The 288,358-nt window shown below is 40.1% G+C and overlaps 11 protein-coding genes across 19 annotated transcripts; 7 read left to right on the top strand and 4 right to left on the bottom strand.

The window, feature by feature from the left end:
* The first annotated feature begins 22,150 nt into the window (after nt 1–22,150).
* On the top strand, nt 22,151–188,326 carry LOC119901847 (receptor-type tyrosine-protein phosphatase F). 5 transcript variants are annotated; one of them, XM_038717566.1, is made up of 34 exons: nt 22,151–22,593; nt 82,068–82,238; nt 93,565–93,710; nt 94,543–94,684; nt 114,695–114,883; nt 119,136–119,246; nt 126,193–126,462; nt 127,292–127,873; nt 128,244–128,377; nt 128,968–129,112; nt 132,456–132,761; nt 133,577–133,770; nt 140,441–140,467; nt 143,498–143,615; nt 144,248–144,820; nt 145,456–145,556; nt 146,252–146,499; nt 148,047–148,125; nt 149,312–149,536; nt 156,166–156,320; nt 160,074–160,186; nt 162,798–162,830; nt 164,205–164,302; nt 167,585–167,708; nt 168,735–168,910; nt 173,994–174,113; nt 174,875–175,029; nt 175,917–176,202; nt 177,386–177,564; nt 181,506–181,632; nt 182,647–182,772; nt 183,729–183,883; nt 185,224–185,359; nt 186,400–188,326. In XM_038717566.1, exons 2-34 carry the CDS (start codon nt 82,142–82,144, stop codon nt 186,466–186,468), a joined length of 5,739 nt encoding a protein of 1,912 aa, XP_038573494.1. In that variant the 5' UTR covers nt 22,151–22,593; nt 82,068–82,141; the 3' UTR covers nt 186,469–188,326. The 5 variants fall into 5 exon arrangements, with proteins under 5 accessions (XP_038573494.1, XP_038573493.1, XP_038573496.1 ...); XM_038717565.1 differs by lacking the exon at nt 22,151–22,593 and adding an exon at nt 65,565–65,893; XM_038717568.1 differs by lacking the exons at nt 22,151–22,593; nt 162,798–162,830 and adding an exon at nt 65,565–65,893.
* A 1,896-nt stretch (nt 188,327–190,222) lies between these two features.
* On the top strand, nt 190,223–191,894 carry LOC119903014 (la-related protein 6-like). The gene is made up of 3 exons (XM_038719407.1): nt 190,223–190,344; nt 190,422–190,608; nt 190,725–191,894. Exons 1-3 carry the CDS (start codon nt 190,328–190,330, stop codon nt 191,679–191,681), a joined length of 1,161 nt encoding a protein of 386 aa, XP_038575335.1. The 5' UTR covers nt 190,223–190,327; the 3' UTR covers nt 191,682–191,894.
* Nucleotides 191,895–194,247: 2,353 nt separating this feature from the next.
* LOC119901848 (neurturin-like) lies at nt 194,248–202,591 on the top strand. The gene is made up of 4 exons (XM_038717570.1): nt 194,248–194,386; nt 194,530–194,934; nt 200,733–201,057; nt 201,620–202,591. Exons 3-4 carry the CDS (start codon nt 200,760–200,762, stop codon nt 202,054–202,056), a joined length of 735 nt encoding a protein of 244 aa, XP_038573498.1. The 5' UTR covers nt 194,248–194,386; nt 194,530–194,934; nt 200,733–200,759; the 3' UTR covers nt 202,057–202,591.
* A 13,254-nt stretch (nt 202,592–215,845) lies between these two features.
* ranbp3b (RAN binding protein 3b) lies at nt 215,846–228,849 on the bottom strand. 3 transcript variants are annotated; one of them, XM_038717572.1, is made up of 17 exons: nt 228,774–228,844; nt 226,633–226,688; nt 226,476–226,512; nt 226,305–226,382; nt 226,132–226,203; nt 222,868–222,933; nt 222,580–222,672; nt 222,249–222,358; nt 221,766–221,885; nt 221,198–221,298; nt 221,022–221,097; nt 220,837–220,933; nt 219,862–219,986; nt 219,647–219,767; nt 219,031–219,173; nt 217,713–217,908; nt 215,846–217,032 (listed from the first exon to the last, which is right to left on the bottom strand). In XM_038717572.1, the coding sequence occupies exons 1-17, from the start codon at nt 228,793–228,795 to the stop codon at nt 216,989–216,991; spliced, it is 1,557 nt and encodes a 518-aa protein (XP_038573500.1). In that variant the 5' UTR covers nt 228,796–228,844; the 3' UTR covers nt 215,846–216,988. The 3 variants fall into 3 exon arrangements, with proteins under 3 accessions (XP_038573500.1, XP_038573501.1, XP_038573499.1); XM_038717573.1 differs by lacking the exon at nt 222,580–222,672 and having other exon boundaries at nt 228,774–228,849; XM_038717571.1 differs by lacking the exon at nt 228,774–228,844 and having other exon boundaries at nt 226,633–226,731.
* A 7,990-nt stretch (nt 228,850–236,839) lies between these two features.
* On the top strand, nt 236,840–239,183 carry ccl25a (chemokine (C-C motif) ligand 25a). Its single transcript, XM_038717574.1, has 6 exons — nt 236,840–236,872; nt 236,944–236,984; nt 237,630–237,715; nt 238,042–238,159; nt 238,235–238,328; nt 238,566–239,183. Exons 1-6 carry the CDS (start codon nt 236,855–236,857, stop codon nt 238,587–238,589), a joined length of 381 nt encoding a protein of 126 aa, XP_038573502.1. The 5' UTR covers nt 236,840–236,854; the 3' UTR covers nt 238,590–239,183.
* Nucleotides 239,184–244,556: 5,373 nt separating this feature from the next.
* Nucleotides 244,557–247,685, bottom strand: LOC119902966 (serine/threonine-protein kinase NIM1-like). The gene is made up of 4 exons (XM_038719367.1): nt 247,616–247,685; nt 247,173–247,457; nt 245,668–245,936; nt 244,557–245,345 (listed from the first exon to the last, which is right to left on the bottom strand). The coding sequence occupies exons 1-4, from the start codon at nt 247,683–247,685 to the stop codon at nt 244,590–244,592; spliced, it is 1,380 nt and encodes a 459-aa protein (XP_038575295.1). The 3' UTR covers nt 244,557–244,589.
* Nucleotides 247,686–250,822: 3,137 nt separating this feature from the next.
* im:7138239 (uncharacterized protein LOC497366 homolog) lies at nt 250,823–255,710 on the top strand. Its single transcript, XM_038719368.1, has 7 exons — nt 250,823–250,874; nt 251,478–251,573; nt 251,830–251,969; nt 252,307–252,583; nt 253,349–253,530; nt 254,358–254,416; nt 255,381–255,710. Exons 1-7 carry the CDS (start codon nt 250,823–250,825, stop codon nt 255,523–255,525), a joined length of 951 nt encoding a protein of 316 aa, XP_038575296.1. The 3' UTR covers nt 255,526–255,710.
* Nucleotides 255,711–257,030: 1,320 nt separating this feature from the next.
* Nucleotides 257,031–259,610, top strand: LOC119903030 (anti-dorsalizing morphogenic protein). Its single transcript, XM_038719419.1, has 5 exons — nt 257,031–257,685; nt 257,786–257,922; nt 258,034–258,156; nt 258,238–258,427; nt 259,012–259,610. The coding sequence occupies exons 1-5, from the start codon at nt 257,406–257,408 to the stop codon at nt 259,431–259,433; spliced, it is 1,152 nt and encodes a 383-aa protein (XP_038575347.1). The 5' UTR covers nt 257,031–257,405; the 3' UTR covers nt 259,434–259,610.
* Nucleotides 259,611–265,590: 5,980 nt separating this feature from the next.
* On the top strand, nt 265,591–270,099 carry cib3 (calcium and integrin binding family member 3). 2 transcript variants are annotated; one of them, XM_038717577.1, is made up of 6 exons: nt 265,591–265,641; nt 266,407–266,441; nt 266,832–266,943; nt 267,457–267,604; nt 269,219–269,414; nt 269,607–270,099. In XM_038717577.1, the coding sequence occupies exons 1-6, from the start codon at nt 265,591–265,593 to the stop codon at nt 269,626–269,628; spliced, it is 564 nt and encodes a 187-aa protein (XP_038573505.1). In that variant the 3' UTR covers nt 269,629–270,099. The 2 variants fall into 2 exon arrangements, with proteins under 2 accessions (XP_038573505.1, XP_038573506.1); XM_038717578.1 differs by lacking the exons at nt 266,407–266,441; nt 266,832–266,943.
* A 125-nt stretch (nt 270,100–270,224) lies between these two features.
* LOC119901852 (ras-related protein Rab-8A-like) lies at nt 270,225–275,578 on the bottom strand. The gene is made up of 8 exons (XM_038717576.1): nt 275,398–275,578; nt 274,733–274,793; nt 274,069–274,129; nt 273,901–273,978; nt 273,708–273,797; nt 273,472–273,537; nt 273,336–273,386; nt 270,225–273,082 (listed from the first exon to the last, which is right to left on the bottom strand). The coding sequence occupies exons 1-8, from the start codon at nt 275,519–275,521 to the stop codon at nt 272,993–272,995; spliced, it is 621 nt and encodes a 206-aa protein (XP_038573504.1). The 5' UTR covers nt 275,522–275,578; the 3' UTR covers nt 270,225–272,992.
* A 2,277-nt stretch (nt 275,579–277,855) lies between these two features.
* Nucleotides 277,856–286,830, bottom strand: LOC119901854 (tropomyosin alpha-4 chain). Of its 2 annotated transcripts, XM_038717579.1 has the most exons (9): nt 286,167–286,830; nt 284,262–284,387; nt 280,254–280,387; nt 279,767–279,884; nt 279,579–279,649; nt 279,386–279,461; nt 279,065–279,127; nt 278,913–278,982; nt 277,856–278,185 (listed from the first exon to the last, which is right to left on the bottom strand). In XM_038717579.1, the coding sequence occupies exons 1-9, from the start codon at nt 286,278–286,280 to the stop codon at nt 278,103–278,105; spliced, it is 855 nt and encodes a 284-aa protein (XP_038573507.1). In that variant the 5' UTR covers nt 286,281–286,830; the 3' UTR covers nt 277,856–278,102. The 2 variants fall into 2 exon arrangements, with proteins under 2 accessions (XP_038573507.1, XP_038573508.1); XM_038717580.1 differs by lacking the exons at nt 284,262–284,387; nt 286,167–286,830 and adding an exon at nt 281,530–281,841.
* Between the last annotated feature and the right edge of the window lie 1,528 nt (nt 286,831–288,358).

The following is a 288,358-nucleotide window of genomic DNA, read 5'->3' on the forward strand; positions in this document are numbered from 1 at the left end:
TCACCTTTTCCCCTCACAGTGTGACTGAATAATATGACTTCAGACTAAAACAACTTATGGGAGAAAGTAAAGCTCTGTTTACATTGCGGTACAAAACTAAAATGCAGCTGTTTCATTCACCAGGCGGATAAAAACATAATGCTAGCACTGCTCCCAAGTAAGTATAATACAACGTGTTTGGAGAACATGCATGTAATGAGCAGAAAAGTGATACTTGTACACTAGAGCTATGTATCCTTATATGATACCTGCGTTTCTGTACAGATACCAAGTAACACTTTGTTTCTGATACCTTACTTTTTCCTTTCTTTTTATTCCACAAAAGCTTTGTAAACTTCTCAAACACATTGGTATTTAATGTTGTCTTAAACAAACCACTCATACAAAAATGTTGCCTCAATACAATACAGTCTGAAATTTGAAAGTGAATGATTAGAAGTAAATAAAGTAAAATAAAAATAATAGCAAAATATCTGATCGAACAGACTGAACACAAAGAAAATGTTGGAGGTGGTTCAATTTAATAAACAGTCAAGGGACAGAAACAGATGCAAATCTGCTCCACAGGTAGCACGAGCTGAGGCGAAGACACTTTCATGTGAACTGAAAGTGTTTCAACTCGAGGGGAACATTTCTAATTACCTTGCAGGTGTATGATTCCACGTCATGAATGTACAGAAACAGGAGGGAAGGGGTCTGGGGGAAAACAACTAATTACTGGTCAGTTTTGAGTTTTCTGGCGGAGTATAAACAGCCCGGTAGTCAAATTCATGTGAGTAAAAAGAGGCAAATAATTGCCTCATGTTCGATCTGAACACACCCTAAGAACCTGACCAGACCACACGGTGCTACAGAAACATTTCCTTTTGAGTTTCGATACCTAGCCTTAGTGTGCGCAAAAAGCAGGCTATAAACACTATAAAGTACATGCCTGTGCACATATACATGGTATGGTAATGTGGTAATGCCGTAATGACAGCAGCGGTAGTAGTTTGGTTTCTGTTGAGCAGGTACAGCATGTTAATTAGCTTCAGGTTGCTGTATTTTCTTCATCACAGCAGTAGGCAGCTGTTTAAACACTAAAGAATGCCTGTCCTGATACGAACACCCCTTTCCATCTGCTACTGTTTTAATCAGTCTTATCGTGCAGTGTGTGTAGGCTGTTTATCTGTGGCTAACTGAGTCTACCCACAGCTCAGCTCATTGAAGTGCATCCAACATGTCGACCTCACTCCCCTCTCATCGTAATCTAACCCTCAGTGAACGTTCCCCTGATTAGACATGGCTCTCAACATACGTGTCTTTGCTTTCACAAGGTGGGAGGAGGCGAATCAATAGTTGCACAAAAAGCTGTCTCTGGATTTTAGAAATAAAGCCTCTGGTGAATTGTGTGTGAGAGGGTCAGGTGAAATTTTGTTGTACAATTCCTTTTCCTCAAAATACAGTAAGAGCTCGGGAATGCATAGGCCAGCCTCACTTCCCGCGTTAGCCTGTTTCAAAGAGACAAATATTGATGTTAGAATTACATAAGACTTTTTCTTCCTCAACCCAGCTCTCTGTTATCTTTTTACTCTTTTCCCAAAACAGTTCATTAAAAAAAAGTACAAAAGAGTAAAGTTGCAATTTCTTCAACTAAACCAAGGGGTTCTGACATTGTTGAAATCCCTCTTTTTAGTTTAATGCAGGCGCTGAATGCACCGGCTTACATCTGCTAGACTTCTGCTCTGCTACTTGATGAATTGATTAGGAATATCTACTATGAATTATTAATGAGACATATTTTGAGGATAGCTCATCTCAGGGGTCATAAAGCACAAAAAGTGGTTTGACAAATAAACACGTGACAAATTTAAATATGTGTCTTAAATTTGACAGCAGTTTGCAGAAACTGTAGTGACTGCAGAACTAACCAATTCAGGCTGATTTAAATTTTATAAGATGTATAAAATGAGAGAAAATAATATTGCAAACAAATTACACAACATAAAGGAATACCTTTTCTGGTCTATATTGCCCTGCGGTGATGACTAGATGAAGGTGAGTTTACACACCATGTTACAGCCCCTGCAGCACTTGGAGAAGATAGATGCACAATGAGGGATCTCGACAGTGGCTATCAGGGCTCTGTCTGTGAACTGCTGTGGACTTGGCCACAGAGACAGGACATATTGCTTTGGTTAATGACTGGTGACACTTGCAAGATTTGTGATCTTTGAAGGTCGCGCCCCTGCTGAAGTCACACAAGGAGGGGAATAAGTCGTGGGCTGATCCCTGCTGAAAGCTGCAGGAATGGACATCGCCGTGATTCATCTCTGTCTTATCGCTCCTGCTGCTGGGAGCTTCCATGGACGGCCGCTCTCTGTGACACTTTCTACGCTGGCCAGCTCCCTGCCTTTGACAGGAGCCAAAATGTGCTAAAATGTAGTCAAGTGTGGTAGAAATGGAGGCATTCTTTCTCTGTGCAGCTCTGACGAGTATTTTCTAGTAAAAGCCATAAAAGCAATGTTTTACCATTCCTTTTTATTACAACTTGGGACTTATTTTTGTACTTATTGCCTCCTATTCCTATTGGTGATAATAACAATGTACTCAACTGTACTGAAAAGATAATGCTGGTGATATTGTCAACAAATGATGGAAAAGATGAAAACCAATTATCTTACAGGTATTGCCTGTGTTGCCAGAGCTCAATATATCCTCTGTGCCATAGACCATCAATAAGCCACACCATTGCACTGCTGGTGACATGTTCCTCCATTACCATGAACACAGGCATTGTAAGTTATTTTAATACTGAACCTTGGGGCCCCAATACCGGGGCCAGCACGCGATTTGCGCGCAAAATGCAAACAAGAAATTCATGTCTGAAACTAGTATTGCATCACCCTATCTATGCTACATACTTTTGTGAAGCTAGGAGGCTCAGCTAGTAGCTCAACTCAACCATTTTATCCACACCAAACACACATCAAACATCAAGCATCTAAATGAGCATACATCACAACATTAATCACTCTGTGAGCACTGTACATGGCTGCAGTTATAAGCATCTAGTTATCTCTAATCACAACGTATCCTCATGTCCCACCTCTCAAACCAAAGCTAATCTACCCTGAGATCAGCTGTATAGCTCACATCACTCAAATCACCAAAATTACAGACTAATTAGCTGGAAAAAAGCAACAAAAGTGCCAATCTACATATACAACTACAACCGCTGACTTACTTTTGCCATTTTTACCTTTTCCAGGCCAAAACCCAGCTGATTTGTTGTTAAAAATATCACCGGGCACCATCTTGATTATTGTGCAAGACATGGGAGCTGTATGACTGCATTCTCTGCCTTTTTCTGCAGAGACAGAGAAGTGCCACCTTGGAACACACAGTCTTGGTAGCCGATCCGTAGTAGCTACATAGACATCCATGGTATCAAATGAATGGTCTGCTCCGTTCTCAATATGCCTGTAAAGCATGGGAGTGCTTTTCATAGCATGTCCATGTCATAGGAATGTTGATAAATATTCACTGTTGTTATCAATATTTCAATGTTTTGGAAACTTAATGTTATTTGGTACGTGGTTGTATGGACAGAAATAATGTGTTAAAGATAACTCCCAATAAAAGTCAACATTTAAACAGTAAATATTGCCAAAATTTGGACATCGCCTGGTATATTTAAAAAAAAAGTATGAAGTATGATAACTGTTGTATTTTAGTTTTTTGTTTTCATCAAATTTACAGTTACAGTTGCATTCCAAGTTTATTAAAATATATTCAGTCGCATTATAATCCATTTGATGATGGTTTTGGTTTATTGCATTAAAAATAAAGCTTTTTTACCAGGCGAAGATGAAATTATCATATTTTTTTATATTGCATCTCCATTTAGTCTGTAATGGTAAAATAAATATGTTAATTTACGATGGATTTATATTCCTTAGCTGCTGACCTTTCAAAGAAGACCAGAATTATGCATCTGGGCCAAATGGTGGAGTTATTCCTGATTCATTTTAGTTATGTTGTTTTAGACCTTTTTCCAGGGAAAAGGTAGCGGTTTCCAACAGGGTTAACTGCAGCTACACCAAATGCAAATAGTCAACAGAGCAATGTGTACTAAACATCTGCTAAAAATAATCCCCAACAAATGCATTATTAATTCCTGTTTGACCACTCTTTGCTAAGAACTACAGTGCCCAGAAAATAAATAAGTCTTATTTTAAAAGTGAAGCTACATATATTTGTGACTAATTTTTAAACATCTACATAATTAATAGGAAAGAACTAGCTTTGTGGAAGTTAAAAGTATTGAGTGACAGACAACTGCATCACAGGTCTTTTCATGGCATTTGTTGATAGTAAGAAAATCCTGTAATCGCCGAAATCTGAGAGCATGGCGACATTAGTGAAAAGAAGTTTGAAACAGCAAGGAACACAAGCAGTCAAATGATCACACAGGATTTGAACAAACTTCCAGGTTAGCCACACTTATGTGTGAAAAGAAAACAAAGGCGATTTGTAAAATGACTACCCATCCTTTCACAGTTTTCAGGCCAGCATCATGATTCAGCTCTGACCTGCATTACTTAGTAGTTGTGTGTGCACACAATTTACCAATGCAATGGGGGTTGACTGCCAACATTTCAGGTGCGCTCACATCTGGTCGTGGCCCTTCTAGTCAATGCTTTGGAGTCCAACAGATGCAGCTCGTCCCAGAAGCTTCCCAGATGAAGCTCTCCGCTCCATGCAGAATACACAAGTCTATTTTTGACGGAAGCCCCGTCAAGCAGCGTGGAGCAGATCAAACTGGGCAGGAACTCAGACAGAACTGCATAGAGAATCGGTCAATTTTCAAAATAAAACAAACTGTGCATACTCCCAATCATAAATCAACAAAAGTAGCCTACTTAATCATAGAAGAAGCACAAAAAACAAACACTGATTATCAAATCAACAAAATATAAACATGTCAGCAAAATCAAGCAGGCAAAATGCTGTGATTCTGAAATGCTTCCTGTGGGATATGCTGCCATGGAGACAACAGAACAAAACTGGGTGGCAGACAGCCACAGGCAGAAACACAAAAAAGACAAAATAACAACAAGCCAACTATGTGCTCAGCTCCTGAAACACATCTGAGATGCTTCCAGTGGAAGTTAACGCTGTGCAGAGGACGGGACAAAACTGTGGCGCAGCTGGAGCCGGACTCATTGCACTTTAAGGACCACTTTTAAGGTCTTATTTTGATGCAAAGATTTGTACATTAGCAGAAATGCAGTACATCATGGATGTAAAAACAGTTTATTTAAATTTGAAAGTGCAAAAAGAATATGTGGTCCCTAAAACCATAAATAATTGTTATAAATAATCGTGATCTCAATGTAGATCAAAATAACCGTGATTATAATTTTGGCCATAATCGTGCAGCCTTAGCACACTTTAGGTTTTACCTCCAAATAAAGTGGTTTATGTAATCTGGCTGGTAAACTGTTTCTGTCTTATTTACAGCCCCTCTGATTGTCCCATGGCTTGTTTCTTTCTTTCTAGATTGTTGCGATATAACCATGTTTCCAGATCTCAGCAATTAATTTGGTTATACGTGTACAATGTTATTATAACTGACATAAAATAATGAATATAAGATGCACATTATAAAAAAGTGGAATCACCCTTTAATCCTACTCCAAATACAGCGGAGGGTAGAAATCAAAATGAATGTGTGACATCCTGGTCCCATTTGCAGTGTGCCACCACAGACAAAAATGTCTACTTACTCATCCTGTGCACAGTGAATGTATTAACAATTCATAGTAGGATGCCGAGAAATTAACCATGGTGGATTTAAACACCCTAGCTCTTGTGTGCTTTGTTTTCATTAACCCAAAGATCAATATGTCATTGGCTCAATTACGGAAGACACTGATGACATTGAGTCCGCCATCCTATTTGTTCCGAGTCACTTCTTCCCACCCCATGGAGGGCCATTCGTATACAGGACCGACTCCACCTTCTGCATCGCCCACCATCTTGTGTATTGCCTCCTCCAAGACAATTTTCATAATAGTGTTTGTGGAGTAAACAGAGCTTGTTGTGATTGTGTGTGCAAAGCTCATGCACATGCCCCGTGGGAGAGGGGTTAGCTAACAGAGATTAAAGTATGGCAAAAGGAATACTAAAATATCAAGTAGAAGAAATGTTACTATGCAGGGAATAACCCAAGCAATGCAAATGCAAGCCGATACTGCTCCGGCTGGACACATGAGGTATTCGCTTATATTAACCAAGCTGGTAAATCAAGCAAGTAATTTCAAATGTACACATGGGAAAAAAATAAGCGTCTTTCAAGGTTTTTTAGTTAGGCTAGTTGGCTTGATAGAAATGTAAGGACCCAAAGAAGAAGTCTTCTTTAGAAAATACAGCAAAAGACAAATCACAATAAACGTCACACTCAAGGCTGTGCTTAGATTCTTTTTATTGCTGATTTTTATGTACAAAGGTTTGTTTTCTTGTTTGTCTTTTTGCCATTTCAGACCACTTACTTAAAGAACCATTTCAAAAAGGCCTTTAATTACACCATTACATTTTTCAATTTCAGCAGAGAATGAAAGGCTCTGATGTCACAAAAGTGCAGACTAATGCTCCTTTTTGAAATACTTGCCTTAGCTCTTCTGTCCCCAACCAGAGCGCACTTCATCTGAGGGACGACGACGCGAACCAAAACAGTTCAGACTCGTGTGATGAAGATAGAGATACAGCAGAGCCAGTTGTTTCCTGGTCAAAGCCGTGAGGAACAGGTTACACAAAGCCGTGTTTAATAGGATCTCCCCAAGCCTCTTAGACAATGTGTCCCACTTTCTGGTTGATATTACTCCTCCTATCTTTGGTCTATCTGGTTTGTTGCTATGTGGTGAACCATCTAGTCCGTTGCGGTAAATGGTCGTATCTGCTACTTCTCACTTGCTCTATTGGTGTCTCATTTTTATTACATTTGGCTAATGCTTTATATACATATAAATTATAATATAATAATATATTTATAAGTATGTTGAGAAATAATGTTCCGCATTGAAAGCAGAGAGGTCAGGTGTCAGCAATAAAAAAACAGTCCTTCTATGCACTTACTTTGCTCTGCTTAACAAGGATTTATTCAGTAACAACTTTATGTTTTAAAATGTATTTAATTAAATGACCTGCTTTCCATCCTTCATTTTAAAATGCAAGCAGTGAGAGAGACTGTACCTGACTAACGCATAAACAACAACAAAAGACGGACATGCCAATCCCAGGGCAGGATCTTAAGAGACATACACACCAACACAAATGCCTGCTCAGTGCATGACCTGCTCAGACAGCCTGGCACACCGAAGCGTCTGTCGATAGTATGGTCAGCTGCTCATTACAAAGCCTCTTGACAGCTTTGTCTTTATTTAGTTCTGTCACCTAGCTGGCTGTGGGTCAGCTCTGGCTTGCAAAAGGGCTTATTTCCTTACTTAGGTTGCCACAGCTTACGTCCCTGGAGAGACAAAGGCCCTCATAGACTTTCTGTCTTCATCACTCACCAGACTGCCCACTGTGTCTGGGAGCTTTAGCTGCTTTTATTGTTAGTTGTGGTGGAGAGACGAAGATCAAGGCCTGGCTGTGGTTAAATTTAGATTTAAAATTGGACTGTGGATTTTCTTTTCAAAGCCCCTTCACAAGGCCAGAGTGGACACTACAAAGCAATGAAACATCTTCAGATTGCACCAGCAGGACTTGTGATCTAGTTCAGAACCATTCCGATATCTAAAAGAGAATTTCTAAAGAGAGATTTTGCAGGAATTGTTTGACATTACCTAATACCATCACCAAATACCCTAATAGGCTTTCTTGGCAGGTGTTAGATGAGAACATTTATACCACAAAACAGAGATATAAAAATTACAATTTGTGGTTTATAAGAGCTACTGTAGCTTTTTCTCCCTGCCTCCAGCCTTTAAACTAAGCCTTGCCAATGAAATTTCTCATCTGATTTGTGGGCAGAAAGTGACACATATTTCCCATAATGTCAAAGTAGTTCTTTAATGTTAATCTTTTTAGAGATCTTAATTTTCAAACTTCCCATGACTGATAACGTAATGTGAGCTTAAATCTATTCCTCTAATCTATGGTATATAAAGGTAATAGTTGTGGTATGCATTAATGGACTCAGAATAGACATATGGGATACCTATAGACAGTAGATACGTAACTTAATAGTTGCACAACCCTGAGTAGTTCCATACAGCATTTACTGTAGAGGTACCTGACCCCTGCATTAACCCCTGCCCCACCGCAACTGAAGCGAGCGAGGAGATAGATATTTTCAAGGCAAACACAATTAAACCTGTGGGTTGAAATACATCACTGAAGGCGATTTGAGGGAGATGCAAGCATCTGTATCCTGACATGTTGTGCAGTTTCCTGCCTCCTCTCACATAATGCTGCACATTTGTCTCCCCCGCTCCCGCCTACATGCTCTGCCGCTGATGTGCAGTAGAGTTCACGCTCTTTGGAGTGGCAGCCTCACTTTTATAGGTGGAGCAGGGCAGACATGCTCACTGGCGGACGTATTCATTATTCAATAAACATTTCACATATTTCCAGTTATGAAAGCACAACTCTGTCTTGGTGTGATTATCCTTTGTGGCTGCGCGCTCCAGGCTATGGGGAGAGATAAACTCGGCATACCAATGATCAATGGCTCCCAGGAAGGGCAATAATGATGTATTAAGTTGGATTTCATTGGGGTTTTGAGTCCAAAAGTTTCAGCAGCCTGCAAATCAATGTTAGACTGAAGCACATGCAGTTTATTTTGACCAGTTTCGACCTTTGTTTTGTGTCATCTTTTTTTTTTAAATCATGTTGTTTTATATAGCACATTTAACCTAGAATACTGAAAGTATAATATGTTGAAATGTAATAGACTTTAACTAAAAAGATTACATACTGAACTGTATGTGGTTAGAAATAGAATTCATTCTGGGACTAAGCTAAAGGTTAAGGTTAGACATGTAAACTTGAAGATTAGGGTCTAAGGAATGAATATACACCCGTAGAGTATCCACAGGGTGGCCATATATATATATACATATATATATATGTGTGTGTGTGTGTGTACTGAAAAGATAATCTGTGTTTTTGTGCCATGCCTGCCAAAAACCGTAGACTGATAACCTGATTTGCCGGTAACCTTACACTTGGGGGACACTGATGACAAATATCTTCCTGGGAGGCCTTGGCAGCCGCATCCCATATATTACTGAGGGGTCACCTTGGCTCGGTCCCCGTGTCATCACAAAATAGCATTCAGTACCTTCTCACTGTGGACAAGGCCGTACTTCATGCTGCCATATATCTTACCTGTCGGAGCATCTCTTGGTGTATCAGTAAAAATAGTAGAAAACTGATAAACTCAGTGCAGATCCTCGCAGTGTTCTGCAAAAACAACAATATTTTCTACAGCCGTCCAGAGATAAAAACTGCCTGCTCTCTTTTTCACATGATTGAACTCTGCCACACACACACACACACACATGCAGACACACACATATGCATGGAGCCAGGCACACAAACGGACATGAAAACAGTAGTATAATATAAGTATTGATGTGTCACAGTGCCATAGCCTGAGGTATGAAACTATATCTGGCGTGCGTTACAGTAACTACAAAAGACATTATTCCAAATGTGGAACAGGCCTTGTAGCAATTGTAGGATTCAGCAACTTAAGACGTGCAATAAAAGTTAAAAGAAAAAAAAAAATAGTAGGATGGTTGATAAATGGCGGTTACCTAGCAACAAGCGGCTTAGAGGGAACTCAAACAATGGCTATGGGCCATGTTAGTGCGGGCAAGTGTCATATCATTTGTCATGATTAAGCACAGGGAGGCAAGTCAAATTCAGACACAAACAATCATAGCGGTGTTAATGGCTCGGCTGTTCCTGCCAAGCCATTAGCAGAAGTTAAAACTGAGCTATTGTTTTGTGAGACCATTTCCATATAAACAATAATCAAAAAGTGTTACAAATGGTGTCAGGTGTGTTATATGTATATGTGTATTAAAATGTAGTCTGTGGCAAAAGATGTCTGCTTCAGAGTGTGGATCGAATGAATAGATAATTTGTTTGATGAGTCTAACGCTGATGAATATTGGTGTCTGGCTCTGGTGCTGTGTGAGTGTGGTGTTGAGTAGGAGGAAAAGTTTCGGGACTTGAATGCCAATAAGAGTGTGTGCGTAAACAGTTTTTATGAGTAAACTTGGGTGTGTGCGTGTGAGTGTGAGTAGAATCTGATAGGGGCTCCCTTTCTCCTCAGTGTCTCTCCTCCGATCAATGCCCTCCCACAGGAGACCCCATGACTTCACTCACAAAGAGATTTTGTTACCTTCTCCCCCTTGTCTAGGAAACAAGAACCTTCTCAAACCAAAGAGCTTTTTCCCTCAACCATTTTCCTTTTGGGGAGCCTCCATTTCATTACCCAGTCTTCTGTGTTACCTGCTTATCTGGTTGGAAGATGTACTAATATGTACATACGCACAGAAGAAGAATAAACAAAAAGACAATAAATAATAGCTGATGAAAGTTGCACTTCTCCCTCTAATTGATTCCCATCCAAAATATCTGGCAATAGATGGTGGACAAACCTTAATTTAACTCTATGAAATATGTTCTATATAATTCTTTAATAATTGATTGTTGTTCCTCTATGTATGTTAGCTCAGGATGCTCGCTACATGCAATTTTGAAATGTTGATCAGGTTTGTCAAGTTGCAGTTGAATTGCCGTCCAATTTCATCACTTCAGTAAATTACATATTTGCATTAACATTACTTGGATGGTTGATGACATTTTCAACAGCAACAAGGTGAAATAGCTTCTCAAAATTGCACTAGTCTGGGGCAGCAACTTGAAAATAGCTCACCAGCAGCTCTGAAACAATAATTAACTGTGTTTCCTTATTTGGTCCAAGACCCTAGTCCATTGTTGGGCTCCCAAACCATGTGCACGAAGTTACAATTAATACAATGCAATGCAAAAGATTTAGAAATGCATTCTGTTTAAATCTATTGCGTATTAGCCTGTAATAATGTCAAAACGATGTCCAAATGAAGTAAAAGGATGTCTTCACAGTTTGAAAGCGCATAATAACGGTACATTAAAACATTGACTTTGTTTTTGTAGTTTTGGCTATTATTTCTATCAGTTATCAGATGCAGTACTCACCAAAGCAATTGTTGAGGTCTGTGAACACACAGAAAACAGACAAGGTCTGATGGGCCAAGAAACACAAAGATGATCAGACATGCTTAGCCAAGATAATAAAAAACACTTAATTTAGAGGTAGAGTGCTGTCAGTAATAATCCCTCATTTCACAGGAAAACTGCAGGCACAACTATGGTATGTACAGAAGGTCAAAGTTAAGTCACTGTGGCTGGAAATTCACAACATATATAGTTTGGAAAAAAACTTTGGCTAACCTGATGGCTTGTCTGATCTGTGACGTTACTGTGTTCCCTAGATCTCGACATATTTACTCGGTCATTAAAATTTTATGCACACAAATATGATCGGGAATGACGGACAAATCTAAAAAGATAAGAATCAAGTTTGAATTATCCTTTAAAAGCGGCATCACGTGATTAGTACTGGCCCAAATCTATATGCCAGCCTTGAAATCATCTATTTGCTTATTGGTTAAATTGGCTAGTGCGAGTCAACCAGCTACTCTGAACTTTTACAAGCCTAAACACCATGTTCAGTTCACCGCTCGAGAATGGGAGCAGCTTACTTTAGATATTTAGGGAAATGAGATTATAGAATATTTCACTTCTTGGTTAGTTTCCTGTTTGGTGTCAAAAGAAAACTGCAAGATTTAAATAAAGTAATGCTATGGAAAATCACCTTTTTTTGCCCATTATGAATCCAAAGTCTGTCCTTTCAACATGAGGACATGTTCTTCTTGCTTTACTTTTGGGTATGTATTTAAATCCTTTTATTTAAACAGAAAAAAGTTTATAAGAATCAAAAAAAAAAAAAAGATATTTGGGGAAGTTTAGTCCCATGATTTATCTATTCTTGACACTTAGTCAGCGCTAAAGCCATGACTACAGTGTGTGTAGCAACAGTGCCAAACAGTATGCAAAATGACACTATGGAAGAACAGGATAGTTAGGGACTTTGTTTTTGAGACAGAATGGAGTAGCAGGTTGCAGGCCTTTGTTTCACCCCTTCAATGATGTATTCAAGCTGACTCTAAAAACTGTGGTTCAACAGTTTTGTGCTTACGGTGGCATTTTTAGGGACGTCTGAAAGTGGCTACCGACTCATGCAGAAGGAGCAGGTTGACAGAATGATGATTCTCAGCCTCTCAGTGCTTAGCAAATACAGATGGTACAGTGTGTAAATGGAGGCTTAAGGATGGGGACACAGTGGAAAAGAGAGAGGAGAGATGCAATGAGACGTGTTCATCCAAACTGAGACAGTGAGCACAGCCGTATGAAAACAGAGTGTGTCGGAATTAAAGGGGAAGATAATGGGACAGAAAGAGGGAAAGAAATGAAGAGCAGCAATCGAGGTGGAGTAAGAGAGAACACAAGAAAGATACAGTGAATGGGCAGAGAGTGGGCTAAGCTGAGAGAAAGAGCTGTTTACCAGAGAGGGGAAGGCAGCGGACGAGAACGAGACTGCAATAGAAGAGAGATAGATAATCGACATGGGTGAGAGAGAATGAGAGAGGGGGCGGTCGAGAGTGAAACAGACAGTGACAGAGTGCACAACGGGTGGAGAATAAGATAAAGGTAAGCAGGGGGCGGAGGTTGTGAGGGAGAGATTATCAACAAATGGGCGACAGTTGTAGGAAAAAAAGAAAAAGGGACAGAGAGTTCCCATCGTTCTTTCTGGATGCAGTGCTTGAGCCAACCACGGGGCAGCCAGGACGGATGCGACCCTGGCTGGGGTTGTGGAGGGCATCGGGCAGGACAAGCACTTGCAACGGGGATATTAACAAAGCGTGAAATTAAAGCGGCCATGCTGCAGGGACCCTGGGCCCTGCCTTAACCCACCATCATCACCACCCCTCTGAGGCCTGCTTGGAGGCTGGAGGGAGGCGGTGGCAGTGGCGATAGGGCATTGACAGGGTGCTGTGGGGTAATAGAGCCTGCTGTATTACCGTAATGATGTGTGGAGAAAGGACAGAGGAGGGAGATTATAAAGGGAGGCTCTAATCACTCCTGCGTGACAGCATGGCTCTATCTGGTAACACAAGTGCTGCTGCCACACACAGGTGGAGTGTTCACAGAGTGGCAGCCCCTTCTGAGCTGTGAATTAAGGAAATGCTGACGAGGCACGCATGTGTTCATGTGTGTGTGTGTCTATGTGCGTTTCCCAGTTTGAACAATTGTGCAACCGTGTCACTCAATGTGTTACAACCACATGTCAATTGTCATTTCTCAAGTGCAGTGAAGCTGACAGGATGAGGTGTCATTATGGTAAACACGCTATTTAGCATTTTGATTTATAGCAGACACTTAAGTTTCTATTTGTCTTTAGTTTCCATCTTAGCATGAAGATCAATTAGCATTAGCACTAGCAGCCTGAGCTTCAAGTCTGCAGTCATTGTTTTCACTTTGACAAATTGGTATGAGTTAATGACGTCCAGGCTTTTCAAATCAATCAGCACTGAAAACAGTGGGCTAACTGATTTTACGTATTCTGCGAAAAGGAAACCAATAGTGTTGATGATTTGCAGAGGCACCTAAACCCAAACATACTGTTGTGTTTCTGTAAGTCATTTATCAAGCATATTAATGCTGAACATTCACTGGTAACAGCTTCTCAAATGTGAGGATTTACTGCTTTCTCTGATCTAAATTAAATGTCTTTGGGTTTTGGACAAAACAAGCAATTTCACCTTGGGCTCTGGAAAGTATTTTTCATGAATGTATTACATTTTAAAATTTAAACAATTAATGGATTAATAAAAAAATAATCAACAGATGAATCAAAGATGAAAATACTTGTTAGTTGCAGCACTAGATGTTAAGTTGATGCAGTTACAGAGACTAAGTACAACATTATTTCCTCAGGTGATGTGTTCACCTAACTAGGTGTCTGCAGTCACTGCAAGAAAATGAAACTCAACACACGTGCCACTGTCCTTTCCTCCTTTAAATCTCATTTGAATCTAAAGCGCAGTCATCCCTATCCACTGCTTTCACCCAGCGCTCTGTCAGGAGAAGGGAGGATTGGAAGACAGCGGTATATTTTGTCCATGTACGTATCACTGTCAGAGGAGCGCTGGTGCTCTGCAGCAGTGGCTGCCAGTTAATAACCCTGGTGTGAGGTCTGGTGATGGGGCATCATCAGCCGGCTCCGTGCTGCTGTCAGGAGCCATTTACCCCAAGTAGCTCCTCGCCTAATGGAACATCTGAGTTAATAAACACAATCATCACTGCCAATCGTACTGAAAGCAAAGAAATTATTTTAGGTGGTCAAAGAAAACATGGCTGAAGTGTTTGAATCTTTCTGTCCAGGGAGCGGCTTTATGTGCACTTAGCCAGACAGCCCATTACATCCTCGATCTTCTGTATTTGTCTTGTTGTGAATACACTGATAATCGCAGCCTCGCAGTGAGCCGGCCATTGTTTGAGCATGCAGATCCTGCATTTTGATCTCTCATGGTGGGCTTCTGCAGTTGTTTGGTGGGGAACAGAAATCTATGTCTGGCTGTGTTGGATTGGGTACAGACCTTATCAACAACCATGTTTTTGCTCCCACCATGGCTTAATGAACCACTCTCAGCATTCACTCAATATCTCTTCAGTGAGGACCTCCACTGTGCCTCAGAAAGGTCAATAGCTATACTGTGTGCCTTTGAGAGGCTTTCTGCCTTACTCCAAGACTCTTAATGGTGTTCAATGAAGAGACCCACACGACATTCCCAAGTGGCTGTTCCCAGATATCCGCCCGTGATACCTAATCCGGGCCCATTAGCTCTCCTTCCAGCCATGAAAAAAGCGCGGCTCCCTTGCATCTCAGGAATTAAAAATTAACCAGCTAATATCCATTTGTCTGATGGGATGCTCTGCGCGGTTGAAACAGCAGATTCCCCCAGCGATGGTCTGTGAGGGCTGACTTGTGGAACCCAATCTGCTGGAGGGAGAACGCTGACAGAGATGACAGGAAGAAACAGAGAGATAATGCCTGTCCATCACATCTATCACTGACTGACTCACATCTGTAACAGCTGGCTACCGGGAGATGACCTCCTCCATAAAACTACAGTCTATTCCGGAGCTGTCACGTAGCTGTCACATTACTCTGTGCTGTATCCTGCGCTACACTACATCATGACCTTGCTGTTATTGTCCTTACATGTGCAGTATCTGCACTCTCAGTTAGGTAGACAAGGACCCATACATGACACACACCGTGCAACATATTGCATGTTCTGTCATGTTCTGTAATATATGTATATTTAACATTTCATGAACAGTCAGTGTATCATCACACAGTTGTGCTGTACTGCATAAAGGAAGTACCGTACATAGCGTGGCTGTTTTTCTTTCCTGCAAAGGCAGTGTTTGACACTCAGCAAAATACTCCACATTGCAGAATATAAAACAATTTGTGCTGTGTTGCCTCCTATTCGTTTTTAGATCCTTGTGCTCAAGGGCCTTACCAACCTGCTGGCTACCTCGCATCTCTCCTCCATTGCTGTGTGGCTAACTACTCAAACCACAGTGAAAAGAAAAGGGGAAAAAACAAAGAAGAGGAAGACAGGCTTGTTTCTCTGCCCCCATCCCTCTGCAGGAATTTTCTTCCTTTGATTTCTCCTTTTTTTCAATAACCAAGGGCTCTTTTCACTGTTGCCAACTCAATGAGAGCTTATGTATCCTTCATCCAATTCCAACCCAGCACTCTTGTTCTCGCTCTCCCTTTTCCACCGCCGCCACTGTCTCTTCCACTTCGTTTCTCTGCATTCCCCCTTTTATATATAGCTTCTGTGAAAATGCTGCTGTGTGTTTCTTGTGGCTCCAGTCTTGTGAAGGAGCAGAGTGTTTCTGATAATTCATGTCTCTCTCTCGTGGCTTAAGAGTTGCACTTGTGATGCAGCAAAACGCAGTTTAGTTGATCTCATCTTATTATCTACAATTTGATTCTTAAAGGGGATTTTGTTATATCTTTGGCTGATGAATCAATATTAAAGATATCAGATGTGAATAGCTTGTTATGCGAGAGAGAAGGACTCTAATATGCATTCTCTAAGTGACCCCAACGCAGTCTCTTCTACTAATAAACGAAAGATTGACAGATTGATTTAGTGATTGTTAAAGCTTTCATAAAGTTCTTATTATTGATGTTATTATCAATATTATTGGCAACTGCTCTGACGTACCACCATGTTGCTGTGTCTCTGGTTTACTGGCACTGAGAAGGTTCCAGCATTTCATTAACAGTTTTTCTGTGTCTAGCACTGAAAGAGATGACTATTTGTAGCCGGAGCTAATTGAATATGAAGGAAATAAGTGACAACCTTGACTAAGTTGAAATCTTTCAACAGTATCTAAAGAAATCCACCAGGGTATGTTTTTCTCAGTAAGTGCTATAGGAGTCCCTTTTGCTAATTTATGTGGCATTGGAGCTGCATATCACACATGCATTTTATGCCTGAAATTGAGCCTGGATCATGACCAGTTAACACAGTGCTCAATGCAACAAGAGTGTGACTTTATTCTTCCCCACAGTTCCTGTCAGGAAATGCAGCAAGGTGCGGCAGCACCTCCGCAAGTGCCCACTTAAAATTTGGGTCTTCATTCTGTCCAACTGCTTCAATGGAAACCACAATCATTACCATGTTTGACTGAATGTTGGTTAATGATACAAAGAGCTCTGTGTGTCCTCATCATTAACTTCCATTAACTGTTTACCTGCCTCATTGAATCCTGCTCTGTAGCCTGTGTAAGGTCCCCTGATCATTATGGATCAACTTTTTCATTTTGTGGTTTACCTTTTGGCAAGACACCTTTCTCTGAGCTATAATTAATAATAAATATATATTTTGTGTAACAACATAGTAAATTATTTTTTAAAAGAAAGCTTTATAATAATGTGGCACATTATGTTATTGGTAAACAATTACCTCTAAGAATTACACATTAATTAGTACTACATTTTATCATAATAAACATTTTTATTCTAATGGCAAGTGAGCTGAAAAAACTAGTATAATATTTTTACAGCATAGGTGGATGCATGCTGTGTCTGAAAATGTATTAGATTAAAAACAACATCTAATGTTTTCTGATGATATGATGGGTTGTAACACACTATCTAACACCCCAATCAGTCTCACGTGCAAACAATTGCCTGGCAAAAATCCAGGGAAAGAAATCAAGCAATTAACAGAATCTAATTTGGTTAAATAACACTGATGGAAACTGGAGATATTGTACAAACAAAAATCAAGACCAAGCACAGACGGTATGAAAGGCTGAGAAACAAAGTTATGTCTGAGCTGAAATTAGCTTGATTCCACTTATCTCAAAAATCGGAATGAAGCAAAGGGGAATTGTAAGCTACTCTGGAACAATATCAAACACTGCAGAGGTGAAGGAATTAACGGGAAATTCACATCTTAGGGCAAAGTGGCAAATAGCTGAGGACATGTATTATACGCCTTTGTACAGTTTCTTTCAGTAATCTATGCAGGAAAGAATTACAACAAGTAATCTAATTACTGATCAAATACTAATATTAGTCTGTTAATTAATTCATTGAGAGGCATATAACCACAGATGCATCTCAACTTGACAGAAAAAGTTACTCCCAGTATACAGTAGGACACATTTCCTGTGACAGAAACAAATAGCTGTCATGCTTGTTATTAAACTGGGAGGTCCCTCTGGGGTCAGTAGTAGACAAATAAGTCAAAGTTCAATCAGTCTTTCAAAGCCAATAATTTCTTATTGCGTTAATATAATTTTCATTGAACAACTGACAAAACATCTTAATATTAGTAGTTCATCTCCATATTATATGCAATTTGGCCTCAAAGAAACCACTTGTTTTCTTGTACTGCTATCAAAAACTAAAGTTAATTAAATTCACAGTGTGGTTTGTAGATCCTAAATTTGTGCTAAAATGATACAGGATGTATACAGTGTGCCGCAGGCATCAGTGCTGAGGGATTTCATTTTTATCCTGTACATAAATGATCTCCCACAACACTGTCATGGAAAAAATGCTGATGACATCATCTATAAATGCTAAAACAGCAGTACAGGCCGCAGTCTGTTTATCTGTAAAACCAAGATTTTACTTTCTAAAAACACTTAACAATAAAATGTTTTTTCCTAGTATAACTTGAAATAACTTGGGCTCAACCTGTTGCAATGATCATTTAACCGTAAATATCTAAACAACTAGGTACTATTCATGATCCACATGTAAACAAAGTTTTTTCCTCACAACTAGAATCCAAACATTCACAGGAGTAGAACCTGTTATAGCCCCTAAAATGGACTGGTATGGCCAAACATCAGACAAAAACTAATTCCAAGTTATTGCTGTTTTGTGATGCTGTGAAAGACTTGTTTTGATCAGCAGGGTTCAACCAAACAAGACTAATACCAATAAATCAATAAAAAAAAATTAAATTTATTATTGGAAAAACACACTGAATGCTCTTTGTGCATCATTCAATATACAGCACATGTGTATATGTACAATAGATTTATTTATTTATAGGTTATGTGTGGATATGTTTTAGTGTTATGGGAATTAGTATTTTTACTCAGTGGGCAGTATAGTGTATATTATATATTTACATAATATAAACATTTATTTATTATAAGTATATGTATTTATTACAACCTGCTAGGAGAAGTAAAATGGCAACTACTATTTGTATTTGTAAGGTTTTTTTTCAATAAACAGTTACTCTTAAAATGTACCAATGGTCTATATTGTGTATTTAATGACTGGATCATGGACAGAAAAGTAACTGCACCAGTATTAAATCAGCCTTTAAACCATCAAGTACCAACGGAGGGGCTTCTTGTTAGAAATTAATCTCTTAACAAGTGATTTCTCCCAACTAATTTCCCCATAGAGTTCAATAAAAAAATTAATAAGGAGGAACAGCTGATAAAGGGATCTATGTATGAAGCTTCATTCCAAGAGTGTTATGGTTAGAGGCTGATTTGGTACCTCAGACCCTGTTTGATTTGCAGTAATTTAGTCAACCATTTGTTCCAAATTGCAGTAATAATTAAGGGTAGGATGTGGTTTAGAGTGGGAGTTTTTTTCCAATACTCTGGTGGATATAAATTGTTTAATTGGCTAAAAAAACGGGTTTAATATTCTATATATAGTCCTTAATTAATATAACATCCATGTGCAAAAAGCTTCAGTTTTCTATGCTATGTTCAATAAAAATATAGTTTTGTGAAACCTGATTAGATGGAAGTAAGTTCATTATGACTGAACAACAAAAGCCAAGAGGACCAGGGGCCTCATTATAGAAACTTCCCAAGTCTGTCCAAGGAAGGTTAAAATCAAGGGTAACTGGACTTGGTTGAAGATACTAGAAGATGTTTCGTCCCTCATTCAAGAGACTTCTTCAGTTCTGACTTACTTGTAGGGAAACTCAGCTATTTAACCTCTGTGGAGTTAAGTCTGAACTATTACAGAACCATCCTAACTGAAGAATTTCCTAAGTCAGCATGGCATAGACCCTGTCCTAAAATCAAAATAACAGCCAAAAATGGCAGCACCACTGGTGGTAGGTCTGTGTGGCAATTACAATGAGGATGGGAAACAACATGAACACTGAAATACTATGACTGAAAGGCTACTCAAACCGTATGATGACTCTTTGTATTTCCTGGACTAGGTATTAATGGGTAAATATCGACTGCCAAGATGATTCATTTTTAATTTGATGGACGTTAAAATCTTTTTCCTGGGCTGGAGATTTGGAAGAAAACTTCCCAGAAGGGACCACCGACACGATTAATGCCTCAGGATCTGACTCATCAAACCTAAAATTTAACCTAAAATTGTACAGTTGTCTTTTCCTGTCCGTTATGGCAAATTAGCTTGCCAGTGACATGTGAAGTGAGACAACCGTTGTCAAAGATCCAGGCAGTCTTGTGTACATTCTAAACACAGATACAGGTTTGACAGGACCCATTTCTAGTTAGGATGTCTAACTAAGTTACGACAAGACACAAGGTCTTACGTAGGATAGGCCCTGAGTTTAAGAATTGTTTCTGTAATAGGAAGATAGGGCATTTCATATCTTTAAAACTTAAGTTAAGATAGGACAAGCAGTTAGGAAATGTTTTTGTAATGAAGCACCAGGACCACACATCAAAACATTTGGTGCTCAGGTTAGAAAATGGGTTACTTGGTGGATGCTTTTATTCAATGTCAAAGCAAGCTTGCCCTTGTAGGACTCTTTAGCGCCACAGCTGCAAAAGTAAAACAGCACCGGACATCTTCTTTGACCTTCACAGGCAAAGGTTATTTATAGGTCTCCTCCACTGTCCACATGAAATGTCAGAAGCTGAAAAACAGGCCTGGTGTTGGCTACCAGAGAGACATAACAGCATTATTGAGCATATGCACCAATTTCTTTGTCTGGCACCTACATATTGATGGTCGTATCAAAACAATGGCCTTCTTCTGAGTGTAATAGCATTTGGTTGGGCTTCTTATTTGTCTGATAGGAACCTATTCCTGGAACACTGGACACTGTCCAAGGTTATCATTTGTAAACTAAAAGGAACAGAATTCCCTTTCAGTCACTTTGAGGTCGCATAGCAACTCATTTTGCTTCATGGTGTAGATACGTATGTGTGCCTGTTTGTGTGTGTGCGTTTGTCTGTGTGTGTGATGAATGGAGGACTTAACCTGATTGCTCAATTTGAAGAGGCATTTATGGCAAGGTATAACTTTATGTAAACGTCATTTTCACCAGTCATTAGAAAGGTGTGGCGGATAGCCGTGCTGCAGTTCAGCGGGAGTTCTGCCAAGCTAACGATTGATCATGGTAAGGTTAGAAGGCGGAGTAGATGGGTTGTCAGAATCCTAAAGCTATTCAGGTCCTCATTACTTGGGGTCACAGCGCCCATGCCCTGCACGTTCAACCGCATCGCTTGAGTGCTCATGCACTAACAGCCAAGCTGCACTGTAAGCAAAGCCCTCTCCCTGTCCCCATTACTTTGCTTCACTTATGAATTCTGTAGTTCTGGAAATCTGTCCTTGATTGCCAGTTGGTTGTAATTAAATTGGCCCAAAAAAAAGTTTTTTGATGCCATCCTCAAATATGGAAAGTTTAACTGAAAGGACTGCAGAGCTTGGAGTCTTTCTTAATATTCAAATGCAAACAAGAACAAGTATATCGTTAAAATATTCCTTGTCAAAATAGCTTGTTAACATGCCTGCGTGTCATTGAACAATGGGAAATATTTCCTGCAAAACCTCTCCCAAGGCTGTCTTAAAAAACAATTTCAAGTACTGGTGAAAGAGCCAAGTTGGCCTGCACTTATAAATTATGAATTACAGTCTTGTCCTGAGCCTTCACAAGGTGAGAGCAAGGATGGACATGAAGAGAGGGGCTGTAGATGCATTTTATTTGCCCTAGAAAAGGGGGATAATAGGGCAGTATTTATAAATGTTCTATTCTCAGTGATGATTCATGACTTTGCTTATTGTAGAGACTCCCAGAGTGGGGCCTGGGGAGCACCTGGATTAGCTGGAGGGGCTCCCCAGGAAAATGAGGAATAGTGTAATTCAACTGTTATAATGAGAGTGTGCTAAGAAGCCTGGTTTGTCTCTCCTGCCTCCTGTCATACCTCCAAAATCATAATTTACTTGCAAAAGCACCTTAGGCAGCTTCCTTGTGCAAATCGTTGCAAATATGGGCTCATTGTCTCTTTTCAGCAGACGCTTAGTGCAAAAGGTTTGCGATACTCTTGTGTCTCGTGCATGTTTTCAGGGGCTGCAGGACTTGAGGGGCAGGGATGAATGGGCACAGCAGCGAGTGTAGCCGAGTGAATCCGAAAATCCTGCTGACCGACCTGCATGTGTTGTCTCCACAGAGGCAGAAAGAAGCGTGACTGTGAGGGGAGAGACGTAACAACTCCCTACCTTCCACAGCTCCTTCTTGGTGTGTGGGGGGGAGACTGTGCACAGACTTGTGCTCACGAATTAACTTGCAAGAGAAGAAATAACAGTTGCTGTTGCCGTATCGCATGCGGGCAGCGACACTATACACTTGAGCGAAGCTGACTTTAACCCGTTAGCAGCAAGACACGGGAGCTGCCACGAATAGATCCAGTATCCACGACCTCGGTCGGCCGACCGGGATAGGACCTCGTGTTCCCCTGGCAGTGGACTCCTATCTTTCCCCCCTCTTCTTTCACTCTCTGGGTTGGTTCTAACTCTTGTGTTTTGTGGCTGTTCATTACATGAAGTGGATTTTTGTGCTTGCTACAAACTGAAGACGGGACTAAACGTAGCGGTTCAGAGAAGGAGAGAAATGCCAACGGCGGTGACAAAGAGGAGATTCAGTAAGTGCACCGTTATCTTCTTTGAATGTAACGTTACCCCGGTGAACTTGAGACCAGCTTTTAGCGTTGCCGTTTGCTAACTTGCTGAAATGTTGACAACACTGTCCATTTATCTGTTTGTTGAGCGTGCTTTATAAAGTGGAATTACTTTGAAAATGCTTTTAATGGGTCACGTTAACGGTGTTAATGTTGGAAGTCAGCTCCGTCTGGCAAAATCGGTCTTCGGCTAACGTCAGACAGCCACGCACACAGTTTTTCTGTTTTTATTGATGCTAACTCTGAATGTATAGATAACAACAACTTTGATTTCGATGCGGAATGGGAGAGAATAATAATAATATAGAGTCTGCTTGAAAGACTCTCACAAAAATAGTCGGTCTTCATTTTAACAAAATATTCACAGAAATAAATGTGAATGGGGAAGCGTGTGAAACAAGTGATTTTCGATATACAAACCTGCGCAGAGTTGGCAATAAACTGGGCGCAGGCACTTTTCAGTGAGCAAATTGACGTCTTTGCAGGGATGAAAGCTTCAATCAAGCAGAAAATCTGTCGAGAATCACTAATGAAATAATACATGTGAGCAGTGGTGGTCTGTGGGGCGTGAGTCTGTCGTCACCCTATTTTTTTTTGTCTAATTGCAATGTAAGGATTTGCTCCCATTTTTGACCCTGTATTAAAATGCTTTGCCATAAGGTGCCATAGCTCCGGCTATACACTTCATGTGTGCGCGTGCATGAGTGCGTGAGCATGCCAGCGAGCGCCCCCAGCATTTGAAATCTTTGCTCTTTCTTTGTTTATCATTACCAGAGACTGGTATTTGAGTTCTTGCATGCCCATCACATGCAAAGGCTCCTGTCTTGTATGTGTCATTCATCTGCCCTTAAAAAATGACTATTGCTGCAGCACTGGCTGCTGAGACAGGTTTGATGTCATGCATTTGCTCCTTGCAGCTCAGGCAAAAGCATACATTTCAGCAATCATCCATTAGAGAATTCAATTGCAAAGCCTTTTTTGTGACAGCTTTTACAGCTGCACGACTTCATATAATAGCCTAAAGTCCTCTTTAGATCTTGAACAGATCTGAAATAGGGGGGAGTGTTTTTCACACGGGTAGATATACAGAAAGGTTCTCAGCGTTGCGTCAAGCCTGCAGCCCTGTTTGGTTTATTTAAAGAAAGGATTGGAAGAAATTTTGCGGGGTGAATGACATGCTGAAGTAGCCTCATGGCCACCCTTTATCAATACCTGAATCTGATTATAGCTGTCATAGACACAATGAAGAGACGTAACCATGAGCCAAACTGTAACAGGATGATGCAGGGTGGGTTAGTTTCTTGGAATTGCATCAGAGGTTTTCTGCAAGGCCTCAGGGGGACAGCCTAATGTAAAATATTTTGGATTTTGCATGTGGGCTGTTCCCTCGACACTAGAGAATACTTGCAGATTAGTTGAGACCCACTGTAATTTCTGTCATAAAACAGGTGGCTGTTTGGATCTAGGATTCAGAGTTACCTGTTGTTATCTGGGGGATAGATATTTGATCATCTAAACCTGTGTTGACAGTGCTGTTAGGTGCCATGCTGTTGAAGCATTAAGGTTTTCTTCTGTCATTTTAGATCTTGTAGGGAAGCTCCAGGGCTTCTTCACTGTGTTTATCCTGGATTATTTTCCTGTTTATTCTCTCATTCTGTGGGAAAGCTGTTACACAATGAATCTTTAAATTTTGGGATTTTCTGTAAATTGTGTTTTGAGCACTAGTGTTAATTTGCTGAATATTGCTATTAGGCCTACTTTAAACTCCAGCCACTTCAAAACAAAATTACTCTCGAGAAGACATAAGACTTATTTGACCTAATCCTCATGACTCCTGAGGGATTACAGGGTGGCCTACAATAGACCAGTACACTGCATCATTGCAATCTTCTTTAGTTTTTTTGCCAGAAGAGTCAACAGTTCATTTTGTGTTTTGGTGTTTTTGAAAGAGTGCCTGTGAAAGAAAGTAGCCTAATCTCTTAGCAGGTGACATCATCTGCTAGGCAGACATATTGTCAAAAACTAGGCTAGATAGAAACAATTAGCAACTTACATTGTGTCCACATCTACTGTAATGTTACTAATGTAGTTTGAATGTAGTGTAAAATAACAGAAAATTTTATTTTATTCATCTTTTTTTTCACCATATGCATTGTAGTTTTTTAACATATATAACTGAAGGGATTGAATGAGGAAAATCAAAATTGTGTTTTTTTCTTAACTGATTATAATTCAAAATATAGACCGGTTTACTACAATATTCACCAAAAAACCACATCATCTTAGTTTCAGTTGTTCTTGGATATTATTCCTTTAAGACCTGTCAGTTTATCTGGGAGTGACGCCAGTAAGCAGTGTAGCATTTTGAATATATGTGTGCAGTTTGAATAGACTTTTGGATGAATGAGTGCGGAAATGGATTTACTTATATTTTCTATTTCATGTCTGTTTTGTTTGTTGATCTGGGTGCATCCATGGCTTGCGTGAGCATTTGTATGTTTGGTGGGTATTTCCTAGCACGCCTGGTTTGGGGCTAGTAGCCATAGCATCTGCCGGAGCTTCCTCATATGCCGGTTCTCCCTGGCAGGGGTCGGGCTGAATGGCACCGTTAAAAAGCTCCAGCTCCTCTGTGGCCACACGCTGAAAAACCACTCGGCACAACCCTCTCCCAACTGACGCTTTCTCATGCTTTCCATATGAGTAAAATCTTGGTAATTTCAGGGCCCTGGAGTTCTAATGAGAGGTTTTGCCCATAGTGTGTTGGTCTGTGGTGGGCGGGATGTGGTGGGGGAGTTTATAGAGGATTATAACTGCTCTGAGATGCCACACTGGCCCACTATCAGGGCGTTGGCACAGAGAAACCAAGAACTCTTTTTAACCAGGCAAACTGGTTTAAACTGGTTGTGATGGGACTCTTTGACATAAGGGTTACAGGAGCCAGGCTACAACCTAAAGTTTACATTCAAGGCTGCAAATCAGGTCAGCTACTGTAGGTTTCTAGAGTCAGATTCAGCTACAGATATGACGAGTGCTGATTTTCTGCTTAGACACCAGGATGTTTTACTCTTGCATCTAAACGGATGTCGCAAGCAACTGCTATTGTTCTGTTTAGCATAGACACATGGTGCTCTTAGTGGCACGCTTGGTGGATTTTTAACAATACTTGTTCCTTAACGTCAGCAGAATAGAGGCAAAGAGTGATTTACTACTCTGTCTGCGAGGGTAATGTAGGAGCAATTTGACTGCTGATTGAAACCAGGTCTCCCATTTCAGAGTCCACTGGTGGCATTATAAACCATTTACACCAATGTTTTACAGGGCACCCCTGCAATGGGGAAAGTGGAAACAGACACATGGTCTAAAGATGGCCTGCGCTACCACGAGAGGCCTATTTTTTTCCATTCCTTGTTTGATTAGTTGTTTTTACTTCAAAGTATGTTAATGCTGTTGGGGGAAGTAGTGGATGTGGATTACAATGAAAGGTCAAATGTTAATTCAGTTCTGTTTTTCATTTAAGCAGAAGGACCTCCTAGATATAGGAGACATATTTAGAAGAAAAAGTGCAAAGACTAATGAGTGAAGGGTGTGGGAACTTAATGGCCGAACCTTTAGGATGTCAATATTCTGTGGTTAATGCCACTGTTAATGACTAAAACTGAACATTAGCTGCAGCTGCTTCACAGTAAAAGCCTTCCAGCAGAGATAATTGACTATGGCTTCGTTGTGAAGCAACTACAGGATGTGTTAAGTTACAGTCATTAGTGGTGCTATACCTTCATTTTATTAGGTTTCACAAAAGGTTTAAGTTGGTCTAAGTCTGCGTTTGGATATTTTCACAGTTTGTTTTTGTTAAACGATTATGTGAATAAGCGAAGATGCCGCCCTCAACATAGAGCTGCATGATCAATTCATGTTTGCTTTATTGAATTAGGTTTTTAATGCAAATTCACAATTTAGAAATCAAAGATAAGCAGTAAGTAAGGGTTTTTAAAGTCTCAGTTGATTTCTTGCTGAAAAGTACCACTGCTCTTTTTGCTGTCGAGAGATTTTCTGATGTGAGAAATGAAACTTTCAAACAACCGTGGAATATCATTCTCACAATGTGCAGTTAGCCGCCCATTGGTATGCATAACAAAGTCTGTGGTGAGATGTGGAAACTGTTGCTATTCATCTGCTGTCCTTGTGATCTCAGATGGTCCCAGATGGCTTTGCATTCTCACCACACAGGCTGTCTAATTATAACTTTTAACCACCAAACACACAATAGTGGATCATTTACAGGTGGTCTTTTTTATTATTTATCCTTGTTTCACATATTAGGACGCCTGTATATTTAGTTGCTTATTTTACTTCCCTACACTTTTACATTTACTAGTAATTATGGAAAGCATTTAATTTTAAGTAGAACTCTCCCCACTGCTGTAAATGGTCGAGATGCTGATAATATACAAAAAGATCAGTTTGTATATATTTTGTGGTGGCATCGTGTGCATTACATTTTTGATGGCATAATTGTCAGATATTGCAGATGCTTTAATAGGTAAAAATCCAGCCTGTTTAGCAAACTGGTCTTAACGTCAATGGGATTTCTAGCTCAACCATGTGACAATAAATGACTGTTTTTGTCCAAACATAGTATTTACAGGTTTGGGTGTACTTAATGTGTTAGGTGCTTACTCATGACATGCCTGCTCGAAGTGTGGGAAAACATTTTAGCTAATACAGTACAGTATGTGTCCAGTACCTGCAGTTCAAGGCCTCTTAAAGACTTGCTTTATTAAAGTAAAATAATAATTTCTTTACCTGGAAATGATTTAATTCATTCAGTTATTTAATTGACTGATTATTCATTAAGCAAAATAGTAAATAGTTGCTAGTTCCAACTTCTCAAATATGAGGATCTGCTCCTTTCATATCTTTTTAAATATTTCTGGGTTTTGGACTGTTGAACGAACAAAACAAGAAATTTGAAGACTTAATATTGTGCTCTCAGAACTTCTGAGTGTTAACCAAAATATCAGCCTCATATATAGGCAATATTAGTTTACCAGTTTGGCCAAACAGTAAATTACATAAGGACATCAGTAAATAGTACAAGTGATCTGGGTAGACTGATGATAACGTGCATTCTTGGAGAACAACGATATGCCTACATTGTACCATTTAGTATAACCAGAGACAGGTATAACTCAATGCAGTGTGCTTGATCTGATACATGTGATGGGCCAAACCATTGACCATGCAATTTACTCAATATCTGTCAAACAATGCACTGGCGTGGTTGTTCAACTGAAGTGATGGCTCCTGTTCTGACACCACATGTGGTTGTTTTTGTTGTGTCGTAAAGTGCTGCTTTTGTTTTGTGTAATCATGCTGAGAAGCCACTTGAAATGGGACAAACCCCATTGTTTCATGTTTTGCTGTCAAATATTATTCTTTTATACTTTTATAAAGTTGAGTGTGATAGTAAATAGAAAATGGAAATATGTAACTCATTCTTAGGCAGGCCTTACTTTTGCAGTGTTGAAAATCTATAAAAGCGTGATGCCACTGTAGTGCGTCAAATCCCACTGTGAATTTTATGAATCATTAGAGCCCAAATGGCTTCATATCCTACAGTTGCCACTTGTGGGTTATTACATCTTTTGTTTGAGATCCTAACATAGATTCTGTACGGATGTTCATCCTAGTTTATGGCACAATTGACAGTTTTACCATGTCTTGTGTATTGGTAAATATACCAGGGATTTGACAGGAACACGTGACACACGTGTAAGACCACAGTGCCCTGGCTGTGCGTTTGCCCAGTCAGCAGAAATGCACAGATGACGCACTCTTTCATTTCAGACAAACGCTGGACATGGACAAATGGAGCAACGGCTCACCGGCTGGTGTCATTCGTTCTGCTTGTCATTGTCAACCTATTCTTTTCAGGTTCTCATCAAATTAGAATACACACAGGCCCACACACACACACACACACACACACACACACATACACACACACTCTCTCTCTCTCTCTCTCTCTCTATACCAGAACTGATGCAGAACATTACATGAAGGTCAAACAGTGAGCCGTATTATCAGGCAGGACGTAAATGGCATACTCCATGCTTCAAAAATGGAAGAAATGTGACAAATTCACATAGGTTATGTAGATTAAATGACTGCAATGAACAATGAGCCAGTTTTCAATTGAGCATAGCCTGGATTCTCAATGTTCGTCAGCTGTACTTTATATTAGCAGTGCAGGCAAGCAAACCTCTCCTTTGAGAGATGGAAAACATGTCCTTTTATTCTTGCATTTTCCTTAATTATTCACTATTGACACTTAACATGCTGTATCACTGTTACGTAACTGATGATGGGATAGAAATATTTGACATTTGACAGTCATAAAGCTATTATTTATTTATGTTGTTAGAGTGAATCATGAATTTGGGTGTTTTAGTTTGCATGCTGTGTTTTAGCTTTCATTGGAAGGATGTCAGCACGTCAATGCTTTTCCTGTGTTTTTTCGTCTAAAAGCTTCTTTCCTCAAGGGAATCTCTGTCCAAGCCATTACCAGTTTTGGTGAGAACACAGTTATACAAGCACATGGACAGTCAGGTTTTGTGTGCACTTCCAGGTGCAAAAATCATGCTGACTGTTAAAAAAAAAAAGATTTGAAATCAAGACACTCAGTCAGGACAGTCCACTAGGTTGCTTTTAGCTTATGGCAGCAGTAAAGATAGTTCATGACTGACAGTTGGAACCGTAACACTTTTAGAAGGCTGACTTTATAGCAGTTGCATGAAGACCACAAACTTTTTTGTGTGTGTACAGAAGCAAAAATTCAGCAACTGACCATGTGTTGATTGTAGCAGGGAAGACTCTGACACAGGAACCCGCATTGCAACTAGCTGGGCGTTCTAAAGCACGACAGAAAAGTGCATGCCTTGCACTCCGACTGCCCCGTTGATACGGCAGATGGACAGGATTTTAGGGAGTGGAGGCGGGCCTCTTTGGCAGTGAGGGACAGAGATGACAGCTCTTCGTGCATGGAGGGCTACCAAGGACCTTGGCTCTGAGCACCTACAGTGTCCTCCTGACAGAGCCTTGATGCCATCACAGACCATTAGGGATGACAGCATGTCATCATGTCACACTGGAGCTCATAGTCAAGCAATGAATAAGTAAGAAGAGTAAATAAAGATGGCACACTTTGAAATAAACCGGATTTTGCTAATGCCAGTCGCAAGATTTCTTCCCTCCATCACTTTTACATTAAAGCTCGACTGAGCTTATATGTAAGTTGTACAGATGATACTTTATTTCCAATATGTCCCCTGCTGTCCCGTTGCTGCATGGCCCATGGCCTTTACTTTGACTACAGACTATCTAGAAAGCCTCCTTCACAGCCAGCGTTGGAGCTGTTCAAGATGATGTGATTTGATTAAACCCAGATCTATGCAAGTGATGATGAGTGACTCTGATAAAGTCATGTGATGCAATAATTCACTGACTGAATTAAAGGCTGAGCAAGGCTTAAAAGAGTGCTGTTCTTACAACTAGGCTTAAATTTCACAAAAAATGGAAAGACTTAATGAGGCTGCTTACTGTAAATAATTTACTCTTAGGACGCTAGCTTGTGCTTGTCAAATGCTGTTTGAAGAAGGTTTCATATGGTCAGACTGTAAAGAAGCCTCAATATATCTTCAAGTTTTGTGCTGTTAACATGTGATGCGGTCTAGTTTTTGAATATATTAGGATTTTATTAAGTAAAATTGTAAAACATTCCACCCACAGGGTTGCACATGTAAATTAAAAATCCCATGAGATTTTGACTACTTTAGTAAATAATGATTGAAATAATGTTCAATCATTATCACAGACTTTTTTGACCATTTAACCCACCAATATTATTGGTGTATTGTATTGTCACTTGCATGCTTGGTTTATAGAATCTAACTTTCTCAAAATAAGACACATTATCATACTCATGCTTATTACACAAGTCAATCCAGTGTGGTATTATTTAAGTTAATCACATACTATTTAAAGTTGAGAAAATACAATAGATAAGGCTGAAATTCATAATACTTCCCATCAGGGACATGGCTTTACTGTTCCACTCTTATATCTCTGCACAAGTAATGAAGTAACAGGAATGAAAAAGCAATAGGGACTTTTGAACTTGGTTTTAATGGAATGTCTGCACAGTGACCGAAATGATAAGTTGTTTCCTGTATCCTGTTTATATATAAATATGGGCTATGATAATAAAAATGACCCAATACATAGTTGCACATTACCAGCATTCATCAGACTCACAATAAGTACGTTTCAAGGTTACACACTGTAGTGCAGAGCTGAAATCATGTAGAATTTTCCTAACTGTAGTCAGAAAGTAATTGAATATCACAGCATGAGGTTCCAGAGTGATCTAGGTGGTGGAGGGAGGGGAACTCATTTGGCTGTATCTGTAATAAATGGAATTTATTGTAAATTTAATGTTTATGGACACTGGATAAAATACTGTTTTCCATTTCAACAAAGTCTACAGGTTATTTTCCATTGCAACAGGTTCATGGGTGTGGTAGGTCCTTTATATAAATAAATATTGTTTATATTCATAAGGACAGATATACAAGCAAAGAACATTCACTAAAATTGCTCCTGCTACATATAATAGCATTTACAGCCTGAGCTAAGTTGCAGTGTTTATTGCCAAATAAAGTTTGGAGTTTTATTAAAATAAAATACATGTACAGTGCCATACAAATCACATATGCCATTGTACAAGACACAGACATAAATATAAAATATGCGTTAAAATAAATGTTCCATAAAAGGACATAAAATCCTAAGGGATGACACCTGATCATCCATGACTGCATGCCTGATCTGATTCTGAAACATGGACTTAAAGTAATCCTGGATTTGATCCATTGCAAGTTATGCGGATAAGGAGTTCCACATATTGAACCTCTGAAGGTAGAAAGCAGTCTGTCCAAAGGAGGTTTTATGAAAGGACATTTTACAATTCACCATAGATCAGACCAGAATTAGTGAGCCAGAGATGTTTAAACGTGCTGCTGAACACTTGGGAAATCCTGTTGCAAACTCATCAGTGTTCTCTTGGGAACAAAACTACGCATTATAAACATATCTTTGGCATTTCTGTTCAGCAATTTCTTGTTTTTTTAAAACTTCCAAACCTGTTCCTTGTCTCACTGTGATGATACCATCAACAAACAAGAGCGTTATCTTCGCTGTCTGAAAAGTCTAATCGGGGAATGTTCATTCATCAACTTAAGGGATGATATTTCAATGTAGTCCTTCAGTAAAATTGTCTGATTCCCTGGCACTAATACACAGACATTACATTAGTCATTTAGTCAAATGAAGCTTACTTTCTATGGATGCAGTTGCTATAAGCTTTCAAATATGATCTTATCCTTTAGGTATTTGGCAATATTGTATTCTTACCCCAGGAGACTAACAATAGTTTACTGTAGAGGTGACACTGCCATCTTCATCTTCTGAAACAGATTATTATCAACACTGCGTCAGTGACGTTTGGAACTTCTTGGTCACAGCTCAAACATGTTCCTTCACTACCACCCTTTATTTCTGCCCATAGCAGGAAGAGTTAAGAGAACCCTACAGACGCAGCAAGGTGAGCGCCGTACTGCAGTTCCTCTAAAAGGGCAGTGATTCATGAGGCTGGCTCTCCTGTCCCTGGGGCTGGGAGGAATGGCTGGCATTATCTTCTGCAAATGGGTTTGAAAATGCTGTTGGCCAGGTTGACCAGGGCAGTGATTTATAGCTCAAGATGCGCTTAACACTTAGGCTCTTTTCTAGCATAGGTATGAGCCCCCACCACCGCTGCATGCACTCACACGCACATAAACTTGCATGTATACTCACACCTCCCCACTTCAGAGCTCACAATCTGTTCATCTTGAGTTGAGGTTTACTCTGGCCATGTATTTAGAAGAGAAAATGAAAAAGAACAAAATTTATGACACCAGAGTTGTGGACTGAAAGAAGTAGCCTATTGTTTTTAATACGTCAAGCACAGGAATAAGCAGTTTTTCTACCTTTATCTTTCTTTGTCAAGCCTATATAAAGATATGAACCTTATCCTTGACTTGAAGTAGGAACCACTGTCAGAGAAATAGAAATTGCCTCCTGAAAACTGTTCCTTTTAATCTTGAATCTGAAGAGAAAACTCTTCTCTCTGAAATAGTGTGAAATAGTGTGATTAAGCCCTTCTGGATAGCTGAGTCTTAAGAAAAGCTGCTGATTGCTTTGTGTGTCTTCCACCCTAATAAGCTTTATATCCATGTCTGATAGTGATATGTCAGTCACGAACGAATTGGCTCTATGAGCCGACTCCTTTGAAGCTGGCCTCTTTTTAGCTGCCTTTTCACAAAGCGCTCAAGTTCAATTCAGTTCTTTACACATTAGAATGGCTATTTTCACGTTTCCATTGGCTAAAGCTGTGTATGGTACCAATACAACCAGTCCATTCCATCCCATTTCTTCGCAACCCCTCTGTAACACATTGACCGGGAACTTCAAGGTGGAGCTAGAAACATTGCAGTCCGTTGATTGGTTCTCGTGCAACAAAGTGCACAAACCACATTTTTCAGCAGTATTTTTCCTTGCGGCTGGCAGCCTTTTCGCAAACAAATCTTGTCTCCTTGTTGTAATAAACAGCCACATACTGAAAAGAAAGAACATGGAACATTTGATTTCCTCCATTATGTTCTTGTGTTCCTTTGTTTACTTTAACACGTTATGTATGATGTCACGCTACTTACTGAGTTGATCCCGCTATTACCAGCTGGTAACAGCCGTGATGATCTGTTTTGTGTTTCCATAGCAGACTACATAGTAGAGTACTGTCTGCTGTGGAAATGCAAAACAGATCTAGAGTTTCAAGGGTACTCTACCCTAAGTGTTTGGTGGAAACACAGCTTAAGTGAACAATTTTTCTTTCTTTTTTGTAAATTAATGCAAGACGGAAAAATGGATGATCCTTTCACATATTTGTTTAATAAATGTCTCACTTTAGTAATTTTGATAGACTTTTGGATATATGCGCCTCCCAAACTGAATTGAAATATATAAATGTGCCTGAATAGAGTTGTGTAATGTAATATGTAGTTTTCAGCAGCCATTAGCGGTACTGTTTTAAGATTTTAACCAGGCATGTGCTTGTAAGGAGCCTAGCTAATGAGGAGAGCTACGTTAATGTCAGAAAACACCTGGGTTTTCGAAGCTAGCACGCTGTACATAGCTGGTAGTCAATATCGACTGCATGCGCATGTAATGAAAGACATAATATTACATATATATTGCAATGCACCGGAAAACGCTAGTGACTGCTCTTCTTAGTGAGGTTACAGCTTATTGACAATAAGGGAGTAAAAATTTGATTTATTAATAAGTGATTTCATTGGAAAATGAAATATAGCCCATTTAACCATACTATTTCATTATTAGTGTGTTATTTTGGTCATACAAGTAGGTTAGTTATTCTTGACATATTCCACTTTTTAACCATCTGTATAAGTGAATATTTCAGTGTATGCATGCAATGTACTGCAGATGGAGAGTCTTGCATATTTAATTCTTGCATCAGATAAGAAAGTAACTTAGGCAGTGACCACCAGAAGTGGTACTTAACAAAGAGCCATTTGTACATCACTCTGAGCTTTGGAGCCTCCCAGTTGTTCTGAATTTCTACTTTCAGCCAGGTAATACTGCCTACAATATTCGAGATAATTCATTTACAGAGTAATCTGCAAATGTTTGAAAAAGCTTGAGTCACTTGAAATGGTGCAGATTTACTTAAAGCTTTCAGTTGTCACAAAGCAATTAACGTGGCAAACAACTTCACTGAGCCCCTCAGAAGGGCTAAGAATTTTCTACTCCTTTTTAAGTCGGGCACACTCTTCTCTGATTCCCACGCTGGATACTCTGTATAACACGGAGATGGTGTTATGCTTCACACGCAAGCAGGCATCAGTCTCATTATTAAGTCAACAAGGATTACAAACTGACGGAGTGTAAGTGGTAGTCATGATTGAATAACCAGTATGTTTTCACATCAAGCATGTTCTTCCCTGTGATTGTGTTTGGCCTTTTCTCAACAGAATAGCAGGGATTGCCAGAACTAGGGGGCAGGAAAGTCCGACTGCAAGCAAATGTTGCACAAACCGGATTTGACTTAACTTCGTGAAGCGGTTAAAATGCAAACTGACAGAGAATGTTTTAGCCAACATCACCTGCTTCTAGTGTTGCAGTCGGCCCCATTAGAAAATCCCCAGTCCTGTCTCACCATTGTTATGTAAGATCAGAGAGGGAGCTCACATCTCTTCTCTCTGAGGACCCACTGGAACTCTCTAGAGGATCTGCAGCAATTGCTTTGGGTTTTAATGAGTGACATCTAAAGTCTGTATGTCTCAGAGGTCTCCACATGCTGTCTCTCCACTCTGTCATCCATCTTCCAAACGTCCTGTGCCCCCTACCCCCCATCACAAAATCACCTTTTCCCAGCTGGATGTTAATGTTTCTAAATGGTGTACTTACAAGTGGATTATTTAAAAGGCTACGTGTCAGACAGATCTTTATCTGGCGGCTTGGCAGCTTGACTTGGACTCACTCGGCTTCCTGTCTCTGCATGTTGATGAGCTTGTTTTCCCCCTCTTTCCTTGCTTTGCTGTGTAGTCTTCTGTGCTAATTCACCTCATGTGATTTGGGCCATGTTAGAGGACTCCCAGGCAATGGTTAATCCTTTTCTTGTCTTATTGTATTGTATGAAAGCAAATGGAACATAGAAAAGACTAAAAATATATTTTGTTACAAAATATCACAAAGACTATTATGGATTTTTCCATTCTTTATCAACAGTGTGATCAGACGATGTCTCTAAGAGGAGTACAACTTTTGCACATTTCTGTTGGACATGTTAATGCTTCACCTTTGTGGATTATGCTTTGGAGATAAGTCAAAGCAAGATAATATTTGGCAGAATACAGTGCATTTATTTAGTGATATTTAGGTACTAACATTTAGCAGGAATATAACATCAAGGTTACGTAGCAAAAACTCCTGGCACTACATTGTGCTATGTTTTCAGTGGATACCTCTCAAGGAAATGGAAAAGTGCATTGGTAGTGGTGTTCATGATTGCTTTTCATATATGAAACTCTGAAGTGACAGCGGGAAAAGTTGACTTGCCCATCTATACAAAGCTTACAAGATGGGGTTGATTTAAGAAAAGCACAATGCCGTATTTCAGCAGCTTTTACAACTCTTTTCTTGCATTTCTTTCTTGTCGTTTCACATTGTTGCTGTGTTTTATATTCAGCTCTTTGTTCGAACATCTGATAAGGAACTAGAAGAGTGCACTCAGTAGAGCGCAGATCTCTACAGGTGAGTCTGGGGTAGTGATGCGTGGATCGTCTCTGATGTCATCCGAATCCACATGTTCGCATCATCCATTTCAAATCACCCATACATATTATTTTCTCCGATTTAGGGACCTGCACTCACATGGACATTTCACTCAAACTCTCCTGGTCCCTGTAGGCTAATAATTAATAGTAAATTTCCTAACAAATTATGTTGAGCAGTGTGGGTTTTCCAGGTGATTTCTTAATTATTTGTGTAGGAGTGTTGTCTTTAACGATTTACTTTAATAATTAGAGAGGCTGCTGTCAGTCATTTTAAACATTTCCATGCATTGCATTTAAGCAGCAAAACTGTAGTTTTAAACTTGACAGGACAGGAAACTCTCCAGAGGAAACATAATTCAACTTTTAGCTTCTGAAATAAATATTTTTAGACAGCTGATGGAGCTCAGGATTTATCAAGAGAACAGCAGCTTTACTCCAGTCAGTTTCACTGTATGAACCTGGACTGTGTGTGAGACATTTTGAATGCAGATGCAGAACAGTAATTAACACCAGAGCAATAGAAATCATCCTGACTGGAAACATCACTAACAAGCAAACATAGGATATGCATGGCCCAGGACCGGAGGGTTCTGCAGAGGGTGATTAAAACTGCTCAGAAGATCATTGATACCCATCTCCTGAGCATCAGCATCGGTAATGTGAGGTACCTACACAGAGCCCAAAGGATACTAAAGGGCAGTACCTACCCTAGCCACAGCCTGTTCACCCTGCTGCCTTCTGGGAAGAGATATAGAAGTTTCAGCTACCGCACCAACAGAATGCAAAGTAGCTTTTCATCCCAAGCAGACTTTTAAACTCAAAATCAGCACTGTTCCATTACAACCTGTTGTAATATGACAAATAAATCTACCTTCTACCTTGTATTAATAAGAATGCTAATTAGTATGACCTGGCACGACTGATTAGCAGATCATCGACGGTGCCCACGGATATAACTGCGATCTGTGCATCACTGGCCTATGGGGACATGTGGGTGGTGAACATGGAGTGCAGGGCAGGTTGTTTGTCTAGCGTCTATGCATGAGAGTAGTTGAATGAAGGGGAGACAATATGTAGGGTACATTATAAAGGTGTAACCAGAGTAGACAGGATATATGGAGACAAACCCTGGACAGGCTGCAGTGCCTCAATAAACTTGTATTTATCAAGGTCCAAAGTGACCTTGCCCTAAAAATTACTTGTTTCCAGGCCTGTAAGAAGACTAAGGCAAGTACAACTGCTAAATAACATGACTCACTACTAATATGCAGCAGCATGGCCAAATAAGATTTTTCTCACTTTGGCTTGCTACATGTCTTATCTATGTTTTTGTAACTCCTCAAAGCTGAGGCACTTTGATCTGATCTGAAAGTAATGTGCAGGCATACTTTATCTGCAAAAGGAAGCATCACGACCAAACAAACAAACATCAAAGTAAAGTCCAGCTAATTGGAAAATAAGCAAGATTAATTTAATTGAAAAATGAATTGAGTTCTAATTGAATGTTTGTGAGGTAAACCTTCGGATTATATCTGAAAGAAAGTCTGGAACACGGTAAGACACTATACAGTCATACTAAAGGTTTAAAGGGTAACTGTTGTGTTAATTATGTGCTAATGCTGAGTAGAAATAGTAAAATTTTGTACAATCCTAGGTCACTAACTTGCTGCCATTTTCATCCTGCAAAATTGGAAAGTGTTCAATCCCAATATATAGAATTTCCTTTATAATACACCTCCACAGTGCACATATAACTTAAAGTGGTCCTAATTTAAGGTAAGCAAAGCCTTTTAAATATCTTTGACAGCTGTATAGTTATGCTATAGCACACTTTAGCCATCATTACTGCTTTCCTTTGATTGTTTCATATTATATTTTGTATATATGGTTGTATATAAAGCTCAGTAAGCAAGACAGGATTTAGGCGACCTATATTAAAATATTGGACTAGCAAGAGACAGCTAGATTTTGAAAGTATCCAATTGAAAAAAAAAAACACCCCCTCCCTTCAGGCCTCCCTCCAAAGCCACTCCCCCAAAACACATTTTCATGCGCATTGAGTGCACGGGCAGAGTGTGCGTGGGAATGAAATAAATTGCCTACCCCAGCTTTAAGTTAATTTAGCAAAAAGTCAAAGAGCAAAGTAGAGCATTGCTTGCCAATTAATGCTAATAATCATCAGTAATTGTGACTGCGAGCTTCTTGCTTTCATCATTGTGCACTGAGTAATGGTTACAGTATTTTAATGGAGAGAAATTGTGCATTCTTGTCAGCTAGTGCACCAGAAGCAAACAAAGGATTGGAAATGGATAGCGTTTTATAAAGCTGATATCGATCCATCAAAAAATGCCTAGAGTGGCCCTGATCCATCTAATTCATCTAACCACACAGGAAATTCTGACCACATCAGAATTTGGCTGGAGTGGTCTGGACCTAATGGCTTTTACAACTATCCCCTTGTGATTAGATCACACAAGCAGAATTGAGGAACAAGGTCACAGATGCGGGGACTTTCCGTAGCTTGGGGTTAAATGAATTAAGGTCCCTGGTTTTGGTTGAGAATCAACAATCTGGAGTCCTCCAAAATGCCGACAAACAAAAAATGATTTATAAGATAAGCAAAAATAAGTTGTGGTCGTCTGCATATTCATAGCTGACTTGTCCCATTATTCAGAGGCTCATTTACATTTTAAGCAGCATATCATGGTCAAGGACTGTGTGTACTTCCTCCCATAAGCCTCTGGAGCATTCCAATGAGTTGAGTCTTTGAGGGAAGAGATGAGCCTATTGATTAGAGACAGCGTGACCTGTGGTGATAGCAGATGAGGAGTCACTCAGTTCAAAAGCTTCAAAGGGTACCAACGTGACCTTTCAAACTAAATGAAGACAACAAAAACATTAGCTTTTGTTTTGTAATCATCATTGAATATGCATTTATAACTTAATTGGGTTTGTCAGATCAATGGATTTATTTTACAGTGAGTTTAGGATAGGCAGGCCTTTCAATTTCCGATTTGCCATGATGTCTTGCCAATTATCTCGCTCCCTCAGGCTTTCATCTGCAGGATTGTTTTTGTCACAGATGTTAAGTGCAAGTAAATGTTTTTCAATAATAAGTCAGTCCATCTGGGTTGAAAAATATGACATGTGTTGCTTTGGATGTGTGACAACCTAAATATCAACAAGTGTGACTGCCATGAATTGTGATATGTCTTAATGGTTGGTTGTGAGATGAGATCACACCATTCCTGGTGTTTAGTGAAATGTGTGTAGATTGCTTTAAAATATAGTGACTTGCTAATCAGCTTATGTTCAGAAAGTCAGGTTTTCAGGGTTACAGATGAACTGATATGTTAGAGATGTGCTGGACCATCCATATGCTTTGACATGAGGGCACAGGACTGATAAATTATCCACAGATAAATTGGAAAATGTAATTACCAGCTTATTATTTTTCCAATAATGGAATTTCAGCAGATAATTGCAGCTAAAATTAGATGATATTGGACTATTCAGTTGGATATTGTGTTTTTTTTTACATATGTTGAGCAATTTCCGTGACTGGAGAAACATTTTATTGTATTTTTCATTGGGATGTGCAGAAGTGAATATGGTATTACTGCACGTGCATCCATCTTTAGTGCTGCTAAACACCCTAGGCTACAGGATGATGAATTTATTGTTGCTTCTTCTTCACTGTTGCATCTTTTATAACAGTGTTCAAAGACCACACTAGTGTTTTTGCATGTTTTTGCCTGTTCTAAAATGTTCCCATGCTGTGCGATGCAGCAGCTGGATTTAGTTTAATTTTGTGTGGGGGCCGACACTTGCTATGGCATGTGGTGTGTTTATTTACTTTTGGGAAACTCCAACTACTATGCCATTGGTTAGCCTACTGCATGTTTTCTAGGTGCTGTCTCTCTGTTAAAAGCACTTCAAGGAAAAATGATGAACGTGAAGTGGACAGTCAAGAAAATACATGTTTTTGCCTTAACTGCAGCTGTCAGACTGAACTGAATATGTTATGGCTGTGGAATTGTCCATATTTTGGTGCCTCATTGCACATTTAAGTGTGATTTGTATCAGCTACAACATATTGTCGCAGTGCTAGTTTTGATTTTGAAAGCCTCACCACATAGAGCCTAGCTCTCAGTTAGAATGCATTTTCTGTTTAAAAGCACAAAAGACTATGGACTAGTTTTTCAGCACTACACATTATCATGCATGTGTATTTCTACAATCATAAAGTGCAGTTATAACAATAAGCTGGTAACCAAATGACAACATACAATACAATGGTCATATCACAATTCGGAACTCATAATACTTAAGAGTAATTTTGTCTAATGTAGGCTGCAATTCATCTGAATATATCCAAACATGAACTGAATACAAATCCTGTAAAGCCTGTTGAGTGCCAGACAAATTGCCCTTATCCAAATCAGAGACGAAAAGCTGTGAAATTAAACAGTTCCTCTTCTGTGTGATACATTTCAAGGTTATCTCCGTCATTAAACGACAGGAGAGACTGACACTTCAGGGTTCATGCTGGATCTTACAGAGCGCTGTGGCAGCCACAGGACCAGAGCTCAGTAGGTGTCTGTCCTGAGGCTCTTCTCCCCTCTGGTGCACAGCTCTAATGTGAGCATGTGCTTCTTCGCATTAGCAAGAGCAACAGTGCAGCTGCCATTTGACCGAGCTGTTTAACAGGCCGACGCAATGTTTGTGTGTGATGCTGACACAGGAAGAGCAGTGAGAGCCTCTGCGAAAGACTGGATCATCTAGCATGTGTCAATTAGCAGCCAGGAAGATGAAGACTATATTGCTCTTCAAGTCAGGAAAATCAAATGGCATTTTTGCCGGAGGATGACTCCAAATAGTATCTTGGAAGCTGTTTATGTTAGGGTATTTATCTTCATAAAAGGGATTAGACCCACTAGCAGGGTTTGACAATAACAATTATCCTGTTGCTCTCCGTCTTAATATTTGTCCAGAGAGAGGTCTGTTATCTTTGCCTCTTGGCTGTGCCACGGCCCCACTGACTTGTCTTGCCCTTATTCCAACCAGTGCTGTATAATTAGTATGCTGTCTTAAAATGTAATTTGACTGTGAATTGACTGAATTGTATAAGGTTTCTCTCAAAAGTGTGTGAGTGCATCGTGTGCTCATGAATAGCATTTTTGTCTTACAAATTCCATAAACATCTTATTTGATTTTGCTTGTAAAATTCAGTCCAATTCAGTTTTATGCATATAAATATATATTTGTGATTTGTGTTTTTGGATGATGATATAATGTTATTTTGTAGCCGAAATAAGTTTATTACCAAATACACGTTTTTAGTGTAAAGTATAACTTTCTTCCTACCCAAGTCTAAAGAGACACTTTGCTTGGTCCCTGCTGCAAATCTACTAAACTAAACATTATGACATAAAGGATGGGACTGTAGAGATGTAAACTGAAAAAACTAGGGATGTCTGGGACTACTTTTATCCATCTACAAATATATATTTTAAAATATATATTTAAAAATTAATAAAAAATAATATCCATATTCCTTTTGGTTTCAATTATGCCTATTCATTCTTGACTTCACTTTAATTATAGTTCTGTTGTGGGTATTGCAATCAAAGCTTTCCCACACCGACCTACTTTTAAAGTAAAAAAAACTTTATTATTAATAATTATTCCCTAAGTTCAATAAATAATTTCTCTTATGAATGGTATGCACTTCTACCGTATGAGCACTGCTGATTTGTTGCATGATCAAAAAGGCTTGTAGGCTCACTGGCTTATTTTGTCAATGAAATGATAATATAACAAGGCACAAGCTCAGGATCCTGCATGAAATGAAATTAAAGATGTTTTTCGTTTTGTGGGTGAACCCATGCATGCTGATTTGGACTTTGTGCCCCTTAACTACTGATGCATTAAAGCAAGACATAATGAATGTTTAACATGTTATAAATAGAGTTGATTCCGTACACTCTGCCTTTCAGTGTTCATTTTCTTGAAGGGTTTGAGATGATATTCTGTAAAGTTTTTGCCTTTCTAATTACTTGTAGGAGCAGGCTGTGAGATTGCAAAAGAGAGAATTAGGAGCCGGGTGGAGCATGAAAAAAACAAAAGTGTTCTAATGTATTTTGAGAGCTGCTTTAATGTGGTATGTTTTTTTTTCACATTTGACTCTTAATTTGAATATTGAAATTTGTTCTGACAGCCTTACTGGATGCAACCTCAGAGTTAGTCAGAGCAGCACTTGGAGCAGATATGACATCATGTCATTTAGTAGCTTTACCACATGAAGAAGTACTGCATGCTGTTTGTTTCATTGTGTAACCGCTAGCAGGGGTGAAAATGATGAATACCATGTGTAGGCGATTACTGTGTATGGTTAAGGTATCTGGCTGACTTTTTGGGAATATTACTGCAAACACAGACTAAATTATACTGCAAGTACTGCCATTCTGTAACCAGAGCCAGCAACACCTAGTCTGTATGTTGGCTTTGCAGCTTTCTCACACTCCCACATCAGGTCCCATTAATGTAGTGGCAAAACGGATGTGGAGAATAACTAGCCTCATGAATAGCCATCCTCTGTGATTTTCCATGTTATTGCTGATTGCATTTACAGAAAGACTTCTATCTGTTAGGTAAGATGGCTTACTCATGAATACAAAATGTGCATCAAGGGCCAATTAATATTATGGAGTTGTTAAAAATAATATATTTTAAATTATTCAGAGTCAGTTCAAGGAACACTAAGGGATTTTCCCAAGGATTTTCCCCAAAGTGTCTGGCTTGCCCTGTAATGTCAGTATAACACAGCATAATAATTAATGAAAAGATTATTTTTTTAGTCAGAACTGTTTAATTCAACAAACAAAAACCTTCACCTTCAATTTAAAGTCTTTTGTCCATCTTAAGAGGTTATTTTGAAACTGCCACACAAATGTTTTTTCCTAGTTTTATGTTATTGCTATTCTCAAAGTTTTCCGTCATTTCTTGTTCTCCTTTTAGGCCTAACTTTCTCAGACTCACCTATTCTGCCAACCAGTAACATATAGAAATGGTCGCCAGCTAACACACTGAAAACACACCATGTAATCCCCCACTTGGCAATCAAAACGTTTGTTTATGTTGTTTGAATGTCCGATTCTTGTAGAGCTTCTTTTCTCGGCCACTGTTTCTCTATTTTGGACTCATCTCAAGTTGTTTCTGTATTGCTATGAGGAAATTAAAATGTTTCGGAGCATTAAACACAAGAAAATTGTGATCCTAGTCTCGATACAAATAAAACTGAAACTCATGACACATTGTTATGGGTATCCTACGGTTGAATGGCAAAAAGACCTTCTTAGCGAAACACGCATCTTTGGCAACAGAAATGCTGACCAACAAATACACACTCTTTATACAGAGTAAGGTGAGAGGCCTGATATATATATATATATATGATAGATATTTTTTTTTTGTTCGTCTTGATACGGGATGCCTCATAAACCGCCCCAAGATTTGTCCCATCAATCTACTATGAAGGAGTGGGCCCCTTCACAGGCTGTCTGCCGTTCTTTCATTCTGGCCCTGTTGGGAATGGTGATTGGATCCCAGTCAACCAGCAGTAGATGGATTGGCCCTCAAACAGGATGATTGAGTGGTGCTGCTGTCTATGCAAGTGTATATAGCTTTGTGTGTGTTGGTGTGTGGTTGTGCGTGCTTACCCTGTATGCATGCTGCTCTCTCCGAACAACAGCACATCTGTATCACTCCATCTCCTCTCTCATTTGAATTTTGCATTCTCTCAATCATCGCCAGTACTGCTGTGCACTGCCCCTGGCTTGTGGGCTGCAGAGTAGAACGGTATTCCTGTGAACAAGTATTCTTGACTTCAAATTATTATCAAGACACAGCTGAATATAATCCTATGAGCATTGAAGCGGACGCTATTAGAGCATCTGTAGTGATAAGATGAAGGAGCATACTAGATATGAAAAAGTAGAATCTATCTAAACTAAATCCATGCTAGATAGCACAAAAATGTAATCCCAAGAGTTCCACAGAATACACAGTTTTTACACACAAATACAATGTTTTGTTTTAAAAAAAAATTACACAGGCTGATGTCAAGGCATGTCACTCATGCTTGTGTGCACCATGTTGTATTACTCTATTCCTTTTTTTAATGACTTGGTAATTGCTTTGTCCCTGGTTATTGAGATGACTGCCATGCACTATTACACCAGTCTAATGGTCTGTAACTATTCCTCTTAACAAAGCCATCAATCACAGGTGTTACTATGGTAACAGCATTAGCCATTATGCAGATGTTATAATCAAATGTATGTCACACCTCGTGAGGCAGCACAAGTACCGCATGCAACTTCCACTACCTGAGGAGATCAGGCTTTGACTTTTATGAAGAAAAAAAAAAAGCGACAATACAAATTCGGTGAGTGTGCTGCTTTCTACGGATGCTATTTATAGTTTAATTGAAATGAGGCCTCAAAATTGTCGGCCAGTTATTTTTTTTCCTCCGTGCTTGAGCTTCGCTTTATGAAAATTTGCATGGCCTGCGGAGCAATCAGCAGAAATTCAATCATCTGTTTTTGTGTAGAAGGGCCAAGTTATTATAATCAGAGCAATTTAAACCCTCAACACCTTCTTTTTGCTTTGCTCAAGTTGTTTGACAGTTCTATACTTCAATTCTCCCATCTAAACCTTGACGCTGCCTATTTTGGCCTTGAAGCTGCAGCACAAATATTGGAACATGTCAGAAGACATTGTGTGTTTGTCCTTTGTGCAGGCTAATGGGTGTTGCAGATGAGCTGGATCTTTAGCAGTGGATGGTCTTGGTTTAAGTACTGTGCTGTATTGACCCTAAGGGTGATAACAGAGATGACAAAAGTCTCTGAGTCTTTCTGCCAAAAGAGATTTTTTCATTCCGTGTTGTAGCCTCCAGCATGAGGAGGTAAGAGTACCAGTCTTGCATGCTGTTTACAGCTACTACCCTGTTTATTTGCCTTGTTAACAGAAAGCCAGTGATAAATAATATTGTAATGCAACAATCCTAGAGGATGGTTATATGTGATCAGAGGGCCTTCAGGTCTTGACATACTTTGTCCCTTTTAAGTAACTAATCAACAGACATTGTGTTCCACCATGGCGCAAAGCTCTTTAATCCAAGCATATGATAACAGAAATGATATTAAAACCAGCACCCAATACAAATTTAATCAATTAATCTATAAATATGTTTTTTAATGAATGCATTTGTTTGTACAAAGTCATAAATAATGAAAAATACTTACTACAAGTTATCTAAGTCCAATCACATGTCTTTTAATTGTTTTTGATTGAACAAAAGTAAAAAAAAGTTACACAAAACAACACCATTAACAATAAAGTAACTGTATGTGTATTCATCCCAAACCATTTCATACAGTTCAGTTTGGTCCGAGACTTTTTTCACTTTGGTAGGCCCAGACCAAATGATTATTGTTGAGTTAACCTAGCACATTGTAAGTAGGTCTACATCTTGGCATGTGTGGAACTTTTTTTTCAGAAATTTGTGTCCCACCAGCTTTGGCAGTGGGACAGTTATCTGCGAACTAAACCATGGCAGTTCCTAGTTAGGTCAGCCTCTGGATGTAATTTATATCTAATTTAGTGAGTGTTGTTTACATGATGAACACAAATGAGAAACCAGAGCTGAAAGAGCCTTCAGTGTCACTTAAATTTATCATGTGCCTTATGGTTTCCTAGTAAGTTAAAGTGACACTTCACAAACAGTAATAGACTGAAACTGTGGGCCAACAAAGGTTCGGTATGGATCTGGAAAGTTAAACAATCATAATGCCGAACAATTTGCAATGGCATCACCTGGAAAGTGGCTTGTGCAATGCTATAATGTTTCCTCACATTTTGCCGCTGTGCCTGCCCTGTTTCCTGTATTCAAGCACTCGGGCTCTTGGCTCTCTCTGCCATTAAATAGACGTCCAAGGCTACTTAACTGAGTTAAAACTCTCTTTATTTTCATGTTTTACAGAGTGTGGGCATAAGTGAGTGAACTGAATGTGAACAGTTTAAATTGCTCTGCTGGCTCTAATTCTGCTGAACTATAAATACACTACACTTGTCTTAATAGAGCCACCATTTAATAACCATGACCACAATGTCAAACCACGCAAGAACTGTGAATTTTTTTTACACCTCCAACAACAAAGGCATCCAGTTTACAGTGTTAAATGTAGGAAAGCAGCAAGTCTTTACACTAGAAAAACAGTAACTGCAAATGATTTTATGTTGCTAGAATAGTCAACAGGTTTCAGTTGACTAAGTGTTAAAAATGTATTATCTTAGTCCTACATTACAAGTTGCCTAAGTGGTTGGTTGGGGAGAGAGCTTATTTTCTTGGCGTTACACAGTTTTCCTATCCTTTAATACATATTTATTAATGTTCCATGCTATGGATAATCTGGATCCTTTGGAAGGAGTTCTTTATATATGGCATTGCAACAGTCCTTGGCTATGCCCCACTTACCTCCCACCCCATCCCTTGACCTCTTCATTAGATAAATAGGGCAGTCTATTCTCTGGCCTTCACTTGTGATGGACAGCATCTGGCTGTTTCCGATACCCACCGTGAGAAATGAGGAGACAAAAGCCCCCTTCTCCTTCCCTTTCTCCCCGTTTCCTCTTGTTTCTTTCTCCCTTGTTTACGTCTCTCAGAAACTAAGCATTGTACAATATCATATGTCGTTGAATGGTCCGCAGATATAACAGAGGGTGGGACACAGCAGATGCGGATTTCCCCCACTCGCTGTGTTGTTTTTCAGGAGGAAGTTAAATTGATTGGTCACACTTTGCACGCGGATTGTGGTAATATGTCCTCCTATGGCAACAATGAAGTACCGGACACCATTTTTCTCATACATATCTTCATGCATTCCTGTGTGGATTTAGACACATTATTTGGTGTGTCAAGTCAATACCAGCTCCTCATCTCTCACCACATCCTGTAAACTTCTTTGCTGTACGGTTTCTCTTCAATTTTGTTTTCAAGTATTACTGAAATGACACCTGCTAAGTGAGATAATGACTAATACTAAAGCTGGAAAAGAACTTAAAAGGAACAAGTTGTATGTTGCATCATTCACCATGCTGGGAAGTCACATTGTTTATACTTTTTCATAATGGCTGCTTTTAAAGGTGGAGTGAGCTGTCTAAAGCTGTCGGCAATAGTAAAAGGGGGTGGTTATAAGCTGGAAGTAGTTGGTAGTAGTTTTCCTGTCGTTGGGTTGTACAATGTTGGGCTGCAACATTAATTTCATTGTCAGTTCACCTATACATAATCTTTTATAACATATTTATTGATAAGATAGTTTATTCTGTAAAAAGTCAAGAAATGCTAAAGAAAATGCCAGTCCCCAGTTCTTGGAGCCTAAAGACACATTTTCACATGGGTTGTTTTGTTCAAGCAACACAAAACCCAAAGATATTCAGTGTACAGCATAATGATATATAATCAATAAACGCAGCAAATGCTAACATTTAAGAAGCTGAGACCAACAAATGTTTGGCAGTTTTCCTTTAGAAATGGCTTCTCGTTGATCATGAAAGTCATTGGCTGTTGATTTTCTATTGGTCTACCAATCAGTTAATGGACCAATTGTTCCAGCACTAGTCCAATATGGTATTTACTCTTAGAGTAGAAAAACTACGAGATTCTACCAGTAGAAAATAGCTTTCCACAGCTTTCAGGCTGTCAGACCAGAACTTCATTTTGAGTATTTTCTTAACCTTTAACAGACAAGAAGAAAAAAGAAACACATTTAGAACGTTTGAATCTGGGTTAGAAATCTTTTTTATTGATACTGTTGAGTTACTGAAATATCATGGAAACACACAACGTAGACCTTGTATGTTGATATGCCTGGATATGCGTGGAAGCTAAGCAAAAACCATTTCATCAGCACTTCTGTCTCCTTACTGTAGGTGCACTAGTACAGGCAGACAGGCAATCCATCAGCAAGCAAATATAGTATGTGTCACTGAGAAAAGTACTCCAACAGCAGCGCGACTGCCACACACATCCATATATTTAATGCCCATATGTAATGTCTGGTCTCCCTGGCTTGAAATTCAAAACCTTGGGTCTCCTCCCAAGCATAACATGTCATTTGGTGACACTTGGTGAAAGCTTTTTACGCTGCAAAGCATTTCGCTGTCATTGCATGCATTTAAAAAACATGTTTTTAGAAATGTTTTATGGGAATAAAACGTAAGCATATCTATTATGATACATGGGACCATATTTGCTAATTGCTTCTGGGATCATTTTTTTCTCTGGAATAAGTCACATTTTTCACAGTAGGATGAGAATTTACAGGGGGTGGCATCTAAAAAAAAAACCCGAATAGATTTTTCTATATTCAACCAGCTTCACTAAGACGGCACATTACCAAATGAGGCTTATGCTTATTGTTAGATTAGAAGTGCTTTCTGAAAGAGTGCTTGCGCCCTCCTCCTTTGCAGCTCATTTGGTGCAGGGCAGGCTGACAGTTTTGAAAGAACAGGCCTAAGGGAATGCAGTGCACACGTCTGATGTCGTATCTCCTTGGTCCAGCACTTGTTCTTTTGGAGCTCTGTTGAACCAATCCTGCTCCTTGTACTTACCAGACCCTCAGGCACCACTTTGATCTCCCTTAACAACCAGGACAGCAGTTCAAGCATGTTGTTATATTTGACTGTTTAATCCATCAAATGTGTTTGTCTCAGCAATAGGCTAATGAACATCTCTATCTAGGCCTTGCCACTGTTGAATAACTCCTGTGATGACAAGTTTATGTAGGATAGACTTCCGTGAAATTTTAAAAGGGTAATTGCTTGTTTTTTTGCAAATTGTTAGTGTCCTGTTGTTAAGTTTGACTTTTCTTTTCCACACCTTTACTAAAATACCATGACTTTGTATGACAGCTAGCAAATTCCACCAGTCACATTTAGTATAAAATTCTAATGCTGTCTTCTGTGCTATTGGTTGTTTGATAATTTTTTTTAACAGTTTTAGTAGAGCATAAGATTTAGACTCCTGAATCAGCCTTTTAGGTTGTTTCCTTCTGCTAGCATGTCCAATACAATCTACTGTATCAGCCCCCCTGTGGCTAAAATGCCAAGCCACTAAGCAAAATGTCTCAACTAATTAGGAGCTTTAGAGCAAAGCTGTAGAAATGCATCATATGACTTACATTTTCTTTGTTGTTTTTCTTTGTTTTTTCCCAGATTACTGTATTGGTCTTATAATTTGGCTTTACATTGGTGCTTTCTCACATAAAAGCGAGGCAATTAGAGGTCAGAGTGAATGATACCTAGTACAAGGTAAGCATTCAATGAATGCTTCCTAATTGAACTACAATGCTAAAGCTTGGCAAATGATTTGTTTTGAGGAACATCTTTAATTGGAGTCACATAGTTCCCTAAAATGTATTTTTTAAATTCTGAAAATACTTAAAATGTCTCTGAACCATATGTCTGAACAATACAAAACCTTTTATGTTATTTCAGTGGTTGATCCAAGTACAGAATGGATCAGTCATTATTTGAAATGAATGTTGGTGTTTGCACCTATGTAGAATGATTAGTGGCTATTTAGAAGATAAGATTTTAATCTGATTTATTGATCCCCTGTAGGGGAAATTCAGTTTGACACAGCAGCAGCAAGGGGAAGTGGGAACAAAAAGGTAAAGATAAAATAGGAATATTAAATTATAGATCTGGGTGTATATACATGTGCAATGTTTCTTAAAATATACATACAGTTCAAACAGTTGCCTATCTGTTTGTACATGTGCAATATATGTAGTGGTTTTGAGTCTCAATCAGTAGAGATAGGAGGTAGGGGTAGAGTCTGATGGCTGATGGCACAAAAAGCCCACTTTGAGGCATGTGGCTCAAGGCTTTCATCTAAAATGCTGCTGGGTTTTACAGGGAAAATGTTGGAATATCAGCAGGAGAAAACAAATCTTGAATGAATGTGTTTGAACTCAAGGGAACCTACCGATCAGCCATAACATTATGTCCACTGACAGGTTAAGTGAATAGCACTGATTATCTTGTTACCATGGCACCAGTCAGTGGGTGGGATATATTAGGCAGCAAGTGAACATTGTGTCCTCAAAGTTGATGTGTTAGAAGCAGGAAATGGGGATTTGAGCTGCTTTGACAAGGACCAAATTGTGATGGCTAGATGACTGGGTCAGAGCATCTCCAGGACTGCAGCTCTGTGGGGTTGTTCCCGGTGTGCAGTGGTCAGTACCTATGAAAAGTGGTCCAAGGAAGGAAAAGCAGTGAACTGGCGACAGGGTCATGGGCGGCCAAGGCTCGTTGGTGCACACATGGAGCAAAGACTGTTGCGTATCTTCCGATCCAGGTCAAATTGCCTAAAACAATTAATGTTAGTTTTGGTAGAAAAGTGTCAGAACACACAGAGCTTCATCGTCTGGTGCATATGAGGCTGCTTGGAAAACCTGGGTTCTGCCATTCATGTGGTTGTTTTGACACATACCACCTCCCTAAGCATTGTTTTAATCCATGTACACCCTTTAATGGAAATGGTATTCCCTGATGGCAGTGGCCTCTTTCAGCAGGATAATGAGGCCTGCCACAAAGCCAAAATGGTTCAGGAATTGTTTGAGGAACTCAAGGCCTCCAAATTCCCCAGATCTTAATATTATCGAGCATCTGTGGGATGTGCTGAACAAACAAGTCCGATCCATGGAGGCACCACCTCGCAACTTACAGGACTTACACCGGGAATCCACTGACTTCGGCTACAGCACGTTATGGCTGCGCCGCGGTTTTGATGCGTCCATAGCCCAGTGTCAAAGTCCATTGGAAGCGTCTCAGGAGTGTTTCAGCAGCGGAGCGTGCAGCCTGCTTCACGTTATTGACTTGTTATTAATTTGTCATTTTTGTGCTTCTACTACCTTCTTCACAGCTCTATGTGACCCCATTTTGTTCTGTCAACTTCAGGCTGCATATCCCACAAGGAGCATTTCAGAATCAGAGCGTTTTGCCTGCCTGATTTTGCTGATATGTTTAAATTTTGTTGATTTGGTCATTAGTGCTTGCCTTTTGTGCTTCTACTATGATTAAGTAGGCTACGTAGTTAAATGATTTCTTTTGGTGTCAGTTTCAACCACGTTTATTGTTGTTTTACGATCGCGAGTCTCCACAGGGTGTTTTATTTTGAAAATTGATCGGATTCTCTATGCCGTTCTGTGTCTGACTTCCTGGCCGGTTCAGTCTGCTCTGTGCTGCTTGATGCGGCAAAAATAGACCTGCCTGCAATCTCTGAGCCGTTTCTGGGACTCTTCTGGGACATGCTGCGTCTGCGTTGCGGCTGCGTCTCGTAGACTCACAAGCACTGACTATAATGGCCGCAATTAGCTTTGGCAACCGCGGCGCAGCCGTAACGCACTGTAGTCAGTGGATTTTAGTGGTTACAGGATCTGCTACATCTTGGTGCCAGATACTACAGCACACTTGCCGAGATCTAGTGAAGTTCATAGCTCGACGGGTCAGGGCTGTTTTGGTGGCAGAAGGGGGACCTACACAATATTAGGCGGGTGGTCATAATGTTATGACTAATAACAAATGTTTTTGCCTAGACTGACCATTTGCCCAGATTCCTATTTAATTTTGTATAAAATGATCTGCTCTTTTTACTGCTCATTGTACATCCTTAATACATTTCACCTTGTGATGTTACCACTGTCTTGCTGTTATAGGGCTTTGCAAAAAAATTGTCGTTGGGAAAAATCTCATCCAAATTTGACTATTGGTACAGTTAGATGCATTTGTTGCACATTCTTGTACTTTCCCACGCTTCTGTTATAAAATCCCACTGGGAGCTATACATTGTTGTAACTAATACAATTTCTACGCTCTTCCAGGTCTGTTTCATCTCCTGACTGAGATTTTACTGGTTTCTGTTCTCAGTGCTGCTGCTCCCAGATGATCAGTACATCTGATCTGTATTTCATAGCCGTTTACACTGCTCGCACGCTGTCACTTGATTTTCTTTTTTCAGATTTTGCAAAGAACCTTCAATTAACTGAAGTATTTTTGAATCTTTGGGGTAGTGCTCCTTTCGTCTCGGATATGTCTTTTGTTGCGGAAAACAAAACCACCTGGATACTGTGGAAAAATCCATAGGGGGTGGACAGAGTAGACGAGGATGTATCTTGTTCGTGAGGATGTATGGACTATTACTAGGATTGTCAGTTCTCATTTGTTTATTTCACGGCAAGCACTCTGGTGACGCAAGCTGACTGGGTCTCCTTGAGAGTATCTTGTGCATGTCAGTATGTATTATTGATGTGGAGAACCATGTAGAAAGGATAGGCCTCAAGGATGTCTGTTTCTGTAAAACCTCTGTTGCCCCTATTGTCTAACCTTTCTGAACCCAACAAAGCCTCACCAGGTCTTTACACACAGCGATTTTCAGCGATGGCCCATATGTATCAAGTGTTACCAACATTTACATTGATGCCAATTCTGACACTGAAAAGATTCCAAGTATAAATCGTCAGTGGTCTTTTTTGTTTAAAGATATACGAGTTCAGTTTAAAATATGGTTTGGAAGTGGTTGTGATCATTCTTTTAACATGAACATCTAAAGCCACTCACTCACTCCTTAACTAAGTGCATATACCTGAATTTCTTTTAAGCTTGTGCAAATTTTAGGGCTGCAACTACCCATTATTATCACTATCAATAAATCTGACAGTTGTTTTTTGATTACTGTTTAGCCTATATAATGCCAGAAAATACTAAAAAACAGTTAACATGTTCTCAGAATCTAATGTATTTCTTGTAATGTCCAAAACCCAAAGATATTCAATTGACAATGATTCACACGAGAGATGGGTCACAGTGTTCGCATTTCAGAAACTTGAACCAGAAAATGTTCGGGATTTTTCCTTAGTAAAATAATTAAAAGACTTGTTTACTTGTTTATCAAAATTGTTTATAATGTTACAATTGTATAACCACATAGACTAGGAAACAGTATTTAATAGAGATTGGTATTATCACCTTAATTAAATCGACATCAGTGCTGATCTATTAACAATAGGGCCTGGAGATGTAGATGTAGGGCTGTCGCGGTAATAAGTTTGGGTTTGCGGTATTAACGCATTTTTCATCAAAGAAGTAATTTGGTGCCATATTGCACAGTAAGAGTGTCTGTGAATCTCATCTCACTGCACAGCGAGCCGCTAACAGCAGCTTTATGGTTGGAGCAAGCTAGCTGCTGGGTGCTAGTCAACAACATTGCCAAGCAAACTCATTTTTGTAGTTTGACCATGACAGCTGCAGGCATCCAACACACTACACTCGTTAGTTAGTGAGATTCAAATGAGGCTTACCATTCACTTTCTCTCCACTGCCCCTCAGGATTACAACATTAGTCCAACATCGCTGAGCCTGCTAGCCGTGCAATATGCTAACCCCAAGTTAGCTAACCTTAAAAATATCACAGTAAAGCAACACAAAACACGGCAACACTTGGTGTCCATCCTTGAACTGTTATAGAGCTTGTTACAGTTGTGGAACTTTTGAAGCACTAATTTATTAATTTAACACACACTGCAGTGTAAAGTATGAACATTGCAGTGGTTGCGGTGCTTGACCAATAGCGGTAGGCTTGACCAATAGCGCAGTATCTAAGTTTTGTGGTTATTGCGACAGCCCTATATAGCTGTAGTCTGTTGACCAGTGATTAGTTCAGATGAAACTTTTGGAGGTTAAATGCCTTTCTCCTTGCTGCAGACTTTCCCAGCTTGCATTCAAACCAGGCGTGGCTAATGTTGCCCTCTAATATACAGCATACATTGCCTCTGTTAGCAGCTTTCACTGTGTGTCAAGTGCCTATTAAATTTAGGGCTAGGACACTAAGCTTGCTGATGCAATTCAGTATGCATATAATGCTGCTACTTATAATTTTATTGTGGAGGCTTGTATCTTTGGCCTCACACTGTTCTAAAATTATGTTATGATATTTAATACTTCAAGTTAATAAGGTATAGGAAACACAAGACCACAGCTAGGTGACTCTGCATTCTTTGATTCACTATATTTCCTGCAATTTAAGTGAAGACATCTCTATCCTCCGTTGGCTCCTTGCATGACTGTGATTCAGTTTGCATAGAAGTTTGATAAACCTGACACCAGGAGATGGATTTCCCAGCCAACCTAGCACTGAAGTAATGGGAATCCAGAGCGTAACAAATGGTGGTGCCATTACAGAGCTGTCTCCGCTGGGTGTGCAGGTGGTCCTCCATTCCCCTTGTCAAACCCCCACTGCTCCCCCAAAATGGCCATGGAGACTTGGGCAAGATTATTTTGGAGTTTAGGTTAGAGACCAGCTCTTTCATTACCCATTAGTCTCACTCCAATTTCTGTGATGGGATTTTTTTACTGTCCCTTCACATTTTGTAAATGTATACAGCCTTTCCCCCTCAGACTTGAAAGGTCACAGCATGTTTTTGTAATTTCTTGTCTGCTCTGATTATTTTCATCTTAACTGAGGTGCTGTGCCTGTAGAAAGCTCATGTCATTTACGTCATATAGTGTGCCTTTTGACTTGAATGATGAATAAAAAGGTTTGCTGTAGAGTTAACAGGAAATGTACATACAGATTTAAAGTTAAGGGTTTCAACGGATTTCCCTTTAGACTGGATCTTTGTTTTCTTACAAATCTTCACCCTCACTGAGCCAATAATGTGTATTGATTGGATTTCACTGGCCTGTTTGCACTTGCAAATGGAAGCCTGTGTGTTATTTTATCCAGAAAAGCTTTAGGATTTTGTGTCTGTCAGCATGTTAAGAAAGCATACTGTGGATTTTTAAATCGTTGAGCTATATAAGATAAAATATGTACACATAAGAAAATCCACAAATCTAGACTATAAACCCCCCTAACTGCTATATATTATGCTAATCTGCTGAGCAATTGATAATATTGTATTCTATCAAATAGCAGACTGAAGGGGATGGAATAAGTTTCCTCATTAAATAAATGTATTAAGCTAATGAGACAACCTAGACAGTTTTAATTTTTAAGATTTGATGTGGCTGACCAACTTGCTACTGCAAATTCAAAGTCATATTTTGCCCCAGAGAGGATTTTCATTCCCCCACTTGTATTATTTAGTTACTGTTTAGCTACTTGATTTAAATTGCCAATTTAGTTTAGGGTATTTGACATATAGACTAATTTGCACAGTCACTTAAGGGACACAGGGTTAGTTTAATTCACCAGTGAACATATTTTGCTGCCATGGTGGCTTGTCCGCCCACAAGTATTGGCCATCTGGTGTCACAATTTCTAAACCTCTCCCCAGGAAAATTAGGCATAGGGTTTCCAGAGGAGTTATTTTCCCCAAGAATGCATTTTTATCACCGCAGTAATGTGTGGGTGGACACGATAACATAAACACCTGTACAGCGTAAGGGAATCTGATACAATAGCCCTGCAATAAAATATTGTCTCTGTGAAGGTTATAAAGATCTGTTTTAGTTGTGCTTTTCAAGGCTGTATGTTTGTTGTTTTATACATTATACTGAAGGATTTTATTTTTTACTATTGTATGTTTGTTTACGGGGGAAGGGAAAAGTAGCACATCTAATGCAGGGATGTATTTGCATTATACTATTGTACACTTGGTAAAACCGCTGCAGCAAAGTATTTCCACTTTGACTAAAGTCAGAAGTAAATTAATTGATGCTGTTCTGCTTAACACACAGTACTATTAACTGTCCTTACTAAGTTGATAAGATAATTCAATAATTATATTCAGTAATTTAATCAATGTTGTGTCAGTTTTCCTGTGGTATCGAAAATGCTATAGAATATTGATATTTTTCAAGGTATTGTATCGAAGTTAGAAATTCCAGTATTGTGACAACACTACTAGACGTACATATAATTTAATTATTTAATAGACATATTGACAAATGACACGAAAATAAGAATATTTAATTATTTTATAGTGTTTCTGTAGTTGTAACCTTTTTAGCCAATTGCCCATTTGTTCTAAAATTTTTGGTCTCACCAAATTGGGTTTGGAAAAAAATGACGCATACATATATATTTACTGTACAGATACTTCTTGTACATCAATATACATAAATGTGGAATGTTAAAAGTAAAAAAAAAATCACTATGAATGTTATCAGATTAAAAAAACACTATTTGTCAACAGTCAAACAAGGTTGAATAGCTGTCAGTTGTATACACCTGAATGTGAGATTCAGGCTAAAAATCAACATTCTGCAGTGGCCTGGCTTGCGTGCCTATCAGATGTCATTAATGGGTGTACATAGTTTTGGCTACAGTCTAGATTGCAAGCATTTGTATTAAGAATATCATGTGAAAAGACAGACCTCAATGTAGATCCATTCACAGAGTTCACATTTAAGTGTCAAATGTAGAAGCATTAGCGTGCCACATCCAAACACAAAGGTCACATTGAAATGACAGGTGTAACCCCGGCCACTGACGCACAGTGACGGGGAGGTGGCATTTGTGCACTGCAGTGCTGTTCCTTATATTGTCAGAGATATAACTGGAGTGGCAAAACCCATTACAGAGATCAGAAGTGATCTGAACATGTTCCTAGCAGGAGGCCCCTTCATAGGCGAACACTAGGTGAAACGCATCAGGAGATTGGAGGAAATTGCATCACGGTTCACCTACCGTTTCAGTTTGGGGCTGTCCGATGGGATCAGCTGCATGGCTCGGAGCAGAGATTGACTTGTGGAATGAGTAGGGACCATACATTTTTCTGACAGTCGAACTTTAAACCATGCAGCACCTCTTAAAGTCTGAACCGTGATCATGATGGCATGCTGCGTTTACTGGGTAGCGATACCCACAGCGTGACCTACAGTATGGCTTTGACCTCATCCTAAAATATTTGAAATTGTAGGAAGTGGGTTGGATTGTTCTAGGGTGCTTCAGTGTAACCAACATGGTGGCCCTGTTAATGCTGGTGGGCCAGACAGTCAGGAGCCTAAATGGAATTTAGTAACTCTAGGAATGCTTATCCCACTGCAAACACCCATGAGAAGTACTAATCTATCTAATTTCCTTTTAGTTTTAGTATTTTAAGTTGTGCTGAAGATCATCAAGAACCCTGTAAAAAACATGTTGTCTTATAGCTTGAAAATATAAAACATTAGGGAAATTATTATTCAGCTTTTTGATACAGTTACAAATTTGCCCATGAAAAATCTAATCTTAAGCATTGCCAATATTTTATTGGTATTTTTAGAGATGAAAGTCTTTATAAGATATTGAGTTTTGTGGTTAGAACTGATAGAATGTTTTTATTATTGTTCATAATAATTTTAATATAGGTTGGGATGTAAGGGTATTTTTCCATCTAAACCCCAGGTTTCCAGAGGCATGTCTGTCTCAGAGGTAGTGTTGTATTTTTCTATTTTTTTTGTTCCCATCTCAGAGAGCACTGCACCTCAGCACTTCTACATTTAGCAAACCTTTCCCATCAAATGGAAAAAACGGCTCTGGACTATTTGAAAAAATTTACTTTCCCCCCCGGAGCACTTAAGCTCAGATCTTTGTCATTATTAGCTTGCTCCTTTAGCCAAAGATTCCTATTTTATAATGACAGAGACTGGTACCCTGAACTCAGTTTGCCAGATCTGCCATGCGCCAGAAATCTCATTGATAAGTAATAGAAGGTGTAACTCTGACTCTGACGGGCTTTCTTCTTCATTAGCACTCAAATTAATCCTCTCATTTCTTCTCTATAAATTTATGAGGCACTGATGCTATAATAAGTTTTATGTTGAATATTTCATTTCCTTAATTATTTTGGGCTAGCTTTCTAGTCACTCGGTTGAATTCCATTTGTTACTCCCTGCTATGAATGGTTAATGAAGAGAAAGCACTGAGATTCTGTTTCCAGCTCAGTTTACTGTTAGTCAGTTATTTAGTTATTTATTGAGGGTTTTCAAGAACACTATGTATTGCCTAATGCTTATCATTTATTATCTCTAATAGAGGAGCCAGTCTTGCTATTAGGTTTGGACTAGGCGTATAAGCTAGCAATAAGAAAGCACTTTGAAAATCACAATAGTTTGTTTTAATCTGTCATGTTCTGGTTCTGATAACCTTGGAGAGTAAATACTAATTTCCACACAGAATTTCATATCATTTTATTTCCTTTTTGCTCTGTGTTCACTGTTTCTGTCAATAGAGGCCCTTATCTTTCACTGTCAGTCAAGCCATTGTTGAGGAGAGGGACCTGCAAATGCAAAATGGCACAAGTGATGGATTACTCTTTTATTTGGCAGGCTTTTCATCTGTTGAAATTGTGTGTGTGTGTGTGTGTGTGACAAATGGGAGTATTTTTATGTGCAGTGTTGTTTTTGTTTTGTTTTTAGGTTTGTACACATTTGAAAGAACAATTTGACTGCATTTCGAGTCAGAATTCCAAAATTGCAATGTCTATTGGCTAAATTAAAACTTTAAAGCATTTAGTTATTATATGAGGAAGGCAAAAGCCTACACATTTAAGTTAGTCATATGTTGTGATAAATATCAGTCTCATTATATCTTGTGTTTATATATATATATGTATATAAAAAACTATTAAACTTTTATGTAGCCCGAGTACACAGCCCATTATAAGTTATTCACGCAAGAGGCTAGCGCATAATTTGTGGTTTATTTCCTTTTAGCAGTGGAAGCAGCCTTCTCCAACAGAGGGAATGATTTCCTATCCCCCTCCTTTTGATTCCAGCAAAGTCATGCACTGTGGTGAAAAGCTTGGGGAGATTTCCTAATGAGAGCTATTAACAGAGCTATTGCTGAAGTTGATTTGTGTTTTTGAATGCATCTCTTTGTGTCCGAGTTGTTTTTCCTTCATGCCAATGGGAAATTATTAGAAAAATAATGTTGTTAAGGACACCGCCAGTTTGTTCAGTGCAAAACGATAGCAGGGAAACATGAGAAGGATGACTAAGAATCATATGGGTTGTTTTTTTTCGTGGTTGAACATACTCACTTTTAACATCCAAGAAGCTTAGAGTGATAATTGAAAAGCAGTTGACACTTTTCACTGTAGCCTGTCGGGTTACTTATCTTCTTGAGTGCTAGGACCTTATCCATTGTGTGAGGCAGAAACTTATTGAGGAAAAGCATCTGGAAGGCTGTCTTGTCAGAGACAAAGTGAAGCCTCCTCTGGTTAGTAGAGACTGCTCTGTGGGGCTTTTATTAGGAACCTCTCACTGAAAGTTTTTCAGATTTATCAAAGTCTCCTTGGTACACAGCATGCTTGCTCCATTTGAGGTAGTGCAGAAAGTAGTGGCCCCTGTTTGTGTGCATGTTTTCTATTTGTTTTGATGCTGTTTCCTAAGCCATATCTCCCTTGATTTTTCATCTTAATGGTAAAATCTGCTTTAGAGAAAAAATGCACCCTCAAACACTTTTAAAAAAACCTGGCCTAAACATTCAGGGATAAATACATCATAAAAGAAGTGGTGGTATCCGCTGACACTAGCCGTGTTACCATCAACGTTTTTTTTATGCGCATTTTAAAGTATCGCATCAGAAAAGGTTGATGGAAGCGGCAAAATTTTGAAAAAAATCCCTGATTTCACAAAAAAGTTTTTTATGCTTGCTTGAGGTAGTTTTTGCCAGTTAATGTACTAAATGTTAGATAGAAACACTTTTGCCAAATAAATATTAATGTAGCGAGCTTGTAACTTAAGTCTGATCAGCTGTTTCCGCTGTCGCGTCTTGCCGGATATTCCCATAATGCACAGAGACATGGCTGGTAGCAGTTGGCCCGCTTGAAACACATTCCTGAGGACCTCTCTCCATTTTTCTAAGATCAATGGCCATCAGTTCCATGCAGCTGGTTTTGTTTCTGGTTTGGAACTCATACGTCTTGTTTATTACAGCCATGTGTAACGTCAACTACCAACATAACTACACTTGCCCTGGCCTGGTTTATTCGCTCCAAACCAGCTGATGGAAACGCACCTATTTTGCATTTACCTTTTTTTTCTTTTTTGCGACATTTCAAAAGTCCACTTAAAATTCGCATGACAATTAGATGGAAACATAGCTAATAACATCAAATCATAGGATGCAATGTAGAAACAGCTTGCATCTTTAGGGATCTGTTGACGGTAGCCTGTGAAATGTAACACCGCTGAACAGCTGGTCACAGCACACCGCAGCATTTGCACTTTCTCCACACTGGCTTTTCCTTGATTTGAGAACTAACTAGGTAGCTTTTGCTAGCATTATCTCCACCTATACAAAAAGGTGAGCCATCTTATGATATCCTGGTCTTGTATCCTTTTGCAGGAGACTGAGATTTTTGTTGTGTGTCAGTGCTGAGGTGGCTGTCTGTTCCAAAAGTGCCCCTGACAGGAATCTCAGTGGAATGATCAAATAAAGGGCTGAAAATTAGACCAGGAGGAGACGTATTCAGGTGAGAAAAGAAGGGATTTTTGGAGTAGGGAGTGGATGACATTGAAGGTCACCCGCTAAGACTCGCTTGGATAAATGGAACCAACATCCATATCATTGATTGCCAACTTACCCTTTGAAGTTGCACAGAGTTGCATTGGATCCCTTGCCTTGCACACCATTCTTGGCTCGTGCTACATACCTTGCCACCTATTGGGGATCTCCTTAGTGCTAGAGCAGCGACTATAGCCGTGTTTCCATCACCGTTTTTAGTATTCCAAGTATTCCATTAGAAAAGTTTGATGGAAACAGCAAAATTTCGAAAAAAAAATCCCTAATTTCGCAAAAAAAGTTTTTATGCTTGCTTGAGGTGGTTTTTGCCTTTGTCAAAAAACAGTTAATGCGCTAAATGGGAGATGGAAACACGAATAAGTATTGATGTAGCAAACTTGTAACTCACGTCTGATCAGCTGTTTCCGCTGTCAGTGTCTTGCCGGATATTCCCATTACGCACGGAGACATGGCTGGTAGCAACTTGCCCGCTTGAAACACATTCCTGAAGCTCTCTCCAGTTTTCTAAGATCAGTGGTCCTCCGGTCCATGGAACTGGTTTTGTTTATGGTTTTGAACCCATACATCTTGTTTATTACAGCCATGTGTAACTTAACTACGCTCGCTGTAGCATGGTTCATTTGCTCCAACCCAGCTGATGGAAACGCACCTAAATCGCAGTTTCTTTTTTTCTTCTTTTCTGCGACATTTCAGAAGTCCGCTTAAAATTCGCATGAGAATTGGATGGAAACGATGGTGCAAGAATTAGGCATGCAAGAGGAATCAATTAAAGTGATGCTGCATCACTTGGGCTCGCTCTCTCCCTTCACAAACATTACCGCCTCCCGTATTGCATATGTCACCTCAAAGTGACTTTTCAGAGCCTCCTGCTTCTTTGCTTTCATTGCCACCACAGTACCCCTCACTGAGTGCAGCATGCAAGAAAGCGAGTCTCTGGAAAGATTCAGGGAGCACTGGGGGCCAGAGGGTGGAGAGGGGGCACAGTGCTGTAAAGTGCCTCAATGTCGCTTCATTTCCCCATTTTAATTGGGCTATCTAAATGCACCCCCGGTTTGTCAATACCCGCCAGGGTCCCAGATAAAAATGATTTGTCTCAGGCATTCGGTGGCACGATCTGCTGTTCCCCTTAGAGAGCATGCCCCGCCAGTTGTCAGCAGCAGAGTGTAATGGAGAGCGCTCGTTGTTTTTGATATTCAACGGGTAGCAGGAAAATAGGTGCCTTCCTCTGTCAATTCTACCCCTCTTGTCTTAGACTTATTTCTTTTTTACTGTCCTCTCATTCAGTCTGTAACTAACATGTCAATATAGGCGTGCAAGAACAACCACCCATATACAGACAAACATGCACATGCACACACATGTACAAATTCACATGCTCTACACACAAAGGCACACAGGCACTCACTGAAGGTCAGCATTGTGAAGCCAGTCTTATCTTTGTTTTTATGCACACTGTTTCCCACTGTCCTTGTCTTTTCCACACCTCCTGTCGCCATGTGCACCCCCTCTCTCTCAGCACTAGAGCCAGTGTTATCTGCAGACAGTCCTGGGAAAATTTCAGGGCCAAAAGTGTGCCCTTGGTGTTGAGCAGAAGAATGATGCTCACACAATGTTTGACATTTTCATTCATTTTTGTGTGGCTCAGAGATACATTACTTTGCATGGGAAAAATAACCATTTTGCGCATAACTATCTAATCTGTTCAAAGGCTGCTCTTTTATTCTCTTAACTGATAGATGATAAATATAATTTGGTGGCTTGCGTAAAGACAATTACATACAGATAGGTATAATTAAATGTATATCTTTCACATGCTACTTGTGTAGCTTAAGCTATCCCTATAACATATCTTGCCCTAGATCACAGGCTGAGGTTAAATGTTCTGTTGATTATTTGCAAGTACGGTTAACCTATGTTTGTAGGTTATACTATGAACCATGTATGTGATATAGATAGCACCACGATTGCAATCTGGAGGAAAATTAGCTACCAAACAGACTAGTGGCAGTAGCCAAGCCTCAGTAAATTATGAATTGGGCTGGGAATTTTAAGCTAACAGGTGTTGCCCAGCTGTGCTTTTGGACATGATGACATAGTGCTAATCTTAAGAGCCCATCAGCAGCAGCACACTGACTTTCACAGCTCAGTGTTTACGACACAGGTCAGCATTTTTTTCACTGGCATGCAGCCAGAATTGGGTTTATCAGTGACCCCTCTGAATGGGAATATAAAGCACATTTATTTGGATGACATTTACAGGATTAAAAAAAAGGTTATATGATAGATACTAATATGTTGAGATGTGGTTTTAGATGATTGTAGACTGCAGTCTTTAAAAATGCAGTAAATAGAGTATATACTTGTAATGATACACATCATTTATTCAGTCAGTGTGTGCTTTTCTGACCCTAGACCAAGAATCTTATTTTCTTACCTCAAAGCTGAACCTTGTTAAAATGTTTTGGCAGACTTGTTAGGTGGTGCAGACTTGTATTGATCAAGCCTAGGGCCAATGTGATTCATCCCATCCTACAGCAAGCAGTGCCTTTTCCCATCAGATGGTGACTGTAGCTACCACAGAGGAGCTGAGGTGTCTGGTTCGATGCAGGTGTTCTTCACCTGCAGATAACCCTGCAGCTGCATCACAGATGTTGTACTCGGAACACTCACAAAAATAAGCCTGAAAATCCAGAAATAAAAATTGATCTCACAAAAATCAATCTTTCACTAGAATCTATTAAGTTGGCACTGTTGGCAGCCTGGCTTAAGTCAGGCTGGCTCCTTCAGATTGAAGAGGTTGTCAGCCTTTTTTTCAGTCTAATGAAATGAGTGGGGGATGGGTGGTTGTCACAATGTTATAAATTGTCAGACTTGGTAGGGGGTGTTCCAACTCTATTCAAGCTCTTGGGGGTGGGGCAAAAGATAAGACATAAAACCGCCTGAGCTACAAAAACTCACTTGAGGCAACAGTTTTAATCTTGCATAGGGGGTTAATGCTAGAGCCCATCTGTGTTTTGAGCTTTACATTGCGCCGAGATGAGATTACACCATAGAAGAGATGGCTCATGTTGTGCAACTGACACACTACATCACTGCTGTTAAGACCACCAGCCAATCATTTTTACTTCTACCACAGAGACTTTACACCTACAAAAATACTTTTTCTCCTCTCCTCAGGGGTGTGTGGGCGTAATAATTATTCTCCAGAAGGTTCCCTCCGACTTGTAAAAAAAAATAAGATGTCCAGATTGGTTGGTCTTCTTTTTGCAGAAAGTTTTTTGTCCATGGTGCATCCTTGACATCACTTTGTTTATTAGTACTATTATTGCAGCACATACAGCTAGAATATATTTATATGTAAATATATTTAAAATATATGGCTGTACAAATTGAATTACTTTTTAATCAGATGGCCCACATCCTATTTGTTCTAAAGTAGAAGGAAAGTTAAAGATAAAACAATTCTTTGTCTTGTTGAAAAGTCTGTTGTATGCACAGATCTGCAGCCTCCAGTAAAATCAGACTGTCTCCCATTGTTAACAACAAAGAGAAATGTAGAACACATTGCAGTTTGCCATTTCCTTCAGCAGAGTTTAAGCCTAGAAGACATTCACCATTGTTGTTCTTAGTGGAAACCGGCATATGTGCTTTTTAGAACCTCACACTGAATATCTATTGCTATGTTACTGCTTCCATGTTTAGATGAATAGGTATTACAGTAGCTAACAGTGTGGCAATTCTTAAAGTTTACTTTCCCTTTCAGAAATTACTAACATATTATGATAAAGCGGTAATGTATAATTTAATTATTAATATAACATGGTATTATATGTGGCTTCAAATGAAATGATTTGTCACGGACTAGGTCATGGCTTGCAGCGTCAGCAATGCTACTGATACATATATTAAAAAAAACATCATTACATCGAGGGCAAAACATTGTTGAAGCATTGCTGGATGAGTCAAGTTACAGTCCACACAGTATTATTGGGATAAATGAGCAAACCTCTCCCCAAGGTCCCGAGGCTCTGTGATCTATTAAGGCGCTGTCGTCTCGGATGGTGAATCTCAGAGAGCGAGGGAATTTTTGCGGAAGAGAATGGTTGTGCTGACATCCTCTCTCAGCGCAATCCCTTGTCCTTGTAGGACAGAAGAGAAAAAGAGCACCAGAGGCTGACTTGGCTGTTCCTCTGAGCTCTGTCATAAATCCAACTGAACATTTCTGAACATCTGTTGTGGATGATTAGCTCCATGGCTAGAAGAGTTTGACCGGAGGGAGTGAGACCAGTGTGTTTGGGAGTTGTGTGTGTGTAAACTCAACGCCTTGCTGATTTAAGAATGGGGATTTAGCATAATTTCTTTCCTCTTTTTTTTTCTAAGCAAGAGAGAGAGAGGGCCAAATTATTTATGAAACAGGTTCATTATCCACAAAATATGTTACTGGAAATTATGTTGGCACAGTCCCGTGGGAATGCTAGTATGTTTCAAGGTCACACTTTGTTAACCCCTTAGATTCAGCTATAATGACATAGCAAATTGATTTTGAAATACATGCATGAGGTCCATTCAGAAGTAGATTTGTTCAGATACTCTGCCTTTTTAGTCAGATTCAGGGGAAGCCTGAATCTGACTAAAAAAAGTTGAAGCCTGAATGACCTCACATAATTAATAGTTCAATAGGTCGATAGTTAAGACATAATGGAGTCTCTAAGCTGCATACGTAACAACACGTGTACTCGTACCACCACCCTGTTTTTCTACATGCAGGTGCACTACAGAATTCTCCCTCATTGGTCAAGGTTCAAAAAGGTAAGGCCCCGCAGCCTCCTCCCTATAAACACTGAAATCCGACACCAGTGACATCACATGGTGGGTTTGGCTTGTCCCAGGCAGTCCCTGAACACCCGCTCAGTGTGTGAACCAGCTCTGCCTCAGAAGGATCTCCCCCTAAGCCACATTGCTCCATAGCCACAGCTGGAAACATATTGCTGGAGTGCCAAAAGACAGTTTCTCTGGTTTAATGAAACGCTGTGAATGGAATAACTGAGCAGGAACCGGAGAGAGCTTTTTCTCACAAACTTTTTTTCCTAAGGCATCGTTCAGGGATAATCTTTCGTGGGTACTGCTGGATTTTCTTTTATAGGATTTGGATACTCTCTCTCTCTCTCTCTCTATGGAATAAGGAATAAAAGGAATTCATTCTTTTAGTGGACCTAATTGACATGCATGGGTAAGTGTAAAAAAAAGTGAAGGACACAAAAGTTATTAATTGTTAAATGCAGATACAGCAGCACAGGTGCATTTTTTGAAACTGGCTGGGCTGTCCCAAACTTAGAACTTCATTTGTCTACATATCCCTGTTTCAGGATGTGTTATTTTTCATCTCGGGGTGAACCTTTCACAACTTGCCTCTTATAATAAAAGTAACAAAATAAGTTGATGCGTTACACCTCAATGGTCAGGTATTTTCTTACCATTCTTTTGTTCCCTTTTCTTTTGTCCTTGCTCACTCTTGCTTGTTAAGCCAAAACAATAGTTTAACCTCGTCTTGGCTTAGCTCTATTGGCTGGCTCTCTGGCAAATTGCCCTGTCTGGTGCGAGCCCTCCCCTCCGTATTCAGAGGACTTTGAATAGAAGGGCCATAGAATGTCCCCTAGCTACCGCTGCTAAGGTGAGGCACCCTGCAGCTCTACTGCATTAGGCCTACACTGAGGCCAAACAACCTGTTTTTCCAGTTGTCTTTATCTCCCTGGGCAATCTGGAGGGTAAAGTTTCAACGACAAGAATTCGAGTTAGAAGGAGACGCTGAAAGGCTTTGAAATCCCAGATAACTGTAAAGGAGAACTTTTGGAAGTAATTTTATTATGATTTTTGAAAAATGTTTGGGCCTGGCTTTCAACAAAGTAGAACCTGTAATACATGTTTCCCGAAGTGTTTTTCTCTGTGATTATCAGCTATATCTAAGTTGAATTAACTTTTTGTGAAGACTCGACTGAAGACAGACACTTGAAAACTGTTTGTACCTTAATTACAACAAAGAGTAACCAGTTCTAAATGTCCCTTTCAGCTGTAATGGTGTCTTAAATCTTTGGTTTCTTTTTTTATTACAACATAAAACTTTTATATGCTTGTAGGAGAAACTTTTGGACTGAGTTTATCTTGTTCTTGGTCACAATAAATGTGGCAGTTGTTGCACAATATTTGTTTCTTAATATAAGGAGCTGCTGTCAATGAGAAAAATATCCTTTTTACGACTTGCTTCTTTTCCATCAAAGCTGTCTTAAGCTTTCAACGAACATAGTATTGACACTATGTGTGTCTCGCTTTGAAACCACTAGACTTCCCCACGTGTCTGTCTCACTGCAATGGAACCTGTATTTTCCTTTCTTAGTTGTACCAAAGCTGTGCTTGTTTAGTATTTATTTATTGGTTATATTTTTATTTTTAAGTTAATGATTTGGAAGTAAAACCCTTACTGTACAACTTACCCACTTGATTAAAAACTGACCTTTAGGCAAAACTCAAGATGGACACAGGTTAAAATGTCTGTTCAGCTGCTCAGGAGCGTAAACAAACAAGACAAAAAACCCGTCAGCCACAGTCATTTGTATAAACACAGCCAATCCCTGTCCACACAGAATGACCTTTAGGTCGTCCTCCTTCACCTCCACCATACAGGCCACTTATCCTAAATTCCACCTTTATGACTGTGCTTCAGTCACCTTGTCACCAGTAATGTTCCAGAGAAACATTAAGTGATGTCTGGGAAGTGACCTGAGGAAATAACTATGGGCCATTTGTGCTCCTTATTAGATTCCCTGACCAAACATACAACATATCCTTCACTTAAATGACTGCCTTGGCTGAAGTCTTCCCGTTTGAATAAATTACTCTGTGTGGAACAAGTCAATCACTCAATCTCTCTCCCCATCGGATTCCTCAAAAGTAATTATGGGCTGAGCATATGGATTTTTCCATAGAACTTGATTTCTCATCATCGTTGAGTTGGGTGATGTGTAATGGCCTGTTAACGCATGATGGATCTGCTTAATCACTCTAGTCTCAGTTGGGACATGAAAGAGGTTGCTTACCATCACAGATCAATGTCTGTGAAGGCGATAATGTCAGTGGAGCCAGACATTTGTCTATGACGCATACTGTAAATAGACAGAAAACCTACTTGCTTTTGTTGGGTTATTAAAGTTCAAAGCTTTGCTGCTGTAGCTGAAGTGTAGACTTGTTTATGATTAGGTCTCAGACTTAAGAATGCCAGCAAAGAGAAGTTTCTCATTTGTTTTTATGTCAGGAATTGTTGCCTGATGGTGACAGGGTCGTGAGTAGTTGTTTTATGATGACAAGGCCCAATTGTCAATCCTCTGTTCTGTACTAAGTAACATGTTTATGTAGCTAGGGGTGAGTGTGCCAGATACGTCCTGCGTAATGTGCGATGTCAATCAGCGGCCACCGCCTGTGTGATGTGTTAGCTGTGCTGATAGTCACTTTTTGGTCTCAGTTGTGACACTTCTTTCTTGCAGACATGCGCTCATTCATTGTGACAGGTGCTGAGGAGAAGGTTTTTAAAAAAGGGCGTCTTTAGCACTAAAATCACCAGTGTTTTGACAAGAACACTTTTCCTCAGCTGCCCCCAAGCAGAGAGCTTATTTGATTGAACTAGGTCTATGTTTATGCTTTGACATCTACACAGGCTTGCTAAACACGTTAAGGTTCAGACATAAGATCATGTACAAATAAGCAGACGGGGTTATTTTAGAGAAAGCGATGCTATTTTTGTTATGAATAGAAACTGTCTTGTAAATGCCAACTGCATCTGTTGCAGTGTAGCTTTAGCCCTATGTCTCTTTAAAGTGAATTGAAAAAAGTGGGTCATAGTGCTCAGGATATGTTCATATTCAGCTCTTTCCATACCACCAGTCCTTTTCTTTACATAATATATTCCATTCTGCATCTTAAATGTATCTATCTACATTTTATTCCCAGTTATAGCTAGCTATCAGAGGCCTGTTTTGTGCTCATAGCCTTGCACCTTTCATTTAAACCTTAGCTCTGTGCATTACAGCCATGGGTTTCTCAAAGGGAACACAAATCTGCTTTGTCAGGGAGGACATTTCCCTCCTTGCACAAAACTCATTTCAATTCCACATCATCCCATTACACCTCCACAATGATGGAAACAGCCCCCATTTTCAGGGGCAGCAGCATTTTTTTTGTACTCTGTTTGTATGACAGTGCCAAAGCGTTTTTGTATGTTAAATGTGTAGCAATGCAAGTTGAAGACCGTGGCCATGGCAAACATAAATTCTGCAATGCATTAAGCTACTTTCTAAAAATTAGAAGACCAGGGATCACTGTTGTTGCTCTCTTGCTTGGTACCATTCATTTCCTTGATGTCACAACACTGAATTACTGTATGATGCACTGTTAATATCTTATATCTAATATAATTTTTTATGCAATGAGACAAGGTCTGATTGGTTGCTTGCGGACTGCCATTGAAGAGAATTAATAGTCGCAGTTTTACCTTGCTCTTGAGTATGAAGGGATAACTGTGATGCTATACTGCAGTAAAGCAAATAAAACTGAATGTATGCTTGATTTATTTGAAGTTTGGTTTTGGGAGTATAGTCATGTGGCTGATTTAGCCCTCTGCCTCCACCCTTGTTTGCTCAGGCTCCCAATTTCTGAAAATACTCTGCTTAGACTCGACATTCTACTTGATTACTTTATCAGCTCCCCTGTCACTTCCTCCAAAGTCATCATTTCTTTTTCAACAGTCCTCTGTTGCTGATCTTAAATAGAAGCAAGCAGGACTTATCATAGAATGGAATAATAAGTCTTGGTTACCTACATACAGACTTGGACATACTCATACTGGCTTCGGAGGGAATGGCACGTGTGTTGTATATTTTACAGTGGGACGTATTCAGCATCAGTATAACATTTGGCTTTTGTTCATCTTGTGGTTTGTCCTTAAACACAGGCAATGACTCTTCTTCCTGTAGATCTCTGAGGTCCCTGGCTTGTTTTGGGAAGATGGATGGAGATTCATTTGGTTTCATTACAATGCCTGACTTATTTATAGCCTGCCTGTGCAGCGCTGTGGGCCCACTGTGGCCCTCTAAGGATGCTGAGGGCTGAGGCGTTGATGAAACATTCCTGCATCCAGGGGGTATTCTCTGAGGAGAGCACTGCTTGTTTAAGGGAGGGCAGAGGGGTGACAATGCAAGAACCACGGGCAAGGCAACTGAAATCTAATTCCACTAGCCCTGCCTAGCTACAGCATTCCTGTTTTAGAGCTTTCACCTATCAAAAGCATTGCACAGTGGGTATGTTGGGCTATGTAATGATACCACATAGCCCAATAACATGGGATAAACTATATAATGTGATCTGGTCCTATAAAAGTAGTTACCACAAAAAAAGGGGAAGAAAAAAGCTCCCCTGAAACACTCTTTCATATTTTGCTTATGCACAGTTTGGAGTTTGGAGTTCCACAGCACCAATCCCAAACCTTTATCTGGATCTCCCCCTTCAGCCTCAGAGATTACTGCTTCACAACCCTGGAGCAGGGATGCTGTCTGCCTGGTAATTTGATGGCTAATCCCCTGCCTCTTCCGTACAAATCTCTTCCCTGATAAAGGGGTTGCTTCTACATTAGTAAACATGGGAGACTTGGCTGCCTAGGCTGAAAGTCAGACAAGAAGACTGGTCCGGGAAAGGGGAAGTAGAGGGATAACCAGTTCCCTGTTTATTGTTCATAGGAAAGCCCCTTTGAGTCTCATGCTCAACTCAATTTAAGTGCCAAGATGAACATTTAATCTACCGAAATGCTTTTAAGCTAGTTGGTAATGTGATCTAAATTTAGGTAGATAAGGCAGAATGCTTTTGCTTGTGGTTTTAATGGTTTAATAGTGAGCTGCACATGTCTTGTCTGTACTGTGAGTTTTCATACAGTCATTCCATACATTGTTAATGCGCATTCATTAGCTTTTTGACCCAAATATGTTATCCTAATGATCTCTGCGCTACTGCTGTGGCTAGACTCATTCGCTCACTTAAAAGGAATTTACTTCCTCAGATCTTTCTTCACAGGCTCACACTGGCTTGTATGGACTGGCTATGTGACCATGCATTGTTAGAGTGTAGGCTATAGAGTTTTACTAGGGAGTGTTGGCCAGTGGCCCCATCATGATCTCTGTTTCCTGGATGGTTGTTCACCTCCTGTGACGGTACATCAACAAAGCACTAACCCTAGGAATCAAAGCTGGCGCCTTCAGCCCAAACGTGCTCAACCAAGTTTAACAAGTCCTGGCAAGATAGCATTTAACCAGTCTATGGAATGGAGTCAGCTTGATGACTACAACATTGGTTGTGATGGCTTTTCATTTGTTGACCTGACAGAGGAACTTCAGGCGTCAGGTTGGATCTGGTGGGGTGAGTGACAGGTCCTGTCCCTGCTTGTCTTTCTGGATGTGGAACGGTCTGGTGTTCAGTCTAATCGTTGTCAGGGAGTGAGATGACATGTCAGGAAGAATTTGGTGAGATCTGTGTTTACAGCACATCGCAGACCAAACGTCACAGCTATACAAGTAGGCTGCAGTGAGGGCTCCCAAGTTTAGCGTGTATGTGCTTTTTTAATGTGTTTTTTTTTTTCACTTTGTAATTATTTGCAAATGTAAGCACTGCACTTTTATCCATACATCCTTGAGCAACATAAGGATATTGGTGGGTCAAAAGTTTTATTCATAGCACTAGCTGTTATTTAGAGTTCTTAATTAATTTTTCAACATGTGATTGTAATTCCTGAAGTGACCTAATTTTTAAGTGTTCATAAATGGTACTGGTTTATTTTCTGAAGACGGCATCTTTGGCATCTCCACTTATAATTTCTGCTCATCTTTATAGAACACTTCATCTAAATACCAGATTGCTTGATTGGATGTATTCGTGCTCTTGTCTAGAGTGGATTTTCACAGAACTATTTGATTAGTCAGTAAAATCCTTTGACTCACAGTCATCTCAGAATTTCTCTAACTGGATGTGCCCATGAGATCTGTGTGTGTGTGTGTGTGTGTGTGTGTGTGTGTGCGCACTGTGTGTATGTTTTGTGTGTGTTTGTCTTGTTAGTCAAGCTGCAGAAGAGTGACTCTACACTGGTGGTAATTGATAGTCTGGAGGATGTCTCAGCTGCAGGTAAATCCTATCTGCAGCTGTAGGGGAGTAGGGGCAAGAGTCTATATAAGTCTTCCAAGGACTAAGGATTTCAGAACAACTAGAGGAATGGTGGGGGGAAAAAGGGAAGACGAGAGAAGATAGTATAGCTGAAACACAGGGTGATTGTGGGAGAAATGTTTAATATGGCAGAGGTTTTCAATCCCAGACAGTTGAAATTTCTTAAAGATTTCACAGGCTTAAAAGTACATTTAGGCTGTATTTTTCTCAAGAACATAGCTATGAGGAAAAGTGTATTACCCCACATCGTCTTGGTTCTGTATCCATTGCTTGCCTAGTGCATAAAGCTAAGTGCAGGGGCTTAGGTGTGGCTTTTGCTTCTTTTAAAACACGTCCATCAGATTTGTCATGGGAGATGTACTGTAGAGAGGAAGCGAGGGAGAGCCAGAGGCGGAGAGCGCAAGAGAGATTGGTCCCAGTGAGAGATTCATAGGTAGTAATGAGGTGAGTGGTGGAGTGCAGGTCGTCGTGTTGTGGCTCCGGCCTGTCAGTATAATGGACCTTGCTAGTCAGCTGGCAATCGATTGTACTGCTCACGACCTCGTCTGTCTGTTGTTCTTCACTCTTCCTGTCTGTCAAGCTGACATCCAGAGATAGAGGACGAAGCAGAATCTTCTCCCAGACGACAGATACAGTGTCCAGATATCTTCTCATTACCTGAAAGGTGGCCTGAGGTGAGGTATGGAGGTTGGCAGGTCTGACATCCAAGTTAACTTAAAGAGAAAGCGTCAGAAGTAACATCCTAATTATGTTCTGTTTATTTTTTCTTATGGCTGGTTACTATTAGCATTCAGTTGGTTTATACAATTTTGAACGGGACTTTGTTGCCTATCATTTATGTTAATTAGTGATTGTGTTTTTTATTAGTATATAAAATGTAAGAAAATAGAGCAATATGTGCCTCTCAATTTCCCAGAGCCAATGGGTTGTCTTAAAAAGTCCTGTTCAGTTTGACCAACAGTCCAAACCCCACATATATTCAATGTATGGTGATTTTTTGAGAAGGAGAAACTGAGAATGTATAGCATATTTTATTAATAATTGACTCAAATGATTAGTCGACTGAAATTGTTACAGGTTTCTGTCCATTGACAGTAAATTAAATAACTGTTTGTGCTGTAGTTTACATTTTTATTTTTTATTTTTTAGATGGAACCAGCACATTTTTTCAATATTTGCTTGATAAAGGACTTAGTACGATTAACTTTGACGATTAATTTTTTATCTACAGAACAAGAACAATTTAGGGAACTGCCTCTGTTGCCAATAGAAATAAAGTATCCTGCTCTGCTCATATCATGTAGGACTAAATATTGGATTAGACACTCAATAAGTACAGATATGCCAATTTAGTGGAGTTTAGAGTCTACATCTTTGTAGTTTATTGCTCTATAACATATACAATGCGAGCATAGTTTTTAGAACTATACATGTTACTTGAACATGGTCTTCTAAGCTCAGAGTCTCTGCTTCTCTTGCCCTTTATCGACTGGCCCCAGCCTATTCTGCACGCATCTCTTTTACATTTTAAATCCCCAGGCCTCCAGAGAGCTATGGGGATATATGGTTCCATCTGCTCCAACAGACTGGCTCATGGCTCAGACAGAGAGAAAGAGACACAGAAGGAGACCTGGCCAGGGAGAGAGAGAGAGAGAGAGAGTGAGAGAGGAAGAGGAAGAGGAGGGGAAATAAGGGGATGGAGAGAAACAGACTGACAGAAAGACGGAACGGCTTATTCGAATCTGCCTCTTTTTGCTAGTTAGACAGGGGCTGAGAGGATAGCCTTCTGGAATAGAAGGCAGGAAAGTTGGTTTAGGCTTGGGGATCCTCTTTTTTTCCACATTTGCAATGGCAGCTAACCAAGTCAAATATGTTAGGTCGTAACTGTTTCAGGTAGACCAGGAGTCTTGGTTTTTCTTTGTGTAACACAGTTTTTTGTTTCAAGGTGGGTCTCAGAATAGCATATGTTGTGTGCCTTTTAGAATCCTCCAAACACATTTCTCATTAAGGGGTCCTCCTTTATAAACAGAACCTTATGCTTGAGTTCGTGTAACCCTTCCCTGTGTCAACATTGGTTTTGTTCTTCTGTACCTTGCACCTCAGAGGGTTGGTTTTCCCCGTGTCTTTTACATGCTCTGTTATAAGGTAAAATAATAAAACCATTGTGTCAATACATTTTCATCTGCACGTTTCAGCTTTGACTGAAGACCAACAAGCCCCAAACCATCCAGTATAGCATAACAATAATCTTTTTGTTTCAAAATGTGATTGTAGGTTACAATTGCTGTTCTCACCTCTGTGTTTAGTGGTTGTATGTTGTATGGGAATACTGTTGTGGACATAACAGTTCCTCAGAATTTGGTTTGCATAAAAAGATGTAGTGAGATAAGGGCTGTTTTCGTGCTTGCAGTTGGACAAGCACAGACTATCCACCCAGCGAGTGATTGCCCATGTACCAATAACCAATGGTAGCAGTCTGAGTAATCCTTCCATAGCCAATTAGAATTTTGCTAGTATGACATATGCTGTAAACAAAACTGTAAACATGTGTGTACAAAGTCAGGGTGCGCAATATAGATAAACTTGATTAAACAACCAGATAGGAATCTGGATGTTGATGCTAATCCATTGAATTAAATACCAGGCAAATCAAGGTATTTGAACACATTGATGGAACCCCCCCCCTGAAAATCCAATATTGAATTAAATAATTTCTGCTCATTGATTTACATTTTCTCCTATGACTAGACATATTAAAGTTATGAAGGGTGGGTATAGCGATTTCTCTGCCAGTTTCATAGTATCATCATGTAGCCCAAAGTTAGTACAAAGTATTGTGGGAAACAATTACCAGAGTTGCTGCTCTGTCACTGAGCACTAGGCCACAGCTTGGTTCCCATGTAGGCCTTTGGCCCCTGCTGGCCAAAGAGCTTCACTCCCCGCCGGTTACAGTCACTAATCTGGCCTGACACCAAGCTGATTTACAATACTCCCCTACCCTAAGCACTGACTGTCTAGAGGTAATTGATTTAGAACAGTAGAGACACCTGCTGAATAGTATGAAGCCCTCAAAGGCCCCCGCCTATGCTTTCTTACAAAGTTGGGGTCCAGTATCCACGTCTCATTGCCACCTGTAGAAAATAAATACACTTAAACCTGAAGAGAAAAGGAAGGTTCCCTTCCTTTTTGAGCAAAACTACAGAGAATAACCTAGTTATACAGTGTGTTTTCAGTTTGTATTGTATTACATGTTTTACCATAGTTCTATAGTGCTTCATTTTTCTAATACTTCTGCTCTTTCTGGTCGCTAAAAATCCATCCACGATATATCCGTGGATTGAGCTGAGCTGAACAACTGCCTCTGTTTGGCCAGCTATTGATCTATGGAGCTCTGTATTTGCCAGTCTTTCTGCTCACATGCCTTCACTCTGTTTGTCTTTTACTGGCGCAGACAAGGCTTTCTGCCCAGGGGGTGGGAAGTGAGGGGCAGTTGAAGTCCTCAGCATGGTGTGTGTGTGTGTGGGGAGGGGGGGTATCATGCCTTCTGTGCTGCCTGCCTAGTCATTTTATGGCACCATCTGTCCAAAAGCAAACTGTCAAGTGGTGACATCTTAGCCCATCTTTCTTGCTTGACAGTGTGAATTTCCTTTTGATATATATGCACATCTGCTGTTGAGAATGGGTCTCAGTTTATATTGCTAATTTAATGTTTGGCCATAGCACAAAATTATTCTTAATTATGCAGTAATTCATTTCTAGAACACTCTAAAATGTAAACAATCAAAAATATTAAAACTTTTTTTCAGTCTTTGAACTAGGGCAAGGCTATTGGCTGTGTATATTTTTAGAGAGCCTGTATTGAATACAAAGCTTTTTTTAAAAATCATTTTCCGTTAGTTTTATTTAGGCCCTAGCTTTGAGGAATTACAGGTTGGCCTAAATAATAAGATTTTTTTATTTATATACTGCTTTTCAAAAAAATGTTGCCTCACATTCAACCAAAATAAAAAGGAAAGAACATTTCAATAAGAGAAAGATAAACATTTGTAAGCAGAATTATAATCATAATAATGTTCATACGCATGATGATGATGATGATGATGATGATGATGATCCAGATGTTGGGATGTCAACAAAGGAGATGAAATATAAACAATAAAACATACAAAAGCCTTTATAATAAAATAGTGATATAAAAAAATTAAAGAAAATGTTTCCAACTGTGAGACTTGTCTGTGAGTTTTTAAATTTCATTTGATGGTACTATGAATATTACATTTCAATTCGTTTGTATTCTGTAAGTATAACTCTTAAGGTTGGTGCTACTTTATAGAAAGCTGTTTCATCCACTCGATTGGTCCATTTATACACAGCCTTGCTTTTATTTGATGAATGTCTGTTTTACATTGAGCCTGCTTTTTGATTTATTGCAGGCCCTTTGCCCAGCACTTTGTAGTGCAAGCCATTTTCTCCTTGCTCTGCAGCTCGACAACGCCAATAATCACTCTCCAATAAATTCAAATGGAAGTGGCACTCTGGTATGTCTCTTCTACTCTGTGTAATACATATCAGTGTAATACATATCACCTTTCATTCCCAGATTGATTTGCAACTGAAAAGATTGGTAGCCCCCCAGAGGTGATTGTAAATCCCCACTTCAGTGGCAATTTATGCCTTGTTTTGTGCCTGACTTTTGTTAAATGTTCACTCAACCAGACTAAATGCCAGTTGACATTGTATCATATGGGCGAAGCCAGAGTGTGATGGTCTTTGCATTCTGTTGAGAGGCAAGTTAGTGCCTGTTTCAGGACATTATCATGAACCTGGTGCATTAAGTCCAACCCTCTCGCGTCACAGATTACATCACAGTGCGTCATAGAGACTGTGTCATATGTTGTAAACGTCTGCATTAATTTCACAAGGCTGTAGTATTATTATACGTAATTATTGAAGTGTCTTAAATCAACTACCTGAATGATTTCTTTGAGTCATCCACACAGCCAGACACTTCACTCATGTGAGTGCTTTCATTGTAGGTCAGCGTAGTCAGTGCAGTACTTTCTATTGCTCAACTAAAGGAAGTGCATTTGTCTGTTAAAGGTTTCTTTCAGTCTCTCAATCTTCTGCTCGGCAGTAAAGCGTTAACAATTAACTCTGTGGAATCAGCTTGTAAACAAAAGCGCTGTAAAACTTGATAGGTCACAGGACATTACACTTTGTTATGTGATTTTCAATGCAGGACCTTGTCGCAGCCCTGTAAAAAAGACACACACCATCAAATCTGTGGATACAGCAAGGCTTTCAGAGTTGGAGGGAAAACCTAATTTTGTTACTTTACACTTTCATTTTATAATACGGTGCTCGTCGGCTTGCAGCAATTCCCCTGGGGTCTTCTGGTGTGTGTTCACTCCTGAGGCAAAAAAAGGAGCATAGACGTGTGAGGGTGAGCCTTCTAGGGCATGGAAAACTAATCAGGGGCCAAAACACTGCTGTCGAAATTCAGCTTGTAACTGTGTTTATGGAGCCGTTACTGGCTGCGCCAACACAAACCTCTCCGGTCTGGGTTTATCACCTCCAGAGACGGCCATGATTAGCTCCCCACACTGCTAGCCATATATCTCAGCTGTCCCACCTCCCTGTGCTGAGGATGACCCATTAAACAGAGATGGAGAAAGAGAGAGAACACGAGTAGGACGGATGGAAACGATGGAGTGCAGAGATGCTACCTGTAGTTAGTGTAATAGTAGTGTTTACTCAGCCTCTGCATGCTCTCTGTGCAGCTGTCCCTTGCATTGTCTGTTTGTGGACTACCAATTCTTTATGGGTGGCCACTCCCTCGCCACACACACGCACACACACTGGGGCTTATAACTTAAATGACAGGCGCTTGATGTGGGTGGCAAACAAGCAAACAGGATAGGTGTGTATTTTTTTTATTATATTCCGCTCCCCATTGAACCCACTCAATAGCTCTTTTGTCCTGCATGGTTTACCATTTGAGATGCTCACATCACTTTGTTCCTAGTTAATTACTTCACTAAACCTCTTAGTTGTCTGCCTGTAATAAACTATATATAAATATATATGTATATGGACTTTAAAAAGGTGATGCCCTGATGATTTCCACCGCAGCAATATGTTGGGGCTCAACAGCGCAGTATGCGGTATTATCGCATTTTTCATCAATAAAGTATTGGTGCCATTTAGCATAACGTTATAATAGGCTGTCCACAACTAACCACTGCGCTGTAGTAACGTTATAACTAAATTTCCACCGAAAGAAACATGAAAAACAGCTGCAGGCATCCAACACACTACGCTCGCTCGTTAGTTAGTGAGCTTCAAATGAGGCTTACCATTCACAGTTTCTCTCCACTGTCCCTCAGTATGACAACATCGCTGAGCCTGCTACCCACATTAGCTAACACCAAGTTAGCTAACCTTTAAAATAAACAGTAAAACAACACAAAACACGCCAACACTTCTAAGTTTGAAGCCCATGGCGATCTGTCCTACAGATGTCTGTAACTTACCGTTACAGAGCTTGTTACAGTTGTGGAACTTTTGAAGCACTCATTTATGAATTTAATTTAATTTAATATGAAGTATGAACATTGCGGTTGTTGCGGTGCTTACCATCCTCCACGGTAGGCTTGACCAATAGCACAGTATTTCAATTTTGCGGTTATTGCGACAGCCCTATACATGATCTTGACAAATTGGACACAAGAGCCAGTGCTGCATCATAAATTGTGTTTAGTCTGATTGCAGTCCTCTGAATCACCACCTATATCTCAATTTTTGTTGAGTGATTCAAAAACGTTTTGGCCTCTAATGAATGCATGTTCCTAAACATTAGCTAAGCAGCCTAGGAGGCTTAAAGCTTCGATTGAGTGAACACAGCATTTCCTTTGTTTCTTCAGTAGGTGTCAGTGTGATAAGTGATAATGAGGTGGACGGAACAAACAAATCTTTGACTTTGTCTCGCCTATTATTTTTTGATTCCGTCAACTATTGTAATTGTGCCAACTGTATCCATTCTGGCTGAGGCAGCCTCAGATAGTCACTAGTGAGTTAGGACAAAGTCAAAGCTCAGGAAATGGCTAACAAAAAGGCAATAGAAGTAGTTCTTGTTACTACAGATGTTGCTGGAGTTTTTGACCTCTTAAGACTTTTTTTTCTTCTTCATGCACCTTGGAAGTAAGTGAGATTGTGACAGAAATCCCTACTTTGCTTTAACAAGAAGGCAATGTTAGACTTGAGGGGTAATTCAATTCAGTCTAAATTTTTTTTCTACAATGCCACTATTTTATCACAGATATGTAGAACTTTGGTAGGCTTTATGTTGTGGCATACTGGTTTTATATAATCTACTCTAGTTGAAAAACAATTTAGCTCCTTAATTCATCCTGCCTATTTATTGTGATTATTAGGATCTCAATTTCTGGTGAAATAATCTGGATATTAGCCATCATTATGCAGCGCTATCTCTTTCTCTTTAATACACACTTTCCTCTCTTACTTTCACACACTAACCAGGCTTCAGAATTAAATCATTACCAAGACAGAAGGATTCACATACTATCTCACAAGGGCAGACATCCACCCTTACATGTTCTTACTGTTTTTCTCTCGCTCTCCCACATAGCTGCAAAACAATGTCTCCCTGTGTGCTGAGCCACTTGCTCAGATTTTGGATCACACTGCACCACTTCCATGTTGTTGCCCTGTCCTTCTCTCAGTAGTGCTACTGCTACAACACAAATACCACATAGTGGCAAGTGTTGTCCCATAGTATTTGTGTGCAGCTGGGAGGCACCAAGCTGCACCGGGATAAATAAGTAGCTATATAAATAAAGAATAAACCTCGCTCTAGGAATTTGTCTCATTGAAGATGAAAAGCATCTGCCTCTCTCTGGCATCTGCTGTAAAAGATATCCCTCCACCGCCAAGGGTTTGGAGCACGGCGAGTAGCCAACTCTATCAGCTTCACTCACTCCCTCAACCCACCGACATGAACCAACGCAACACTGGCGTACATAAAAATGAGTGTCAAAACAAATTTGTCAGCCAACAAACTTCATGTGAGTTACACTCATTTTGCAAAGTGAACTTGGGGTATTTACTTGAAATAAAAATGGGGCCTAAATGTCTTTCATTGTGAGAGTAAGGGTGTGATCCAATTCTTTGGCACCCTGAGCGGTGTATCTTTTTCAGACCGCTTAACACACCAACAATGAGCTGCCTTCTCATTACCATTAAAGGTAAAGACGCAAGGGGAATCTTTTTTTCCAGACGTTTTAAATTATTTTAGCTGCACTTGTGGATATTTTTCAAAAACCTACCTGCAGGGAAGAATATAATACAACTTGATACGATTACAGCTTCAACTTTCACTGACCATAGATGATGTTGGCAGCACACAGTGTTTGGAAATTCCTTAGATACAAGTAAATTGGTTTAGTAGACATGAAAGACTAGAGGCACATTCCAGTAGGTGACAAATAGTGATGAAGCCAATGATACCTGTCTGCAACTGTGCCCAGGTGAGGCACCGGCGCTGCAACTCACACAGAGCATTCCTTCACATAATTTTTCTCAACCGCGCCTGTCTTTTCCTTTGCCAAGTGGCTTGTCGAAAGAGGTTAAATCAGAGCTCAGATGAAGAAAATGAATGTCTTGAAATGTTGCTTTGCTAAGACTTCTGCTTAGCAGAACGTGGTCAAAGAGGTGTATTGAAATAGCCACATGAGTAATGGGCAGCTCAACACCTCCACAGGCTTAAGAATGGAAAGTTTTTTTCCACAAGGTACTGGAGGCATTGTGTTCCTGACACTAACTTATTTGGCTGAACTGCATAGACTAAAGCTGACCGGCCACCCAGCAAGCCTCAAGATATTCCACATTGTGAGCGCCTCTCTTTCTCTTTTCACAAATATCAACAATCAGTATTGTTCAGTTGCCGCTATAAACTCAGCCGTGAGGCTGAACAGATGAGCAGAGAAAGTTTTCAATTCAGTTTCAATAGGACTCTTGTAAAAGCTTTGTACAGAATCATTGTCAGCGAGTCCTTGAAGACAAAAGTAGTAGGCTTATTTTAAAACTTTTAAAACTTTTCTCATTTTAGTTGTTTTCTTTTCTGAAGTACTCTGGAGATAATTCTTTAATTTAAAGAGAGATATCTATCCTTACCATATTGTGGTCTGCTTTACAGCGTTATGATTACTCATCACATATGGCCATGGGCAAGTGTGTAGGGATAAGAAATTTAGATAGCTCAATTTATGGGAATACACGGTTGCTTTGTTTATAATAGCATTAGACATTGAAACTGCAGGCTATAACAAACTTAAGGTCATATATCTAAATCTTATCAGTTGGCTTAGTCATTTCCTACACTAAATCTAATTCCTAAAAAGACAAAGAATCAGTGCTTGTGCAGTTTGAACTGAGGGACAGCCTTTGTTTTTGTGTCTCCGCCCATTACTTAAGACGATAGAGCAACGTTTTGTGTTTTATAGCTCAGTTAATTATGATTAATTTGTGGTACACCTGCTGCTGCTTTGTTGACCAGCCATGGCCCACTTGGGGTATGTATGCATACATTTTGTCATATTATGAGATCATGGCACTGTGTGTGATTTGAACCCATCTGGAAGACACAGTTTCAATTTCTTAAAGGGTATCATTAAGTGGGCGTTGGTCCTTAGGGAATACTGTTTAGGAGGTCCTCTGGTGTTTTAACTGATCCCCATTGTGAGAGGATAGCTGAGGAGCTTAATCCTGCATCCTGACCTCCTCTCTTATTTCTTCCCATGATTTCTCTGTAGCACTGTACTGCATTTGTTTCCTAACTCTTCTGCTGATGTAGTTTGCGTGTTCCATTCGCTTCACTTGTATTTTCCTCTGCCCCAAGCAGGATTTTGTTGTGGGTATTGGGTGCCTTGTTGATCGCAACCAAAGATCTCCAGTGTTGTGTGCTGTTGTTTTCTTACAAGTATACAAAATTTCCGTCTCCTTTGGTTCTGCTCTGCGACTTGCATTTGATATTTCTGCTTTACAGTTATTTAACTCATTCAAATATATGCAAATATATAGTGAGTTTGAATACTAATGTTTCTGTACTCCTGTTCTGCATGTGTTTGCTCTCCCAGGTGTTAGTCTTTGATCCTGTAGAGTGGGACGTGTCTAGCAGGGGACTGAGGAGGGAGCAGTGCCAACTTGGAACATGGTGCCTAATATTCACCTGGCAGTGCCCCTCCTGCCTAGAGGGGCGTTGTTCCTGCTTCTGCTGAGCTGCGTGGTGTTCTCCTCTGTGGCAGACAGTAAGTAACCTCATTCATCTGTGAAGTCCTGCCTTGCTTCCAGTACCATCTGATAATACATTAAGCTTCATGTATTTTGACACATATTGCTACACATATGGTGAAATGTCCACACAATGCAAAAGTTCAAAGTTCTTTGAGGATAATTTCAGGTGTATAATTACCTTATCTCGTGATCAGTTGAACAAATGCACCGTTTTGTTCCAAGGGACTGACTTTATTATCTAAAGTTGAATTTAACCCACTGCATTGTTTCACATGAATTGATAGTGTGGACATTCATGGAGAACAAGCTTTCATTCTGTGCTGTGTAGAGCTGCATTTTAATGGAATATAGATTCCATTTACATTTGGTGTCTTTGGTAGATTGCAGCAAACAGAAATAGCATCTCATCTTATGCCTGTCACACAGTATAGAGAGCTTTCGCATTTGCACTAAAAATAAGCGTACAGTGCACGCAGTACTCCATCGGTGTCTGTGCTCGGCTCTCAATCTGAATGACGCTTTTGGCTGGAAAAAGACGCTCAGAAAGATGTGTCATCATTGCTGCGCTTCTGGGTCTCGAGGGCAGCCAAGAGGCACTGCCCTGCCGAAGACGGGGTCAGGGACAGAATTAATTCAACACATGACCTCACCTATAGTGCTGTCATAGGGTCACTGTAATTCAATTATACCCTAACCCCTCCCATTCCCCCACTCGACCACGCCAACTGCCCTGTCCTTTCATACATGGGTCCAGCAGGATTGGTTTTTCTGTACCCTTTGCCTTGTCTCTCTCAGCACTGTGTTATCATCTGTGACTCTTGCGGTGTGTATAGTTTTGCACAGCATCAATGTGAAAGTGACCTTGCAAAAAAGTTTTGCACTCCTGTCTTTTTGCTTGTGGTCTGGCAAGACTGTAATGTGATTGGACCAAATCAGACCTCAGCTGAAGTAGTAATGCTTGACTCTAGTCCATGCTGCTTTTCCTATGCAATCGGAAGCAGTGCAATTTATTACAAGAGGTCTAATCCCCCCATTGCATCTTGATATAAAATGCTGACTACTAACAATCTCTTAAGAATTGTTGATTTAGAATTGCTGTTGATAAATTTTTTGAAGGAAATTAAATAACTTTAAGAGAGTTTTATGAATAATTGGCATAGGACTCTTTTTGACAACGGTCTGCAATGCCATTAAATTATTTATTGGTTGTGCACCATGTTATCTTGTGTACCTGTGCTCATCTATGCCAGTATTTAATTGCCGCCAAGGCGATAAACCAAATGTATTCAATTGTATGTGCGTTTTAGAGATCATCAAGAAAAAAAGTTTATGTCAGGGGGATTGAAGTTGCCAAGATATTATTTAAATGTGCTGAGTCTGTCAGATGCCTAGTGTGGCCCAGAGTGTGGATGTGGCCTTGATTATGAACCTGTGGGGTTATTGTCCTGCTTTTAATCTATATTGTGCAGATAGCTACAGGCAAAGGTGAATATTAAGTAAATAAGCAGGGTGGCAAATGTCATTAAATATTTTGTCATGGTTGAATTTTATGTCCATTTGTCCCCATCAATACAGAGGTATTTAAAGATTAGCACAAAGCTAGACCCAACTAGCTAACTTGTCTTTTTCTGTGCAGTATCTATGAATAATGGCAATGCCCCGTTTGCTACCTAGTGGCGCCGTAAGAGTTTAGCCCAACATTAGTAGCTCTGATGGGCAGTTTTTAGGAGTTATGGAAGTTTGGGAGTGGGGGTGGCCTTGGAAGGCGACGGGTCCAGGGCATTCTGGTTGTTGTAGGTTTTCTATCTTTTGAGCAAAAGGGAATATCACAGCCCCTTTTTTCTGTTTTCCCTGGTCATGTAGCACCAGTTTCAAAAATATTTGCATCTTTCTGCTACATAGACAGCCTAGTGTTATGAAAATACCATCTTTTTCTGTAGGTGAAATATCCCTTTAATGCAGACAATGTTCTACAGTATTTTTACTTTTGTAAATCTATCCTTTTTGCTCACTGCATTTCTGGCTCCAGGAGAGCAAGATTGCCCTGGTCTCCAAGTTTGTTAATCGTATTATTTACGGATAAAAACACAGAGCCAAGCTTTTTAATTAACAGACAAAGATACTCTACTGTGGTCAAGCTGGCGCGAGCATTTTTACTGAAGATACACCCAAACCCTGATATGAATAAGAAATTGAGAAAAGATGGAATTTGAAAAAAAGACAACTTTTAGAAAAACCTGGCTCTGGTCCGAGGTTAACCTATGGTTGTAGTTTTATGTAAGCACACATGGAAAAAGGGGTAGACCTGCTGTTACTCAGACTGTAAAGCAAACAGGCATATTATTAAAATAAGACAGTTGGGGGGAGGGCAAAAATAACACCTACCACTAATGGCAGGGTTGTGTACATTTGATGCCTGTAATTTGTATGGAACTAGTTATGGGAACCTGATAGTTCTGGTTTAGATTTTCTATATTACAGGGCAGACACCAGACAGATATTATAGGTAGGGTGCCTGGCAAGTTTCTGATTACGTGTGTTTGGTCTGGTGTCCTTGTGTCCCCCAGGAAAAAGTTCAGTAAGCAAAGCAACCACAGGTAGTGTTAGGCCTTCTTCTTGCATAGGACATTTACAATGCATTGTTGCTGGTTTAGCTACTTTTTTGACATTGTCATACAGTTTGTTCGGCGCAATAATTAAGATGGTACAATTCATCATGATTTAGAAGCACAAATAAGTACATGAAATCCTCCCCCAGCAATATTAGTGTTATAGCCCTGTGACATCATGCATCTTATATCGTCATTGACTAGGCACACAATACAGTGTGATTACTCTGAGTGCTGATCGCAGACGTCCCATCGATCCCCGGGGAGCTCAACCTAATCAGCCAGTTCTCTATGCAGCCTCCTTGTACACAATAGGCCACTGGCCCCAAGGTCAGCCACAAAGTCACACATACCCAGCACTTAAATGTAATGGTTATCTTTTGTAGTGCTGTCACTGTGAGTTATTTCATTGGCTTTAATAAGCTTTTGATGTATGTTTCTCCTATCAAGCCACTCATGGTATAATCTTGGGTGACTTTTCACGTGAGGTGCGGCAAGACCACCGAGGCCTTTTCCCAGTGGCAGGAAGATTACAACATCACTATAAGTAACTTAATAAGTTTAACTAACTTTTATCAAACCACTATGCCATGACACAACCTTTTAGTGACTTATTCGTGTTCCCATATGTGACACCAAGAGATTAATTGTAGATTGTTAGTTTTATTGATAATTTCTTTGCCATTGTGTTTCTTTTATTCAATGACCAGACCACTGAGAGCTTTCCCATTGTGCTTCTATGCTAAATATACATGTACTCTTGAAATATCCCTGAATAGCTTGTAAGATAGCGTACCATACCAGAATTTTGAGTGAACAGAACAAAAAAGTGCTTAGAAAAATTAACCAATAAAACAAGGTCTGTAGATTGATTTGGCAATTTCTAGAGCTCTGATGTGATGGAAGTGCCAAAGTGATTTGGAGGGGGGGTGGCCAGAGTGGGGGCTGGATAGCTGGAAATTGGATTGTATTTTTAAGTGTCCATATGGTCACCCAGTTCAAAAACTGACAGGGATAGAAATTGATTCTTTTTTAATTAAAAGTAACCATATCCACCTTGGAGAGCCACTTTGAGAGTAATGCAGTTAGCACACAGCTGTGGTCCACACTCATCATACAGACAGGCACACTGCGGTGGAGGAAGAGAACTAAACAATAGAAAACGTGCTCTGAGAAAGAAGTGTGGAAAAAAACAATATATGTGAGAAAAACATCAGCAAGATAAATTGTGGGAAACGCAGTTTAAAGGTTTGGGGGATTCAGTGGGAAGTTGTTGTTATAAGCCAGTGCAGCAATGTCAGAATGGAGGGAGGAAAGTGTCATCGGAGGTTAATGATGTGAGATTAATAGTTTAATTAGGGAGCTCAATAGCAAGGCCAGAGGCAGTCACCCAAACCCTCTGCTGTGTCCCGGATTTGGCAATGCCACAGGACGACAAGAACCGCCAGTGTCCTTTCAGAAAAGGGCAGATGGAGAAAGACATTTTAATTTTGTGTTCATAGAGATGGCTTTGTTGACAGAAGACGCTTAAATTCCTCGCTGTTCTTTATTACTTTCTCACTTAATCTAAGGATACTTACAATTGAAAAAATCCAGTAAGAGTTGATGTGGATATAATTTGCTTTGAAAGATATTATGTGGTTAGTATAAGAATTGAATTATACCCATACAGCTGCTTTGTCACATCCTGATCATCAGTTAGACAGTTTAGATTAGGGAAATTCAAGTTAGCTGGCATTAAGTAGGACAAAATCAAGTATTTTATAGGCACATTGCCACACACCTGTGTACTGTTTACTTTTGGAGCATCCTCTAAGGTGCTTTTAAAAGCATTTAACTCAACCCAAATAGCTTGTGGACATGGAGCAGCATAACACATGGTTGAATCCCAAGTGGGAACTATTTCATGGGAAAATGGTCACTGTAGCTTTTCAAAAATGCTAAATCATAAGGGAAGCAACAAAGAGCCTGTTTGCGCCTGTAAAGCCAGAATTTCTTTGTTGTTCCAAGTGCCTACAGTAACATAATTTAATTTATCCCACATTTTTGGCTAGTGGAGAGTTGAATTACCTAAGACCTCCGGGCCATGTGGGTGAAAAGATGAGAACAATGGTAGGGGCTTTTTGTGGTCTCTGAGGGAAAGCTAATCTTGGGAAGGCAAATTAATGAGGTTAGTGGGGTCGCAAGGGGGTGCGTAGTGATGGATGATCAGCTAACCCCAACGTGGGATCTCTAAAAAAGCTAAGAGCCATCATAGCAGCAGAGCCCCCAACCTACCCCCTCTTGAGATCACTTAACACACTTAACATTTTCCCCACACTAGTATATAAATGTCAGCGTCCAAGCCAAGGTGACCATCGTACTTTACCCAGCAGCATTAACAAAGCTCTCCATCAGTTGCCCAAATCTCCTTTCATATTCCCACAGCAACTTTACAGAGTAGTTTAAATTTACATTACAAAGCTGGCACGCTATATAATTTATTATATATTCAAACTGCATTCAAAATGTACTTTTCCCTCTTTGTATTTTGTTTTGCATGCGAGTGTCCCCAGGTTGACACTTACCCACCCACACATGCCTTCAAATGCAGCAGCCAGTCGCCCTTCAGAGTGTCAGAATGGAAAAACACTTAGTTTCATGACAGTGCAAATGAGAACATTTCATCAAGTGAAGTAAATGAACATCGGAGGTGATGTAGCGCCAGGTTTATGCAGACGAGCTGTGCCACATTAGCAGGCCTGTCTTGTATGTTAGGGCAAAGTCCTTTTAGGCAAGTCATGCCACTCGTCCGCCATCTTGGCAACGCCTCCAGGCAGCTATTTCGGACGAACAACACCAGGCTCCTATCTAAATTTATGGGGAAAGAGCCAGAACTGCACTTATACAGGTCACCGGGACATAAAAACTACATGAATAGAATCAGCATTAAAATCTGAAAAAAAATCGCTGAAAAAGTTTGACAACTTTTTTCCCAACCATTATACTTCTACTACACATGCGTCACCCCTTCCACGCTGTAGAAGTAACACAGGCTTGTGTTTCCTGCTTCGGCTGACGATTGGCTTTCTAGCGGGAGGAGCAGGATAACCGCCATCTTTACCGTTACGGGCTTTCCCCATAGAGTTGTATTGAGGATGTGATTGAGTGGCATGTCTCCTCTAAATTGTCTCTGGTTAGGGCCACACAAGTCATAAAGAGCCTGTTCATTGGAGACGGGGAGTGATTTTGCATTTTAAAATATTTTTCATTTGCATTGTCCAAGTCGTGTGGCAGATTATGCATCTGTTGTTTTCTGATGATGATATGGTAAGTCTCCAGCCAGCACAAAATTATGGGTGTTAGTATTAAGATGGGAAACATATAGTATAGTTTAAAAATCTATAACAAAGGAATCATATTGCAATGTCTGCCTTTATCTAATATCTGTTAAATCCCCCCTTAAGGAATCAGGTGGGTTGAAGAAAAAAAAAAAACAGGTGTTGAGTCGTCTTTGACTAGATTTAGATTGGGCACTCGTTTAAATACCACAGGTAATATAAAACCTCAGACTGCCAATGGTGTGATACCAGGAACACCCACGTCCTCACAATCAAAAAGTACACAATGAAGCATTTATCCTTGCATGTTTTTGAAACAGGTGTTTTTAACCGCCCACTCCACGCATTTGTCACCAAAGCACATTGTGTTTTTTTTTTCAAATGTCATATATTGACTGACAGACAAGAAGGGAGAGAGAGAGAGAGCGCAAGCTTGAGAGATACGTCCCCTCATTCGTAATCGTCTTGAGAAGATGAAAGCCATTACATTAATGTTGCTCACACTGGGAAGAGAGGAGGGAAGGGTAATTGCACTTAGAGTTCTTGTTCTTCTCTGCTGTCTTGAATAATTCACTGGCTAGCTGGAAGGCCCTATTGAAAGCCCGTGGTCCACGAGGGTATTGAGAATTTGATGCTTTTCTTTTTCACTTTCTTTTCTATACTATAGGTAGGTTTAGACATTTTGTCTAAAGTATCTCAGTGATGATCTATAGACACTATAATTCACAAACAAGAAAAAAAGGTTTTCGTGTTATCACGAGTGAATGCAGTGTGAACTGACTGTCAGTGATTGGGAGCAACACTAGACCATGCAGCAGAATACCTGTTCAAACGTGGAGAAATAAGCAAACGCCACACGTATAGGTCCAAGTGGGGTTTGAAGCCTTGATCTGTGAGGTGACAGTACAAGACACTGAAACGGTGTGTCACAAAAAGTTAAAGGCCAAATGACTTGTGCTAAGAAATATTCACACTGTCTCACTCACCTTACTCTGTATATGTTTAGCTAGTTCACAGTGAAGGGAGCCATATGGTGTTACTGACACAGCGAGAACAAAGGGAGAAGCTGGTGGACTGCTGTACTGTGCATTGCACAATGACCATTGCATTGCTATCTCTTAATGTGAACTGTGAAATAATCTGACCGAATTGATAGATTAAAAAAAACATGACTGACTCATGTTGACCTGAAATACTTCAACACAGGGGAGATGATTATGGGAAACCCTGTTTTATATTATTTTGTCCCACGGCCCCTTCACATAACTTCGAATTTATGCTATACACATGTGTCATTTGGGGGGGGGGGGGAATAAAACAATACTTTTTGGTGTTCAGCTATAAAACAGAAGTGCAGATAGTAAACATGATGTTTATTGGTTTAAACAAACAGCCTGAAGTGCAGTTGACTTTATCGGGGTAAATAACTTGCAGGGAGGCAGCTTTATATGGAATTAATTGCAAACAAGTTGCTTGCTAATGGCCCGAAAAGGCCTTAATGGAAGTGTTCCATTAAAACAACCAGTGCTGATGCCATCAGACAAATTTCCGCTAAGTGTTGCCTCATGAAAATGATAACTTGCTAATCCATTATTAATACGAATTAATGGTTTTCTCTCTGCCGCGTGTGTATCGATCCCTGATACTCTACACCACAGAGTAGCTCTCATTGGGCACTCTGGCAGGCTTGGGAATACACTAATTGTTAGCCACACAAGTGCCATTTACACAGCTTTCCCTGCTGTCTCTGCATTTATTACAAGCCTTGCTTTGAGGCCCCTTACGAGGAAAAAAGAAATAACTGTATAGCTGCATAGGAAACATCATACACTAACACTGCTTTGAGTGAGAACAGTGAAATACTAAGAATGACTAAATAAAGGTTTCAATAAATCACTTTACATTTTAAAGTCTCTTAAAAGCTTATCTCTGTTCTTGTCCTACATTATGAACTATATTCATTAATTTTTTTCATTAGACAAATGTTGACAAAATAGTTTACTGCTTACTGGACAATGTCATCTGTTTCTGATCACCCGTCCCAACACCTTGAGATCTGTCTTGTGAAAAAAAAACACCTATAGCAAAACTGTTTTTTGGGAACCCCCATACCTTTCATCTCTCTAATGACCTCGGACCCCACAAATACTGCTGCAGGCATTAGGTTAACAGAGAGAAGCTCTTTAATCCCCTCTACACAGAGAAATCAGTAGCCTCTAGGCTCCCTCGGTGCTGTCTGAACCAGGGATCTATGCAGATTTGTTGATAGCCTGCCTGCCCTCAAATTTAAGCCAATAGGGCAAAAATATGCATTGTTGGGATTTTAAGTGAGAGTACACCTGGTTTGTGTACACACTACACCATTAATGCTAAATCCTATGAATTACTACTATACCTACTGCTAGATTAGAGAAGGTAGCACTTTGCATTGTTTTTGAACATTTGAGCATTTATTTCCCTAATAACCCTATAATTTGTTTGATAATCAAGTTGTCTGTCAGGATGTGTGGTAGCACACACTAAACACCTTATTAGATCCACAAAAGAAGAGTAGGAAAAGTGAGTTTTTTTTGCGTTGATTAACTAATTTATTACATTCAGGAGTTGTAACATGAAAGCAGTTTTGCTCTAATAACAACAAATGTGTGTAGGTTAGGTTTAAACAAATAGTGTCACTAATTTCAGCAATGCCTTAATCTGGTTAATGGGAGTAAACTAAATGTGGTTAATATGAGTCGATAAACTCAACCCTGAAATTGTGGCACCTTGCAACCAATACTGAGCCTGAAAGTTGCGGCAGCACTTTTCTGAACATTGCCAGCGAGAAGAGTGTGCGCGTCAACGCCTTGTGTGTCAAGATAGAAGTCCTGAATGTGATGTATCAAAGCCTAGAAAAAGTACAGCTCAAAGCTTGCAGTCACTGGCTGAGTGAAGGATTTGCATAGGTAGGCTTATGTGTTTTCCACCTCATCCCTGCCATTGTTTTCATGTGACAACTGCCTGACAGCCAGGAAAATGGGACACAGGCAGAGAAAAAAAGGGTCGAGCCTGGATTTTGTCTCTCTAAGAAAAGAACTGACAAACCCAATAGTGTGATATCCTCAACCACCAGCAGTGGCACAGTGATGGAGGAATTCTGTCTTAATCCAGAAATAAATGCTTCCGGCCTTTCGTTGGATTGTGTTTGGACCACTATTAACCCTGTCCAGATTTTGTGATTGAATGCTTGGTGAGATCTGGATTAACGATGGACATCTCAGAAGTTGCCATAATTTCGCTTATGAGTCACAGGTTAACTATCGGAATTCAGCGGAAGCTTGATTTAAGAGGATTAATATGGGAAAAGCTCCGTGAGGGCCAGTTTACCCTTTTCTTCCACTTATCCCCAAAAATCCTTATGATTTCTAAGATCCAGTGCTTCCTCACTTAAATGTGTGTGGCAAAACATGAGCTTACATCCTTTAATTTTGAAGCATGTTCCCAGAACTCTTTAATGCTGCCTGATCCTCCATCTTAGTAACAAAGTGAAAAGCCCTCACGTCAACTTAAACGGAACTGCTACAGACAGATGTTAGCAGGAACTCTTAAAAGTCAGAATGGCGATAATCAGGTCTTGAGGATTCCAACTCCCCACCCTCGCACACAGATGCGTGCTCAGGCATATACTCTTAAGAGCTTATCAGGTTTGAATCATTAGCACCGCTCTTCTGCTGCTGCCTGCATGTGTGTCACAGTCACATCCCTATAGAAAAGGATTTATTGCTGTGCAGCTGCAGTGTCAATCTTGTCCGTGGGAGAACCAGGACGGAAATATCATTCAAATGTCAGGTGGGTTTAGGTACTATGGAGGGGTCACAGGTCACGGTTGGATGGATGTGTTGGATTACTGTGTATCGCCAAGCACACTACACTGCCTACTCACACACTACACTGCACCACAGTACACTTCAGCCTATCAGTGTAGTGTAAATTTCTGTGTATTTGTTTGTCATTGGTAGGTTATTATGATAGCTTTTGAAATAAAAGACAATGTTAGCTTTAATCTTTTTTGCTAATTTGACACTTGATTGACACTGCTTGCATACAGTATATATTTAATTGTATACTGCTGTATTGCTTGAAGATGGCTCCTATGCAGAGATGTCCCCAAGAAAGAGCTGACAGCACCATCTCTCTCTCTCTCTCTCTCTCTCTCTCTCTCACTCTTGCCAAGTGGGGGCAGAGGTTGATGATATAACAGGTAGACCTGTACCTGTACTCACTAAATGCCCTATCCTTATCAGAAAGAGGTACAATGTTATGCTAACTAGATATTGACCCCTCCATCCCACCTTCTCCCAACAATGTTATATTAGAACACATAAAAAAAGAAAAGAATGGTGGTTTTCCCCAGCGTGTGCTCAGCAAAGGAAGGCTGGCATCTCCTCTGTGTATACAGCGTGATGATTCACCCCTTTGTGCGTGTCTCCATGGGGCGGTCTGCTCGTCATCACTGCGGTTTAGGTGTTCCCCACCTCCCTCTTTAATGACTCTGGAGATGAAACACAAGCTGACGGAGCTGGTAATAAGGACATTGTGTCATTTTGTTTAAGCCAGACTTGTATTATGCACGTCTGAGGCAGTAAATAAAGCATAAAACATGGCGGCTATAGCATGGAGCTAAGGTGCACTCATTGTGGCATTGTGTCAACTTAGACAGGCTGTCGCTGAAACACACACTCCATTGTCCTGCGCATAAAGATGTTGGGTGTGGTGCTCGGTAAAAACACCCTGAAGGCAAATAGGGGAGCCACGTTTATAGATGTTCTCCATGGCAGTCCACTGGACTGTTGTAAACACACCTTATCTAAGAAGTCACAAAGATGTTACAGAATCACAACAAGAGCTGCCTCCTAAACCCAAAATGCTAAATAACCCGATAAACTTCCAATGTAGCACATTCTTTTGTGTAAGAGTATGAGTTTATTAGTTTATCTCATTCTACCTGTTGGGCATAATGCAATCCCTCATGTTCACTAGATGGAACTGCAACTTCATTGTCCATGAGCGACAAACTTTGTACTGTTTCATATGGCGTGTCAAAGCAGAGGTGAGAAATTCAACATGATCCAGTGACAGGCAGGCATACAAAGACGAATGGATGTTTCTCCAATGACTGAGCTGCAGGTGTGCGCAACAACAATGCCTGTGTGGGTTTTCTCATTGCTTTTGTGTGGAGAAAGTGATACCCATAGACAACAGTTTTACATGCCGATCTGACTGGCAAAAGGCACTAACATTACCCTTACCTCTCCACCTCCTTTCTGCTCCCCTTCCTTGCTTCTCTCCCTCTTGCCTTGTCCCTGACTGTTTCCCACCCTCTTTTTATCACTTTCCATCTCCCTCTGCCTCCTCTGCTCTGTCTCTCTCAGGCTTGCCAAGTTTCGTCAAATCCCCTGAGGACCAGACAGGCATATCGGGCGGAGTTGCGTCGTTTGTGTGCCAAGCATCCGGGGAGCCCAAACCCAGAATCACCTGGATGAAGAAAGGCAAAAAAGTCAGCTCCCAGCGCTTTGAGGTGAGCGTGAAGACAAGCAACACAACACACGTGACAAACATTGTCAAACATGACAACATTACAGGCGTAGGTTTTAGAACCCTGTCTCATTAACACAGAAACATCCACAAATGCGTGCACACTCACAGCATTCACACAAAGCACACAATCAATTGCCCTGTTATTGAGCATCACACTAACTCTTCTCTTCTCCACACCAGACCAGACAGGCTTCCCATCTCTTTAATCTCCTTCCATGTTGATTTACACAGTCCTCTTCATCTCCTTCTGTCTTTTCACACGCTCATCCTTCCACTTCCTCAGCTCCACCATCTCTGGCTGTACATCCCCTTGATGTATTACTTGATGTATTTTCCCTCCCTCTTTTGAACCCATATGAACAGAAGGAAGTGCCTTAGGTGGGAACTCGCACTGTTTGTGACCAGTCTTTCCTCTGTAACATAATGTAGACGTGGTAGGTACTGTTGGTTGTGGTTCTGTTGTCCATCTCAGTGTTCTTGGATATGATTTCATAAAATCAATAACTCTGAACACCATGGTCATTCTCACTTGTATTTAAGGAAATTTTTAGGAAATTTTTAGGCCATTTTTTAGCGAGAACAACCTACTTCTGAAAAGCGTAATTTTGAAAATAGGCTTTTGCGAAACTGGTAAAGCTGCAAAAACTAGCAAAAACATTTTTTCTTCTCTTAGATCAGAAACACAAACATCAAGAAAACTGTAATTTGCAAGTCTAATTGAATGTTATTTGTGTCAATGAAGTGACATCCTTGGAAAAGAGAAATGACAAGAAATAACATTCTTGCCCTTTGCTTTGCTCTGGCTCTCCTAGGTGATTGAGTTTGATGACGGCTCGGGCTCCGTACTACGGATCCAGCCACTGCGCACACACAGAGACGAAGCCATTTACGAATGCACAGCCACCAACAGTGCTGGCGAGATCAACACCAGTGCCAAGCTTACAGTGCTTGAAGGTAAGATAAGTGTTCCTTTCTCGCTTGGCTTCTTTCTCCATCTTGCTTTCACTCTCACTCTCACTCTTTTCTTCAACTCCTCCTCCTTTTCCTGCTGCTGCTGGTTTTTGAAGCTTTTATTCCAGTATATCCAAAAGCAAATATGGGTGTTTGCCTTCATAACTCATACATAAACATTTGCTAACTGAGGATTCCTGGTATTCGCAGTGTCATGGAGGAGCTATCTTAATGTAAACTCCACAAGGTGAAAAATACTGGAAGGAATGCACTTTTAAATAGGATAGAATACAGTTCTTCAATTCATGTACGACTTGGAATCCAGTTATATTGTTAAGAAATATTTGCTATTTATTGGCTATAATGCTATATTTACTTTGTCATCCTCTCACAGTGGATCATTCAAATTTTTATATGACAGCAAATCAATCCCATAATCAATTTAAATAATTATAAATTGCCTCATCAGAAGCCTCATAGTGAAAGATGACTAATCGCTAAAATATGGTCCTTAAATAAATGTTTGAAAGGCAGTGTTTCCTTGCTTTTTCAGACTTTAAGATCAGATAGACATATAAACAGATTTAGTTTTTCCACATGTAGGGCTACTGTGATGCTCAATAACAGGGCAAGTTTGACCTCCATGGACCTCCTTTCCCCTTCTGGCCCATAAAGTTGATGCATGTGATTTATTCTTCACCTCTTCCTGCTCAGCCTTCCATATCACTGAGCTGTGAGCACAAATGTCTACCTTAGATGATTGTAATTTTGTCATTTGGGTGCTGGTCAACACGTGAGTTGATTTCATTAGAAACTTTCAAGAAAAAAGCTCCAGAGCTAGCCGGCGGGAGGATTAAGGCCGTCCACAGCCATTACAGTGGCATTAAAGCAGATCCCCTCTCATTCAATATAGCCTTACCATCCCGTTTCAATCCCATCTTTCTTACACCCACCCTTCCTTTTTTTCTGTCCTGATTTGATGATATCATTGTCTGGGCTTGCGTAATCTTCCCGAAGGGACTTTTCTTCTGCGTAAAGAAAGGTTTTCTTTCTACCCTTCCTTTGCACTGTATTGTGAGGAATGCTTTTGCCTGCACAAACAAACAGCACTAACATGACATGACGTGCACATAAATGAGATGAGATTAATCACAGTGTTAGTGATGGGGGGGTGGGGGGGGACAAAATAGGACACCGAGCACGGATACCCTCTGTTAGTAGAATAGAAAGGCGGACAGTCTTACTCAACAGTGAGCAACTGTTCTCACCAGTAGACGTACTTTGCATGAAGTCGTCTTCTCTCTGTGATCCTGTGCTTAGTGTTATAGCTGCCAACCCCAGAGTCAAGTATCAGACACATGCTATATGATGGATGCTTTTATCTATATGCGTTACTAGTACACATTCACTGCATACATTTTCAGCATGGGATGGGAACCAGACCTTTGACCACATGGGAAAGTACAATTATTATAAAATTGTTAAAGTCACAATGAATTGAACAGTTACACTTTTACAATGCCGACTATTTCTTTTTCATAAAATACACCTATGTAAAGCTGCATTAAGAAATATTCTTTATGATAGTATTAAACTACCCAAAATCAACACCTGAGTCTGCACCTCTAAGCAGAGGTGAGCCAGTTTAAGCTCATTGTTTGGGTCTGACAAACCAAAACAGCGTAGGTTGATAAAAAAAACAAAAAACAACAACTATGGACAGATGATCAGCCTACAAGCTCAAGCAAGCCAGTTTTACGCTACATGTCCAGAGTGAAATGGCAGACAGCCAAAGTAAACAAGTGGCTGGTGAAGCAACTTCATTGCACATTTAGCAAGGTGAAAGAGACAGATATTTATTTCCAAACTAGGACAGTAATAGGACGTTGCCAAGAGGTTTTGTTTTTGCTGAAAGTAAGCAATTTCTGCCAAAACTGGTAATGATAAATGTATAAACTGATATACTGTACGGGCTTGTTGCTCTGAAATTGTTTTTGAGTGTTTCTACCCGTTATTGTTCATATTTCTTCATACAGATTTCACTCTAAATGTTAATAATTGTAATTGTTGTAATGATATTCATCCGTTACACATATACTGTATACATTATGTTTACATTATATTTAATTCAACCTATTTGACTTACTGATTTGATTTATTAGCATAAATCAAATTGCAAACTAAGGAAAATCTTTGAATGTTATAAGGGAATCTACTTCTTAAATAAGTGGTCCATTTGTTGCGATAACCTTTCAACTAGTCTGTCAGCATTTGTTTTTGTTTCTTTTGTTTTTTGCAAGAAGACTCGCAAGTACAATCACACAGACTGGTAGAGAACACAACGACACATCATATTTAATCAAAATAACTCCTTCTCTCTGCTCGCCCAGAACCCTGAGGATGCGCTGGACAAGCCTTGTTGATACATGCAGACATGCACACAAACGTACAACCATACACACATTCATGCATATTCACTGACGCAAACACATTAGTACAAACACGCACACACTCATGTTGTCAGCTTGGCTCTATTTTTAGACTATTGTTCTTAGCCAAGCGATACATCAAGTTCATATCAGCAGCACTACACAAGAAAACACTGGGGCAACACCAAACAGACGGAGACTAATGATCCTCCTCCTTAATGGGGCAGTGGTAGCCTCAAGGTTTGAGAAGAAGGTGTCACGTCATCAAATGTTGCTTGTTTTCAGTCAATTGATAAAATCTGGAGAAAGTGACTTAGAGACCTGCTGAGTTTCTGTAACCTACATTGTGGTGCCCTTGAGCAAGGCACACAACCAGTAACGCTGCTCAGTGACCATTAAAAAAGGACTGAAGCTGTTCTGGGTGTGAATGTGTAAAGGGAAATTAAGCTGAGCCTTGCTTAAAAACAATGTCATGTCTCAGTCAGCCTTCCCGGAATAAATAAAGGTTACAAAAACGTCCTGTTTTTGCATTCCAAAAGAAAAGTCACACACTCCCTGCATGACTTAAAGTTCATGTGACTTTCCATCTACATAAAGTTGTCATAATACATTGAGCACTCCCATCCAGAGAGGCAGTGAGAGTGGTGAAGTCATTATACCACTAAGTCGATCTGGATTATAGCTTTTAACAGAGCAAAGGAAGGTCGAGCATTAATTATGATTATTTTATATACTGGCTCTTTATTTTGTTATACCAATCCTGCAAAATATGGATTATGGCCATGGTCATATCTGTGCGGCTTTACACGTGCTTTCAGTGTGCAGAAAGGAAGGCTGTAGTGTATGGAGGAAAATACCAAGGTGCAAAAATGAATTACTGTCTGGATTACTTGCTTGTGATTTGTGGCCTAATTTAATAGGTCCACATTCATTTTGTGTCAGTACTGCCAACTTTTTATGTAACACCAGGGGACATCAACAATTCCCTTTAAAGGGATTTCCTTTTTGCATAGAAATGCAAGTGTCAAAATAGTGATTTATGCAATGATTCTTTACACTTATTTATATTTTAAGTTGACTTTACTGGCAATTACTTTATTTTCTGATCCAATGTGACTTAGACAAAAGCTGTCAAATAATGATGTTATCCAACTTTGCATAAAAATTCAGGCTGTATAGAAATTGATACACATGTCATACTGAACCTCTTCTTGGAGGTGTGTCAACAAACGTCGTTATATCTGGTGTTGACCAATAGTCCTGTTTTTTTCTTAACCTGAGCAGGTTGGGGAGATCGGAGTTGTGGTTGTGACTGGATAGTTTAGCCTGCCGCCCACCTGTGGAGCTTTGCGAAGGCATGTTTTCACTCCAAAGCCGAGTCGGGCTTTAGCACTTTTGCAGTCATGAGTCTCGAGTCACTCTGTAATTCTGTCACGCTGTAACAGCCCTGCTCTTTGTTCGTGGCAGTTCTCACGCCCCCGCCCGAGAGGTCACACCACTGAGACTTACATACAGGCCCAAAGTCAGCTATGCCACTTCTCATTGTGTGTGTGTGTCTTTCTCTCTCTGTCTCTCACACACACACACACAGACACACACACACACACACACACACATCCAGCATGAGAATGAAAAGAACAGAGTTGTTTCTTTATAGTTGTCACAGTGTCCTAAGTAAAATCTGAGGAGCCTCCGCTATATTCATCTTTTTCTTACTGCGATTTTTTTAATAATGGTCTACACGCAAAATTACTTTTCAAATCAGTCCTCGCCTAGACCGCGCGTGTGTGTGTGTGTAAGAGAGAGTGAGAGTCAGTGAGCTGTGTGCAGGTCTGACCTGTATGGATAAATAATGATGCAGACGATGCTGATACCAGAGGGGGAAGTGTGATTGAGAAATATTGTTGCCGTCATTCTTTCACTTCCCTTTCTCTTATCTACTCTTTTATCTCTGTATCTCTGTGTAAATATAGTGGACAGTGTGGTGGTGGTATGACGTTGCAGGGTAGTATAGAGAGATGACCAGTGGGAACAATGACTCATTACTTGGGTAACGATGCCAATGTTTTGACCTTGAGCGCCCCTCTTGAATTGAACTGCTTCAGTAAATGTTCAGGTAAATGGTGCTTGTCTCGGTGATGTATGAAAATAAACTACTGCCGGCCAGAAAAGACATCTCAGCTCACAACATCAGTCTTAAATGCAGTGTGCTGCCACTTCTCCGTGTCAAGGCAATATTTCATATTTTCATCGCTGTTAACATTTGATGAGCATGTAAAATGTAAGATGCAATGAATCAGATGAAGAAATGACTAAGGTGGTGTCAAAACCATGTCATGAACTAAGGGTGATGATAAAACTGATGAGGCGGTATGGTGGAACAAATAGAGTGACTGTTTTTTGTTTTTTTTTCTACAACTTGGAAGCTGACCGGTATTCTCCAAAACCAAAGCCAAATTCTGATGAAAAGGTACATGGTTTTAATTGCCTTCTCACAGCAACCAGGGAATTGCAACATTCACAAGTCCTGGGAAAGGCCTACAGTGACCAAGCCTTGTGACTTAGAAATAATAATGCAGACCTTCCTATTAAAAACAAATCATCGTATGGACATTTAATTCTAACATCAAATTGGAGATTACATATCGAAGAAAAAAACACTGTACAAACATTAATTCTGTTTTTATTTCCTTTTGTGGCGTGAGAATGAAATGGCTCACAATACTGTTTGTTCTGCATTACTTCTGCATTTCTAAAACAAGCTGAACCTTTACTCCAGCCAAAGTGATTGTGGTTGTGAATCAAATATCCTATCAAATCTTAACACTATGTGCTTGCACTCACCCACTGTATTTTTATAGAAAACTAAAACAAACATAAAAAAATGTCAAACTGAAATCTGCAGAGCTCCCTGTGACTCAAGAAGATAGGTATATATGAGCAGGTATATTCTGTGACTTTTCTGCTGTGCTGGTGAACATTCTCTTGTCCCTTGGGAGACGGCAGACCTGTCTCTAGAAAGGAGGAATGTTATCTAATGGTACCAGATCAAAAGCACCATCATTACTGGAATCCTGTGCTGTCAGAGCGTGAATTAGAAATGTACTCCTTCAGACCAGCTGCAGACCTTTTTTGAAGTTCCCTGGCAACTTGATTCTGAACATGTAATGTCGAGAACAAAATGTACTTTTTGGAAAGGTCAAGTGAGAGATATGCGAGGATTCAAAACTTCTCTAGTGGAGAAAAAATAGTCCCTTGGTTGGTGAAAACACGTCAAACATCAAACTTTGGCGTGATAAGGCAAGTGGTTGTATCACTCCAAAGTTTGACGTTTGACATGTCCATTTTCATCCATTTTATCCCTCTGTGATTTCTTGATTGGAAAAGAGGACAGAATTATACAACAGTGTTAAAAACACATCAGTTTTGGGCACACATTTGAAAATACAGAGTTACTGTGACTGTAGTGGTCCTGTGTTTGGTGGCAGTAAACAAATTATGGTCTCACAAGTAAGAGAAGGCCTTTATTTGCCTGGCGTGCATTATAGTCCCTGGTGCAGGCAAAAAATTATTGCAACACAATGCCAGTAATAAATATCTCAGGAGCCAGGCAAGTGCGGACAACAAACCTGACTGGATAAACAGCATAGAAATCGCATTGCGCTTCTTCCCAGGCAAGATAAATACATACAGAAGCTATATCGGAATGATTTAATACAGAGCCCCGCTCCTCCGACAACTTAATCCTCTCCTTTCCTTCGTGCTATTCAAATCATCCACAATGACCAAAATAAGGTCTGTTGTGTAACTGCTATTCCCCCACATTACTTTTTCACTCTCTGATTCTCTTTTTGAATGGTTGTGGGTGTCTGTAATGTACATGCTGCTGTTTTAATAGCTGTTCCCTCATGTTGCTGAAGGAAGTGAGTGGCCAGTTCGTGTTTAACATCACATACTGTAGGTTATTGATGAAAATGATGCAGGGTGTGAAGGTCTGGGTTCCCTTTAATTAGAACAGGTTTAGCTTCCGTTATAAGGCAGGGCTGTCACAACATGCACACACAAAAAACAATTCAAGGACAACATTCCTCACATAAACACACACTCCATTGTGACGGTCTGTGTCACAGATTTAATTTCTCCCACCATCTGCTGGCTGGAGGCCCAGCATCGTAGATCATATCCAGCCTGACAGATACAAACTGCATCTGTCTATGCATGCTTCTCCCAAGGACTCACACAATATGGCAGGGTGGAATCACCCTCCTGGCCACCCAATCTGCATCCTCACATCCTTACTTCCAAGGACTCGGGCATTGTAAGAGGAACAGATTGTTTTTTAGGTTTGGTCAGGGCTGTAGCACCTATATTGTAGTTATTACCCAATTACCAAACCAAAATGCACAGGGAATTAAAAAGGCCACAAAGACACACCTGTTTTCAACCTTGGCCCAGCACTGATGCTGCCGGATATTCTTCTCTCTTCAACCAATCAAGCATTTGTTCAAGCATTTGTTCTATGCTTATGGCTTTAACCAGCAGCAGCCACCTTGCTGAAGTGTCCTTGAGCCAGACCCATCTCTTTAAGAATACCTACTAGCTTGTTGTCTGTGACTCTCTGCTCTAGTCTTTCTGTATGTAATCAATGAATTATCATAACAAAGGAGAATCAAATGGGAAGCAGATTTCCAAAAGAATATATATCCTTTTAAAGGTTATCTTAAAAAATGTAGAATGAATGCCATACGATTCACATACAACTTGGATTTTTCACTTACTAGTCAAACAGACTTTGGTTAATTGATCTGCCCTGTGACATTTATTTGATGATGATATTATATTTTATATATGATTTTTCATATTATATTTGGGCATCTGGATGGAGTCATTCTTGCTTTGAGGCAACATTTTATCATCTGTCATTCCATCAATTGCTCCGTGCTTTTGGCAAGTAAGTGATTCTGTAAAGACTGTGATGTCTGGTATGTCTGCGCCATCAGTACTGATCATGTCTGTGGCCTCAGGGGAGGGAGAGAGAGGAGGAAAAGAGAGAAAGAAAGAGAGAAAGAAGGGTCAATGAGTATAAATAACAATAATTACATAAAAAGTTGTTGATAGAATATGGAAGAATCGAAAGAGTCAAACCTTTAATTGTATGGGGATTCCTGCATTGAAGTCTTTTTGTTTTTCTTAGCACAGGTGGTGAATTAGACCAGTCCTATTAAAGTCACTTGATCATTTCAGCTTTGGCTGCTTCCCACCACTTTCTAAATGGTTGAAAGCATGTAATTTGGTATTAAAACCTCAAAACACATCTGCAGCCTGTCCTAATGACTCAAGAGCGGATTTATATTTCTCTAATTTATCCCATAACTTCAACCACTTTGGGAAAAATTCCACATCCTGAAAAGTGTTAAGGAAAGGCTAATGCTGGGACGTGTTCATCTTATTTTAAGTGGGGCAGAGGTTTTTCAAAGGTCTTAACGTGTCAGAGCCTTCCACTTTCTTCCAAAGACAACAAAGAAACATTTGCTCAAATTCTAAGCACAAGAAGTAGGAAAAAGAAAATGACAAAATAAATGTAGATGAAATTCTTCCCTCAAGTATCATGTGATATATTGATGATGCTGATGTCAACTCCAGTCGTTTGGGGGAAGGCATTAAAACCATTCCTCTTGCAAAGCATCGACAAATAATGTCTAGTTAATTTTTTTTCTGCACAAGGTGGACACAATAATAGTAAAACATGTAGAGTAACAGTCCTGCAACAAATACTGCTTATGTTTGAAGATCACAGTGGGGGAAAAATAAGAACATCTCATGTTATCCAACGCAACACCACAAACTACAGCCATAACAAATTTCACAAGTTGAATCATCACCTCTTCTTTATCTTTATTAGCTCCCCAGTGGTAGTACATATTGCAGCGCTCTTGTACTGGATTGCATAATATTGCATAGGTATTAATGTGTCCACAGTCCATACCACATAGATTGTACAGTTAATCATTGTTGCTTCTGGCTGCTGTCATACATTTATTGAGAGTGGAGCTGTAGCCTGACAGTGTTTAAACTTGAAGTTATGACCACCGTTGATTGTCAGGACATATTGAATTCACCGTCTGGATGTTGTCTCTGGGCTTCAGAAGGTATTGGAGATGTGACAAGACATGCACATCCGTTAATAATAATATCTGCATGTTGTCAGGAACAGACAGGGATATCCGTGAATTGACATCTGCTATTAAATATCTGCCACAAACAGCTGCAACAGGCTTTCATTATTCAATTACAGATTTAACCGGAGACTTGTTTGTGAGAGCGTGACCGATGTGATTATCAATAGTGTTTCACCATGCGTGTAGTAGTGACATACTGCTTTCCCCATTAGATTGTTATGCAAGGTAAGGGGTCTTGTTTTTTGCCTTTTTGCCTGGAATTGACTCATTTTGTGTTATTCCCTAAATTTGTATGCACTTGCTCCTGATTATTTGAGCCCAGGTGTTTTTTATTGTAGTGTTGTGTTTTACTCTAAACCAGACAAGAGGCCAACAGGGAGAGAGAGTCAGGCGTCTAAATGTGATCCAGTATTATTTTTCCAGACTATAAGCCGTCTCACTGAATATAAACACACAGGGTGAAACTGTCACTCACAAATGTGCGCCTGAATCAAATTGATATTTGAAGGGTCAAATGCAAGTCAAACCCTTACTTACACCTGAGCAGTCTGAGCCCTGCAGACATCTACAGTGTAATTTTGAATCAAATCAATTTGTTCACTTCTTCATGCTGTTCTGCTTACTTTAGTTAAAAGTGTTTTATGCTCAGCCAAGGGTCAACCTGCCCCAATCTGCATTTTTCTAATTCACCAGTTGTTAATAAAGAGGTCTGTTACATTTAATTTCCTCTCCATGACACAGGAAAACCATAACAATATAAATTGTTCTTCTGCTCTTCTGGGCTTAAATGACTAATAGAATTTGCTAAACAGATGGTACAAGCAGAATTTATATTTGAAAATGCACAGACCTCAATATAAGAGATGAGTTTTTTCAGAGAAACAAACTGTGTTAAACCTGATCTTGCTATAGAGGCACTACTTTTGTCTTTGAGTTACGTGTGGTTTATTAACATTGTGTAGACCTAAAAGTAAAATGACTTTTGATTTTCCAGGTTTACTTCATATTATTAACCTACACGTTGTATAGGTTGGTTGAATGGGGATGATTTCATCCAAACGTTTTGATGTCGATCAGGCGGTGAAAGCTGCCTGCGTTTGTCTGTCTCTGAGTCATGCAAAAACAATGATTTGACAACACACTATCACAGACCACACACCAGAAAAATAGAAATCCCTGTACAACTGAAAACAATTAACAATCTTATATGAAAGCCGTGCAAAGTGATTTACCTCTATGGCCATTTTTAGGCCACAGTTGTTGGCGGTGTTGTGTTGAATTGCATTCATTTTCAAAAGTGTTTCTAATGTTTTACCCTCCCTCATTTATTTCACACACTCCCTCAAAAATGAGCAAGGTAACACATAATTGGTACAATCTCAACGTGATATATTATAACTATTGCCAGACTTGTATTATATTGCATTTTATTCATCATATTACATTAATATTTCTGTATGAAAACAGTTAAAACAAAACACTGTGCCAGGGCAAAAGAAATTAAAAATCTGACATTCCTTTCATTTGTTAATAATGAGGCCCTGGGCCTGTATCCCTGCAGGTTAAGAGCAAGGTCCACATTAAAGCTCTGTAGGCCAGTGAGTCAACGGCTCCCCAGGCCCTGACTGGCTATGGATGGATAGGCCTGCTACATGTCAGGGGGGGTTCTAATACCTACACTCAATGAGCTGGCTAATGGGAGTCCTTTCACCCTGACCCCTTTTCCACACACATTTACACACCAAGCCCTCTTGGCTTACCCACTGGGCCATAGAAGGCAGGGGAGAACGGCTTGACTCACTATCAGCCTTATAGCTCGGCCTTAAGCTTGACATTTTTCTCATGTTTAAGAGGCATAGTTCCATTTTCTCTAAGCTGCTAAGCTGTGTTTTTCAAGGTTGTAGTTGATCGGTCTGCTTACAGCTGTCAAAGGCACTGTTGATTTTGCATGCATTACATCTGCATCAATATTTTTAACTTGTTTTGCAGGCGAAGGTTGACGGAGCAAGCAGGCTCAGATTCAGGTCTGCTCCGCTTACCACTCACAACGTTAGGGTACATTCACACCAAATAGTTAGGAGCGCTTACTTTTATTATTTGTAAGGAAGGACCAATTATGGACTGTGACTGTTGGGGATAGCAGGTCTTTCTCCTGTGGTGAGGTTCTAACCACTTTTTCTGTAATCACTACAGAAAATGTACATAAAAATGGTCAGTGGTACTTTTGGTGTTGTTATAGGTAGTAGAATCAGATTTGGCTCTACTGTAAGTGTGATCATATGGATCTAATCACGACTAAAAACATTCACAGCTGCAAGCTAATTCACTATAACAACATAATCATACCAGCCATTGAGCAATTTGTTGTCAAAGGTCATGGCGTTGATCAGCATTGATAAAATTATTGCATTTGCTTTTTTCGAGGTGAGCATATAATACTGTAGGTTATGCCACAATGTGATGTTTTTCAACACCCATCACTTATGCAAACCACTACAAAGTTAAGGCAGTCAAGATTGACTCACAGACTCTGTATATTATTCATTATCTCTGACAGAGAGAATAAGTAAAGGCTGTCACAAGAGCCCAGTCAGTGAGGATTTAATTAACAGAACCTGCCACATTCCACTACATCCACTGCCTTTCTCAGAACTCATAAAAGCCATCCCTATCTGCCGTAATTACACTAAACATGTCACAATAAAGCTCTGCCGATGATTAATTTGAGTTATGGAGAGGATCAATTAATTCATTTATTTGCAAAACGCCGCTCTGCTTCCTTTTGTAGGCCAATTTCATTAACTGTCACGCTTCCTGATTTTTGGTTCTGTCCTTGTTCTTTTTTCCCGAGACACCTGGAGGAATAGCCTGTCTTATTAGCCACATCCTATTACCACAGAAATTTACCATGAGCCCTCAGGTTTTTCCATCTTAGAGGCAGTTACATTAAAATGAGTAGTAAACCACAAACCGTGTACTCCATAATACTATAATCTCAAGGGTCTCCTCCTCCTGTTGGTAGGACCACAAGGCAAGAAGTAGAGCTGTAATCTCAAAATGAAAGCCTACAGCTGTGCTACTCATATAGCGTAGTTAATGGAGGATGTGATTCTGTGCAGCAGTGCTTGTCCCACAAGGTGACTCTGTCAGCATAACCATGTGAATTCAGAAGACCACCCTTGGGTTGCAGTAATGGTCAGAGGCCATGGTTATGTACTAACCGGTGAGCTGCTTCATAAATAACAGGCACAGGGCATCTGGCAGGGCCGTAGATCATACTGACGACAGTGGAAGTATGATATCAGATAGGAGAAAAAGGGAGAAGTAGAGATAAATAGGAAAGTGAAGAAAGGGAAATGATAAAAGAGTAAGGGAAGGAAGGAAAGGAAGGAGGTGGTGGGGAATTAGATGACTGTTATTGATTATCTGCCTGTAGGCGAGGAAGTAAGGCCAAATGTTCTGCTCAGCCAGACAAAAAAGTGTATTATTTCAAAGGTCATGGCATGCATTACAGTTTTTTTACTCCAAGTACACTTAGATAAACAGCAGAATAACAGCGCAGCGATACGGCCGCTAGCATGTAGCACGGTGTATCAAATACAGCATTAACAGTGTTATTGTTATGACTGTGTTTTTGTGATGGTCCGTTGCGTGCAAGTGTGACTGGGCGTGCAGAAGTTCATATGTTCTGAGCACTGTTTGTTTGATACACTACTATCTCCATAGCAACCGCCGTAACACCAGGGACAACGTGCCAGACAGGTTTGACAAGATGTTCAGACTTATTTCAATGCAGATTTCATTGTACATATGCCTCCATTTCCATGGAGATTTTCACCATTTTCATTTGTCATTACAACAGTATTACATCAATGGCCCCCTCTCCGGGTCTTTGATGTTGGGGTGTGCCACGTCATCCCTGCTGAGGAGACCTCTGCAGTGAGAGATCTGCCAAATAGTAATTCTCTGAAGAGCAGGAGGGTCCTGCTCACATGCCCTTCATGGCAGAACATGTGAGAAAACTCCTTGCCCTGCGATGTTTTGCAAGTCAAAAGAGCTGAGGCAGTTACATGAATACCAGTCGGGTCTGTCTGCCTTTCTTTGAGGCCTATTAGTTGCGATCTGAATGTCACAAGGTTTCAGGGGGGAAAAACACCTGCAAGTGCTACCATACCTATCAAACACATGCAAGGTGAAAGTTGACTGAAATATTAATAAGCAGCTGTAACAATGTATAGTTACATAAGTGGAAATGCTGTTGCCCCCAGATTTTTAGCCACTGGCTACCCTTGAGGGTCTTTGGAGTATGGAGCTGATCCCAGCTGACATTTAGAGTCACCAGTTAACCTGTCTGTCTTTGGACTGTGGGAGAAAACCAGAGGAAACCCACACAGGCATGTAACTACACAGGAGGTTTAAACCCAGAAACGTCTTGCTATGAAGCGATAGTGCTAACCACTGCACCACTGTGCCATTACTCATAAATCCTTTGCAGTTAAACATTTTCCAAGAAACCTTGCTGAATGTTTTACACAACATCAGCTATCTAACTATTCATAGAGCTCTTTCAGTTGAACTCATGTTAGCTTTTCTGTTTGCACCTCCTGCTGCCGCTGACACCTTTCACACACTTCCTTGTCTCAGGCAGATGCAAATGTCTGTCTTGACGATGTTCTTGGCTAGAAACAGCCGCAGGCCGTGCGCTTTGTTTCTGCAGACAGCTTGTCTGCTTTTCAGTGCCAGACTGACTCAAGACCAGCTGAGACGTAGACAACACTCGTTGCACTATATTTAGTTTCCCCACACAGGTTGGACTAACAGAAAGCAGAATAATTAAAAGTGGTTCAACATAGGAAACACTGAGACTTTGTAGTTTTCATATCTAACAAAATACTGTAGATTGAAAGATCTTTCAAACATTTAGCCATCAATTAAGAGCTCAGCGCTACACATCTTAACACACAGACACAGGCAAATGAAATACCAAAATGGCCTGTATATTGTCTAGAAGCGCATAAACCTTTTTTTTTACCTACAGTATAAAGACAGTGCCCTGATGTATGTTTAAAGTGGTAGATTTTAGAGCAGTAATATTTCATGAGGGAAGTGGCTGTGTTGCTGCCACTGAGGTCCTTTGGTTTGCACTGTCAAAGGAGACATCCCCTTTAATTGTTCTCATCCATCACTCGGCAACAAGCACACATGGAGATCATAAGGCCTTTTATTTCTTGCTTGAAATGAGATCAGCTCAGGTGTATAAGCTAAAGAATTTAAGAAAGGCTCACTCTATCGCCTTCATTTTTGATGGCACATTGATGCTGAATTGGATTAACCTATTGATATAGAATGAAGCAAGATGTTGTGGGCAGCTTGCAAGCATGCACACAACTCCTGTTCATGTTGTAGCAATGTTTTCTCATAAATATTCCTAGATATATGTTTCATGTTCTCTCTGAAGGGGCCTTACTCTGTTGTAACTCTAACTTTAAACACTCATAGCAGCACGTGATTCACCTCTATCTGCACTTGAGTATAAGAAGGAAGGAAATACTAGGTCATACTGAAATGGAAATGAGGCAGGAGCTATTGTATCTTGTGCCACTGTGTCAGGGCTCCCCTGTTATGAGGGAACTGGGGTGTCTGGAGTGTTTTCCCCCATTGAGATGAGTGTGTTTGGGTTGAGGGGGAAAAACGCTGGCTGACGTTAGTGTGGGATTGAGCTCCAGCAGCCTCCCAGTGGGACAGGAGGACAGGGACGGGTCTCTTTCAGCAGGGCTCTGATTAGACCCATCGCCCTAGCTGCCACGCTCCGCTCACACTGGTAATTGGAGCTGGCAGGAGGTTGGCATGCACCCCTCCCCTGCCCCCTCCTCTTCTCCTCCTTTCCCCTCTCCTTTTTACTATTTTCCTCTCACTTCTCTCATCTAAATCTTACCTCACCAGCCTTCAGCTGTTACAGCAGAGGCACGCCTCCTTGACACAATATTTTATGATTACTGTATCAGGTTTTCTTAATTTCACTAATTACCATATTAGCCTCTTGTCTTTACAAATGATCTTGCCAATGTTTCCCAATGTTTTTTGTGTATAGTCAAGGCCCCCACTGCTTTCCTAATCGAGTAGTACAGCCACAAAATCTCATTAGGTCTTCTCCTTCTCCCCTCTCTTTTCTAACATACTGCTATAACCACTGTTACCACCAAGTTCATCTGCTAAGCTTCTCATATAGCAGTATGACACTGTGCGTGATAAACGGCTGTTAAGAGAACAATGGGCCTTGTTTTTCACGTCATGGAGGAACCAGTTCATGCGCACCTATCTTTATGTCTGACACCTTTCTGGCATGGCCTATGGCCTTACTCATTTGCAAATCCAGGGTGTTTCTACTACTTTGAGTTGTAAAAAAAACTGTCTCACAGAATTGGTTTTCAAATGAAAGCAGTACTACAGTTTGCATGCAGCATGCATCATTTGAGATTGTTAAAAAAATTTTATGCACCACCCTTTTTCAGTGTTTACCAGTTTGTTAGTTACAAGTGTCACACATAACACTGTTTCATTTTTTGTTTCACCACTGTTCATCTTAGTAATGGAGCACCTACGTGACAATATTGCAGGATTTTCGCCCTTACCCGTATTTTTCTGCCTGAACTAGACAGACAAGCGGAGCATTTTTTGATGAATTACACTCACAAGAAGGCTTTTTTATTAAAAAGGCCCTCTATCTTGACAATCATCAACCTGCATTGCCTGCACTATTTCATTGGATTCTCCCCAAATTTCCCCATCCCCTTTCTTTTCCCTTGAAGTTAAAGAGGACTGAACAAAGGCATGTCTTTGTCTTCCCGGGATGACAAGTTGGCAGACAAGGCCAGCCGCAGGAGTTGCAGTAGTAGGAATAGACAGACAGAGTTCAAATGTTACCATCAGCTCGACAAGATCTTTGATAAGTATGTGTAAAGAGAGAACTTTAAATTATTCTTTTTTTACCAAAAGCCAAGGACATAGACAACTTTAGAAAGCTATGTTAGATGTGGGCTGAGTGGTTTTTCAACTATCCAAGAAATTTTATCTTTTCATACTGAGCATTTTTACATTACATACAACCAAATTAAAATAATTAATTTGTTCCTTATGGATGTTTTAAGGTTAACCAGCTTAATTATCTCTATAAAAGTTATTCGGGATTAAAGAAATATCAAACAATTTGACATTGTGTAAGCACATAGAAGAATGGATTTTTAAGAGACAAATCACAGTGATTCTGCAAGCCTAGACTCCTCAGGCAGGGTGTTAAAATGTGAGGGGCCTGCATGTCAAAGACTCAATCATCTCCAGTCAGCCATCTGCAGAGAACACCATGGCATATTGGGACATACAGTTGGAAAAGCAGCAAACTAAGTGAAGCTTTAGCCTTTCTCTTAAGGGGAAAAACTAAAAACAAATCCAGTTCAAATCTTTACATTACAGACATTTATTATCTTTGCATGTAACATCAAGCTTTGAACAGGCCTTGTGAAGTTTCTTTGACCTTCAGGCTTTTACGAAAACAGTTAAATTGGCCGATAAACTTTTTTTTTTAATATACCAATAAAATCCATTTTGTTAGCTGAAGAAAAACAACTGCTTTTCTGTATTTATTCCTGGCTACGCTACCCTAAGAATAACTAACCTTGGGTATTTCCTGCTCACATACAACAGTACACAGTATGGAAATAATACATGAAGCTGAAAAAGGCTCTGCCTCCTACATATGTATAACATTTACTGTACAAACGGCCTTCCATTCAGCAATTTCCCATGTTAGAATTGACACTGCAAGTGAAGCCACAGTGCACTCTCCACTAATCAGACATACAGTGAAAAAAAAACGTTCCGCCAGTGGTAATAACAATTCGCATTTAATACAAACATTAAGCAGAAGTAGGGATAGATTCACGTATAAGCTTTGCAGCAGCTATTTGCCTTTTTAAAATATTCTCTGTTTGTGCTTCCTGATATGACAGAGCCACTGACTCGTGTAATAACTCCTTTGGGGTCTTTCACACTGTTTTACCAGTGGTTAGCATTTTTCACAGCCCAGGAACATTTGCCAATAATCTTAATCATAAATATTATATAGGCAGCAATACAAGAGGGTTTGGTGGAAAGTACCCCATGCTAATATTCCAGTTTCCTCAATTAAAGGCATAGATCCACAACGACCTATAGCATAAATAGCCTGTTCCCCCTGGTAAGGCTAGACACTTCTTTCTGTGGACAACTGTATGTCACAAACCCAGTGACTGCTGCAGGTAAATCTTGAAGGAAATGGAACTATTCACCTCAACATATAATATAACAATATGGTATAACAGACTTCGCGGTGCTCTTCTGTACAACCCCTAGGGTAACGGGCTAGGCGTGATTGCCAGGACAGTATCATGCCTCATTGAATCAATTGGTTTCTACCATATAGTTACTTTATACTAGACCTAGAGGGAAGCTACACCATTTTATGGCTGAGAGATGGAGTGATGTGTGGGACCTTACCATGTGTTGTTGTTGTCTTGTACGAACATTGGGAATCAGCAGAAGACTGGTATTTAGACTTAAATGTACCTCTGAAATCTATATTCACATGATTTTGTTCTTGTTCTTCATTTTCATCATTTGACTGGCATAAAGTGTGCCAAGATATGGCTAATTTTTTTAACATTTTAGTAGTATAAAGATTACTCCTGAGAAATAAAACAGATAGTTTAACTAAAATTAACTGGTTAAATATATGTATATAAAAAAATTGTATATAAAATCCAGATTATGGAATAGTGTTGCTCCATCGCTGCATAGAAATGCATAACATTTAATTAGTTCTAGTGTGTGGTCCCCAAACACAGCCTACTGTCCCTGAACACAACCACCTGAACCCAAACCAACTGTGCCTCAAACCCCGGTGAATGCATACATGAGAAAATTGGGTCCATGTCAGCAGCCACAAAGGGACCTACTCTCAGGTGATCTGTGGCCATTATAAATATGTTCTAAGTGAACTGCAAGTAGGTGAGACTTGAGTTCAGCTCCCTCTAGGTTAAGTATAATTTAATGGATTCCCCACATCGTACCTTAAAAGGAGAATAGCAGAGAAATCTATTGTTTTGCTCATCCTTGGCCACTAAGCATTTAAAAAACATTTCCTACCTTTTCCCTTCTCTTTCACTTTGAAGGTTAGAGAGAGCGAACCACAGAGGAGCATAGGGAGCTACTGTTACCATTATTCATACAATGACAAATTGTGCAGTATTATTTCATTGTGCTGTAGTTGTCTGTTTTGTAGAGGTATCATGATTTCAGTTGGGATGTCTGAAAACAAATCCTATATCGGTAGACAGGAAGTAAGCCTCGCCACAAAGATAAGAGGCCATGCAGAGATCTGTCAACTACATCTGAATATGAGACGATCCGGGCCACAGGCCAAACACAAGGGTGAAATGAGGAACAACTGCTCTGCTGGGGAACAGAACAAAGTACAACAGCCATGCATCTATTCATGCTCCAGCCATATAAGTTTACATATGGATTTTGACTCAGACAAGCCAAGTGAGGGCAGGGAATTGAGAAAATGCTATTCATTGCGTCCCTTCTCTCTTCTCGTCCTTTCATCCCACTCTTAAGTTAGACAGCTTTCTTGGTGATGTAATCTTAGAGGCAATCAGAATGAAATCAAAACATAGGTCCTCGTTATAAATGCAAGCGTAAGAAAGTCGATATGCACTAATATTTTGAGTGGGGCCATCATTATAGTCAGTACCAATGCAACTTTATATTTCATTAAAAGAGACCAAATGTGGAATGCAAAACCATTACAAAGCACGTAAATAATTTGTTTTTTAAGATAATAATGTTACTGTTTTGCCACCATCAAATGTCCTCAACATAGTGGGATATTATATTGTTTAGTCTGAATATCAGAGAGAACTAAGAGGTAAATAATTGCCTCCTAGCTTGCTTACCTTTGTATGGTTGAAAACACCTGGCTGATGGTACACAATGACACAACTTGTCATTACAGAGTGAGGCAGCACAGGAGTGGGTGCTGAGTGGTGACTGTCAATTTCAAGCTAAAAAAATATAGACAAGTAGCTGTTTACACTCATGACTAGACTGTAACTTTTCCACAATAGAAACACATTTTGTAAGTGTTAAATGTCAATGGTAGATACTTTATGCTGTGATGGACCTCTTCCTGATAATTTTTGAAATCCCATATGGCAAATATGAGCCTGAGATAGCCTTGGACTATTTGTTGTTTATATTTGGATAGTCTTATGATATGATGTCAGTATATAAAAGGTACTTATTTTATTTGTCACATACACACACATGTAGCGAGATTCATCCTCTGCATTGGGCAGTACGGTGGCCTAGTGGATAGCACTGTGGCCTCACAGCAAACAGGTCCCGGGTTTGAACCCCTGTCGTCCAGGCCTTTCTGTGTGGAGTTTGCATGTTCTCCCCGTGTATGTGTGGGTTTCTTGCAGGTTCTCCGTTTTCCCCCAGCATCAAAAACATGTTAGGTAGGTTCTCCTGTCAGTGCCATTTGACCAGACACTGCATTTCAATCTGGAGTTGGTCCCCAGGCGCTGTACATTGGCTGCCCACTGCTCCCTTCAGGGATGGGTTAAATGCAGAGGATGAATCTCGCTACAGTATATATTTGAGAAAACAACAACCTTTCACCTTAGAATCCCTAAATTCTGTTTTAAGGATTATACTTTGTGTGTTGTCATTGATATGCTGTTGCATTCATTATGATGAGTTGGATTATTCAAATAGGTTTGTTTGGCTTGCTAAGCCTAAGGCGGCTCATTTATGCATGGGTGCCCAAAGGCAGATTGCAACTATCCTTCCTCTGTCTAAACCTGAGACTCCCCGTGCTGGGTAATAAGCCTGCTATGATAATCAATCACAGGCAGGATCTACTTAATTTGAAATCCAAATCATACCAGATCAACTGTTCCCCAGTATATATTCATACAGTCTCTTACACTCATTTGTGCGCGCATGCGTGTGTGTGTGTTCTGATTACTGTTTGACCTGTAGCACCTGAAGTGTATTTGCTCTTTTTCATCCACTTCTCTGTCCTTGCCCGCTCAACAGCTCTGATATACTCAGCGCCTCTCACAGCAATTGAGAGCCTGCTCTGTCAGAATGTTTTTGAACACGTTTTTCCTCTTGTTGTTTTTTCTTATGTTTTGTTTTTGGTTAGTTTATTACTTTATTTGACAGGGACATTGCATGTTAATAACATTTCTGAAAATATGAAAGTTAGCCAGAAAGGCTAATTGTCATCGGGGAGGGAAATCAATTTCTTACTTAGTGTGTGTATGCGTATATAGTAAAAATCTTCCTTTGCACATTTTCAGAGAACCAGATCCCCCATGGCTTCCCCACCATCGATATGGGTCCCCAGCTGAAGGTGGTTGAAAGGACCAGAACTGCCACCATGCTGTGTGCCGCCAGCGGAAACCCAGACCCAGAGATCTCCTGGTTCAAGGACATGCTTCCTGTGGACATCAGCAACAGCAATGGGCGCATTAAACAGCTTCGTTCAGGTACAATTAGATTTGATCTGATTTAATTTCTAGTACAATGTGATGTGATTTAATTTCTTAAAGGTGGTAATCTGTATATGAAATAAGGATAATGTAAATATTGCAAAGGCAGTTTGCAGGGCAAGATGCCATCAAATACCAACAGATGCGAGACATGCTAGACATGAGCATGATATGAAAACACAAAAGGCCTTTGTTGTCATGTATGACTTCATGTATTCTCTTTCAACACGAAGGACATGAAAGTTGTATTCAGAGTTTGTCACCTTGATTAGTACAGAATTTTGTTCCTCACAACAGCTGCAGCTGCTTAGAAAGTAACACAGAAGTTGGAATGAAGTTGTTCCCGTGTCCCTACAATCTTTGACAGTGATGCATGAGCTTTTAACCTTCCAAAGTACAGAAAGCAATTTTTTCACCATAATAAATAATCCTTAATCCCCCCTTAAACATGCAGCTGGGTGACAATGAGGCTAGACGATGATGCATTAGCTAGGATTCAACCTTGCAACAAAAAAAACAAATTCAGTGAGGTGCTCTTTGATCACAGTAACAGTCCACTTGATAAATAAGCAGTGTATGCCTGACCTGGATCAGATTGAAAAGGTACAAGGTGGAACGATTAGTGACTTCTGACCAGGTTCAGTCTTGTCACTCCTTACTAAATCTACCTTGTTAGAGAGTGTCAGGCCAGGCTACAGATCTGAGGCCCCAAAGATTAAAGATGAGAGCTTCTAATAAGCCTGGTGCTAAAGCTGCCCAGTAGAAGCTGAATACAGGTCACTGGAGCATGTTCACTTGGACTGTCCGTGTTCTTGCAATATTACTAGGACAAGCAGAACCCAAATTAGATATAGATTTCTCACAAATTAGATACTAACACAACTACTTAATTGTTTGATAATGTTTTTATAACAAGGATAAAACTGTGCCTAAAACTGATTTTTTTTACTTCCAGCAATAAACTTTTAATTGGTTTTCTTTCTTGCATATAGTGAGAGTGCCTGAAAATGTGCTGATATGGAATGCCCACTAACAATTCTTTTTATGCACCACCCTTTTTTTTTGACATCTGCTGCCGTATCAGGATTTACATTACTGCATATGACCTGAAATGAGGCCAAGTTTGCGAAGCCAGAAAAAAAGCCCATTAATTTGCTGCCACAGTTTAACAGAAAAGGCAGACCCAGTTCCTCTTATTGCATCACACTTGCTCAATTTTTAGTGAGCTCACGTGCACATTTGGTCTATCTTTTCATACCATCCAAATCATTCACTCTTTAGAGATACTAACTTCAGTTTAATACCTCTGATATGAATATTTTTTGCAGTGCATCCCTCTATTATGACTTTCATTCATTTCTCTTACCCATTTTACTAACTGCTTTCTACACAAATTCAGTCTGTATAAAGAGTGGGGGTCATCTTAAATTAGAAAGCTTAAATGAATCTGCTTAAATGGCATACTCTTTTAATGTTGCTATGAAGCAAGGACAAATGTGGCTGTAGCTGTTGTCTGCCAGTACAAAAGTAGCAGCATTAGAGTTCAAAATGTTTGCACGTAACGTCCAAAATGTTTACTTGCTTCATAGCATTGATTAAGTACTCTGAACTTTGTCTCATTGTATTTAAGTGGCTTCTACTCTGTATCAGTTTTTTTCTCCTTCTTTTTACATGTGGCCTGTCAGAAGCCATGTTTTTCTCTCCCACTGTTGTAAGTGGATTACTAACTATCTCTCAACCCTGTTTGCATCGAAATTACTCCCACATAGGTGGTACACCAATTAGAGGTAAGGATGATAAAGTGTGTTGGAAAATACACATCCACACCATTCCCCTCACATCCACATCAGACCCCTGTACTGCATCCCCTTAACGCCACGTCACCAAGTTCATCCACGCTGTTAATGCCCTCTTCCACTTTGTCTCTTCCCAACACGTTCTGTCTCCTGTCTGCTCCTTCACAAACAAATGATCACCAACCCTGATGTCAGGAGAATGGAAATGCGAAAGCAAGTCCAAGGTGTTCCATCTTTGTAAATTATTTTTTTTCAAGGCTCCTCCTAAACTGTAAGACACGAGCTACATTTATTAACAAACACACACACATTCACACAGAAACAAAATATTTTCGGCTTCGTCCTCTCATCTGGCTTTTCAGGGAAAATGGGTGAGGATGTGCATTTTAAACTAAAGGCCACCGTCATCACAAGATGATCTGCCTACCCGCTCTATGCATCCTTAATGTAAACTAAAATGGCTGCATTTGTACACAGCCTATGCAGCATTGCCTCACAGCATGGGAACAGGATGCCTAGTCGAGAATGTTAAGGTGGAATCTGCAATCCATTTTTTTATGGTAATCATCTGCTTTTCCCCTGAGTAAAAGCATGATTTCCGTTCAACAACAGTTAGGTAAATAGTGGTTGTCTGGGGCATGCTAAATATATTTAGAGCTAACAGCTGTCTGTCTTACTGTCTGTGTGTCCATGGCTCTTAATACAGCCCATATTCAATTAGAAGTTTAGGCGTTAAAGCAGCTTTATGGCAGCTTCTGTACCCTGTTTAATTTCTGCGCTGGGAAACAGTAAAATGACCTTGTAGAAGATCCACCAGTGTTTGAGTAGTTGGGAGTATTTGAAGGGGTTTAGTATGTGCTCTGACAACTGCCATAGCAGTAACCTTCTGCCTTCCTGTAGTACTCGCACTGTTTTCTCCCATGGGAGAGCGGGCAGATTGACAGATTGGTGACACCGGCATTAGTATGCAGGTGCATGTCAGTGCTGAATCAGACAGCGATGAGCTCAGCGTGCAGAGCAAACACCTTGGAGAGATTTGTTGTTGTGAGATCTGAGGTGGTATTATCACATGACACTGCCCCGCCCTTCTTCACTTCTTATTTTTGGTCTCGTCTTGACTCGAGTCCCCCTTGGTTGGTGGTGAACCTGTTTGTTGCATTCATCTCTCACTGCATGATGTGAAAAAAATGTATCCTGACATCATCTTATGCTGAGTATTTTTGTCATTTTTCAAACTGCATGGTGGCTGGCTGCTTTTCATGCTAGTACCATGCCGTTTTGGAGATGTGATAACTGTTATCACTCACCTGTGACATACATATGTACTGCTGAGAAAAGTGGTTATGGTTTTTAAATATGTATTTTTTTATTGTTGGCTACAGGTAAGATTGCTATTCATGGTTTATTTTTTTAAATTAGTCATATTACAACTCCTCATCTGTCAGACATTTGCAATTCAGTAGCAATGATTATATGATGGTAATGGACATGGAGTGTCAAAATAACCACACTAAGACAGGTCTCCTGGGCTTTCATGCTTTGTTAGAAACAATGTTAGCCTTCTGTCTGATGACTACAGCTACTTGGGATTGTGAATACTAATCTAAGCCATCTGGCTGAGGAGTGTCTCCCTTGAGGGTTTGTGAGACATGGTCAAATAGTTGGTGATAAAAGAACACAATTATGACCTCACTGCTAAATGCTCAGGAAAGATTGAAGAAAAGATACCTGCATTAGCAGTTGCTTTGCAGCAAAATCATAGGGCATCAGGCAAATAATGATTTAGAGGAACAGCACACTCATCAGTTATGTTTACCCTCTTATTTTGGTTAAATATGGTAGCATTTTAATTGTATTACAACATCTAGGATATCTGACAATAATATATATAAAAAATATTTATTCTCAGCTCTAATACTTAATCAGAGTAGAATTTCTCTTGAGGCCCACAGCTGTAAATAATGTCTTTAATTTTATCTGTATTAATCAGTGGTTTGATCATTTCTTTTTTTGTGATTATTCTGCACTACAGCTGAGCTTCATCATAATATCTGGCTGAGATAGATACCCCTCCTTGACAAACACTTGGTTTGTCAATTATGTTCATAAGCAGAAGGCCTAGTCAGACTTGGATGGTTGTGACATGTTATTCAGATGATTAAGTGACCCTTAGTCATGGTCTTTCTTTTTGCCTTAACACGACTAGGCAAATATTCTGTTACCATTTTCATTAAACTTGCCAAATCAGCTAAATGCTTATGTTGCCGTAAGCCTTTTCATCACAAAACTGCGTCCATGTCTGAGACACTTAATTACACATGAACTGGGTTAGACTAGTTGACTACAGGCTCTCTAGCGAGTCACTGTACAGATATCTGCTGTGGTTTCATGCCAAGTTACATTTCATATTCCACAACTGTCAAGACAACTAAATTTGTTAATCCTCTACACAGGAGCTCTGCAAATTGAGAACAGTGAGGAGTCCGACCAAGGGAAATATGAATGTGTTGCCATGAACAGTGCTGGGACCCGTTACTCCGCTCCTGCCAATCTCTACGTACGAGGTAAAGTCAAATGTCTCTCTCAATTTTTGAATCAATCTATCATCTCTGTTGTGTCAAGCATTTGCAATCCATAAACAATAATGCAACCCTGTAAAAGTTCTTGTTTTTTACATTGTGAATGTTCACTCCCTGGTGGTCATTCATCTTTGTATCTCTTTCTCCATTTAAAGACTCTGTACCCTCAATGGTACATCCAAACAGGTGATTCCAGAAAAGAGCTTGTCTCAGGATTGTGTGGAAGTGTGCTGGCTGTGTTTGATTGACATCTTCCTCACACTCACACAAGGGGACAGACTACCCCTTTATAATACTTATTTGTGCATGGAGTAATTCCTGCATAGCTCTTTCCCTCTTCACCTGTGGAAAACACTTGCAGGACCTTTGATTGTTGTGTAATTTCCACAGTTTATGTCCACATTTAGACCTCCATTTCTCACTCTTTTTCTCAACTCAACCAATTCCCCCACTATTATCCTTGCCGTGCCATTCCTCCCATACCAATGAGCTGAACTAACCTCAACCTCCTGTTTGGCTGTGAACTCGACCAGGTGCGGCCTCTGTGAAAACAGCTGCATTGAAACAGTTTCCTCCGCTGGCATTGAAAGCCATGCCAGGTTCTCCTTTCTTTCTTTTTTTTTATTTTGACTCTATCGAAAGGATCCATTATTCCCTCCCGCACAACCCAGAGCTCCTAAAGGCATGGAGGTGTCTGGAGTTTCAGGGTTTGTTTTTGTTGTCATGTCTCCGTGAGCCGACTAATGCAGGGCAAGGGCAGCATTGTACCCATCCTGGAAAAAGCTGGTATAGAGGAGAGAGTAGTCTAGGTCAGCCCCTGTGGATAACACCACCATGTCTAATGTACATGAAACTGAATAGCTGCTCCAGTTGTTAGTGTGGGTGGAGGAGGGAGGGAATGACAGGGTAAGAAAGAAACACACTAAGCTATTACTTCATAATTTTGTTAAAAGCATATACAGCAGTGTATTATACAAGCTATTTTATGGATGAGCGATTTCATTGTCTAACCCAGACAGAAAATTACAAACCACTGCTTAGAAAATGTAAAATTGAATTAAGAGTACTATATTTAAACAAATTTTCCTCTCGCCGAGATGTGCGCTACTACTCTTTAGCATCAGTATTTTTCTTGTAGAAAAGGATCCAAGAAAAATATTTTTTCCAACAGACAGAACCTCCTCCTGGATCAGAGGAACCAGAGGTAAAATCATCCTCAAGGACCACAGCGGCATTAAATTTACAGATTAAACACTGTGGGCTCCAGAAGGTTTAGATCTTAAATCTTGACAGGGGGAGGTAGTCAGCCAAACAGCAAAGGCGAGAAAGGGATGGAAGTCTCGTCTATTAATCAGGGCATGTCTGTCACAGGTGCAAACGCAGGCTTTTTTCCCCTCAGAGGTAATTACAGTTGTTGTGTGGCATGGCGCCAGCAGGGCCCTCAGGCCCAGCTAGTCTGTAACACCACCCAGGTAGCTGTCAACCCGTTGGCCCCGACATCAACTTTTCTGCCAGCCTCACCACACCGGTGGAGAGATAGAAATCAAACCAACCGTAACCTTTTAACAGTGTACTAGTCTGGAATGGAGAACAAAGGCTCTAGCCATGTTTTCACTTCGTCTTTGTTACTGCTGCAAGAATGAGGAGACAAGACCTGGGGCTGTGCTATCACTGAGCTGCTTGATTGGGTTTCAAACATGAGGGACTCAAAGACAAGTGGCCTTTGACATGCCTCTCTTCCCTTCCTGTTGTTGTATGTTTTTTCTTTATTGTGAGACACCAGAGGGGAGATTTAGGGGCTTACATTGTCTGCTCTCAAACCTGTAAACATAACAAGCTTTGGAAGCAAACAGGTCATTTGACAACTGTAAAATGTTACAGTGTTGATGTGTAGCAGCAGGCTGTACAAATGTGGCTGAAGCTTTCTTTCAATATTCTGCTTTTCAATTTTCAGTAATTTATAAGAATCTTTTACTTGATTAAATTCACCACCATTTAACAGTTTCATCCTCCCTGGGTAGAACAGTCATTTGTAGCATTGAAATGTCAATTAAGTTAACACTTCTTGAAGATATGAAAAGATTATAATGGGAGAAAGAATTGTGGTATTATTCTCCATCAACACCCTTATAACACCACATACTGTACAAACACATACAGCACTGTCAGACTTGTAATAAATGTGCTTGTTATGAGTTGTTGTTTTTGTGTCTGCAAATGTGTTTTTTTTTTTCACTCAACGTTCCAACCTGATCCAATTCCTGTTTGCAGGTACACAAACTGCTGCTAGCACCACCGTCACTACCCTTGTCTTGACATTTTAGAGCCACCAAAGAATGATGTCCTCATATTTCTTTGTGGGAGGGGGCGGGAGGTTGAGACTAAAGGAGGGGGGGCTGTTTTACCCTTCCTGTCTGCGTATCTATTTATGTCCTTCCACTTTTCATCCATTAGGAGTGTGTGCGTGTTTGTAGGTGTGCAGGTGCGTGCGCGCTTTGTTTGCTGTGGGTTCACTTTTGGTGACCCTCCTCTAAAGGAGGACTCCATCAACGTGGGCAGAATCACAAGCGTCCTGTGATTGTGCATGAACGCTCATTTGTCAAGTGCTTATCCCACAACAGAGGAGGGATGTCAGCTTCTGTCTGCTGGCACTCCTTCATATATCCATGTGACACGTCAATATGTCACAGAGGATAAAGTGCTATAGCTGGGCTTTTCTTTCACCAGAATGTCTTCATGCTGTTCTATGTGTGTGTGTCTGTGTGTCAGGGAGGGAAACTTACAAAATGATCAATAAATGATGAATTCAGGCCAGTTTGATGAAGAAAAAGATTGCTCTTGGAGGGCTGGGTTAGTTTTATTGAGAATAAAATGCCTTCATGCATCGGTAGGGTGAGGCATAAAAATTCCAATACCTGGCACTTAAGTGGATGGTCAGTTTTACTTGTTATTTGAGGCCAGAATTATCCATATGGATATTGATATCAGACATGCCCCATCAGTCGATTGTTAATGTTAATTCTCAAATAGATTTTACTTCTGAAATATAAAAAAAAATTCTAATGTATTTGAGTTTATTTGATATTATAGATTTAGACCATGTAATTTAATAATGAATTAAGATGGCAATGAAAAAGAATAATACTGCCAATACTTATATCGTTTGTAAAAGTGAGTTCCCCTCCCACGTACTGTATGAATGCATAACTTTGCCTATCTGTGCCATGTCACTAACCTCCACTCTGTCTATGGAAACACTGTTCTGTTTCACTGTGCTGTTTTCCTCTCCACTTTGTATCTTTTCATTCCATTGCTCACCTCCACCAAATCACTTCATCCACAAAAAGATCTGCGTGAAGGTTGGTCATTTTCACTTTTAATCCCCTCCCCTCAATTTGATGCAGACTTTAAGTGAGGTCCAACATCTTTTCTAGCCCCTCTGAAAGAGACACCTAGATCCCTTCCCTGAAAAACAAAAATATTAATAATAGCTGTGCCTAATCCATCATAGTGTACTTGTGTTGTTTTGCCTACTTGTTTGCATGAATCCTTGAATAGTTCTTGCATGCCTCCAATGCCACTCCCCCAAACTGTGTTTTGATAAGCCTTGCCAAAACACACAAAGAGTCCCTGTGCAGTTTGCTGAAGTCTTTATAAGATCTCTGTTGTGTTTTGTAGCCATGCATTCTTCCCAACTACACCCATATCCTTACTGTCAACCACATCCACCAAAAGCTATAGCTCCTTCCACCCTCAGACTTTCCATCCGCCTCTGTAGGCCCATCAGAGGTGTGTGATGGATTACTCTGGTATTCAGGTAGCAACCGGATTTGTCGGGTATTTAGGCAGCAACACCCTTGCTCTCCCACTGAGGGACATGGGTATCAGAACTGACAAAGCCGTTCTCAGAGGATTATGTCTGTTTTACCGCCATGGGCGTCCTGTACCCAAATACTGAAGGATGTGATAGGCATATGTTGAGAAGACAGACATTCCCCCTTGCCTTCATGTGATGTTGCAGCAGGAGGACTTGAAGGGGGAAAAGTATTATGGAGTGTTTCAAGAGTTTTGAAAAAAATGATACACTTGTGAGAAGTCACCTTTACTTTTACTAAATTCTTAAAAAATTAAACAAATGTAAGCAAGTAGTTAATATCATGGGATATGGTCCTTGGTCCACACATTTACATACTTTTGTTTTAGAGTTAATGAATGATGACATTGACTCTGTCCAAGAGAGAGCTAATGTTTTGGGAATAATCTCTTCACTTGTACCACCTGCAAAACACTGCTGTGCAAAGAGCTGACCTATAGAATATTTAAGAATGAGCTGGCAGAGTGCTGACAGGATGGATGATCAGCCATCATGGTTGCCCAGTGCTGCTGCCAGGAAGCATGGGAGCCTGCTGACTCCGTGCCAGTTTGCTCAGATATTGATTGACTGAACAGGTTCTGCTATCCTTGGGCACTTTGTCAAGGCAGTTAAATTTATAGGTATCCAGCAAGCAGGCAGGCAGAGTGGAGACAGGGCTTATTTTGTGGTTTTGATAGAGTCCCGGAGCCCGTCTCTCCAAGCCGCTCTCAACAGGAGAGAGGCTTCGGGGGAATCGATAACAATTACCTGCCCTCTAGTCATTTTGTTCCACAGCACCTCTCCAAACTTAACCGCACGGCATGAATTATTCACAACATTAAGTGTTCAATATACACGGGCCCCATTGACTGACTGCTCTTAGCACTGTTTAGTCTATGGAATCATGAAAGAATAACAGATACTTTGAGCTTAATGGTTTTACATTAGAGCCGATTCTCTCAGGTTTCTTTTTTTCATGAGCATATGTTGTGAAAAATAGCTGCACTGTTGAATGTTACAGTTGTAACACTGTGTAAGACACAGGTGGCCACCAACATTAGTGGAATACTAACGCAATTTAATCAAAATACTCAAAAGAAAGTCTGCGGTGCATTAGTCATACTGGAAATCAGATGTTCAGTCATTTATGAGAAAATTGGACCAAGTTCCTCCTTTATCTTCGTCTCCCAGTGTACTCAGGCTTGTGATCCCATCCCATATCTATCCTCAGCTCCTGTGCATGCTTTGCTTGAGAATATCATCCCTGTCCTGTTCCCAGGCTGGTAATGCTACTTGCCCTGTCCAGTCTTTGCATTTAAGTAAAAATCAGCCAAATACCTGTGAACCTCAGAAATCTGATGTCATGGTTGATGTTAATCTCTCTGGACTGTGTTTCACTTTTGCCCTGCATGGAACCTTCCTTTTAATGTTAACTTACTCAAGTTATCGTCCATTCATTTTGTAAACTTTACATTATTATTAATATTAAACGGTCATCATTACCCTGTCCTAAGCATTTGCTGACCTCAATCCTGTGACATGTGTTAGATGCAGTTTTTTAGTTTGGCACACTCTCTGAAAAGGTTGGTTCTTATAAAAAGAACTGGAAACTTTTGCTTTATCTTGTAAATTGTGTGAAAACAAACTCAAATGATGATTATATGTGTTTTGTGGCTCAGACATGGGATATTAATATTTTTATGAGATATCGAGCAAAGTAGTTTAAGCCCGTATGATTGTATTGATTAAAAAAACAGCAGCAGGTCTATATATAGCACCTCAATTATTTTGGGAAAATTCAGATGAGCGCGAACCAGGCCCCCTTATTATAGTGTGGTCCAGAGAACCAGCTTTTTCCTGACTGGAATCTCAAAAGGTGCTTTTGTGTATTTTTTCCATTTCACCACATAATGAGGGGAATAACAAGCATGGCTATAACAACGTTCTGGTTCAAATTAGATCGGGGAGGGAGGGGTGGGGGCAAAGGGAAGGTGGAGGGAGACTCACATTTGAAAATCCATTTTCATGGAGACTGGTGCAAAAGAGCAATTACAGTCAAGGACTTTTTTTTTCCAAAGAGACACAGAGATGTTGTAGTGCATTAGGGGAAACAAGAAGCATAAATTCTACAGGGATGGTCTCATGCCATAGTGTTATGAATACATATGACTCACTTGGGAGCTAAATGTTTGGCTTGAGTTGGCTTTCTCCATAATCAAGGTTAAAGACGTCAGAGCTCCTCCTTCATACATTCAGTATATATTATATTCAGCATATAATAAATTTAACAGGTCTGACACTGATGGATGTTTACATAGCACTGTTAAGTTAGGGTTTCTTTACCGTGTCAATCGGATAAGTTTGTTGTTGTTGCCCAAAAGTTACCAGAAAAAAAAAAGATGCAGGCAGTTATTATGTATCTTTATTTAGATAGAAAACAAGTCATATGTAAATTCTTGCTGCCTGTTTATTCTGGGCCAGCTTTTCAGTATTGCATAGAGCCTCTGCATCGGTGTTTGCCTTGTCCCTGGCGACGTCAACGGGTCCTTCTTGTCTCCATGGGAACCCCTTTTTAATGTCAGCCAATCTGCATATCAGAACTGCACAAAGAGAGTGAGAAAGAGAGTGAGAAAGACAGGCTGAGCAGAAGGAGCCAGAGAGGGAGCGGGAGGAGAAATCAAACAATGCCATCACCCCAGGGTCCCTCAATGATGCAACTCTCGCTACCATTTGACACTCTGACAAAAGAGGGCCAGACATAGTCTCCAGCAAAACTGGGCAATTTTTTGATTATATTCTCTTTTGTAAGAAAGAGGATAAAACACCCCCTCGAAGTTTTCTTGAGAATTTCCAGAGCCATTTTGTGACAGTCCTTTTATTCCCATTGTACTCGCCTGCACATTCGGGCAAAAGCGATCAGCCCTCCATTGTGTTAGCTTTTAGTTAGCTGTTTGAGTTAGCTTTTAGCCTTGTGGTGTTGTATGGGGCACGACAATTCATGAAATCACAAAAAAATCATCATATTCACCTTACATATCCTACCTATTTACTGTTTTCTCCTGCTCCTCTTCATCCTAGTGCGAAGAGTCCCACCCAGATTCTCCATTCCACCCACCAACCAAGAGGTGATGCCAGGTGGCAGCGTTAACCTGACATGTGTGGCAGTGGGCTCGCCGATGCCCTACGTCAAGTGGACGATGGGCCTGGTAGAGCTGACCAAGGAGGAAGAGATGCCAATGGGACGCAATGTGCTGGAGGTCACCAACATCCGTGAGTCGGCCAACTACACCTGCGTGGCCATCTCCTCTCTGGGCATGATAGAAGCCACCGCTCAAGTCACTGTCAAAGGTGAGAGCTGTTGTTCTGACCAGTTCAGACTTCTATGTATCTATGTGTGAGGATGTTGCCGTAACAATGTGAACTCTTTTGCGGTTGATTTGAACTCTGTTGCGGTTGATTTGAGTCAACAGATTTGTATTGTGATAATGAAATTCTGAACTTAACATCATTTTCACTGCCCATCATTGTGGTTTTTGTAAATACTGAGAGGTAAAAATTAAAGACTATTACTATTTGTAGTCCCTTTGTCAATAAGCAAGGTATTTGCGTAAATGTGGCTCTACCCTCCTGTGTGTATGTAGCTGTGTGTTGTCTACCCATTGCAGCCTCTCTTATCAGTTGTCATCTATATTGATCCCACTTTCCACTCAACTGATCGATACACAGTCATTTAGAGGGGCCACAGCAATACAGACCCCCCTACTTCAAGGAAGCCATAAAATGAAGACCCTCTGTTTTGTTTGTATTTGTCATACACTCACAATGGGAACCACTCTTGCAATTTTCTTGTATTGTCAGTAATGACCAGGCCGGATATAAAACACAAAATTGGGATTTCAGTCTAGCTGTTCTATTCATTTGGGGATAATGGCTGCTGACAGCTCTGCAAGGATTAGCTTATGAAGCAATCATTTCAGTGCTATGAGTTACAGAATGGAGAATTACACAACCGGTCATATCTTTTCTCCTCAAGAGCTGATTTTAGCTGTATTGTTATATTATTGTGCCTACATTTTGAGAATCAGGGTATCAAATGTGTCAGTTTCAATTTTCCTCAAATTAAAATCCTAAAAGTCCATTGTTGATATCAAGGCTAAAACCCCGATTCTCCCTTCAGCCTTGCCAAAGCCCCCCACCTCCCTCATTGTGACTGAGACCACAGCTACCAGTGTGACACTCACCTGGGACTCTGGAAACCCAGAGCCTGTCTCCTACTACATGATTCAGTACAAAGCCAAGTCCTCAGACAATGGCTTCCAGGAAGTGGAAGGTGTGGCAACTACCCGTTACAGCATTGGTGGACTTAGCCCCTACTCGGAGTATGAGTTTCGCGTCATGGCTGTCAACAACATTGGCCGAGGGCCGCCTAGCGACCCTGTGGAGACGCGCACAGGTGAACAGGCCCCCTCCTCGCCACCTCTGCACGTCCAAGCCCGGATGCTGAGTGCAAGCACAATGCTAGTCCAGTGGGAACCTCCCGAGGAACCCAATGGGCAAATCAGGGGCTACCGGGTCTACTACAGCTCTGACATGACGGCTCCGCTCAGCGCCTGGCAGAAACACAACACCGACGACAGCAGTCTGACTACCATCTCAAGCCTGACTCCTGATATCACCTACAGCCTCAGGGTGCTGGGCTTCACATCTGTAGGTGACGGGCCACCTTCTGACATCCTGCAAGTCAAAACCCAGCAGGGAGGTGAGCAACCAACTACTGTGTGTGGATCTGTGTGCTGTTTAATGTGTGTATAATGTTCATATGCACATGTTCAATTTTCATTTTTTCCGTGTCAGTTGTGCAAACTCCTCTTATTATATTTACATGTAATGTTAGACAAGATAACAGCTTAGGTTAGGCAGATATAGTTAGCTGAATGTCCTGTATTTTATTTGGCCAATGTTGTGTGTTGTGAATTAGTTTTTCTTTGCCATGCAAATGCCTTCCCATACACTCAGTTTTGAGGAGGTGGTTATTGCTGCTGACACTGTGGAGAACATTTAGCTTTTGTAATGTGCTCTTTTTGTTCCTGTTATTCTTCAACCTGTGTCTTCTCTCCCTCTGTACCCAGTCCCTGCTCAGCCATCCAGCTTTGAGGCTGAAGCCGAGCTGGACAGTAGCATCATGCTAACTTGGCTGTGGCCCGTGCAGGACCCCATCACTAAGTATGAGCTGCAATACTGGGAGGCCGGTTCAGACATCAAGGTTAGACTACAGCGTGAAGTTATAATTAATTTATGACCTGGTTTTCTCTCCTACTAGCTACCTATCTGTCTGTCTATCCAGCTAGCTTTTTATCTAGCTAGCTGTCTGTCTAAATATCTATTTCACTTATATTTTCTCATATTCTGCTGTGAGATTGCAGACAAATGAATCTTGCTCTTTATGATGCAATTTCTCTGAATGGGAAGCAGGGGCTGAAGCAATGTTATTATAGTAATGCAGTCAACTCCCCTGCTGATGAGAAAGATTTATTATAGTAAATGACTGCAAAATTGTTCTGTTCTGTCTCTCTGTGTTACGGCCCTTTGTTCAACCCTGCTGGACCACTGAACCAGTTGTAAACTGGAGGACAATGTGTTTTTGGAACAAGTTGCACTCAAATTTAGCCGTATTCTCTACTTGTGAATGTAGGAAGAAGAGGCAGCAGTCTAGGCTTTAGGACCTCAGTTGAAGATTAATTCCTCCATGTCCAATACAACAAACTATACCCATTTAGCTCAACACTTGAAAAAACATACGCATCTGTAATTTTAATTCCCTTGCATCTTTCTGCTTAATTTGAAACCCTCCAGATACATGTGACCTTCGACCCAGTGGGCTCCTATGCTGTGAATAATCTAAAGCCTGACACTTTATACCGTTTCTCGCTGGCAGCCCGTTCTGAAATGGGTTTAGGCGTCTACACCCAGGCCATCGAGGCTCGCACCGCTCAGTCCAGTAAGTCCATAATTTTTCTCCCTTGCGTTGTCTCTCTCATCTTTCTTATCTCTTTTTGTCCACTAACCAATGATTTTGTAGAGTAACAGTCACCCACAGCTGGCTGCAGCAAGTTTAGGTAGGACAGAGTCGAGTTTCATAGAGCTTAAATCAGACAACATTGGCAACTTGAATGTCAAGTCAATTTCAGCACAACATAAAATGCTGACAGTGCTGCCATCCCGGTCAGCCTCACACGCCCACCACCTCCCCTCTGTCACCAACACTAACCCTCCTGTCCATCTATCTGAGGACAGGCCCTGTGTTCAGTGTCAAAGGTACGTTTAATGTGTGTTTCCCTACATTTGTGAGCTGTGCTGTGTTAGTTTGCCTGATATCATTATGTGCTTTTTTAGTGCCAGCACTCAAAATGTCACTCTCTGCCAGTGGACTGCTGATTTTTTTGCAGTGGTAGCACCATGCTTGTACCATCTCACCAAACAGGCTTATGTGCAGTGGATTTGTGCTTTGCCCACATTTTGTACAGAACTCCATTTTATTAAAAACAAAAGGTTCACATGAATAATTGTACCTTTGCAATTTGAACCATATCTGGGTTTATGATATGAATGAAAAGACCCGATACTAATTCTAAGGATTAGCTAGATATTCTGCAGCTGTCACTTCCAATCCCAAGCCACTAGCCTTTAAAAGCTTTTTTTTTAAAATACTGAAATTGTATTGGAAAATTTAAAATAAAACTTTTCAGATGTCTCAAAGAAATGCCAAAACAACATCAGATGAACAGAAATGAATTAAAATTTCTGTCCAGTCAGTAACAGGATCACTGTGGCTGGAACATTAAAATAGAAAAGAATACTATAGACTGGGCAGAAAGTATGGATATCTCCCCCATTACAAGAGACAAATTAATTGAAGCGCTAACACCTCTGACAACTACAGAGTTACATAACTGTCGATTGAGATCACAAGTGGTGATGAGCATTTGGAGGATGGTGGGAGGATGGTGTGCATGAAATCAGCGGAAGCCTTGGTAAGGTTCTGAGGCAAATAGGCAGTGGGAAAGTGTGACATTTTCTTGTATAGCATTTAAATGTTTGGAATAATTTCTGTTAAGATTCAGAGCAATGAACATAACTGAGATGTATTCATATTTGTTTGCTGTATATATGGACAAACACAGCGGTATGAAGTTGTATAATACTTTACCGAAAACAGAGCGGGAAATTGTAAAAGTTAAGTTAAGACGATTGAAAGTCCTTAGTTCAAGGTTCAAAACACGTAGATGTAAGTAATGGTATGGTGATGCTGTCAGTGTTTTGCTTACACCATAAATGTTAAAGACAGCAGGTCTATATTATATATAAAACCGGTCTATATTTGAATTATGATTGGTTCAGATTAACACAAAATACCAATTTTCCATCTATACCTCAAACTCGTCAAATAATTATGAATTGGGCTTTAAAAGGTGGAAAGGTGGTGCTGTATTTTTTTCATCTATATTTTTATCTCTATTTTAAGCCCTCTCTTTGTTTTGCTAATGTTTGCCTCCGAGGCGTATGTATTTCCTGTGATGTTGTCCTCCCCCATCCAATTTCACTTTGATCTGGCAGATTTTTCATCAGGACCTCAAAATCGCAATATATTCTACAAATCATCAGTGTTGTCTTGATTTAGTCTGACACCCTTTTTGTAATACATGTGGTGTTGTCAGGTCTTTGTAGTTTTCTGTCCACTGTCTTGTGGATCAGGGACCATCTGATGAGACTTTGATCTCTTCTGTTAAGCCCTAATGTTTTGAAAAGGTGGCGTTTCATGTTCTGGCATTAGTTTATTGCATTCTTATTTGAGCTAACTGTTCATTGCTCTGCTTATTAAAAAAGAAATTCCATGGGCATGCTTTATGAGAACAACTTGCTTTGACTTTTATTATTACGATTATTGTTCTTAGTTTGGTTCATTCTTTTTTGAAGTGGCCTTTTTGTAGAGTTGAATAAGTTTGTGATTAAGTTAGATGCATGTAATGTACGAATGCCATTGTGTTTGTTTTCAGTGTTGTTCTTGTTCCTGATATATAATTTTTTTTGTTTTTCTCTGGACTTGAGAGTTTACATATATTTTATACTGCAGCTGTCTATTTTTCCAGACTGCAGGTAAAGCTATAGATTACCAACCATTACAATCTCGTACACAAATAGCATATCTATTTGTATTTAAACACATAAAAGTGAATCTGGCATGTAGATATTTTATGCCTATACATTACTAAAACATCTGTGTTGATGTCCTGTTGGGCCAGTAGTTTTTAGACTAAAATCATATTCCTACAACATCGGCTGTTCAATTCTAGTCATTAAAATCCATAGGGTTAATGAGAGAGCAGCACTGAGTGGTAAACCTGGAATATTTAGGAATTTGTTCCATCTGATAACCATAACAATAATGTTTTCCATAGCGGTGGCTATTAACCAGATGTTGACAATAGCTGGAATGTTCATAATCTTTACTGATTAGCTTCATGTATGACTTCAGGACAGACCAGTGTATCTCAGCTGCAGCCCTGAGCAGGGTCTGATAAACACTGTTATAAAGCCCAGAGTTTCTGCATCAATGTGCGAACACCAGTCAACACTGTCAAGCACTTGTTCACACACTCGCACATCTATGGCCAGTTTATTGCTCCCCCTGCATACTGCGAGAGGCAGCAGAGAAGGCAGTTGGGGACAAATTATGTCTTTATAAAAACATTTCCTTCTAAAATTTTGGCACATTTTAATATTCGGTTGAGCCCACCCTGTAGTTTTGTGGCCTCTCGCGTAAATGTAGTGCCAAACACAGCTTGAACAGTAGCCTGGTAATGTGTTGTTGAAGGCAATCTCTCAGTCCGGAGGCAGTATCCTGTTTAGTAGGGAAGCTTTTTGTATTCAGTAAAAATATAAAATAAATTAAAATGTCATATTCAAACGTTATCAAATTTATCACCTACAGTATGAGTACAAATTATTTGTGAACAGCAGTTTTTATATTCCAAGCTTAATTTGTAATGCCTGTCCCTATTTTGGCTTTCATTTAAAAAAATCATTTGCAGTGCAGTAGAAAAAAACAAACAAACATTTGCTCTATAGGGAAATGTGCCAGATGATACAATTTAAGGTTTCATTTGAAGCTTAATTTTGCATACATACTGTAGGTGGTGAAACTCATTTTGAATATTACATTTTAGTTTTCATATTGACTACTGAACAAAAAGCTTTCAGTTTTTCCTTATGTTTTTGTTTATTTTTTGTTTGCTTGATCCGTGCCTCCCTTCATGTGGTTGTTCCCCCCCCTTCCCCTGCAGCCCCATCCGCCCCCCCTCAGGAAGTACATCTGGTCAGCCTGAGCTCCACCAGTCTCAAGGTGAGTTGGGTGGCACCGCCCGCCGCTAGCCGCCACGGCGCCATTGTGCGCTACACAGTCAGCTACCAGGCACTGGCTGGGGAGGACACAGAGCGGCATGAGGTTCCAGATATCGGCGCAGACGCCACCAGCTATGTGCTGGAGGCCCTGGAGAAGTGGACTGAGTATCAGGTGTGGGTGAGGGCACACACTGATGTGGGCCCAGGCCCTGAGAGTGCCCCAGTGAGGATAAGAACCAAAGAGGATGGTAGGTTGACACCTCCCCTTAAGAAGAGTGCTCTCAGACTCTTCACATCTCTGTTGCTTGGGGCCGGTTGTTACTATTTTCCTTTACTCTCTTCATCTTCTACTGCGCATTTCTTTGTGTCTTGTTGATCAGATAGTGGTAGTAGGGGGAGTCACCTTCTCTTTTTTCCTCCTTTCAGCTTGTTGTCTATAGCTTCGACACTTTACACCTAGGCTCATGAAGGCTCATCACCCCCGGGCCTCAGCTCTGCACCACTTTCCTCTGCATTCACTGTTTAAATGCCTTCTTCTTTTCTTTCTTCTGTTTTTAGCAATGGAAGTGGAGCAGAACTCACCCTCTCCATGTTATCACTCTTGCCTCTTTTTCTCACTCATTCCTCGTTTTGTTTGCAGTCTGATAGAGAGCGGCTGCCCCTAAGAGAGAGCCATTTATAATTAATTTGTTTGAAGTTTGCTGCAACATCGCTAATTTCTTACCGGAATTAAGGACGTTACAGACATTACTAGACCACATGCTGTCCCGCATAGGGTGTTTTGGGAACACAGTAGGCATAGAAGGTCTAATATATTGATATTATTTTGATGCAAGCATCTAGTATTACTTCCTTCTACAGAGCACCCAAGTCTATAAAAAACTCAGTAGTCCTTATTTTGGTTCCCCATCACAAAACACAGTGAACTGAAGAAAATCACTAATTCTGCATATTTTGACTCTTTCCTCTATCTCTCTCTCACACTGTTTCTCTCTTTCTGTCTTACTCTGGCATTCTGCTTTCCTCCCCTTCTCACCCTCCCCCTTTTTTTTCTGGTTTCCAGTGCCAGGAGCACCCCCCAGGAAGCTGGAGGTTGAGGCAATAAACTCCACAGCAATCAGGGTCACCTGGAAGCCACCACTGCAGGTGAAGCAGCACGGCCAAATCCGAGGCTACCAAGTCATCTTCTCTCGGCTTGAAAACGGCGAACCGCGAGGCCAGCCTAACATCATGGACGTTGCTTTGCCAGAGGCACAGGTACTGGATGTTGTCTCACTCCTGTCCCGTCTTCGTCTGTCTCTCTTTCAATGTCTGTAGTTGTCTCGTGTTCATTTCCCACTATTTTCATTCTCCACCGCTGCCCTATTCCTTTCCATTTTTCTGAGTTCACACTTCATTTCCCCCATACCAGATGACACACGTGGAATTTTCTTTCTGTCGACTTCATTACCCCTCCCCCCAACCCCCCTATTTTCATCGTTCTCCACATGTGACATTTGACTCTAAATTGGTACCCTGCTCCCACAGCTTTGGATTAGCTGTCGTAACAAGATCCATTCTAATTCTACAGTAATAGCTATTAAATATTTTATATGTGTTACATCAGGATGGGGCTTAGTGTAATCAACGCACCTCTCTTTGCAGTTTTAGCAGTAATACATATGCACTGCCTTGTTATCATGTTTATAAATTAGAGTTATTTTCCTGACGCCGCCCTTTACACATTAATGCAGACTGCTCTGAATCGCCCAAAGCTGTGACACCGTGAGATGGATGAGAGATTGTAATCCTTAAGAGGGATTCAGCGATTCATGAATATCTTAAAACCAAAAAACCCACTCTCACTTTATCCCTCTCTCCGGGAGAGAAGAGACCAGCTTAAGAGCCTCTTTCTGATTGTTTGCCGGGAGTAACATTTGCGCGAACACGCATTCACTTGCACCCTTGATGGCCTCACACAAAAACATCTAATTTGAACAAGTAAGCGATCCCTGGCCGCAGGAATACCATAAAAATCTCGACAACCGTACATGTGTCTCTGAGTGGCGTTTGCTGATAGATGTTTTGCTGCAGTGTTAAAGGAGACCAACAGGTTGCTGGTTCAGTACTCAGAATGTGCACACTGCTGTGCCCTTGAGTGGAGCTATTAACCCTCATTTGCTTTGGCAAACACCCTGCTGTCTTAAGTATTATCATTTCGGAAGAACTATCAAAGTCACCTTCAAATTATGTGTCAGATGTGCTACAGTAGAAGCTTGTATAAATATAAGTTTTTCTAGTGTGTGTGGTTGTCAAGCCAAGTGAAACCTTTCACGTGGGACTGTATAGCAAATTTGAAAGTTACATAAAAGTTATTTTAAATTTATTTTAGCCAGATAGAGAATAACTATAAAAGATAAGCTCTGGCTGACATCACCTGGCCATGTCCCTACACCTGACCAAATGATCTACCCTCAGCTCTCACAGTCCACATTCTCACAGTTGTTTTACAGCAGTAGTTTCTGGCAGCTGCTGATGACAGTTCATTGTTATCTGACTCTGTGTACCAGAGTTCTTGACAGCCAGGACAGCATCGTTTGGTCTGGAAGAAGAGAAAAACATGGTGGCTGCTTGTCTTCCTGGAAGTGTTTTCTTTATGTCGACATGTTTAGCGTGACTTTGTTTTGCATTATGAAAACTGAACTGAACATGACCCCACTTGTTGTGCAAACAATACTCCCCGCCATGTCTCATTTGTGCCAGGTTCACACAATAAACACAAAGCCACACTGCAATTTGGCACTCAGGATAGCTCTCATGTTCCAGTTTGGTGTCTGGGGCACCTCTCAAAACTCACCATCCCCTCCCTGGCAGAAACCTGAATTTCCCCTCCCTTCTGTGTTTTTCCTTTTCTCCCGTGTCCTCCTTTTGCACCCTTCCTGCCTGAGAAGCCGGTTGACTAATTACCAGAGCCTTGCGTGCAGGTTGGTTACCCTTGATTGAGTCATCTCAACGGATTGTTTTTAAGACGGTGCTGAGTAGCCAACCTGCAAGGACCTGCCCAGACGTCATTAAAGACCACACAGTCAGCCGACGCTCCCTTGTCCACGTTCACCCAACTGGTTTTAGAACAATCACTCCTTTTCTCACACATTTTTCCATTCATGTACCCCAACAACAAGTGGAAAAACACAACGCAGATAACATGAGAAAACATGCTCACTGCTTATATCAACCTTGTAGTAGGCGTTCCAGCTGGCTGAGAAGAGTTCATGACTCATCCTAGACTCATGCAAATCCCTCAAACGCACACCTGTAATTGATGATACATAAAAGGAAAAAAACAATTTTCTTCTATCTTGGCACATCCCATAGTGCTTCTCTCAAGAATTTGCCTAATGTGTTGTGAAATCAGTTCCATATCCACCCTTTCACCTGCATTGGATGCACACTAAGCCTGCCAGGAGGAAAAGAAAAATCCAGATTTTCCAGGGCTCTCACTACATAGCGCAGCCTCACCTTACACTTCAGTCGCAAATCTAAGTCAACTGATTGGCTTGCAGATTCTGTAAAAATTGCTGTCACCTCTCCCCTTGTCTTTGTCTCTCTGTTTCTGGCTCCTTCTCTCCTCTTCACCCTCTCTCAGGGTTAGCTGAAATGCTGGGAGGAGAGCTAGTAGAGCTTGCTTGTGCGTGGGCGGTTTAAGCGCCTCTTTTCTTTTCAAGCAGGAGCCCACACAGCGCCCTCATTTCCCTGCTAAATTTAAACCAGAGGCCATGTTAACAGTGTGATGTTATCGACCCCTTTCCAACCATATTTGTGTTGGGAAAGTGGCCTGAACCTGAGTGGGCAACTCCACACCATATAGCCTGCTCCATCACTGTGCACTACCAGCAACCTCTAGGCTTGTGATTTACATATACCCATCTGTAAAAGTTTGCTGAAAATGGCGTGATTGAGTTTGAAGCCATTAGCCACTGTTCGTGCTTCTATACATTTTCTGCACAAGTTTGCCTTCCTGCACAAGTCTGCCTTTATCCAGCACTACTTTTCCAGGTTCATTTTGTTTGACCACTCATGCGTTTTTTGCGGTGTGTGTGTGCACGTTAGTGTGTGGGAACGAGCGAGGCAATGCTTCACTGCCTCTACGGCCTTCACTGCCTCAGATTGGAGTTGAATGTGAATCCAAAAAAAAAAAGGAGAAAAGAAGCACCTCAGCCCGTTTCACTCCATCAATCATGACAGCTCTTTCTCTTCCACATCACTCGTTCCCCCCTCATTCCCATTTTTATAGCCACACATCTCGGCCCATGTCATCACATTTGCATTCACCCGCCTGCAAATTATACCGCTCCGTTTCCACAAACGACGCTTATCAGCAATGATGTGTTTTCAGCTTGCGTTGGCATTCGAAATATAAATGGGGGATAATTTATAATTCTCCCATGGATTTAAGCAGAAAGCAAAAGCAGTTGCGATAGAAAGGGATTAAGCCCAAGATGTGATAGGAACTCTTGCGAACCTTAATGTGTTCGTTGCTCTGTTGACATACTGAGTGGAGTCGATGGTAAACAAATTAAGCAATTAGGCACGTCGCAAACTGTTATTCATGGAGTTAAATAGCAGCTGTTCTTCAGTGGTACTATTAAGTGGCCCTCTACGTCAGGGGAGCACGAGGCAACACTTTTTAATGCGCCATGTGTGTCGACCAGTCGCAACGGGACCATATAGAGGCCTTGCTCATGCTTGAGTTAGCTGGTTGGTGGTGAAGACCCATGCACAGGGATGAGGGTGAATAAGTTGGGTCCTTTGTCTTTTCATATGTCAACAGCCAATGGAGGGTGATGAACATTGTCTCTCCAGTGCACAATGAATCAGCATTATGTGAGGCTCACGCTCCTTGTTTGTGAAGGTCTGGAGTTGCAGGAAGGGAAAGTTGGGTAGCAGGAAGGCAGACACCACTGCCAAATTTTGTCTCAAAGGCAGTGTCTACTGTATCACCTTCTTCTTCTTAAAGGAGTAGTTCACCTAAATTACATAAAGACATATTTTGTCAATTGCCTGAACAATTAGTATCTAGATGGGATTTAAAACATATAAATGTGGCTTTGTTTGCTCAGTAGATATATTCTGCCTCAAGGGCTGAACAATTTGATGAAAATATCCTTGCCAATATTGTGAGTGAGATTAAAATCTATTTCTACAAGAACAAAATTCTGATAAAGTGAGAGTTGCTTGTTGTTTAGGGCCTCCCAGGGTCCTCTGCTCTTTAAAATTTTCAGCTGCACAAAAGTCAACTTACAACTTTGCTAGTATTCCATGGAAAATCTGACTTATTTTGCATTTGGAAAGATATTAATGTTCCCGAACGGCCGGTCATGTTTTACTTTATGATCCGCGACCGCGCTGGCTGGCCCGTCAGCTGAGGCAACCGCTACCTGTGTGTCTATCAGAAAGGGCCAAACCAATACTTTCAATAAGGAAGGGGTATACAAGTGGCCCCTCCCAACTTGGACAGATCCTCGTTTTTGCTGATTGGCTCAACGGCTATTGGCTATTTTTCATCTGGGGCGAGTTCAATCTCCAAACGTTTTGTCAGGGCTGAACTCAGCGCTGGGTTGTGTGATAAGCACAACAGAGATGGTAAATGTGGCGAAAAGAGAGGAAGAGGAAAAAGAAAGCTGTGGTGCCGAAAAAATTAAAATTAAGAAGAAAAAAATGTTGGCACAAGAGGCAGCTAAATGCACCAAATTAACCGACTTCTTGGCAGAAAGGTTGCTGTAGCAGGTGAAGCAGGACTCTGTACAGGGAGAGACAGGTGCACAATTAGGAGGCTATTGCATTTATTATACACTGAAATTATCTACGCATAAGCATATACATTATAAACAACAGTTTGCAATGTGATATCACACAAACACAACATTCTTATATAAGCAAGGAATCTCTTTATGTCTGTATGTATATTAGCTGTTACAGTCAGTGAAGGTGATGCAGAGAGACAGGGTGATGATGACCCTAGTTATGTTCATGAGGAGGGAGAGGAGGAACAGGAGGAGCAGCAGGAGGAGACAGTCAATGGAACCAGACAAAACAATGACAGGTACAGGGGCAGCGTGCAGGGCTGGGTAGGCAATCATATGTATAGATAGAATTAGAACATGGATTATTGTTAGTCATATTTATTACTGATGTTTTTCTCGTGCATCTGTAGCTGTACAATCAATAGAAGCAGAGTCAACCTACTCAGAGCTGAAGATGAGGGATTTGATTTTTATGCACACACATACACACACTGCTCTATTTTATGGGACTGCCTTGTAGTATTGTAGTATATTTAAGAATTTTAGCACTCTCACTGACTCAGACTTGCCTGACCTGGTCTTGTTCAGTGCAGAGCTGCCTTGCTTATACAAGCTGAAGAGGCAGGTGTCATCCTGAAGTTTCTTAAAGGTTTTCAATGTAATCTGATTGACTGTATACAACAAAAACACTAATATGTATTAAAATAACTGCAAAAAATATTTCTGTGCGCCCCCAAAGGGCACTTGAATAAAAGGCCTCTCCGCCTCAACGTCCTAGACTGAATTACAGTCCCAGTACATCCTTGGTGGTAACATTACTTAGTCATTTTCAAAAATAATCATAACAAATGTAGCATTCTATTTTATAATAACAGCTACATAATGGCAATGGAGTAATAATGGCAAAGAGCTCGTAAATCTCATCTGGTGAAGTTTAGCTATGGTTCTGACGACCCTTAAGGTTGTCTGCTCTGCACTTTTGCTATTGCAAACTTCATAAACTGAGAGGATACATTGGTGTTGAAGTTTTGAATATTAAGAGCAGAACCAATAAAATTCCATTCACCTTGGGGCGTATGGAGGCGGACAATGGAAATCCAAAACCATAGATAACTCCAGTCTGGACAAATAAAATCTAAACTATCTGCATGCATTGATACCAGCAGAAAATGTATTATTGTTTTGTAATTTGGGTGATCCAAACCTTTAACTAACTAGAACTCTTGATAGATCCTTCACATCCTTCCCTAATCCCCTGATGTTCCAGCATCATTGCTTGCCAGTCAGCAGAAGTTGTTTTTATGCAACTAAATGTTGAAATGTAATTGCTTGCTGCCTGTCACTGTCACCCAGCTTTCTTCCTCAGCCCACCGTTCTGTATTTTTCATTTTTTCCCACATCATTGTCACCAGTGTCATCTCTCCTGCCCCTTGTCAGCCAGGCCACCCATGAGTGAACTCCTCTGCAGTAGCTGAACTGTGGAGCGAGTTTCTGGTAAACACCAGCCGTTGCGTTCTGCATCGATGGGGTTTGATGTCACAGGGCTAGCATAGCAGCAATGGTAATAGGATTTCACGCTCGGCACCAACGGAGCCCCGCGGCACGAAATGGGCTTTCACTTCCCCCGGGAATCACTTGGCCAAGCACAGCGAGCAAGGAGAACATTTTGAAAACATATTGAAATATAATGAATAAAAGGCCCTGCCTCCATTTCAGAACGGAGGAAATGCTTCAAAGATTCTGCATAGTTTATGCTTTATTGTCACAGCGAGATAGTTATCATACTGAATAGAGGTGTTCTGTGATTAAGGAAGTGAGAGGTTTTTTTTATTAGATTCATAGGCAAATGAGAAACAAGGCAGTGCATCATAAACAATAATGAATTTCACAACCATTGCTCAACTTGGTTACACAATTATTTTTATGCCACTCAACTTGTCTTCATTGCTTTTCTTTTTTTTACTCCCTCTCTTCCATCACCGTCTCTCCGCGTGTTTTTTTTTTTCAGTTGCATGCCTCTCTTGACACCTACATTCATCTGTCTTTGAGCGAAAAAAAGACAAGAGCTTTTTTTCCCTGCTTGTTGTGTTGTCTCTGACTCATTTCTCTCCCCGCCCTGTGTCCTGTGTCTTCTCTCCCATCAGTGGAATATTGAGGAGTCCACCGAGCATGTGAGTAACCCTCATGTGTGCTGCTGGGTTGTCTTGCAGGGCAAGCTCTTCTCCCCTCTGCAGTTTGGGGGTGCAGTGTGTGCTTGTGTATTTAGATAACTGAGTTTTGTGTGCCTGTGTATGTGTGTGTGTGTGTTTATTTCTGTGTGCCTATAATCCACTCGGTGTGAACCCTCATAAAAGATCATAACCCCATCATAACCACAGCAAGAGACGTGTGTCCTAACGATTCCTGGTTTTTATATTTATATGTGTGTGATGTTCTCTAAAAGCTACTACAACCACAAAGCAGGAGGATTATTTCCACTGATGATTGCGTACAAGTCTATTATTTCAACATTTTACCTAGTAGTAACAGCTGGGCCTTCACTCAGATCTGAGGGACTTGCTGCAGCGAGCATGCAGTGCTTTCCCCTGTCATCGAGCGTACAGTGCAGTCAAAGGCTGTGTGTCACCATCCCAGTGAGACGCTGACATTAATCAGGCTTGCCTAACCTGCTGCCTCACCTACTGTTTCAGATGGCATGTCTATTTGAGGGGAGGAGCTGTGTTTTTTTTATCAGCTCCACACATCTCCTAGATTGCCACCAGCCTTTCATGTACTTTTCATTTGCCTGGATGGCAGCTCACTGTTCCATGGCTGTCACGCAGCCCTTTGTTTTGGCTTATTACCTCCCAGACGTCATATTGCACTAGCATAAATGCAGAGCCTCTTACAGTTCTTAGTCAGAAATTCAATAGAAAACTGCCAGAATGACAAACATTGTTTTCAGCATTCAAACAAGGGCAAAGATGTTTAAAAAAAGCTTTACAGCTTTTAAGAAACCGCATTGAAGAATTAATTTGAGCAATTTTTGGTTCATTGTTTCCTCTCTGACAGAAAATATAGAAAACTGGTTAATCAATCCAGTGACCACGCGCAGAGCGTTTTTTTATTCATCTGTTTATATATCATCTACTGGATGTTTTTTTCTTTCGCGCAGAGCATTTGATTTATTTGATAACAGCCAGTTAAAAAGAAATCTGCTTCCAGAGCACACATGGCCAGATTCCTTCAGCTACACCCACATGGCATGAGTCAGGGTTGCCTCCTCTCCCTCTCCTCTTAATGTGTTGATTAACACCTGACAGACACAGAGCTAGACACTGTCAGAGGAAGACATCTGGTCACACATCTTTATTATTTCTTTAGCAGCCATTTTTAGGCGATAGCAGTCTGTGTGCCAGGTGTCAGAAGCAAAAACATGCGTGCATGCAAAACAGCATGTCTTGTTGACCCATGGCATGTTTACAGGGAGTAGAATTTTGAAGCAATTTAACATATTTTCATGTAATTATTGCATAATTAATGCAAGTCAACACAAATAAAACACATCAAATATGCTAAAGCAAAAAATTGTCTGAAGCATATATATTTGTTTAAACTGTGCTGCCCATTTTCCCCTGGCATTTTCTTCCCTAGTGAGGATAGTGGTGTAGGGAGGCTTATAGAGAAGAATCCGTTTCTATAACTAGTCGACTTGATAATCTCTGTAATGCCCTTTGGTGCTGCTCTAAGCATTTGCTCTGAAGGAAACTTTGATGCCTCGCTTTTTCTATTTTCTGCTGAGTTTCAAAAGTGTTCCTAGACCCAATTTGACCTTGGCAGAATAAGGGGGGCAGGAGGATCTCTGCTTAGACTGTTAAAGCCATTTTGTATGATTAAAGTAATGAGACTTCTTCCATAAAGTTAAAATGGTTTTATGATACAGTAATTTAGCATTTTCTCCCCCGTCTCTCTTAAAGGCTAGTATGGGAGCACCAAGTGTCCCTTAAAGAGAAGAGCAGTAAAAAGCATTGTCAAACAGAGCTGGCTTATATAGGCTGTTAAATGTTCTTCTATGGTTAGGTAATTAAAACTTCATTAGTTAGAGAAACAGCATTAGGGCAAAGCCGTATAACATCCTAAGAGTATGAGAGGTTTGCGAGGAGATCCGGCAGGAAGGCTTGTAGGCATTGGCATATTCGTCCTCTCAGTGGCCCCAGTCAGAAACAGACAACTCCAGTATGTGTGCTCAAGCTGCAGGCGTTCATTTGTTCTTGGTTTTGAGTGTGTGCTCATGTCTGCGTGTATCAGTGCGTGTTCACATGTGCACATTTATGGTGTATCTCTACGTGCATGCATTTTTTTAATGTGTGTGTTATGCAGTATATGTACATTGGTGAGTATATGTATTTACATGTGTGTGTGTTTATGTCTGTTTACAAATGGGCTTTGTTCAAGCTCAGAGTGTTTAATTCCAGAGTGTGTGGGTGTGTTTTTATTCAGACTGATGCAGTCTGGTGAAGTGAGTGCCAGCACTGCAGCAGGTTACCAATAACAATGTGTACCTCAGTTTGCTGTGTTTCTGCTGTCTGTTCAGTTACTGATTTGTTCAACCACCCTAGTGTGTCTGTGTTTTTGTTTCATTCAACCCAACTTACATGGGAATCCAGAGGGGCAATAACTACCAAGAATATAGCAATATAATAATGTTTAACATCATTCTGATGGTTTTTTTTATCTTTTAGTTTTTATGATGTCCCACAGTCTGAAGTGTACTGTTTGTGGGCTTTTACAGACTGCAGTGTAGTGATGATCCTAAGCTCCTCTGGGTATAATCTCATGCTTATCCATGCAGCAGGCATGAACACTGACACACTGGTGATGTTCTTGTTCATATGGTTGGTTTGTTGGTTAATGGGTTCAGCGCGGGCCTTACAATTGGGGGTTTCTTGACTAAGAAAAGTTCCTGGTCCTGTTTGTGTCTGTTTCTCTGTTAAGTGCTTCAAATGTTTTGTTACCAGATATAGGTAAATTGATCAAAAAACTACAAGTGGATAAAGAAGGGTGTTTAATTGTATTGTGGTTTCTTTTGGTGCTGTGTGGTTTGTGAGGGGATGGGCGCTTGTGTGAGAGGGGTGTTGTTGTTTTTTTCTCCATTGAGGCGGCCTCGCTCAGGCTCACTGATTCCTTTTAACCTCTGACCTCATGATTTTTCAATTTTGCAGGAGGCCATCATTGCGGGACTGCACTCTGAAACCACCTACTCTGTCACTGTAGCAGCATACACCACCAAGGGAGACGGCGCTCGTAGCAAAGCTAAAGTCATCACCACGACTGGAGCAGGTCAGAGTGGGTTTTATCAGGGTTGTCATGTAAAACATAGGATATGTGTATCTGTGAATACTGTGGTATTCTTTTTAAGGCTTTAAACTGATAACCTCTGTCTCCCTCATTCAAGAAGATGCTATGATTAGAAGATTGTCCACATGACTGTAATGTCATGTTAGCATACGTGGGATGCTACATATATGTAAGCCTAGACTAGTTACCATAACTGCTGTTGAAGTGCTATGACTAAGGCATGTAACCCTCGTGTGCTCCATTAAAGATGGATGTCAGTGGATATTTTTTATATGGGGCATTTCTTAAGTATCAAATCTCTGTATCTTTTTAGAGTAAAAGTTTGTCATTCTTTATCACTCTCATATCTGTTAATCAATGAGCTGCGAGATAATTATTGACTTTTATTGCTAAACTAAGCTAACTAACCGGCTGCTGACTCTGCCCTTATATTTAACAGACAGATATGAGAACGGTATACATTTACACATTTAACTCTTTGCAAGAAAGGGAATAAGCTTATCTCCCAAAATGTATGAACTATTATTTAAATTTGATGTTTTTTTTAAATAGTTTCAGTTAGAGGAGTTACAACACATCTTATTAATTTCTTTCAACTTCACTGTTTTTTTCAGTGCCAGGCAAGCCGACTATGATGATCAGCACTACCATGGGCAACACAGCACTAATCCAGTGGCAACCTCCCAAGGATATGGTGGGCGAGTTGATGGGCTACCAGCTGCAGTACAAGCGAACTGATGAGGAAACCTACACATCACGCGAGCTGAAAAAGATTGACGACCATTACACTGTCACTGAGCTGCACAAAGGCGCAACTTATGTCTTCCGCCTTAGCGCCCGTAACCGTGCTGGCATTGGCGAGGCCTACATAAAGGAGATCAGCACCCCTGAAGATGTGCCCTCCGGTTTCCCGTTCAACCTGCAAGTCACGGGACTGACCCAGTCCAGCACCCAGCTGACCTGGGAGCCCCCGCTGCAGGCCGAAAGGAACGGCAAAATCACATATTACCTGGTTGTTTACAGGGACATCAACAGTCAGCAGAACACCACCAACCGCACAGCAGACACGCACATGACAATCCAGGGCCTTAATCCTGACACCACCTATGACATCCGGGTTCAGGCGTATACCAGTAAGGGCGGGGGACCCCTCAGCCCCAGCATTCAGAGCAGGACCATGTCAAATGGTAGGACACAGGGCTGACATTTACACATAAACATGCCAGAGGTGTTTGATTTGAAAACATAAAATCGTGAATACATAATCATTACATGTACATATACACATACAACTTTGTCAGAAACATATGTGAACACCATATCACCTGCTTATCTTTTGAACACTGGTTATTTTTCTATCAGTGCCACATCTTCTCATCTACCACTCAGTACAGCACTGTGTTTATTGATTTATAGTACTAATCTCATTACACGCTGCAGTCACATTACCATGCCTCCCCATCCTCCCTCCCATTAGACACAAATCTAAAGCATGTACCTCATGCATTTTATAATCTTATAAATGTGAGATTTCTTATGTCTTGTTTTGAACGGATTGTAATAAATGGAACTTGCTTAGGGAGATGAAGGCTGTTTTTATGTGATCTGTAACCAAGCATGAATGAGATTGCTGAGGCCCACTGCTTCCCCCCCGTGGCTTGTCAAGTGTGGTCATAAGTTATTATCGCGGTATACTTTGGCATTATTTACTGAGGGGGTTACTTGCCTTACAATAGTGTGAAATTGAATAATTATGAGATCACATTTCTGGAGTCCAAGATGTCATACTTGAGATATTAATCGAAGGATTTTCCCTCCCTAGATTTTCCCACCCTAAACTTTGGTGTCAAAGCTGTCACAAAAACATCTGTCCTCCTCACCTGGGATTTGCCACCGAACTACAAATCCCAAGTGCCTTTCAAGGTGAGTGCTAGGATTTCAGCAATCCTGAAAAAAATCCACATCCATTTACTCAAGGACAGATGTCACCGTGAACTCAATTTGCATAGACATAGACTTTACCTTATTGATCACTTTTCAATGCTTTTATAAACTATAATATTTTTTTATGTTTTTGCTATTATACTTAGATAACATTGAATGCAATAAGGCATTGTAAAATCTCAGATTTTCAACCAACATAATAAATGCAGTACTTGTCTGTACATGTACTGTACAAGCATTATATTTGCAACATAATTTTATTGCAGTGCAAGACTATTAGCTGTTAACACTTTCACCCAGGTGTGATGCAGTGACTTTCCCTGTTTGCATTGAATAATATGAAAAGCCAAATTCATGCTCATTTAAGAGGTGTAATAATCTGTCAAAATTATATTATTTCAATTCCCACCCTATGGTAATGGAGCAAAGACAATTTGAAGTGTAAAAAAGCTATTTGATATGCTCCAATGGGCAAGTGCGACGCATAAGCTCATGAGATGAGGTGTCAGACGAGATAGGCCATAGTGCTTTTGTCCATGTGTGTGTCTGTGTGCGTTAGAGGGAGTGAGAGCTCTCTCCTCTCACTCCCTCTAACGTTTGTCTAGAGGATATACATTTTGTGTATGTATGTTAACATAAACCGTAACTCCAAGTTTTCTCTTGTGTGGTCACAGATCTTATACAACCAGCAAAGCGTGGAGGTGCTGGGAAACCTGAAGAGGAAGCTGATCACGCAGCTGCAGCCAGACACAGACTACTCTTTTGTGCTGACAAGCAGGGGCAACATTGCTGGGGGTCTGCAGCAGCAGGTGTCCATCCGCACTGCCCCTGACCTGATCAAGACCAAGCCCAGCACACATCAGGCTCAGGGTGGCAAGATGACCATAAACCTGCCCAAAGTCCTGACCACCACACGTGTCAGGTCAGTACTGAGACACACTGGATCGAACACACAGGCCAACTCTGATTCTGGGCATAAATCTATGATGATGATTGTTGTGAACCAGTGGGCTCCATTTTCTTGAATTAGCATATGGATTAATGTAGCTCCATTTGTGTTTGACTCTTGGCTGCTGCAGTGACCAAGTTTTCGATCAGGAAGGTGTCTGTGATGAACGACAATCATCCGGCAGTATTTACAATTTGATTTTATGCAAAGTTGAGATGTATACACACTACAAAAACACCTCATTAACTTAATACTGTAAATAAATGAAGACAAGAAATGAAAAAAGGAATTTGTACTTGCAATTTGAGCAGTTTGGGCCTCGCTTGTGGTCCCTTGTCAATAACGGAAGCTTATTCAACTGCAACTTGAAACTGAACCTTTTCAACAGCAGCATAAGTGGCACACTTTTATCTGAACAATACCAAACCTATTTTGTAACTTAAAGCTGTGACTTTTAGTTTCAGGCAACTTTATGACACAGCAGCTGATCAAGACTTTTAACATCAGGTCCAGCTTTATTATCTTTTGACTCAAATTGTTAAGAGCAGAATTGTGCCTGACCCTGAAGAGTAAAGGCTTTTCTTCAGAAACACACACACACACACACATACACACACACACACGCACACACACACACACACACACACACACATCTTAGTAGGGGGAGTGCACAGAGTTGATTGGTAAAAAGATTACAGGGCTGTCAAGGCTGGCCAAGCTCCAGCACAGACTGACAGGCAAAGAGCGCACGTGATTGGGCACTGGAGAGTCTGAGTTGTGTGTGTGCGGGTGAGAAGGTGGGGTGAGGAGTCTTGTTAGACATGTCTTCTCCCACTCCCAGACTTGACTGACTGTTGAATCACAGAATTGATGCCTGGAGAGAAGGGGAGAGAAGCAGCTGCTTTCGCTGTCAGCAGTAGCTGATTTTACAAGTGGTTGAATGCCGCAGTGGGGGAAAAACTTTGAGCTGAGAGAAGACACGAGAGAGACAGCAAGTGAGAGCCAGCACATAAATAAGCACAGACACAGATGTTTGTACATTGTGTACTCACAAGCACCATTCATTTTTTTACTCCTTAGTTTAACCCTAAACTCCTAAATGTCTTTCTAATGTCTTTTTTGTCCTTCTGTTTTTGGTCTTTATAATGATAGCAGTAAAAAAAAAAAAAAACAGACAAGTAGTCACATAGCTGGTCCTATTAACCTAAGGAATCCTATGGGGAAGTCTATTAGCCGATGGCTTCTCTCGCTGGGATAGTGTTTGTTCCATACTACATGGCAGATGTTCTTAGTGATTAGCCATTAATTGGAGAATGCAGTGCCAATCTGCTGGTGTTCGACCTTGGTGGGACCTGCTTGTGTACCACTCAAGTTTTGAATTCAGCCCAGCAAGTGTCACAGTGAAAGTGTGTCTCTCTAAATATTTTACTGTGTTATTAATGTGCTTTGGCCCACTTTGATCTCAGCGTGTATGTACTTCAGTAAGTCTGTCTTAACACAGGCTTTATTTCTCTTGGCAGGTGGTACTACATCGTGGTGGTGCCGGTGTCCCAGTCAACGCGGCGGTGGAAGAATCCAGACGAGATGGACCTGGACGAGGTGAGTGCCAGCCGGTTGCTGATTGGCTAATGTGCCAGGTCAGGGGTCAATCGTTAGCATATCCCTTTCCAACTGGGTAGGAAGTCAGTGGTTGGAGCTAATTAGCTCTACCCTTCTGGGCTCAGGCAGGGGGGGTGGCAGGGCAGAGAGATTTTAAACAATGACTCACTCGGGCAGGTGGGGAATGTCCTGATTGGATGCCAGGTCTGCAGACAGTACCCATCTGTTGAATCCAACAGTTTGTGCACAGAGTACTGTTGATCCAAATGTTAAGCAAGTAAACCTCCTTTATATATCACTTTCAAAACAGTAGTTCCAAATTACTGTTGTACCACCATATTTTACTTTGGAATCTTTATAGTCAGGGTTTGGCAACTCCAAACAAAGTTTTACATAAGGTGCTGAAGCGAGGATAAAGATTTATGACTGCTTTATTATGCTATTGAATAAAGGTCTTCCTTATCCACAAGAGATTTTAAGCTAAATGACATGCCTAAATATTAATAGCATCATTTTTAAGTAAACTGCGAGGCTCGTTGGTTTGAATCGCTATTGTTCAAGCTCCCTGAAGAAATAACAGAAGAGACCAAGAGCGGGAGAGAGATGGGACTCCCTGAGTCATTAAACACTGAGCAGGCCATTGTCTCCTCCCTCCGACATAATGATTTAATAAAGCTACATCTGGAGCAGCACATGAGACATCACTGACAGAAAACAAAATGCTGCTGAAAACACAATGCCGCAGTGCTGTATGCTCCTGCTCATTTATTAACCAAGCTGGCAGTCATGCTGAGATTGTGTGCTGGAGCAAGCGCTAATTGCTCACTTCGTAGCCTGGCTGCATTGTTTGCGAAGTTATATCACTGAGCAAAGGGCATTTTAGTTGTGTGGAATCATTATCTCTTATTTGGAGGCATGGTTAAAAAAACAGACCTGGACAGTTGCTTTATTGCACATAAATTACTTAAGATTTTTTTCACACCCAACCAACAAAGATTAGTTTTTTGCCCACAGTCGCATTGATGAGAATTTAGCCTTTGACCTCCATGTTACAGTATGATGAAGTAAATTTAGGCTCTTTACTAATGAGAAATGTATTTTTTCCGATTAGAGGTCAGGATCCTACTCACTTTGACTCTTCGTAGCCAGTCTTGACCTTAACCTTTGCTCTCTATGTTTTCCACAGTTGCTCAAGTCAAGTGAAGGCCCTGTCCTGAGGCGCAGACGTCACCTGGATCCCTCCAAGCCTTACATCGCTGCCAAATTGGCCTCACTGCCGACCACCTTCACAGTGGGTGATGAGAAGAGGTACAACGGCTTCTACAACAAGCCCCTGACCAGTCCGCAGGAGTATCTCTGCTTTGTCCTGGCCGTGCTTCGATATGAAGGGACAGACACCGCTGCTAATTATGTAAGAAACACACACGCAGATACACACACATTTAGTAAAACTTCCACCCTACTGATCAAGGACATACAATCATTCTCAACAGCAAAAGTCATAGTATTTTTAATTTTTTTGGATTTCTAAGTGACGGCCCCTATGGTCTGGATTGATTAAAACCTAAGCCTGTTCTTTATATTTGGACATGTCTCACCTTTTCTTTTTTTGGACAACCAGTTTAAGTTTATCACCTATCCTAAGGCTCTATCATCCTTTCCAAAATTACAGTGGCAAGCCAAATTGTTGTTGTTTTTACTGCCACTTCCCCTTTAATGCAGCCGGCTCTAAAAGTCATTGCAGCCTGTCCTGATGACTCCCTTATCAGTCGACAATGACATCAGAGATCCAGCTTTGCCTTTTCCGCAGCCAGCAGGGCCCCGGGCAGATCTCTTGACAGTGCTTATACAAGACTCTCGGCTTTCTAAGTGGAGGCCCCATGCACTCGTCAAACAGCACTAACACAGAAGCCCAGCTCACCATGGGATGGTCTGGAGTAAACTTCACTGCAGGAAGAATGAGAGACCGCGATTGCTCTGGGCTCTTCCACTACACGGGACATGCATATTTAGTAGCTGGGCCCTTGGCGACCACAGAGGGAGAGAGAGAGCGAGTGCTCCATGTACGAAACCGAATCCCAGACTTTTCACCTATTTCTATATCTTCTCTCTGTCCTCCCAGCTCTTTTTCTTTTGCTCACTCCCTGCTTCCCTGTGTCTCTCTCCCTCTCTCCGTCTTTTTCAACCATGAAGAGAGTAGAGGAGATTGATTAGTGCGGCTGGAGTTAAGAGGGAGACGAGAGGCCTGGTCACAGGGCCTAGGGAGTCTGTAAAGCAGGCCTGATGCCTGATTCCCTTGAAATGCTGCTTTAAATGTCCCTAAAGCCCCCCCCCACCCCCCACCCCCCACCCCCCCATAATCCCCCACTTCTTTGCTCTGACAAGGGGAGGGTGGTGCGAAGCAGGCTATAGTGGGCAGCCATGATACACTTGACTTCAAAGGAGATGCTTAAACCCCATCGCTGCACAACACTCTCTCTGCACCTGCCAGATACACCAGGTTGGATCTGTGGCGCTCAGTTCTTGTCTTTTTCTGTGTACTCCCCCTCCTAAAACTATGTTAAACCCTCATACCTGTAAACTTAATGGCTTGAATTAATCAGGCTTCACTCACAGAGTCAATCAGTGTTTACTTTTACCTCAGAAACTTGGTAATTAACGTTTTTCTGCAACATGACACTTAATGACACCTGATTTCCTTAAGTGGAGTAAAGGTTTGCAGGTTTGCTATATTGCTGGAGAAACCTTTTTGTGACCATTTATTCACTCAAACAGTTTTATAACAGGATTTTTACAGGTGCACATGTGCAAGACTAAGACTTTAGACAGAGAAGGTATCCCTGTGACAGGGATCAAAGGAAAGATCATGCAGTACATTCTTGTACCCAAAATAATTATATCCCAAGTCAGACACTGAAACTGAAGCAAAAGTCTAAATAAGTTGGCATGCATAGCTGAGCAGTAGATTTTAAAAAATCAGACACGTGCACACATAGAAACTAAAAACTCTCAGTTTCTTACTACAGAGCCTGTCCTCTCACTGAACCACGAGTCCAAAGTCCCCAGAAAAAAAAAACCTCTTCAGGCTGTAACATTGTACTGTGTTACAAGTTCACTCAAAATATGCCACCCTTGGTTGAAAAAGGACAGTAGCAGATAGGAAATAAATTCAATAACTGACTTGCTCCATATGAGAAACACAGGATTTGCAGTGAAAAGATTACTGCAGTGCATATAAACACCTTGATTTACTAATTTCTCCCAGTAACCTGGTTTCTTTGTATGCAGTAACACTGAATTCTGAGATGGTGACTACAGGCAGGCTGTCATTGATCGCCGCACATATCCCCTAACAGCACTCTTTGGGAAACTCAGATACCGCAGCAGTGTTTGTTTTTGTCACCCCCAACGCAGCACTTGCAAACGTTTATTACCAAACAAACGGATACAGAAGGTAAAGCGCTCAGCGAGTTTGAGCAGTTTGCAGAAGCTGCCTCGAGCAGGATCTTCACCAGACCCAGGAGAATAAGACAACAAGTACAGGAGTAAATAACTTGTGTCTTTACTACACTTCCTCGCCACCACCCAAACTCCCCCAGCGTAGATCAAACAGGACCGCCAGGGTTTAATAAGCCCTCGTATATCAATGGCCACAAGCAGCCAGCAGTGGTTGGAGGGAAGAAGAGAAGGAAAAAAGGCAAAGGGGGATGAGAGAGAGAAAGAAGAAGAGAGTGTGCCTTCATGTCTCCCCAGCACCCAAGGCTGATAAACAAGCCGGGGGAAGTGTGAAATGGGATGATAGATGCTGGGTGTGTATAAACAGTATCATTTAATGTGAGAAGAGAGGGAGGGAGGGAGGGAGGTAGCATGAAATAATGTGTGATGTGGGGGGGGGGCTAGGAAACGAGGAAAGCCAAATTTTTGTCTTGTGTCCCGTCCAGCCTGTGAAGCTCGCATGTGAGGAAGTGAACTGGTGGAAGAGGAGGAGTCTGTGCTAATGTGTGTTTTTCTTTTGATAAGAGAGAGGTGAGCTTGTGGCACAGAGAGAAACCAAAACAGAGAGTGTTCAAATGTGTTAAGCACAGTTTTCTGTTTGCAGTGCTATCCAAGCATTTATATTCTACTCACTCTCAACAAGAATTGGCTTTGTAGCACTAATTCTGTTGGCGCTCTGGGCTCAAAACACCCTTAACATGGAAGACTGGCTTCTTTCGAAATTCAAAAGGCTTTGACAAACAATATCAAGAGAGAATTGTGAAAACAAGATGTTTTTTTTTCTAGCAGAGTATAAGCAAATTCAAGGCCAACTTTTTACCAAGGGTGGTAGGAATATACAGTAGGCATCATCGGTAGGATTCTTTGTTGAACTGTACTATACCACTTCTGCTCCTAGTGGCGTCTCCCTCTAGCAATGCCTCCAGATATCTGGATGCTTGGTATTCAGACAGATAGAGAGGGAAACGTGCAGTTTCTGGTGCAGAATGGGAAAGAAGGCATGTGAGGGAATAATGGAGTGGAGGAAAAAAAAGTATGAAGGGAGAAGGGTCATCATACAGCTAGACCCCGAAGCCATATTTCTGTTCTTCATAGATATATGTGTGCTTTTATTCATTTATTTGACAGGGTTGATACACATAGCATATGCATTGTGTAGTGTTACATGTAAATAAAATGCAAGCAGTGCAGTATATACAAGACTTCTAGCTGTAGCTAATTTGCAGTCCTTGTCCCTGGTTAGTCTTTTAAGGAATGAAACCCATAATAAAACACTCATCATAGAGACACACAAGAAAACAAAAATAGACAAACAATCATAAAGGCATACTTTACCTCTCACTTTTAGTACCTCAATTTTTTTCCATCTCTAATATGTCTTTCTCTTGCCTTCCTTCTCCCTCCTTCTCGCTGTCTCTCCCTGTGTCATACAACAATGAGGAGAGTGTGGGCTCCTCAGCCTCCCTGGGCAGGCAGAGCGAGCGGCATATACATAATGGGCGTCTTTGCATGTTTGTTTGTTGTCTGGCACACACCCCTGCGGCTCATTTAAGCCACTTTGGAGAGACGTGGAGCTAGTGGGGTCAAAGCCGAGTTGAAACAAATGTGCCTGTGCTGCGCATAGTGGATTTTGCACTCAGGGGATGGCGGAGCAGCGGCTGACTGGGGAAGTTGTGTAGCCCACGGGCCAGATAGCAGACTCGATATACTGCTACTACCATAGCACCTCTGCCTGAGTCTTTCTCTCTCTGTCTCCTCGCTCTCTGCCATCTCTCATCACCCACTCTTTCTCTCTTGTTGTCTTACACCATCTCAGACAAACACTTACAATCATACACACACACACACACACACACTCTCTCAGCGGCTGCGACCTAGACAAATACGCACACACACTTGTGGAGGCTCAGAGGAGCTTTAGAAAAGGCTGTGAAAAACTGACGGATGCTCACACATGCTCTTACACATTTTCTACAGTCTTTACACACAATCATACACTTTCTCTTTCTCTGGCTAACAGATGCACACACATATCGACATCCACATATACTCTCCTGTGTCTCTTGTCAGTATGGATGGGGTTTGATAGAATTTTATCAAAATTTAATCCAATATCAAATCCTCTCTGAATTCGATCCCATTCCGAATCTATTTCGGTTGGGCTTTTACCATTTTTAAGCAACTTATGTTATAAGTAACTCAAAACCAAAGATTCAGCTGAGATCTGTATTCACTTTTTGTTGACTGAGAAGGCACTTCAGTTTTGAGTGGCAGCTTAATTACCATTCACAACTTGTCTGCACAACCTGAACATGATTTTGGAGCAGTATACAGTGTGAAATGGTGATTAAATATTTATCTGACACAGAAATAACCAGTGTAGCCTACTTGGTACAATTTTGGCTTTAATGCACATTTCTTATGTAATGTAATTAGCTACTGTTGTGATAATTCTATTAAAATGCAAAGCCTGCTACCTGAAAATTATATACATTGGTCAAACATATCCTTAATAAAAAAGGATTGTAAGTAAAAGGTTTGAGATTAATTAGTTTTTGAGCTTGGCAAATCCAAGTATTATATAAGCATGGAGCTGACCCTACATTTCAACGTACACAAACCCACCCATGTTCATACTGTACACGTACATTCACACTGATTCAGAGTGGTAAGAGATACACATACACATATATTTACTTTTATGTCTCTCACTGTCTCTGACTCACACATTCCTTCATTGCACCATTGCTCCATTGTGATACCACTCTGCGAGGGCAGAGGCATTAGGAGCTGCGTGACTGAGCTTTTATCAGATATTATTGCCGTTCAAATGGATGATGCCAGTACTTTGGCGTGACCAACAGACAAAAAGTCCTCTCTTTTTGTTCACCACTCTCCTCTCCTCTTGCTCTTCCTCCCTTATCTGTCTCTGAAAGCACAGCTGCAGTCATTTGTTACACCATGAGAAGGGAAAAAAAAGAGAAAATTTTTCCCAGGATTCCCTGCAGGGCCACATCCTACAGACTTATTTGGGACCTGCCGAAGAAACAGGAAGCCTTGTGGTGTTGTCACATCAGCAGTGTCCCACCGCTGTGTCATTTCTCTTTGTTCTATAGATAATAGGTTCCTCCCACAGGCACACAGAACGGGAGAGAACCAGTCTTATGTGCCTGTAGTGTATCTGTGTGTGGAAAAGACACACAGATATCGCTGTAATCATATTATAATATTATTATTCATATTACTGCTGAAAATGTGAATCTTTTTACTTACTTACCTGAGTTATCATGTGTCTGTGCCTAATATCAGAGCACGCTGGTTTGCACATACACGATTGAGACATGCTGTAACACTCATGCACACCCATACTGTACATTTTTCCGGCAGTTGCCCAAGAGAAGGAGAGATAACAGAACTATATGACATAGCACAGAACTCTTTGAGCTCATCTCAGCTTATCTTTCCAATTAATATCTGCCTGTGTGCCGAAGAGCAGGCTGCTGTGCGGCTAATGATCCGGATTACTGCTGCCTGCCGCCCCGCCACTCCTGCTGCATGCTGGGAGCCCAATTCCCTTCGAGGGCTGCGATCTGTCACCCATGCCCCTCCTCACACCCCCCCTCCCTCTCCGACCTGCCTCTCCCGTCGCCGTTCAATAAGAGGCACGCTGAGCTCTAATGACAGATGCCTCGCACCTCCCTCTTTCTCTTTCTCATCTGTCACCTTGCTCTCCTGCAGTTGGACTCCCTCCTCTTTCAGACACTTTTTTTAAACATCATACTGCGTCGCCTCGTGCACCCACTCCTCAGACACACACTCACCCACTCCTCCCTCCCCTCTGTCATTTGAAGACGAAGGAGCGGAGAGACGTCTCATTTACAACCAAGGTGGAAACGCACCCTCACCGTCACCTCCTCCTCCTCTTCCGTCACGGTGTGAACACTAATGAAGAAGAGATGAGTCCTCTCCTGTGCCCCCATTTATCTCAGTGGCCAAGGGACATACACACTCCTCCCTGCCTCTCTATCTCTGCTTCTCTCACTCTCCCGTCTCTGTCACCATCTCTAACATGATGCAATGCTTTCATATAAACATTATAATAACTTTAATAACCAAGATGGTGATGGTGAAAGAGTCATATGATTCAGATCGATAACTTTATGGCTTGTTCTGCTGCATGCTTGAACCATGGCCTATTATTGGCATGAAATAACCTGGTTCTCAGGGTGGCAGAAAAAAGAAATCTGCAGTATTATATTTTGATTGCCTTTCCTTACAAAGGTAGATTTAGCTAACCCTATACATATTCTTAGTATATTATTAAAATATTATATAATAAATTGTCTCTCATTGTTTGCCTTTTTTCTATGATCCTTAGTATAATCAAAATAGGAGATTTCTTACAATAATAACCGCCTGTAGTTCTTCCCCTTTACTAGTAAACTTTGTAAAAACCAATAAAAAAGGCATGAAAAAAATATAAAAAATATTCAAATGACCTTTCAAATGACACCTGCGTTTTCTCTCTTTTCTTTTCCCTTACAGATGACATTTTCAGCCAGTCCATACTCAGACCCAATCCAGGTCAGGACAAGTATGCCTCAGGGGATGGAGCAACCCGAAATGTTGTGGGTCATGGGCCCAGTGTTGGCTGTGGTCCTCATCATCATCATCGTCATTGCCATCCTGCTTTTTAAGAAGTAAGAGGCTGTGCTTAGTCATTTCTTCTCTGTTTGTGTGAGGTTGAACTGCAGTGACACTTTTGATTGTAGGTTTCTTTTGGTTGCATCAGGAAGGGTAAAGAGACATGATCCCCATTGGCACTTGCACCAGGCTGCTCACACACCAAACTGTAACATCCATTTTCCTTACCATAATATACAGTGTAACAAGAAAAGGAACCAAAGGCGGACTGATTTGTCTTTCAGAAAATCCTCATTTCTCCTCAAAAGAATTGGGCCCAGTTGGCCGTCTTTAATAGTACTATGTGAAGTGTCAGTTGAAATGGCAGCTGACATTGCCTCCCTAATGAAAAGCACAGCTTGGCTGTCAAAAATCCTTACTTATGAGTGAGAAATGTGTTTTGGCCAACACCATTGGTCATTTCAAATAAGAAACAGAAGGCTGCAACAGAGGGCTTAACTAAAAGCTCAATCAGTATCTCTTAAAAGCACTTCAACTGCCCTTGTGCAGCACCCCGTGGATATACACAGGCCAACATGGTGCAGGAAGTACAGGTAATGGATAGTGATACTAGTACTGAAACAATTAGTCTGTTAGCTGGTTAGCAACTATTTTCATTATCTATTAATAGTTTTATTTAAAAAAACAAGTGTCACCTTGGGCTCGTGGAAACAGTGATGAGCATTTTTTATAATTTTATATTCCAAATGATTAATCAGTTAATCATATATACAATTAACAGATTAATTATTATTTTTTGACAGTCAAATCCGAAAAATATAATTTTACATTATTATTCTAATATGAAAGACCAAGAAAAGCAGGCAACTCTCCCATGGAACTGTCAATTGTGTGGCATTATCCTACAATTGATCAGTTATGAAAATAGTCAATTTTCTGTCCATTGACGTAATAATTAATCAACTAATTGTTGCCGCTCTATAAAATAATCATATCAATCCCCAGGTATAGTCAGGGTGTCATTAGGCTTATTATTATTAAACAATGATTTGTATTTTTACAGTAGGCATGAATAATGTGGTTAAATACCATTTAAATGGGAATCTATTTCCTACAAGCCATTATTTGCCTCACTTGGCCTCTTCCTGATTATGTCCCACCTCCCTATCTTCTCCTGATGGCTCCATAACAAATTCTCCATTTCATATCATACCTATTCTCCAACCTGCCATCCACAGCCTCGCAGACTGTTGTGCGGCTGCCGTCTCCAGCAGACTCAGAAAGGGGCCGGTTAATAATAGGCCTTGAGACAGCTCACTGCTGAGTAGCACATCCTCTGTCTGGAAGCCCTTTCTCTATGTAGACACAGATGGACAGGAGGGACTGTGGGGAGGTGGCTATGTACCCTTTTCACTGTGGACTGGCAATAAATGTGCAAAGGAAAAATCACACCCTAGCTCGGGTTGTTAGTGCTACCTGCATATTCGCCAAGACCAACACCAACAGTGAACAATGATGAGGTTATTCTCAAAAGTCTCCAGCGAGTGTTAAGATAGCTCTTTATACTGTGCTTTTAAGATGTGGTTTACATTTTTTGGGAGGACTGGATTTAGCTCTCTGAAAATAGTACAGTTAGAACAGACTTTGAGTTAGGACATTATAGGTCCTAATGGATAATAATTACCTATTAACCCCACCTTCTTTTTACCCCCTGTGAATGCAGCAAACAGGAAAGGTGGGTATTATCACTGTTATACCAGTCACGACTTCATCTCCCTTCCCTTTCATCTGTGTTGTGAAATCGGTTGTATTCATCAGCTCTTTAGGGTTGCAGGGGCAGCTTCCTCTTTACTCCAGTCGACATTACACTATAAAATCCACTCAAAAAGAAATAAAAGGAAACATCTTTAAATTGGTGTGTCTAATCTGATTTGTTCAGTTTTACATTATTTACACGACAGGAGACAGCAGACTCTGCAGCCCTTGATAGCTTGGGTCAAAGGAACCCTGAGGTCACATCTGTGAACCAATGCATGTTCCACATCTAGTGCCAGTGTCCCTCCTCAGATCATCCTGTCTGCCATGGTTTGTCTCCGTGCTGTGTTTCATTATCCAGCCAGTGTCAGCGCGGCCCTTCAGGATTGGCCCCATCTGAATATGCCAAGGCATCACCTGCTGGTGAAAGGACCATTGTGAAGTAAATGCCAGACAGGGAAACTGCTGAAAGAGAAATGTTCCCATCTTTTAAGCTGACATTTTCCACAGAGACCCATTTCTCCACTTTTAGCCCCCCTCCCCCTGCTTCCTCGTGGCAGGAGTCTCAACAAAGAGCCCTGTTCTACCCTCATTAAGTGCACCCTATGCTGCACACACACTCATACACTCACGCTTACATTCTCACACATCTTAACCCTCACTTTGAGCCTGAGATGAATAACCCCATTGAGATTGCTGCCATGTTTACTTTAGCCCTGCACTAAAGTGTCATGTAGATTGGCATCTGATTGGATCAGAGGGAGACATGAGAGGTGTGGAGAACAGGCCAACTTTTTCACCCCCTACCCCCGCCCAGCCCAGACCAGACCAGCCCAGCCCAGCACAGCACAGCACAAGTAGCAGCCTCTGGGAAAACCGGATACTGTTTGGCTCAGCTCTTGGGTAGAGAGGAAAAGATGCTTGTCATAGATTAGCCGTCACGCTGCTAGCATTGGCTTAAGCCCCTGCAGCATAAGATAACAGGTGGTGGTGAGGCCCAAGCCCCAGCAGCTGAGGTGGACAGGGTTATGGCTGTGTGTGCACCACCAGCTTTATGTATTCTCACCACGCCGGGCTTCAACAGAAGGCCCTGCTCCTGCCTAAAACCCACGCTTGCCACTTGCAAATGGAGTGCAATGAGATGTGAAATTTCCACAGGGCGCCCTGATGCTTCCTTCCGCCCATTTCCATTTGAAGTCAGAAGGCTTGTGAATCTGCAGCTGTATCTCTGTGAGTGTGTGTAGTTGTGAAAGTGAGTGAGGTGGGAAAGCATGCATCTGGGTGCCTGTTTGTGCGTGTATGTCAACATATGCTGGCTGTCTGAACATTAGAATACAGGCAGGCTGCGTTTACTATTCCTCTTTCCGCCTGATGGACAAAGCTACGGTCGACTGAGTTGAGCAAGTCCGAGCTGTGCTGGTGTGTTCTGCGCTATGCTAAACTCAGCTAGTCCAGGCCTGGCAGCGCAGGTGCTGCAGAACTGGTCTAATTACCCAGTGTTGTGCCACCCAGCTGATGAGCTAATTACAGCATCCGCCTGTTTTCCTCTCAATCTGGAAAGCCAGTAAACACAATGTGTTGTTAGCGCACACACACAGCAGTGAAAATCGTACATTTAAATCTATGCTACACAAACACTTGCGCTCATGTACATGTACCCACACAGCAGCTGTCACCTATCCAGCAGCAAACAAACCCAACCTAGCCCACTCCAGGAAAATGATGGCATTTCTTCAAACACATTAAACTCCAGTTGGCAAACTAATGGGGGTAATGCCCTGGTACCTACTTTTCTCTTGAATTTCTGGTCCTCAGAACCAGTTTTGAGAACCATTAACTATGCCATTAGCCTCATTAAGTGTGCAACAGAGTGAAAGTGTGCATTTCCTTCTAACCATATAGAGGAAACATTGATGTCATTCTTAATCATCCTGTCATTTCCGCTTGCACTTAGCTTGAGGAATTGATGGCTACTTTAGCGCTCTCGTATTAAGCATGTAGGTGGTCTCTACTTGATGTGGTTAATGTCTTCTTGTCTGTTTCTGCCACCTCAGGAAGCGAGCATCACCCCTACCCAAAGATGAGCACTCAGGTGGAGTGAAAGACTCCCTGCTGGCCAACTCCTCCGACCCTGTGGAGATGAGAAGACTCAACTACCAGACCCCAGGTAATAAACAACTGTCTGACAATCATACATGTAGCTAGATAGATAAGATAAAGTTTGCTCTGCTTACCCACAGCAACTGCCCTTAATAAATTAACTTATGTTGCATTTGTGTCATATGTGATGGGTGGTAGAGATGGAAAAGTTTCCCATGACAACTTGATGGTTGTATGATTTCAGAGTTGGACGTGTGAGGATTAAAATACTGTGCAATGACAATATAACACCATGTCTATTAAATTTGGGTTCAATGACAATGAACGACAGACTTGAGACTAAAGATTTTTCATTGGTTTTCATCATTTCCCCTAGTCATAATTACGACTTGGATGTTGACAGGTACACTATTTACAAGTTGGAAACTCAAAGTCATGATATTTCTAATATGGCATGAATCAACCTCCTTTCATGGACCTCCTTAGTGGTAAACAGAGGAAGGTTTGTTGTATTGGGCAAGTTTGTAAAGCATTGCACCAATGTCTGTAGATTACTAAGTATGTACATTTTAATCAGGAAAAGAGTGCAGGTTCAGTCAACATTTTTTTCATAAAAAATTGTTAAAAATAAGTATATTGCTTCATTCCAAAATTAAAATCCTCCCTAAAATTCATTAGATGGTCCTATCTTCAATGCTGATGATATCCAATGATATCCAAATAGCCAAAGGTGACTTATACCTTTAATAGTGTTCCTTAATATCTTTTTTTATTTATCTTATCTTCAAGTATTTTTTCTCCCTCAAATGGTGGATAATGCATTGTGATTTTTTTTTTTTTTTTCAATTAAACTCTGAACAGCCTTTCCAGAACCAATCTTCTTCTGCAGTGAACGCCTGCCTCCCTGTTCTTTTAATGGATCTCTTTGTAGCTAGTGTAGCTGTATGAAATTCATGAGTCCTGCTTATTTTGTTATTTATCTTCAGGATGTAAAAATAACAATTTGTCAATGAGAGAAAATAAACAAATCATCTTTGCTGTCATGCCCACCTCTGTACGGTACCAGTGGAGTCAGGCCAAGTGAATTCAGATTCCATCCGCGTGCAGTGGAAGGGGGGGGGGTGTTCAGGGTGCCCGCCTCAGCATCAGCCTTCTTCCTTTTTCCTGCTGATCTCTTCCCTCCTCCCCCGGTCCTCTTTTCATTCCCCCTAGCTGGTAATGAGTCCTGCTGCCTCTGATGTCAAGGTGAGCCAGGCGAAGGGAACAATGGAGCTGAGAGAAAATGTCAGCTCCGGTGCATGCGCGTTTGTGCGTGTTTTCTGTGTGTGTGTGTGTGTGTGTGTGGATATGTGTAGCCCTTCTCACGGGTTATTAAAGATCCCATTCACCGTACACACACAGCCTTTTGAACCCCTGCAGAGGAATTAAGCAGTGCTACCTCTCCCGCTCCTCCCACTCCTCCTCTTTCCTCTTTTGTCTTCCATTTCTCCCTGTAGGGTAATCTCTCTCTCGTTCTCTCTCTCTCTGCCCCCCCCCCCCTTCTGTATGTCAACATTTATCTCCTTCTTTCTCTCTCTTTCCACCTCTGTGTTTTGCTTCAACAGTGGTGATTATCAAAAATCACCAAGGCTGCGTCTAGCTCATGAAAACGTTTGAGATTCCAAGGCCGAGTGAATATTGAACAGCCCATTCCTCTGTCCTCTGGCTCTTTCTCTCTTTGATTCGCCCACAGCTGGTGAACATTCCTGCTCTGATACTGATTGCAGCTCATGTCTCCAGCATGTTGGTTTGTCAAGTAGACCTTGACTGTACCTTTTGGCACTCCAGCAGCTGGCGTGTGGTTCGATCAGTAACTGACCTGGTTTATCCTTGGCAGACCTGGTTCAGATAGCATTTATAATACTTAACTGTCATCCATTTGTTTGACACTTTAGAGAAAGCATTATAATGCCATTTACAGGGTAGTGCAATTTACAGAAAATAGTCACAGACTCTCATATAACCGGGGGTTGTAGTTTTGGGCATCATTTTAGCTAATTGCTGATATCTGTGAAAATCAGTTTTAAAAAAGTCCAGTGGAGCACAGAATACAAGCAGTCAGATAGTGGTTTAAATAAACCCTCAGGTTAGCCAGACTTATTTGAAAGAGAAAACAGTCAAAAAGTCAAATGGTAAAATTATTACCCAAACTGTTCTAAACATCAATGTTTACAGACTGACTTCCTGGTTCAACTTCACCAACCATACTTACTCTTGGTGTTGTTATGCATGTACACAGTTTTCACTTGTTTACAACCTGTCTGACCCCAACATTTCATGTTCCCAGCTGGCAATGCTGGCATTACCAGTAACAAAAAATGATGGCCAAAACTGTAACACCCACGTTTTGATAAAATGAAAATTACCTTTGACACTTCAGATGTATGTGTAGTGCCCTTTACTCAGTTGTGCAGTTTACAATGAGCAGTCACAGGGGAGTATTTTAAAGTCAAGCTTTGTATGCACTTCTGTTTAACAACCTAGACTACACTACTTGAATTGTCCTGAGAGGGCAAACACCACCTGCTGCGCACTCCAACCAGCTTAAAAGGTTATTTGCGGATACTGGTCTGATCCTGAGCCATCTCCATTGATTGAGTGTTCTTCTTCCTCCCTCCTTCACTCTTCTCTCTCTACAGGTCCCAGCTCTCATCGCTGCCCCAACACTCCAAGTTAGTTTTCTCTCTCACCTACTGTGTATTTCCCACACATGCAGTTTCTCTTCCTCTCTCACTCGCTCCTGATTCCCATTCCCCGTTGCAATCCTGACAGACATCACAAGCCCACAAGCTTGTAGCCTCTGGCGCTCCAAGGATGCAGCAATGCCCTGTCTTGGCTGTGAACTTCCCACAACACCTTTTTGGTGCGGAGGCAGATGAATAGATGGTTTCATGGATAGTTGAGCAGTGTGGACAGTTACACTTGCCGTACATTAGCCCTGTTATCAATGGCGTCACTCTCCATTTACCCAACAACATGGCTGTAAAAGACCTGGCTGAACACGCACAAACACATACACACTGATGTGAATGTGCTCATAGGTCCCTCTGTGTGATAGGATTAAATTAGTATAATTGGTCAGGTTTCATCTTGTGCCGTGGCCATAGTTACCAGCCATTAGCCGTCAGCATTACAGCAATAATGAGTTTGCAACGGTCGCTCATCTGAAAGCATGACCCATGACCTTATAGATGCGCTCAACCAAAGGCACTAATGTTAATATTTATACCTCTTTAAAGTGTCTTTCTGACTTCAAGGCTATATGTAAGGTTAATGATGCTCCATGTATAACTTTAGAGCTTCTTCATGCGTCGCATACAGTTAACTTTTAACACATAAGGCAAGTTCCCAGCAATCCGTTTAAGCACAGAGCCTTGCCAAGTTCAGAGGCACAGGGGGAATTTGTGTCGGTAGATTAGCAATAAATCATCCAATAACCCGGCGATGAGAAATCTAGAGAACGGCAGGGGGGTTGTTTGAAATTAATCCAGCCCAAGCGCTCCAGGCTGGGCCGAAAGATAGTCTATTGTTGGGAAAGAGATTTTCAAAGAAATGAGTTTTGGCTGGTGACCAGTCAGTTTTTTTCCTATCTGGGAAGTGACAGTGTGACTGATTTGTAGAGACTTGTGGGTTCTTGCTCTGATCCCACCTCTGCCACCAATTGAGCGTTGTGGAGTCAGAGAGATGTCTGCCTCCTGCTTCCTTCCAGGAGCATGCTCACCCAGTCACTCATGTGCATCGCCGTGCCAGCCCCACCTCTGTCCTCCTCACTTAGCATGACGATATCACCAAATGTCACCAGCCTGTTTCAACGTGTGCGCTCTCTCTGTCCTCTCTCTTCTCTCCCTCTCTTCATGCATTGTTGAACAAAATGCACTCTGCTCACCGTTACACAGCCACCTCATGGTCCCACTGGCAGCCTCACTCACCCTGTGGTCGAAGTAGTGTTTGTATAAGTCCATGTGCATATCTGATGGAGGAACAGCCAGATCTCACACTCTTCTTTGTCTTCTCCTCTCTTCCTCTTCCTATTCTTCTTCTCCCAGGAATGAGGGAGCACCCGCCCATTCCTGTCATTGACCTTGCTGACCACATAGAGCGACTGAAGGCCAATGACAGCCTCCGCTTTTCCCAGGAGTATGAGGTGAGAAACATGTACTAAATACTGTATCAGTGTTTCCTTCTCTTTCAAGCATATAAATGTGTTTCTTTGTTATCTTGTCTGGGAAGAAGTTTTGTGTTTGTGCCTCTTTGATCCCATATACATGTATTCTAATGGATTATGGAAGACTTCTTTCACAGTCATTCTTCAGTCATTTTTATAACTCTATTACCAATCCCACCAGGAAACCAACACTTACATTAAATGCTGCGAGATGCTTTTTCACAAAACTAGCAGGTGGCGAGTTGCTTAAGCAATCTGGCTGCGTCTTGATGTTTCCCCTAAGAATGTTATTTTGCAGGCGGTCTCTGCGATGAAACTTGGTGAGGGATTATCTCTTGTCAGTGTTCTTCCTCCCCCCAAAAAAGGGAGCAAATTTGCATTTAAAGTGGCACGTAGTTGGTTTGGGGACGAAGCGAGGCCAGATGAAGAGGAGACGCATCCTTGAATACAGAAAAACAAGAGCTGTCTTTTATTTATTTGTTCTGATTGTTCGATCTGTTTTGTCTAATCCACTCTATTCCTCACATTGATGGATCCAACAAGGGTGTTGGAATGATTGTAGATCTTTCTTTTTTTTTTTTTTTTAGCTTCAACTAAAATGTTATTGCCTTGGTCTTGTTTGTGTGTGAACAGCATACGTTGCTACCGCATGAAATTTGCTGTGCAGTTTCACACTTCCGAGAGAAACACCAAATATATTTTGCGGACCTCATGACCTTTCCGCAAGAATCACCAGAAGCACAAACTTTAGCCAACATTTTGTAACTGTTCTGTTATCTGCCTTGTCCAGTGTTTACTGTGGAAATATCTATTTGAGGGGCTTATATAACCATTGTATCATCTACCCAGTAGTTTTGCTTTTTTTAAAACCGTATGGTGCTACATAAACACTATTCATTCAGATTTCATACATGATTTTTTTCTCAAGTGTAGTACATTAAAATTGTTTTATGATGGTATTGATTCAATTTCATGATCATTTTGGAGGATTTAGTTTGTGGAGCTGCTGAATTGTATTGCTTTAATAATAATATTTTGTCCATCCCCTTCATATCAATGACTAAAATATATAATAAAGTATGATGTTGTATGAAATCTGTAAGAAAAAGCCATTATAACGTATGACAAAATATAAATTCCATATCATTTTGGATGTAAATTTGTGCAATATATAATATAGTATATCATTTTAATGGATTTTTATCTGGTTCACTTAGAAATTCACAGATAACTGGGGAGATAATTAGGCCTTGGTAAAAATCTGCACTCAAGTAAGTACTTTATTGTGTTGCTCAGTGCCTCTCCAGCACATCGCCCTCCCGGCCTGTTGAGTTAGTGTAAACGAATCAAGCCAGAGAAGTGGCTTGTATGACTGCAGGCAACCAGCCCGGCCCCATTCCCTCCCCGCATCATTCCAAGCCAGGGAAGACCCCCTCCATGGCCCGGCAGATGGCCGCCCGTCTCTATGCCAGCCAAGGCGCTGTGGCAGAGCTCATGGCGCTTTGTCACAGTCACGTTCGCCGGCTGCTCCCATTGCGCCTTACCCCAAGGCACAGAATTTGTAGAGGCTTCACCACTTCCTCTCCCTGATGTTTTAGACGGCCTGACACTTCCTTTACCACCAACGCCAGTCCGCCTCACACTGAGCAATGAGCACACTGGGTAATGAGCAGAATTTGTCAATCAGGCATGTTGGAGCTCCCCCTGACAATCTTTTTATTGCAGGAAGCAATATCATGCCGCAGTCGTCATAGCATCATTATGTTCATTTGAAAGCATTTCCAATGTGTCAGTGAGAATACCTTGGGTGTTTGTTCTAACCTCTACCATCTCTACCTCACTTGTTTGCTAGTTGTCATCAGTCTAGTGTGCCCACTGTGTTCACTGAGCTCTCAAATGGATATGACATGTTTTGACTGCAAATGAAATCTTTTTCTTTGTACTGGCGGGCACGGACAGAGAAATTGGCAGTGCTGAGCTCTTCAGCAGCAATAGGCCTATACACATGACTCTCACTGCTTAGCAATTTGGAGCTCTAGTGGAAGATTTCTTACATATGAGCGCTCCACATTTTTCATATCTTGTTCAAAAACAAATTGGATGTACATGGCTTCTCTGGAAATAAACTTTGAGTCTAAAATAGCCTGTATATAACTTCCATAAGAGTGAAAACATAGTGAAAAGTTACTATTTGTCATAGGACAAAAATTGAGTTCATTGTTATAGAAGGGCAAACCTCGTCTGCCTTACATGTAGCTAAGCAAAACACCAGGAAATATCTTACCTTGCACCCTTTGTTTTATCCATTAGCCAATAAGTTTTGACATAAAATAACCTCTAATAATTAAATTAGTGGTAAAGCCACATTAAGTAAGTGAAGGAATTTTGAAGGTGTGACTCCTGCTGGATTTGTGAGGCGAAAGGTCTGGGGAACTAGTGGATATGGTTCCGGTGTGAGCTGAGGGGGATCGATACAGAATAACAAGAGACTCTGTGACATTATCGAGCCACAGGATGAGAGGCCGTCACATATCTCCCCAAATCAATATGTATGCAGTCTACTTTCGTCTTAGCCCGATAGACAAGTGACGTAAGAAGGAAATGGTTGGAAACAGTGAGAGGCTGAAAGGGAGAGGGTGAAACAAAAATCCAAGATAGGATATAGAAGATGAGAAAAGAAAGAAAGATAGAAAGACAGAGGATGTGAGGAATCATGGTTAACACAAGAAGTCATTCATGTGACTCAGAATTAGGTCATTCAAAAGGACCATCCTAAAGGGAGAGGATGAGTGTTTGTGGTTGCCTCTTCACCATCACCAAAGCAAGTGCCTTTTATCAGTATTTATGCTTCATAAGCATTGATGGTATGAAATGTTATACAATAATTAACCTGTTCATGGGCCAGAAGTAGTTGCATTATAGCCAGCATTATGGCGCTTCTACATGATAGCTTGAGTCTGCACAATCTCCTCCACAGTATAAAACCACTTACCTGTGGCTTTTCTAGCGACAAGGTGTTGGTATATGTTCCATTTAAAGGCTGTGTTGTCCACAGTGTACTGCGGTTGAATGGGTGACAGTAGGGTCATTTTGCTCTTTCCCCATACCCTCCTGTCTTGCTCCATTTTATCCATGTGACACTCATGTGGCTTCTTTTGTGCTTCTGTTTTCTTTTCTTTCTTTCTGTCTGTGTCTCTTTGTCTCTTATAATCACTCTCTTTCCATTTTTCTGTCTATTTTCTTTGCTGCCCTCTTTCACAGTCCATTGATCCTGGCCAGCAGTTTACCTGGGAGAACTCCAACATGGAAGTCAACAAGCCAAAGAATCGCTATGCAAACGTCATTGCCTATGACCACTCCAGAGTGGTACTCACCTCTGTTGATGGTAAGAGCTCATGTAACCACTTAACCCCTCAGATAGCCATTGACTGAGGCCACCATCGATTGAGACCTCCTTCACAAGTAGCAACAACATTTTGTATGCCTGCAGCTGCTGCTCTACAACAACTCCAGTTTTATCCACAAAGCACATGTGCCCTTTTTGCATCACTATAGACGCTTTCAACAGTAAAAACATAAACAAACGGTACTGCGCATGTGCCCAAACTTAACTTCCGGCAGACTTCCACAAGCAATCCATAACAAGTAAATAACCTTAGCTGCCAGTTGAAGAAAAGAAACGTTACTTGGCCAAACTGAAATGTGATAAGTTCACACTAGCAGACCCGTTGAACAAAAATTTACCGCAGTTTTTCCCCCAGAATGACAGCGTAACTGTGGCGACCACGGCGGGGGGGATCTCTGACATTGACGTTGGACGGATGTGTGCAGCGGTGTTCATAACACTAACCATTCAATACACAGACTGGTCCGCTGTCAATGTGTTTATGGGAGAGAGGGAGCGAGTGAGAGGAGGTGCTGAGCGAATATGCGCTGCGTGCATGCAATCAAATACAGGTTTTCCCATCTTAAATAGTAAAAACAAAATGGAAATCAATATGTGGCAGTCACAGCTGATAGTTAGATAGCTGTAGTGGGCCGCCACAAATAAATGAATGTATGGGAAACACTGTACTGGATATCACTCACCGTATTAGCCAGTAAACACAAACCCAGTGATAAACAAACAGAACGGAAGTTAATTGCGGGCTGGGCACCTTGGCAACACATCCGATGAAAGCGTCTATAGTGTGTTCATCATAAACACTGGAAACCACCATGCATGATAAGTGATAGACAGAGGCAGATAGCCTTTGTACCATGTGTGTGAATGTGCCCCAAATCGGCAAGAAGAAAATCAGTAAACGTATCATGCTTTGTGATTAAAATGTTTCAGATCCTGATCTGATCTCTGTTTCTGAAAAACCTTATTAGATCAAATAAACCTCCTTACTTCCTGTCTTTGTTACAGCCGTTCCAGGCAGTGACTACATCAATGCCAACTACATCGATGGCTACAGGAAGCAGAATGCCTACATCGCCACACAGGGGCCACTGCCAGAGACACTGAGTGACTTCTGGAGGATGGTGTGGGAGCAAAGATCCAGCACCATCGTCATGATGACCAGACTGGAAGAGAAGTCACGGGTAAGGAGAGACACTGTGTCATTTACTGTAAAACATAGAGAAATAAGGCAATCAATCACTGAGTTCATTCACTATGATGTATTTGATTCATGAACATGTGTACACTCAAATTCTTTATTACATACTAGTGCAGGGCAACAATTAAAATTTTTAATCGCGATTAATCGCATGATTTTCTTGCAATTAATCGCGATTAATCGCATTGTTACGCGCAAAATTGAATAATGAATTCTAAAGTAGTGTATTGCGCACTTGTAATTTAAATGTACTGCTATATACACAAAAGTGTAATAACATGTGGTTTGCCAGCAGTATTCCCTTTACACAGCAGCAATAAAATATTACCTAAACCTATACCTATAACCTAAACATTAATGTAATCAAATCAAATATTAAACCAAAGCTATTTGCCACTGCCAGGGCATTACCTTTTATCTAGCTTGTTAAAATAAGTTACCATCAGAAATGTCTACATTCAAACATCGGGATGGACAATGGGGGGGGTTTGAGTTGTTTGATAGGCTGCGTCATTAACAAGCTAGCGGCTGCCGTGATAACGGTTCGTGGGTGGAAAAATACGGAAAAGAGATGACAGTGTAGTCTGCTGAGCTGAAACCTCCCTCCGCTGCTTGTTTGGGTGGGTGATTTGCAGGCTGTGACCCATAGTTTGACTGTATGTGTATTCAGAGCCAGTGAGCAACGAACTTTCAAAATAATAATAATTATTAATTATTAATGGTAAGAGTTGCAAAATTTGGAGGAAAACAAATCACAAGTCGATAGTACTACGGCATACTATACAGTGTTTGAAATTTGAAACGTGGCCAGAAATTTAGTTTCCTGACACATATATGTATATATTAATGTAGTTCTAAAACCAAAGTAACATTACACCAAACAAAGCCTGAGGGCATATAGATGCCCGGTTCAACTTTAAAGCGGTATTTGTCAGCCTGATCAAAGTCACAAGGACTTCAAAGGATATTTTGGTTGTCTGCAGACAGTATCGCTTCATCTTGCTCTCTTCTCCCGAGTCCCCAGCAATCTCTGAAAACTCTGCATGAATTCCTTCCTGTTTGTGAAGTCGAATTGCACAAGAGCTTTTTAGGCAAGGCGAGTTTATTTGTGTAGCACATTTCAACAACAAGGCAATTCAGAGTGCTTTACATAAAACATAAAAGGCAAAATGTAAAAGCAACATAAGGCAATATAAAAAGACATTTAAATACAATTAAAAAGAGTTATATAGAAAATATAACAGGATAGTTACAGTGCTGTGTAACATAGAGTCAAAAGCCTCGGTTTGATTTAATAAAAGGCAGCGGCAGACGATGACAGCATGTGCAAAACTACTAAAAATAAGAAACACTTTCATCTTAATTATAAACATGTACATTACAGTTTTATTTTGATTTTCATAATAATGCAAAGTCTTTATTTTATTATTTATTACTAAGCAAGAGTTCAGTACTTGATTGCTACATGTTTATTTTTGCAACACCAAGCCAATGTTTCATAGACACTGAGTGCCTCATTTGTGTTGGCACTTCCTGAATTAGGCACTCAAAAGCCACAGCACTATAATGAAAACTCAAGTTGAAGTTAAGGGGATTGTCACCCAACAACACCCATGTGCTCCTAAAAATACATTCAAGCTAATAAAAGCAAAAAATGAGCACATGAGCAACTTGAGATTCAAAATTGGGATGGGTTTATTTAATTACCATCACAAAATCATGCCTATAAAGTCTTTGGAGGAACTAAATCAGCATGGAGCCCTGCCAGTATCTGGTGCTTTATTAGTGTGCATACGGTACCCTAATGAAAGAAAGTCCCCAGACTACGAACTGGAAGTAACAGGGATTGTAAATGAAAGAGTTCATTTCCAAAATCCTAGACATTGATTTTTTGAGGGGGGCGGGGTGCTGTAGCTCAGTTCATCATTCAGTATATATACTGAGTCTGTAAAACAGCAATTGTTTTGTCAAGACTTAAATTACTTACCATCCTTCAAAACGTACCATCATCTGTTTTAATTTTGAGCTATCGATGTAATCAATCATTTACTCAAATTGTGGCAACACTTTCTCTTTTTGGAACAGAGCTCATTTATTTGTACCTTGGAGAATATCTGCAGCACGGATATGTTTGATTACATGAATTTTAATACACGCTCAGTTGATCTCAGCGAGGATATACTCATCCTCAAAAATACCTTTCTGTATATTTAGTGTCTGAGTGGCAATTTCAGGACTCTGTGACAGATGACAATGATCTCCTGCTTTGATCTCAGAGTCACTGCCTCACATACGTACACAGGAAGAAAATAATGGAAACAACACAACAACATAAGGAACCTAAAGAGAAATGAAACTGCCTGTCAGCCTGTCCCCACCTCACACACACATCTGAGAATCAGTTGGCTTGCCAACACTATGGAGTGAGTTGTGGAGGACCAAACCAGCCTTCCACCAACGGCGATGGAAACATTTTTTGCCCACTTGTGTCAGGGTACCTTGAAATATTCAGGATAACATCATCAAATGGGGAAGAGTCCGCTTTGTGTAAATTCCAAACCAGCAGGGAGTGTTTAACTCCACTCAAAAAAGAGCAGAGAGTTTTTATCTGCATTGCTGACATTTATACTATTGGGAGACTTTTCCATAAACATTATATAATGTGCCAACAGCTCGAAGAACATTTTGGTGTTCAATTACTCTTCAAACAATGTTGTATATAAATCCCAATTACAACCTCCGCTATACAGAGAAGTAAATCTTTAGTTTAAGTATGTGTGTGATATAAATGTCTGTTGCAATTTTTAAATGACTTTTTCCAATTGAATATGAGTCAACTAACAGTTAATTCAATTGATTAAATTGCTTGTGCATCCGTCCTGAAAACAAGATTATTTGATATGTGGAACTGTCCTGAAAAATCCTATCAGACTGCAAACTGCGTCAGACAAACAGTGTTTACAAGTTGATAATGAATAGACATTTAATAAGACAAAACATTGCACAAAGCTGCCTTCACTGTGTAGACGAGGTGTTGCTACATTTTCAGGGATTCCTGTTATTTTGTCCACTCTCTTTACATAAATGCGCATTCTCTATTTGTCTATTTCTCTTTCACATACACAGACATACACATATGGTGAGTGACTCAACCTCCCACCACCCAGCCAGACTGATGTCTTATGCCAAACATGACAAATATGATGAGATTTGGCAGCAGGCAAATTTCAGCATTTCCTCTTGCTCTATCATTACCAGTTAAAACTCTAAAAGGTCAGGACTTGAAATGACACCAGAGGTATTACTCACTTGTGCGTGTGTGTGGTTGCATGTGTGACTAGATAAGAGGTATGTGTGTTCTCTGTAAAAGGCCAGGTGACGACATGTGAAAAGCAAGGTTCAAAGTAGAAGCAGATGATAGTGAAACCTGCAGTCTGTGTGTGTGTGTGTGTGTGTGTGTGTGTATCTTTTTATGTGTGTGTTTGCGAGGGAGAATATGCCACCCAACCCCAGACAGCACAGAGATATTCATTACAGTAGTGACTGCTAATCTATATGTTTGTACTGCTAGTGGTTCCTCATCACTCAGTTGAGTTTCTACTGCAAGGTCTACCTCTTCCTCTGAATGGGAGCTGTCACCCGGGGGAGGTGAAATGTGAGGGGGAGAATTTTAGCGCATTTCAGTTTGTCGATTTGTACCAGCTTGCTGAAACAGCCAAGGTGCTTCCAAATGTCAGCCTGGTGCTGCAGTAGCAATATGATTAGCTTACCCTCACCATATCTCTTCCTCTGATGTTATCCAAATCAATAGCGGCAAATCCTAGTCCCAGCAATTCTGACATTAAAACAGAGTTTGCATTTGCTCAGTTTCTATGTGTAAGAAATGAGTTGAACACACTTCTAGTATTACTGTGAAATGACCAACTTTACCCACACACATTTAAAATGTTTTGTTTTTTTCAGCCCACGCTATTATTCAGTGTCTTTGACTGACTGAAAATGTTTTTTTTCTTCTTATTAAAGACACTTTGTAGGTGGAGAAAATTGCTAGGGACTGAATCTGTCCCACATATTTAGACTACATGTCACAAGCTTTTCCAAACAAGATTTTAGTCTTGAAAATGTCCACAGAAAATCGACTAAACGTAGAAGCAAGACCAATCAAGCGGGCTATGCCAAGTGTTTAGATAATGATGTGACTCATCGCCTCTATAAACTCACAGACCTTTTGAACAACTATTAAATTAGGTGTTATAAAAAATCAAATTAAGCATGATTGTGCAACTGCATGGCCTATTTTTGACTCACATTATTCAGGACATATTTGCCCAACATTTCCATAACTGACGCCTCATTGCAGCCAAACTCCAGTGACAGCCAGTAGCTACTTTCATCAGTCTGATGAGGATGGGTTCATGTAAATGTTTGAGTGAAGAAGAGGACTGTTGACAATTTCTCAAGTCCTTTTTTTGTTTCAGTCTAATGCCAATTGAGCCTTGCCAGAGAGAAGGAGTAATATAAAAGTGTGGCAAAGGCCAGTCTCTCTCGTAGCTACACCTATTAAAGCAAAGCCACTCAGTGCCAGTGTTTGGAGAATCTTTGGCCTCATCCACAGTGAAGTTTGTTCTGTGCACATACGCAGCAAGGTGGCCAGTCCCTTTACGACAGGGGAAACAGGCTTTCAGACACATCTCTCTCCACAAATGTGCCAAAACCATACATTACAAAGGGTTGCAAACCATCCGGCAGTTAGCTAATTGAAAATGATCACAAGCTGGTAAAAGACAAAGTGGGCTTTTTAATGCCATTTTGAAGTCTGCTACAAATACAGACACACATGGACGCACATGCACGTACTTAGTTCACTTGTGTTAATTTTTTAGAAGATACAGGAGCTGACTCTGAGTCTTCGTTTTTAATTAGACAGTGGACAAAGCCTTTGATCTGACCTCTCTAATCTTCCCTACTTGTTAATCAGTGTGGTCTTACAAGCCTCTCACCAGCCTTGTGGTGGATGTTAGCGGCAGTTCACTCCTGACAGTGTGCCCTTTCTGTTGCTCTGCCAGGTGAAGTGTGACCAGTACTGGCCGTCTCGAGGAACAGAGACGTATGGGATGATCCAGGTCACCATGCTGGACACTGTGGAATTGGCCACTTACAGTGTCCGTACTTTCGCCCTTTACAAGGTATAGTACTGCCCTTTTCATTTGCAGTTAACCATATAGTAGTGACATGCACACGAAGGACATGTTTCTAGCAGTTCATCGTTCGGTCACATTTTAAAATGTAATTTCTTATTTTTCTGAAGACAAATAAAGGCTATTACCATTGGAGTAGTTTTTTCACTGCTGTAATTGGTTTTCAACATCCAAGATTTGCCTCTTGTTCTTACTTAAAGATTTTGGTTTTTCACTTTGATTCATACACTTCAGTGCCATGATGATGTGACTGATGTTTCGTCCTTTATTTCTCCTCTGCCTGTTCTTTTTCCATTACTCACTTATAATTTCTAACATTATTATAATTCCTAATTAAATGCATATCTCCATCTGCAGCGGTTACTTGGTTTCAATCAGGAATGGTGAAAATGCCAAGAAACCGTTTCTGAGAAAGAAAGTTCAATTCCGAAATTATACGCGTTATCTACACCTACACTCGCAGAGTGATCAGAGCCATGAAGTAGAGCACATTATGTGCTGCTATCAAAGTTATGAGTCACCTCGAGACCTTTGCTTAAAATAGCTACAATTAAATTACTTGTACTTTTCAAGTTCTAACTGTAGAATTTCATCAAAACAGTGTGACGTTAACCTATTCAAAACATTTTTGCACAGTGTGACAAGTTTTTCTTTAAAAAGCTGCCAATTATAATTTACTGCGTCGGGGTATCCACCTAAGCTCAAACTTAGTCCTTTCTATTTAACTGATTCCTCTGACTCTCCTGCAGAATGGCTCCAGTGAGAAGAGAGAGATCAGACAGTTCCAGTTCATGGCCTGGCCAGACCACGGGGTGCCAGAGTACCCCACCCCCATCCTGGCCTTCCTACGGCGAGTGAAAGCCTGCAATCCTCCAGACGCAGGACCCATGGTGGTCCACTGCAGGTGAGTGTAGAGGGGAATGAGCTCAGTATGTGTGTATACACTAAATGAACTGCTAATTCTTACCATAAATTTTTTTTATTTTTAAGGAATGGTTAAGACAGTTGTTTGTTGTTTTATCAAAGATCATTGCCAGTACACTTTAAAGGACACCACATGCAACAGAGATGTTTTTCTTCCCAATGAATTTAGCTCAATCATTTTTTGTTGCATATGTTCCAGCCAGTCGAAAAGCCTCTCTGGATGCCTCTTATAGCACAAACTTTGTGCATCTGCAGCAACAATGTCATTATGATCCAGTTTTTGTGCTAGAGGGAGTAAATCAACTAACCTGGAAAGCAAAATGTCCAGATTTCAGCAGTCAAGTATGGAGAGCAATTACATAGTAGGACTGGAAAACTTACCTTCCATTACAATACTATTCTCAGTGCATCTTGACACATCTCAATTTTTGATTTCCATACCTTTTTTGACCACATTATATGTACGTATAACGTCTATATAATGTTAAGTTGCATTTTAATACACACATACAGTGCATATATCGCAGTAAGTGTATGAACAGCAAAAGATCCACATCCTCATTTGAAAACTGACACCTTATAATACAGAACTCATTTGTACTCTACTTTTGTGATTAAATAGTTTACAAGGGCATTGGATTTCAAGTTCAGTCCTCATGGCCTTGTGCTTTAGTGCTATTTTTTTCTCTGTAGATGTTTATAATTGTGTTTGCACTTTCATTGAATCTTGTTATACAATGTAAACCCAGATAAGATACTTATCTTTTTATATATATATATATATATATATATATATATAGAGAGAGAGAGAGAGAGAGAGAGAGAGAGAGAGAAGTTGTAATAAAGTTGTTTACCCTTCCTCCTCAGTGCGGGCGTGGGCAGGACTGGCTGCTTCATCGTGATCGATGCCATGCTAGAGCGCATGAAGCACGAGAAATCTGTAGACATATACGGCCATGTGACTTGCATGCGTGCCCAGAGGAACTACATGGTCCAGACTGAGGACCAGTACATCTTTATCCATGAAGCCCTGCTTGAGGCCGCCACCTGCGGCAACACGGAGGTGCCAGCACGCAACCTGTTCGCCCACATCCAGAAGCTCACCCAGCCCCCGCCCGGCGAGACGGTTACTGCCATGGAGCTGGAGTTCAAGGTGACTGATACAAATACCTCAGACAAGTGTTACTTAAGGCTCTATTTGATGACTTTTTCAGTGTAATAAATTAACTTTTAATTTGTACAAGTTCTGTAGTTGACCCCTGCAGGATGTAATGAAGCATTTAACTTAACAAATCAGAACAACCTTTTCCGATAAATGGTGCAGTGGATAGGTCACAGGGGAGACATTGTAACAATATACAGGAGGTGAGTTTTAACTATTATTAACAGAAAATCAAAAAATAATGGTACCATTCTCCATGTGTTTCTCAGTCCAGTCTGATCTGCAAGCACCAGGCTGCACTCGCTCTTTTATTGTCTAATGTCATCAAAAAGGCATCAGACTGCAGTTGCAAATTCTGACCTTCTCTCCAGGGTGTCGCTATTGTGACGGTTGATCACATAGAGGTTTAAGCAGGTTCGAAATAATTAATTTACCAAATAAGCCAATGCACAGGGATTTGTCACAGTGACATTAGTGCTGAGACATACCAGCAGCTACAGTCACATGTTTCAGGGACAAATGGACCGGAACAGACACTCCCAAACACATCCACACACGTACACATGGAGAATTACAAAAAAACTGACACTTGCACATACACACAGTTGGTGTTCAAGGTGACTCGCAATCACACACACACCTGTCAATAGCCATCGACTGTGATGTTATTACACACTTTCCTCCCTGTGCGGCTCTGCCATTAGCCCTCTTATGACCATGATCCATTCTGTTTGAAGTGATAATAGTATCTACACTCCTGCCAACGACGGAGAGTGAAAGAGTGAGAGAATGATTGCGGCGTATGTGGGGCCACAGCCTCCATGCCCACACAGTCTGGCCACGACACACACACACAAATTATCCCGGAGTACCATGACTGTCCATACACACTCCTGTGCTGTCCATCTGTGCTCTGTCCAATGCCAGCACTTAGCTTATCACGCCTACAGTCCTCCAAGCTCTGGGACTCTATAAGAGACAAGTCCACTGCACTTAGTTATACCTACCAGCAGATTTTCTTATATATCTTGACAGTAAACCTTAAGTCTAAATAGAGACTTGACAAGGAAGCGTTTCACACCTCCTTGTTTGTTTACTCCAGGTCATGGATCACTATTTTTTTTTCTCTCCATCTCTCTCCCTGACTGATTTCTTCCCACCTTTTACTAAACAGAGACTGGCCAACTCCAAAGCTCACACGTCACGCTTCATCAGTGCCAACTTGCCCTGCAACAAGTTCAAGAACCGCCTGGTCAACATCATGCCTTTTGAGTCCACCCGCGTCTGCCTGCAGCCCATCCGTGGCGTCGAGGGCTCTGACTACATCAATGCCAGCTGCATTGACGGCTACAGGTCAGCAGAGGACGTTCAAGATTTGAGCTGAATACAATGACTGTATGCAGGATAAGCGGTTGACGATGGATGGACAATGACTGTGAGGTTAAAGTGCTGACTGTGAGCTTTCAAGGACAAGGCTGCTTCGTTCTAGATTTATCTTATTGTGAACAAATCCCATTAAAAATCAACAATGCATTAGTCCATCTCTTATTATGATCAGTTTATAGATTATGTTTTTTTTTTCATTGCATTCTTTGACACTAAGAAATTATAGAATAACACAAGCCTTTCCATTTAAAGGTGTTTGAGGATGTTCACATTCATTTTGTGATAACAGTGAAGGACTTGCGACCTCTTTTTAGACAAAGTACCCAAACTTTAGGACAAGGCAGCAGGACAGTGATCTTAAACATGCATACAAAGCAACCAACAATCTTTTTTATTGCCACACAGGGAAATAGTATAGCATAGGCATAATGACTGAGTACATGTTAACTTTACAATTACTCTCTCTCTCTCTCTCTCTTGAAATAGGGCTATAATCCCACACGGTTCCTCTGATGTGGATGTAAACATCCTTAAATTTAATCAGACTCTGCACCTTAACCTCACAGTCTTTCTTTTGTTTCATATCCAATATCCTGGGGCACAGGGCCAACACAACAAAAGTTGTCCTATCACTCTCCTAATACCTTCCTGACTGCACTGACTGTGACAGATCTGCAGTTGTTTTCTGGCATCAGAGATTGTTACAGGTGTGAAAAACTAGATAAAAATGTATGGGAGGGGACCGAAGATGAGTCCGCAGTGGGCAGTATCCACTTGCAAGAATTACTCCCAGCTCTGTCAATGTGGCTGAGCCCACTACTGCTTTCATATCGAAGCTACTGCATGTCCTCGTGTGCTATGTGAGTCCAAATTGCTTCCTAGAGGGAGGAAGATGAAAAGGCAGCTCTCTGTTTTATATCTATATAAGTACGGGCAGAGACAGGCGGAGCTGACTTTTCTGTGGTTCAAGTGTAAAGCGCAGGGATGGATTTAGCGAGACTGAAATGCCATTCTGTCTATATGGGGTTCTCCTTCATACTGGGCTGTGACCGAAACAACACCTCCACCCCCTCTCCCCCCCTAACTCCCACCTCTTTCTCCAGTCCTGTTGTTAATGAGAAGGTGCTCCGCAGAGGCCGACCCTCCATTGTTGCTGCGTAAATAGCATAATTGCAGCAAGAGAGTATTGTAATGAAGTGTGCTTTCCAAACCCTCCCCACCCTTTTTTTGCTCTCTGCTTTTCTCTCTTTTTCCTTCCCTTTCCTTCTTTATTTTCTACCCCTTTCTATCACTGTCTCTGTTCTCCTCCTTAATCTGTCTCCTTCGCATCTCTTTTTCTCACTCTCTCTCCTCCCACCCTCTTCTCCCACTCGCCATCTTAATTTTCCATTCAGACATCATGGCAGAGACAGACATATCCGGGTGGGGACCTGTTGTGTGCACCGGTGGCGCCCGTGTGATTAAGCTGCTTTTAAAGCCTGGGCATAAATAAAAACTAAACAGGGGCCTCCAGTGCCCTTCACCCCAGCGCCTTCAAGAAAAGCCAATAATATGCTAAGCTAATGAGAGGCGAACCATTGATTCCAGCTATGCTATCAGGGGTGCGAGCCCTGGATATGCTCCGATGCAGGCTGGAGTTTTAGCATTGTAATGAGGTTGAAATGAAACACTATGTCCTCAAGCACTGCAGTCATGTGGGATGATGCAGAGAGTGCTTTGTGCTGTTTGGCAGTGCGCTCATCAGGACAGTGTGTGCAGAGAAGTCAGTATTGTGTGATATGGTTAGAATTGTTGTTGTTTTGGCTAGGGGCTGCTTCATGGGGAGGTTAAAGGGGTCCACCCTATCAATTTGAAATTTAACACTCATCCCCTGCTTAGCTCTCCTTCCCTCCCCTTTCTACCCCTCTACTCCTACATTCCCTTTTCCTTCGTTCTCATTTTCTTCCTTTTCCTCCTATCTCTTCCCTTGTCTTCTCTCCTTCCCGCTTTTCTTCTTTCCTCTCCCATCCTATCGTCTCCTCCTCAGCAGTCAGTCCTACTTTGCACTTTTATGACCAGCTGGAGAGAGCAGTGTCTACTCTTTTCATCTCTGCACATTTTCCCCTCTACATCTTCTCCCTCTACTTTGTACATCTCCTCTCTGTGCTTTGCATTTCTCTTTCCCCTGTTTTCATCTCCTTAATTTGATTCCTCACTCTGTTGCCTTTCTCTCCTCGGATGCCATCTCCTCTCCTCTCCACCAATCTGTTGTTTCTTTATTTGTGCGAGCAAGGCCCTGAGCATATTCTAATCTCCCGGTTCCACATTAGTGCCTTGCCTGCAGCACCTTCATTAGTTGTTCAGCCTAGGCTCAGCGTGTGTGACTGAGTGTGTGCGCGTGTGTAGTAGCATGTCTGAATATACATGTGAAGCTACTGCACGCATACATGCGCACACCTGGATGCAACCTCACATGTGCTGCAAACATGTGAGTGTGTGGGTGCGCAATCATGCATGTGTTGTGTGTTGGGTTCCTCAGCTCCTGCTCACTCTGTTGATCAGTGCACTGCTGCCACCTGCTGTTTGAGAACAAAACTGCTCAGCTGGACCAAAGTCACGTAGGACACCAGCACAGCTCTGGCATCTCAGTGGATGAGCTCATCTCTAGTTTAGTGCTCTCTCCCTCCCTCCCTCATTCTGTGTTGTGTTACAATGAGGAAGGAGGAAGAAGTAGAGGATCTATTCAGGCTTGAATAGCTCAATGATGATGACAGTTGCAAAGGATTATTTTCTGTTTTCATTAAATGTGTAGGAATTTGTCTTGTTGGCATTAGGGTAGATACATTTTGACAAACACTACAAAGACAGTAACAGAACCTTACATACTGTACAATTTGCAGCTGAATGATTTTAATAGCATGGTCTTGTGGGTTTTGATTCCCTTTCCTGCAAGTCATGCAACTGTCGGTGCCTCATATTTAAATGTCTACTAAATGGTATGTGTTGCTTTCGTAGAGCAAAAGTGGATTAACACAGAAAGCTCTTCCCCAGCCTCTGAATTTTATTTGAATAAATGTGTGTCTCAATGCTTTTGAGCACTAAGACGTCAGTTTGGTTGCATGTCTTATATCTTGTCTGTTGCTAGCCACTAGGGATGCAGCTATCGGTTATATCAGTGATCTGATTATTCCATTGATTCATTAACTAATTGGATAAGAAATACTTTTGCTTGGCATCCCCGGTACCGGGATCAGCTTGGTAACTCATATCACTGTTCAACCCAAATTCATGGACTAAACCAGTCGGAGAACATAACAACAAACTCACGTTTGTACATTTACATCTAAGAATTGTGCCTCACCTTTGCTAGCCTTCACCTCGACTAGTAATCATGATGTATGTTAAATGTCTGTTGTTAACATTACCTTGTTTCAGGTCCGCTCCGTGGACTTAATGCGTAGACTAGATGCTTTGAAGCATTGCCTTCGTGCTGTTGTGGTAGGCTAGTAGACTAGTTCTGTTTTACAGTACAGAGTTGTTGCATCTTTTAGCTTGAAATGATTCCATACTTTTGACACTTTGTCTTTTTCTCTGCCCTGTCTCTTCTCTTTGTTCCTCGCTATTTTCTCTCTCTTCCTCCATATGCAATCCACGCCATCAAATCATGTCATCTTCACATGTCATAGTTAGACAGATTAAACGAAGCAAAGAATGCAAGAATATTGCATTGATGCTTTTTAGTAATCAAGTTACTCGAATTTCTCAAGTTTCCCGATGAAACGTTTCAGCCCTCCTAACCACTATGCAACAGCAGCACTCTAGATATTGCTTTTTGGTGTGCTATATTACCAGTTATAAAAGCACTGTAATGTTTATACTTTTTTGTAATGTTTAATCTCTGTCTCCTCTATGTGGTGTTATGTCTTTAGACAGCAGAAGGCATACCTGGCCACACAGGGCCCACTGGCAGAGACCACAGAGGACTTCTGGAGAATGCTGTGGGAGCACAACTCCACCATTGTTGTCATGCTAACCAAGCTACGAGAGATGGGACGGGTAATACACAAACACATACTGTACATGAATGCATGCAGCACCGGTAAGGTCACTGGACCATTTCAGTCTTTATATGCTGGGTCAGTTCAGTTACTTCATCACACTGCTCAAATATTAATTCATTCCAACCCTGAACAGTAACTTTGGGTGAAAGTTAACTTGCTTATCACCATAGATGGAATTCATCTGGGTTGAAACCAGCATGCTACTGTGTCAGATATGTCAATAATTGGTTGCATTCCAAGCATACTGATAAGACTGCATCACACTTTATGAAAAATAGGTATACACGATATACACTTCTAATTTTGTAATATAAGTTAGTTTGGAACTCAATAAAGTTTAGGGTTGAGTTTCAAAATCTCAGTGACCCACAGGGCCAGACGAGCTGTTTCTGCCTGTTTGGGGTCTTTATGCTAAGCTAACCAGCTGCTGGCCCCAGTTTCATATTTAATGGGCAGGTGTGAGAGTGATGTCAATCATCTCATCTAATTCTCAGCAAGAACGCAAAGAAGCTGTTTCCTAAAACTTCAAACTGTTCCTTTAACGAAAAAAATCAGTGTAGTCATCTTGGTACTCGTTTGAATGAATCCATAATATCTTTGATTGAGTTGTTTTTTTGTGATTATGCAGGTAATTCTGACAGCACTCAACTGCATTTTATAGCTTTTATCACCCTCTCATCCCTAATCACAGTTTATGAAAAAAGCCCTCATGCACATCATCGCTGTATTTATGAACACAAACAAATTATGTAAATATTTTGCCACCTGAGATGAATCAGCCAATATTTCAAAGCCACAGATTAGTCTCTCCTCAATTTTCTTTTGCAAGCAGAGACCTTTTCATGTCTCAGAATGACTAATAACTTACAAAATCCCATACTAATAATATCTTGTACATCGAGCAGTCATTATGTAAAAGTGTTTGTTTTTTTGTTTGTTTGTTTTTTTCTCAATGCGTGAAAAATATACTTCAAATACAGGTACTTAAAGTTTCCCTTTTCTTTTGTAGGAGAAGTGCCATCAGTACTGGCCAGCAGAGCGTTCAGCCAGGTACCAGTACTTTGTGGTGGATCCGATGGCTGAGTACAACATGCCCCAGTACATCCTCCGAGAGTTCAAAGTCACAGATGCCAGAGTATGTTGCATTCACTCTGTGTATGAATGTCTGTAGCTTTGTCCCTGTGAGTGTGTGTTCTCGCATGTGTCTGTGTCTGTGTGTTTTGAATGGCATTTTACACAACCATCCAACCCAAATCCATCTTAATTTTAGGTTTTCATACAAATGCTGACAGTCACGTTAAGTGTTAAGAATTATACCGACTGTGATTTCAAGGTAGAGATGATCAGAACACATCCCGCGTTATTTCTCCTGACAAGTTGACATCAAGTGAATGCACCATCAAACATTTTTGCCCAGATTTAGTAACAGTATGCTTGCTCTATGGATTGTGTGTGTATGTTTGTATGTGGATGCGTGTTTTGAGATCACTGTGAAAATACATGAAAAGCATAGCCACCAATCCCTGAGGGCCAGTACTGCAACTCCCTGTGATGCAGTAGTTTCAATGAGCTATAAATATACTTTACTGTCATCAGAAGGACCACACTCTAATCCCACATCCACTCCTTCTTTCACACACACACACCGTGACGATCTATATATACAGCATGTGTATTGAAAGAGAGACAGATCCTCGAGTGCCACAGCCATGCTGGTTTTCTCTCCTACCAGATTGTCAGCTTTGCTTGTGTTGTATCCCAGGTGTAAATCAGAAGATTAGATAGCTGCAGTGAAAACTAGCAGGGTTACCGTACTTATGGACCTTGACTGGGGAGCTGTGCTGTGATGTTCGTTTGTGAGTGCTAATTAAAGCGAAGGCCACAGAGAGGTGCGAGGCACACAAACTGCGAAAAAGAGAGTTATTTGCTCATAGAGAGAAATTGAAGAAATTCAGAAAGAAATTCAGAAAACCTTAGCTGAATTATTCACACAATATATATATCACCTACATGTCGTTTTTTCTACTTACCAGTGCAATGTGCCTCTTAAATGTCTTAAACTCTGTAAACTCTGTATTTGCTGCCTCACAGGATGGCCAGTCCAGAACAATCCGCCAATTCCAGTTCACTGACTGGCCCGAGCAAGGAGTGCCAAAAACTGGAGAAGGCTTCATTGATTTCATTGGACAAGTGCACAAAACCAAGGAGCAGTTTGGACAGGATGGACCAATCACTGTGCACTGCAGGTAAGGAGAAAAGTTGGCACAGATTTATCATAAAATGATGACAAATCTGTAAGCATAAAAGATGGCTGCTTTCTATATACTAAGGCATTTTACTGTTTGAATTTTGATCATGTAGCAGCAGAGTTCTTATTACTCTCTCTGCAGATTCAAATGGTATATAATTGGTGTTCAACAATCACAAAGTACAAGCAATTGAGATAATGTACAACACATTTCAGATTCCCTGTAATTGTCTGCACTTTGATCCTTAAACACTTTTTAGATCATCATGCGTGGAAAATCACATTTAAATGGTATTTCAGAATTTCAAACATTTCTAAGAATTTCACTCCCTAAATTGCAAGTTTATTAGGTACACCTTGCTGGAAGTAATGCAGTCTAATGCATTAGGTCGGCAGAAAGTCTTTCCTTCGTGAAGATTATAATATTTATAGAGGCATTTATTCAACTTTATTGTCACTTAGGAGGCTGAAGTTTTTGGAGCTGCTGAACTGTATTATGCATACGGGTCATTATATGAACAAAAGTGAAAAATAGGTATTATAATTAATGTCATATGCTTACAGTTCAGACAGACTTCTGCCGAGGTCAAAAGTCCAGTCTTCTATGACATGCAAATCTGCAAGTTCAACCACAATTTTATGCGTGGATATATTTCCAGAACTATTAGAATGACAGTATGTCAAAATATGGTTGTGCCTATCTGAAGCCCCATCATCTCAGCTGTGCCTTTATTATGTATTTTTAAATTCTAAATACTTGACATACTTACCATACATTCAGTAAAAACTAGAAAATACTTTATTATCATCTACATGTGGAAAAAAAAATAAATATATATATATATCTCAAATGCTTAGATTGAAATAACATCATTAATATGGCAGCTTCTTATCAAAACTATGTTCACAACAATTTTTACTCAAGTTGTTGTTAACTCAAGTAAAAGTGTTACCTTCACTTCACCTGGTTCACCATCTCCACCGCAGCCTCTCTGCTGTCCGTTGTGTGTGCGTGCGCAGGTCAAATATGCAGAGGAGGACAGAGACGCTAGCGTGACCATAAAATATTTTTTACGAATCTGCATGATTCACGTGGGTCACATTTTGAGGTCAGAAAATCCGCAATTCCAGATTTATCCAGAAAGCAAACAGCACCTAAAGCAAAAGCTCCTTGGCGGATAGAATAAATCCACATTCTAGTTTGGCTTTCTTATTCAGAGCAACTTCAAATTAGTCGCCAAGGTACAACTAGTTTCATTCCTTAATTTTGGACATTAAAGTCACAAAGAGTTTCGGGGCCTTGAAGTAAAGACTTGTGTCTGTGTGTGCGCTCCTCAGTGCCGGGGTGGGCAGGACCGGAGTATTCATCACCCTCAGCATCGTGCTGGAGAGGATGAGGTACGAAGGAGTGGTTGACCTCTTCCAGACAGTGAAGACACTTCGTACCCAGCGGCCTGCCATGGTTCAGACTGAGGTAAGAACGGAGTGATATTGTTTATACTCAATATCCCACAGTGACAGGATGGTATTCCAAAGTCAAAATTGTATATTTTTACGGTGTAAACTTGATGTTATCTTCAGTGTCCTTTTTTGACTTACTGACAGTTTTTCTTTAACAGAGGCAAAGTTCCCTCCAATTAAGAATTGATAAATACAACAATCAAAGAATCTTAAAAAGCATTTTAAAGAATACAGTGATGGTGTGAATTGTAAATGAGTTCATAAATATTTTAAGATTAAAAAAGGAAAATAAAAAAGATTTAGATTACTGTGACTCAGAAACCTGTCACTTCATTAACTACAGCTATAGTTTTAGAGACAGGTCACTTTATTGCTTTAGTTCACATGAACAAACAAACTGTTTCTGGTTATATGCTAGTTTTACTTGTACAATTACTCTAAATTACTTATGTACTGTGTAATTTGTACTTGTAATTTTCTATTTTATGCTACTTTATACTTCTACTACACTATATTGCAGAAGGAAATATTGTTTATTTTATACCCCGCTATATCTATCTGACAGCTGGAGTATCTAGGTACTTTTCAGATTCAAATTTTGCATAGAGAAGCATAGGATCACATTATAAGATACAGCGCACTGAAGGTTAAACCCATGGCTCCCAACCTTTTTGGCCTGTGACCTCTTGTAAAAAATCAGTGTCTAGTTTGTGTTCCTTGCCATATTTCAGATGTCTACAAGTTGTTTGCAGCTGCATCAGATAATAAGTTATATAAACATTTACTATTTTCCACTTGCTATAGCCCAATGTCACAAACCATAAATATGTCTCAAGGGGCTTTGGAATCTGTAGAGCATACCACACCCTACCTTAGACCCTCGATTTGGATAACCCCCCCCCTCCCCTGTGTAAAAACAGAACCCTCAGGAAGAGCAAAAGAGGAGGGATCCTTCTTCCAGGACAGACAGATATAATAGAAATTATATGTAAGATATGTGATATTCCAGACATGCATGCAGCCTTTCTTATCGAAGCTTCTTCTGCTCCCCAGGACCAGTACCAGTTGTGCTACAGGGCAGCGCTGGAGTACCTGGGGAGCTTTGACCACTATGCAACATAACCACTCCCACCGAGCAACTTCCCTGGTCAAACCTCTCAGGAGTGTGCCAAGTGTCCCATCTCAGCCGCCATCCACTCACTTGACCCCCTAAAACCCAACCCCCTCGCAGCTACCGGCGGGGTGGAGAAAGGGATGCGCTTGCAGACCCGGAAACGGGTTCAACCAATCACAGAGAACCACGCTGACTTAACCAACTACATGAGATTTTGCTTTAAAAATAATAACAGAAACATTACAATGACTATGACAAATATGACAACTCTTGTACAGATGCGACAGCGCAGACCGGCAGCTCGCCTCTCTGCTCTGTCGAAGCCAAACCTCCCTGATTCTCAAAGGCTACTGGTAGCACTAAGAGAGCATTCTCTCTGTTTTATGTTAATTTTATTGTCAATATTATGATTCATCATTTCATGTTATTGTTTAGTATATTTGTGTTTTTATTAGTCGTTTTAACATCAGACACTTCCTCTGTCTTAAACTGCCCAGCCTGGGGCTTGCATTATTTTCATAATTGGTACTTTTTGGGTTTTATTTTTATTTTAGGGTACTTTAGCACAAGGGACATGTATTTTAACACGTTCCTAGGTACTAATACAAGAGGACCACTGTTCTCTGAGCTGCTGTCAGATTTCTTTTATCACATGACATTATTGTTTTATTCTTATTATGTGTCATAAACATTGTTTTTGGTCTTACTCAGTTCAGTAACTCAAACTATTGCCTTTTCACTTGCCGTTTGTGATAAAAAAAAAAATTAACTTTGAGAAAATTGATTTCAGAGCACACACCTGTTAAAGTTTGTCCTTCTGTAAATGTGGTAGCTAGTTATAAAACAAAAAGCGCATTAGCTAACAAGAGACTAAATCAGAGGTGTACAGAAATGGAAAGCACATGATTTCTACGTTTTTTGTTTTGTTTTTCATCAGAAGCCTATGGCATTGAGGCCTTCATACTCCACAGGGGAGAACATACCTGAGGAAAACAGACTTTTATACCCAAAGGGTAGCTGACAGAAAATAAACTCCCTGATCTCTGAATATAGTTGCTCTTCAAGTCCCTCCCATCTCCTCGCTGCCCATTAGCCTGGTCGGTTTGCTGGAACTGAACCACATAGACCGAAAGGAGCGGAAGTGGCTGAGGAGTAGAGCCATGAACGCTGGAACCTGTACAGAATCAACCATTCCTACCAGAGGGAGAGACTCAGCCCTTTGGACTGAAACCTGATATTATTTTATACAGAAAAAGAACTATAAATATATATATATATATATATATATAATTATGATTGATTATATATATGTACAATTACACATAGATATATACACAGCTTCTAAGGTATATTGTTAAAAAGGATTAATTCTGCTGTTCTACCAACCCTAGAGACTGCAGAGAGCCTGCTGTCCTAGAGTGTGTATTAATGGAAACACCGTTGTATCTACTGTACTACCATAGTAACTTTGACAGCTGGTTGTCCGTCTGAATGAGGAAACAGCACAACCCCCCCACCCCACCCATCAACATGGACAACTCCTCACTCGGCGCGGGTCATTGCGCCACTCAAGCACACATTTTCTCCCACACGAGCCGCAGGAAGGGGGTGGGGCATCTGATCCGAGAGGCCTAAACATTGTGGTGGAGGCGGCTGTGGGAGGGAGGGGGGACTTGAAAACGCTGGCGAAAAACTAAAATGTTAATTTTTACCTTGTGAATGCTTAGTGCTGTAGGGGTTCGATCTGTTGTACACACAGTCTGTTTTCTATTTGTTGATAAAGAACTGGAATTTAAAAAGAAACTGTTGATGAAAAAGAAAAAACATTGATGTTAATAAAGTTAAATAATTGGGTTTTTGTACAAATCCTGGCTTGTGACGCTTCGTTTCTTGATCCTGTTGTTTGCAAAGTTAGATTAGTGAAATTCTTAACCGATAAAAAGAAATGTTTCCTTTAGTGTGACCGCTACAGTTTTAGTTCATTGTCAAAGCATTGCTAAGATCTTCTTGTTCCAACGATGCAACTTAATGTTCAGATGTTCGAAAGTGTGTGTGTGTTTGCATGTTATTCTGAAAAATAAGTTATTAAGTAATTTTCTAAATCAGCAGCTGACAACTCAAGGTGCACTTACAAGCTTTTTCCAGGGCTTTCTACCACTTCCCACAATCTTCAACAACAGTTTGCTCAGTTCTTATGAAGTTGGCTTAGTTATCATAGCTAATTATTTAATGTCATTTCACCAATTTTCTATTTGTCCCGAACTCTTCTGACTGGTTTTAAGTGGGCAGGCACACACAGAACTGCAAAGGTTTTAGGCAGGCATGGGGAAAAAGCTGTAAAGAACCTAGAAGAATTGGTGCTGTTTTGAAAACAAAGGTTGTTCACACCAAATATTGATTTGATTTAGATTTTCCTCTGTTCATTCACCATTACGACACTACTGTCAATCAAACCCCACTCACACATTCTTGATGAAGCAGATTAGCAGATGTTCTGTCCAAAATCACTTACTTAACACTATATTAAATGTCCACCATTTTATTCGAATAATCTGAATTCTTTGTGTGAAATGTATCCACTGTACAGTGCCCACAAAAATTCTCACAGTGGATTGAAAAAGGTATATCCATGGCATGTACACTACTTCTTGCTAACAAGCCCACACTGCAATACATCTCATTTTGTGGATGCAAAGATTACAGTCAGTGATGACACAAAATGATGATTCACAAGGTTCTGAAACCTCAGTTCACTGCTCACTATAGAGTAAATTACTCTGTGTATTATATAGTGATTAAGTGAATGAGGGCGAGTTTAAGGCCAGATGCAACTGTCAGTCAAATCAGATCAAACCGCACCCACACAGTTCTGATGAACTATTTGTTTGGTTTTTGAGTCTTAAACTCTTATCATATTATAACTAAAGGTTTTAACTCATTTTAACATTGTTGCTTATTTAGTCGTAGATATTTAATTAGTTTTTTTGCTTTAAATGTAGTTTTTTGACTCCATCAGCAACTGTGCTCGTTCTAAATGTGTGTATGTACAGTATATATCCATATGGGCCCATAGCTTGGTTTATCATTTCCAGTTCCCTCAGGAACTTTCTAAGTCACCAGCAGCCCATACAGCACATTGTTAAATCATTGCCTGTTGATGTCACATAACAGCAACAGGGGGAAAAAGTCTCTTTAGAAAAGCCCGCAAAGGTTTGGGTTTGTATATTTATCCTATGTGTAATTAACATAGAGGGGATGTTGGGTAAAATGCAGGAAAGGGGTGGGGATGCAGGGTAGCAGTAGCACTAACATGCTAAAGAGGATGACTCATTTCGAGCGAGGCAAAAGCTCAAACAGAATATAAAGCTGGATTTAAAGCATAATTACTGTTGCTGTTTTATACTTTACTGCTGCTGAAAATTGTGTATTTGGGAGTTCAACAGTATGATAATTATTTTGATTTCATTGTGCACTTACCTCTGAACCACGTTGCAGGAATTCACACCTTTAATGATGTTGCTCTTTTTGCTGATACATTGCAGAGTGGGCCTTACTTTTAGCAGCGATAGCATTCTGTTAATGACAGCTAATGGTTTGTTCACATGCCAGTTGTTGCTTTTTAAAAAAAATATGTATTGAGGAGTAACTTTGTTCTGAGAGCATGTTATTATTATTGGTAGAGGGGGTGTTGTGTAATGTGGAATTCTGCTTGTAGCATTTTACAAAATTTTGTTTTGGATCCCACAAAACCAACTGACATCACTGTGTCCGGGTGCATTGTTTCCTCGTTCAGTAGTATTAAGTCTATCTAGCCTGCTGCTTTTCCTTAATACCTGTCTTTACTTATCACTATCCTCAGGAGATACCATGAGTAATCCGATTGGGTAAGGAAATTAGAAAACATATGGTTGACTAATCTGCATTGCAGTATATGATGATGCTGAGTCATGTGTTGTTGTAGAGATGATGCACAATATGTCCAAGATGAAGAAGGCCGGATAGGTGAGTTGCTCTGCTTGAGGATTAAAGACCAGTTGGAGGATTTGTTCTCAAACAGCCACCTGGCAGAGGACGGCTTCCTGCTAAAACATGTGCAGAAGAACAAGCAGGGCTACGTCAGTCTCAAGCTCCTCACTTGTTTGAAAAAGGTAGGGGGGGGCAGCAAGATTTTGTGTGCTTTCTGTGGTGTTTACATTCCACCAGTTTGAATAAAAACAATCCGGTAAAATGCAAAGAAAGCTAATGTTGCCACTATTTGTCACAGATAAAGGTCCTGACCACAGACTGGCACATGACTCGGATAGGAGCAGAGAGTTCAGAACTTCTGGAATTGAATGATGAATGCAACAAAGTGAGGCGGATAGAGCCGCTTCCCAAATGGCTTCTGTGTTCCCCCACCAGCAAGTTCCTCCTTGCCTCAAACATTTTTTTGGAGAAAAACGGAGACCTGGAGCCCCCTTTGCTCTCAGAGAGGATCCTTCGAAAGTTCAGCGCTCACGGCAGCATTGCTTCACTGTGGATCCTGCCCCCTGGCAAAGAGCTTCCCAAGGAGCTACAGTGCTATGCCAAGCGTCACAAAGAGCTTGGCCAACATTTGTGTGCAGTGGTGAAGTTTGACCACTTGGAGGCGGTTCGTAAAGCCTATAATGTCCTGAAAGCAGAGCAGGAGAAGTCTAACGGCAAGGGCATGTGTGTGGTACCTTTGGGCTTTCAGTCAATGCACCACGTCACCAAGGACGAACCATCAGAGGAGAACGAGGACACACCTGAAGACACACCTTCTCAGGAAAATCCACTTCACACCTCAGCAGATTCAGTCCAGGAGGAACCCTCTTTGCGAGTGAAAGTTTCTGACAAGATTCCTGATGCATCTCAGCCCCAAGAGTCCTTGCGCAACTCCATGCAAAAAACCTATGAGCAGATCTCCACCTGCTCTTATGGTCATTCCTTCTCTGGTTTGAATCAGAGGAATCAGAGGTACGGTAAGATGAGCTGGTGCTCTGGAGACTATGATAAAGATAAATTTCAGAGCCCCTGGGTGCTGAGGCGCAAATTTGCAGCCAGTGCAAAAAAAACCAAGGTGCCGGGGCACCTGAACATGTCCTGCTTGATGCAAAGCGTGCTTCGTCAGCCCTTCAGCTCTGACGGCACCAGAGGCTTTCAGGGCAGAGCTGCAGAAGCTGCTGCAGCAGGAAGAAATCAAACTCTCCCTTGGATGTAGTATTACTGCCTGTGCTCAGTAACAGTGGCAGATTTGTCGAGCAACAACACACTGAAAACATTTAAAGGCTGATGAAGCGAATAAAGTAATTTGTTTTTGTATTGAACAACAAAAACTATTCAAGTTTTGCTATCTCTATTGTTGAGTGTTTGTTCTGGGTTACATGTAGTTGTGAACCACTGACAGATGGGGGCAGCATTTAACTGTGTTCATAGCTGTTATTTTAAACACTGGCTTCCTCCTACTTGTCAAGCTGTAGTTGCGTAGGAAGTAAATACACTGCAATGTATGTAAATAGACTACAACACATATTAGCTGGAGGAACAAATTGTTACACAAACTGAGGTATTTAAGTGCTGAAGTAGCTGTCTCAAAATCCGCACGTCCTTTTTCAAAACCAGTGGTCTCCCTGGGGCCTCAGCTCATCTGGTCACAACTGCAAATTGCAGTGTATATTTGTTCTTGGGTCAGGATGGATTTACCTTGTTACAACTTTCTCTGAGAAAAAGGTGTTGTCTTTCAACATGAAATTCTCAGAAAAAAAGGCCCTCATTGTCCCACTGCATCTTTTTCACAAATGCCCTGTTTAGATTTTGGTTCTCCAAAAAGTAGTTTTCCACTCACTTAGATGACATTTGGCTGAAAGCTACTTGTCCAATCATCAAACCACATCTTGTGCAAGACGAGCGTAGTAGCAACATTTGTGCTTTATTTCCAGCCTTTCTAATGACACCTCGACTGGAATGGTGTGTTTATAGTGTTACTGATTGAGGGCTTCCTTAAAATCTTGCCCAAAACTAAACAAAATGTGTTTCTTCACTCATCCACACCCAATGGAAAAGATTCAATCCGATGTGTATAGGATTCTATCATTTTCAAATTGGAAACATACTTTGTTATTTTTTTTTCTCTTGTATATGCTGAATGTCAGACTGTCTTCATGACTAATGTAACCTTAGCCTCTGAGTGAGACATTGCATTGTATACGGATCAAGTGTTTCACTCTTATTGTCTCTGACTTGATTTAGCAATTAGCAGCTGTTGGGCTTTTATTGCAGTGAAGGCTGGTCTGTGAAAACTTTACACATCTGTGAACAATATGTATAGAGTAGAAATGTTCCTGCTCAATGTCAGGAAATGTTTCTGTGCTGATAGTTCCTTTTCAAGGGTAGAAAAGCACGATATCTCCTGCTAACTTGCAGTCATTATGTATTTACATAGGCTCCTCTGGCCAATAATTGAGGTGTATGTCAAACATTTTAGTTGCTATAATCTCATGTTTTCTTGGCTTTTTTGGTTAGGGGATCTGGATAATTTTGCACCTGTTGACCGCCACCAAAATATCCTCAGTGTGAGAAAGAGCACGAGTCTTTGTCTCTGATTTGTGGCACGGTGTTATCCTTCAGATCAGCGCTGAAGGGTTGAAGCTGAAGTGAAAACAAGAGTTTGTGTTGGCCTCACTTCAAACTTTACATGAAATCTACACTTCAGGTCACCGAGATAACGACCTTAGAATATCCATCAATACACATGTTTGGTATGAGACCAAGCTTGGGTAAAGATTCCTTTGGTTTTGCCCTTTTTTCTCTCAGTCAACACTGAAGGAATTTTAAGTCCTAGGAAGTTAGCACTTGGCCACATCTCCGTCTCACTGGTGGAACTTTGCAAAGCGTGATTTGTGTATCATTTGGCCAGAGGATATCAAGACTGACTCATGGTGTTAGAATGAGATATTTGTTAGCAAATAATTTGTTTCCTGTTGTTACGCTGACGTCGTCACTCCAGCACAGAGATTGCTGCTTTATTTCAACATCTAAGGCAGCAGACAATTCTGAAACCATCAATTCTGTTTAGATCAACATTGTACCTGTAGATTTATTTGACAGGTTTATGCTCCCAAACAGCACCTGTAAGTCTGTGTATCTCCCCCATCTTTGCCTCCCTTTTGTGCCTCGCTTCACTCGTCAACAAACTAGTTGGCCTTTGTTTATACATGACTGACCCCACACACCTGACGCATTTCCTCCATGGATGGGGTATTTATTTAGATTGCAGTCTGGAGTGCCTGATACCTTCCAAAAGCACAACCATCTGCTCCTCATTTGCCGTTCTAGGCTCAAGGGCTAAAATACTGGTTTGTATTGGAGGAGACATGAACGTGAGATTCTCAACAACAACACAGGTGGTTTTATCTCAAGCCAACTGTAGATTGAATCATCATGAAATACCTCTGCTGTGATAATTCCATTTAACTGGGGTTAGTGTTGTCTTAGCACCATTTAAACCAATTGTGAACTTTCTTAATTCCCTCTAAAAGATTGGAAGATACTTGCTTCAGCAGACCCTTCTGACTGCACTGATCTGCCCAATTGAGGATATTACCAAATGCCCACTTAAGATGGCAGATTCTCTTGCGGCAGAAGGTAAATGTAAGCCCTTGCTCAGGCCAAAGCATCCTTTAGTGCTCCTGGAGCTAGAGCCAGGGAGATTATCATGTCAGGAGTAATCCGACTCGGCCCACAAGCACAACTATGGAGGAGGAGGAGCAACAGTTGTGGGGGGGGGGGCACGCAGGCAGAGGCATCAGAGAAGCTCTCTGCTCCGCTTACGGTAACCACGCTCTCCCTCCTCACCCTAACTCATCTTCTCAACCCGCAGAGTTCCCTTCCTTGGAACTGAAGAGAAGTCCTGCTTGTGGAAAAGGGGTAAGGAGATGCAGTCTTTTCAACAGGGCTGTTGCATGGAGATGAACTGATCTGAAGTGGAAGCTGTTTCACAACAGATGTGATTAAAGTTAAGGCATCTGTTTATGACACTTTACCTCTGCTTTGCTCTGTGTCCCATTCAGGTTTATGCAAAAAGGGGAACCAGAGGTGGGAAAAGCATGATGACAGAAGTTTTCTGAAGTGAACCAGATGCCATGGGGCTTTTCTAAACACTCTTTTTAAATGGACCAACCTGACTGCCATGAAGCACGCACTTACATACAGAGGAATGTTGATCTTGATCTTTACAACATAAACAAGTTCTATGGAAGTGCCAATATGATAAAAGAATAATACAGCCTGGACCTAAATCAAGTCAGGACACCTCCCCTACTTGTAGGCACAGGGAGTTGTGATGATTTTCAGGGGAACAAGCAGGATTCCTGCCCTCGCTGTGAAGATGATGGACTTAACCCAGCCACCACTCGCCTGTGGAGGTCAGCTGAAGACGACGCCACGCAGCTAAGTCTGGATTAGCCGGCCGAACGGTAAGGACACTGCATCTTCTTTTGTGAGTTTAAGCCCGCAGCTTACGTGGAAGGTGTTTGGTGCCGCTGACAGGGATGCCTCACCAAATGCTTGAGTGGCAGAAAACGCATGTTGGCTTATCTGTATCAACAAGTGGCCTTTGATGAAACCGCATGTCAATGGTGCAGAGCAGCCTGTCACGAAATGTTTGCAGAATGGTTACAATTGATTACAAAGGTCTTGCCACCATATTGGAAAAGTAACAAGAAAAATTAAAAATTATTTTTTTTGCAGAATTTATATAACCTCCCACCATGCAGACAAATTAATTTTGTCAGGGAGGAACATTTTCTTTTCCTGTCACTTTTCCAACATGGTGGTTTGCCTCATTATAATGCGTGGTTGCTCTACAAATACTCTGGCTTTGCTTTTCCCAAAAGTTATTTAAGAAAATAGTGATTTCAGATGTTTATTTTTCTCTGGGTTCATCATTTTAGAGATTGACATATTTTGTGGAGCTGCACCTTTAATAGTTTAAGCAATTAAGAAGAGCTGGATAAAACTGTTGAACTTGAGCAAACTTGATGGCACTCACTTTGGGCATTTTACTGAAGTGATGATCCCTTCTTACTAAGCCCATATCATATGTAGAGATTATACTGTATCAAGCAGAGCCCCAAGAGTCCGGATAGAGATTAAGCCTGAAGTCAATTGAGCCGTTCAACTTTCATAACCTGCCGAAGCTGTTCATAACTGGAGGTAACTGAAGGGGAAGCTGAACTGATGCACCATTCCTCATTGTCTTACAAATATTTTTTGCCAGATTCTAGCAAAAATAGACATTGGGCATGCAAATGATCAATATGTTAGTCGTTTGAAGATAGCCTATTCTTATGAAAATGTAAAATGTCATCATATTTCAGATGTTTGTGCTTGCTTCTGCTTGCTCGCGTGGGTCATATTTGAAAGTGGTATTCAGTGGGTGCCAGATGGCCGTCAGTCTTTTGTAACAGCAACATCAACGTGTTTAACATGGGTTTAGAGGCGATGCTGTTGTGTTAAAAGAGGATCTGGCATAGACAGATTAGCAGCCAGAATAGCAGCGCACAGACACTTCTTTAGAAAGTAGCTGAGACAACATCAATCTTGCTCTGAGGTCACGCAAAAATGATGAGGGAAAGTGACGATTTCCTGTTGCTTGTAACCTCTTTGTATGTTACGAAAGGCTCTTTAAATGCATGTCAAAACAATACCTTGACTCAACTCTTCCCATAATAGCAAAGGGCAGACAGGGACGAATGTCAAATGTGCATCTAAGTGTGTCTTCCCCTCACAACTCATTAACGCCACCCTTACAGCAACAGGTTGGAGTTGTGAGATTTTGTGTTAGGCTGTTAGGTCACTGGATTAATCTGTATAAATCCGTGGGATGTGATAGTAAGGCTTCCAAAATGAAGTTGAATCTTTTTAACCACTCACCTACATCCAGTAGATTAAAAGGATGCAGGAATCATGGTTGGTATTTATAGAATGTGTGTAAAAATTAACACTATTTTTCTGGCATTCCCTTCAGATGTTTTCCCTTTTTTTTCTCCTCAATAACGAACGGCAGCTTTCTCACTAACAAGGAACAGGCTTGTTTTAATTATCCTATGGTTACTGAGTGACAGAGCGCGAGCCAACAGACGCTGTTGCCCAGCGAAATTACAGCGCAGTCTAACCTAAGCCTTTTTCAGTTGCATTAGAACCAAGGCTGGATTTAGAACAGCCAATCCTGGCTCAGAACATCCACTTTATTTTACAGCCTTTTGGCCCACCCTGGTGCCAACACAACAGATCTTACTAACTGAGCTTGTCACTTTTCTTCTTTATTATTCTGACTGAAAGCAGGACAGGTTTTTAGAAGACGAAGAAGAAGCGCCTGATGGTGCTCTATCAGTGGGCCCTTCATGCTGGCCTAACCCCTGAGTTAGAGGTGTCTGATGGATTAACACAGACGCACACAGACATACAGCAAGGCCCAGGCTCCGCCACCAACACTGCAGCCAGGTGTTAACCCACGTGACTGCAGATAAAGCCGGCAGGCATTAGTGCTAATCCCGCCCTGATCTTTGGAATATGTCCCTATTACCTCCCCAAGCACTCTCTAGCTGTCCCCAAGCCTCCTGATGCTCACTTAAGAGGGAAAAGACAAGACAATGCCTCTCTAGGACTCCCTAAAGCACGTTGTTTTCTTGCAACAACACAGTAGGTGCCTTTCCCGCTGTTTCTTATACTCCTCTGGTATCTTTTCAATGCAGGTATTTATGGGGTGTGTTCACAGTAGCGCAGAGACAGTCGGTCACATGGGTGGAGCTGAGCTGAAGCACACAGGGTGGTAATAATGTTCTGTAGGCAGAGGCCTCGGGTTGTTCAGTAGCAAATACACAATGGTTAGAGCTGTGGACATTTCTAGATATCAAGAAGCAGCAGTATTATGTAAGATGGATTATCTAGTGTTATGTGATGGTGGGAGTGTGTGTGTGCGCCCTGAAAGTGAAGTGGGTGTCTGGACAACAATTGAAGGTTAGAACTTTGTCTCGATTTCAACACGAGCCATGTGTCATATGATTTGGGGCAAAGTGAAACCACGCAAGTGCTGCACGTGTGTGTTTATGGTACGTGTGAGTCACAGCGAGGGAGAGTGAGTGAGACAGAACAGGCTGTATTTAGGGAACGTATAGGAAAAAATTCTACAGCGTGGTGAGACATAAAAGTTGGTATCTGCTTTTTTCCAGCACAAAGAAGCTCTTCATTCATTCCTTTCTGTGATCTGGCTGTAATCGTGTCACATTGGTCCAGATCCAAGCAAGCTGACAAGAAGGCACCCCCTGTCTGCCGGCTTCATCCAAAAGTGTTAACCACAGACCCCCCTTATCCCCATATTGACAGATCACTGGTTCATCTTCCATAGGCTCTTGCATTCTCTTGAGTGCCTCCTTCCGGCATGGGAGGGAGGGGAGGACACGAGGGCCATGCTGCTGTAATTACATTACCACCAGCTTAGCAGCGCCACGGCCACTGACCCAATTATTCCTTGAAAACATGAATTTTATTGTGTCATTTGAAATAATGCGATCTTTGAGTCACAACAAGAGCTCAGTTGAGGGTTGAGGATCAGGCTCCAATGTACGAGAATACATAATGTCTCAGGAATGGCTTTGACAAACAGGAATTCTTGGCTAAGCAGTTCACTTTCATGATTTGCCTCAAACATGTTAACGATCCTCTGGGACTGTTTTCACTCTGTTGGTATCCCTTCAGGTGACATGTAGCGGAGCAGACATCAGGTGTACTATTTCTTTACATACCTCCTATTCACTCCCACTGTCACTAGAAACACAAAATCCTAATGAGGACTTTCACGTGTGCAAACTGTCTCTGATCTCCCTGTGGATAGATGATTTTCTGACTTTGTTTTGGGCCTCATATGTTCGCTGGCCTTATCTCCACACGCAGGAGCGTGCATGGGCACATCAGTACTGATATTTTGTGAGGGTCATGAGGGTCAGACATACTGTGCCTGTGTGGTAGCTGTTTCAGCTGGCTTTGCGACTCATCTGCACTTTTATGTCTCAGTTTGAGAATGGCTTTTCCTTCTGCTGGAGTGTCCTTCGGGGTTCCACTATATCCTCTGCGTTGTTGCTCTTCTGTTTGCTGGAAAACAGCAGCATTTGTCCTTTCAGGAAGTGGACTAGTCATTCATGTCTTTCCGTTGCTCTCCTAAGAAAACACTGGTGCCCCTTCCCTCTATCAATATCTGTATATTTATGTCCATGACAGCAGGGGCCAGTGGTAGATATTAAATGTCTGTGTTGATTAATCATCCATGACCATCTGAACAAGCTGCCGAATGCTCCTTGGCACTTTTATTGGCGCCAATCTACTGCAGATGGGACTAATGTGTTTCTGAGTGGAGCAATTATGACAATCAAAGTGTCTTCGGGGACATGAGATCAGTGTTTGATGATCAGGCTTCGTCCAGTGTCAGCGACTGAGACATCGGAGGACTCGTCTGTTTTTACAAGCTAATTGTTTTATCAAGATGAGCCACAGAGCATACAGGCCAAAGTCATTGATGTATCACGGCCGTGTGAAGCAGCTAACTCCAAGGCTGAGTAATTGTCCCAAACTGACCTATTAATAGCATAAGAAAACAATGAGCTCATCCTTTGCCATATATCATAACAAACCTTTTTAAATTGAATATTTATCATATTTAGAGCAGGAGCAGAAAGATTTCTGGTGTTAGCAGTTGGTGTTGAACCAACAGAAACAAAATGAGACTTTCCATTGAGGTTTCTATCTATCATGTCTGGCGCTTAAATGTAACTGTGAAAACCGGAGAGAGTCAGACATATAGGCGGGCATCGGGTAACATTCTGCAGTAGCCACACCTCCACATTTGATTTACATGGGCTGTGTCAAATGAGGTTGTTAGCTGAAATGTTTGACTTTCAAATGAATACCGTTCTACCCCTTCATTGTGCAGAGACTGCTTACCATGTCAACCCCATATGGAATTATGAGTGTTGAGTCAAGATTTGACTGACTGGTTATACCTGTTTATGCGCTGTTTATTCCACTGCAATTCATGTGTGCAGCTTCTTTGTGTTTTCCCTCTGCGGTGTCCAAAACCCTCAAACACAATGGAGTACTGGCCTAATTTGCCTATAGTTCTTTTTTGTTTCACTCACTCCAAACATTCCACCAGAACGCCAAAATGGTCCTCGCATTTTTTTCATATAATATTTTTCATAAATGTTTGTGTATAATGTGATCTGTAGGAGTAACCCACATGTTGAAAGTGCAATCTTCCAAAAGTTATCCATTTCACATTTTTGTTTCTACACTAAACTTGACAAGGATATGTGACTGATGTGATTTTGTCCCATTGTTAATACTCCAGCAGCCTGTATACATACACTACAGAATCCAGTCTGGCAAAACACTTTGTAAGGCCAGTCTGGATTTGCTGTTAGTCAATGCCGTAGTATACTGTTTCCGGCTCTGGGGAGATGTTTTGCTCACTGGTGACATGATATGAAAAATACAAAGAAGTGAGCTTGTAAAAACTCTTAAATACCTGTGGCATGACAATATGGAAAAAGAAAACATAGGGTAGCTTATAATTCCTCCAAATTGAGTTTTGTGACTTCTGTGGTGCAGTGCCTATTGAAATGGAGGGGTGGTATAAGATAAAGGGATGTACAAACACACATGTTCAATGAGGCCTCTGCCTATAGCACTGCAAATAGGTGTGGTTAGAAAAGAAAGGAAGGAATGGATTAAAGAGGGGACTCTTTAAAAGGATGTTTTGAGAAGCTTTTTCTTCAGAAATGAAGAGATGGCGCTTTTATTCTCATCCACATCAGGTATTTTTGAATATTATACACAAACTTCTAAGAGGTTTCAATGTGCAAGTGGTTGCAGAACTCCTTAAACCTGCTTTCAGTTCAAATAATAAATTGCAGTTATGTTTTTCCTCTTCAGGCAGCAGCGATTAAACATACACTGCATTCTGTGTCAGCAAGTGATGTCAAGTTCGCGGATCATGAACCCAGTTAGAGTGAAAACGAGCTGACAGCAGAATCAGAAAAAAAGTAAACTGGTGGTGCAATAAAAGCCCTGCAGAGAGAAGTGGATTTAGGGGGAAGGTCAAAGAAATGTGACGGCACCAAAGATCATTTTTGCATTGTTCTCTGTGATTTAATGTTAAAAAATGCCTTACTAGGTTTGGAACACGTCTGACGTTTGTCCGCTTTGCCTCTCTCAACAGAGTTTCAATGCTCCCTCACGTTCTAAGATGAAGTTATGGAAAGGTGCTACTTTTGCCTTCATGCTCTGTGGTGCAGCTCTGTCCATCCTCCTCGTTAAAAACATGGCCACTATCGGACAGTTCAAACAGAAAACAAAACATCCGTGCATTTCGTCGTCTTCATCAAGACCGTCTTCATCATTAGGATCAACATCAAAGACCTCACCGCCATCAGCATCAGCATCAGCATCAGCATCAGCAGAGCCAACACTGTTGTCCCGGCAGATGGATGGTGTTCATCGGAGAACCCGCTCAGCAGACGAGATGAACTCTCTCCTCTCGGAGTGTAAGATAAACTGTTATTGTCTTCCTTCTGAGATAAGGTGACATGGGAAACCTGACTCTGACACTGTTGTTTATAGAGAATAACCTGCAGTCAATTTGCACCTCATAGTTCACTGGCTCTCCCTAGAACCTGTATAACCCCCAGGAGAGGACGATATACCCACTTTCCTTTGGCTCCACACGGCCTCACTGAGAGGCATTTCTCAACTTAAATGGGCTACAAGGGATTCACACTTTCTGTGATACTAATGGTGATAATAATAATAATAATGAATCATTACATTTATAAAGTGGCTTAACTTTATACTCTAGTTGACAGTATAGGGAGGGGAACTCATCGCAACCATCACCATTGAGAGGCACCCCCCTGTGATAAGACTAGTTTGTAGGATGTCAGAAAAAATAAGCTTTCATTATCCTGCCAGCTACAGCAAGCTATCTCTGTGAGCCATCTGCCCTCTTTACATATCTGATTATTGAGAATTCCATTCAGAAGTACTAGACAACAAACAGATAATCCTTCATCTACCATCCTATAACGCTTGACTTATCTCCTTTGTTAGTTTCCATGATGTTCCAGAGCTTCACGGAGGGCGAGCTTCAGCATGTGGTCGGGACTTTGCTGGACAGGAAGAGAAGGAAGAGCCGGCGGCTGGATGAGAAGCTGGCCCGAAGGACTAAAAGAGCCCGGAGGCCTAAGTCTTGCTCCATGAGGGAGCTGGAGCTGACTGTGAGTGAACTGGGTCTCGGCTTTGAGAGCGACGAGACGGTGAAGCTGCACTACTGCAGCGGCAAATGCACGGCCCACCGGCAAAACTACGACATCGCCACGGAGCACATGATGCGGGTGGTCTTCAAGAAGAAGGAACGCAAGGACAAGGTCAGCTATAGGCCCTGCTGCCGACCGACCGCCTTCGAAAAGGACTTTTCCTTCCTGGACAACAAGAACCGCTACCACACGATACAGAATGTGTCGGCGAAGAACTGTGGGTGCGTATGACCCAGAGACATGGACTTTATCACTTCTTCTTGCTGCTCTCAGCTTCTGTTGCAACAGTTGAACGTGGATGCTATTAAAAGACAAACTGTGGAATACAAGCTCAAGGAGATGAGTAGAGGATGGGATTATGTGTATGGCTGCTCCACAGCGGCCTTTTTGTGACATGCAGACTTGACTTTTCTTTTTTGTTTGGAGTCTGTCAATAGAAATTGGAACCGAATCACGTGGAAAGCAAGGGCTGCGTTTGTGTGGATTCCATGTTAGGAGACACAGAAAAATGACTGTTCATACCAAAACATTTTTATTATCTTTTCTATCTGTGTAGTAACACTGTAAACTGTGGTGTAACAACAATGTAGCAACATTATGTTTGTGATATTACATTTGAGTAGCCTAGCTGTAGGGTAGTTTGGGGTTAGACGCCCCCCTTAAGCTCAATGTCTATTTGCTGACACATTAAATAATATTTTATAGTTTTTTTGTATCTTGGAGATGGCTATGGTATAAAGTGAAATAAATACATACAGTTGACAGATTAATTTGAATTTAATCAAATGTAAGTTTTAGCAGAATGGCATTTTCCCATTAGGATTGGGCCCAAAGACGATGCCATCGTCCATCGCGATGGTTGACAGACATCACAACGTTGAGCAGGCATTGTGATTGGAAAACCCCGCTACTCGCCAGCAAAAAAAAATGAAAATTTTTTACATTATACCACCATGTGTGAAAGCAGGGCTTGTTAATGACGCAGCCTATCAAACAGCCGAAACCAACATCTTCACCCTGTTTGTTCAGTGCTGCTTTACCTGGTCTGTGGTCCACGCTTGTAAAATATCCACCGCGACTTGTAACGCTACCAGGTCTTTAGCCGAGTGAAGTCTGTGCGAGTGAACACATGCACATAAAACAACCGCCAACCTCATCCATCCCGATTCAATGTAGACATCCTCCTGAAATTTTGTAGACATCGCCCAACTATCTTCCCCAGCTACTAGGGTAAGACGCCCCCACTAAGCTCAATGTCTATTTTCTATTTGTATTTAATCAAATGTAATATAAGTGGAAAAGGCATTTTCCACTGGGGTAAGATGCCCCATTTATGAGATGAAATCACTTTAATAGGTGCAAATTAGAGATAAAATAAACTACAAGCAGCTGGTTAAAAGCAAGGGGATTACATACCTATGTGTTAGAAATAAACCTTTTCTTGCCTTATGTTATTAGCTTTCCAATAATTTATTTCTCAGACTTTTAAATAGTGAGGTTGCTAGGAACTCCATTAGCAGAAAGTCTGAAGTAAAATACGTGCTTGCCAGCTAGCTAGCAATGTGAGCATTTGTTAGCTTATAACCTCAGAATTTTACCTCAGACATTCTGATAGTGAAGTTGCTGGTTGGCTAAAGGGTCGATCCAGTGTCTAAATAACATCTAACTTACAAACGATCAAGCATAAAGGAGCAAGGTGTCTTAGGGGGGACATCTTACCCCAAACATACTAATCTAGCATTTTACTACTTTAACAAAAATCTTTATCTCTAAACAATTACATATCTTATCTTAAGACTCCCCTTATTGTAAATATACATATATATAAAAATTTAACACAATTGACAAAAAAATTAGATCAACTTATGTCGGAATGGCTTTATCAAATAACTTAAAAAATTGTGATGAAACAGAGGAAATAATTAGTTGAGTGAGACTAGCGGCAGCTAGAAGATATGTTGAGAAAAAAAAATGTGACATTTTAGTTTTTTTTGTTAGAATTACACTGGAGGGGCGTCTTACCCCATGTTACCCTACATTGATAGATGAGCTATGGTGGAGTAGATTATTGCTGTTGCGGCACTTCTTATCCATGGGCGTTAACTTTAATAAAGTAGTTTACATGATTATAATGGTGACAGTAAATCACCTTTCAGGCAAAAAAAGTGCTCAAAAATCCATTGCAAAGCCATAAATAAAACAAAAATAAAAATACATGTAATGCACTGATGTTTACTAAGTTCTGCACCGGACAGTTTGAACCATTGACCTAAAATGATGTCTAGTATTCAGCTGTCTCCAGAAATTATATAGACTTAAAGGTGTGTTAAGTTGTCGTTATCACAGGTCATGTGACATTGTAACCTGTTTCTCTTTGCTTGTGTGCATTACTGTTACTGATTGCAGTGTTATTACACAGGTTAAAGAACATGTGTTATTGATTGAAATTGTACAATGGAAGAAAATCCCTTTCTATAGATCCAGGTTTGACACCCAATTATTTAATTATTGTCGTGTTTCACACAAGTACGCTCTGGTTTTAGTAATAGAACAACATGAAAATGTATCTCATACACACAGAGAAATTATAATTTTTAAGTCTTTTTTTATGCTTTCCCCAAATAACCCAGTATTGTAATGACCCATAATCGTCTGGAATGATTTTCCTCAAGGAATTGCCAAAACAGACCAATTCAACACACTTGATGAATTCACAAACTTAGACTCATAAACATCTCTCGTCTGTACACGTCTCAAGTTCCAGGTGATATAACCTCTTTAATATCATCTCTGGATGTCATTTGTGAACGTTTACACTTAGAGGTTTCAGCTAAACTGAAGTGTGAAAGAGTAAAATGCTTTTAGTGATTAGGTACGTTTTCTTCTCACTGACAGAAAACTAACTATGAAGTAGGAATCTGAAAATGTGTTTGCACCCATCCATAAAACCCTGTAACTTACTATGATCCAAAGCCCACAGCACAGCCTTTTATTGGCCCATCAAATGCCTCCTTGTTGTATTGCCTGGTAGAGTTTTAGGGGGAAACAAGCTGTTGAAATGAATTATGAAGCATCTTTCTCACCTTTGACATTCTTTATTTGGTTTGAACCCATTGCAACTGTTTGCCTGAAGTACAATAAATTATGTTTTTTGTTTGTTTTTTCCTGAGGAGGTGCAGTGGGTGGCGTGGATGCGGTGCATCTTTATTGTAGTTTATATTGTATTTATTGGGAAGTAAATTATGGTTTTGCATATTTATTTAGATTACCACACAGAAACAGGACAGCTTATTATCATTAAGCAACTGTGCCAAAAATGTTTTATCTAACATTCTATATTGACTGCTGAATAAACATTGTTTCAGAGCTATGGATGTTTATTTCTCCCAAAATATCAGTCTTTGGGTGTCAAATATTCTGTACTCAGATTGTATTTTAAATACATAAATAAAATAATAAAACTCTGTATGCAAGGTGCTGTTAATGGTGAAATAAATTACTATAAGAAGGGGATCCCTGTGGGGGAAATTGATGATCAGATCACACTAAATAAACCATATTGCAGATTAAAACACCTTTGTCATGCAAATATATAAAAGTTTCTCTGACGCTGGCTCACTCACTGAGGCTCTCTTTCTAGAATCATCTATTATACAGCAGCTCAGCAGCTTGTGTACTGAACAGCAGTGATGACATAAGCTTATACAACAGGGCTTGTGACCAGACAGTTTGATCCCTCTGGCAGGCAGGGGAAACCAGCAGGGATGTGACTGACAGCTTCTCATTTTAAAATATTGACAGAAAAAACAAAAGCAAACTCTCCCTCTTCTTCTTAGTAGTAGGATGAGGTTGTAATACTCTTTTTTTTCTTGTCAACAAATCCCATGAAAACACCAAAACCAACAATTAATTGATCCTATTAACAAGGATTGCCTGTGCAGCCACAGCCTGATGTAGCATATTCCCCTGTGCCATAGAGCTCTTGCCCAAAAAAATAATATAAGCACATCAATGAGTCACACTATTTTACTGGGTGACATGCTCCTTCATTACAATGACAACTGTAGTTTATTTTCAGTCAATCCCACACACACTTTCCTGCTGCCAGAAATACTCACTAGAGCCTAAATGTGTCTTAATCCGCTGCTGAAAATAGTCAATGCACTATCATTAGTCTATTTGGGAAAAAAATAACTTCCAGCTGTTTTAGGATATTACTGAAACTATATATTTGTGAACCCTTTTTAAGGATTTAATGGTGTGTGATTAGTTGAGAATAACAATATGAAATAAAGCCAACCTTATCCTTTCAGTGAAATTAAATCATTCTTACATAGCGCACCCTTTGTTTTTTAGAGACATTAAAAGATCAGAAAGTTTCTTGTAAAATGCATCTGTTTTGGACTAGAACTTTGTGTCTCAAGCAAGCTTTTTAAAGGTAAACCTTGTTTTTAGCTTGACCACTATGCAGTTTTGAGTTGAGCCAAAAGGTTTTATGGGCTTCCTGAGTTATAGAACTTTCACGAGCCCTAAAGTACCATTAAATGCATTGTATTTTCTACAGGAAAACTTCACCTTAAGGGTCCATGGTTCCAAATAATAATAATAATAATATATAATAATAATAATAATAATAATAATAATAATAATAATAATAATAATAATAATAATAATAATTTCTGTATCTAGCCATGCAGAAAGTTTGGGTTTAGATTTGTACAGGTTTTCAGATATCTGCCTCTTGAATTTCTGCCTCCGCCCCAACACAATGAAGGTGAATAGAATTTTGTTAGTCCTTAACAGTCAACAGCAGTTTGCCTTTCTGGAAACGGGTCTGGTTACTCTGGATAATCCACAAAACATGTTGTAAACTGTTTTCATAGGGGCAGTTTTCTTTGGTAGAAAACTGTTTGTTTTCAGCGTCTGTGTAAATGATATCGTTAATTGAAGCTGCATTCCTTTCACATGTGTCTGATACGGGGCCCTGGAATTGTTTATGTTGACTCACTGACATGGCTTACTAACATACACAAATGGAACAAAGCCATCATTAATTTAGGTCTTACCATTGAAATGCACTCTCGGATACCACAAACTGGGATGCAGACAGGTTTAGGGAATGGTTAATCAGAAAAGCTAATAACAACTGTTCACAACGACTACTTCAATATATTGAAAATCACAGTTTGATAATGTACAAACAGTATGTGAGTAGTGGTAGTAGTAGTGAGTGGGAATTTGGCTTTAAACTGAATTCAGAACGTTAAACGCACTAAAAATGGAACTGGAGAGTTTTCACGTGATGGCAGGAATATACACAGTATATACAGTATTGTTTTGAAAATGAACTTTTCATGTGGCGGTAATTCAAGAACAATCTTTTGTTTGCGGTATATTCCGGTCCCTCGCATGCTAGCTCTGACTTGGAGACAATATGAAGTGGTGGTACAGTGTTGCATGTTGGCTGAAGGGTCCGCTGCTGGATTGACTTTGGACGTAAGTTATCTTAAATTTATTATGTTATCACCATATTTCATCTCCTGTGTATCATCTATAATAAGAAGGACAAGCTCTTCCTGAGTTATAAATGCATGAAGACTTAGTGCTTGTTGGCCCCGGGAGACACAAAGCCAAGAAAAGGCCAGGCAACACAACTTATACAACTTCCTACACAGTTTCAACTAGGAAACAGCCAAGACTGCAGGCATTTGGAGGTACCACAGAAGTCAGCTTGAGTTATCTGAGTTGAGAGTCGATCAGAGGCAGGTCACACAGAATGATGTGGCTGATGGATGGTCCGAGGTAACTGTATTTTTGTGAGTGAAAAAATAGTCTCTTTCCCTTTGGGTTTTGTTTGGCCAAGTGGAGCACATGTTTCAGTTTGACTGTGACTTACTGTATTTACTACAGCTGTGTGGGAGAAATGACTTCAACAGTTTGTATTTTGAGCTATTTCACATTTTAAAGCCAACTACAAGAATAACAGAGAAGTACATCAAAGGCATTTGGATGCAATGTAATATATAACAAATTTCCCTAACAGTGACAACTTTAACTACAGTGACTACAGCATAGAGAAAAGTTTGGAAAGCATTTTCCAGCAAGTTGTATTTACATAGTTTCTTTTTAAGTAATTTCCTGATATTTGTTCATACTTTGAGCACCCCAAATATGCTTACAATGTTTACAACAGCAATGAAAGTGGAACCACTTTACCTCTGATATAAACAGATATTTCCGTTACTTGCCACTGCAGTAAATGGCCTTCAACGAAAATGTCTGCACACCCACAGTAGAGAACTGTAGGATCTGTCTTGAAAAAGATGAATGACACCTATTGAAAGCAACACTGGTGAGAAAATCAAACTGCATGTTAACACATGGCATCCATTTAATCACAAAATATGATTCATCTACAGGCATTTGGACTGTGGTTTGAAATTTTCAGAGAAATAATCATTACGGCTATTTGTTGTTGTACTTACTTTTCATGGGGTAGTAATGGCAGGTTAGACCCTGGGCCTACAGGAGTTAATGAACCCCAAATTAAAAGAAGTTGAACTCTTTGCCAACTAGGAGGCTTAAACTGAACAGAGGAGATTAGCCCCCACCCATTATACTCTCCTTTATATGGTTTTTCTGCAGGTTTCTTGTGTAATCTACCACTATCTTGTGTCAACTGTCTATGTGTTGGTGTTTGTACATTTGAGATCAATTATTATTTGTGTTTGCAGATTTAAAAGAAAATCCCTCAGTTTTGATGTCGACATTGTAGCGTGTTGGAGGATAATTGTGTTAGTCTATAGAAGACATCTGTTGTTGGTAACAGCACTGACAAGATCTACAATAAACATGCCAAAGTTTTACACCCCCCTCCCATGTCCAGCTGCAGCATGTTGGTGAGTTCAGACATTTTTAGAGGGAGATAGCAGGACGGAGGATGTAGCGGTGACTCTGGAGGACCCAAACAGCCTGAACAACTGCAGCGAGCAGGTGTTTCTCCTCTTCCTGAGCAACTCTGAACTCTCCAAAGATGAATTAACAAAAAAATCATGATATGAACACTAAGACATTGGGCGTTACATTTTTAATTGCATTGTAAGATTTATACAGGACTGTTTTGGGGAGAAAATGTGAGGTTGTGCATACATTACTTTATAATAGAGAAAGAAGTACAAGTCAAAGAAATGTACTTGTTGACTCATCACATTCATTCATAATTCATGTGCATTTCACTGTTCACATGCATAAATATTTAAAACCTTTAACCCTAAATAACCATTAATAATTCACTGAATTTACATAACTTGTAATTGAAAAAGATGACACTGTGTGTATACAATTTGTGTTTCAGAAGAAAACTGCAATGGACGAATCAACTCATACCGACTGTCATCTGTGACATGTAAACATTGTTAGCACAAAGTCTGGAGTACAGAAAAGCTAGGTCTTTTATCTGATTGGCTGGTTTGAGTTTGGGGTGGGGGGTAGCACTGGAAGTGCAAAGGCTGCTTAGTTTGGCAGTGTTGTCTCTAAATAGATCTTGGATGGCACCATCTCCACTGTTGAAAAGAATGATGGCTATTCTGTGAACAGGCTGGCGTGAGTCTGGTTGAACAGAGAATCTTCTGTTTGTAGGTTCTGATGTCCTCCAGTGTGACAGTCTCACTTGGCTCTTCTTGAGGTGAATGTGGCTGCGGAGATGCATCTGATAGCAGAGACATTTGGCAGACTGGTACACTGTTTAACAATCTGCAATAATGTTATTGATGGTACGCACAGATATGTCAGGCAATTGTAGTGAAGGTGTTGCTAAGTTTGACTCAGAATACTCCTTTCTCGCTGTGCGCTACTTGCTGTAGGACTATTGTTAGTCAGTGTTTTCGGCTGCTGTGTCATTGCATTGGTTCCCATGTGGATCAGAAAATGCTCCCGACCTTGAAACCTTTGAACTACTCCCTTCTCATTGCCTTTCATTACATCACGGCAGTGAGTTTGATTTGAGCCTGTGCGTGCCAGGATGTTTATTTTTCAGTGTTGGGTGTGTGAGTGTTTGTAGGGGCTTTGGGGTGCGGCTATGATTGGACATGGCAGGATCTGATGGAATAGGGGCATTAAAGGGAAGGGAGGGAGAAGTGGGGCAAGGTGTAGAGCTGGAAGGCTAAAGGAAGTGATGATCCTGCAGATGAATTCACCCGCTCCACCATACGGCTTCTGTCCCCTTCTCCGCCACACGCACGTATTCAGATGAATATAGATTTTATTAGATGTTCTAATTAGATTACTTGACTAATTTTTTATTTTATACACTCAACTGAATCACAGGTCATTAAGAATTGTCCTATAAACAAAGCCAAAACCACAATAAAACATCAAGTAGACATTTTGGACAAATGAAACAAAAATATTTCAGCATGCCCATACATTTCATAAACCTAAATTTTAGGCCTTTTAATGCCAATAACAACGCAAAGTTAACTGGAAAACGGAAAAAGAGAAAACTGCACAGGAAGTGTTTTGCAGCTTATGTTTAGATATACATTATTTCAAATATGGAGAAAGCTCTGCACTCTTTCTGCTACTGCTTTGCTTTTTTATTAAATACTTGCATTTTCCTCTCCATATTTAATTGTTGACCTTCTTGCATCTCAGCACTTTGAAAATGAATGTGGTGATCTTTTCAAAAGTTGATGTAACTTCAAACATTTCAAGAGTATTCCAGGATTTGCATACACCATGTCCAGTGTTTAATCTCTCTCAGTTGTGACACATGTGGTGTCACAAACAACACTAATTAGCCAACAGATCCCTGTGAGATTAGGATTTTATTTAATTATAATTTGTTTCAAAACTGTAGTATTAGGAAATATTTATCAGGTATTCAAAGATTTTTTTCACATGATACCCCCCCCTTGTGGAATAACAGAAGAATGACAAATAAGAAAAAAAGAATTTCAACCTATAAGCAATATTCTAATGTAATGGATAAATATGGTGGTCTCTTAAAAATAATTATATAAGCACATTTAATTGAAAATGATATAACATATAATAAATGAATAACAGATAATAGTAATAGAATAATAAAATCAATAGCATTTTTTTTATATCTATATTACTTCTCAGATGATGTTCTAGATTGAAAGTAGTTATACTTTACATTGTAGTATAACTACAATGTAAAGTTCATGTGTAGGCATAGTTTTAATGTTGCAGCTGGTTCAGATGTAGCTAAGTCATACCGTTGGGTGATTCTGTGTATTCATATTTTATCATGATACCAGTTGTTTGTAAATTTTTAAATTAACTTTATCTGTGAAGTAACTAGTAACTTTGTTTAAATAAACGTCGTGGAGGAAAAATAACATTATTGGCCTTTGAAATGTAGTGAAGTAATGTAAGTAATGTAGGAAGTACTCAAGAAAAGTTCCTTCCAGTTCCTATTTGAGTAAATATATTTCCACTACTGCTTACTGGGTTGCCTCTTACACATTTCAGTGCAGATTTTGTGTTTTTTTCCCTTTTAATTAGATACAACAAAAATCACCAGATAAAGAAATATGAGGAAAGTCGGCTATCTGCAAAGAGAAAGGCATAATAAGGGAGATTTTTGGTAACTTGGTTAAAAACAAAAATGTATCTGGGAACATGCGCTATAACATTTCTGACACAGGGTCCTTGATTTGGATGCACTTTTTGAATAAATGAAGGGAGAGTTCAAATGTTAACAGGGTGTTAAGTTACCCCGTGAGGCTGTGAACGGTGCACATTTCCAATTTGCAGTTTATGAAATACTCACAAACCAGCAGATACACAATGAATATGGGCCCTTTGGGTCCCCTGAAAGTCTGGGGCCACTGGGCAGTTGCCCACTTTGCCTGGTTGGAAGGAGTGTTTACAATACCACAGAGTATAAGAATGTACTCTAGTTGGGATCTAGTTGGGATTGTCCCCAGACAATCCCAGTGAGTGGAGTAATTTATTTATTTGTATATGGAGAGTGAGGTTTGGACTTTTAATTCACATCATGCTCCTTGTTCATTCCTGTTAGTAATCTTACGTTATTTATACAATATTTCCATCCTGGAGGAGGATGGTTCTTGTAAATGCCTCTTAGAAGAAATACTCATGGTGCAGTGATTCTTATTTCCTCAGACCTCTTAGGAATAACTTGACTCCATGTAAGGAAATAAATGACACAAATAAAGAATCATCAGAGGCTCTTTATGGGAGATCATATAAATGTTCCTCTGGAACACTGATGAGTGTTTTTTATGTGACACCTGCTGTTTACCCAAGCTGCTCAGAAGGAGAATATGACTTTGATAGATATTTACCACTGTTCACTGATTTAAAAACACTACTCCCCCTTCTCCATCAGAGCATTCCACAAATTCTCATTTTGAGTATTTTGACCACAATCTTTTATCAGCTTCCCCTCTGAACTTAATCCACTCTGACATGATTGTCTTTCAAAACTGCCGAAACATCCTAAGTCAACTAGAAGTGCATGACTCATTTACAGATCTGCCTTTTGTAAACATGCTTCAGCTCACAGGTGATAACAGGCCTTAAAAATGTGGCGTCTAAAGCGGTAATTTGAATTTTACACTCCCTTTTAACGCTCACTGAGTTATAACCTCATAGCCGACTGTGTGTGGAAGAGGAATGAGTTTAGTGTTAGCAAGTGTAATTTGTTCTCCATAAGGAATTCTCAAAAGGAGCTGTTTGATAAATGATGTAAGAGGCTCATTCCTGGCCTTTTAGTTTTTTAAACAATGCATATTAGGTGCTTCTCATTCTGACATCATGACATGTATAGGCTTGATGGTTGTCCAAGTCTACTGAAATTCAGGAGCTGCTATAACTGAGCGGTATTACTTTACAACGGCTTCCACCTGGTTTGAAGTAATGCATTTCTATGGTGGGTCATTTGCATGTCATGCAGAAAAACACAGTCTGAATATTCATTCGATCCAAAAACAATGCTGATTAATTCTGTGCAGAAATAGAGGAGAACATTATATTTCACAAATTACAAGAAATAAACATTTTACCATTCCTTAATTAACATTAAAGATACCCTGTGACATTTTTTTTACCACTAGCAGCACTATGAAGCAGTGTTTTATCAGTGGATACCCATTTTGTTTTTATAAAAATGGGGACCCAAGTAACAGTTTTCTAAGTTGAGCCTTTGTTGGCAGTAAAGAGTCGACAAAGGTAGGGAAGAAGATGGATGTTTGCTACCTAGCAGTACACAATTTAAAATATAAATTAAAAAAAATCAGCTCTGCAAATTTTTTATGAGGAAGGAAAAGCATTCAATATGTTTGCTAGACCTCACGTAAACATAACGTTTGTTTGTAATAATGTTAACCAGACTTTTAGTACCTCCAGATAATGAAATAATAATAATGATAATGATGATAATGAAACAAAGACAAATTAACATTTTTGCCTGATGGTGGCGTCGAGTCGAGAGAGTTGAAGTTCTTACAATTTATTCTGAGAAAGACATCAAAGTCTGCACCAAATGCCATGGCAATCTATCCAAAAGATGTTGAGATGTTTCAGTCTGAAACAAAGTGGTGAACAGATTAACACACTCACAGGCCGACATGGCTAAAAAGGAAAACCAAATAAACAGAATTCAATGGAGACTCCTTGTGACTCGTCCCTTTTGATAAACTATTTTGTCCTGTCGATAAAATGTTGGTCACTACTGCCACATACCATGAAGTGCAGCTTAGTACATCTGACAACACAATGTGATTATACTGTTAGGATGCCTAAAGCATACAATGTAAAAAAGGAAAGGCATGATTGAGAAAAACAGTTAGGTTACTATGCAACCCGCTTTTGTTGAACAGGTAAGAACACCTTTGAATATTCTAGTAACTCTACTTCGGCTCTTTTCCAGCGAATCAGTGCTTGTTTATTTTGGTGCTGCTGAGTTCCTTACGTAACAACGTTTTGAGGAGAGAATTGCCCTAAGCCTCATAAATCAACAAAGACTACAGGAGGACAGGAGTGGAGTGTTGTTTTTTTTTAACTGCACATGTAACATTGTACTGTGAACAGAGAAAAAGTCTAAATTTGATCTAAATATAACAGAGTAAAACACTAGGAAATACATGTAAACCCACACACTGTGACACCATCTCTTTAGGTTTCATTACAAATTGTAGCAGTAACCTTAATTCACAACGATACATGTCAAGATGCATATCTTTTTAAAAAGAATTTTAAAAATAATACAAATCAGAGTATGAATAATTTACAGCATATCAAAAGGAAAAGGGAGAGATGACTGGACCTGGAGATAACTGGTGAACATAGGAATGATACAGATGCAGTTTATACAAACAAGTTCCCAGGAACAGAACCAGCGGTGGAGGTGTGGTAAAATCATTTCTGGGCTTGACCTTTAATTTAACTATTTTGATCATTATTTTTCTGACATTTCATAGACAAACTGAAAAAAAAAAACAAATAAAAAAACACTCTGTGAAGTGTCTGACCTTTACTTTAAGACTATGATGAGAGCAATATCTACAACACTCGGGGGTGGGTGGACCTTGTATACCTAAAAGATGTACTCCATCACATACTTTAAATTACTGACATCCTGTTCCTGTCCAGCTATAGTGTCACCTACAGTAGTCTCCCAGTCTGGGGTCAGGACCATCACAACGGGATCAGGAGATGGATCTAAATTATCTCAGGATTATTACTGGGGTGGAAAATATTAAAAAAACAAAAAACAAAGACAAAGTTCAGCTAGACAAAAAAACGCTTTGCTTTCACCGGTGTTGTTCTGTTTAGGTTTACCTTGTTCAGTCGCCTCAGAAAATCATCTCCATCTCACTTCCAGCTGGTCCAGGACTCTGTGGCGATGGCTTTAACAACAAAACTTAGATCATGTGACAACAGTTTTAGCTACTCTCACAGGATTTGCTGACTTTTGACATACAGAGCATTACATGTTTAGGCTCCTCTATATTTAAAGGAGTTGTTGTGCCTCCTGACCACTGGGAGGAGGCAAATATCTCATGTGATCATGCCTTTGCTGTAATTTCTCCTCAATTCTGGAACAGTCTGTTCGTGCATTTGTTTTCTCTGGCTCTCTCTCTCAAATTTTGTGGGTTGAACACTGCCTTCTCTTTTTATCATCCTCATGCCCCTTTTCTTCTTCCCGTAAAGTACTTTGTAACTTCTGTTTAGAAAAGTCCTATATAAATAAGTTTGCTTGCTTGCGTATTGTCCAGTAGCTAGTGTTTCTCCAAGTTTGTGAAATCGCACACCGAGGTGAAACAAAAGAACCACCTCTGTGTGGGATTTCAGTGCCTCAGAGAAAACCACTGTAAATTATACAGATAGATTTGTTTTATACAGACACATCATCTAAGGTCAGATTTTTTGTGACTTTCACCTACCAGTAGGAAGAAAGTGATAGCAGGTTTACAAGGGTTTACAACAGGAGCAAATAAGCAATTAAGTCTGGCATCGGGCCAAATTGTTTTCAAGCAGTTATATGGCGGGCCAGAACAAAGTCAAACTATTTCAAATCATGTGCACATTTACTTTCACCACATAGGTTTTCACAGTCATTTACAGGAGACACCATAGAAAAATGATTTCCTACTGAGTCACCACATAAAGGCAGATGAGGAGAGTTTTGATGTATATGATTCTATCGGGCTGTTATGATAGGTATATGCATCAAATATTCATGACCTTGTGCGTGATGCACGTATAAGCAAGTTCTGTTGTGATTCTTGCTCAGTGCATTCAAAGCCAGCATACATCAACCTGCAGGCCAGATTCAACACAGGAATACAAAAACAGATGAACGACTCTCCCTTTCTTTGGTTTGATTTAAAACATATACAGAAGACAATCAATGTTCAAGTAGAACACACTGTACTGAGGTCTTTGAAATTTGGATTTAAGTTTGGATTTTGCACAGAAAAATCAGGCTTCAGAAGTTTTTAAAAAAAATTTAAAAAAATTCAGATGTCGGTCCAAAATGGTTTATTTTGTAAAGGGGGCAGTTGTAGGAGATGAGAAAACATGGTGCACTACTAAATGATATATTCAAATGTACATGACATTCAAAGGGTATTACAGTTATCACTCAAATTTTCCACACATGAAGTTAAATCTTCATTCCAATATGTTCTTCAAATTTAAATGGATAAAAAGCTTGTATATTTTCAAAATAAAAAAAATTATGTATCAAGACAGTAAACGCTTGATGCTTGAAAAGAAAAAAAAGAAATAAGTTTCATGAAAAACGTAGACTGTAGACTTCTTGATTTGAAAAACAAAATCATAAAAAAAAAAAAAAAATACAAAGTGAATGACTAACATGTCTTATTAATTTAGAGACAAATTTGAGGTGAATTCTTCTGCTCTTTTGTCCTCACATCATTAACTCACATTATCAGAAACTGCATTGTATCAGTCTTTTATGCAGAATAATATAGGTCAATAGGAAATAAGAAATGGCTATTAATGACAACTTGAGTGGTCTTGGCTAGCCATTACAAACAGCACATGTGTGAGATGCCTCATGAAAATGACAATCCAAAATAAATTACATTTGCCAAAACCTATCGCACAGACTGGTTGGGATAGAGGGTGGGGGGTTGGACTCATGTAAGAACAACTGACTGAAGACTAGTCAAATACATTGTGAATGAAGCTCCTCTGGATGTGTGGCGTCCAGAGGTACGACTGTAGAGTGAGTAAAAAGGTCCCAAAGTAGAAACTGCAGTCTTAACATGTGCCATACTTTAAAATGTAGAGGAAAACACCCTTACACTCATCAATATGATGAGCAGAAAAGTCCCAAACCAAAGCTTTGAAGTCTTTATTTTTGCTATCGGGGAGAGGAAAAAATACTCGAAAACAAAAATAAAACACAAAACAGGAGAGGGAGGGAAGAAACAACTCCAGATATTACGCTGAATGCAGAGAAGATGAACTGCACGAGTTGGGTGAGACACTCCAGCACAAGGGGTTATTTCCTGGAGCTAGACTTCTAATATCCAAAAGTACTGGTCTGGAGGACCCATGTTGGTCAAGGGGTGTCCATGGAGATGCCTACAGCAAATGCCTTAACAGCAGCATCTTAGCAGGCTATCCAAGAGTGACGCTATGTGCTTCCTGCTGCCTGGCTCTCTCCTCCCTCTGAATTACCTGCAGGAAGAAAGTGATAGCAGGTTTACAACAGGGGTCAGCAAATAAGTCTGGCATCGGGCCAAATTTTTTTCAAGCCGTTATATGGCGGGCCAGAACAAAGTCAAACTATTTCAAATCATGTGCACGTTTTGCTCAGGTACTGTGTGGCTCTCGTTCGGTAGGTTGTGAGATTGATTCCATTGAATATTTTTTGCTCCCTTGTTAGCAAATTGAATAAAAGGACACTTTTTCACATGCTCACAATAAAGCATGTGAAAAAGTGTGTGCGTGCGTTCCGGCGTTTGATCTGCATCTGTAAACCTATGGACGCTTATTTAAATTTTGGGGAATCCAATCACATGTTTACTGACAGCTTTTTCAGGGGTCTGTCAAGCAAGCCAGAGACTCTTTTGAATGTCCTTCCCGAACCTTTCAAAGTAAAAGCTCTTAATAAACTCGACATGAAGCATTGCTGCAAAAGATGTTCTTGCGCTTTTATTTTGGAGGCACAATCACTTAAGAGGAAGTGATTATGTGAGTAACTAGCTGTCATGACTGAGATCTATTTCAGCACCAGCTGCTATCAATTTATTTATGTTTTTGCAAAGCAATCTGGGCCGCCTATTGCCAACCACTGGTTTACAATGAAGTAAACCAGGGACTAAAACGCACACACAAAAACAATAAAAATCACTGACTTGTAGCAGGAGTAGAGGCTGAAGCTGAGGCAGAGGCATTATCTTCCTCGTCGCTGTCGTCCTCGTTGGACTGCGGTACCTCGGCCTCAGGGATGGTTGTTGCTGGGGTCTCAGGCTCCTGCTCCGCCCTGCTCTTCAGGGCTAAGATACGGTGATGTAACGCTGCAGCCAGCTGACCTATGTCCTTAGAGCTACCCTGAGGAGAAGAGACACAGAGGGAGAGACCACTCAGCCACATTCAAGGAAAAACAAAAAAAATAAATCCAACCACATTCATATTCTTGCATCAACATGTTATCAGTGCTCCAACTCAACGTTCTTTGTTGATGTTTCACATTTACAGCCACTTCATGTTAAAGCTTAGCACCAACTGAATTCATCAAGACAACTGGTAAATATGGAGGAAGTGTTAAGTTTGCATTAACCAAAACAGACTTGAGCAAAATCAAAACAGGAGCTAATCAGAAAACAGGCATGCTTCCTACTTAAATATAAAAAGGAACATTTTCAATATAGGCCTGTCTTTAATATGAGTCCATATTAAATTAGTCCTGATTCTCTCTGCAGTTGAGGTAAATAAGGCTACGTTCAAACTGCAGGCCTCAATGCTCAATTCTGATATATAAACTGCGGGGTGAATAATTGCAGTTTATGTGCAGTCATAGGCATGAGCAATATGGCCAAAAATGTTATTACGATACATTTTTTATATAATTCAATAATTATAGCGATAAATGTTAAAACCATAATTTCTTTCGAGTTTAAAGGTTGATTTTTGCTCCTTAGTGAAAGTTGAAGAAACCAGATCGTTAATTTTGGTTTTAATCTTAATCTTTATGGCCATATGACAAACACTTGCCAAACAGTGGATCACTTAACAAATCTGAGGTAGAATATTAAAAAATTATCTGATAAAAATCTCTTCAGTAAAATCTTTTTTCAGTCCCTTTTACTCAGAACAATAAATATCTTATTAGAAAAATTAAGGGCTGATTCGTTCTTGATTCCAATTAATTAAATCAAACATCTATTGAAAATGTGTTATATTCTTATTGAGAAAAATTATTTAGCAGTTATTATCATTATTGTTTTATTGCCCAGCCCTATATGAAGTTTACAGGGCTGTCCTGACTATCTTGTAGTAAATCTGACCATCATCTCTACAAGAGTTAAAAAAAAGACTGCTGACTGATCTGAGCTCATTGTGCTTTTTGATGAGACATTCTCTCACAAGGTCACTTCCCACAGCCAGGGTGCTGACGCTAACTAGCCAGCTGTCTGCACAAATAAGGCGCCCTCTCTGTATATCTACACATACCGATATTAGGAAGACCTTGACCCCCTGGTCCTCTGTGTCCATGGCAGTGATTCGTACACTCTTCTCGCTGGCCTTGTCCACCTGCATCTGGGCCCAAAGTTTAGTGTTGAGGATCAACCGGAGGCTGCCCTGGGTCCTCATCACTTGAAGGGTTTAAACACAAACACACCAATAACTACAGGTCCAAACAGCTACTGTTTTGATGGTTATTTTTAAGTCCATGGTATTTTACCCGACTATGATCTCAGTGCTGTGAGTTCTCGTCATGAAAGATGTAATTGATAAATAGTATTATATAGGTATAAAGCCCCAGCAAGTGACCTTTCCAAGGTGACTTGGAATGTTGTTTGCCAAGTTACATGTTCATCAGCGATAATCTATCTCTAGATAGATAGATCATACAGTTATAAGAAATGTCATCACTATGTCTGAAACAACTGTGGTAATGCAGAACATCCTTTTTAGAATTAAAATTAAAAAAAATCTAAACTCACTTTTCTTTCTTTGATGACAAAACACTTATTACTCCACATTCCACCAATGTATACAAAAACTCAATAAAAACAAGTTGTTTATTTGCTTTCTACGCCGCTAAAAAGTTTCTGAGTGTGTTTACCTAGACGGGACTGTAGCGTGCCATCATCTGTCGATGCCATGTCGTTGAGCCTCAGCAAGCCTCGACCTCTCTCTATCCACGACTGAGCGGTCTTCTCAAAAACATATAACTTGCACTGCATCTAAAAATAAGGGCGTGACAACAAACCAGAAGTGTACTGCTTTCTGACAAATTTATTTACTGCATAAGTTGAACCAAGAAAACCCGCCTTCTACCTGTAAAACATTGCTTTCTGATTCCTCTCCAGTTTTGACGTCGACTTTCTCTAAGATGCACTTCTTGGCTGTGGCTTTGGTGTAAGCTGCTGCAGACTCCTCCAAAGACTCCGACACGCTGTTCACTGGTGAGATAAAAGACAGTGGTGAGCTACCTGGAGTTAATGCTGCAAAAAGGTAAAAGGCAAGGTAAAATAGGGGGCAGCCAATCACATATCAGGTCATGATTGCTACTAACTGCCGTTGGCTAGTTTCCTCAGTTAGCCGTATAGCTAGAACTGGAGCCAGGCAGACCGGGCTTAGCAGCTTCCCATTGAACACGGCCGTACCAGACTGAACACAGCACCTGAGACCAATGGAGGCCAGTTTGATGACAGGGAATACAGTACCAAGGTGATTTAAGCTGCTTAGACTAAGTCTACCTGGTTAGCATGCTAACATCCAGAGATCTCTGCAACACAATACATAGACGTGTTTGACATAACGTCAGAGCTGTTACTTTGTCGTCTGAATTAATTTCACTTGCATTTGCTGTGAATAACCCTTTGTGTCAAAATGTATGGCTTAATCTGAATTTTTGTGCTGGAGGGTGTAACTACATCCTTGTGTTATCAAATTCAAAGAGTGATTGATTACAGAAAAAAAACTACCTTAATGCTTAAGTAAATAAGTGGAATCACCAGTGGTACGAGTTTTTCATCTCAAACTACAGATGCGGTATTTATTACACTCTTAGCTTTTTATGTGGTGCTAATCAAACACTTGTTCCTAAATTTGACAGTGATGTTTACAGACTTAACTTGTCAAACAGATTAGGACATTTCATTGACCATTTCTGTTAGGATTATAATTTCAAAGTTACATTTCTGCTGAACCGCTTATTTTAATGTTTTTGTCAGTTTGTGGTTATCACAGGAATGTAGCCAAGTGCCTCTCTTAAAACTCTAACAATATTCAGTGTGGTTGTGTTTTTACCCTTCTCCGGAGTGGTTTCCTGTGATGAGGGCTCTGAAGCAGGGGGAGCCAAAACTTCTTTATTTTCCTCATTTGAGAACTCGCCCTTCGGGGGACTCTGAAAACACAACAAAAGCTGATCATTGGAACATGTTCAGTAGGTCAATCATTAGGTTTTCTCCGATATGACAGACAGCACAACTTACCAGAACTCGTTCAGACATGTTCTGCCCAAAAACAAATTTTGCCCCACTGTCTGTACTGTTTGTGGCATTTTTTGAACTGAAAGGACAGGAAGAAAAAAAACAGTGAGTTGAAGGAAGTTAATCATGAATGAAGATGAGTTGCTAAAAATACTCAAAGGAGGGCACAGTTACATTACCTTGGGGTAGAGATGTACTGTAAGAAATAATTAGTGGCCTCAGATTGAGAGTCCAGTGGCACACCATCCTTTGACTTGCCTTCTGTACTGTTCTCTTCCAACTAGAGGGCGATAACATTGTTAAATTTGGAGTTGTGCTTAAAGAAATGGCCTAAGCTTAAAGAAACACTTTAAAAATCCACATTAATGAAAACCCTGACTAGCGTGCAGCAAGTTGAGTGAGCAGCTGTTCTAAACTGACCACAAAATTATACAAAATAATACTGGATATTGTACAACACCTAACAGGAACTGCACATTTTAATCAGGAATTGGAGTCTATACAAAACACTATACGAAATTCTCTTAGCAAAGGAACTGATACAGTTAGCATGTTGGTAAAGAAATACATAAAAGTCACAAATTATACACAAAATGTAGACTGTATCAAGGCAACTCATCTTAAGTGTGTAAAAGCCTCTTCTGTCTGCCAGATTTAACTCTGTATATCTGTCACACGTTCTCGCCTCAAGTTCTCATGCTCACTGTATAACAGGAACAGGTGAAAGACGAGTGGAAAACGACCCACCTTTGCTCTGTCTTTGATATTCTGACCAAACACAAAAGATATTGCTACATCTGTCTCCTTCTTCTCTCTTTCGCCTCCATCATTGTTACCACTTGCTCCGTCTTCCTCGTTTTCATGTTTCTGAAATGGGAACAAAAAAGCTCCACGGTCAACTTTATATTTGTCTGCCTTTACTATATAATGCCAGTTCACTGCTCTAAGTAAAATTTAAAAAAAAAAACAACTTTTACAAACAAAGTTTACTTGTTCACTAGCCGTTCTAACATTTATATAACTTTTATGAATACCAGACTTAATATACTTCCTCATTAAACGGCAGCATGGAAATAACTACAAATCTTTAGTTCTGCTATAAATAAGCTACTGTGTTATTCTTTTGCACACTTTCTGATGCCTTAAACAAAGCCTGTACTGAACTGACTGCCATTGTTTTTCAATACCAAGCCCTTGATTATAACAGGCAGAGATTTAGCCAGTCCCCACCTGTGACTTGGCAAGGGTGGCTGAGTGCTCTGTGTTGTTCAGGAAAAGGGACTGGGTCACAGGTGGCCCATCTGATGACTTTTTCACACCGTTGGTTCCACAACTGGAATCTAGATGAACAGACAGAAAGGACTAGGATAATTTACTGTTGGTTTTTCTTTTGTACTGTCCCGAAGGAAATTTAGCTTGTAAGGCACATGCAGAAAACACACTACAAGTTATCAATTCTCAAAGTTAAATTATTTATCAGACAAAAGAAGATTGTAATGATGTTTGAGAATGTTTTGTAAGTATCAACTAATAAGTGCAGGTGACTCCAAGCTGCACTCACTGGACTCTATATGTGATTTAGAGGGCGGCGCCTGAAGAACTGCAGGGCGGAGGACACTGCGTTGCTGTTCCTTGGGTTTCTGACTTGGGACGCCTGCAACAGAGCCAACTTGTCTCATACTTTTTAAACACAATGAGATGTTCTAGGTCTACATGTTCAAGTCTAGATGTACCATTTCCATTTCTAAGAGGGGTCATATAAAAGGGTGCAAGTCTGGGTTCAAGTCTTTTTTCCAAGTCAGTGTGAGAAAATATTACACAAAGACAGCCAACAACCTCAAACACAAACCTGAACTTGGTGCCTGTCCATGTATGAGAGTTGGCGGCTTTAAGCGGAATCCCACAGGCTTCTCCTCTGGTGTGATAGAGCACAAGAGAAGGCAGATGTCGAAAAATAAAAGAGCCAAGAGTTAGACAGCAACTTATAAAAGGGTACGTTCCTTCTGTCTTTGCACCTTTCTAACCATGGGGTTTGTTACCACAGCAACCCTTTTAGCGCCTCAAGATTTGTGTTGCGATCCAATTCCTGTGCAGTAACATGGTGTACTCTAGGGCTTCTGATCTATTTCTACCTCTGAATCACCATGTCAGTGGCTTTAGTAGCCTGACATGACCTGGCCCTAATCAGTGCTAAAACAGAACGCCAAAAGCACTTGTAAAAACTGCGTCCTCTTGATCCTCAACATTTACGAGATCATTCCTGTGTCTAATGAACATTAATATTAAATGAAATTTCCGTTTTTAGACTGTATTCTAACTTTACTAAGCAGCATAATTCTTAGGACATGGAGGCACACAAGACACAGCAGCACAGTAAAGAAAAAACAACCAACAAGCAAGCAAAACCATAAAAAAAAGTTACACTTAACCAAATTAACAAAATCACCAGTATAGTACAGTATTGTTGACCTGCCATAGTTCTGCATGCAAGTAGTTTTACAATAAATCAGTTTTTGATCTTCCAAATAAGTGCTTTATGTAACATGCTAAAAATGGTTATTAATTACGCCCTGTTTGTTTGCTCAAGTGGATGCCCCCTCCTCTCTGTAAAGCTGTGTTAACTAGTGACATCACCCCTGCCAACTCTAAACAATTAAGCTGGTGATAAGAACTCCACCAATCAAATCCAAACAAAATTTGACCACCACATCAAAAGCAACAATATTATGATATAAAAAGAAAATGCACACTTCAATAATTCACAAATACATTTAATACAGTGTTAAAGTCCCACTGCAATCACCATTTCAGTCACTGTGTTTTGCATTTCTCCTTCCAATGAAGTGCACATGGTGGACCATAACAAATATTCTGTCAGAGATGGTGAAGAGCGAGCTACCTACTGCGCAAATGATAAATACTTAATGTTTGACCCACAGAGGATCCCAATCCTCAGCAATGAGTCTGCACAAGTGTGGAACTGAGAGCTGAACCTACTCTGTACATAGGACCCAATTTATCCTAACCTACCGACTTGTACTGCCAATATGAGACCCAAACTCAAGGGTATTTTTTATTCCTTATTTAAAAAGGGAAAGAAAGGCTTTGTCACAAAGATAAGTAATCTTTTATATGTATGGTCTATACAGAATAAAACACAGCAGCCAATCTGCTCAACAAAACTGGCATATAGGGATGAAACGATTACCGGTTTAACGGTAAACGATTGGTAAAATTCCCGACGGTTATTATTACCGTACACATTTTAATTACCATGCTAACCGGTTAACCGCACTGTTATAATCTCACAGCAAACACTGTCCAGCGTCTCCCAGAAGCAGGTGCGCATGCGCAGAATGCAACGTGGGTTTGTTTGGGTCAAAGACAGCGCTGCGGAGATTTTTCAGTCACTCTGAAGTCCGGTTGTATTTTAGTTTTTATGAGCGCGCTGAGGGAAAAAAATGAAAATTACCTTATAGTGAACGCAGGGTGAGTTAACTTTTAGCTTTGGTTTGTCTGTCTGACTTGCTAACAGCGTGTAAACTGAAGCTCTCAGTGTTGCTGCTCTTGTAGAAACGTTACACGTTGTTCTGTTGCTGTGTGCGTCGTGTGTCGGCAAAGTCTATTCATCCACTGCACATGATAACACGTTACGCAGTTCAGTCTACCAACCAGCATATCTAGAAACGCTACAGACGCCTCTGTATTTACGTCAGTTGTTGGGCTCATTGCAGTTACTATCACTGTCTTCTAAAGACTTATTTGTTTTCATGTAATTGTCCGCGGGGTCATTGTATTACCTATATAATATAAAATCTTGATAATGCACACTTAGATGATTTTCATATGATTACAAAAGGTATTTGATGTTATTTTATTTTATGCAAAAATGGCGAGTGTATTTGTAGTTTTAAATATAAAACTTGGTTTCAGTGTGTGTATCAGTACATTTTAATCTTTTTTGGCACATTTTTACAATACCGTGATAATACTGATAACCGTGATAATTTTGGTCACTATAAATGTGACATGAAATTTTCATACCGTTTCATCCCTACTGGCATATAATCCCTAATAAACCATTCCTCTGACATGTTCAGTGGCACCACACAATCTGCAGCCAACTACCAGCACATGACACTGCGATATTTTACAATAACTCTCTGCCGTGACCAATATAAAGCTAAACTTTTCTCCAATATCGGATAAAAAACAAAACAAAACACAGAACTTGTTTCCTAGTAGTTTAAACAATCATAGTCTAGAACATATCTACATCATGCACAGGGATGGTCACAGGTCATACTATTGCTGTAATGGTCCCACGATGAAGAAGTCCTCTGAATTACAGGGGAATTTTGAGACGCTCCTCTTTAGAAAGTTCTATTTCATTTAATACTGACAATCTAACAGTTTATCAAACAAAGAGAACAATTACGATTCACCTCTCTCTGCTGTGCATATCACATGTTTAATTTGCAACACAGACACAGGCCACAGGTGCTACCAAAGACAGAAAGCAAGGAGGACCATATTATTTTAAAATTACCAATCTGGACTCAAACCAGGTGACCTGATTCAGAAATCTCAAACTTGACTAGGAATGCGCTGATCTGGCACAGTAAATGCTTCAACCCTACACTTACTCTCATCTTCAACGTACAATGAACATTGACTTATTGAAAATCCTTCCTGAAAAATCAGCTCATGCCTGTGGAAGTTGTGTTTTACATTCTGTAACTGTACAATTTCCTCTATCCATGAATAATGTCAGACCTCCACAGCATATACTGAAAGGGCTAGCTCAGAAGTAAAATTACCACATGTGCATTCACTAGAGCTCGTCAGAGTGAAGGGGGTGCATTTACAGGAAGGGAATGTGCAAAACTTCACTGACATCTTATTGGCAAGTGTTAATGTCACATGTTCAAAAATGATTTATGACATAATCCACCGGTTAGCAAAAGTTACTGTTACTTCCAATCGTAGTCATCTTATTGAGTCCGTTGCTTTAAAAGAAAAAAATAAAATGTTTAGCCATTGAAATTAAGATTTTAACTGCAGGGAGCCTTTAAGCTGTAAAGAGAAACTAATGGTAGTCTAGTTGCCTCACCTGGCTCAGAATCAGAGTTCCCAGTTGGAGACTGGCAGAAACTTGAGGGCATGAATACATTGTTCTTGGGAACTGCAAAGTAGCGAACAGGCATTGCACTCAGAATACAAATCAATGTGTACACCACAACCAAGAAAAAGCAAACGCTCTGCTTAGTCACCACGTGCACTTACCAGAATGTGGGGGTGGGAACGATGATGTCCTTTCCCTTTTCACAGGGGGGCAATAGCTTCCCTCGTCTTTATCTGAATCTGGAAAGAAAATATCAGTAATAAAGTTTTTAAAAAATCTTCAAGAAAGAGAATTTTAGCAATGAAAGAGGCCAATTTTGGCGTTAACTTTACCTTCTCCATCCTCTGCACTTGAGCCCTCCGCAGATCGCTGCAAGAGAACACAATGACTTTTTCAGTCCAGACTGAATATCAGTACAAAAAATGTGTGCAAATTCATAAAATATGGCTTCAGCCTCAAAAAATACTTGAATAACACGGAGAAACTCACCTTCTGTGCTTTATCTTTTTGGAAAACAAACACAGGAGGCGCTATGGCAGGCTTGTCTGTTAAGAGAAGATGTAGGCTAGTCATCCAAACACTAACTTAAAGTGCACAGCAATCCAATATGTTTAATTCTTGTTTGTGGTTTAGGGTAGAAAACAAAATAGCTAAGGATTACTCATTCTGTGGCCTTGATTGACAGTGACATCATGAGTGTTGATAAAGTTAGGTTATGTTCATTACAGTGATACATTCCACAGGCATTAATGTGTGGTACTAAAAGTCATCCCAAATACAGGGAGGTGCACTTAGATATGGCTGCACACTTAAAGTTACTGCCTTTTTAAAAGACTCATATTGACGCTTCCAGTGGGGTAAAACACAACAGTTGATAGTTAATTGAAATGTCAGATTTAGCTGGGTGAAAAAACAATTTAAAAGAAGCATTAAAACAATCTGGGCAAGGTGACTGGAGAAAATAAATTTCTATAATGCTGAACAATGTCTAATTTCAGTCAAAGTCAGCAAGTCAAAAGAAACTCTTGAATCAGAGGATGATCAAGTCAATTATGTAATCCTATCACTGAATCATGCAATTCTATTAGGAGTACCAGGATGAATGAGATCACATTATGTTGACCTAAACTAAAGAATCCTCTAATGGTAAACAATATCACCAAATTTAAAAAGACCTTAAGGTAAATACCCATGTATCACACAGGGATCAAACTTTCAGTCATTCCACATTGCTAAACAGCAACTGTAGCTAATTTATTATTTTAAGGGGGGGTTTATTCATGTTGTTGCTGTTATAAGATATTGTCATAACCAATCCTTACTATTCTTGAATAGCAATCGCCAGGCTATGTAACGTTATTAATTTTATGTCACCTTAGGCCCATTTACCTTCACACTGTAACCTCTGTAAGGTGTAACGTTAATCCTATAATGTTAGCAGACAAAAGGTTTTCCTCTGGCTGCGTTGGGCCTATTACACTAAGCAGGTGTAGCATCGTTGTCGTTGTGAGGCTGGCCGGGGTAAAAATAGCAAAACTGCGAACAGCAGGCTGTCGGGATTGTTTGCTGAACCAACATTCGCCGCCTCAAAAACCCTCTCACAGTTTGTGTATGAATCACGCTTGATGGCAGAAAACATGCAAATGTTGTCTGACCTATATTTAACATCCAGCTTTGTAACGTTATTTGTCTGCAGCTTGCAGTCAGCTGTCTTGACTACTGAATTTAAGCATTCTAGCATGCAACACGAATATTCACTGCAGAAACTGAAGCAGCCCAAGATGCTCCCGGCTTATGTTAACCAGCTAGCATTTACACTATCTGGCCAGTTCCAGCAAATAGTCGGCGCCACCGGTTGTTCCCTTAAGCCCCGAACGTAGCTTAGCTTACTGGCTATAGTTAGCTTGCTAATGCGCTCCATCCCGCATGAGTCATCTCGCCTCACAAGCAATGACACCAAGATTCACACTGAAGATTCACATAGTTTACCGTTCAACAAGTTGACAAGCACATCTGAGCGGAATATATTGAGAATATAAAAAGAGAGCAGCGACTACGACAAAGCATTGTCTCTTGACTCACGTTTTTCTTTCTACGCGCCTAAATGAATGTCAAGCCATCCTGCAACTGAGCGCTAACAACACAAAATAACAAGGAGGATTTAGTCCTGTAATAAACGCTTCTTATCAACAGAAACATCACCAAACCAGCACTGCGTTTGCAACGTTATAATAGCTTTGTTGCAATCAGTGCGTTTCTTCTTTGGCCTGGCAATCTTTGGTTAATTTCTACGTTAACGTTAGATCTTGTAGCTCGCCACAAACGGCGAAACATCCTGCCTATAAATAACCGGGTGCTAACGTTAGGAAGTAAGCCAGCTAGTATCAGGCAGCATTGGAGGGCGTTCCGAGGCATTCCAGGTATTACCCATAGCCCAGCCGTTAGCATTGTTAGCCTGCTTGCTAATGTTGTGGTCTTGTGAATGCCGCGAAGCTATATTTCACCCGAACTCACTATTTACATGCGGCCAAGCAGATTCACTTCAGTTATCAAATATGCAGACAACGTATAGGCGCCATTTATAACGGCACATAAGCTGTATTGTTTTTCTCATACTGCCACTTACTCACCTTCGTTTGCCAAGTCCGCCATTTTACTTCGACGACGTTCACACACCCACAACCCACCGCGCAGATAATACAAGTTGAGGCACAAATGTTTTCAGTGGCAGATACCACATTGCCGCCGTTTACTAATACAGTGAGCGACCCCCTGCCATCTCATGCCCCCTTCACTAAGCCACAAAAAAAATATGTTGATAGCTGTTACTATGCTTGTGTTTTTTATTGGACACATGTTTCAACCAGCACCTATGAACAGCTTACTGCAGCCACTTCAAGAACTCCTCAGGCCCCTATAGAAATAGGCCAATACCATGTTGTGGAAAGACATTTTTGAAAAGTCTTATTAACTATGATAAGGTTGCGCTGAGTGGCACAGAAGCTTTAAGTAAGAACATAAATATGATGAGTTTCTCATGACCTTGGAGGGGGGGGGGGCAAAGTCACAACTCAAGGTCCACTTGCTAGCTTTTTCTGGGACCTTTAACCACATCCCAGGATCTTCCTCAGCAGGAGGAGTTTGTTGAGTTGTCATGGAGGCAGCTTAGTTGACGTCATCATTTTTGTTGTGATGATTGATATCACCAAATAAGCCCCCCCAAAGTCTTGAGGAATAAAACACACTGACACAACAAGCAAAGGCAACCATATAAAATGTGCTACAGTAACAGACCTCCAGACAGGTTTCCGAGGCATATCCCACCCTGGTAGGCGAAAGAGGAGACCTTAGTAAAGGCGAGTCATATGTCGTAAAGTAATATAAATGTATTCACTGTGTAAAAACACACAAAAAAAATTTCTGTACACATTACATGTTTATTTACCTTTCCAGTTGCAGATGTAGCTCCACAGCCTTCCTCAGAAGTGTTGGCCTACTGTACAGGTGGTGGTGGTATTTAGTATGACAGTCAATAATGTGAAGGTAAAAAAACAAAGCATGGTTCACATGGCTTCAGATTGTGTCTCTCCTTTTAATCATTACATTTGTACACGTGGTGGCGCAGGACTGCCGCGTTTGAGTCTACCAGAGAGCTGGGCCTTTCCTGAACAAAACAAACATGATGTTCACTGTGCTAGATTAATGTGCTTGTTTATTTTGGAAATTAGTGAAAGGAAATAAAAATAACCCTAAAGCTCTTTGGTTTTGCTTTGGCAAATGGTAGTATTTTAAGAATGAAATATTTTTCTAAACAGACCCAATTAAACTGAATTGAAAAAATTAGACTGTTGAGTTTTATTGACAACAAAACACTTTATGTGTATTCTTGAGGTCTAACAGTCATGTGTAATATCTTTTCTTACCCCATAAACGCTTACAAAACCCTTTTATGAACAAGCACTGTTTTCTCCAGCTTGCACTCTTCTTCTTTTTCCTGTGATACTGGTGCATTGTTATCTTATGGAGGCCACATTTGCTATGCTGGGAATCACATATGATACAAACAAATCACAAATCTCAATTTTTGACCCCTTTCAATCTGTCTTTTCTGGAAAGTTTTGCTTGTGTCATTTTTCAATTTAAAGCCAATACAGTTCATTTTACTTGCCACTAGGGGGCAAACTAGCATTTAAAGATGGAGTGAGCCTCCTTCATAGGCAGTTATCAAAGTGAAACACAAAGGTCACACTTAGGGAATTATTCAAACACAAGATGCTCATGCATGTTTTTAATGGTTGTACTTTTCCATCATTTTATATACATATTTCCTCACATAACATAACATCATTATGAATGTGTTTCCGTGCTTTCAATTTTTGAGATTTAAATAAATCATTTAAACCATATATTTTACTTTATCCAAAGTTTTTTAGAAGGTTTTCATTAAATCAATCAGAGATCATAGAAACTCAGAGAAACAAATATAATTTCTCAGTAATCTAAGACTGGACAGGATAATATCAGAATGTCAGGTAATGGGTTCATAGCTGAATCAATTGTCACATACTATTTGTAAATCATACTCACATTTACACACATTTGACACATCTTCAAACTGCCATATTTCAGGGATCTTTTTTTCAAAACTCCCTAAATCGGCTTCTGATAGCATGAGGAAAGTACTTTCTGGAGATAACCAGGCATTTAACCTCATTATGTCCAGATGACATTGTCAACATTGTGACTATTTTATTAACTTGAGATAAATGGGATTACAACACTAATTATATTTGTAGAGGAATGAATCACAGAAAACATTCTCCCATGAAGAGTTTCTTTGCTGTATAGAATAAGCGTCAAAGCAACAGCTTCTGCACACACCATGTATGAAATGTTTCCATTAGTGTGAGCAGGTGCCATAAAGTCATATACAGAGTTAGGCAAAAGCAGAGTTGAATGCAGGACCAACATAAACTAGTTGTTTGCCTTGTTATTTTCAATATGGTTAAAGAACACAAATAGAACACATTTCACAAGAGTTTGCATTGCACAATGCCTACCAACAGTTTTTTAGAAAGATTCTTCAATTCCCCTTAAGGCACAACTCAAACAAGCCACTGCTTGTGTTTATGCTGTTTGCCACAGTAGGCCCTCATCTATCAGCAGAGCTTAGCTTGTACTTTGAGCCATGACAGTTTCATTTCTTCTCTTATCCATCAGTGTAGCTGATGTCCAATGTCCACTGTAAATCAGTTAGTCAACATTTTTATTGGTAGCAGGCAGTGGAGCTAAATTCTCACCAAATCCTAGTTACACTATAGCTAAGTGTTTGTACGTTTTTGTCGTGCCTGACAAGAATGGTTTGTGTTACCATCCAGTGTAGCAGATTTCCAAATACTGCCTCTGTAACATTGTTAGAATAGTAAAACTGGCTATACTTAATTTCAGAATCCATCAGTGGAAAAGCTGACATCTTGTCCTTCTGATGTGTGTATTATGTGTGTATAATGACATGTGCTGTTAGACCACCTAAGACACACTCTGTTACATAACAGGCTTCTTTTTCCCCCAGATGATTGTAACTAACACCTGAAGATAAATCCTGGGGGAATTTCACAGGAAAGAAACAAGGGTAATTATGATGCAAAAATTCTTTCACAAAACCCAAAACCATCTCATTTGTTGAGTGGTATTTGATCTTATCTTCTGCGCAGTCATCTTAGCAGTGATAGAAGTATATAGTATATGAAGTATATAAATGTGCATATCTGTCAAATTTTTAGTAGTGATGAGAATTACGGCTCTTTGAGGGAAGCTGGATCTTATGGCTCCCTTCTTTTCCGAGAGCCGGCTCTTTCGGCTCTGTTAGACACCCTGTCCTTGCCTAGTGGATATTGCCTTGTTTTTTCCTTCTCCCTTTGGAGTCAGGTGTGCAGGGGTCAGGTACCAGTGGCCAGCCTATCAGACCTTTCTCGACCTGCTTGTTATACCGGCTCTTCCCTCCACTCAGCGCCAGATCATTACTTGTCAGTCATGCTTCAGGACAGTTCCGATTATTCCAATTGTTTGCTTGCTGACCCGCTGACTTGGTTTTTCTGTGCCTCAGGTTACCCCAATTGGTTCGACTCTCCTCTCCTCACTTGGACTCCCTTTGGACAACCTACTGGACTCACTGGACTCTCCTGGCCTTCTACCTGGATCACTGTGACCTGTTGGATCCCCCCTGAAACCCCCACGAACCTGCCTTTGTACATTCAAGTATCTGTGAAATAAACCTCGTTTCTCTGAACCAAATTTCAGTCCAGATTACCTGAGCTTAATAGGCTCTACAAACACCTCTTCATTTAGTACCGTTTCTGCCTGGAAAAACCTGGATGTCATCCAACCTATTCAAGCTGAACAGCAGCAAAATGGAGCCAATGGTAGTGGCTCCCAATCCACTGCTCTTGAGGGTAGGTGATCTACTCCTCAAAGTGGATGGTTGCTCCATCTCTCCATCCCAAGAAGTCCGCAACCTTGGTGTAATCTTGGACTCCACCCTTTCCTTCCAGTCACATGTCAAACTTATTACCAAATCTGCTTTCTACCACCTCAAAAACATTTCCAGACTTCGACCATCACTCTTAGACTCTGTGGCAGAGTCTCTCATCCATGCTTTCATCACCTCCCGCCTGGACTACTGTAATGGTGTCCTGTATGGGGTACCCAGCAAGGTCCTGGACAGGCTACAATATGTCCAGAACTCGGCTGCCAGGGTTCTCACACACACTGGGTCGTGGCAGCACATCACCCCAATCCTCACTCAGCTTCCCTTCACTTACCGGCTCACCTACAAAATCCTACTCCTCACCTATAAATCGCTCCATGCCACTGCCCCCCAGTACCTACTGGACCTTCTCCACCCCTACTCCCCCTCACGGAACCTGCGGTCCATCGACAAGGGCCTGCTCTCTGTCCCCCACACCAGACTGGGAACAGAGTCTTCAGCGTCGCAGCCCCCACCCTCTGGAACTCCATCCCCACAGAGATCCGGAATGCTCCCTCTCTGGACACCTTCAAAAAACTCCTAAAACCCACCTCTTCATAAAGGCATTCAACCCTGAATGACTTAATATTTCTCTGTGTCTGCAATTATGTGTAAAGCGTCCTTGGGTCTCGTGAAAGGCGCTATATAAATATAAGTTATTGTTATTATTATGATTATAAAAAACCTTTTGATCATGGTGACGTTTCCTCTCCTAAAACACACTGATCAAATTAATGTCTCTCCTTACCATGGGTTTTTTTGCACATTCACGTTCCCAGCAGGAGATAAACTACTGATTTTGAACTTTCTGTTCATCATCACCGTGCCCAGAAAACATGCTCCCAAATCAGTAAAAAAAATGATATATGGCAAACGGTAGAGACTAAATTCTTTTTTGATTGTTTCCCCTTATGTTTGCTTTCATTTGCTTTTTCAGGAACATGCAGTTTACACACGGATGGTTGCAACAGATGTAAATGTTAAATCAGTATCATTATTCAGTCTACAACATGTCAGACAGCTCTGTCCTCATCTCTACTGCAGCTTTTTTGTACTGTTTGCCAAAGTAAAGTTTCTCACACACTGATAAATTGCTTCATATGCATGCAAAATGACAGCAGCAGTGAAGGGATAAAACAACATATCATATTGTCTGAAAGGAATGCTGAAGACAACACTCATGTATCATCTCACGGCCTCGGGTCCAAGTACCCCTGGCAGTGGACCATCATCTCCTGACAAATATTCAATGCCATTAATCCATCAGGATATTTTGAATATGCAATCGCAACCAGGAATACAGGTAATCACAGCCAACTCTATAGTTTCTTTTCTTGTTGAAGTTATAGGTTGCTTTGCCAATGAACATTCAGATCTCTTTCATGTTGTACTGTGATTGAATCCAGACGTCTACCAGGGAGCAAGACCAGAATTGCATAAAGGGACTGAGGCAATTTGTGAATAAATCAAACCAAATTTTTATTAATTGCTTTAATGCCTGGGTGGCAACTGGGAATTCTCAGATTCTTTCTTTTACGACACAATGCACAGTCGTGTGATCTGGAGCAGCAGTGTAGCTAACAAATAAAGGGAGCACCAGTATCCTGCAGGCGAAGGAAATGAAGCGCCTCACTGGGCTTTGACAGGGTGTGTGGACCCTGTGGATGAGTCTTGGTAAGAGTATAAACAGTGAACAGTGCTATCAGATGTCCACTCAGGCACTCAAGGCTCATTAATATCTGTCACAAAGCGTTCAACATCTGCGTGAATGGAACACTACAGTCTATTTTCAGGAATTAAAAGGAAAAGCTTTGGGTGGATACGCGATATGGCAACGCTGACAAGTGTTTTTAATACAGAGCTTTTCAACTGTCAGATCACAGTAAGACTGAAGGAAGGATGCTCCATATCTGATTCTGTTCAACCGATGTCTCACACGAAAGGGTCATGCTTTTCTGAGAATAGTGACGGGCACAGCTGAGAAAGTCAATAGCCCTTTACGTGTGTCTTGGTGCATTTTCACAACAATGCACTTTTTTTGGTTTAAGTAAGCAAAATACAGCAACATAAATTTTAGACTTTACTCAAGTTGATATAATTGTAATAATAATATATAATACATTGTCAGTAAATAGTGATATCAGACTAATAATGTTGACACATGTAGGCCATCAATTTTAAATCTACATAGACACAGACTTTAAAATGCAGTGACTTATGACTTTTTATTTTCTCTTGCCTGTAAGCTCCAGGGCTCAAAACAGGTCTTGAGCAGGTATTGATTGTGTGATATAGCCTTTATGGCCCGATAAAACATCTGTTGGGGACTTCCACACATGATTAAAGTAAATGAGCAACGGCAGCACTATCATCGTTATTCTGAACATTAACTAATGTTCTCTAAATGAAATGTAGTGTTTATGTTTCACACAAAGCTAGATGCAGATGCAGTAAACACGGTTAATCTCATAAATGAATAAAAAATAATGCTCCGCATACAGTGTTGTACAATGCAATATTGTTGATTTATGTCTGAGAAAAAAAGAGCTAAATGTACAACCACTAAATGAATACCCATAAAGTAGAAGTAGGATGTCATTTCTGTCTGCATGGCGGTCATGCTTCATATTATCAAGTGAAGCTTAGAAATGATTTCACAGCGAGTTTACAGACTGAAAGTGTAATGCATTCAGATGAGCCTTTTAGGTGGATTTGCCTGGAAACAAAGACAAATCTTGTATTGTATGTGTATAAAAGCAAAGGATTTTTAAACTTAAGGAGGGGGATTAGTTTTCTGAATATAACTGTGTATGATGTCTCCAAAATAAAATAGCAGCTCAGACTGGATTTTCCTGCAACACCAGCCACCATGAGGTATCAGTGCAGAGTTAAAAGCCAATGCAGCGAGTGTGTATAATATAAACAATACTTTTCATGGCAAATGTTAGATGAAAATGCATATTCATATCATGTAGAAGTGCACATGTATATGTTTTATTGTTATAATTATCAAATTGATTAAGATTTGATAATTATATGCTTTGTTATGATGATGACCATTATGATGCTTTGTGTTGAAAAGTGGTGGGGTCATAAAGGACAGATTAGGGGTGTGACGATGCACAATCTTATGAGACGAGAAGATATATAACACTATTGAAATATATGAGTGGGGGGTCTTTTGAACACTTAATTAAACACTTAATTTCCTGCATTCTAGAGAAATATTCTGCACCAATTTAGGATGGAAATGTTTTTATTTATATGGAGAAAAACACAAAATTCTGCTAGCAGTTGACTATTCAAAATATAAAGAATTATAATAGACTATAATGCAGTAATCAGAAACTTCTTTATGTTTTTTCTGACTGATTTTTGGACAATGCATTTGTTTCTTCTAAATTTACTTTCTTACTGTGCAAATAAACCTTCTCATAGTGTTTTCCTTTGTTATTTAACATTTCTTGTTGCAAGCTATTTTTCAGGACATTTACTTCCAAAAAGGGTAATGTCCCCAACATCCCCAGTGTAAATGACACCTATGATATTGAAAGAAATAGATAATATCCACCCAGTTTGAGCAAAAACATATGAATCTAATCAATAAAATAGGTCAAATTGGTATAATGGTGTGTACTTGTCTTCAAATAGAAGCACAGAAGAAACAAACACAGTGTGAGTAAGAAGATACAAATATCTAAAAATGTTGCTTGTTATAACACATTTCTCTTAAAACTATAAGGCCATGGATTTCTGCAGGCTTCAACAGATGCATCAAAAATCTATTGTCTAAGTTTGTTATTCTACCCTTTTGTTAAATGAGGTTCTTAAGTGCTCTGCTTCCTCAGCAGAGTTGAGAACAAGTTATATAAGTACAAGTAAGAATCAGTGCACTAAATACCTTCATTCAACAGCCATTATGGATGACTGAGTATTTCTCAACATGTAACTGTCAGTGTGAGGGGATGTTTAACAGGCCCGACTCCAATTCCAACAACCTCAAGCAACATTGGGCTGCTTCCTATTTGTTTGTCCAGCTTTCCTTCTATGAAAACCCTGCGTTAGGTTGGATGCCAATGGTTAGAGTAACATCTTCATGGGCCCGTCATGAACTCTTGAGGAGAAAGAGCCCCCCCACACACACACACACAGACACACACATCTATCGTAAAAAAAAAAAGATAGATGAGACAAGGTGCAAAGGTGAGTTGCGTTTATGGAAATATGATCCCTGGCAAATTGCTTTAAAAGAATGCCTCGCCTTTCTTGCACAGGCACAACAAGAGAGCTACGAAATACAACTGGAGCATTTGAGGTGAGTTACCTGTAATCCTAATATAAATAGAGACACTGTGCTCTGTTTTAATTTGGAGTATCCCTGAATGTTTTTAATGGTCATTAATATTCTATCAGATATAATTAAGTAAGATTTTAATAATTTTTAGCACTTTTGCTTGACTTTACTTAACTTCATCAATGACAGCATTTACATTAAAGGTGTCAGGTTTTCATTTGCAATCCCTGGGCAGGTTTATGTTAAGAATTTTAATTGTATGCCTTAACTCAAACTGATTACAATACAGAATACATAGTGAACAGGTGTGATTTTTTTTTCAGCACATCAAAAACAATAACATTTCAATTTTTTTGCTACCAAAAGAATAATAGAAACATTTGTGGATATCAAAAACAAAGTGTTTGATGTTTTAGAACTATGATCGCTTTATTCACCAGGTGCCAAATGTCAAGAGAATGTCAACTCAAGAGAAATAGAGTTAAAGGTTGTTAGATACATATGTAATACGCATGTACATTCACACAAAGAGAGTCAATATGAAATATTTGTTCAAGGTTCAAGGTTTCAAATGTGAATAGGGAAGGAGTGGGAGGAACTACAATAGCGATAATGCTGATTGCAGGTAAACCTTCTAATTCTTTGCATCCATCTGGCTTTTTTCAGAGCTGCAACTACAGACTGCACCATGCGGTTCAACACGCTGTTCTTCCTGGTGATCACAACTTGTCTCAGTCTTGTACTGGCACAAGGTAAGATCCACTGTAAAAGAACAGTTGATGTCTGGCAGTAGGCTCACACAGGTGGCTTGTAATATAGAGCTGGGAAGTAGATAAAATGAGGGTCAATGAGGCTGGTTTACTGCTAAAGTACCTGTGTAGGCAGATATGGCCTCATTGTGTACTTATTGCTTTGTTCAGCACCTTTAACATTCCCTAATTATGTCAATTTAATTTTGATTGATTGTCTAGATTAAATGGACTTTGTCTATTTTGTGTAAACAATGCAGTAAAAATTATATTATATTGTACATACTGTGGATTTCTGACTTTACTGTACTGGATTTTTGGTCCTTCAGGGTCCTTTGATGACTGCTGTTTAAAGTATGTGAAGAAAATGAATGTCAACTCTCAAAAACATGCAGTTAGTTACACAATGCAGTTCACAGATGGAAGCTGCAACATCCCTGCTGTAATGTAAGTACACATGCACAGACAATAATTTTAATGCAAGTTTTCCATCATTGTTACTCAAACCTGTTTATCCCCTAGCTTCAAAATGAAGAGGGGGCGTGTGTTTTGCGCAGACCCGAAAGAGAAATGGGTTGAAGAACTGGTGACAAAGATTGACAAAAAGTTAAAGAAGGTGGGTAATCACTGAAGTGTTTGTACTCCAAAACAATCCATCTTCTCAGGTCTGTCTATGTTTGTCATAATAGCCTTGTTTTCTTAAAATGAGTGAAAAACTTACGTGACGTAAGAAAGAATAAGGAATGTTGCGGCTCTAAAATAAAATAAAAATGACACATGATTTTAAAGGCACTTTAAACTATATGAAACATCTGTGAACTGATTTTCAAACCGATGTCTTTGCTCTTCACAGTTCCGTACACGACACAGAGGCTGAGGACGAGTGTCTGCTACAATGGCCCTCTTCTCCCTCTGCCAAATCTTATCATTAAGCAACAAGCGGTTTTATGGTGTCTTACTGGAAGGCAGCAGAGGAGGCTGGCCAAAGAAATCTTGTAGCATTACTTTTGCTTTCACTCTGCACTGAGATAAAGGTCAAAAGCTTGGGCAGAATCGACATCACATATAAATGCTTTTTCCGCATAGCTGCTTCAATGAGAATATTTGTGACAATTTTCTTGCCTTTTAAGACATCAGATATTAAATAAGCTGTTTAATTAATGGTGATGGAGTGTAAATGATTATATATATATATATATGTGTGTGTGTGTGTGTGTATATATAGTATTTCTTTCATGATGTGTTCAGATATCTATGCTTGTTTATGTGCGAACACAAATTGTCAAATGCAAATGCCTTTCTGAATTGTGTGTCATAGAAAAGGTGAAACTCTTAATTTCTTCTAAATGGTTTAAATGTCACTCTTTTCATACATGTTGTGCATAGGTTTTATTTTAGGAAATGTGATCCCATAAAAGTATATGTGTTCCCATAAAAGCATTATTACAATAAACTTTCTTATCACCTCCCACTCGTTTATGAGTATGTCACATGAATGATTTTCAGTCAGTATTTTCCCCTTGATAGTTCAATCTTTTGTGGTACAAGGGGTATTACGTAGAAAAGAGAGTGAAAAAGGGACACCCCATTCCTGTACTTGCTCACACAGGTGTGACGCTCAAGAATGTGTATATTGGATTAACACAAGTCATACAGCAGAAACAATTAAACATTTACCTTAAGGCTGAGCTCCTTAAAATGTCTGCACATGATCTGATTTCCAGGTTGCTTTATGAGGCAGCCATAAATTCTTCCTCATCATCTGATGATCATTAAATAAGTTTATGCTGGCAGTATTTCAAACGTTTGGAATAGTGTTTAAATTCGACACAGTTCTATACAACACGTAGATATACTACTACTCCCAACTTAAACAAATATTAACTACCACAATTTACTGGAACAAAAAGATTTTCTTTGGAACAAAAAAACACAATCAGCTGTTATTTATAGTAAGATAAATGTTAATTCACTCACTTTCACAATTTTACACAATGTTATTTTTTCCCCTTCATGCTCTTGCAGTGAAATTGTGGGTTGCATATTTTTGCATTGTTCTTGTGTTTCCCTGCATCTCAATCAATGCATGCTGGGATAAAATCCATCTTCTGCTGTGACTCTGAACAGAGTTTGAGGAACTGGGAAACTGATGGGTGAATATTTCTCTTTATTGTCATATTCCTGCCATTAGGACTTTGACTGCAGTTGGTGTCATTTGCACATCTGATTACATCTAACGCTTTCTTTGAGTTTTCAGAACTTATGTCTCTCATTATCATTACCTCTGATTGAATAATTGTAAATGGTCATATTTATATCCACGTAAATAATGAATCGGATCTAAGGCCACTCCTTAATATCTCTTGACAGCCTATAACTTAATCAGCATGTTACTGGCCCCACCCAGAACCGCTGTAACACTTTTGATACTGTAATACTATGAAAGAAAAAGTTGTCATGTATAATAAAAATGTTCACACTGTGGGTCAACTTTTCTAAGATCATAACCGAGAAAAGTGACTATTCTCAATCATTGATGGGCTGCTACATCATCACTCAGATACATGAGGGCTTTGCTACCTTTTTTAAAGCAAGAGTTGCCTCCTATAGGTCAGTCATTAGTAGAATAAGCTTGGCGACCCACCTCATGGAAGTCCTCCAACTGTGTTATACCAGTATTTTGCATACTGACCTCCGTGAGATTGTCGCTCATCCTCCTCCATTTGTGCTCTTGATCCAGTCCCTAGCTATTTCCTCAAGAGTGTAAATGACAGCTTTTCTCCCTTCATCCTAAAGACACTTAACTCAGAACACTATTTAAATTAATTATCTGGAAATATGGGTTGGTCTCCCTGGCAGTGCTTAAAACTGGTTTTGATTCTACATAACTGGCAGAAAGTTCTATGTTAGTCTAGGTGATCTTTTATCTGTGAAACACAACTTGCTGTTTTGTATTGCACAGTAAACTGTTTTGGCCCCTGCTCTCTTTTTTATATATATGTATACCTCTATTTAGTTAATTTTAATGCACTCTTAGTTGGCCTGCCATAAAAACTGATTGGGAAACTTCAGCTAGTTGAGAATTCTGTGGCCAGACTTTCAACAAAGACTAGGAAAAGGAAGCACATTACTCTGTTTTACCTCCCTGTACTGGCTTAGCTTTAGCTACATGCAAGCTTTCTTGACATTTTAAAAAATCAACCGAAGACCTACTTATTCAGGCAGGCGTTTATTTGAGGTAGTATGTCTTTACGTCATTCTAGTTTTATCTCTCTGACATTTTATTTGGTCTTTTGTTCTATTTTTTATCAATTTTAATTTTTTGTATTTTTTATCAATTGTGTAAAACATCTGCAGAAAGCACATGTGAAGCTTCAATGAAACTGTCTGTAAATGTGATGTGCTGATTTACAACTAGCAGTATCTGATCTGAAATGGTGCGTTGAAGTGTTTTACTGTCTCACTTCCATGGGCTCTCACAAGAACTGCCGGGACATGCAGCTGATAAAATCTGGCTGTGAGTAATGCAATGTGTTTGACTGCGCTGTCTTTGGAGATTGATGATTTCCACACATCGGTGCCTTGCAGAGGCTTCATCTTGCGAACTGTGTTAAAATACACTTCAATAGCATCATGATGTGAATGCATCTTCCTAGCTAATGTACACGTGACTGAAAGGTGAGATTGATACGACTGTTGTGTAAAAATACTTTTTTTAACAGGGCAGTCAACATTAAAAAGATGAGAATCCTCCATGCACGCAGGTGAAGTATTTGTTTGAATAGACTGCCAACATTGCCCACAGGCAAATGTGATAAATAGCTTGACAAATACACAATAATTACAGAAACATTAATGGCATATACAATATTGATGGACATCCAAAATTGAATTGGGTGTAACTAATAGATGCACCACTTTCTGAGGTCAAAGAATTGGGTTGCAGCTTGAAAAGGTTTTTGGTGCTGGAGTTTCATTTCTTCTTTTATATATCACAACAGTGCTGACAAGTGTGCTGCGCTCATTGTTTTTGCATGCTGGGGCAGCAAGAAATTGCTGATTGGCATCCAGAACTGAAATTTTAGCCTTCTTTTATCAAGGGGAAAAACCACGAAAGGAAAGTATGAGGTGGGGGAAAAATCATTTTAAACAGAAACAAATGTGATAAATTACAGGAAATAGGATGATTGAGCACATATTGACAAGAATGAAAATTAGGTTCTGAAGTGTTATAGGAGGGTTTAAAAAATGAGTGAAAACATTATTAAAAGTAGCAGCACAGACTTGTTCCAGTTTCCAATCATTGCCACCGTCATAACTTTTGAACTTTATGTTAACAGAAGTCTGTGCAAGTTTGATGCGATGTTGGAATTATAAATCATTCCTATGAAAGAAAGGTAGAAAGGGCAACAAAAAAAGAAAGATGAAAGCAGTCATAAAACATTGCACACCACAAAGTTATTTGGAAACGACTTTAAATTTATTGCTGTAACCTAACACCGAAAACTGTCATAGCAACTACTTTCTTTCACCACGAGCAGTGAACTGTATTTGCAGGATTTTATGCTAAAGTGTGACAGAAATATTTTGTGATACGTGACTGTAGTGAGTAGTTGTTAGTCATTCTTAAAGGTCAATAAAGGTCAATGTTCAGTTTACCATTTTTTAAAGTGACATTACCTTATCACTTTAAAAAAATTTAATATACTGTGCCTGTTAAATAGAATGAGATACAGTACTGGAATTTCTTTTTGCAGAAATAAAAAGGACATCATTTTAGCTACATCAGATATAAATTTCACATCCTCCTTTGAATAAAACATCAGTAAGGAAATTAATTAATTATGTTTTCTTTGAAATAAAAAGGTAAGAAAGAAAAGTTAACAACCAGCACAAAATAATAACTCCTTGCCCTGCTAATTAATTTTATTTGTTTATTGAAAGTTATTATACAAATACATTACATTTTTACACTAAAATGTATTTAAAAAATGGCAGATCCCTATTAGTCAGAACTATTGTTTACATTTTACTCATTTACAATAAAAAAAACCCTCATATGGCTTTGATATTTCCACATTCCTGTTGCTTTACTGGAAGAAGGATCCCTCTCATTGTCCACCCTCATGTGAAATTTCTTTCATCGCTAGGTTGGTTTAAATGTAGCTCTCATTGTAAAAACTTTAGATGTTGTCTTAGCGGTCAAAAGAGTGCCAAATATAGTCACAGAGTAAGCCACTGGGTCTACACTTTCATTCACCGTGAGCAGCATTAGCATGAAATGGAAGTGAATCTTTTGTCGCCAATGTACTTCCACAACACGAGAGCCTCTTTTGAAAATCACATTCAAATCTGAAACCACTTTCTGTCCAATGTTGATTAAGCTTATCACCAGGTTAATCTCTTTTTATTTCACAGTATACAAGAGTTTTTAAATCTGGTGTCTGGTTTCAGCGATGGTGAACCGGTAGTAAAGTGTTTTATGCCAACCGCGAATGATTGGTTTGCCAGAGCTGAAGGAGGGAAGCAACTGTAGCGACAGCAGCAACTCAGTATGGCGAAGCCCATACGTCATAAGCACGTGTCGACAGGGTTGTGTAATTACATTCACTGTCAGAAGGGGAAGACAATAGTACCTCACTGAAGGTTTAAAGGTTCACTGTGTATTATTTAGGAGGATCTATTGACAAAAATGCAATATAATGTACATACAACTATGTTTTCAGTGGTGTATAAAGACCTTACATAATGAATTGTTATGTTTTTGTTACTTTAGAATGAGCGGGTCCACTTACACAGAACTTGCCACGTTGCACCACCATGTAGGCCAAAAGGCCAAACTGCTCTACAGAGCGTGTTTCGTCACTATGGTGAATACATACAAAGAAAAGGAGAAAAAGAAGCAGAAGCAGTAGTAGTAATAATAGTAGTAGTCTTCTGGTTTGTTAGAAGTAAGACGAGACTAGAAATTGGGACAGATGTAGGACCACGTGTATCATTTAGCACAAGAGCAGACAGAGCGTGTCGGCCACTGTAGCTTCTCCTCCGTGCTTGGAAAGGGAGGGGTGAGCAGTGACTTGAGCAGTTGGTTGCAATGGTTACAATTTGCAACCCTCACCACTAGATGCCACTAAAACTTACACACTAAACCTTTAAGTTTAAAGCTGGATCCAGGAGGCCATTAGCCTAGCTTAGCATAAAGACTGGAAGGCCATTAAGTAATACGTTGTATTTGGTCTTGATGACCTCAAGTTACAACAACAACAAGACTTTGGGAAGTCATTGCGCTACTTGTGAAGAAATTGTGTTTGTGTATGGATTGAATAAAAAGGATATAACATGATCATTATTGAGCCACAGAGGTGCTGGCAGACATTGATGAGAGCCAGACCAGCTGTTCTTCCAGTCTTTATGTTTAGCTATCATTAAAACTTCAATCAAATTTTATTTGTATAGCACCTTTTGTGCAGGACGGTGCAATTCAAAGTGCTTTTAGGCAGTACAAATGGAAACAATTTAAGAATAATGATGGTAAATGTAATCATAAAACCTACAAAATAGATTTTAAAAACTAAATAATTAAATTAAATTAAATCAACTGCATAGAATAGATAGAAATAGTAAGATGATGATAATTGATAATTGATGAAACAATTGATAAGAGGGCAAGGACATTTTAAAACATAATGTTGTAAGTTACACAGCTAGGCCAACTGCTCCTTGGCTCTTATTTCATACTTTATACATAGGCAGTACACACACACACACACACACACACGCACACACACACACACAATGGTATTGATCTTCTCATCAAACTGTTGGAAGGAAGGCAAATAAGCCCATTTCCATTTTCCTTTTCCTTTAAGAAACTAAGCTACATGATGACACAGACCACAGAGTGGCGTTTGTTTAGCAGGCCATCTGAGCCGGCTCTCCATCTGAGTCTGTTGTGGGATTCTCTGGTGCACCTCTGGCTGTAGCCCACAGCTTCCACAGAACTCCTCTTTTGGATACGGTGTAGCAAAATCCGGTAAGCCCCAGTAATGGGGCTTCTCAGGTCTACACTGTTGTTGAGGAGACTGGCCTTGGTGATGCCAAGATCCTCCAGTGCTGCCTTCACATTCAGTTCATCTGAGCTCAGGATGTTGGAAGGCTCGAACAGGTGGTAGGGTGTAGGGTCACACTCTGGGTAGGCCTGGGGGTATTCAATACCTCTCATCCAATCGCTGTCCATGATCTGTGCCAGAGTGAGGCGATCCACAGGAACCGGCCTCAGGAGGCCCTTAATGGTCATCTGGCAGGGTCTGGGTACATATGGGGGAATAGAATAGGAGCCCTGCAGGATACAACACCTAAGCCTGCCCGTGTTAGTAGCTTTGAATGGCATAGTAGCAGTCACCATGAAGTAAAGCAAGATACCCAGTGCCCAGATATCTGCATACTGACCAATGTAACTTCTCTCTTTGAACAGCTCAGGGGCTGCATAAGGTGGAGAGCCACAGAATGTGTAAAGGACATCGCTGGGGCAGCAGGAGGAGCTGAAACCAAAGTCACCCACTTTAATGCAGTAGGTGCTGGTATAGAAGATGTTCTCTGCCTTCAGGTCCCTATGCACAATATTATTATCATGCTGGAAAAAGAGAAAAAAGTGTGATTGTTGCACTTAGCATTACAAAATTAAATAGCTCTGCTGCACAGTTGGTTAAAGGTGTGAAGGTAAGAACCGTTAAATGCACAAGTCACAAGAAAAGCAGTTTTCATTTCATCATTGCCTTGATTCACTACTTAGCTCAGAAATACTCGATATCTCCTATGAAAGTATTTTAAAATGATGTGATATACTTTAAAAAGCATTCTGTTGTTTTAATATTCTGCACAGGGAATCTCTTCTTTCAGTTTACAACAAAGTGTACTGCTTACAGTGTTCTCCCCGCAGGATGCTGTTGACTTACCATGTATTTGACAGCAGACAGGACCTGGGAAAACACAAGCTTGCTCTCAAGGTCTGACAGGCGCCCTCTGGTGCTGATACGGGAGAACAACTCTCCTCCGCTGGCATACTCCATCACCAGATAGAGTCGCTTGAGCGTCTCCACCACCTCATACAGGCGCACTATGTTGGGATGAGACAGCTTCTCCATGCAAGAGATTTCGGAGGTGAAAAGTGCTTGCGATTGCTTGTCCAGACGCCCTTTCTCCAAGATTTTTACTGCCACTCTTTCTATCAGATGAAGACAGATGTGGGCAAAGGCAGTGAGGCCACAACACATAAACACACTTTACCCTTTTTCTCTCACTTTTCTATTATTTAATTTCCTTATGTCGTTGAGTATAGCTTTTCCTTCTTTCCTTTATGTTTTGATCTAGGCCTTTTATTAGTTCCAACAGAATGGCTGTGTCAGTATCATCAGCCATGTCGCACACAAGCTGCTGGCTGGGAAGGCTGAAGACAGTGCAGTGGATGGCTGGTTGATGAGATTAGCTATGTCTTCTGACATCTGGAATGACCCAGACGGGATTTACACTGTGTAATATGTTGAGCTGAGCTGAATGAGGTTCCATGAAATGACTCTGGATGTCTATACTTTCATTTTAAAACTGACAGTTTATAACAAATAATATGAATCAGGTAACAAGTACTTAACTGTCACATAAAACCCTCTTAATCTACTAAAGTATGTGCTACAGGGATATATGAAAATAGCTTCCTAGTAAAAGCCATGTAGAAGATTATGTTTCTATGTTGTAAAAACATTATAGATATTTAAAAATTCTGATCAACTAAGACAAAATCCTCTGTTTTTAGACCATTGCAAATCATCAATCCTGTATTCACTTGCCTTGCACTTTTTCATATACTTTCATGCCTACATTGCTTAATAAAAGTTCTTTTACATTTAATACATTTTTATCGCATTTTAATTCACTTTCATTATACTAAAATGGAAAATGTGATTTAGTACAAATACAAATGTCTCACATGTAACATAAACACAAAATGTATTTAAACTTGGAAGTGACACATTAGAGGAGTAGAAATCTGAAACTGTATATATTCAGTATAGACAGGCTTACTTGACCCACTTTCATTGGCAGTGTTTGCACTGGTGCTTCAGATGTTTTAACTGGGAGAGATAAGAGAGGTGTGGCCTTTTCTTACCAACTTATTATTACTTTGACAGATTTATCTCAATAACTCTGGTACACATGCACATTAATGGCTTCAGTACTTGATAGAGGCCTTTAAACCAACTAAACTCGTAAAGCACATTTGTGTTAGTTAACATAGATCATGTATTTTCTAATTTAGAAGTATCAACAGAAAATACAACAATGTGAGCAGCATGAACATTCTTGCAACAGTGAAGTTAATTTAGAGCCTCATGTAAGCCACTACCTGATCACTAAAGCTGTGAAAATGGGGGTAAAAAAAAAAGTAAAGCACCCATCATCTCACCTTTGGTCAGGTCATGTATCCCCAATCTAACCTGAGAGAAGTTTCCAGAGCCAATCTCTCCTCTCAGCTCGTAAAGCCCCACCCGCCGTCCAAATGTCAGATCATTCATCACCCTTTCTGAATGGGTCAGATCATAAAAGGCCTTCCCAAACGCAGTGTGCTGCATGTTCTCCTGTGCCTCTGTCATGTTCTCCTTTGTCTCCTTGTTCCCCACCTTTCCCCCTATCTTTGGGGATGTCAGGGTGAAGATCTCTTCCGGACGTGGAGTTGAATTCAAGTGAGCCCCTGAGAGAAAAGGACAAAAGAATCAAGTCGGTGTCATACAGCACTGTTGAGATGCTTGAACATATTATTTATTGCATCTTATTGACCACAGTATAAATATGTCTACATCTACATAATAAAATCCTACAATTTAAATTGAGTGGTGTGTCTGTACTCACATGTTTTCCGTTTTATGTTCTTCTTACTCCTTTCTGTGTTGATGGCATTATTTCTGCTGTTCAAATACATGATTTGCCAGAAAAATACTCTGCCTTCCTTTGTAATAAGATTTTAGGAAACAAGAAGGTGGTAAATTGCTAAGAAAACAAATGTCCACAAACCAAAAACTGAGGGAAAAAGGTGCTTGGAAAAGATGTCAGGAGCATGATGTGAATTCAAAACCATCTGCATACGTCAGGAAAAATGCTCAAAGAGGATGTTTCTCAGATAACCAACTGCCTGTCCAGATGCTGTTATACTACCACTGCTCTTTTTGACTGCTTTCTCCCTGTGCTGCAGTATTGTCTCCTGGTGTATAATGAAGCCCTGTAATCCCAGAGTGTTGGACTCCTCCCATGCAGACAGACAATTCACAGGCTTTACAGAGGCTTCTTCAACCCCTAGACATGACCATAGCGCCTGATGCAGGTGCTTGAACAGGACACTGATGGGATTATCTCTACAATGTACTGCATGTGACCATCATTATTGTTAGGGGTCAAGGGACTGAGGGGTCAGCCACTGGTTACAACTTACAACAACTGTAACTTACGTTACAGTGGTTCCGTTTTCTGTGGTTTGAACATTTCATGAAGAAAAAGTGTAAATTACCTTTTTACATTTTAATTAAATAACTAATGAATTCCCCACTGTGTCAGAGGTACTGTGTTGTTGAAGGTTGCACTGGTAACAAATAAGCACTCAAATTCTTGTCATTTTCCACAAAATCAAAACAAAATGTGCTTTACTCTCACAACCTCAGGCAAAAGCTAAAGAAAGTGAACACAGAGAGTCTGTAAGTGTGGCCTTCTTCTCAGATTCTACGGTTACACAGCGACCCAGACACTGACCATGACACCAGACAGACGCAAGACTAGACCGTCTGCAAAGACATACTGATGGACTGTCTGTTTCCTCCCATCAACCTCTGAGACTGGACACAGGGATTGTCTGAGAGCCATCGTGCATAAGCTGCATGCTTATGTAGCTAGTGACTCACCATAATCCAGCCACCATCTCGGTGATTATCTCAGCATGTGCACTGTTAAATTAATGTTGGGAATCTAGTGAGGAAAGGTTTACTGGATTGGGAAGAGAGGCTGCATTCAAACATGTGTGTTTGTAATATAAGAGCAGGTACTTTTATAATTTCTCAGGACAAAAAAACTTACTACTGCTATGTTCTGAAATGTCCGACTCAATTTACAAGAAAAAGAAGAGGCCACTCACTGACGACCAGAGAGTGTGTGATTGGAGACAGAAAATCACTGTGCAATCTATTATGTGTGCTATTGATAGAGATTAGAACAGATGACAAAATGCATTTAAGCTAAAGGAAAAACATAACATGCCTATATTCTGAGACAGCTAGACAGTTGAATGGCTTGGAGATTTGTAAGTAAAACTATTCCATGGATAGTATGCGACACCAATTTTATACAGCAAAAAAAAAAAGACAAAGAAAAAGACAAAGGAAAAAAGATTTACATCCCAAAATCATCCATTAAAATACTCACCAAGAAAGATTGGTATTATAATAGACTTGGCTAGATAGAATAGAATAAATAGAATAGAGTTGGCTTGTAGATTCGTGACGGTTTATACACTAAATGTTCATTCTTGACCTTGGAAAAGGAAACTGTAAAACTAATCTCACCACACTGCCCATTAAAAACTGCTCTGGAGCTTTCAGATGTATCACACAATCTTCCTCAGTGGAGGAATTTTGGCCAGTTGTCTGGGAATTGCAGATATTTACATTTTCATTTTCCAACTTTTAAACCAACATGAGAAGTCATGTGTTCAGAAGAGAGGAAATCTGAACGTCACAATCTATAGCTCCAGAACAACTACTAATGAGGACTTTGAGCATTTCATTTTATCTTTGAGTTGTGAGTCTTTTTATCAAACTCACAAAGTTTATTTCTGGTTTTGAGATACAAGCTTGATAAGTTTTTTTTTATTATTAACAAGTGAGTCTATTTCACCTTTTACAAAACAAAACAAAGTTACAAACATGTAAACAACCCTCTTAAAGGCCTGAAACTTGGTTAGAAAACCAACTATGTTTGCTGATCGTATGATCTACTTAATTAAATCAAGTAATTACTAAAACTGAATCTGGGTTTTACCAGGATTATGATGGAATTGCAATAGGATTTGTTTATAACATGAAAGGAATCAACAATTGAAACTCTTTTAGGCGTCACCTTAATCAAGGTGTCTGAGTGCTGATGGCTCTCTGAACGATGATCCGTTGATCCTGGTGAAAATGAGGGGATCATATCAACACTTCAAAGAAGGACTAACACCTTATTAAGATAAGAATGGAAAGCCAGTACAATGCCAACATTATAACATATCTAAACTTACTCCCTGTGATTAAAATAAGACTTTTGAGTCTGAAAGACAACAAAACATAGCATTTAGGTTGCCCCTTACAGATGTATGATTGACAAAACATGAGCTGTATTCTGGGCCTTTTTGCCAGTATACTGTGTTTCTAGTTAAATTTAAATTTACTGCAGAAATGTTCCAAATAAACAGAGAATGAGATGTATGAAAACATTTTACACATAGAGTATATTATTCTAATCCTTAATCTTGCCTCTTTCCCCTGAAGAGAAAAAGAAGCTGAGATTTGAAGGGCAGTTCTGAGGGGTCTGGCCATTTGGTGTCATGTTGAATAAACACAAAGGTGCTGGAGTTTTCTGAAGGGGAGGCTCAGGCCCCCATGCTGATCCTGTTTATGTGTTTGGGCCAGGTTTTGTTTTAAGTCGAAGGTGCTAAACACCTTCCCCCTGAGATAAAAGATGATTAATGCCTTTGAATGTGCGACGCTTTAATGGCTCAAGGCTACTTAAGCACTTCATTAGGGTGAGCTCGGACCGGTCGACACACTCGAGCCACTGCGTCCCTTGCAGCCGAAACAGAAAAGCTGCAGAGATTTCCTTTGAAGTGGCCCCTGCTTGTAAGAACTCCATCCCACAAAGCATTCAGCATGGAAATTTGATTAGCTCTCACTTTTTGAGGTCCACACCACTTTGAGACCTTGTTCTCAGGTGACATTTGGGGCTGAAGCTTGAACCCATATAAATATCAGAGGCACCAGCAGACAGAGGGACATTCAGGTTCTGGCAGCTGAGGAGCAGATTCGGATTAAAGCCATGGATGTACCCCGACCATTCCTTCTCCTCCTGTGTGCCTTCCACCTGACCTGTAAGTACTGTTTGCTCCACTCTATACTACTGCTGCTGTGGCCTGTACACAACCAGCTATTCATTAATTGGACTGACTACAATCTACTCAAATATACTTGTTTATCCTTTGTGATATTCATTGTGAAACATGAGTCATAGAGGAAGGTGTGATGCTGGGAAAAGTGTGTGATGTGTTCACATGTTTTCTTTTAACTGCACAGCAAGGTGGGGTCAATTCACTTTCATTTGACAATTTCCCCCCATGCAAGTCCAAAATGAATATTTCCAAATGAACACAATGCGTGATATAAACATTCTCTTAAAATAATGTAATTGAAAGTGACTAATTTTTTCAGAAAGCCCTGCCTGCTAATGCTTTTTATTAACAAATGACCTTGAAGAAGACAGGATTCCTGCACTGTTGTGTCCCATCTTTAACTCGTAAATTATGTAATTTACTATGTAAATTATTGTGATCTCATGGATCTGATTCTGCTCATCTTGGAAAACACAATGTCTTAAATTATTCTTAAAGAATACATTTGCTTTTTCAAGTTTTCATATCAAGCAAAATGATGAATGAACAGTGCTAAATTACTGATGTCTGTGTTATGTCTTCTAGTGACCGGAGTGTTGAGTAAACACATAGATCACAGAAACCTGTTGACACAGAGAGTATGCTGCAGAAGACAGAGTCACTTCATCTACATTGGACAAGGTAAAGCATCACATTCCACCACATGTTCAGGGTTACCATTTTTCTATCAGTATATGGAAGTATTCAAAGTGTTAATTTGCCATTAAATGCGTGTCTGTAATCCCGCAAAAGGAGCTAATGTATGATTTGTCAAACAAATTGAAAAATTTAAAAGCAACTGAGATGAGAAAATATTTTAAATATTATAATCACTAATAATAATTCCTTGTAATGTTACTACCTGCTTTTCTGACATCAAATCGATCTCTCTCCACAGACATCTCTGGGAGTCCTGTCAATATTGATGTGGGAATGTGTAGGTTGCACTGTGGGGGGGCACCCAGGCCATCACATGAAGCAGGACGGCAGGAATACTCAAAACATTCCTCAATGCTGGAATTTCTCAGGAGCAAAAAAGTAAGTGGATTTCCCCCACACAGCCACAAGGGCGCGCTGTAACTGTGGGATTGTCTGTCGAGGTTGTCTTGATGAAACTCCAATAGGTAGTCTACTTGACAATGAAGTTACTTCAGAAGAATCACAAAGCAATTATTTTAGTATCAAAAGCATTATTAGTATTTTTAAGATAAATTAGTTTTGATGGGCACCTCTGCGTAAACCAACAATAAAACTATACACTTAAAGTGAAAAAAACACCTGTCTCTCAACATAATTTTGCACCCCTTACAGTAAAGCACAGGGAAACATTTTGACATGTCTGAATCAAACAATGGTTTCTCTCACCTTACAAAAGATGAGGTCGCGCGGACCTGCAGCCCCAGAGAGCTCGGAGCAGTCGAATCAGCTACCCTCCTGCGGGATGAGCCAGGTGTGTGAGCCGACTGGGATGCGCGTGGACCGGGTGCTTCTGTTCGAGGGACCCCGGGAGGTGGAGGTCATCGAGGAATGCCACTGTGAGATCAAGCTGACCCAGTGCATCCGAGTCCCTGCACTAAAGACTTATTACTCCGAAACACCGTATGAGACAGTCATCGACGTGGGAGGATGCCCCCGCTCCAAGGGCTCGCCAGGTATGTGTGTGTGTGTGTGTGTGTGTGTGCAGAAAACAAAACAGAAGGTCGGTCAATCAGTCTATTTAAACAGAAGGGGATATGAATGAAAGAGTCGACTTCCAGTGGTATTGGAAAAGTTTCAATAACGCATAAAACATTTAAACCAAGTTTTGCTGGAAAAAGAGGAAACTGAGTAAAATGATTTTTTGCAAGATTTTATAATCAAATAAAAGTAGCCTAACGTTTTTGTGAACAACCATGAACAAACGGGTACAGTACCACTGTCTAACGAAATACACTGAACTACAGTAGCCTATCGTTGTGGTGCCTGTAAAACCATATCAACCGGCTGATAGTCAGAACAGTCCTGCACTGCACAGCATTGGAATCACCACTATTCACTACTGATGAAGTTAAAGCCCCAGTTCCAACATGTTGATCAGTTCAAGATTTTAGCTAAATGGACTTAATTTAGCTTAAAAAAAAACAAGAGTTTATTAAAGAAAAAGCAACATTTTGTGTGTTTGACTATAACCTAATTGAAGATATATGTCTCTTTTCCAACCAACACTGATATACACAAACATCTTTAACAGCATCAGAAAAAATATAAGTTATGAAGTTGTTGTCTAGTGTATTGAAAGACTCATCCATCATTTTGGGAGTGATCTCAAAAGCTAATCCTTTGTCTTAAAAGTTGGTTTACATTTGGATCACATATTGTAATTGAGCTGCTCTTCCTGCCCATATAACTCTAACTTTTCCTTTATCAATCACTCACAGAGGGATTCTCCTGTGTCCCCACTAAGTTTAACTCAGCCTTGTTGGAGACCCCCAACAAAGTGGTCCTCATCCAAACAGTGGCGGCCTGTGAGCTGAAGGAAAGTTGCTACAGGGTCCCATATGTGGAGTATTACTACGAAATAGTCCACCATGCAGATGGAGTCAGAGAGGAGAAGCTCAAAGTAGGTGTACACTCTAAACTATCACTAAAACATGGGCTCTGTTTGTGAATCCAACTTTGTGTTTGAATCCAGTTTTTCAAAATGAGCTACATTTCGTCTTACCATGGCATGGTTAACACTAGAACAGTGATTCATTAGTGATGCCGGTTTCACACTTTCTTTTGTAATCACGTCAAGAGGAAATGGGTGTCTAGTTGGGTGCCAGACTGTAATGAAGTATCTTTATTCATTAGACACATGTGTGGAAGACAGCACTTAATCGAGCCTACTAGCCACTAATGCAAGGACCTCAGGATGATGTGCATAGTGATTCGTGCACAACCTGCAACAATACACATGACATACTGGCAGATTTGAGTGGACTCCCTCATCTCTATTCAGGAAAATACAATAAAAACCTGATTTAAACTGTTTTGTTGGCTATGTTGATAATGAGGATTTAGACTCATTATTCTCCCTTAAACAGATACAATACACAAAAGTCCCACTCTGAAGCCCTTACTACAAAGTCCATCCACAACCCTCTCAGCACCACAAAGATCAAAATGATTTTTTGTTATTTTAGCATCAGACTTTGTGTGATAAAGATCATATTAGATTTAAGTTTTTAAGGTAAGATTTGAATTGAATTCCTGGACACAGTTGGTCATCTGCTGTTCCTTAGCACCAAAGGTGCGAGTGCAGTGCAAACACAAATGGGCCCTGCAGGTGTCGAATCAAAGCAGTAAACATGCTAAACAGCAGCTGGCCCACCAACACAACTGGGTCAATATTTGTGACCAGCTGTGAGCTGATTGCCCTCTCTCTGTGTTGTTAATTTTCCAAAGGAAATAGATGTGGGCAGATGTTTGGGAGGCTGTACTACAGGAAACCGATGCCTTCTCAGGTAAGTATGAACACAGCGGCTTTATACAACAACCCCCCACCCCCGACACACACACACACACACACACCTCCTTTCCCCTCTTATTACAATTGGCTGTAAGCTCTGACACTTTTTGTACTCAGCATGTTGGCCTCTTTAGTTATATCCAGATGTCCTCAATATACCTTCTGCTTTATTTTGTGGCAGACTTCTAACAGTGTAATTTCAGTTTATCTTAAGTATATGAAAAGAATAAGAGGTTCACATTCCAAATGTACCTTATGGTTCCTTCATCATGTCATTGATTTTATGGCTGGAGGAGGAAAATGCTGCACAAATAAATACTAAAAGTCTATCTTAGTTAAATGTTTTTCCACATTGTCGACAGTATCTCATAAATATGCTGTTCCAGCACTTGATAGAAGCTCTTCCGTGTTTACACTGTGTTTTGTAAATAGTCATTCAATATGGTTCCTTATTTTAGACACATCTTCCCTATATTAAACCTGACACAACTGGGCTATCATCTAGAATTTTAAAAAAAGTTTTGTGGCTTTGTGCACTATTTTTGGCTGCACAGCATGAGTTATCACTGCCACAAAATCTGGTCAGTGGGATTTAAGGGGTTAATGTCCTAATGCCTGGGATTTATTTTACTTGCTTTTAAAAATACAAATCTGTCATTGTGCACTTGTAATATATGTGTATCAGTAGATTCTTCATCAGATTCATAATACCTTACAATATTTACACAGGAATTATACAACACATTAAAAATATTAAAAGTTCCAAAATGTGACTGGACATACAGCCACAACATGACACAACCTAGCATACTAAGGTTTATTGTCACAGAACAGTAGGAAACATGTAGATACTGTAATATAGGTTATTTTATGCTTCAGACTACACATACAGCATGTGAAGTGGTTGTTTGATGTAGTGCACAGTGTGATTTTAATGTTCTTTCAATTTTCTGCTGCAGGAGTCCATCAGATCCACAAATCTGCCACTTATGGGCTGAAGGACAGGCCTGTGTTCCTCAGGGCTACGAGAGCCACAGCTTCGTTAACCAGCATGGGCACATACGCACGGTCCTCTCCATCACTTCCTGCCTTTGCCAAAACTGAACACTGCGCCCTCTACTGGAACACAACGTCCAATTCCTTCTCAGTAGTTGAAAAGCTTTAATTCACATTAGCTGCAGCCTATTGATGACCCCACCAAATCCTACCACTATAACATTTGTTAAAGAACTTGCTATCCTAAAGTATTATTGTATTATATGTAATATATGTAAAATGATAATTTTGTAAATAAATTTAATACAGAGTACTTGTTGTTTGACCAATGTACAACACATTTTTCATAAAACATTTTGGAAAGGTGTTCCAGGTACATTACTAAGAAAATAAACTATAAATGACACTTCAGTAAAATTCTACCACAGAGCAAGTGTGTGCAGCCCTCTTTTAAATTATATAACTGAAATTAGTATAAATAGTTCATACACTTTAGGTTTGAGTTCAGAAAGCAAGTTAATATAAAGAATGACCTGACAGATTGTCTTTTAGACTTTAAAACACACTTCTATGGATCAATGAAAACATTTTAATCAGTATCATAATCCAATGGGCGAAAATGAAGCCTTGAAGAAGCACTGGAAAGGAGCACATGAAAAGCCAACCAATTCCGCAAATGTCCCTTTGAAAAAACACACATGCAAGTTCTTAATAGCTCCTTATTTTGATATGAACGTGTGAAACAACACTTTTTTCCTGTCATCTTAAAAGAAGAGCTTTTATGACTTGCTTACAAAGTGTCCTGTTAAAAAAAAAAACTTTGATCTCTTAAATGTTTATTACAGTGAGGGAAACACTTTTTTCCAGTGTCAATCTGTCTTTTGCTCCTGCGTAATTGTGTGTAAAAATCAAAGTGACCATATGGCACAGTGAGCCATTTTTGAGTTTCCTTGGAAAGAATAAAGTTGGCTTCGAGAAATAAATGAAAAATAACCAAGTTTAAAGAATAATGGGGTTGCTTATTGTGCTCATGGTTAATAATTTTTTAATTCATAGATGTTTCTGTGTCTTTAGTGGAATGGTAAGGGTAAACCATGTAACGAAATTAAAAGTGTCCACTGTAAAAACCATTACCAGTAAAATGCATTGTTCCTTTTTTGTTGGGGTGGGGTGGGGGATTTACATTTAAGCCATAACTAGAACGATTAATTAGATTAGATTCAACTTTATTTGTAATTATGTTGTTATTATGTTAAACTGCTGTAGATTTTATAAAGATAAATCACCGGCTGGAAGTCTTTTAGCACCTCCTCAGCTTATTACATTGCAGGGGATCAGTCCAGTTGGAGTTCTTTTATAAAATCAAATTTTGGTGATAATCCAGCTTTAACTCGATAAGCAGTTATGTAAATCTGGCAACGTGTAGCCAGCGACACCCGTCTCTTTATCGAAGTAATTGGTTTCCACCTAAGACACTGTGCCCATTATTCTAAATTAATGGATTCATTCAGGCGCAGTAGACCTCCCATGGTGAGTCAACCACTTCTTCAAGAGATCATCTCCAAGGTTGTTCTGAACATATTCTTGACATTCCTCCACTCTACAAAGATTTATCAGAAAAAAAAAATTCTACACAAACAAAGTCACTCGTGGATAAGTACCAAGCTTTTTCAAAGGCTAGATTTAGTTTATTAGAGCCTTTATTGCCAGACGTGGGGACAATGGGCTTGAATAAAATCTACAATCGGGCTCACACCTTGTTAACGCCGCCATTAGTCTCCCTTTACATTCGCTGATTGGTGATTTACATTTGCGACCAAATAGCATTTTTACTGCTGTTTGCCAAGGCTTTGAGGGCACTGAAGAGTGAACGGGAGCCTTTGTAAATAAAAAGTCGAGCTTCAAGGACCCTGCAGTCACTCCAACTTCAAGTTGCTGGCCATTTGACTGGCTCAGGACACCCGGGATCTATCTGCTCAAGCTTGGAGATGTTGATGTTTGTGATCAGCTTTGCCACTTTAGTGTGCGCCGCCGCTGCACGGCCTTCACTTCATTTCACCGCCGAGAACGAGTCAAAGGAAGTCCGTTCAGCTGCCATCAAGAGACTTTTGGAGGTTTTTGGGATGGAGGACCCTCCTGCTATCCATGGACACAAGCAGCCACCACAGTACATGCTTGATCTGTACAACACGGTTGCTGATGTGGACGGTGTGACTAAGGACCCTTATCTTCTGGAGGGGAATACTGTGCGCAGCTTTTTTGACAAATGTAAGATCAGATTTGTGCGTGCTTATTGGTACTGGCTACTTTAGAGGATGAAATATAGTAGGATTTGTTTTGGTCCCTAATTACATAATTTTCATTGCAGTGCGCAGTGAACAGGTGGAGTTCAGGTTCAACTTGTCCACGGTTGCCAGAACTGAGAAGATTCTCACTGCAGAGCTCCATCTTTTCAAGCTGCGACCTCAGGCAACACTGACATTCCACAGACATCATTTCTGCCAGGTATGTACCATTAAATAAAATTATGGTAACTGAACAATATAAGGAAATAGGCTACAGTGAATCCTCCCAAATGCACCTCTCCTGGACTGTAATCTCTCCTGTTTCATTCAGGTTAGTGTTTATCAGCTGCTTGACACAAGCAAAACCAACAATACACAAGAGAAGAAGTTGCTGTCTTCTCGCCTCATCCCAGTTCACTCTACTGGTTGGGAAGTGTTCACCATTACACAAGCAGTAAGCATTCCCTTCTCTTTAAGGCCTGCGTTTACTTCTGTAGGTGAATTCTGTGTTTGAATTGTGAACTTCTTCATGAAGGTCCGCTCTTGGATGGTAGATGAAGGCAGTAACCTGGGGCTCCATGTGGTGGTTCGGACCCTGGGAGGAAGTCAGATGGATATGAAACTGATCCGTTTTGCTTCAGGGCGCAACCACCACCAGAGCAAACAGCCCATGTTGGTCCTCTTCACTGACGATGGCCGCCGCTCTGCTACTCTTGAAAGCACAGGTGAGCCTTGTTTCAAGCTTGAATGTCATTTGATCGATCAGGTTATGCCCAGTGATGGTAAGAATACACAGTTCAGGTATTTTTGTGGTCTTACTGCTGATGAGCAGGGGGGGTAGATAAGAGCTAGGGGAAGCCCTGGGCCCTCTTATGACTGTTATTGATCTATGACAAGAATGTCTGTGTGGCCATCAACAACCAGAACAGATCTCTGTACTTTACAAACACATTATTTTAGACACATTTCTAAAGAAGTATCTGACATCCAATGCTAATTGGCTACCAAAGCCATACTTTCATCAGATGTCTGATGTAAAAAAAAAAAAAAAACTGCCTGGTGAGGGAGTTGATGTTTTTAAATCATCTAGCCAACCTGTTATCCTACTGCAGAAACAACCAAACCTTTTTTCAAAATAAGGTGCAACGTGGGAAGAAAGACAAAATAACAGGAAAGATTTGAACCCCAGATGGTATTTTAACTTTAGAGGTACTGAACCCCAATTGTGCTGTACCCCAATTCACCCACAACTGAGCCGAACTTTAAAATACTGTGTTTTCTAACAAAACACTCTCCCTTCTATGACCAGACCCAAATGATGCAACAATCACTTCCAGCCTGCCACAGGCTTCCATATCAGGTCCGTCCTCCCGCAGCGCCCGCTCCCTGGACAGCGGGGAGGAAGGTGTGTCTTTGCCTTGCCAGCGTCTGCCCCTCTACGTCGACTTTGAGGAGATTGGCTGGTCGGGCTGGATTGTGTCTCCCAAGGGCTACAACGCTTACCACTGCAAAGGCTCCTGCCCCTTCCCTCTGGGTCAGAACATGAGGCCGACCAACCACGCTACCGTCCAGTCCATCATTAACGCCCTGAAGCTGATCAAAGGCATTCAGACGCCGTGCTGCATCCCCGACAAGCTCTTCTCCATCAACTTGCTCTACTTCGACGATGATGAGAATGTCGTCCTGAAACAGTATAATGACATGGTGGCTGGAAGCTGTGGCTGCCACTGACATCAACCAGCCACTGGTGTTGGGCTGCACAGACATTCATAAATATTTTAATGTAAATCTGGGTTTTGGTACACAGAAGTGAAACTAATGAGTAATGTGCAGAGTCCCATATGTGGCACTGTAATATATGTAAATATCCATAAATTATAATATATGGCAGTGATGGAAGTAATATCCTGTGAATGATGTGAATGTGTATATTTTATGTTTTCTGTTGTGAATTAATACACCGTCAGAATAAATGCTGTAAACAAAATATTATAGAGTGAATTTATTTGTAAAATACTTTGCCCTCAAAAATGTTACATTATTTCAAGGAGGTCTAAAGTGAAGTGTTATTTATTATGACAGAACAATGTATTTAGCCATTAAAATGGTCAACATTTGGCTCAAAATTGTACTTCCATCAATTAACAATAATGTAACTGCAGGAATCAACCACCTTCAATTCTTGCTAGAACAATTTCGCCCCATCCGTGCAGCATTTCCACAAAAAAATTATGAAATAGGAAGAATGCTTTTAATCTTCTTCAATGACCATAGTTTTCTACCTACAATAATTTCATTCAGAATAAATATTACCAGCCCATTTCAAACTAAATCAATTATATTATCGCTTATGAAAGACTCTTTCAGGAGGAAAGACATGGGGATGTACGGGGTGTGTATTCTCTCCAATAAAGCCACTAAACAACTTATATTTATTCCAGAGGTCTTGCTATTATGTTGTAGCACTTTCTCACAAAATGCTGCATATTTGTGATTGTGAAATAATCAAATTTGGAGGCCTTGCTCACACAACACAGGCTAATTTTTTTAATTTTCAGTGAATTTTAACTGACTAAGCATGAAGCTTTATGGTTCGGGAGGTCTGTATGTTCATATGGTTTCCTTTGGGTTTTTCATCCTTTGACAGGCTGGAAACCAGTTCAGGGTTCCCGCCTATCAACTAAAACACACTGGGATGTGCTCTGACCTCCATCCCTTTTCCCTCAAAAATCTAAATGGGATATGCAAGTGTAGAAGACGCATGAACATACTGAGATGTTTTGCTCTTTTAAAAAAAATTTGACTTTAGATAGTTTATCGTTTTGTTCATATATAATTTAATAATATAATGTGGGTCATAATACGGGTCTCAAACCACTAGGTCTCCGGGACACACTTGAGACATGTTTAAATATCTTTCACAACATCAAAGTTTTTTCAAACTTAAATACTACTATTAGAAAACAGTACCAAAGGTCGTTCTTTGATTTGCAGTGAAATGTAACTGTTAACCCTTTAACATCCTCTCAACCATTTGGAAGACCACATTTTAAGTCACTGTATCTCATTGAAAAATGTACTGAACTTAATTCAACCTGTTTAAGCCATCTCTAACATTTGGTGTAGGTATGCTGTGCTAGAAAAATCCACTAGTTGTCACTGTTTCTTTAAGCAGCATGCCTTTTCAGATACCCTCCTTACAGGAAGTTAAAATCATCAAAGTCACTGCAGCCCTTATACCAGAAAATCCTCAAGACTCTGCCATTAATCTGAGTGATGATGATAACAACCAAATAGAGCCTCCTGATCATCAACATATCAGAACATACCAATCTGTACTCTGCGCAGGAGTTGGGGGATGCGATCAAAACTAGCTCCGAAGAGATTGACTATTTCCTGGCAATACAACCTGTCATAGGTGTTGTCAACTTCCCAGCCATGGATGACTACTGGCACCACCAGTCACATCTCAAGACGTAAAGAGATTCAATTCGTTATGCCAGATTATTAATTTTAATGATAATCAGCAGGACAAAGACAGTCCCGACCGGTTTCAGAAAGATGGCTCTTTATGCATTTTAATACCAACAAACTTTAGAAAACATCATATAAAATGCTAAGTTGTTGCAGAAATAAATCTGTTTTACAATCAACAGCAGAGAAGGCGACTTCAGCACTTCATCCCTTATTGCGTATCTAGGGTTTGCAGTAGAGTTTATACCAAACTGTATGCACTACACAGTAACTTCATTGATTATTGAACAACAGCCATACACTAAATTAAGTAAATACTGTATTTTGCAGTGATCTAGACATTGATATGTTGCCAAAGTATCTAAGTCTGTCTAAAAGGTTGAGAGTACATACAGATGTGTTCTTCTGAAATACTCAAAGAACAGAAATACTATGTTGGTAATATTCAAAATGTTCAAAAATCAATGAAGTTACTGTGTAGTGCTGTTTTGTATGAACTCCACTATAAACCCTGTCTTCATAATTAGGGATGAAGTGCTGAAGTTGCCTTCTCTGCTGTTAACTGTCATTTTATATGATGTTTTCTAAAGTTTGTTGGTATTAAAATGCATATTTAAGTATTACCATGAAGAGCCATCTCAACCGTTTGGTAGAGCAGTATATCAGAAAAACTATTGGGTCAATAAAAATTTTTTTTTGGATTATTATTGTTATTGCCCTAATGAAATAAAAAATGTAAAGAAATAATTTTTCCATCACTTTTTTCTTGGTGAGGACTTTAAAGGGTTAAACATAAAAAAGATTTACTTTTAAATGTTATAATTTTTAACCATACACTAATCTGATAAAATTATTGTTGTACAAATTATGTAGAAATAATTCACAGTGATCAAGAAAGAAAAACAAAAAACAGAGTATAGGTTAGCTTAGACACAGTGCTGACATCTGTTTGAGTAGATTGATTCTTTTTGGTGAACACCTGATAACATCCAGAAAGGCACCCACAGTCTGCACAACTGCCGCTTCACCACCAGAGGACGCTCAGTTGTTCCTGGATGATTTCTGCTGCTGGATAAGAACAACTAGGAAGATGTAGATGGACACAGCCATTAAGGTAGTCATTGTGTAATAGCATAGATTCAAAGACCCTGGAGCCGCATTTCCCCATAAGCCTTCTTGTCCACAGATGATATGAATGAAATGAAAAGAAGTTGCAACAAATCAATGTAACTCCCTGTTTCAGCTGACATATTTTAAAGATTGTATATTTAAACAACAACAAAACAGGAACCAGCTTTTCACTATGTTTGACATGCACTGTTGCATCATGCCAATAAAGGGAAACATTTTCACATGTTAAACACACTCTTACACACTGTACTTACACATTAACATATTGCACAGTAGTTTCATAATTGAAAATAGTAAACTGAAAGTTAGACATGTGCTGATTCACCAATTTAATACAATCCAATACCAATAAATCCAAGATGAAGCTTATGATGCCTTAGTGGTGTTTTGGATTGCATTATATTGAGGATGTTTCTAATATTCTGTCCTACTTAACAAGTGGTTTGTAAAAAAAGGCAGAAAACTGAGCATCTGTTAGCAGCTAACATCAGTGGATCAAAGATTTTCTTGACAGGGTAGGTTTGACTGAGAATGTGGGAGATGTAGAGGGTGATATCCTCTGTACATTTACTGTGCACATGTAAAAAAATTCTAAAAATAAGGTTAAAAATAAGGTGAGGTAATGCCACAGTTTGGCGCCTCCTTTGCAACACATCAATCCATGCTGAGAATGCACTCATGACACACATGTGACACATTACAATAAATAAACATAGCCACCTAGTTGCATATGTGGGTCCATTTGAATACAACATATAGGGACCTAATCTGTAATGAGGCAGGATGTGATGTGAGGAAGCTCCAACATTTGTAGCATTTGCATCCACAGCTCTTCAGAAAAGGTGAAGTACTTTATATCTCTGGCTGCCAATGTTGTTGGATGCAGAGCAAAGCTCAGGCTATTCCCTCAGGGAAAAATAAATAAAGGTCAGCATGTCAGTGTGTCTATCAAATCACTGCTTCATCCGGAGAAAATACCAAATGCAGTAAAGTCAGTGTACAAAGTACTGCTGAATAACATGCTAACAAAAAAAGGTGCAATCTCTCCTAAGTATTACTCCTTCAATGTAATACAGTACTCAGCAGTGGTGGAAGAAGAAAAGTAGAAATACTGTGTATTTCATGAAGAGACTTACCTATAACAGCAGCATCCATAGTAAGAAGAACAAACACATTTTCCCCGAGATAACTTTTAATATTACCTTGATCCTGGGCTGAAGAATCCAAACTTGAGGGCTCAGAAGTCTCCTGGCATGGGTTTCATGGACATCTGTATTGTTCACTGTGCTCAGCTTAGATCGATGGGTAGCATCACTTTCATTGTCTGCCTCTACACCCAGCATAGACTGCAGAGGAAAAGACAGGGAGGATGTAATGTCTAGACATTTCTGTTTGTGACAGCTATCCAATGTAGTATAAAACATTAAAAAGGGAAAGAATAATAATAGAATTTACTGTATTTTGTAAAAGAAGATACAATGGTACATATTATTCAAAACACAGCATTTGTTAGAAAGAAAAAACGTAGAAGCAAGTCTACAGCAAGCTGTTGATGAAATTTGAATATTAAGCTAAATTCCTCAAGCATTCTTCATTGTACTTTTCATTTTCAGCCCTGGTAAATAAACCATTGAGTCAAATCTTTTAATTAGCTGATATGTTCCAGATATTTCTCTCTTGTCACTTGAACTGCAACTGCGAAGTTCAAACCTAATAGGGCCTGTTCTTCTTTTAATTAGGGTTTATTCCTCTCATTCACTTGAGCAATCAGAGTTATCTTGTAGTTTGTCTTGCCATTACAAATTTGAACAACATGAAGCATCGGCTGTCAGAGAAAATACAGACTTTAAAAATAAAGTACTCACAACACTTGCAAATGGAAATAGCACAAATATTTAATTTGGCAGTATGGTTCTATACTTGGCAGAGCAGCAACTTTTCAGAGGTTTTGGCCTTAGTGTATACATGAGTTGTAAATGACTTTCTTTAGTGTAACATTTTCACCAAGTTAAATGTATATTTTTAAAATCACATAGACTTCAATTTAATACCTGTTTCTGATCATTCCAGCCAAAGTATGAAAGCATTATGGAAAATCAGAATGGATGGTAAGGTCCAATTAGGGTTAAGGATAGGGTTAGGGTTAGTACTTCCCAGCAGGATATAACAATTATTCCTAATGATAAAATGATAAATGAACCTGGACCCAGATAAGTAGCAGAAAATGGATGGATATGTTAACCAATGAAAAAGTATTCAATAATTTAAATTTTTGCTAAATTTGACACTTGACACTTGACAATGAGCTTCCTATAGCAACTATACGGAGCAGTGGTGGTAGTGTTTGCTATAAGTCCAATTGTTCTGACTGAAATGCCACAAGAACAGGACAGAACAGCCTCTTGCACACACAATCCATGATCAAAACAATCTCACTTTAAGTTTATAGGTGTGTAATGCCCCCTGACAGCCTGCAATCAAACACTAAAACATTATATAAACTCACATTACTGCAGCAGGAAAGAGAAAATATTTAAGACTTTTGTGGATTCAATTTTAAACTTTTTAATACCCTCTAAACTTTATTGGGACCCCCGGGCTGGGACCCACTGACATAGAGTGCCGTGATGAATCTGATTTTCTAAAGAAAATATATAAAATGCCAAGTACAATAGTGTGAGGTAAAGGTGGAATACATGCATTAGTCAGAGTGTACTGGTGTACATCTGCTAGTCTAAATTATAATAGCAGGGTAAAAGGCAAAGTTTGATTTCAGTGCCTCAAGGCATGTTCAAAATTAGTACATATTTTTTGGAAGTTAAGTTTTAGGTCAGATAGATACCTAAAACTGAAAGGGAAAATGTAGTCAATAATTAGATAAATAGCCAATAATTGAGTTCTCAGCTTAAAACAAAAATTGTCTCCCATCAAAAAGTCTTTTTGCCCACTACAAAACCCTTTCTCTAAAGAGTGTAACCTGAGCAGTGGCCGAGGCGTTGGCCATAGAGTGGCACTAAAGGGGGTTGATACCACTTGGCATGATGCTGGACGACAGCCCTTGTTCACTGTCAAAGGGGCTGCTATTCACAATGGAGAAAACGATGAAATGCTGCCATTATAATGGGGACCAAAGGGCCCTGTGGCAGCCAGACACCTGATCTCCTCTTTGGCTCTGGCTTCCTTTTGTCCCAGTATTTCATATCTGACATATCCACACATCTTAAAAAAACACTTCATGTTGGAGCAGCGATGGAACTGAGGCTTGGTGTTTGCGCATTCAGACATGGGGAATAAACAGACCATCTTTACTGCACAGCAGCTAGATGCCTATCAGGTTAGTGTCATTCCTTTCTGAATGAGATGTTTAGTCTCACTTACTCTAATGGTGCTTCTCTTATCAGTACTTGCTACCGGCATCTGTAAACAAGGCTGATACACTTATCAGACTTCTTTGTATTTTGTAAACTTCCTATTAAGAAAAGTAGATGATCCAGGGTCAGGTAGTGCACCTCTTCAGGGTAGTGTTGAACTAAGTCAAAGCTTTCCTGATTTTATATTTTGTTCTCCAACTCAAACACTTCAGAGGATTATGTATCTGTTTATATATAAAACTAGTTTCCTCACTGTAGCACTGTACTTAGGTATTATTCTGAGATAATTGTAAGTGTTTCCATTGGATGCTACTTTAAACTTCTACTCCACTACATTTCAGATGTAAATGCATACTCACTACATTTATTTCATAGCTATAGGTACTAGTTACTTTTTAGATTTAGATTTTAAACAAAAAACACATGATTAACTTAGCATTGGTATATATGAGACTACCCAAAAGTATATAAAGTAGTTAACTAAACGTGACACTGATAATGCATAATGACTACATTTGCTTTTGATACTCAACACGTTTTTAAATGAATGACTTTTACTTGTACTGGAGAATTTTTGTAGTGTGGGATTGCTACTATTACTATAAGTAAATATATGAATTTTCTACCACCACTGTGTAAAACAAGTAAATTAGCACCAGACTGTCTAAGAACAACTGCATCCTAATCTAACTTTGCAATAACTTGCCATGATATGATTGTATTTGCAGGACTGTACATATTTTACAAGAAAAGAAATTCTCAGGTGAGAAAATTATTTTACTGTGATCAAAACAGTTTTAAATCTTAATATATTTGAGTCAATGCTCATGTAACACAGCTGACACAGCTGTTATTTTGTTCTGTTCCGCACAATACTACACTGTAACTCTAAACTACTGTATCGGGAGACCTGTACTGTGGGGCAGGCTACCATACCAGATCACATGGTATTTAAAATCTTGCTTTTAGAACTTTACTGTACTGAAACTCATTTTTCAGAGTTGACCCCAATAGAGAAAATAGATTCCAGCTTAATAGTAGGAGTCCTAACTTTTCTTAGCAGCCAATTGCATCTCTAAAATACACAACTACATAACATAGAAGATGTTGCATAATTTAATATTGAAAGTAAAACTTTTTAAACTGTTCCTAGACTGTTCGACCGCTATCGGGATTTGGCACCGCAACTCGTTCCCCTTGACTACACCAGCAACCCAGATGTGAAGTTACCATATGAGCTGATTGGCAGCATGCCAGAGCTGAAGGTAGACCCACTGGTCCACACACACCCTGCAGACCCGCTCTCTCCCAGTGTTCCTAATCCATTATTAACAGCCAACTAATCGGCAGAATTCTTTGAAAGGTTATATGTTACCCGACTCCTTTAAACTTTAAGAATGCTGGTGAGTCCCTCAGGGCATACTTCTTGGATATAGGTCAATTATATGCCTCTTTACACAATGACAGCACAGTAAACAGGTGTGTTAACATGCTGGTCACTGACATGTCTTGAGAAAGAGAAAGTTAGACTGTCAAGATTATACTTTCCCTTATAAACTTTCATTATTCCAATTTAATAGCTTTCATGAATTATCATTTGAAAAACAAAAATCAGACATAAAAACCAACAAAATAACAAAAACACACAATCTCAGAGCACAGGAAAGTCATTAAAGCCAGCAAGCACCGGTTCATAGTTCTGTATGATTAACAGCACTGAATTGTTTACAGAAGTTTTATCAGACTGTTACAGAAGTACTGGTGTCCCCTCTGTCCAGGACAACCCATTTCGCCAGAGGATTGCTGAGGTTTTCTCTGAGGACGGGGAGGGAAACATGACACTGGATGACTTCTTGGACATGTTTTCAGTCATGAGTGAGATGGCTCCTCGTGACCTCAAGGCATACTACGCTTTCAAAATTTATGGTAAAATATCCGAAGAAGTGGTAGAGTATAAAAACAAATCAATGAGTTCCAATTTTCATTGGGTTTAGTTTAAATTGGCTTTTCCTTTTTCCTTGTTTGTTGTTCCACAGATCCCAAAGACAACAAGGAAACAACAAAGAAAGATCTAGTGTTTTATATGAAATACTGTATGTGCTCGATGAACTGATTTGTATTTCCTTTTGTTTGTCTTTCACAGACAAAGAAATGGACATAATGTTATTCTACATAGTGACATTACTTTTGTTTGAGGTCAGATAGATCTTTTTCCAACAAAGGTTATACTGCATAACTCCAATAACAGAAATCCAAATAGACTTTAGAATTTGAGCAGTGCTGTGTAAAAAGTACTGTCAACACTAATCACGGATACAGAGCATATGAATATGAACTTCCATTGTACTTACCCAAATGGGGTCAAACACAAATAACGCATAATTTTATTCTATCATTTGTTCAAAATGATGTTGAAAAGCAAATTTCATAAGATCAATAAAAGTCCCAATGGATCATGGTGACTAGGACCCTAAACTGAAGATTAGAATCATATGTAACTCCATAGTGTAAAGAGCCGCTGTGATACCAAAATAGGCCCTACTTTTATGCAACAAAATCATGAAATCTCTCTAAAATTGAACTATGAACTAATACTGTATCTTCCCAAGTAAGTTCAATAAAAGCAGATGAAACATCTTTTAAATGTTAATATGGTACAAGCATATGAAACGGGAGCATGGTGAAGGGCTTCGGAGCTGTAAGCATGACGGATGGTGCATGGAATGTTATAAATGATTAACCAGCCCATTATAGAGGCAAAGAGCTTGTCAAAGCCCAGTTTGCGCTCAGCACTAGGGTCCCCTCTAATTAACAAACGCTGACAGATGAAGAGGTTACATACACATCACCATGGTCATGGGTCAAGGAAACTTTTCATTCATTATTATGACCAACAGAGAAGAAACCCCATGGAAGGTGACACAGTTAAAACATAACTGAAGTATAGTTGTGTTGTGAACAAGCATGATGAGGTTGCATGGACCTGAAGTGACCTCTCTAATGAAGGACTGGGTGTGTTGGATGAATATGTAAGGCTTGACAAATATGTTTAATCAATGCCTTCAGTATACATCAATATATTACCATGTGAATAACATTGCAGTTTGCATCATCAAGAGCTCATGCAATTTTATTGACCATGAAGTCCAATTTGAATAAACTGAATATTGTCAGAAATAATTCAAATAAAAATAAACTATGGAAATTACTTTAGAATATATGAAACACATGTCTCTAACAGTTAACTAAGAATAATAACCAATTATCGTCATTATTGATTAATCTGTTCAATAAATTGTTTAGTCCATAAAATGTCAGAAAATAGTGAAGAATTAGTCCAAAACCTAAAGATATTTAGTTTAATATGATAAAATACAAAGAAAACCAGCAAACACTCAGATTTAAAAGGAGGAAACAATAGATTTTAGGTATTTTTGCTTAAAGAATGACTTGAATGATTAATGGATTATTAAAATAGTTGCTCGACTAATCGATTAATCAACCAATAATTTCACCTCTAGCTATCTTCTTTTGTGCAAGATTTCAACAATGATGACTTCATCTGCAAGTCAGACCTGGAGAAGACAGTGAACAAACTGACCCGTAATGAGCTGACAGAAGACGAGGTGAGGATGGTTTGTGAAAAGGTCATAGATGAGGCTGACCTGGACAATGACGGACGTCTGTCACTGGAGGACTTCCAGCACATGATAGTTCGAGCTCCAGACTTTCTCAGGTGGGCCAATAGTGACCCTTTACTAGAAGATAAAATGAAGGTTTAGCTCACATACACGTTACATGAGAACACATTCATGTCAAATTTGTCATTTATCAGTAATTGTAATCTAATGTGGATTTACCTATTTACATTTGTTTTTAACCCTGGCTTCTAATGAGGAAATCAAACTATTGTGATGTCTGTTCACAGCACCTTCCACATAAGGATATAAAGAAATGAAGCTATGTGGTGCACTTACAACACTGCGGAACGTCTGGACATCTCAACCAAAAACTACAAATCGTCTTGTAAATGCCTAGAGTTTTGTTTTATTTTGTAAAAAAAAAAAAACTGGAAAAAAGATAACTAAAAGCATTCTGATCTTCATCAGAGCTCATTAGATTTTAACATTTATCATCCAGAGTAACTACAAATTATCTTGTATTTAATAGGAGCATGACTGTCTTGCACTGACCATCTTAAGATTTGTTAGACTTACATTCTAAGTCCACATCAAATTTGTATTAGTGCAAATGCAGAAATAACACTAGTCACTGTGTGACAGCAGGTCTGTCGTCAGGTGGTGGCATCAAACAACCCATAAAGACAAGGCTCATTAGTTTTGACCATCAACAGTAGATTTGTGTTTTGTATATGAAGGGGTTCAGTTTTACCAGACTATAAAAGAAACCCATGCCAGAATATTCCTGTGGGTCATGGCCGGCTAATAAAAGGAGAGCCATTTTGTTATGACAAGTTCCATTGTGGGAGCATGGAGTCAACTGATAGTTTAGTTTGAGCACACAGCCAGCCAATAGACAGTGAATGTGAGGTTTTATAATCTTATTTTATTAAATCAAAAGTACACATATCTACAAATTGTAGATACATTTTCATATGGGTTTAGAAAGTACAGTACAATTTAAGTAGATCTGTTTTCAATGTGATATTTACAATGTTATTTTTCTTCACTTTTTTTCTCCCAAAACATATTCTTCTTTTTGTGGACTTCACAATTGACGGAATGAAAATATGGCTGTAAAAAGGGATGTACAATATATTATGACATGTGATAGGAGTCTTAAGAAAAAGATATGACTTCAAAACAAAACAAAAGACAGTATCAATTCAGCTGAAACTGCTCCCTATCTTTCTGTTTATGAATTAAAGCTACAGTATCACTCAAATGAGACAACAGCACTATCTCTGCATTTCAACATCCAGACCTCTCCCACTTAATCTTCCATTATGCAAAATTTCAATTGCATTGATGTAACAATGACATTTCTATAAACAGAGCCCATGCTGTTCTTAGCTCAGTGAATGACACAAAAAAACAAACAAAAAAAAAGCCCATACATTCAACTGTACAGGTCTACAATTATGTCTGAAAGTTACATTTCACAAATATGCACAGGTCCAAGATTCACAATGCATAGCTCACCTATGACAGAACTGAGTATTAGCAGTTAAGACAAATGGCCATGGTAATCATGAGGTCCCAAATTATTTGAGATTATTTTTATATATATATATTATATATAAAACAAAAAAGTGTAGGCAAGCAAAAGCAGATCCTCCCTCGATATTGTGCATATAGGAGTTTGGTTTTCAGACTAGTAAAATATGTATGAAGTAACCATGAAGAACAGGAATAGATTGAGACTCAACGTCAATGTTAAACAGTGGGTACATGTTCGGATCAAGTTTAGTTCACTGTGGCTTGCGTTCTTAAAATACTGATTAAAATTTGAGTTCAGGTGGTCGCCTATAATGTATACTGTGCCTGTGGTGCCACCTAGTGGTCGAACTACAGTGCAATAATGAAACACATCAGAATGATACTAATAGGCCCACCTCTCAGCTTAGGTCAAGGCAGTGTTCGTGTAATAAGCCAAGAAAACGTCACTTTTAAACTACAATTTGGCAGGGCAGTAGCATAGAAACAGAGGCCTGCAAAGTATTTTTCCTTTATATAAATATATATAGCTGTTAAAGTATGTTAGAGCAATGCTTTTCAGTGAACTAGATAATGACAGTGGATCAGAAGCAGTGAAATAGCAAAGAAAATCAAGTCATTTATAAGTAAGTGTAGTAAAATTTAGGCATTACGCACATTTTACCACCAAGACTCAATGGATTTTTTAAGTAATTGTATTGCAAAACTATCAATTGGCACAGACTACACACAAAACACGAGTTACTGGTAAAGTGCAAGGGGAGCTGGGGCTTACAGTGCGAAACTTCAAGGAGGGATTTTAATTGCTGATCAGATAACTGGAGACATCATTTAGCTAGACTGTGAAACAGAGCTGCGACAAAACCTTCAAGTCAAATTAAAAACCAGCACTTTAATCCTATTTGGAGTTGGACCAATTTGTCAAGTGAGAGAAAATAAATTGATCTATTGACCATTTTAAGTAAATTCTCATACCAATCCTTCACTGGTCCCAGTTCCTCAAATGTGAGAAGGAGTTGCTGCTTTTTGTCTTATATGATAGTAAACTCATAGTTTTAACAGGAAACTTACTATTTTCTGACATTTTGTAGGCCAATCAATCAAATAATGGGTAATTAAAAAAAAAAAAAAAAAAAAAAAAATCAATTGCATCCATAATCTTATTACACTGCACTTATTTGTGGAGGATTATTTTAATTATACAGTGTGCACATATTGTTGTAGTGTACTTACAAATGGTTTACAAAGCAGTGTTTCACTTTCACACCACAATGTGCTCAAAAGTGTTGTACGTACATTACTTTCTTGGAGGTTACTACACCAGATAAAGCTTAAGGAGAAGCCAATGTTCTGCGGATAATTTGACAGCAGTACTTCAGAGGCAAAACTCTGGATTGTATTTTTAGGTTTTGTGTAGCCAAACTGTCTTCCAGCACCTGAAAGCTACTAGAGTGAGGTTCAAATGAGTTGGAGGCAGTGTGTATTGATTGGGGCATGTTGAAACATGCATTTTAGTCACATTGGATGATTGTCAAGGATTACACATAAACCAGAGAGTAGAACTCAAATAGAGCACATTTCAATCCAATTCCTCTCTGATCCTTGACTGTTGAAATGAAAATGAAAGCGTGTGCAACTCTGTTTCACTAGAGATCTAGCCTTTCAGTCTCTGGTTGACATTTATAACATAAAGGGAGAGAGCACTAATAAAAATAGATCTAAATATCACATTTGTATTTGCAATCCCAAAACCTTGGCATTAATCAAATGATTTATCTTCCTCGGTTGTGCTACTGGCACTGGTGTGAAATATGAGTGCGTAGTACAAAGATTAACATCAGAAGTAAGAGCCTGTCTTTTGTGTGATAAGGAACATCTGGACAATGGTCCTGGTTGAGTCCTTGAACGGTCAAACACTGTGACCCACAAAGACAACAGATCTCCTTTAAATGGAAGAGATGCACCACTGGAAGCTTTTGGAAGAGGAAGCGAGAAGAGGAAGCCCTTCTCTTACTGGGAATATACCGGTTTGTGTGGACTGGTAGGACAGAAAGATCAATGGGGAAGGAAGTGCTAAAAGCTAGCACAGTCCGTTTATGTCCAGCCAGCTGGCAGCCAGTATTGAAGGCCTCCGCCCTCAGAGTAGGCTACAGCGGAAGAAGCTGGTCTTTTTCTGAGGCTCTGAGATCTTGACGCCATGACTGCTTCCCTGCGGCATGTTGCCCTCCTGCAAATGTGACAAATTAACAGGTCACTCTCATATACAACTGTTCAACACTCAGTGGCTGCCTCTCATATGGTACAAAAATCCTTATGTACTTTTCTGCAACCAGAGGCACACCGCTTTTGATTTGAGAAGTTTGAAACCAGGAAAACGTGTTTCAAATTATGAAATATTTGACAGTTGCTGAATAGCAATATCAGATATATAAATTTCTTACAGTGCTAAATACTAAGTAGTGTCATCAAAGAGTTCTTACTAATTTTGTGTCCATTTTTGATTTGATGTCTCTGGCGAGCGTTAAAAATGCCTGTGAACCAGAACAAATACACATGTCACACTGATGACAATGATCTGTTAAGTATATTATAACTCAAGGAAGAATGGCTACCTACATTTTCCACATTGATGTTGGCCTTTGCACTTGTCTCCATGAATTTTATGCCATACTCCAATGCAAGCTGAAATATAATGGGAAAATTACATCAACTTAAACTTTACAAAGTCTGTTGACACATTTTCACATTACACCAGTACAATAGTGCAAAATTATTATTTCATTATCACATACTATTATCAAATACTGTATAACCCAATGACAACAAATTATTTTAACTTCAAAGTTTCTCACCTTCTCTCCCCTGTCTTTGGACACCTGCCGTTTGTCGTTGATGTCACACTTGTTGCCAAGGACCATCTTCTCAACATCAGATGATGCATGCTGAATCAAGAGAACAGAAATTTAGTAAAAACAACATGGTACCATTTGGGTATTTTGAAGGTAGCAAACATGTAAAGTAGAGTGTATTTTGGCCAATAAGTACCTCCTCTATGTTCCTTATCCAGTTCTTGATATTTTCAAACGACTTCTCGTTGGTGATGTCGTAGACAAGCATGATTCCCTGTAAAGAAGAGTAAATAAAATGCTTTGAGATTAACAGAACTCAAGAGCTATGGATTTATGTTCCTGTCTGTCACGTTAAGGCACTAACCATAGCTCCTCTGTAGTAGGCTGTTGTGATTGTTCGGAAGCGCTCCTGGCCAGCAGTATCCCTGAAAAAAAAAAAAAAACAAAAAAAAACAGCAGCATTATGACATCTCAAAATGTCATATCAGGAAGTTTAAGAATAAATATGAAATGTGTGTGTACAATAAATATTTAGATCAATCATATGGGAAACTTTCCCATATGACAGGTAAAGCGGTTGGTTTATCTTACATGGACTTTTTCCAACACACTTGTATATAAGGGAGGTATCGTTATAGAGATAGGTATTAAATTGATGAATTTTATACAGTAAGCTAAAAAACCATGACTTTGTCATTAAAACAGAAACTTCAGATAAAGAGAAAACAACAGTCCTTGAAGTTTTGGTAATACTGTTCTACTGGGATTCAGCAAATTTGAATTGAGTGAAACTAATTCTGCTGAAATTACAATTACAAACCTTTACATTGAATTTTGAAACAATTAAACGACTTTTAAGGTCGATAATTGATATTTCAAGAGTGTTATAGGAACTATGAGCACCCCACATCTGTCAGGAACCTTTTCTTGAGTAAAGTGTGCGCCACCCATACTTTGTTAGCAAAATACTGATCAAACACCGCCATCATGACACATGTCCTGCATTAACAGAATTAAGCTAAACTTACCATATCTGTAACTTTATCTTCTTGCCGTCAAGCTCTATTGTCCTAATCTTGAAATCAATGCCTGGAGGGATAAAGAAGGATCATGCATGTCAATCATAACGTTAGCTTGCTAGCTCAGTATACCTGTCAAATATTGGCTGACACTGCTGCGACACAAAAAAAAAAGAAAAGAAAAAAGACACTAATAGACAGGGAATGAATGGCGAGTCGGCTTCTTTTCACGACAGACGGCAATGATGTGTGCATGAAAGAACAACAGCTTAAAAATGCTTAAATTAATCAGCTATAGCTTGCTTCATATTATTCTTTCCGGTGTCTTACCAGGATGTAGACGTGGCCTAATGGCTAGCGTTCGAGCTATGTCGCTAACATTTAGCAAACAGGAAACCCACCCGGCATCAGTTTATAAAACAGCACAAACGTATTTACTTTGCATTAGCCTCATGCTAAACACACCGTGAATAATGTCCCCCTATGTTGTTTCTTATTAACCAATTAATATCTGAAAGAATATTATTAAATAATGACAAAGAAACTTCCTGCCATCCGTCAACATAGCGTTGCCAGCATTCCAGCAAGTAGACCGCGCCTATGAAACAGCCCATTGACGTATGTAAACAGACGGCAAGGCCGTTTAAGTTAACGTTACAGCAACAAAAACGTACCTATTGTTGAGATGAACGTGGAGTTGAAGGCGTCTTCTGAAAACCTGAACAGAACACATGTCTTCCCGACACCAGAGTCGCCGATTAACAGTAATTTAAACAAATAATCGTATGTCTTCGCCATACTTGATATTATTGCGGAAATCCCGCCCGGCGAAGCAGCGACTGAATATACAGAAAAGCCGCCCCCTACTGGCTCGGAATTCAATTGCGGTTTATATGTAACTGGTCCAGTGGGCGTTTACTCACTTTACTGACCATGGTCTGCAGTAAGTGCGTTTACTCAAGTCGCCTAGTCTACTTAAGTACAATTTTGAGGTACTTATAGGCTACTTAAATACTTTCCTTTATTCTACTTTACACTTGTACTTTTCAGAATAATATATTGTAGGGGAGAGCGGGGTATGTTGTCTCACTTTTCACACTGTCTAACATTTACTGGGCACCTTACATCACAATGGTACAAATGTCATACCAAATGAAAGAATGGAGTCTTGGGCAGAAGTTTTGTATTCATCACATCTTCATATCTTATCTCATAATGGAGTTGTAGACTGTTGAATAGAGAGTGTGCACTTGTGACAATTTGCCCCATCGGCAGGTAAGTTGTCACACTGCATTATCAAACAGTTAGAAACTTGTGAATATTGATTTCAATTTCAAATTGTAACCAGAACTAAAAATATAATCAATCAGCAATCAAGCCTAGAGAATTTGGAAAGTAAATAATTTAAATCAAAACACAAATGTTGGCAGAGCACACATTAAGTGGCACGTCTTTCTTTGAACTTCTAACGTTCTCTGGAGTGCAAATAGATCTATGGTAATTGAATATAATCCTGCAGATAACTTTATTAAATGTGTAACTTCTTAACTAAACAGATGTGGTGTTTAAACACACTAATGCAATTAATTTAGCATTTCTGTACAGCGTACATATGTATCTGACTAATCAGACGTGTTTAGAGTCACAGTTCTGGCACACAGAAATTGCCTGGCCTGAGGTGCAAACAGCGCAGGCCCATTTGTTGCATTTCACACACTTAAACCACGTCTCCTTTGGAATACTGTATGAAAATGGCTCCACATAGATGAGGCCAAAAGAGATGTCAGCCGCTTATGTCAAAATCCTTAGCTGTAATTCTGATTGATTTGTTCTTTAACTTCACCTACCTACCTCCACCTACTCGCTTTAACATTATGTCAGGTGGTGTACTGCCATTCTCTGTCTTCTGTTGATAATTTCCTTCCTTCCTTCAAAAACACATTCCTCCATGCAATTACAAGTAAATTTGAGTGTTAAACGTATTTGTCTGCTACCCTTGTTGCCTAACTAAATTAATAACTGTATGCTGTAGTGTGTGTGTGTGTGTGTGTGTTTGTGTCTACTAACATACTACATGCCTACGGTATAAGACCGTATATACCCTGTCATGAATTCAGTCTTATCCAGGCATATCGCTGCTGCTGTACAGTGTATAATATAATAATATTTACAGAATCATTTAATACTGATGTCAGAGGTAATTACACAATTTCACATAGTTTTTTGAGCATGTTCTATGTGTTTATTTGTACTGGAGCAAGTAATCACATGTGACAACTTGCCCCAAAGTCATTGAGACAACTTGCCCCAAACTGACATGTGTGCTAAGGTTAGCTTAACATAGCACTTCACCTGAAGTATCAAAAGACACGTTATTGTCTCCTCTACTATGTACAAAGTTATCATTTTGAACATTCATACCTAATGAGGTTGGAATACATAAAATGTAAAGTGCAAATGTTTTACTTTTGAAGCAAAAAAATAATAAAATTGTGCTCACCTCAGATTAGAGTGACCTTGACCACATGTAAACAGGAAGTTGAACATAGAAAAAGAAGTCACACAAAATGGCTATTTGATTTTTGACATAGAGCCTCTAGTGTTGGAGTTATGAGCAGTGTGACAACTTACACACGAGACAACTTACCCCGCTCTCCCCTACTTTTTACTCCACTACATTTATATGCAGCTATAGATAGTAGTGATGCAGATCAAGATTTTACTCGCAAAACAAGTTAAATTTCACAATTTACTATGCAAACACAATAAATAAACATGAGAGTACTCAAGCATTTGTAATTGCAACAATTTTCTGGGAGAGGTAGTGTATTATGTGACAGACATGCAGGGGTGTCCGTATTTGTGGCAATGAATGTATCTTAACTTGAAAAACAAATCAGTACTCAGTGACGTTACAATTGTGGGGCCAAAAGGCTAACATTGAAGCAATAGCTCTAGTTTTGTGTTTAATGCATTCACTGTCTTAGCAGAGCACACAGAAAACACTGAGCTCTTTCTGCTGTTACAGTTTATGGCTGCATTGATACTACCTGAGCGAGATGTACAAACACACATGCAGAACTGTGTGCATACTTACAGAGGGCGCAACACAGATGACATAACACATAAAAGTTTATCAGTTTATCATCATCAGTTTTATTTGTGCTCAGAGTTTAGCCTACAAAACAATTTCCAGCACTGAAACTGAACATCATATGGACCCAAAATCATTTTTTATAAAGGGAAACAAAATAACTATAAATATATAAAAAAGGGGTACATGTGTTTTAACAACCAGGAATAAGAGTGAAATTACAGAGAATGGATGGCATGTATAAAATCTCTTTTTTTTTTATTGTTTGATGTTCTTCTTGGCATTCTACAAGCTATTCAGCTCCTGCAGTGTTTGGTCCAGGACTTGGTGCATTCCTATGTTTTCTTCTTTTGCGTGTGATAGGCCCTCTGCAATAAAACATACCAGCCGATATAAAATGCAGTGGCTATTTCAGTGAACCGATTAATTGATCACATAAGTGCAATGTGTACGCAAATAAAATATGGTTCATTTAAGAGCAGACACAACAAAAGAAACACAATTGTATACGATATGTAAACCTACAACTGTGGCATTTTCATAGTGGCCAATAAATATAAGAAACTATTGGCTGTTACAGCTGCAGAGTGGTGAAAAGCAGGCTTAACTGAAATGACAGTAGACAGGGCAAAAGAGAAAAATATCTTTATTGAGTTTAGCTGAATGCAAAAGGAGCAAGATGCAGTGAGAGCAAAGTGAGAATATAAGAGACAAAGTGCTTCCAATCAGGCAAGGGGAGATAAAGAGAAATCATCATCAGCTAAATGCAAGGTTTACAAGGTGTTCATATCATTGAGGGCATGATCCAGCTCCTCACTGATAGCCTTGTATTTCAGCTTCTGAGTGTACAGTTCGTCTGCAGGTCAAAGGGCAAGGAGAGAGCAGATGGAGCAGGTTCGGAGGGTAATGCAGAATAGTGCAGACCACGGAGGGGAAAGAAAGAAATCAGATCAAAGATTAAGAATAAGAAAGTTAAGAATGATAAAGGTTTGAACAAAGCAAACAGTGTAGCTCAGTGTAGGATTGAAAAGGAGGGTTAAAAGTGTCATATGGAAATAATTTTCTGGCTGATCATTATTGATGTGTAAACATTACCTTCTAAGTCATCTATGGTCTTTTCCAGCTTAGCCACTGTCCTTTCTGCGAATTCCGCACGGGTTTCCGCCTTTTAAAAAAACAATAATTCTATTAAATCACACAGTCACAGCTTCCCACAGAGAATATAGCTTGAGCAGTCATGAACTTACCTCCTTAAGTCTGTCATTCAGGACTTTAATCTCCTCCTCATATTTGTCCTCTTTCTCAGAGTACTATAGAGACAGAGGAATAGTTGAAGAACATAATATCATCATCAAAGCAATAAATATTACAATGTTTTTATATGTAAAAATGAGTTGTTCCACCTTTTTATGCTCAATATCTATGTTATAAACTCTATTAAATATGCGTGTTACATAATATTCTCTTTTTAAGAAAGTCAGATCATTCTGGACAGAAAAGGGATGCATGGGCAGGTGAACTGAATGTGTAACACTTCCTCTACCTCATCAAATCTCCAGAACACTTACCTTATCAGACTGAGCCTCTAGCGACTTCAGGTTGTTGGTGACATTCTTCAGCTCTTCTTCCAGGTCGCCACACTTACTGTACGGGTAGAGAAACACATTTTCTGAACACATTTGATGTGGACCTGTTATCTGGTTAACAACTGAAGGACGCTTGCAAGCATGCATTTAATTTCTTCAATGCTTTTGTGCTTACAGTTCTGCAATCTCTGCCCTCTCTTCTGCTCTCTCCAGCTCACCCTCAAGGATTACCAGTTTACGTGCAACCTGACATTTAAAAAAAAGAAAAAAAGACATAAAATCACAGCTGAGCAAAAACAGAAATCACATCAGATTTATTCTGAAAACTGAAAGTCAGCTGGAATTTGATCTGTGCGCCCGCACCTCCTCGTATTTGCGGTCTGCCTCCTCAGCGATGTGTTTGGCTTCTTTGAGTTGCATCTCCTGGATCTCCATCTTCTCCTCATCTTTCATGGCTCTGTTCTCAATCACCTTCATGCCCCTGATGATCAGAAAGACACATTCCTTGACATTACTGAAGCAGTGAGGCATCTCAGCCACTTGTGTCGGATGACATGTTAAATTATGACTGCTTATGACATATGTATATTTTTTTGTGGTTTCAGTCTCAACATTATGGAGATGCTAGGACTCTGTTTTTACACATTTTCCTGGTAGGCTCTCCATGAAAGTTACGAATGAGCTCATGGATGTTCTCCAGAAAAGGTTGAAACATTTATTACTCATCATCATCATCATATCAATGGTTTTGTTGTACATAAATCACATAATCTCAAAACCGTAAAATGATTATTTTCTAATCTTGTTTAACTCAAAGACTATTATGACTGTGGTCTGTGTTGATTCCCACCTCTCACTCTCGTCTGCGGCCTTCTCAGCCTCCTCCAGTTTCTGCAGGGCCGTGGCCAGTCTCTCCTGAGCGCGGTCCAACTCCTCCTCCACCAGCTGGATCCTGCGGTTCAAAGAAGCCACATCGCCCTCTGCCTATAGCAGCACACAGAGGAAGAGAGCAAGGCCAGAGGTCAGCCAGGAAACATGCTGGTGCCACAAGAGGAAGGATACTGCTTAGGAAGGCCAAGGCTGCCTATCGGACACTGTGTGAGTCGTTGGCTTTGGGTTTTGAGTCTAAGGTCTCATTAAAACTGCAGTAGGGGTAAGGTGTAATTAGTTTATGTATACCAATTTCTTGCTTCTTGGTTTGAGTATTATTTATGCCTTTTTATTTTCTTTTTTCCTCCTGTCCATTAAGTCAGTTTTTTTAAATGTGTAATCACTTTTACTGGCAACAACCATGATGAGACCTGGACTTTGCAGCTTGATCAGATAGCCTACTTTGAAAACTGCTGATGCAGAATAACAGAGTGACACTGTTAACCCTGACATAGCTGAAGTGGTCGGCTACAGCTGGCCTGACTTTTGTAATGCAAACCTATGCATGTTTGTGGGACAACTTCTTCTAGGCCTGTTTCCTTCCATACTGATATCACAGATAACAATGCTGTCTTCTTCCTGTGTAGAAGCTGAAGAGGGGGAGGAGGAGGAGGATTACAGATCCTTTCAGATATGTGCAGTATGTTATTCAGTTAAAAAGCTCAAAGGGCGAGTTGAACAAAAGTTACTGGATGCTTGACCGATCAGGAATAAACCATTTTCCAACTGTCTTACATAAACTGGGAAAGCTTTTAAAACGGTGTACGCCTGCCACTCTTTAACATTTCAACAGCCACGCGGACAGTTACTGTAGGCTAATAGTGAGGGCACTCGTTTCGATTCTAGGTGTTTGAGAAGATTTAGGGCGGATTTCTGTTTGACAACGCTGCCGAACAAGGAGTAGCGAAGGAATTTCGCTACAACGATGCCCCAACTTCCCATAAGCCACCACAACGACTATATTGAAACATTACAAGTTTTTAAAAAGCACATCTGCTATTGGGATACGCAGGCAAAGTTTGAAATTCTTACAGGAACGTTATGAGCGTATCATTATCGCTACCTGTCCTAAAACTCTGACTGTTTGCGTGTTAGATTACCATACAATCCTCAATACAGATGCCCAACAGGTAGGCTACGTGAGCCTGAAAAATACTAAATGCGACCGAAGTTGGATAAATGGTAAATGATCTCACTTTTTCGCGCAGTTCCCGTTCAGTGTCCAACTCCCTTTGTACGGCCAATGCACGATCTTCTGCCTCATCAACTTGTAGCTGAAGGGTTTGGATTTTCTTCTTCACTACCTCCATAATCTCGAATACTTTGTTTTCTCAAAACTAAACCAGGAGCCCCAAAATGTAGCTGTCTAGATTGACAGGCTGTAGCTTAAATGCTCTTTTTAAAAAAGTTATTGATTTGCGTCAAAGTTGCAGACTCCGAGGAAAACTTTTTTTTCTTCGGCAGGAAGTCAGGGACGTGCAGTGTTGGGATGGGGAAAAAAAACGGCAGGGAGTTTTCAGGAAATTTATGGCGAGATCCTCCAATCCCGTGAAGAAGCCTGGATATCAGATGACATCACAGGATTTAGGAGGGGAAGGCACTGCTCTTTTCCTCCACAAAAAAGGTGTGTATCCGTGTGTGTGTGTGTGTGTGTGTGTGTGTGTGTGACATGGAGAGATAGAGTCTGGGTTTTCTATTGTGGACTTATATGGCAAACATAAGGTGTTGGGCTGCATTTTTCTGCTCTGATTAGAAGGGGGAGGGAAGAGATTGAGAGGAAGAGTTGCCTCATTTGATTCAACAGTCTGAATCATAACTATGAATCACAGCATATGATTGGATATGGTAAGAGAAGAAGAGTTAAAGTTAAAGGAAGAGGGCAGTTGTAAACTGAAGAGAAAGCAAAGGTCCAAAGATTTAGTTCTAGAAAGGGAGGAGGGGGGTAAGGGTTGGGTGGGGTCGGCAATAATCCTCTTCAACAGGGGTTGTTGACCTGCAGCCTGGAATGTAAATTGATTTGGTTGCAGACATGACCCGCAGCCATCGGGTGGCGACACATTCCGCCGTAGCCTACTGCCTCCTCTTCCTCCTCCTCACTTTTCAGAGCAAAGACCGGATTTATTTTCTCTTCACATTTATATGAAGGCATATAATATGCATCCGTAATAATCAGTGTGAAACACATTAGAAGAAGAAGCAGTTCTGCAAAGCGCAGATATGTGGGCATCTGATAGGTCAGGGGTTTTCAGTCTGAGACTGCGGGCCTCCCAAAAACTACTGTATCTCTGAACTCTCACACATGTAGGCTATTTTATGTGATCTCCTTTTGATAATGTAGTAGCCTAATAATGTTATATTGTTTCACTTCCATTCTCTGAGCCTCCCCGGAAACTGTTTGGAGCCCCCTAGGGAGGCCCACCTCACACTTTGAAAACCCCTGTGATAGGTCATTAGTTATTTGAAAATTAATTCGCAACAATTTTGACTATATTGTAAGAATGTGCTGCTATTTAAAGTCTTAATGTGATAGTTAAATTAATATCTTTGGACTGTTGGTCAGCAAAGAGACTTGGGCTTCAAGAAACTTTGTGAAAAATTGTGAAAATAGTTTATCATTATTTTCTGCCATTTTAAGGACCAAACAATTAATCGAGATAATAATTAATCAAGAAAATAATCAGCTGATTAATTGATCATGAAAATAACTGTAATATCCAAGATCTTCCCCTTTGTCAGTGTTTTGGTTCATTTTGTAAAAAGAGTCACAGTTGTAAGTGACTTAGTTGAAATCTTAAATAAAGATTAGTATAGTTTAACCATTTTGTACTACCATGTCATTTTCAAGTACTTTTATCATTTGTAAAATAATGTCATTTTAGTAATTAATTGTAATTGTCTTATTAATCCTAGATAATACATTTTCCCAAAAAATTTGAAAAACTAGACAGTGAAAGAAAAGAATCATCCTGCGTCACTGGTGAAACCACGTTAGAAAAGTATTTCTGATGCCATATCAATAAGATATGTCATGATGGCTCAAAAAAGCAAAGTCCAGTCCAGTCTGTCTGTCATTATATATATTTTTTCAATGTTTTGCTTTAGATAAAAGATAGCTATCTTAAATGAAATAGATGCTCTATTGTCACAGATTGGGTATGTACTATAAGGCCAGAAAGAGCAAAGTGTTATATCTCCGCCCCCCCAAAAGCCAGAGCATTGATTTCATTAAACACTGCAGTATGGGGTTCTCTGTTTGCTTAAGCTGCATTCCTGGGATTCCTGGTCGGCTAGAGGCTGGCCAAGTTTTGTCTGTGCTTGAGAAATAGCTCTGTTACAAACACTATCTGGATTAGAATATACAAGTTAGTCATTTCAGGATTAATTTCAGCGTTGTTAGTTGCCTTCTACATTGTGGCTGAACAATAGGTGCTGGGTAGCAGATTAAAATTAGGACTTTAGTGTAAATTGTGTCCGACATATATACTGAGATGTCTGTGTTTAATAAGGGATTTTCATGTTGAATCTCATGGCAAACCTTTCACAGGAATGACTGACTGATTGTTGAAATCATAGAAACCAAGTCACTTTAATCATGACTAGATACATTTCAAAATAGTTTTTAATTATATATTCTGAATTTCAGTATTTTAATCACTCTGCTGCTATGTTTCTTCACTCTAGAAGCAACCAAACTACAGTAAACTATTAAGACGAATCCAGACATGGGAGACTGTAAGCAGTAGTTTTTTTTCTATAGAAAAGATCTGCTGTTTGTCTCCGTCACTGATCCTTTCTCAATCATAGTGATATTGAGTTCAGTCCCTCTAAAAGAGTGGTTATCAATACTAAGTTTTAAAATGTAGAAGTTGTGGTACTCCACTGTAATGTGAATAATGTGTTTCAGATGGCGTCTTTGTGGTTAACTCACATCTGTGGCCTTCTTCTCCGACAGTTCCAGTTTCTCCTGAGCATCCTTCAGGGCCTCTGAGTACTTGTCCAGCTCATCTTCTGTTCCCTTAAGTTTCTTCTGCAGAGCGAGCAGCTCATCCTCCAGCTGAAAGAAGCCAGATGGCAGAGAGTCAGGAAGTTTGTGATTTGTTAATACTTTTGATTAAATCACTTAGGTAGACTTGGTCAATACCCAGAAACACTCAGATGTAACTAGTACCCAAGTTAGGTGTCTTTTTCATGGTAAGCTATCTTATCATTGTTAAATATTTCACTCTGGACTAAAGTGTTAGAACAACTGACCTTGCTATTACCAGAGCCACTCTGCTAGCATGGCTAGCAGCTAGCAATTCTTTTGTAATTAGGGTGAACCGATGAACCAATCCTTTAATAGCTGCTGGAGTCTGTTGTCAGTTATGTATGTTGATATTTAGTGTTAGGTTTGTGTATTTTAAGTGCCTTCTGTCAGCTTAACTGTGCACTGATGTTCACCTCATGGTGCCAATAATAGCAAAGGAAGCATCTCTTAGCATTGCTTGTATCTCTGCCATCTAAACAAACTAAAGACTCCTGCATAATCTTCTAGAATTTCATGTTGACTGCTCCTTGATGTGGAAGACATGCCAGGGGTCCATATGTGCAGTGCCAGTGACAACTGTCACTCTGTGCTCTCTGAGGGTATGATTAGGGCATTAGCCACTAGAGAGAGGATTCTTTCCATTTGCTTTAGCTCCTTGCTTTGTCAGTGCCCCTCTAACTCTCTGCTCTCTAGCATTCCTCTCATACCTGCATGATGATGACACCACATCCCACTGTGCAATAATTGCCTCTATTTAGAAACCTCAAATATCCTATTTCATCTGCAGATTCTACTTTGCCTGTATCAAGTGGTACAACTACGCTATCATTAAGTTAGCCCTTGAAATATCACACTGCCTAAGGTTCTCGCACTGGAGCACCAAATATGGAGGTGCAGATATTTGGAATTTGTGAGGTTTTCTTTGATATAGTACAAACTTAACTCCAGATAAGGATGCTGGATAAGAGTAGTACTCTTCTGCTCAAGAGTCTGAATGACAGCTGTTATAGATGGGCTGCTACTAACTCTGGTTCACTGTGGATATTATGTCCTGCAGACATCCTTCATTTTCTCCTTCCCACCAGAAGACCACATTGGCCTGGGGGCTCAGCATCAGCTGCTCTCTGTAATTCAGCATTTGGTGCTTTAGGAAATACTTGACATATATTTTATATTGAGCCCCTCTGCAGTCTGTGACTTGGTATTTATTTATTTGTTTGTTTGTTGTAGACCAAATTATTGTACACCAATATGCTATATTATATATGAATAACAAATTAATCACATTGGACTGTTTTCACAAAAAAATCAACCTAAATTAAATTTGGCTCATCAGTGGATGAAAGACTCAAAAATCTGTTCTGAATAGAGCAAGTAGATGTTACAAAAACCTTGATATTTCTTTCCACTCTAAATAGGGCTGTTTGATTGTTGATGATGAAATCCATATCACAACATTATTAAGAATCCTTTTTGATATCAATATCTATTGTGATATGGAAAATGTACACAAAATCACATACAAAATAACCCAGCTGATGTTTCATTGTTATGCAGTACATCACAGAAAAACTTCAATAACCCATTTTGTTACTTTTTATTTACAGTTTGCTTGGAATAATTAATTTTAAAAAATTTAGATTATTCTTGTACCTCTTTTAGCTACTGTGACACTTCAATTGAGATCAATAAAGTTTTTTGTAGCATATATATGAAAGTCAATAAATTAAAATATTGAATTGTTGATTGTATCTTCAGTGAAATTGCAACCATTACTCTGTCAGTCATCACATCAGCCTGTCTCACCAGCTTGCATTTGTCCTCTGCTGCCTTCTGGTCAGACTCAGCCTGCTCTGCCCTGTCGATGGCGTTCTCCTTGTCCAACTTCAGCATCTGCATCTTCTTTTTGATGGCCTCCATAGCGACAGTTGTGTCTCAGTGTTTTGCAGATTTCGGAGGTGAAAAAAAGTTTTTATTTCTTTAGGTTAAAAGTTGTTGCAGATGTACAGAGGAAGATACCTTACAAGAGCCTTCACAAGGTCGACAGGGAGAGCAACCAGCAGAGAGGAGGAGAAACAGAGGGCAAGCTCAGAGCGAGTGAGCTCAGGGGAAGAGAGGAGGATGCAAACTGAGAGTCGGTGGAGCTCAATGTGATTTAAAACTGGAGGTTTGGAGACAGCCCCAGTCTCTAGTGACAGCCCTTTCCCACCGTATACCCCTTCTGCCACTCCCCGCCTTAGCTACTCTAGAAGTTACTGTGCCCCCCTCCCTTATCTAAACTTCACCTCTTGGGGGCTCTTTGGAGGATCAAAGTAGTGTAGATGTATTGGCAATATCCAGCCTGTATCCTTATTTGGATTATGGCCTTTTTGTTTTGGACAGAACAGGAGAGGGATAGCAAGTAGAATGAAGGAGATGGGTCTGTAACTCAGAAATCAAAAGGAATTGTTCACATTAGTAATATGAGTAACTTAGCCCCCCCCCCCCCCTTTGGGCTGCATATCTATATCTCTGTGTTCTTCCTTAGGAATGTTCAAATTGATGTTAATACCAGAGTTGGTTAGAAAAGGACATAGTTTTCATTCTACCGCAGTATGAAAAAGGGCTGTATGGAAAATGATCCAGCCAAAGAATATCTAGGGAAAGAGCTGTCTGTGTGTGATCTACACCAGGCAGCCAGAGCTTTACAGTCGAGCAACACAGACATAAACCACAGGTCTACTGCAATTAAGATCCTCTTAATTACTATTGGTCTGACAGACCTTTATTTAGATCTGTAATTTGTAAGGCGCACCATATAAAAAGCATTGTTGACTGGTAGATACATCTTTTGTCACTGAGATGGTTTCCAGGAATATGATTTTATGCTTTGGAAAATGTGCCATGCATGGTATTCTCTTAATGCAATAACAAGAAAAGCAAATGTAAAAAAATGTTAGATATTGATATTTTTGTTATTATTTTTGTAATTATTCATCTTTGTGCAAACAGTGGTCAATTTGAAATTGTCGTAGCGAGTGGGAGGTGCGTATGTCTGTGTATGTGTGCTGGTGACATCAGCACTAATGGACCCATCTGTTTGCTTTCAACTCTTGTGTGCCAGCTGCCCGAGGCTAAAAATAAAGATTACAAGGAAATTCAAAGAACAGTGAGATGTACAGTGGCCATTTAAGTGACATCTGAAGATGCAATAAGACACATGCATTTCTTGTTTTTTTACGACGCCACTATTGCAGCGTGCATCCCATGATTAGCTATTATTACTTAGACACTTTCCTGGCTTTGAATTTGATGAGCTATTGTCGCTGTCCAGTGGCAACCAGTTATCCTCAAATTTGAAGATTTTGACTTTTTCCAGGTAAACTGAAGGATGGCTGAGATCATATTGTGTGAGGTTCTGACCAGTTATGCCTCATATCACATCCATAGATTTGTAGAAGAGAATAAGAAATGTGTGTTTCACAATAAGTAACGTGTAGGCTGTTCAGAAGTTGGATCACCCTGAGGAAATCTGCCAAATTGAAAGACATCAAATACATGGATCCACAAATCTATAATTTTCTCTTTGAGATTTAGAGACCTAAATCTAAAGTCTTTTTAGCAGGCGAGGGAAACTGGAGCCTTTTTTGGCAGAAGTTTAGGAAAGTGGTGGCAGTTTGATAGCTTTAAAACTCTGGGTTAACACAAGCTTACATCGTGTCCTGCAGTGAGAGGAGTTGAGGCTGTGTGCCTTATTTGGTCTGTCAGGATGCTGGCTGCACACAATGTTATCATAATACATAGCTCAGATACAATTCTGACAATTTAATGTAACAAATATTGATTTTGGAAGTGATTTGGTGATTAGTACAATCTTTTGTTGTTCAGTTTGCATAGTGAGCGGAAAGGAGGTTTGGAGCAGGACCAGGAGAGGGGAACAGAGAGGGAGAAAGAGAGAGGAGGTAAGGGAAAGAGAATTAGAGACAGAGTGAATCAGATGTGGTGTGAGAGAAATCAGA

The sequence above is a fragment of the Micropterus salmoides genome, unplaced genomic scaffold (assembly GCF_014851395.1).
Source record: "Micropterus salmoides isolate LMB-PRFRI ecotype aquatic unplaced genomic scaffold, ASM1485139v1 Ms_hic_scaffold_14, whole genome shotgun sequence".
Taxonomy (NCBI): domain Eukaryota; kingdom Metazoa; phylum Chordata; class Actinopteri; order Centrarchiformes; family Centrarchidae; genus Micropterus; species Micropterus salmoides.

Excerpts from the sequence above, each read along its gene's own strand:
- LOC119901847 (XM_038717566.1), top strand. The coding sequence starts at position 82,142 with ATGGTGCCTAATATTCACCTGGCAGTGCCCCTCCTGCCTAGAGGGGCG. Across the intron at positions 126,463-127,291 it reads CGCTCAAGTCACTGTCAAAG|CCTTGCCAAAGCCCCCCACC; the intron begins GTGAGAGCTGTT and ends TTCTCCCTTCAG. Across the intron at positions 144,821-145,455 it reads GAGCAGGACCATGTCAAATG|ATTTTCCCACCCTAAACTTT; the intron begins GTAGGACACAGG and ends TTCCCTCCCTAG.
- LOC119903014 (XM_038719407.1), top strand. Across the intron at positions 190,609-190,724 it reads TCCTCACTTGTTTGAAAAAG|ATAAAGGTCCTGACCACAGA; the intron begins GTAGGGGGGGGC and ends TATTTGTCACAG.
- LOC119901848 (XM_038717570.1), top strand. The coding sequence starts at position 200,760 with ATGAAGTTATGGAAAGGTGCTACTTTTGCCTTCATGCTCTGTGGTGCA. Across the intron at positions 201,058-201,619 it reads GAACTCTCTCCTCTCGGAGT|TTTCCATGATGTTCCAGAGC; the intron begins GTAAGATAAACT and ends CTCCTTTGTTAG.
- ranbp3b (XM_038717571.1), bottom strand. The coding sequence starts at position 226,716 with ATGACTAGCCTACATCTTCTCTTAACAGACAAGCCTGCCATAGCGCCT. Across the intron at positions 226,383-226,475 it reads AAGTGCAGAGGATGGAGAAG|ATTCAGATAAAGACGAGGGA; the intron begins GTAAAGTTAACG and ends TTTTCTTTCCAG. Across the intron at positions 219,987-220,836 it reads GGAAACCACTCCGGAGAAGG|TGAACAGCGTGTCGGAGTCT; the intron begins GTAAAAACACAA and ends TTATCTCACCAG.
- ccl25a (XM_038717574.1), top strand. Across the intron at positions 237,716-238,041 it reads CAGTCTTGTACTGGCACAAG|GGTCCTTTGATGACTGCTGT; the intron begins GTAAGATCCACT and ends TTGGTCCTTCAG. Across the intron at positions 238,329-238,565 it reads TTGACAAAAAGTTAAAGAAG|TTCCGTACACGACACAGAGG; the intron begins GTGGGTAATCAC and ends TGCTCTTCACAG.
- LOC119902966 (XM_038719367.1), bottom strand. The coding sequence starts at position 247,685 with ATGTATTTGAACAGCAGAAATAATGCCATCAACACAGAAAGGAGTAAG. Across the intron at positions 247,458-247,615 it reads GAACATAAAACGGAAAACAT|GGGCTCACTTGAATTCAACT; the intron begins GTGAGTACAGAC and ends CTTTTCTCTCAG. Across the intron at positions 245,937-247,172 it reads GATACATGACCTGACCAAAG|AAAGAGTGGCAGTAAAAATC; the intron begins GTGAGATGATGG and ends TTCATCTGATAG.
- im:7138239 (XM_038719368.1), top strand. The coding sequence starts at position 250,823 with ATGGATGTACCCCGACCATTCCTTCTCCTCCTGTGTGCCTTCCACCTG. Across the intron at positions 251,574-251,829 it reads CTTCATCTACATTGGACAAG|ACATCTCTGGGAGTCCTGTC; the intron begins GTAAAGCATCAC and ends CTCTCTCCACAG. Across the intron at positions 251,970-252,306 it reads AATTTCTCAGGAGCAAAAAA|ATGAGGTCGCGCGGACCTGC; the intron begins GTAAGTGGATTT and ends ACCTTACAAAAG.
- LOC119903030 (XM_038719419.1), top strand. The coding sequence starts at position 257,406 with ATGTTGATGTTTGTGATCAGCTTTGCCACTTTAGTGTGCGCCGCCGCT. Across the intron at positions 257,923-258,033 it reads ACAGACATCATTTCTGCCAG|GTTAGTGTTTATCAGCTGCT; the intron begins GTATGTACCATT and ends TGTTTCATTCAG. Across the intron at positions 258,157-258,237 it reads TGTTCACCATTACACAAGCA|GTCCGCTCTTGGATGGTAGA; the intron begins GTAAGCATTCCC and ends TTCTTCATGAAG.
- cib3 (XM_038717577.1), top strand. The coding sequence starts at position 265,591 with ATGGGGAATAAACAGACCATCTTTACTGCACAGCAGCTAGATGCCTAT. Across the intron at positions 265,642-266,406 it reads AGCAGCTAGATGCCTATCAG|GACTGTACATATTTTACAAG; the intron begins GTTAGTGTCATT and ends TTGTATTTGCAG. Across the intron at positions 266,442-266,831 it reads ACAAGAAAAGAAATTCTCAG|ACTGTTCGACCGCTATCGGG; the intron begins GTGAGAAAATTA and ends AACTGTTCCTAG.
- LOC119901852 (XM_038717576.1), bottom strand. The coding sequence starts at position 275,521 with ATGGCGAAGACATACGATTATTTGTTTAAATTACTGTTAATCGGCGAC. Across the intron at positions 273,979-274,068 it reads CCTACTACAGAGGAGCTATG|GGAATCATGCTTGTCTACGA; the intron begins GTTAGTGCCTTA and ends TCTTCTTTACAG. Across the intron at positions 273,083-273,335 it reads CAAAAATGGACACAAAATTA|GAGGGCAACATGCCGCAGGG; the intron begins GTAAGAACTCTT and ends TCACATTTGCAG.
- LOC119901854 (XM_038717579.1), bottom strand. The coding sequence starts at position 286,280 with ATGGAGGCCATCAAAAAGAAGATGCAGATGCTGAAGTTGGACAAGGAG. Across the intron at positions 280,388-284,261 it reads CGGAGAAGAAGGCCACAGAT|GCAGAGGGCGATGTGGCTTC; the intron begins GTGAGTTAACCA and ends GTGCTGCTATAG. Across the intron at positions 279,650-279,766 it reads CAGACCGCAAATACGAGGAG|GTTGCACGTAAACTGGTAAT; the intron begins GTGCGGGCGCAC and ends TTTAAATGTCAG.